The sequence below is a fragment of the Pavona decussata genome, unplaced genomic scaffold (genome assembly GCF_977016875.1).
Source record: "Pavona decussata unplaced genomic scaffold, jaPavDecu1.1 SCAFFOLD_189, whole genome shotgun sequence".
In the NCBI taxonomy this organism is placed as follows: domain Eukaryota; kingdom Metazoa; phylum Cnidaria; class Anthozoa; order Scleractinia; family Agariciidae; genus Pavona; species Pavona decussata.
The window spans coordinates 289,008-577,365 of NW_028145598.1; the positions used below are offsets into that span (position 1 = coordinate 289,008).

The following is a 288,358-nucleotide window of genomic DNA, read 5'->3' on the forward strand; positions in this document are numbered from 1 at the left end:
TTGCAGTGTGCGTATTTATTTTGTTTGTAGTATGCGAATTTATTTTGTTTGGAGTGAGCAAATGATTTTATTTGAAGTGAGCGAATTTTTTTTGTTTGCAGTGTGCCGAGTCATTTTATTTGAAGTGTGCGGATTCATTTTAGTTGCAGTATGCGGTTTATTTAGTTTGCTGTGTGGACTTTATTGTCACTGCAGCGTGCGAATTTACTTTTGTTTGCAGTATGCCGAGTCATTTTATTTGCAATGTGCGGATTTCTCTTCTTTGTAGTGTATAATCAACTTGTAATTGCTTTTATTTTACATTTTTGTTGATTTTTTTTAAATGAAAGTGGTGTCCCTTATGGGCCACCGTAATATATTAAACTGAGTACGTTTTTCGAAAATTTCGCCAAACCTATTTGAAATATGACTACTCGATCAATTTAACACAAAGTACTGCCCAGAGGTATCAATCAATGAAAATCAATCATTGATTGCAATCAATATAATCAATAATAATCAATACAAATTAATTGATTGATATTGATTGGTTCAACCAAGGAAGGAAGGGCAGTGCTACATATAGTTTGGGTATATGGAAAGGCTCTGTCCAAAAATGGGGCCCATTGGCACCCCAAAGTTAAATTTCTTCTCAAATGAATTATGGTATGAGAAAATGAGTTATTTCGGAGGGCTCATTTTAATGTGATCGGTGCGACTGGTCAATGTAAACAAACACCCTAAGGTCAATTTAAGTCAATTTTAGCACAAATTTCTTCAAATCGGTCGATTCATTTTGAAGCGCTCCCTGGAAAATCCAACCCAAAACCCAACTTGTAATGTACGTCAAAACCAGAATTTGGGGAAATTTGGAGGATTCCCACTTATGAAGAGCTCGATTTTAGTTTTGGCTATAAATTTTCGCATTCGTGAGCTCTTGTCAACTGACCATTTAGAATCCTCTTGATAAGTGTTGACTTTACACTTCAGAACCGGAAATCTGTCGTAAATAGGACGTTAGATGTCTTTTTTTTTATAGAAATTGAACGTTAGATTGCCACTAGAATCGCTTTTCTGGTTACGCGAAGCAGTTTTTTCGGGAGGTCGATTTTACCTTGTGAAGCGGCTAATTTCAGCCGTCAGACGGGCGAAATCGAAAATCTCGAAAAAATCCAAAAATCGGCCGTATTTCGAAAAATAAACCCCAGCAGGTTTGTAAACTCATTAATATTTATCTACAGACCGAAAATGAGGGTAGGTTAGGTTTTCGACTGTGGTCGCCCTTTGCTCGATTTTCCTGTGCACTCGCTCTTAAAGTGCTACTACGATCAAATTTTCGAATACCTTTTATTTGCAGTTGATTGGTAGTTTATGTCTTAAAGTACATGATCTTCAAGTTATATCCTCATAAGATGAAGGAAAGTGCGATTTTTTTGCGCTCAAACTCCACGAATTTTCATCCGCCATTGAACCGCCATGTTCCTGCGGCCTGGTTACCAAAGGCAGATGGTGTCTAATGACAACAGAGGCCGGGTCACCCGGGAAAAACAAGTGACGTCAGACTCTCAACTCGAAGCCCAGGCGAGCCCTACGAGGCTAACTTCTCATACGGTTTCGAACACGTTTTCGAAAAATGTTTCGTTCTTTCAATGGTGGGAAGTTGCTGTGTTGTTCAGTGGTATAACAACTGCTCTAATCGAGCGGCAGGAATTGCGCTGCATGCGAGTCCGGCCGACAGAACGAGAGATGTGTGGGTCCAGTTTGTTGTCTTGCACGTTTTGCTATTTTCTCGGTTTAGTTCGAAGGACACTTGGGCATTCCACCCAAGTCAGTGAACACAAATTAAACCTGATCTTTTGAAAAGGGTAAGCGATCAGGAGATCGTGAACCTGAAAAAAATCTCCGAAGGGGAAGGAGCGGCAAAAGGTAAGCTTATGTAAAGTGGGCGAAATGTGTGAATATTGTTTTTTATCTTTGGTGATTCCTCGATACCTTGTTCAGCACCCATACAAATAGCAGTCACAAATTTTTATACACATTTTATATTGCGTTTCTAAAGTACTAAACTTTGATTGAACGAGTAAATAATGTAAGTGCAACTAGCTCCCGGAACTAGCTTTTCCCTCCGAAGCATTTCCAAAACATCTCAGTGCGATAAGAGTAAGCTTGTGTTTACTTTGCTTGTGCAAAAGCTTGTGGCAAAAACTGTGCAAACAAACGCGAAGAAAACCACTTTAATTATCCATTTTCACTCAGCTTTCGATAAGGTGGTCTTTGGCGTTTACAAAAGGGTTCCTTCTTTCTTTTAAGTGGTTTTCTTGAAGAAATAGTTTGAATTTTTGGTTTAAGAAAGGTTTAAGAAAACCTCACATTCAGTTGTTTCTTATCAATTAGATTCAATTGGTAATGTATTTTAAATTTTGATTTATTTTTCAGACGCTGAGTTGCAACAACGTCAAAACCCAGCTCTTACTATTAAATACAGGCCAAAACAAGCCTTGCAGAACACAACACGTGAAAAATGTGGACAGCCAAGAAAAGGCCAGTGCTCCTCTTTAAACTAGCAGTTGAAGAGCACTGACCTTTCTCAAGGGCTTTTCTTGATCTTTTGTCATCAACCACCAGTTGACAAATAGAATCAATAAAAGAACTGTTTTCTCTTCATTCATCATGCCTCCTCTTTGTAACTCTTTCCATTACATAGGCTTCTGTTTTAGGCAATGGTCAGAAATTAGTGGGAAGGGGGGGGGGGGGGGGGAGTGAGGTGGAGATTTTAAATTGAGCAATGAAAATGATGTGACCCTCCATAGCGATGCAAATGAAATTTCATGACCCTCCCCCTGAACAGGTAATACAATTCGGCTCAAATACCAGCAAAAAGAAAACAAGAATGGAGGCAAACTGTTTTGCCCCAACATAATTCAAATCATCTATAGAGCCCATTGGCATCATATAACTCCATTATGCTACACATTTCCTTTACATTAATATTTTAATACTTAATACTTGTCTTGCTTTTGTTAAATAATGACTTAAATTAACAAATTTTATTTTGTCTTTTGTATATAACTCGCTCTCCCTGTCATACTATAAATTATGATTGCAAGAGCATAAATTTATGTGTCCCTCTGTTTTCACTGCTTATTCTTTCATGACACTCCACCTCCCCCCCTCCCCACCCCCTGCTCCCTGCTAATAGGGAGCTGAAGCACAGACATTCCTGAGCCATGTATAGCAACCAGAACTCAAATGTTTTCTCTTTTGGTGATTTTTTAAATAAATACTAATTTGAATATAAACAATATTAATATGGTAGCCACTTTGGAATAAGGTTTATGGTTCATTGTCTGCAGTACATTAATAATTTTATTTTTATGTTCATTTGAAAAAGAGTGCCAAAATCTTGTTTCACCAATAAATTTGTTGTTGTACAAATGAAATTGAATCTTCATTTTCTAAGAATAAACACTGATCAAGAAGAACAACCTTGAGAAAAAAAATCAAAGGTGGCTCACAACAGTCTCAACTTTACTTCATTTTGGTAGCATGCATTTGCCCATCTCTCACTGCACCAAAAGTGAAAGTAACAAGAACTGTTACCACAGAAACAGTGCATCAAACTCATCAACACTTGCTTGGGGGTTTGCCCTTAGACATGTAGGACAAAGGATGTTTGTTGTTAGGTTGATTTGACCCTTCATTAGAATAAGCAAAACAATTTCAATTAATACCTGAATCACAAACTTTAACTCCCAAGAATATTGTTTTCAATGTATATTTGCAAAATTCCTACTTTTCGTCCCCTCATTTGCCTAGGTGGATGCTTGTTACCAGAAAGCATGCCTTGATAAATTTTCATTTATAAAGCTAGTCATTTCTTCAGTGCGTTAAAGCATCCAGTGCAGTGGTGTTTAACCTGATGTGAGCCACCTTAAAAAATATATATATGTACACAGAAAAGACTGTTAATACTATAATTTACATTGTTCATGATGGTGCAAGGGAAGAAAACAAATCATTGCAAATTGTTGTTGCCTTGCAAATTTATTTGTTTATTGATTACTGTACTTATTCAAATCTGGATACAGTGATGTCCATGCAGCACCAGCAGTCTCCAGGCTTGGTAAGTCGCTCAAGGGAGCAATTTGAACATTTGCACCTGAGAAAATATTGAACCAAGAGGAAACTTAGCATTAATTACAAGGGAACGATCAGCTTAAATTCAAGCCATTGTACAGAGCTTTTCACTACAATATATATTCTTTTTCCATGGTAAAAAAGTGCAAAAACAGTAAGCTTACTCGGAACCAAAACTTAACTGTGCACTCTAATTTAACACCAAGGCAAACTTTCGAAAGCAAAGCTAAAAACCTAAACTTGACTTCGATTTCAATTCAACTGAGTCTCCGGTAGCCTCCCTCCGGGGAATGAACTGGCTAGTAGTCAAGAGAAATTGTTGAGGATTCTCAGGCACTACACTTTTAAAGCTTGCCTGTTTTGTTAGTACAGCAAATAACACATCTAAATATCAATCTCTATCTCTAATATCTTACCCGAGAGATGAACGACTAGCAAAGTCTGCTCTTCCTTCTCGTGCAGCAAAAGCGCTAGCTGCTGAACTTATTCGGCTGCCTCTTCTTCAGACGGACCTAGCTCTACAGAGTCAGGACTTCATAATTTCCTTTGTCTATATGATGCGAAGACGATCCAGGAGAGCTTTCTGTGGTCAAAACAGCTCTGAAATTCGTCGCCAGAAGGAGGACTACAGTACTCGCTCGATCAGCGAGTTGAGAGTATTACGTCACGACAAAAACACTTAACAAATAGATTCCATTTTGCCGTGCGTCTGTACTCTGATAACGCACAGATGACGTCAAAACGTGGTGAGAACAAAGAAGTACGCTACGAGCCGCAGGCGAGTAGCGTGACTGATGTTCTCACCACGTTTTGACGTTCTCTGTGCGTTATCAGAGTACAGACCCACGGCAAAATGGAATCTATTTGTTTTATACAATAACCAAGACATTTCAACACATTTCGTGAGCGAGCATCGCGTTGCCTGAGCTGAGTGAAAATCTTTCCAACAAACTCAGTTTTAGACTACAACACACATGCAATTGTGATCTTCTAAAGAGTATAATCCGAAAGAATTTCACTAACAATATTTTCAAAACTAACCTTTATTCCAGAAGGAAATCCTGACCCCAAAATATTACAGCATGTTAGTCGCTTTATTGCGATTTGTAATCGATTACTCGCCATTACCGGATTTCTATCGGCGACATATTTCGACAAATATTTGCTTCCTTTTCACGTCACAACAAAGTTCTAGCTTTTTTATCCTGGTTGAGGTCACTCTCAACGGTCTTTGTCCAATTTTTTATCGGGCAGTTTTCTTTTCCTGCGAAAATTTGCCTGTGTTTGTCCGCTACTCTCCAAAACAGTTTGCAAAACTTTGTTGACCAGTCACTCTGGCTGGACTCTAGACTCTGATCACGTGCGCCGGTCACACCACTCGATGACGTCAATCGTGCGTCTATACTCTAATCACACACTCCTCTAGACCAATCAAAACGCGAGTTTTACACAGTTCATTGTATAAAATAGGTTTGAATAAAAATACCGCAACTCCAATCACTTTCATACCGCGGGCTCACTGGAACATAAATTCATAATGGCGGACTCGAAAACACCAGTTTCCAAGGCTCAATATTTTCAATTTACGGGGCCCAAACTTCATTTCAGTGACCAAGACAGGTACAGCCACATCGGATAAGCTGTAAAGAACGTATTTTTGTTTCATACGTGACATGAAGTTTTGATCGTAGTAGCACTTTAAATGTATGTACAAGTCTTAATTTATAAAAGCTTACTTAACGTAAAGAAATTTCAAGAACTTAGAAATATAAAAAATCCGTTTGCTTTGATGTTATCACACAGGCCTCCTTTTCGAATTGAATGTGATCTAACGTCCTTGAGGCCTGTCTAAGTTTTTGTTTGAAAAGCTGTAGGGAGGAAGCATCCTTGATGGCTTTAGGTAGCAAATTCCAGACAATGGGCCCTCTGTACCTTGCACTATTTCTACCAAGGTTACTGTTACGGCGTACATGCAGAAAGTCATTAATACGCCTTAACTTATAATTACTATCAATGTTGCGTTTTGTGAAAACGGCAGTAAGTTGATCAGGTAAACTATTATAGATATTGTAGATGGAGTAAGGAGGAATAGAGACAAGAGGACGACTTATTCGAATCCCTAAGCTTAAGGTTAACGAGATTTGTGCGTTTGAAACTGAAGCACCCTGGATTGAAAATGAATCACCCTGAACGGCTCGAAACCGAGGAACACTGAACTCGAAACCGAAGCAATCCGAGATCGAAACTCGGAAAACGAAACACCAACCCCATGAATACGTAAAGATTACCAAAATAAGCATTATGAATGGGATATTTTAAGGATTTCAACTGAATAATATGTTTTAAATACTATGGAATGATTACGTCATCTGTAGCAAGTTATAGGGCTTTCTTTGATGGTCTACTGCGGTTTATTAGGTCAATTAGTTTATTCCGAGCATCGTGTGTTGGGGTTCGTCAAGTTGGCGTTCAGAACTGTGGACCAACACTCGTCCATCACTTATTTTATAACTTGCGACTCATGGAACAAGTGCTTCTTTTAAAATATTGATCAACAAAACCCCGTCCTACACAAAGCCATGTGACCATTCCACCAGCAGCCAAGGTATGCAAAATGCTTTCCTCTGACAAAAACGTTAAACGTAGAAGCATTTAATTATGGATTATTTTTAAAATAACACAACATTAACGGACCATGTGCACCCATTGTCGATAATGGCTCGACAAAGCTAGCGAATTTAACATTTCTAAGTTAGTTTCGGTAACATAGATTTTGACTGAGTTTCGTATTTTAACTGTTTTAAGCATAAGGGGGAAAATAGTTCGAAAAATCCCGGCAAGCGAAGTGGGTGATATATATCCTTTTGCCCTCCTGATTCCAAATTTTAGTTTCCTCTCCCATTCAACTGGTTTGAGGGAAGCCTCACAGGCAATCTAATTAACTACCGACTAGTATTCGTCATTGAAGTCGACGCTAAAATCTGAAAACTGTGCACTTTACTGAACTGTTTCTTACTCAGAAAATCGCTACTGTTCTTCTTGAAGCCGTTAGAAGCCGTCAGTACTCGGTGCATTATATTTCTAAGTCGGTTAAATAAATCTCTGTAATTCGGTAATACATACTTTGTTTCCACATACGCACAACAAATAAAGGAACGCATCGTTTTATGCCAAGTAAGTGTATTTTGGAAAAGCCTGTAGAGAGTCATAGCGCCTTATATGCAGCCGGATGATCGACATTTCACACCATAGTATCATTCCCGTGAAAGTAACAAAATTTGCTGCAGTGTTACACTGTGCGTTTGGTTTACAGAAAGTCCACCTCCTTAACATTTTTCGTTCCCATCGCCTTCTTTCTTGTGGAAGGAGATCGGTCGGTTTAAAAAGCCAAGAAGTAGAAAACTCCAAGCGAGTTATTCTTCAATCTTTCCGGGAAAGTTGACAAAAATGTTTCAATTGCGCAGCGCCTTCAACAAGGTACTTGAGTATGAATTGAAAAATAAGCCCTGGAACGTGAAAAGAAGCCCCGACGTTTAATTTCAAGCTATTATTTTTATACCCTGAAGAAGACAGCAAAGAAATATTGTCCCTTCCCTGAGCGCTTTATTTATCAACTCCTACTTATTCTTCATCTTAAACATGACCGCCACTTCACCTTTTTATTTATGGCTTCAAGCCGTTATCATTCCAAAAGGTATTGGAAGCATGAACTCCGTTACGATGACGGAATTTAGATTCAGAGTCATATTAACATGTATTCAAAAAAAAAAAAAAAAAAAAAAAACGCAGGAGCAATCGCGAAAACGGAAGCAGGCAATGAATTCGAAACTTTCTTTTTTTTTATTGTTTTCTGAAATATTAAGTCGGTTGGCCGATAGAAAACGAAATCTTTGTGAGATATGGCAAAAAACCCCTTGTGCTTGCGTAGACAGTAACACAGGCATGTGTTGTCATTCTTTTTTTATGAGTGGGCGCATAAATTAAGCTTGTTCTACAGGCTTGTGTTTATGCCGCAAACCACAGGCCTTTAAAGACAGAAACAGTGTCCTCATGAAATCTTAATTTGAAAGCTCAATTTCACTGTTATATGTTCGAAAAAACATATAACAGTATAATTAACATTATTAAAAACTGAATCATTGTATAATGCAATTCGAGAGATTTGATTGGCTTAGCGGCTATGGTATATGAGCCATTATACCATGGCCGAGAAATGGTGACCATTAAATTTTCTACTGGTTATTCTTGCACAGCAAAGTCAGTAAGATCTAGCAATATTTGTTGATTGTTTTTAATAAAACAATTATTCCACTTGCGCTTGTTGGATATGAGTTGATTATAGCCAACTCGGCGCTACGCGCCTCGTTGGCTATCTATCATCTCATATCCAACGTGCGCTCGTGGAATAATTGTTTAATAGAACAGGAAAAAGCTCGATGAAAGATAGTTTTACTGCCATTGAGGTTTGCGCTTGAAACCGCTGTTAACTATCAAATATCTGTGTGATAACAGAAGACGACGACGTGGCCTTACTTTGCGCACTAAACGGAAGGGGATGAAAATTATTCACGCACCATGATAAACAATGCAGACGACTGACACACTGTGCAACATGATAAGCTGAAACAACGTTGAATCCTGTTTTTAGTCCGCTATGATGACATAAATTATCATAAAACTTATCATTTTACTGTTGTACGTTAATGTAATATTGTTGGCAGAAAGGTTTGCGTACATACACACTGAAAATTAGTTGATTTTACTTCACTGTTACAGTGTGTGTCTAGTCATAGTTTACCATCTAAGTTAGTTACACTTTATAAGCTGAGTATACTGATAAAATATTTTATCTCCCAGCGTCCATGGCAAGCAGTGAAAGCAAAGGCAAAAGTGAAAGTGACGTCACACCAGCTTGTGTGGAGACTTTGGATTTTGATGATGACACTTTAAAAGGTGCGGATTCATGTTATTCTCTTAACAGATGTCGTTGTTAGACTGGAAAGCTGTTCAATGTTAATCTTCACAGTTGAAAGAGAACTGGGCTAAGTGCATGGGTGACGGTACAGCAAACGCCTCCTGTAAATCCGCCAGACTGGTTATGAACTCTTTCCGGTTTTCGGTGTTGTTTGTTTGTTGTTGTTTTCATTTGCATACTTGTTTGTTTGATTGTTTTTATAACTTTTAATCAGTTGTTTCTGTTGTTTTTGTTTCAAGCAATTATTCATTTAACGTTCACGCAAACATTAAGGTTTCAGGCTCTCATTCAATAAATGAGAAATCCGATTCCGGGTTTCGATCAGACCGCGCCATTTTGCTACAAGAGCCCATCAATCCCAAAGGTGTTAAAAGACATCGTGGTGAGGGCAGATTCAGCTTTCAAGACCATATCAGCATTCAAAGCAAAAAAAAAAAAAACAACTGCAAACAAAAATACAACAAAAAAGAAAAAAAAAAACGCGAGAATACGCGAAAAGGAAGCAGGAAATGAATTCGGGAAATATTCCGCAAAAAAAAAAGAGTGAATTAGCCGATGGCAAAAGGAAATCTTTATTAAAATGGCCAAACTCTTGCATATTTTTGTGCTATGCTATTATTAATACACTGAGTCAAACTGGAGTTGGTTTCTGTGTGATAATTCGAGAAAATTTGGAACCTAATTTAATTGTCGAATTCACTCTAGATACTTTGCTTTACGTTCTACTGTACAACTGAAGGATAAATAGACATCAAAATTTCATGGAAAAACAGCAAGCGAGACCATGTATTGTTTCATAAACTATGTATACATAATAATTTCGTTTTCCGTGGATAGATGAAGTTACGTAAGTTGTAACTGGTGCATCATATGACCGAAAAAAATAATCAAAAATTTGGCGAAAAAAAAATATTTGGACTTCATATTTGCTTGGATGGAAAATATTTCGGAGCGTAATAATAATAATAAAAATAATAATAATAATAATAATAATAATAATAATAATAATAATAAAAATAATAATAATAATAACAATAATAATGACCGTTTATCAGTCACCATTGCAATTAAAAACTGAATTACACGGATAAAATACAAGCTTCAAAATTAAAACTACTATAGTAATACGAAAATGTTTATTCGTCCGAAAATGTTTGAGATTTAATTTTTTTTTGTTTGTGTTCGTTCTTACGCTTGCTTTCATTTGCGCTTGACAAAAAACTTTTGTTTTGTGGGCTTGTGCTATGGAAGCCTGTGCTTAGGTCACAAACCAGGCCATAATTGCAGAATCAGTGTCACTAACGCGGGATATCTCCTTCTTCAAAAAATTTTAATTTCAAGCCTCAATTTTCACTGTTATATGTTCCAGAGAACGATTTCATAACGTTATAATAGCAGACACAAGCTCAATGAGATCAAATTCTTAGCGTTTTTGAGCGTGAAACAGCTTTTGTTGAAAGTAACGTCAAGTATGTGTATGATCCAGAAGAGACATTTCTTCACGCACCGTGCAACGTGATAAGCTGAAACAACGTTGTAACCTGTTTATATCCTGCCAAGAAATAAATTGTCATTATACTTCGAAATTGTTGTCCGTTAATGCAAATCCATAACTGCTGGTAGATAGGTTTGCCTGTATACAAACTGAAAATTAAACATTTGACTTCACTGTTACAGTATGTGTCCAGTCAAAATTGAGCATCTAAGTTACAGTAACACTTTATAAGCCAAGTATACTGATTAAATATTTGATTTCCCAGCATCCATGGCAAGCAGTGGCAGTAAAACCAAACCTGAAAGTGACGTCACACCAGCTGGTAAGGGGACTTTGGATTTTGATGATGACACTTTAAAAGGTGACGATTCATGTTATTATCGTGACAGAAGTCGTTTTTAGACTGGAAAACCGTTCTGCTTTACGTTAAGAAGCTTTTAAAGACACACTACTTTAACGTAGCATATAATTGATGGAGTACAATTTTACAATTTCTTTTACTCGGTTTAAGTTTTAACAATTATTGTGATCTGCTATTTTATATATATTTTTGTCATCCTTTCACACATGTAAAGTGCACTCGATCATCTTATATGGAAAGTTGTGCAATATAAATTTTAACATTATTATTATTATTATTATTATTATTATTATTACTTATGCACTTTATTGCTGGCAAAACGTTCTAACCGCAATATTACAGAGTGTCTCCAGGAACAGTAAGCATCTACGTTACTTTACCGGTATAACCTTACTGCATTGATTTAATATCTCATTTTATTTCCCAGCATCCATAGCAAGCAGTGGAAACAAAGCCAAAAGTGAAGATGACATCACACCAGCTGGTGAGGAGAATTTGAAGCTTGATGATGACACTTCGAAAGGTGAAACACCATGTTATTCTTTGACCAGAACTCGTTGTTAGACTGGAAAACTGTTTAATGTCAATCTTCACAGTTGAAAGAGAACGGAGTTAAGTCCATGGATGAAAATACAGCAAACGCCTCTTAATGTCCAGTACATGCAGTGTGTGTCCAGTCACATTTGTACGAGAACTGAGTTGAGTGCATGGTTTGGTTATATATAACTAAAAATTAAAAGTGCACCTCATTGTTACGGCGTGTGTCTAGGCATAGTTTAGCATCTAAAGCTCCATCCACTCCAACAAAACATGTTTAATTAAACTAGGTTTAACAAAATGAAAATTTCCAACAGAAAGCTGAACCATTGACTTTGACATAGGATTCAAGTAAACTTTAACTTATGCTTTCATTTGTGCTAAATCTGTAGTCGACAAAAATCCGAAAGCAGCTCTTATGAAGGAAACAATTTTAAACTGTGTTGAACTAAACAGCTTTTAAACGTGTTTAGGCCTTGGTGTGAGTGGGGCATACGTTGCATTTACACTTTGTAAGCTGAGTATACTGATTAAATATTCGATTTTCCAGCATCCATGGTTATCAGTAAAAGCAAAGCCAAACCTGCAAGTGACGTCACACCTGATGGTGAGGATTCATGTTATTCTCTTACCAGAAGTAGTTGTTATACAGAAAAACTGTTCTGTGTTAATTTTCACAGTTGAAAGATAACTGAGTTAAGTGCATGGATGAAGATACATCAAACGCCTCTTAGCTGTAAACCCTACCCTCCCCTCCCCTAAGTGTAGAGTCGCCAGATGGGTTAGAAACTTTCTCTGGATTTTGTTTTGTTTTGTTTGTTTGTGTGCTGTTGCTGTTTGCTTGTTAGTTTGTTTTTAATGGTTTATTTGTTGGCTTTATTTATTTATTTATTTATTTATTTATGTACTTACTTATTATGGAATGAGAAGTGTTTACTCAATTCGTAATTCTACTTCGATATTGCTGTTGAATATACAATGTTGTTCGTAATGGCAAAGCTTTAAAGGACACGGTGAAATTGATTTAAAAGTGCAGCTCAATACTGTACCGTTTGTCTTTGTTCAGTATCTAACTTATAGGTTGACAATTAATCCATGTATGGTTGATGATTTAACTTAAACATAAAAATAATCGAACACTCGCTTAAACGGAAGCAGGTGATAAATTCGAAACTTTTTGTTTTCTAAAAAATTAGCTGGAGTGGGTTAGCCGGTAGAAAACGAAACCTTTTTTGAAAGATAGCAAAAAATCTCTTGTTTAGTACCGTTAGGCGGTTTAGGCGCTTAGGTAGACATGTACAGTAAACAGGCATATTTAGGCATGTTTTGTGTGTAATACCTAAAAACTAGCTGGTGAGCTGTCTCACCAAAGCTTAGCGTAGCTTACACAATATACTTGATTTGACTGGACTTGACTTAGTCATTCTTTCTTTATGAATGAGCGCATAAAATAAGCTTGTTCTACAGGCAGGTGCTTAGGCCGCAAACCAGGCCTTTCTCCTTTGCGGAGTGAATCGAAAGCTCAATTTGAAATCCAAAATTCGCCTTTATATGTTCCAGAAAACATATAACAGTATAAATTACAATAAAAAAAGGAAAACTCGATGGAAAGATATTTTTACAGCTATGGAGTTTTGTGCGTGAAACGCTTTTAATTGAAAGTAGCGTCAAGTATCTGAGTTTCAAAGACGACAACGTGGTCTCACTTTGGGCGGTAAATGAAAGCGAATAAAAATCAGTGGCAAAAAAGTAGAAATAAGTAAATTGTCAATATTCTCCGAAGTTGCTTTACGTGTACACACTTTATTGCTGGTAATATTGTAGAGTGTATCCAGAAACAGTTTAGCATCTGCGTTACAGTTCACACTTCATCGACATAACCTTAGTATACTGATTAAATATTCGATAACATTTCCCAGCATCCATGGCAAGCAGCGAAAGCAAAACCAAAACTAAAAATGACGTCGGACCAGCTGATGAGGAGACTTTGGATTTTGATGAAAACACTTTGAAAGGTGAGGATTCATGTTTTCCTCTTACTAGAAGTCGTCGTTATACAGAAAAACTGTTCTGTGTTAATCTTCACAGTTGAAAGATAACTGAGTTAAGTGCATTGATGAAGATACAACAAACGCCTTCTTTCTGTAAACCGTACCCTCTCTTCTCCTAAATGTAGAGCCACCAGATTGGTTAGAAACTTTCTCTGGATTTTTGGCTTTGTTTGTTGTTGTTGCTGTTTGCTTGTTAGTTTGTTTTTAATGGTTCATTTGTTGGTTTTATTTATTTATGTACTTACTTATTATGGAATGAAAAGTTTTTACTTAATTTGTAGCTCTACTTCGATATTGCTGTTGGATATACAATGTTGTTCGTAATGGCAAGGTTTGAGTGGATTCGGTGAAATTAATTTAAAAGTGCAGCTCAATACTGTACCGTTTGTCTTTGTTCAGTACCTAACTTACAGTTGACAATTAATCCATGTATTGTTGATGATTTAACTTAAACATAAAAAGAATTGAAGTACTCGCTTAAACGGAAGCAGGTGATAAATTCGAAACTTTATTTTCTAAAACAATTACCAGAGTTGGTTGGCCAGTAAAAAACGAAACCTTTATGAATAATAGCAAAAACATCTTTTGTTTAGTCCCTTTGCGCTTAGGTAGACAGTTAAAAGGCATATTTAGGCATGTTTTGTGTGTAATACCTGAACACTAGCTGGTGAGCTGTCTCACTAGAGCTCAGCGTAGCTTACACAATATACTTGATTTGACTGGACTTGAGTTAGTCATTCTTTCTTTATGAGCGAGCGCGTAAAATAAGCTTGTTCTACAGGCTTAAGTGTTTAGGCCGCAAACCAGGCCTATCTCCTTTGTGAAATCTTAATTTCCAGAAAACATATAACAGCATGAATAACAAAGAAAACAACAAAAAAGCTCGATTGAAAGATATCTTACAGCTACGGAGTTTTGTGCGTGAAACGCTTTTAATTGAAAGTAGCGTCAAGTATCTGAGTTTCGAAGACGGTTACGTGGTCTCACTTTGGGCGGTAAATGAAAGCGAATGAAAATCAGTGTCAAAAAAGTAGAAATAAGTAAATTGTCAATATTCTCCGAAGTTGCTTTACGTGTACACACTTTATTGCTGGTAATATTGTAGAGTGTATCCAGAAACAGTTTAGCATCTGCGTTACAGTTTACACTTCCACCGACATAATCTTAGTATACTTAAATATGAGAAATCATTTCCCAGCATCCATGGCAAACAGTGAAAGCGAAGCCAAAACTGAAAGTGACGTCAGACCAGCTGATGAGGAGACTTTGGATTTTGATGAAAACACTTCGAAAGGTGAGGCATTCTGTTATTCTCTTACCAGAAGGTCTTTGTGACACCGGAAAACTGTTCAATGTTAATCTTCACAGTTGTAAGAGAACTGAGTTTATTTCATGGACGAAGAAAGAAGAAACGCCTCCTTTCAGTCGGCCATTTTACTTTGAAACTGTTGTCCGTTAATGTAATATTGCTGGAAAAAAGGTTTGGTTATATATAACTGAAAATTAAAAGTTCACCTCATTGTCACAGCGTGTGCCTAGGCATAGTATAGCATATAAGTTGCATTTACACTTTATAAGCTGAGTATACTGATTAAATATTTTATTTGATTTCCCAGCATCCGTGACAAGCAGTGAACGCAAAGCCAAAACTGAAAGTGACATCACACCAGCTGGCGAGGAGACTTTGCATTTTGTTGATGACACTTCGAAAGGTGAGGATTCATGTTATTCTCTTGCCAGAAGTTAGGGCCGTAACCAGTATGAGGCAAACCGAGGCACTTGCCTCAGTCATTGTTGACAAATTCACAAACAGTTAATAAGAAAAAAAAATTTAACGTAACATGATATTATGTTGAATGATAACGCGAAGCAGGCAGTGCCCTTAATTACAGGTGAGAAAAATTAAGCAAATATTCATGCCGACCAGGCAGCGGCTTCCCAAAGAAAACTGTCTTGTTTTCATGTTTTTTCCCGCCATTTCTCGAGTCTTCTGTCTTCTCTGTTTTGAGTGGGAAAAATCTATCAAAATGCAGCGTTCTATCAACAGCTTTTTTTAAAGAAAGCAGAAAGTAGTTGCTCTCATAACATGCTTTCAGTTCTTCTCAATAATCGCACCAAAATTTAACCTTGTTTTGGCATTACTAGTATTCAGCGAAGCAACTTTGTCTTTCATTCCATCTAGTAGAGATTGTGGTGTCAGTGAAAAAGCCACCGGAGATGGCATCCATGGCAATCAGTGAAAGCAAAGCCAAACCTGAAAGTGACGTCACACTTTTTTATTTATTTTTATTTTTTTTATTTTATTTACTGGTTTACTGTTATTGTTATTATTAATACATATTCTCGTTGAATTGCAAGCTAATTGAATCTAGGAACATTGCTTCTATTTACAGTCTTTTAATTAATTAATTAATTAATTAATTAATCAACTATTCACTTTTATTAGTTAAATTAATTAATTATTCGACATTACATTGCAAAACATTTATAACAACAGTTATTTACACGGCAAAACATTTCAAAACATTTCCGCCCGCAAATAGCAGGTGCTAGTCGAGGCGGGCGGAGAAAAGGGGGACAGCAGTCAGTAATAAATTACCTAAATAAATAACATATACAAACGTAAATGCATAACATTTACAAAATCAACCACCTTTATTAATTAAATTATAAATTATACTAAATTCATTGTAAGACTAAACTAATTTTTTCTTGAAACTAAACTAAATGAGATTTTCAGTATCGACTTTATAAATTAAACTGTGTATCCTTCCGATAGTTCGGTATTTTTTTAAGCAGTATGGGCGATTCATCATAATCGTCCTCGGCCTCTAATATCGAAAATAACATGTCATTGATATGTTTTTTGAAAGCTCTCTTGGGGAGTTGACGAAGTTTATCGCAAAGGGAATTCCAAAGCTTAGCGCCAAACCTAGCAAAAGAACCTTGGTTTTGATTCAGTCTCGATGGGTTAATATAAAAATTGTCGGAGGAAGAGAACCTGGTCTCATGATAATGCTTTTCTTTAGCTTTAATGAAGAGATTACCAATGTTAGTAGGAACAGTTAAACATCAGACGTAGAACATTATTCGGAGGAAACTGTTTCAACGTATAACATATTTAAAGGGAGGCTTTTTGAGGAGATGAATAAAGGCACGGCATGCGCTCTGAGTTCACAGAAATACATCAACCGAAGGGCACGTTTTTGTAGCACGAGGAGTTTTTGTAGATGGGATTTGGCAGCTTGGCCCCAAGAAGCCAAACCATAGGACAGATAGGGTAGTATCAAAGAGCGGTAAATACTTAATAGAGTGTTAAAAGGGACGAGGTGCCTAAGACGGGCAATAACTCCAATAATTCTACTTATTTTTAGTGCTACATTGTCAATGTGGTATTTCCAGCTCAAGTGACTGTCTAGTAAGACACCTAGATATTTTACATGATTCTTACACTCAAGGGAAGTAAGAAAGTGATTACTATTATCACACATTTGAATATTGACCGAATAGTCTATCTTACGTTGATAAGGACGAAAGATAACAAAGTTTGATTTTGTAGCATTTAATGTTAGCTTATTAGCATTGAGCCAGTCCGAGACTTTAACTAGTTCGTTGTTGACCGTTTCTTCAAGAGATCTAAGATTTTTGCCGGCATACAACAAATTTGTGTCATCTGGAAAAAGGTAAAACGAAAATTTCGCTGAAGAGTTGTGAAAATCATTGATATAAATTAGGAAAAACAAAGGACCAAGAACAGAGCCTTGTGGGACACCACATGAGATCTTACTAATAGTGGATAAATTAGAATCTATTTCAGTCACTTGTGAACGGCCAAGAAGGTACGAAGAAAACCAGTCATTAATGATGCCTCTGATACCATAGTGATTAAGCTTTTTTAGTAAGATTGAATGATTGACGGTATCGAAGGCCTTTTTTAAATCTAGAAAGATACCACAAGTAAATAATTTTAGGTCCATATTGTTTTGTATGATATCAACAATGTCAATAACAGCGTGTTGAGTGGAATGCTTTTCACGAAAGCCATACTGGGATTTAAAAAAGATGTCGTTTTTGTCAAGAAAGTTTTTGAGTCGTTGGTACATCAACTTTTCAAATATTCTATTAAAAATAGACAATAATGAAATAGGCCGATAATTTCCGGGGTCAGTTTCATCACCACTTTTGTAGACAGGAGTAACTTTCGCTTGCTTTAATTTGGATGGAAAGACACCTTCTTGTACAGAGATATTAAAAATGGTGGATAGAGGACCGGAAATAATGTGTTTAGCACCGGATAAGATATTGATCGGACAAGAGTAGAGACCGTAAGTTTTAGTTCTAGGAATAGGCAGTATTTCACGTTCAATATCTATTGGAGAGACTGCATCGAAAAAGAAGGAATTTGGATTATTATTGGGTGACAAATACTTAGTAAAACTGCAAGAAGAAGGTGGTACATTCAACGCTAATTTTTCCCCAACGGAGGAAAAGTAATCAAGTTGTTGAAAATGTTAGAAATCTCAAGGGGATCATTTGTTATGCTGTTGTCATTAAGGCGCTTTAGCGAAGAAATAGCCCGTGATTTTTCTCTTTTTGCCATTGATAAGGCTATTTATGCCATTCCAGGTGTTCTTTATGTTATTTAAATTGTCAGCTAAGAATGCGTAATAATAATTCTTTTTACTCAACCTGGTAAGAACAGATATTTTATTTCTATAGAGTTTATATTGTGCGAAATCCCCTGATTGAAAAAGAGACTTTTTCACTTTGATAGATTTTTTGAGGCCATTGGTTATCCATGGCTTAGAAAACTGCTTTATCTTGCGTTTTGAGAGGGTTTTCAGAGGAGCGTGTTTCTCGACAAGACCAGACCAGACAGTGTGTTATAGAAATTAGAAAAAGCATTATCGACAACAAGCTGGTCATCGAAATTTTGGTTTAAGAGTGCGTCCAAGAGTTCAGAGTTAAATCTATTAACTGAGAAACCAGAAAAATCTCTTCGCCTTTGCTTTCTCGACTTCGGCTTCTTAAAGGCAGTGTGGGAGACACAAGACTGTGAAAAATGGTCGCTGATATCAGAGACAATATTGCCACTGGTGATATTAGCATCAACATTGTTAGTCAAAATGTTGTCGATTAAGGTGGCAGATCTGTTATGTACACGTGTTGGTTTATCAATAGTTGGAATGAAAGAAAAGCTTTGCAGAGAAAGTAAAAATTCCTGAGAATAGCGAGAACTTTCGGCATGGAGGAGGTTTATGTTGAAGTCGCCCATGATATAAACTAATTTGTTTGAAGCTATTAGGCTTTCAAGAGTTTGGTCAAAATATTCTTGGAACTGTTGTGGGGAATTATGTTGTCTATATATGATACCACAAATGATGTTGCTTTTTTGTGAGGATTGTATTTCAATCCATAGCGCCTGGAAAGCCTCATTAGATGTTTTTTCAATAACTGTATACTTCAGAGATTCATTAATGTACAAGCCAACACCTCCAGAGGTGTCGGAGTGTGCTCAAAAATATATCCAGGTATGTTTGGATTAAAATCCAAATTTTTTCCACTGATTATTTTGGTTTCAGAAACTCCTATAAAACTAAAATCAAAGTTCAATTCATCTAATAAATGGGCCTGAAAGTTTTCAAGGTTTCGCCTGAGGCTCCTGACGTTATTATGTAGAACAGAGAAACATTAATCACTAACGCGTTCGGGAAGTTCAGTTTTAAATTTGTTGAAGCTATGTGGAGAGTAGTAGAGGCTCTGGATACGATTGTAGTAAAGATAATCATTACCAGGATTAAGGTTTTCAGCTGCATTGAGCCTAAAAAGATCGAGATCATAAATACTAGTAAGCTTTTCCAAATATTTTTTGGTCGGCAAATGGGAAGATATACAGTTATTAAATTTGCCATGAGCTAAAATAATGTTTTGCCTAAAGTATGGAAGCTCACGAAATAAAGAATGAGTAATTCGAGCGATCTGATGGTTAGCACTCATGAATGAAACTAAGATTTATTAGCAGTAGATGCTTATCTAACTTGTATCCGAAGCAAGATCTCGTAGAGTGTCAGTGTCCGTGATGTTAATTGCACGGGAGCCCTCATCCTTTCTTAGGTAGATGGTGGAGTTTTTGGCCCAGCAAAAGCGGTATTGGTTCTGCTCTTTAAATAATAGCAGATTCTGCTTCCTCGGAGTGAGATGATCGAAGATTCGTACTCGGCCAAGCTCGTTATCAGTAAGACAAACCGATACTTGTAGGGTTAACTTGAGAGGCACCTCGACGAACTTCCATAACCTTCCCTTTCGCCAAACGCCTGACAAATTTACATATCACAGGTTTTGGACCTTCGCTTCCATTCCTTGTTGATACACGATGCGCTATCAAGAATGGATACTTCAGCTCCCATTTCCTGGAAAAGTTTTACAGAGAGAGAGCTTGTTTCCAGGGCCGTAGCCAGTATGAGGCAAACCGTGGCACTTGCCTCAGTCATTGTTGACAAATTCACAAACAGTTAAATAAGTAAAAAAAAAAAAAAAAATGATGATGATTATGTTGAATGATAACGCGAATCAGGCAGTGCCCTGAATTACAGGTGAGAAAAATTAAGCAAAAATTCATGCCAACCAGGCGGCGGCTTCCCAAAGAAAACTGTCTTGTTTTCATGTTTTTTTCCGCCATTTCTCGAGTCTTCTGTCTTCTCTGTTCTGAGTGAGAAAAATCTATCAAAATGCAGCATTCTATCAACAGCTTTTTTCAAAGAAAGTGGAAAGTAGTTGCTCTCATAACATGCTTTCAGTTCTTCTCACCAAAATTTAACCTTGTTTTGGCATTACTAGTATTCAGCGAAGCAACTTTGTCTTTCATTCCATCTAGTAGAGATTGTGGTGTCAGTGAAAAAGCCACCGGAGATGGTCGGAAAGAAGTTGTAGAGGCAAAAACAGGACAGAGGGCAGCGCCACTAAGTACAGGAAGCTGTTCGTGCGAGCGCAGGTTAATTAAGCGCTCTCCACAGGTTGAAGACCTGTTGCCGTTCATCGATGGGCTGTAACAGGCTGAATGGCCTTGCATTAGCGTATATGTCCTGAGCAAAATTCCTGTGGACCCGCTCGAGCCTCTACAGCGGTGGGATGCTAGTTGGCAGAGGCGAATCGCGCTGGCATTAACAGCTAACTTCGTTGCCATTTAGAAAGGAAAATCCTCAAATGAGAACGGCCGAGACCAAGTTTTATGAGCCTGCGAGACTGAGCACCCCTTTCCCCCCCCCCCCCCCCCCCCCCCAATAGACCCTTCTTTTCACGAAACCTCTGGTCAGGCAAACCTGGTTTAGGTCGTTGTTATCTAAGGCCTTCCTATAGAAACAAACCACCAACAAACACATTAAACAGCCGCATACAAGAACACAGAGCCCCTACAGTAGCATTTAAATAGCCCCCTCCCCACCCCCCAAAAAAAAAAATTCACCTCGATCTCTAGATCTAGATGGCTTTAAGGGCTCTTAGCGGAATTTTTGTCAAATAAGGTTTGATCCCAGGTTTTGTTTAAACGTAATCATCATAAAGACCCTAAATAGCTTGGCCGGTAAAGAAAACCATGGATACTGCCTCAGTCCTTATTTTTTTCTGGCTACGGCCCTGGTTTCGGGGGCAGTTTCATTTGGCTTTAACTCCGGTAGACCAACCTTTTTAACGTTGAACTGGTAGCTGTACTCCTCGGCTTCGTTAATGGCGCTACCAACACGTTCCACTTGAGCGCTGAGTACATTTAGGCGGTGAGATTTCTGCTTAAGCTGTACCAAAACGCTAGAGTTAGAAGCTGTCAGGTCATCATACTCGTCGCTCAAGTATTGCAAGCTTCTAGCAGTTTCGACGTTCGATGCACTAGTGTCTGTAGTGTTTTTGCTATCGTTAACAGCACCATTCGTGGCGGCAAACGTTTCTTTCAGGGACTTAACTTCTTTGCACAAAGCGTCGACCTGCTCTTTTAACGATTGATTTTGTTGTTTAAGTGAGGCGACAGTCACTTTCGGCATAATAATTTAGAGTATTAGGAGTAAAATAGTTCAGAAAATAAGTGGCAAAAACGACTGAAAGGGTCGGAAAAGACAGAGCTCAAAAATCCGCGTCCATCTTGTCTCTGACCGCAGTTCCACCTGCTGGTGAGGAGACTTTGGATTTTGATGATGACACTTCCAAAGGTGAGGATTCATGTTTTTCTCTTACTAGAAGTCGTTGTTATACAGAAAAACTGTTCTGTGTTAATCTTCACAGTTGAAAGATAACTGAGTTAAGTGCATTGATGAAGATACAACAAACGCCTCTTAGCTGTAAACCGTACTCTCTCGTCTCCTAAATGTAGAGCCACCAGATTGGCTAGAAACTTTCTCTGGATTTTTGGTTTTGTTTGTTGTTGCTGCCGTTTGCTTGTTAGTTTGTTTTTAATGGTTAATTTGTTGGTTTTATTTATTTATGTACTTACTTATCATGGAATGAGAAGTGTTTACTCAATTCGTAGCTGTAATTCGATAATGCTGTTCAATATACAATGTTGTTCGTAATGGCAAGGTTTTAGTGGACACAGTGAAATTTTAAAAGTGCAGCTCAATACTGTACCGTTTGTCTTTGTTCAGTATCTAACTTACAATTGACAATTAATCCATGTATTGTTGATGATTTAACTTAAACATAAAAATAATCGAACACTCGCTGAAACGGAAGCAGGTGATAAATTCGAAACTAACTTTTTTTTCTAAAACAATTATCAGATTTGGTTGGCCGGCAGAAAACGAAACCTTTATGAAAAATAGCAAAAAATCTCTTGTTTATAGTACCTTTGCGCTTAAGTAGACAGTAAACAGGCATATTTAGGCATGTTTTGTGTGTAATACCTGAACACTAGCTGGTGAGCTGTCTCACTAAAGCTCAGCGTAGCTTACACAATATACTTGATTTGACTGGACTTGAGTTAGTCATTCTTTCTTTATAAGCGAGCGCATAAAATAAGGTTGTTCTACAGGCTTAAGTGTTTTGGCCACAAACCAGGCTTATCTCCTTTGTGAAATCTCAATTTCCAGAAAACATATAACAGCACGAATAACAAAGAAAACAGCAAAAAAGCTCGATTGAGAGATATTTTACAGCTATGGAGTTCTGCGCATGAAACGCTTTTCATTGAAAGTAGCGTCAAGTATCTGAGTTTCGAAGACGGTTACGTGGTCTCACTTTGGGCGGTAAATGAAAGCGAATGAAAATCAGTGGCAAAAAAAAAAAAATAGAAATAAGTAAATTGTCAATATTCTCCGAAGTTGCTTGACGTGTACACACTTTATTGCTGGTAATATTGTAGATTATAAAATATTTGAGATAGTACGCGCGCTCTCATTGGTCGATAGGTGTGTTTAGATGAGAGTATGTAAACACGGTTGTGACGTCACGCTTTCTCTGTCTTCTGGCACAATTTGAAAACATTTCAAAGCTTTCGCAAGACTCGCAAACTAATTTCAAATACAACTGTTAAGGAAATGGTAAAAAATTTCCCAAAGTTTGCCTATCTCCTCCCCCCTGAACCCGAGGGAAAAAAAGCAAAAGAAAGAAGAACCACAGCGCTTTGCCTGCCTCGCTAGACGACCTCGTCGAGGGAGCTCAAGTGAAGACGACAAAATATGCAACAAATACGCAGTAAACATTTTTCCAGGTAATTTTTGCATCTGAGTACCACAATAAAATTCCCTAAGAGACATTCTTTATTCAAAAAATGTACACGAAAACGAACACAAAACTATATGCTACAGACTATAAATGTTTCAAATCAAACTTTGTACGGCTGGTTACCGTGTTTTGGCTGTCAAATTTGTATAAAATGTATTCAGTCTCTAAGACTTTCTCAGCGTAATAATCTACTGTTACGATTACTATTACCAGCAACAACTTCACAGTCTGGATCCGCCGCTTGTGCTATGATTCCTAAACAGCAAAACTTCACAAGGCACGATTAGCGACTCGACACCTCGGCCATCTCAGGCTGCCACATCGGGCAAGTTCACGTAACTTTCAGGAGCAACCATGCAGAATGACATTCATTTTCAGCTTAAATAAACTCCTCATCTTGAAGTTTTTTTCCTTACAGAATCGTGTATTTTGAACATTTCCTCTAGTTTTCACCGAATATTCGGTATTTTTCTGTAAGATTTACGGGAATCCAAAGCAGAAATCGCCGTCATCCACACGGGGCTCGCTACCGCTTGCTACAAATTTCAACTTGATTTTGACTTTTATAACGCAAATTTTGTTTGGTTCATGTGTTGTCAGATGCGCGTTTTCATTGGCTAGTAGCAAAAATGATTGTCCAGAGCGCGTACTGAGAACATTTATTTCAATCACGAAATAAATAAACAAAATTTCCCTTCATTTGTCGAATTATTTTTTTAGAAATATTCTATAAAAGCAATAGAGGACTTTTTTCCCGTGTTTACATAGCCTCATCTAAACACGAGGGGGGTTGGGAGAATTCGAGACAGTTATGCAAACTCGAGATGCAGTCGAGGGTTTGCATAACTTTCGAGAATTCTCCCAACTCCCCGAGTCCTCTATTGCTTAAGTGTATCCAGAAACAGTTTAGCATCTGCGTTACAGTTTACTCTTCATCGCATAATCTTAGTATACTGAGTAAATATTCGATATCATTTCCCAGCATCCATGGCAAGCAGCGAAAGTGAAGCCAAAACTAAAAGTGACGTCAGACCAGCTGATGAGGAGACTTTGGATTTTGATGAAAACACTTCGAAAGGTGAGGCATCATGTTACTCTCTTACCAGAAGCTCTTTGTGACACCAGAAAACTGTTCAATGTTAATCTTCACAGTTGTAAGAGAACTGAGTTTAGTTCATGGACGAAGAAAGAGGAAACGCCTTCTTTCGGTCGGCCATTTTACTTTGAAACTGTTGTCCGTTAATGTAATATTGCTGGAAAAAAGGTTTGGTTATATATAACTGAAAATTAAAAGTTCACCTCATTGTTACAGCTTGTGCCTAGGCATAGTTTAGCATATACGTTGCATTTACACTTTATAAGCTGAGTATACTGATTAAATATTTGATTTGATTTCCCAGCATCCGTGACAAGCAGTGAAAGCAAAGCCAAAACTGAAAGTGACGTTACACCAGCTGGTGAGGAGACTTTGCATTTTGTTGATGACACTTCGAAAGGTGAGGATTCATGTTATTCTCTTGCCAGAAGTCGTTGTTAGTCTAGAAAACTGTTCAATGTTAATCTTCTCATTTGTAAGAGAACTGAGTTAAGTGCATGGAGGAAGATACAGTAAACGCCTGCGTAGATCTGCCAAAACTCTTTCCGGTTTTCGGTGTTGTTTGTTTGTTGCTGTTTTAATTTGCATGTTTGTTTGTTTGGTTGTTCTTATAAAGTTTTATCGATTTCTCTTTTCTTTTTATTTAATCTACAATTGTTCGTTTAATGTTCACACAAACATTGAGGCTTCAAGCTCTCAGTCAACGACTAAAATAAATCTAGTTCCGGGTTTTGATCAGCCGCCGCCGTTTTAATCTTAGATTACTGATTAAGAATTCGATTGCATTTCCCAGCATCCATGGCAAGCAATGAAAACAAAGCCGAACCTGAAAGTGACGTCACACCAGCTAATGAGGAGACTTTGGATTTTGATGATGACACTTTAAAAGGTGACGATTCATGTTATTATCGTGACAGAAGTCGTTTTTAGACTGGAAAACCGTTCTGCTTTACGTTAAGAACTTTTAAAGACACACTACTTTACTACTTTACTACGTCCAGTACAGTGTGTGTCCAGTCACATTTGTAAGAGAACTGAGTTGAGTGCAAGGTTTGGTTATATATGACTAAAAATTAAAAGTGCACCTCATTGTTACGGCGTGTGTCTAGGCATAGTATAGCATCTAAAGCTCCATCCACTCCAACAAAACATGTTTAATTAAACTAGGTTTAACAAAATGAAAATTTCCAACAGAAAGCTGAACCATTGACTTTGACATAGGATTCAAGTAAACTTTAACTTATGCTTTCATTTGTGCTATATTTGTAGTCGACAAAAATCCGAAAGCAGCTTTTATGAAGGAAACAATTTTAAACTGTGTTTAACTAAACAGCTTTTAAACGTGTTTAGGCCTTGGTGTGAGTGGGACATCAGTTGCAATTACACTTCATAAGCTGAGTATACTGATTAAATATTCGATTTCCCAGCATCCATGGCAATCAGTGAAAGCAAAGCCAAACCTGAAAGTGACGTCACACCAGCTGGTGAGGAGACTTTAGATTTTGATGATGACACCTCCAAAGGTGAGGATTCATGTTTTTCTCTTACTAGAAGTCGTTGTTATACAGAAAAACTGTTCTGTGTTAATCTTCACAGTTGAAAGATAACTGAGTTAAGTGCATTGATGAAGATCCAACAAACGCCTCTTAGCTGTAAACCGTACCCTCTCGTCTCCTAAATGTAGAGCCACCAGATTGGCTAGAAACTTTCTCTGGATTTTTGGTTTTGTTTGTTGTTGTTGCTGTTTGCTTGTTAGTTTGTTTTTAATGGTTAATTTGTTGGTTTTATTTATTTATGTACTTACTTATTATGGAATGAGAAGTGTTTACTCAATTCGTAGGTCTACTTCGATATTGCTGTTGGATATACAATGTTGTTCGTAATGGCAAGGTTTTAGTGGACACAGTGAAATTTTAAAAGCGCAGCTCTATACTGTACCGTTTGTCTTTGTTCAGTATCTAACTTACAGTTGACAATTAATCCATGTATGGTTTTATGATTTAACTTAAACATAAAAATAATCGAACACTCGCTTAAACGGAAGCAGGTGATAAATTCGAAACTTTTTTTTCTAAAACAATTACCAGAGTTGGTTGGCCGGTAGAAAACGAAACCTCTATGAAAAATAGCAAAAAAATCTCTTGTTTAGTACCTTTGCGCTTAGGTAGACAGTAAACAGGCATATTTAGGCATGTTTTGTGTGCAATACCTGAACACTAGCTGGTGAGCTGTCTCACTAAAGCTTAGCGTTGCTTACACAATAAACTTGATTTGACTGGGCTTGACTTAGTCATTCTTTCTTTATGAGTGGGCGCATGAAATAAACTTGTTCTACAGGCTAGTGTTTAGGCCGCAAACCAGGTCTATCTCCTTTGTGAAAGCTCAATTTCCAGAACACATATTACAGCATGAATAACAAAGAAAACAGCAAAAAAGCTCGATTGAAAGATATTTTACAGCTATTGAGTTTTGTGCGTGAAATACTTTTAATTGAAAGTAGCGTCAAGTATCTGAGTTTCGAAGACGGCTACGAGGTCTCACTTTGGGCGGTAAATGAAAGCGAATAAAAATCAGTGGCAAAAAAATAGAAATAAGTAAATTGTCAATATTCTCCGAAGTTGCTTGACGTGTACACACTTTATTGCTGGTAATATTGTAGAGTGTATCCAGAAACAGTTTAGCATCTGCGTTACAGTTTACACTTCACCGACATAATCTTAGTATACTGATTAAATATTCGATATCATTTCCCAGCATCCATGGCAAGCAGCGAAAGCGAAGCCAAAACTAAAAATGACGTCAGACCAGCTGATGAGGAGACTTTGGATTTTGATGAAAACACTTCGAAAGGTGAGGATTCATGTTTTCCTTATACTAGAAGTCGTTGTTATACAGAAAAACTGTTCTGTGTTAATCTTCACGATTGTATGAAGGTGTAATTGATTGTATGTCTCTAATACGCAGTTGATTGTCATACTGTGCAATTGATTTTCTATTGGTGTTAATAGTTGTCCAAAGGTGCAATTGTTCATCCGTGGATGCTATTGAATATTAATACATATGCAAGTAGCGTTATTGAAAGTTCATTCGCGTTAATGAAGTTCATGGAAGTGCTAATGAACGTATATTTGCCGTGTAGTTTCAACTGTTGACGTAAATGAATGTATATTTTGCGTAAATGAACAGCAAAAGGTGTAATATGAAACCTCAAATCCGCTTTTATATGTTCCAGAAAACATATAACAGTATAAACAGCAATGAAAACAGGAAAAAGCTTGATGAAAGATTTTTGTGCGTGAAACGAAGTTGCTTTACGTGTACACACTTTATTGCTGGTAATATTGTAGAGTGTATCCAGAAACAGTTTAGCATCTGCGTTACAGTTTACACTTCACCGACATATTCTTAGTATACTGATTAAATATTCGATAACATTTCCCAGCATCCATGGCAAGCAGCGAAAGCGAAGTTAAAACTGAAAGTGAGGAGACTTTGGATTTTGATGAAAACACTTCGAAAGGTGAGGCATCATGTTATTCTCTTAGCAGAAGCTCTTTGTGACACCAGAAAACTGTTCAATGTTAATCTTCACAGTTGTAAGAGAACTGAACTGAGTTTAGAAGACGAATGCCTGATCTCACCTTGGGCGCTTAATGGAAGCTAATGAAAATCAGTTTCGGTTTTCATTGTTGTTTGTTTGTTGCTGTTTTTATTTGCATGTTTGTTCGTTTGGTTGTTCTTATAAAGTTTTATCGTTTTCTTCTTTCCTTTTATTTATTTTTAACAATTGTTCGTTTAACCTTCACTCAGACATTGATGCTTTAAGCTCTCTGTCAATGACTAAAACAAATTCAGTACCCGTTTTTTATCAGCTGACACTGTTTTAACCTATAATGATTAAGTATTCTATTTCATTTTCCAGAATCTATAGCAAGCAGTGAAAACAAAACCAAACCTGAAAGTGACGTCACACCAGCTGGTGAAGAGACTTTAGATGTTGATAATGACACTTCGAAAGGTGAGGCAGAAGTCGTTGTTAGACTGGATAAGTGTTCAATGTTAATCTTCGCAGTTGTAAGAGAACTGAGTCAAGTGCATGGATCGAGATACACCAAACGCCTCTTAACTGTAAACCCTACCCTCTCCTCCCCTTACTGTAGAGTAGCCAGATTTGTTAGAGACGTTCTCTGGATTTTTGGTTTTGTTTGTTTGTAGTTGTTGCTGTTTGCCTGTGTGTTTGTTTTAAATGGTTTGTTTGTTGGTTTTTCTTTATTTCTTTATTTACTTATTTATTATGAGATGAAAAGTGTGTACTTGTAGTTAGTAAGAATTCGTAATTATACTTAAATATTGCTGTACAATATGCAACGCTGTTCGTAATGACAAGGTTTGAGTGGATACAGTAAAATTTAAAAGTTCAGCTAAATACTGGAATGTTTGTTTTTGTCCAGTATCTAACTTACAGTTGCCAATAAGTCCATGTATCGCTGATTATTTAAGCAAAACCTAAAAGTTTTCGTTTTCCCAGCATCCATGGTAAGCAGCGATATCAAAGCCAAACCTGGAAGCGACGTCACACCAGTTGGTGAGGAGACTTTGGATTTTGACGATGACACTTTGAGAGGTAAAGGGTTATGTCACTTACTTGCCCGTTTGTCACTAACATTTTAAAATGTTGCAAAAAAGTTGAGTCCACGGGTGATAGCTAATGGAAAATGGTGTAGTAAAGGCCTCCTTTTCCTTACTTAATAACGCCCTCCATGTCCTCTTTTATCCTACAGTGTGGTTATTTTCAAGACCCTCTCCCTCCCCTCCCCCCCTTCACATCCCCTTATTAGTATCGTCTCTTTACTTTAAATGATACAATATGGGGCTCAAATTGGACCATTGAGGGACTGGTTAGGAAACCTTGCAATGTCAACAATGGTGTTGCAATTTATGTTGAAAGGGCCACGACCGTGCACAAACCTTTCTTTTAATTTTCACACTACAGTTGAATATCTTACTATTGGTGATTTGCTCCAACACATTTAATGGGCGAGACATGTCTTACGAAGAAGGTCTGAAGTTCCTTAAATGGCCAACACTTGAACAAAGAAGATTGTTTTCGTCGCTTATCGAGTGTTATAAGTTAGACAATAAACAGACTTAATGGACTAGATCCCTCAGCATTTTTTACGTTTGCACATGATTTTCGGCCCTCAAGAGCAAATCACCGTTTTAAACTTAAGTTTGCATCTGCAACTTTGAATAGTTTTAAACATTCCTTTTTTATACGCATAATCGATAAGTGGAATAATCTGCCAAAGGAAATTGCTGAGGCGGAAGATTTGACAACCTTTAAGAACCGACTGAGATGTCATCTTGCAAATTTTTCTAGTGAACACTAAGTTCTTCTATAGTGTGATGTGCTATATATTTTATGTTAAGTATTTTAAACAGTTGTAAATAATTAATGTTTCAATTATTTTCTTATCAGGAGATAAACTAGAAAGGGAAAACCTCATTTATCTCCTTTTCACTTGGATTCAGTTTTGAATAAACGGCTATTATTATAAAATCTATTGTGCTGTGCACGGTCAACGCCAAAAATGCTCACCAAAATAAACAACACTAAAGTTAAGAAGTTTGACGGGCTACACACGGGCTTAACCATTGCCTTTTCCTAACTATGTTCTGATTTGCTTCATTTTAGCAATAGCAGAGGTTTATAAGAATGAAGGTAATGATGAATACGGGAAAAAGAATTTCCGAAACGCCGTTTACTTTTACACGGAAGGAATTAAAGTGAACTGCAAGGATGAAGAACTGAAGGCCAAACTGTATGGCAACAGGGCGGAAGCACACTTTCGTTTAGGTGAGAGGTTTTATTTCAATTTATTTATTTATTTGTTCAGCATTTATTTAGTTACTGTAGTTAAGATATTAGGACAACTGATTGTGAAAATGAATTGGAGCGTACCTAAATTCATTTTCAGACGTTCTTTCGCTCGTTCTTGAACACTTTTTTCGCGTCAATTTTAGCCGGGTTTACTACGTCCCGCATCAACTAGCTTCCCTCGCGATTCCGAGAATGCAGAGGTCAGACCAGCTGCATCAGACTGAGGGTAAATGAATTTATTTATCTTTCTATAATTTTTAGGGAATTATCGGGATTCACTTAGTGATGCGAAAGTTGCCAATGAACTACAGCCGTCTGATGTCAAAGCAATCATTAGAGGTAAGATGTCGTAAAATTCTAGACATACAGTATTTTAAAGAAAGACGTAATGAGTAAACTGCAGCAATATAAACCGCCGCAATATCTGCCATAACTACACTTGCGATACAATCTTTAAAGTGAGGGCGATTAACAGAATGTTTTAGAAAATATAAAATATATAGATCATGACTCTTTTACACCAGATAGGCCAAGGAGCTGCGAATTTACACAAAATCCATCCGTTTTTTAGAACTGGTTGTCCGTATCACATGTAATATCATTGTGAAAGTTGGTACCTTGCATGTAAACAATTTTATATGTTTCAGCTGAAAGAACAGTGTATCGCTACACATCGCCAACGTGCGCAAAAATACCGAAATAACAATTGTACAGAAACGTGTGTTTTTCTTTGAACTGACTCTCATCACACGTGCAGATGTCTTACATTGCGCATGGCATAAACCTCATGACTACTATTTACCGATTTATTGTATGAAGTGTTTGCTTCGCCCATGTGTCCATATTAAGCGGGTTTCATCATGTAAAAAACTATATCCTCTCATTGCGAAGACTAAGCGGCTGTTCATAAAGTGGTGTTTAAGACCGTATTCCAGAATAAGAATACGCAGAATAGCTGTTAGATTTCTCTTTTAAGTAAATTTGGGAAAACATTTCTACAAATTTTCGCTGACACATGATAATTTAAGAGTGATTTTGTATTACAGTAACTACAAAAACCTCTTAAGGAATTTCTTGTATTATTGTATGTATTCCTATTCGGGAATGGAGTCAATCGAACGCACCCTAACAGTATTGCAAAATGGCGATCCTTTCTCGTCATCCTCAGCTCTACTGTCATGATCATGATACACATGTGCAAACATAGAAACTAAATTTTGAGGTAAACTAGCTTGACTTAAAAACTAATCGAGTTATCATATATATTTTTAGGAGCAAGTGCTTGTGTGGAGCTGAATCTATTTGAAGAAGCGATCACATGGTGTGATCAAGGATTAGCAGTATCCTTTGGTTCTTTCATTGCCGCATAAACATTCCCGGATGTAATAAGGTTGTTTTCATAATGAAAAGCAGTACTGGATTCCCTTATATGTCCCCACACAAAACGTGCCTTCCCAACCCCCCTCCCCCCCCCTGCAAAAAATAAAAATTAAAAAATTATATGATTAGCATTCCTACGTTTTATACTACCACAGTATAAAACATAGGATGCTCTGCAACTCAATTCCTGCCCAAGCAGTGACTGATTAACACAATTTGACAAGTGAATTGAAAGAAAGTTTTAGTATATATGTATATGCCTTATAAATGTTTTGTCTGATTGCAGTAGTTGAAAGAGAACACAAGAGAACCATAAAATGAACTGCATACACTTTAATGTACGCCATTTTACCCCTACTTTTACCACAAAACCGTTTCAAAGACCATGTCAGGTAACAATCGAGTATCGATGTACTCGATAACTAGGTGCAAAGAAACTCACCGCCAGCTCCATTGTAATGCTACAAATATAGGTGCCTTTCATCCCGTCCGGGCGCTGAGGGCCGATTCGCACTAGAGTTCTAGGAGACCCTATAACGTCTCATCGAATTTACTTGCATTCTTTACAAAGCTTTTACAACGTAACAACCTTAACTTTGAAAAGATTGACAGAGAAAATGTGACGCTGTTGGAACTCAGAAACAAGTCTCAAAAGGTATTGTTATTTACTTGATTTTAAAGGAAGTAAGTGCAGGCAGTATATTAATTTGGGTAGGCCCTGTTTGTTAGGATAAAAAATAGTTTCCAACCGAATAAATGTCATTTAAAAGGCGTCTGGGGCAAACTTTGATTCAGAAACACTGTTGAAACTTTTTTGGGCAAATTACTTATCCCCCAGACCTTCGTATCCCCCCCCCCCCCCGCCCTCCTCCCCCACTCGCGTTACACGTTATAATCAATTTAACGTTATTTTCCTAGCCCCTTACCCCTTACACGAATTCTACTCGTAAAGGATGTACCCTTGGAACATCCTCCTTTTGTGCTTGGTAACAAAGGTCGTACAGATGTCGTCAATATCAACGTTAAGGTCATGATGCAAGTGCATGAGTGCAAGTCCTGACAACCGCTCCTTTGACATCCTGTTTCTGAGATGTGATTTGATTCTTCGCAAGCCGAAGAATGAGCGCTCAGCTTTGGCAGAACTAACAGGGAGTGTACACCCAATTATAAGTAAAACTCGTGTGTTTGGATATTTGTCCTCGTCACCATGTTTTACACACTCGATAAGATTTCCCGGTATAAATTTGGTGTGCACTATTTTCAAAAGTATTGCCATTCCTTCAACTCAGAAAGAAGTGCTGAGGGTTTAGGTAAGTCCTTTAGCCAAACCTGTAGCTGTCATACTTCACCACGGCAGATGGAACCTTGCAAGGTAAAGCTTTCCGCTCCAGCCTTCTGCTGTGTTCACTGAATCTTGAATTTTTTTCTTCCAAAAAATGATCTATAAAAGGTATGGCGTTTCCGGGTTTACGCTGGGTGCATTGTTTCTAAGTGCCTGCCTCCCAGTGATTCTTGGTGCTGAGAGTGTAGCACCTATCTTGTCAGCCAGTCTAGAGGCGTCTTCAAACCGTTCATGGCATTCCTCTGTTCTGTTTGACCTCACTCTGTCAACTGCTTTAATAGTGTCGTCAATTATAGAATAAGCTTGGAGGACATCCTGGTCTTTCTTTTGAAGCTTGGCTGCAATGGGTTTGAGCGTTTTTAGGCTATTAAAGGTGAAAATGAATCCGTAGGTTTTCAGATTTGCCAAAAGGCCTTGTGCCTTGATTGTGGTCTATCTGTCCCATGTGAACGATGTCGAGGAAAATACTGCTTTGAAAGCAGAGGCGAGCAGACCACCAGAGGGTACCCCCTAAAAATTACAGTTTTGATTATACTTGGAATTTAGTTCGGCTTAATGCCAAAATGATTTTAAACCAATTAAATAATGCTATCCTGTCGATGCAAGAATTTAAGAGCGGCTTCCCACAAATATCGACCGAAATCAACTTTTGGTGGCACAAGTCAAAAAACCGATTTCGCTCATATTTTGCTCATAGCTAGACCCTAGTAAGAAACAAAACGGGCTGTAGTTAGTTTTTTCAAATACGGCTTCCTTACGCGTAAACATGCGAAAAACGATTTTCAACTCAGTTGAGCCAAAATCCGCTTCCCGCCGGACGGAATTTTCCTTAACTTTGGCCGGCCGCGTATCAATCCACAGTCTGTCACGGATCTTGAAATAACATCTATTGTTTTTCTAGGTCTTCTTCTTCTGTTCCACAGAAAAACATTCAAAACTTACGTTACTTTTATGCCCGAAACTGATCTAGAACAACATGCTATAAATGCAAATTTTTAACAACCGAATTTTCGAACTTAAATAAGGGCAAATTTTACCCATGGGCGATAACTTAGATTATCATAAAATGACTTTCTATGGCTTCACTGTGTACTTATTAATCATAATATCAAAACAAAGGTTTGGGTAAATTATTTTAAGTGACTCGCAGGGCTTCGAATTTATCACCTACCCTGTCGAAAATCTGGCATTCGCATTGTAAACAATGGCGTGACATAGCCGGGGACCGCGAACTACGAAAGCCAAAAATGCTTCAAAAACGTGCATTACTTTGAGACATTAAGGTAGGGAAACTAAGCCGATACCTTAATTAACAATCCAACATAAGATTTGGGCATCTTCTTCATCTATTCGTGCTCGATACAAGCATAATATTAGTGTGTCGACGACGAGTTCATTTTTAGTATTTCATGATCATTTCATGCACGATTTAACAAGAATTTAGCATCGAATTATTCATTAACCCGCACTGGGGTTATTTCTGTACTCTTACCCTCTGAATCAAGAAAACTTTGACAAAACAATCCAGTTTACGAATTAATAAACATTTCTATATTTTTCTAAGAAACAACTCGCAAGCTACACAGTTGCGTGACAACCATGAACCGGAAGTGTCACCATAAAGATTTCTATTCTTCTGCCATTATGATTTGAAATTGGGGATAAAGACGACTTTAAGCGACTAGTTTTCGTAACTAATGTCCGTTTGCTTCCATACTTTCGCACGCAAAATAAATACTCAGAAACGAGCACATTATATTCTTAGTCCAACAAAGCATTTTAAATGCCGTCAAATTTGGTCGGTATGTTAATTGTCCCCCTTAACTCATCCACACCTGATAAAGAGGAAACGACTTCTTTCTGGAGAGAAACGAAAAATAACTAAAACAGAACATTGTGTCAATGTCACGAAGTAGCAATAAGGACATGCTACGGCTCCTATACATTTGGTAATTCTGGGCGTTTTCCATTTACCAAGATACTCCAGAAATTCCGGTTGGGTTGTAAATGGAACATGCTTTTTTTGGTTCGCTCCACTGAAAAATTTCCGGAAAGAATGGAACTTGTAAAAAGGTAGTTCCGTTTTCCCGTTGGAAACTTTTCTCATGGAACTGCGTGTTCCATTTATGAGTTTCACAAGGTTTGACCAGTTCCAGGCTGTTCACGACCATATCTTCGGTAACGAAATATGGCGGCTTCTTCTACTCCCTCGGTGACTTTCCTATCCTCGAGTAGTACTTTATACGAATGCTCGGTGTGTCATGGCCTAACTCCAGATTTTCAAACGTTAATTAATCACAACTGTGCCATGTATGTCAATGGTAAGTAGTATTTATCGAAGGAAACATTACAACTCACCCTGGGGTTGTTTGAGTGTTCCGATTATTTCCCGCCTTGAAGCCTAAAATTTTGCATCTGTAATTAAACAAGGTCTTTTGTCATTCACCCTTTCACAGCAGCTGTTTCAAGTGCGTGTCGTTGAGGAGCTCTTCCTGTGGCTTGTACTTCTCTGCACAGAGCTTCAATGGTCCCTCAAATCATCCTGGAGTGGCTTTTAAATTCATCAATCGTATAAGCTTATCTATATCGCGGCAAAATATTTTCATAAAAACCTTGATTTTGCATGGTGAAGATCGCGTCTCATATAGGTTGCGATCGTCGCCAGGATAGGAATGTCATCATCATTTTTTGAATTCACGAGACTCTCTTCTTCCAAAGACCGACTCTACAATTTCGTTTAACCACAACAATTGTGCCGCCATTTTGTATTTTTTTGTGGGGAATACATCGGACGGAGAAGGAAATGGATGGAACATATGTTAAATGAAACACGTTCTTCACCGATAAACATTTCCCACCGAAATTCTCGGAATTTTTCGGAATCTTATGGTAAATGGAAAACGCCCGCTCTGTCTGCCTTCTCTTCTATTTATCTCGGAATACCGTAAACTGCCTCTTATAAGCCCTGGGGCCCGTTTCTCGAACGTCCCAGTAACTTACCGGGCCAGATAAGTGTCTTTCGTGATAAATGTTTCTCAAAAGATAAGCCCAAATCGTCATCGTCTTGATGTTTCCTGGCGTTGAAAACGTGGCCGAATGGGCAAGGATAAGCTGAACCTCGTTCCCTACATCTTGAAAACCATAACATGACTTGTGCTGGTCTATATTCTTTGTACAGGACAGCTATCTCTCTGGACCTTGTTCTATCTGCGATCAAACGAACATGGCTCACCAACTATCAACGTAAACGAACAGCAAACTTCCATGCTCGCCGTTTTGTTTACAGTTCCTTATTGTTTCTCTGGTGTAATAATAATTCAATTTGTTCATACGTCCAAAAAAGCAATGAGGACGTTCAAAAATCTAATTAGTTAATTACGTTCATCTTCACAAAAAGAATATTTCAGGATCAAAAAGCGCAACAAAACAACATTACTAATAACACGAGTATTGACCACTATCTTGGTTTCATTAAATTTGTTACGGCCTTTATTGTTATTACTTTTTTCCTTAGAAACGTTCAGAATTCTGTCTTGTTTTTTTTTTCGTTGTTTTTGTTGTCGTTGAGTGTGCGTGTGCTTTCTTTTGAAATTTAATAAATAAACTAAAACACGCAGTTTTTGCATCTATAATTCACTAATCGTGAGCTCTCATTTTCAGATGTATAAAAATTGGAAAACTCTATAGACAATGTTTTTAAAAACGGAGATGGACCCTTTATGCTATTTCTCTTCCCTTTTTTTATTTACAGAGATCTAAAAAACTCGCTCATGATCAACGGACGAGTGAAACAAACATTACTTCGAACGTATATTTCACGCAAACGATGCAGTTTAACATAACAGTCGAAACTTTTAATCAGGTTAATGTAGTTCCAATCTGCTGCGTTTTACCTATTTCTAGTTTAATTTATCCATGGCAGTGATAAAGAAAGAGGAAAATAAATTTGCCAATTATTTGTTTTAACACAATAATATTACACAATAACGAACTGGACTCCGCATCAGAGCGAACGGATACTCTGAAATTTCCAGTTATGAAACGCAGCCGAAATATATATTTGTCCGTAACGCTACCGAACTTTCGATCCAAAGATTTTTCTACTGCGAATGAAAAATGCTTTCTTTTAAATGTCGCTTCATTTTTTTTTTTCTAAAAGGAAAAAATATTTGTACCCGTGACAGTGTGTCACGCCATCTTTTTTACACTTCGATCGCCAAATCTCAAGAAAATGCTGATAAATCCGAAGCCTAGCGGGTCATTTATTTTCATTTACCCAGAGTTTTGTTTTTATATTATGATTAATAGGTATACAGTGAAGCCATAGAAAGTCATTATATGGAAATCTAAGTTATCGCCCGTGGGTAAAATTGGCAATGTTTTAGTGCTAAAATGTGGTTGCTGAAAATTGGCATTTATAACATGCTTTTCTAAACCTATTTCGGACGTAAAAGTAACTTAGGTTTTAAATGTTTTTCCGTGAAACAGAAGAAGAAGACCTAATAGAGCAATAAATGCCATTTGAAGGTTAGTAGCAGTCTGTGGATTGATACGCGACCCGTCGAAAGTTAAGGAAAATTCCATCCCGCCGAAAGCGGACTTTGAGCTCAACTGAGATAAAATCGTTTTTCGCATAATTACGCGAAAGGAAGCGGTATTTTGAAAAACTAACTACAGCTCAGTTTGTTTCTCACTAGGAACTACCTAAGAGCAAAATATGAACAAAATCGATTTTTTTGACTTGTGCCACCACTTGGTCGATATTTGTGGAAAGTCACTCTTAAGTCTCAAACAATTAGTAAAAAAAACAAACAAACAAACAAACAAACAAACAACAAAAAAAACCCAAACAAACAAATACGGGTCTAATTGGAGGGACACCCCGGGCCCTCCCCCTGTATCCGCCACTGAGGCGGGTACTGGCTGCAATCTGCCGGGTGCCAAAATACTAAGCATCTTCATGAAATCCCGTTTCAGTTCTCGTCTACGAGTGTACTTTGATTGTGATTCATTTAGACTTTTCATCCAGCCGGTAGAGTTTGTGTCCTAAACTAACTGCAATATATCTCGTAATGCCCAGTGCCAAAGTATTCATCCTCATTAAATTCCTTTGTTATTTCCTTGCATGACATCGATGAACCATGCCCTATGCACTTTCAACCAATATTTATCGAGCTCATTTAGAAATGTTACATGACTTCTTACGTTGGGAATTACGAAAAATGCAATATATATGATAAATATCACGTTAAGAACATGCGACAAGGAAACAATCTGTTTGAATTGAATATTTAGTAGAAAAGCCATATGTGAACCTAAGTAATTATTGCCACTCTCTTGGTGATTTTCAGATCGCTTTTAAGTACCATCAGCAAGCTCGTATCACCACCAAAGAAGTTGAAAGCAAAAGTTCAGAAGGAAGGGCATATATGAGCCTCGGTAATTCTTACCACTCTCTTGGTGATTTCAAGACAGCTAACAAGTTCCATCAGCAAGCTCTTAGTATCATTAAAGAAGTTGGGAACAAAGATTTAGAAGGGAGGGCATATACCAACCTCGGTGATTCTTACCTCTCTCTTGGTTATTTTAAGACAGCTATCGATTTCTATCAGCAAGCTTTTAGTATCAGTAAAGAAATTGGGAACAAAAATTTAGAAGGAAGCGTTTATGGGAGCCTCGGTTGTGCTTATTGCTCTCTTGCTGATTTTAAGACAGCTATCGAGTTCCAGCAGCAAGCTCTTAGAATCAGTAAAGAACTTGGGAACAAAGATTTAGAAGGAAGCGTTTATGCGAACCTCGGTAATGCTTACGACTCTCTTGGTGATGTTAAGACAGCTATCGAGTTCCACCAGCAAGCTGTTAGTATCATGAAAGAAGTTGGGAACAAAGGTTTAGAAGGAGACGTTTATATGAACCTGGGTAATTCTTACCACTCTCTTGGTGATTTTAAGACAGCTATCGAGTTACATCAGAAAGCTCTTAGAATCAGTAAAGAGGTTGAGAAGAAAGGTTTAGAAGGAAGCGTTTATGGGGGCCTCGGTTGTTCTTATTGCTCTCTTGGTGATTTAAAGACAGCTTTCGAGTTCCATCAGCAAGCTCTTAGAATCAGTAAAGAAGTTGGGGACAAAGATCTAGAAGGAAGCGTTTATGTGAACCTGGGTAATTCTTACCACTCTCTTGGTGATTTTAAGACAGCTATCGAGTTCCATCAGCAAGCTTTTAGCATCATAAAAGATATTGGGAACAAACGTTTAGAAGGAGACGTCTATATGAACCTCGGTCATGCTTACCTCTGTCTTGGTGATCTTAAGACAGCTATCGAGTTCCATCAGAAAGCTCTTAGAATCAGTAAAGAAGTTGGGAACAAAAATTTAGAAGGAACCGTTTATGTCACAAAACATACAAACAGATTGGAGTCTTTCAAAAAGTCATGTGTGAGAATCGCTCCTTGGATGGGCTAGCAGATGAAGAATCTGAAGGGGTTCCTTATCAAAATCGGGATGAAAAATCAAACACATCTGCAGAAGGCGAAGGCGATGCTTTAAAGGCGTTGTCTGATGTGGTCCTGGGACCGATTTTACATCTGCTACAAAGCGATGAAGTTATCGTTGTTCCTGATGGTCCACTATTTTTGGTTCCCTATGCTGCACTTCTGGACCAACATTTCAGGTACTTGTCTGAAACGCTCACAATTCGACTGGTTCCTACACTGACAAGTTTGAAACTAACGACAGAGTGTCCTCACGAGTACCACAGTACGTCTGGTGCACTGCTTGTTGGTGATCCATGGGTGGAAGGTATCCTTTACAGAGGACGTAAAATCCTGCAGCTTCCGGCTGCCAAAGAGGAGGTGGAAATGATCGGCGCTATTCTGAACATCAAACCTTTGACTGGAAAAGAGGCAACAAAACCTGAAGTGGTGAGCAGGCTAAACTCAGTGGCCTTGGTACACATTGCAGCCCATGGCCGTGCGGAAACTGGTGAAATTTTCTTGTGTCCTAATCCAACGATGGCCGAGAAAAAACTCAAACAGGAAGACTACCTTTTGACAATGGCTGATGTGTTAAAAGCCAAACTGCGAGCAAGATTGGTTGTCTTAAGCTGCTGCCATAGCGGCCGAGGGAAGATTAAGGCTGAGGGTGTGGTGGGTCTTGCCCGTGCTTTTTTGGGTGCCGGTGCTCGTTGTGTCCTTGCATCACTGTGGGCCATTAATGACGCAGCCACTCTGCAGTTTATGAGATACTTCTACGAGCATTTGGCGGAAGGACAACGTGCAAGTAAGGCTCTCCACCAGACCATGAAACAAATGCGGGAATCTGGCAACTTCAGTGACATTAAATACTGGGCTCCGTTTGTGCTGATCGGTGATGACGTCACATTGAGTTTTGGCCCCTTGAGGTAAGTTGTTTGGGCTTTATTGTAAACGTTACCTTTTAATATTTATTAAGTTAAAGGATTTCAAAACCTCTTAACCCTATCACCCTAGGTCCCCAAATTCGAAACGTAAAGGGTGTCTCAGGAAATACTGCTGAGCGGCTTTCATTCGCATGAATGGTGACTGCCCTTCATTAATAAATATTTGGTTTTATCAACAGAGTAAATAAGGTAATTTTGTAGCGGTAAAGAGATTCAAGTGCTGACATTTCGAGCGAAGGGCCAACACTGAAACGTCAGCACTCAAATCTCACTTTACGGTGGCCAAATTACGTCTCCAATTCTACCAGGGTAGTGGTAGACCAAGGTCATGAGCGGTACAATGTCATTGCTGCTCAAAGTCGTTGTGGGAGCTGGTGGCTGAGGATTGCAATTGAATCTTCGGCAATGCGTATGGAGAAGTGGATTCGTATAACAGGACCACGTGTGTGTGTCGTGAGAAGGGAAAAGTAGCTCAACTTGGCTGCCACTCTGGTATTATCCAGTGCTGTGAGCATTCGTAAGATTCTGGCAACACCCCGAAGCCGGTGTGGTGTCCTTGTTGCTGTCTACAGTTTGCCTCCATTAGGAAGTGTTTTATATTGTTAACGGATGGTCATATATGTGTCATTTTTTTTCTTCTTTCAGTAATGTTTCAGATCACTAAGAAATAGCTTTCGACGATGGTAAGTTGTAGTAATGTGAACTTTTCGTCCGTTATGTGTCATACAAGGGAATAAAATAGTGTTTATTGCTACAGTCCGAATTATCATCAAAAAATGATTCAGTCAAACCTGTAGTACTGCCTCGTATAAGCGGCCACTTTTACAACTTTGTAAATCCCGCCCACCGACAGTTGGAACGTCACAGAGCGACCGTGAACACTTTGGAGGCTGATAATTTGAAAATTTCTCTAGTTTTTACCCCGTGATAAGCGACCACTTGATACATGGTCTGAACTTAGCATGGAGGAAAATTCAATAATTCGCGATGTACAATTCCAATATGAAACTTTCTTTCACATTAGAACGTTTTGTTTCTGTCAACAAGAGTATGTTTGTTGTCCACTGTGCAACTCAGATTTACGGGAACTCTTAATTAATTTATGCATTGAAGTGTTAGGGGTGGGCTCAGTCTGTATGCAAACGGGGCCCTGAACATAACACTTCCCTAAAATGACCTCCTCGGTATATTTTTTTGGGATTATTCAACTGTATTTAGATTTTCACTAAGGCTATATCCCCCGGGTGGGAGAGGAGGGAGGGGGTGGGGTGTACTTTCTGGATTTTTGCATGGGGGTGTGCCACTGGGACTTTGAAACCTTTACCCTATGTCAAACCATGTTTCCTGGTTTGTTATACTTTGATTACACATGTCAACATATAATCGTGCGATGTCTGTTACTTTTCAGAACTGCCAGGCAAAACAATCCGATAATCCAAAGGATATTACAGGAAACTTAAACATCCGCTATGATGGTAGCGACATTCCTAGCGTTGGATGATATATATAATGATAATGAAAGATTACAAAGATCCGCAGTTGTTGTGTTACCAAAGGCAAATTTTTTTACCCGCCCAACAAGCTAGTTATAGAGCCTGTTGTGAAATATATTTTGACCGTGTCATTGTTCGAGATAATCAATTATAGAAAGCAAGACTGATCGTTACAGTAGTAGAAAAGACGAAAACAAAGAAGTTGACCAGAGATATCAGCTTTATGTACATGGGTGAATACGTTTTTCTTGAATTCTATGTCAATGTCACTAAGATAAGTTAAGGGTGTAAATGATTTATAATATATAAATATGAATATACGAAACATAAATTTCAACTGCGGGTGAAAGATTAAATAGAAGCAAGACCCTCGTAGTTATTTACGCTACTTAAGCCGCTTTCTGTGAGGGTCTTCGTATTCATTTATTCATCCTCCACGGGTATATTACGAACTCACAATATGTGATCAGCTCCCAGTTGGCTTGATAGCTAAGTTGGTAGTTCACTATAGCTACACCTGTATCGCAGAGGTTATGGGTTCGAATCCCTTTCAAGCGTGAATTTGTTTTAGCCTTTCTTTTCGCAACTTTTTAAGTTGCGTAAATAACTTCGAGGGCCTTTCTTCTATTTAATAACTTTATGATATAGTCAAGCACAGGATAAAATACCGGTTATCCAAAGGAAACATGTGGGCAATCCAAATAGGAAATGATGTCGTTACCGTAAAGCAATCAGATTGCGCCCCAGATCGGCAAAATCCTGCTGCTCCAACAGATAATGTACATATGCAGTAGTTGAGCAACAACTGTAAGTTTAACTCGATCGCTGAAACTTATGTAAGTGTACTTGTATTTTCTTTTTTGCAAAGGTATGGTTGCTTTTGTATTGTTATTAAATAGTTACATTAATCGAGGCCTAAGCTGGAAATTTTTCACAAGAGAGCAGTTTTGATTCTTCGTTAATCTGGCCTTATTAACTTGACTTTAGGCCTCTTATGCTGTGGAAAATACAGACCAAAGCAAAGGGTGGTGGAGAAAAAGTTCATAATTTCATACTAGCTCGAAACTTTCTTGGCTTGCAAAAGACGCCGCTCGTCATTTTTCAGTTTGAAAAAACACCGTTCGCCAGCCTTTGCCTTTTATATATTACACTGAAAACTGTAAAGTATTGTATCAGTTAAAAAACGTGTTTGTCAGTGGTTATTTATTCCTCAGTGAAGAATAAAAAGATGAGCAAGTTAAAGCAAAACCTAACAGTACTGAAGAACCGGCCAGTAGCACGACATTTTGCAAGAGTGTCATTTTGTGAATTCGGGTGATGATTGGTAGATTGCGAGACAAAATTTTAGTGAATTTAGACTACAGAGCGGAAGCCTTAGGGATTATACATTAATAGTTAATTATAAACCTATTTATATGTCCTCGTTTATGTATGTACGTTTTGGTATGAAATGGCCTGATGCTGGAGGCTCAGGGCCAATACAAGCCTTACGGGTGTTCCTCACATCGCTGAAACGTAGTCGTTAGTTAGTGGAGTCGTTTATTTTTTTACATATACAACTCCGTTAAAAGACTGTGTGGGATACTAGACCAAAATTTGCTAAATGAAGAAACGTATTCACATAATTATATAAAGAATAATAAACGTAGGGTGGATAAGCAGGGAGTTTCTCCACGCCGAAAAGTCCTGAGTGATTTGATACTTCTACTCTCTACTTGTACGTACTGGCTCCTGCTTATACATCCTTTGTTGCCCATTCCCGCAAATATCATAAGAGAAGTGAATCAGTTAAATTTTAAATTCCTAACAAAGCGGATACGCGCGGGCTCTGGAGACGAGTTTGGCTCGTCCTGGGCACTGGGCTCTGATGTAATCTTCAAGTACTCAGGCCCACCACATCCCTTATCATGAAAACAAATGAAGGAACGTTCGAAACGTTACACGGAGATTGACTTCTTGGGCGAAGGACAGGTAAATGCGATAATATCTGAGGTCATTGGTCGGTCCAACAGTTGTATATTCTAAAAGAGATAATTTTTGGGCAGCTTGCGACGGTGTATAAAGCCGAAGATCAGGAAACTCATTCCTGATTGTAGCAGTGAAAAAGGTAAGCTACATGGAAGTACTTCCATCCCGGTTAAATTCACATTCAAACCTGTAGTATTTTGTAAAGTGGACTACCAGGAGCACACAAAAATTTCCGAGAACGTCTACAGCTCATGTGATGATTTGCAGATTATATCTTGTTTGGGATCGCACATGTTTCGCCTTGACACAATCTCGAACAGGAATTTCTTCGCCATGAACTCACTGATTTCCTCTTTTTAAGCAACCGAGTATTCCTTTAATAGAAGTTGTTCTTTTGAGAACCTGTGTTATCCTTCCAAGAACCACAAACTGCCACCTTGAAAATCCACGCATGAGAGATCCGGCAGCTATTTTGAATTTAACACAAGGTCTTCCGTACGAATAAAGCCAACTGAGACCTCGTAAACCTTCGGCATTCCGAACCTTTACGGAAAATGGACTTACTTTTTACTTTCGTACTTACTTACTTACTTACTTACTTACTTACTTACTTACTTACTTACTTACTTACTTACTTACTTACTTACTTACTTTCTTACTTACTTTCTTACTTACACTACACGATGACAAAGTAGGTTTGAGCTTTTACAAAGCTGAAACCGCAAAAATTGGTTGTGATCTGGACGAGTAGAAAGGTGACATAACACTTGATCTTTTCAAATTTGGGGTTACATCTCACTCCCTAGTTAGAGTTATTTTATTTAAGGCATATAAAACAATACAAAACTTGTTATATCAGTAGATTTTGTTCAAGAACAAGAATTTTATAATTCTCCGGTAAAAATAGCGTACAAACAATAATTTTTTGAAACATGTCATCTTGTCCTTGCGTGACCACTGGAATTTTTTGAAAAAATATGTCAAAAGTTTCTTATGTGTTTTATTCCGTCAAAGGCTGGCTTTGAAATTCCCCAAGCTGAATTTTTTTTATGTTGCAGTACAAGCATAGAGCTTTTCTTTAGTGTAACTTTCATTGTAAATTTTGATGTACCAGGAAAAGATTTTTGTCCGCAAAGTTTCCACAATTTCAAGTGTCAACAAAAATGCTGAAAATAGGAATTTTCGGACTTTAAAAAATGCATGTAAATAAGAATCCTTCGGCAATATTTTCATAACACTGTATTCTTAGAAGGATGCCTAACTTAACTTCAAAAGATCGTTTCAATACGCTAAGCCGTCTACCTTCTCGAGCGATTTGAAAATGCACCAAATCCCGTCAAAATTTAACGCCGGCTGCGACGCGATCACTGCATTTCACATTATGCCGGAATTCTCGAAAACGAATTATCTTTGGAAAGTTTTATTATTATTTTCGTAAATAGTTCTCTAAAGGGATTCTTCTGACAAAATATGAGGATATCCGAAAAATCAGTTTTGACCGCAAGTTCTCGATATTCTCAGTCAGTCGCTCTTAACTAACCTGCGCGAATGACTGCATGTTAACACGCATTACAACAATATGAACTGATCTTTTAGGAATTCTTTTCCTTAGAAACAGACTTTTCACGATAGTTTTTCCCTGTGGTATTCCTTTTCAAAACGAGTGGAACCATAAGAAGCGGTAAACTAATTCATTACAGTGGCTATGTTTCAGAGATGCTATGGCGTTGTTGTTTTCTTCCAAGTAATTTGCCATTCCAGAAACTGTCAAAGACTTGTCAGTAAGCGATCGTGGGATCGTTTGGCAGACGGATTTTCTCGGGGTAACAAAGCTCTTGTTACTTAATGAGTATTTCCTATAGAACTGATGACTGCCGAGAAATGCACTTATTCATCAGTGCAATTTCCATCCGTCTACCCAAACGATCCCATAATCCCTCACTCGTACCAGTCCCCCCATAATTTCTGGAGTGGGGAATACGGGCAATATTTTCTTGCAACTGGTGGCGCAACAAATATTGCGTTGCAAGTTCCGATTATTTCTGCTCGTATTGCCATCTCTGCGCACAACAAATTTTCATGTTGCAAAAAGCAGAAACGAAGCCTACTTTCTGCAACATGAAAATTTGATGAAGGTGGTAATACGGGCAACAAACAAGCACAACTTGCAACGCAACATTTGGTGCGCCACAAGTTCCACTTGAAGAAAGTGATGGAGCCGGCCTCCTCTTCGCCACCTTCCTGCCAGGAAGAGACGTGTTCAAAGGACATGCATAACGGGCCTGCAATGTCCAAGATGTGATCTTGGAGTTTCTTTGATTCTTTTTCAACTCCTTTCGCTCCAGACACGAGGGAGCTTTTAAGTAGTTGCCAAACACTAGAGTAAATACAGATTCCACACTAGGAGGTGGAAAATCTCTTGTAATTTGCCTTCGCTCGTACGCAGACTGTGCGGAATGGTGATGTCATTCAGACTGCAATCATCGTTTTCACCTGACGACTAGCTTTGTTTTCTTTTAAGTCGCTTCACTGACCTCAAAGCAAGCATCATTTGAGCCTTGTGTTGACCCGGCGGCTGACCGGGGAGCCTGATTTTGACAACAATAGAAAACCTACTGAACTCGTGCGATTTTAGGAGAAGACAAGGATATTAGAAGAACAGGCTTATGTATGAACCTCAAGCGGAGGATTGTGAGATTGAGGTTGAACGGCTGGATCTGGATGGGTTTTATTTGATAAGTGAGTTCTGAGTTCAGTCTACAAACAACCCGCTCCCTTCAACGAATCTCGTAACACAGCCGATAGCTAAGAAATGCCCGAAAACTTAAACTGATAGTTGAGACCCCAGTAATCTCACCCAGACGGTCCAAGGAGCTTTAAGTTTCATTACTCAGTGTTTTGTGTTCATACGATAAAGGTAACGCTAAGATATCACGAGTCAAACATACATTAAATTTAGTATCGGTTTATTATTTATAAGTTTACACGCCCTTTGGGATATTACTTTTTAAGTTTACATTTCAGTGTTGCCTTGTTCACAATTTTATTAAAAGGGGCGCCGTTAACAATGACAGCTTTGAGAAAGGAAAAAAAAGAGAGAAAATTGATTTTTCTTTTCACCAGTCCTCCGGTTCCCGATTGCAATTCAGGACACGTGCAGCTGCGCACAAACTGCGACGGTCGTCCAGCGACATCTTCTGAAAGGAAAACCACGATTCGTTGAAAACATGAGGGTCGACTCACTTGAGTAGTCTCGAGCAAAATGCTGAATTTTATGGACACTTCAATTATAAATTAAAACTATCACCTTATCGTCATTTTCTGTTGTTCTGTGTGTTTGATTCCCACCACTTCTTTTTATATCCCAGTTTCCCTTCAATTCTTGGGTGTTTGAAACTTCATCCGTAAGCCCCCGTCACTCATTTCTAGTTCTAACCTGCCACTGAAAACCGCCAAGAAACGCTGGGTGGGAGATCGATGCCAGGTCATTGTAACAAGCACGATAGACTTCCATATTTGAAAGTAAGCCGTGCAACGGATTATTGAAATTAGGTTTCAAGGGCTTTTTCAAAACGAACTCGTATTCAAAAAGTAAATTCGAATTTCGGCAGCCAAATCCATTTCTAGCAGAAAATTAAGTACAGGTACCAATTTCTTTCCCATATTTTGATCAAAATTGAGTTTTGGCCTTACCAACGGAGAACAAGACAGTGTCTTTTGACATTATGTGGTCAACAACAACAACAACAACAACAACAAAATAATGAAAAAATAAATAAATAAAAGAAAGTTTCTGTTATATTCCGGTGCTGTAATTGAACAAATGATAGTATATTAGCAACACGTGAAACGATCGCCCACCCAGCGCTGTTTCTTGGGTTTTTTTAGTTGGTGTAGAACCGGGACTGAGTAGATTATCAAGATGGCGGCGGGTCAGCAGGTGTTGAATAAACGGGAAACGGGGATTTCAAGAAGAAGAAGAAGAAGAAGAAGAAGAAGAAGAAGATATCAAAGACACAGAACAGAAAGTAAGATGACAATTTTATTCAAGTGTCAATTAAATTCAGCTTTATACTTCAGACAATTCCACTCGAGTAATCGACCCCTATGTTTCCCACTGCTCATAGTTTCCTTCGCAGCCGCTCGGGCCGGAGTCACGCAAAGCTCCTTGTCCCCACTCCGGCCCGAGCGGCTGCGAAGGAGACTACATTGCTCATGGAATACAAAAAAAAAAAAAAAAAAAAAAAAAAACAAACATTCAATAGATGAAAATACGTTTTTTAGTTTTTTTTTCCCCTAAACCGGGATAATTAAAATAGGAAAATTTCAGACCGGTTTACGTACTTAAACCGAGCAAAAGCTTTTCCCGATTTTGCCGTCAAATTCTCCCACGCCAGAACGAGAAGTAAACTGCTTCAAATTAAAATAAAAAACGGGCAAGAAAAAGAATGTTAAGCTTAAAATAACATATAACTATTGTCTGAAATCACATCGGCACACTTGTCAGATTAGCCAGTGCTTATGTGTTCTACAACAGTGCGGCGAGAACAGCAGAGTTTCACGTTTCATATAATTACGGTTATCCAAGTTCGTATATTTACCTTTTCAAAAGACTTCTTAAACTTTCCTGGTCGTTCAAACGTAACTCCATAACCTTCACTCTCCTGCGCTGGTGAGACCAGAAGAAAGATGCTCACAAACAGAATTGCCGATGTTGATTTCATTTTCTGGTTGGTAATCTTTGGTCTGTTGTGCTGAATACTGTGCCGTATCTAATACAAACAAAACAGTTTTCGTTTTTATTTATTAGAGCCAAGGGCGCTGTTCAGTTAACAGGGAATTACCATTTAAAGAGTTTTTAGGGAGTGCCATTTGTTATATTTATTATTCTAAAATGGGCGTAAATTACAATGAAAGCGAATTACAAGACAATGCCCGTAGAGTACAAAAAGCACACTGTATCAGCTGTGTTCATCAATTAGAAGTTTCCACTGGATATTAACAAGGTTTGTTAGAAAGTGCGAGGGATGACGATTCGTCCATTTTCATAACTGATTGCGTGGTTATTGTTAATTTCAGCAGACAGACATGGAGCTGGGATGGTGTTATTAGAGCAGAAACTGTAAATTTAACTGTTATTTTTCCAGCACCTGACGATACTCAGTCATGATACTGGCATATTGCGAAACGTTTTTTATGACACTCCCTGGCTTTTGTTTAGGCGCTGTTATTACTTTTTGAAGCCGGTTTTTTTCCCGAAACGGCGAATTTAGATAACAGCTTATGTTTCCAAAGGATAATAATTTTGGAGAGTGTTTTAGGAAGTGATTAAACATGGAAATTTGTCTCACTGTACTAGACATCACCTGCTTGGAACTAGCTTAAATTAAAAACGGACAAAAATGTGTTCAGGTCAACAAAATAGCTAAAATTGTTACCCTACATCAGTGGTGACCGATTCTGCTGATTTGCCACATGGCCGGGAGGCGCAGAGTAACGTGTTTGGCCACTGAAATTAACAATACACAATCATTTTGATTAAAAAGATGTTTTGAAAGCTCAAATTAACTAGAATTGTTACCGTAACCGCGACACGTTAATGAAAATAGACTGAGTTTCATATTTTATAAGTACTTGTTCTAACATGGCCGTGAGTTGCGGCGTAACTGAACTTGATAGGGGCACTCAAAGGTTCATGTCAGTGAATTTCTGAATGTGTTCAGATTGCCACAGATATTTGGATTTAGGCAAAAGTAAAATCTACAGTTTTCCTCGACAAAATATCAAGTCAAAATTTCTTAACATTCTAAAACTTTCGTTTTCGTAGGGGCCGGAAAATGTGTCGTTAAAAATACGGAAAAAGGTCAGTTAGTATTTTCGTAGAATCCACAACAGCTCGATAGAATTCGGGAAATAAAATTATTTTCCTAAAACTCTGTTCAACTTAAACTTGCAGCTAAAGCATCCCAACAGATCAATCCCCATTAGCTTACACAAATATGTCCATAAAAGGGCTCAAAACGATCTGGGAGTGTCCCTGAAAACATGACTAATTGCGGGGCAATACCAATGATAGTAATAACGACAATATTTTAACAAAATATCGCTTCAGGTCAAGATTTGCCGGCACCTAAAAATTAAGCGCCCCAAAATAGTGGCTTTGCCTTTTGTGGTAACTCTGAACTAACTCAACCAGTCATGAACTGGCCCCAGTTGTTTACTCAGAAAGAGTAGACAAATTTATCCACTGGATAGGTCGTTATCCGGCAGATGAAATGTGTGCAAGATTTTCCCGATTGCCCTATAATTTGTGGACGGAGTAGAAGCATATGTCAAATTTAAGTATGGGATTGTGTGGAAAACTTGCGAAAAGCGTTAGTTGGAGTACATTTGCTCCGCTGGATAGTGGCTTATCCATGCAGTGCATAAAGTTATCCGCTCTTTGAACAACTGGAGTCTGATTGTCACTGTTGATACGAACAGCCAATCAAGACCAAAGAAGAGCTTCACTGATCCATATTGAAGTGCATTTTCCTTTAAGGTTACCCGGGACTTTCAGAGGTGTCTCGCGTTTAAGCGATGTAGTGCGTCCAGTTTAAACTGTCGATACCTAAACCCCTATATCAAATTAAAGCTTATAGAGCTGACTATCAAACCATACCAAGAACTTTGAAATAAAATAAATTGTCGAATTTTTCACGACCTCTAATTGCGAGCGTCCGAATCACCTTTTTAAAGCTACAAGTCAAAGTGAATTTTGTTTTTTGCTAATTTAATTTGCTCCTCGGTTTCCAGACCCAAAGCGCTAAAAAAGCGTGTCTGCGTTTTGCCATATTCAATCGCAGTGAAAAGTTATAGAGCATTTTCGAAATAGGATGGAAAAAATGTGGAGTAATCGTACAAAAATCGCTCTCGGAGAAAAAATATTTCGAAAGAAAAAATTTGCAGACACGTTTTTGTTGTTTATATGTCAAACTAGCTACTGTCTAAAATTGAAGGCAAACGAACAAATTCCTTTTGCGTTTTAGCTCTTTGAAGTGGCTCCCTCAAGTGAAAATTCATTTTATTTCAAAATTCTTGGTTTAGTTGGATAGCCAGCTCTATAAGCTTTAATTTGATATAAGGGTTCAGGTAGCTACAGTTTAAACCGGATGCGCTACATCGCTTGGACGCGAGACACCTCTGAAGACACCGCTGAAGGTACCGAGTAACCTTAAAGAAAAAGGTTTAATTCTAAGAAACTTCTGTTGTTGATCCCCAAAACACAAAATATCTTCTCCGTTCCTATAAATTTTGCATTTTCCCTCATAAATCAGTAAAAAATGTAAACTTTGTCACACCTGCTCGCAAAGTTATAAAGGTAAGCACATGCAAAGGTGGGAGACGCCGAGCTTTTGTCGCGGCATATACTGCTTGCAAAGATTTCGTACAGCGTGCTAAGCAAATGTCTGAACTTGAGGGAGGTCTTAGATGGGTCTTATCTGATGTCTTCAGTAGATAAGCCAAAATTGTAACCATGATTGAGATATTCTGCGTTTGAAATGATGGTTGAGAGCAGTACAGTTAACTGCTAGGTGAGAAACGGCCGACTATTTAACTGATAACTGTAATTCAGCATCCCATCCAGAATTCCTTGAAGTGCCTCAGTATTTGTTTATGTTTTACGGAACAAAGAGCATCTACTTTCAGTATTTAGTCGGTTTTCCCTTCATTTCTGATATAAATGATTAAAATAACACTAAAACAATTAAAGTAAGTATCGCTTTATTTATCTATATTTCTACAGCTCCTTTACGATGCTCATGTGTAAGTTTACATTGGAGTGCTTTATTGTTTATAGTTGCGTTTAAAAGCGTTAAATTTTTCAATAACAATTTCGAAAAAAAGAAAGAACAACTTTCTTTTTCAGTCGCTTGCTTTAGTCGTCTTCCAGTTCCCGGTCACAATTCATGTTAGTACAGCTCTGCACAAACTCCGTCGGTAGTCCAGCGCCGGCATCTCCTGGAAGAAGAAAAAAAAGAATAAAGCGTTCAGTAGATCAAAATAGTTTTTTTAGGTTTATCTCGAAACAGATAATTAAAAACCGTTCAGTTGTTTTAATGAGTTGGGAATTTTTCTAAAGAGTTCTAGGAAGTAATCAAACAAGTTTAAGAACTTTTCACGACGTTGCTTCCCCCAATCTCCCCCCTCCAACGTTCCTGTATCGGTTATACGATAAGGAAATTTTTCGCACGGTACGAGGAGTAAAGTGCTTTGAGCTGAATTGAATGGCGGGTATTAAATTAATGAAAATACTCTGTCAAAAAAAACTACTAAAAATTAAACCATAAAATATTTAAATCCTCATAAATATACAATAAGGCGTACAACTATTTACAATAATTGCACAGTTCTTCAATTAATTTTCGTCTCAGTGAGGCCATACATTTAAAAAACAAGCACAGAGTAAGAAAGTTTTCAGTGACGAGCCCAGAGAGTTCCAGATATTCACTATTCTGTACTAAAATGTGTTCTGGGCTCTACTGAACTGTTTTGTAGAGAGGAACTTTTAAGAGTTGCTGATGCTACGGCTACTGATCTCTGCACGCTTGATTTATTTGTTAGTACTGATAATTTCCACTTTGCTGGAGAGACCGGTTAGCGAAAAACAGACTGCGTTTCAAATTAATGCAGAGACTATGCTCGGGACTATTACCTTATTGGTCCTCTTTCCCGCCTTCCGGATTCGACGAATGGCCCATCCAACATTTTCATTTGCTGCTAAGGTCAAAAGTAGGAGTGATGATTAAAAAAAATTAAAAAAAAAAAAAAAGGAATTGGAAGGTTGATTTCATCTTCACTTCAATTATTATGGCTAGGATTGTTCTGACGTTACGCCGTGTACAACGTATGACTCCAAGACAGTTTTCCGTGGAATTTAAAAGAGCTTAGGGACCGAGTACTTGGCAGGAAGTTGCAATCAACAGTGTTGTTCAAGGAATGGTGATTGCTAGTGATTAAACTACGATGGACGTGAATTGCCGTGTAAAACAGAACTACACAAGAAAGTCAGCGTACATGAAAGCAGACTGTCGGTGATCTGTGATCACCGAATACACGATAATAAATCGACAAGGCTTCTTCAGTTGAGAAAGTAGATGTTTTGTCCTTTATCATTGCTATTTGCGTGTGTCGGTTATTATCAAGCAACAGCAAATTTTAACAGGGAACTTATTGGTTATATTTGAATAAAAATGATTCTACCTCAAGCATGTGAAGGCTTGACCTGGCTGATCATATGGCGTTATTCCATGTTATTCTATTCAGTCCTGAATTTTGGCAAGTAGTTTTTTATCGGTATCCTGGACAATGAGCCGAACTTTATTCGAATTGTGGCCGACCCAAATCAATGTATGAAGTACTCCTGTTGATTCAGACGCCGATTGGAACTTTTCATGTGTCAAATGCAATTTTTCCGCAAGAAAAAAATTGTTTTAAGACATATGTTAAAAGGATGAAAAAAAAATTATCCAAAAATATAAAATATTCTTTGTTGTAACCAGAGAGTGCCCACGAGGTTGAGGTTTTCTACTGATGATCGATGCTGCGGACTGACGCTAAGAGTTTTCAGTCAATCGTCAGTGCTGTTATATTCATAAGCGTGATACAAGCTTAGACTAAGTTTAGAACACAAATGTTCCCGTTTTCAGAAACACTCTACTTATAGGTTACTTGAGACGGCAAGGTCGGTTCATGCACTGAAATTTTAAATTGAAATCTTAAACTTTTAAAAGCAGCTTGGTAAAGTTCTCTGAGGATAATAACCAGCCCGCGGAAGCGGAAACTCTAAACAAATGTTCTGATCAAGAATGCATGGCTTGGATCTCGGATAATTCATTCAATTTTCTATCAATCTGAAGGTGAACGAAACTGAACCACTGAAAAATACAATATAATCTTGTATCTGCCGACTCAGTTTTTTGACACTACTACTGATAATGAGAAAGATATTATTCACCAGTTTTGTTTACGCTACCCGAAGTTAACACGAGCTACTCACAAAATCACAGAAAAGTGGAAACAAATCTTCCCAGGCCGTGAATTTTGTGATTCCAGTCACAAATTTGTAGAAACTGTAAATTTAAGTGCTCTGTCCGGATCCTTGTTCAAAGATACTAGCCATATTTCGAAACCTTTGGAGTCGCTTTAATACTGATACCTGGCTTTTGTTACCGGCATACTGCTTGCAACTGAGTTTTCTTACTAAAAACTAACCAGGCAGGAACATACAGTGCAAAATTTCGCGCAACTGAGTTTCATTCTTTGTCGCTCTACAACACACCAGGCTACTCCGTCGTTCCACGTTGGAAACGCTATGGGTAATGTTGAGCAAGACAATTTCTAGTGCCACAGCTACGTTTATGATATCATTATAAATAAAAAGTTCTGATATAGTTACCTTCTTAAAAAAATTCTTCCTCTTCCCTCCCTGAATAGGCAATCCATAACCTTCACTCTCTTGTACTGCTAAGATTAGGAGGAAGATCGCACACAATAGAACTGGAGAAGTCGGTTTCATTTTCACGTTAGCTGTCTTGGGATAATCCGGCTAATGCTGTGAGCGCGGTGTGCAAGCTTATGGCTCCAAAACAGTTTTTAGTGGAATTTATTATCGTTTAGTTGATAAGGAAGTGTCATTCATATCGTGTTAATCAATGACAACTCCTGCCATATATATCCTAGCTACCAGTTACTCATTTCTAAGAGAGCCGTGAAGTGCTGTTTAAAGAAAGAAACTACAAAACAAAGTCGGCGAAGCAGAAAACGGACTGTTTCAGTTGTGATCAGCTCACAGCACTTTGAACTATCCACTGGATATTAACATGGTAGTTCAGCCGGTGCCGTGTGTTTCATGACTTTTCCTTGTTCATTGCTTGTTTATTATGGAATTTTCCATTCAATGTTCTGTCAGCTGTCATTGGTATCAAGCAACAGATATTTAACATTAAACTTCAGTAGAGGTTCTATTTAGATTAAAATAATGAGGCCTGATCCAGACGCCGCTCCACTCATGTGCCAAACCTAATTGATGAATTAAGTCCGGCAAAAGAGCGGCGTCTGAATCAGTTTGGCACGGCAGTTTTAATTTGCTGTGGCAAAGATCGTTGAGTTCGACAGGATCTGCCGCATTATGCGACACTGGAGCGGCAGCTGATTCAGACGCCGCTCTTCTCATGTGCCGAACCCAATGCATAAATTACCCATTGTTTGCCGGCGATTGTGATTGGCTCAAAGCTCTATACTGTGACAAGTCACGCATGAGGTTTTAACCGTAAACTAAGTACAAGCGTGACTGTGGCTTGATTCTCTTGACTCTCGTCTTTGAGCTTTCAATTTGCTAGGCTTTCTGATTTATTTAGAGAGAATTTCTTTGCCATAAATCTGTTTTACCTGCTGTTTTCATCCTGACTCGAAAGGTAGAATTTAAAGCTAAGTCATTTAGAATCACCGATAAAGTTTAGTCTCTCTTATTGTATTGTTATTTAGCGATAACTAAACCAGATCAGCCACATGTTTGTACAGAATTCCTGACTTTCCGTCTCAGTGAAAATTGTTTACTTCTTTTCTGCAAGGTTTGACGAATTTTGGTGCGGCAGAGAGTACGCCGTCTGAATCAGTCGTCGCTCCTAAGTTGCTTCGGAGTCGAACTTAAATGAATTAGGTTTGGCACATGAGTGGAGAGGTGTCTGGAGCAGTCCTGAGTTGTACTGCGATATCAGTTTCTTTGTCTTCCTGTGGGCTAACTGTTTTACCTTGGAATATTGAAATTGTCAAAAACTTATGTCTATCAGAGCTGGTTTAAAATATATTTTTTCCTATTAAATTTCTTCATAATTACTATGACCAGTATACATGGCTCTGTTCTGGGACCCATCATGCATCTATCCAAACAATATCAAGAAATTAAAGCACTAAAAAAAATATCACAACCAAACACACGATAGTTGGTCTCAGTTTATTCGCTCATATTATTCATTCTGTGGCAAAACAAGTAATAATGATAGCGATGATCTCCAGGTCATGATTTTCCTAAAAGCCTTATAGTTATAATGCTACCGTCTGTGAGAGTTTCAGAGGAAATATTGATCTGGCTCACGGGGCTCAAACAGTTAATAACCGTGTTGATGTTAAATGCAAACAGCGCGGAATCGAAGGCAAAATACAACACGAACAGAATCAAAATACGACCCAGTTTCTCCTTTTGAATTAGAGACCACTAGATAACTCCATGTTCTAATCAATCGCAAAAGTCTCCTCACTGAGTCCTTTCCGTTCCGAGAAAAAAAAAAATATGTGTTTATTAAAGTGCCGATGTAACTGCTGTAAGCATCACGTTGTTAAATTTTTGGAGTCGCTCGTTTTACGAGCTGGCACCTGCCATTTGTTACCTGCTTATGACTCGCAAAATCTTCGTACTGCAAGCTAACAGCTTTTTTTCCCATCTGTTGGCAAGATCAGTAGCACTCCAATAAAAACATTTTAATGATGGAAACATGTCCAGCCTGTGTGACATCAATTGTTTTCACTTGGTGTGTTTGCCAAGGAAAATTTTGCTTTATGTGAAGAATATCTTATGGATTATGCCTTACGATGACAGAACTGAAGTCGGCGAACGCTGAATGATTAAAGCTGCAGTCAGATCAAACTGTTTTATATGCTAAGTTAAGCACGCTCACCGGTATTTCTGACAGGCTCGCTTTTAATTTTCTTTTCTTTTTTTTGTGCCTGTGAGAGAGAGCGCCACATATAACAGGAAACTTCTGAACTTTAATTCATCAGCAGAAACTTAACCACTGTTACATGCGGTGTATTAGCATCTTAACGGAAAGAGGCTGTTGGTAATTTTACCCTGATAAAGTAACCCCAAAAACTGACAACAATGAAAAACGTCACGTTTTAAGTATAAAAAAAACCTGTCAACCAATTAAGGTGATCAAACCGTCTTCCTGGAGACCGCACCTGGCATGGCAAGCTTGGCTAATTTCCTTTTGCAAAAATAATGAGTGCTTCTACCATTTTTGTTTTATTTTATATTTTTTAATAAAGCCGGACCTGTGATCACAATTATGTTGTAAATATAATTTTTGAATTAAGATGGCTAGCTTTTTTGTTCAAAAGAGTCCCGCTGACTGCTTATTAGAAAGGAGCAAAAATTGAACGGCAAGATTAAAATAAATGCACACCCGGTAGCCCTCCAAGAAAACAGATGATCATCAAAACCCAATTTTAACTCTACTCGGTGTATGATAAAAAATTTCTGTAGCACTATAGTGCATAAGCACAGTGAATTATTTATTAGTATCGTTATTCTTTCCACTGTGAGAATGAGTGCAACTTTTAAAATGTGTCTACTAGCGTAATGTATACTCAGATTATATAAGCGGACTTCAAAATACGCCTACAAAAAAAATGAGAAATAATCAAAGAGTTTCTTCAGTAGCTCGCTTTTTTGTGACGCATTTTTGGCTATTTGTCTGTTTGTTGCTATGGCAGATCCAAAATTGAACATTTGTTGTTGACAGTGCAGTTAGTAAGGTTCCCGCATACATTTACAATTTACAGGAACAATTAAAACGTTATGCGACTCTGGCTGAGCGATGACTCGGTCAAAACTTGCCAGGACGTGCTGGTGATTTTCCGTATTAAAGGTTTTCGGACTCCTTTGTGTATACTTCAGTCTGTTAAATAATACACTAGTCGCATTGACAAAGCCGGTAATTTACAAAAGCGGCGTCAACTGAGGCCTGGCATAATTTAATCGAGAATATGGAGTCTTTCAACGTCCGATGATTTTGTGCAATCTACTAAGTCAAGAAACGAAATTTCAAAATTCAGGCTGTACACAACGAGGAAATTTGAATATTAATGAAGAGAAAATAATAACCTTCAGTAGAAAACTTTATTTCATAATTCAATGCTGGAGAAGCCACCGGCCGAAAAGAGAAATTATCAAAAATTTTTCGTAAATTTACGATCGAAACAAAATCGTCGCAGTCGAACTTTTGCGAGCTAAGCCGAAGATAGACAAGGGACGCCATCTTGGTTTCTAACCTAGGGCGCCTTCCATTTGTTAGCACTGGCCGGCCAGAAAGGCTAGTCTGTAAATCGAATGCGTCATTTTGAAGCGATGATGCTGCAAAATCTTGAAAAATAATTACTTCAAAAATGGTACGCGCTTTTTTGAAGGGATTCGAAGGACCAGAATAAAACTTATCCTTCAAATTTGTACATTCCGTTTGTGAACTGACTGGTCTGGCGGGCAAGTTATGACAAACGGAAAACGCGCCTAATCTTTGATATTTATTCAAATAACAAGCTAGGATTATCGAAAGGCACTAGGGTAAGGGCGCATTCCTTTGGGACTATTCCAGAATAGGAATATGCACCCGAATGGTATTCATGTTCTTGCGGAACTAATATACCTTTTTCGGAATGCTGCCCTCGATAACACAATGAGATCTGCTCAGAATTGAAGAAATAACCTTCCTTTGGGACCTGCTATTCTCTGAATTCTGTTATTCCTGAATCGGAATAATTGTTTTGAAATTGTTCCGAAATAGTACGCCCTAGGACAGCACGGTTAAACTGGGAGAGTTGGCGAGAGCCTCCGATAGGATGACTTGGCAAACGTTCAAACTGTCGATGTTATCTTACCAATAACTTAGTCCATGTGTCCTCTGCGGCTCAGTTTTTCATTGGTTCTCGAATTTTCACAAGAATCAATGAAAGCTCAAACTCTTTCGCTCATTAACTGTTGCCTCATTTGTTTAAAAGCTCTGAATTTTATTGGTTTTAGTAAGAAAAATGCAAGCAATGTAACGAAAATGGCAATTTGTCGTGATTCTGACAAAACGGGAAGGTTTAACTGAACATTGACACGGAAAGTTAACATTAATCTTTTAAAAAAATTTAATGCTCATTAATTAAATAGAAGGATATCACAAAAGGGACGAATTTGAAAAGCAGAATTGAAGAGATTTGGGCAAAGAGATTGAATGCGAACTGTGAGTGATATACATTCAAATGGTAGAGATGATGGAATTTCGCCGAAGACCGCTATTGAAAGTGAAAAAACTGAAACTGTGGCAAAAATGGCAGGCATGAGAAAATTTTACCAAACCTACCGCGGTTTAGTGCAAATGAGCTGAGTGGAAGAATACCACGGGAGTGATCGAAATGGCGAACTGTTAGTGAAAATTAGGAACTCATTTTTCACGAAATTGCGCTCAAGGTCGCCGCCATTTGCGAATGAGCCAAGCAGAAACTGAAACAAAAAAGCGATGAATTCACTAAATTGGTAAATATGGTGGAAATGTCGTGTAAGTTCTTACCATTTCTGGTTTAACCATAATATGTTCCGAGTTGTTGAAAGCCCGGTTGGCATTAACCCTGGATTAACTTTCAACAAAACCGGTAAGTTGTCATGGCTGTTAACCTGGATTAACCCTAATCTTAGAGTACAAAAGACCCCTTACTTTCTGATACGTAATAGGGCTAAGTGAATTGAGCTTTGAACCGGCGCACCAAACCTCAAACTTTCATTAGCTCTCTGTTAACCTGATCGCTTTCACCTTGCAAATCGTTCGAGTTCCATGTTCTACACGCAGCTGACTTCCACTCAAAAAACCATGGGACACCTTGTGCCTTACTACCACAGCCCAACCCTAAATTCCGAGACATTTCTTGTGCTCCATCCGTACACTTTTATTCCAAATTCAGGAAATTTTTCCCTTTATTAACAGAAGCCGCCTCCTATATCGCACAAACGCCGTGATCATTTCTCGATAGATATTAGACACTTCAACTTGTCGGTTACTAATTGATAGTCACAAATCAGATTAAAATCTTTTCAATTCATGGAAACTTGAGGAAATGTAACTCAAACTCAGCTCAACTTAATATTTTTAACTTACTTTTCAAGGTGTAGTTCAGATCTTTGGCTTAAGTCTGTAATTGAGATTGACATTTGTAGGTAACTGGCCATGAACATATGCTATCGCAAATGAAAAATTTCCTAATACCACGTTTAATCAATTTGGCCAATTGCGGTCATATTCCGCGCAAACCTTCAAATTAGCTACTTCTTGAGAATTTACCCCCTTAAGTGTTAATAACTGCCAAAGACAGTCGTTTACATACTTTAATAATTTGATGATATTCTCTCTCTTTCATTTTTATTCACCCATAATCTAGATCGATTGCCCATATTTTCTTTATTTTGAACGCGACTCAACTTCCCTATTCTTCAAAGTTGACAAATGAAAGTTTTGTTAAATTACGAGAAAGAAAAAGGTAAAAAAAAAAGGAAAAGAAGAAGAACAGACACAGACGAGCACATTCTTTTTTAAAGCAATCCTGTATTTTATTTCATAGGAGCATGATAAGTGTGTTATACAGTTACAAGACACAACATTTCATTATCCAAAGATTCTACCAACTGTACGAACTTACTGATTGACCTTTATCATTACTGTCCTGTTCAGGACTGGACTGATTCTGGCTCAAGATCTAACCCTGAGCCTTGGGGATTTCTTCAACATAGATCCGGGACACTGAAATGTAACCCGTGTAGGCGTCAGCATTTCCATACCCTTGACAGTTGCCGACCCAGAATCCCACGCGCACCTTTCCTTTGTGGATGTTGTTACAGTGCCCTTCAATATGACGCACGCGGTGAGGATCTTGCGCTGTGCTTACATGACCCAAGTACACGATGCCGTCAATGGGAATGGAGCTGAACATTCAGCGCCGTTAAAAGAGAAGTACCAGCGTTTGCAACAACCCTTGCAGTTATAGACTCTAAGAGTGCCAGTCCAGGCAACATGGAGGGATGTGTCGGAGAAGTTCTTGGTGAAAACACAATCCTGTTTTACATATCAATGAATATGACGAGAAATAAATGAAGGAAAACAACAATAAAAACAACAACAACAACAAAACCAATTAAAGGAACAACGGTAGAAAGATTATAAGAAGAATAAGCAAGTATCGCCAGGCTTTTTAAGGGTGAGGAAACGAAAAAACTAAACAATTTTGATCCTTTTTTCCTTTATGGTTAACAATTCCAAGAATAATGTAGCTTTCAGCGAAAACTTTTATCCTTGGACAGCCTAAGGTTTATTGTAAAAGTAACAGGTATCGTATATAGTCTTATGATGATCTCAAAGTCTTGTGGCTTAATGCAATATATATTATCTTATGTCAATTCTCACCTTAATCAGACCATTATCCTTGTGATCGTTCAAGTTTTTCCATGCGCACTCCTTCCAGTTCTTAAAAGGCAACACACCTGGAGTCCCAGGAAGTCCACTCGCTCCACTCTCTCCACGCTGCCCTTTTTGCCCAGGGGGACCCTGGACACCAGGCTCTCCCTTAGCACCATCCTTTCCATTTACACCAGCCAGGCCTTTGACACCAGGAGGTCCCTGGAATCCAGGCTCTCCCTTAACGCCATCCTTTCCATGTACACCAGAAGGCCCCTAGGGTCCAGTCCTCCCTGGTCTTCCCTGAACACCTTTAGCTCCCTCACGGCCATCTCGTCCGTCACGGCCTGGTAACCCAGGAGAGCCAGGCTTGCCATGCATTCCGGGAATGCCCCCATAGCAGAAGGTAGGAGGTTGCTAGTTGGAACAAGAAATTGACATGTTACTGTCAAAATATAAATTTAAATTTTATTACTAACCACCTAGTGTCGCATTATATTTCATTGGATAAGACGCAAAAGCAAATCTTCTCAGAAGTAGAGTCTGTTCAACGAACATATTTATTATTTATTTATTTATTTATTTATTTATTTGCCGTGTAGGTCTGTCATTCAATACTGAGCATTTTAGACCGCTCTAACAAAAAATAATAATAAATAAGTAAATAAATAAATAAATAAATAAAAAAAATAAATAAATAAAATAAAATTTGTAGATGTTAAAACTTGCAAAACGTCTTACCCATGTAGAAACAATCTAATGATCCCTCCACAGCCTTACCCATGTAGGACAATCAAAGTGATCCCCCTCCACAGTCTTACCCATGTATAAACAATCATAGTGATCCCCCCTCCACAGTCTTACCCATGTAGAAACAATCATAGTGATCCTCCCTCCACAGTCTTAACCATGTATAAACAATTATAGTGATCCTCCCTCCACAGTCTTACCCATGTATAAACAATTATAGTGATCCTCCCTCCACAGTCTTACCCATGTATAAACAATTATAGTGATCCTCCCTCCACAGTCTTACCCATGTATAAACAATTATAGTGATCCTCCCTCCACAGTCTTACCCATGTAAAAACAATCATAGTGATCCCCCCTCCACAGTCTTACCCATGTAGAAACAATCCAGTGATCGCCCTCCACAGTCTTACCCATGTAGAAACAATCATAGTGATCCTCCCTCCACAGTCTTACCCATGTAAAAACAATCATAGTGATCCCCCTCCACAGTCTTACCCATGTAGAAACAACCCAGTGATCGCCCTCCACAGTCTTACCCATGTAGAAACAATCATAGTGATCCCCCCTCCACAGTCTTACCCATGTATAAACAATTATAGTGATCCCCTCTTCACAGTCTTACCCATGTAGAAACAATCATAGTGATCCCCCCTCCACAGTCTTACCCATGTATAAACAATTATAGTGATCCTCCCTCCACAGTCTTACCTATGTAGAAACAATCATAGTGATCCCCCCTCCACAGTCTTACCCATGTAAAAACAATCATAGTGATCCCCCCTCCACAGTCTTACCCATGTAGAAACAATCATAGTGATCCCCCCTCCACAGTCTTACCCATGTAGAAACAATCATAGTGATCCCCCCTGCACAGTCTTACCCATGTAGAAACAATCCAGTGATCGCCCTCCACAGTCTTACCCATGTAGAAACAATCATAGTGATCCCCCCTCCACAGTCTTACCCATGTAAAAACAATCATAGTGATCCCCCCTCCTCAGTCTTACCCATGCATGTAGAAACAATCTAGTGATCCCCCTCCACAGTTTTACCCATGTAGAACAATCATAGTGATCCCCCTTCCACAGTCTTACCCATGTGGAAACAATCATAGTTATCCCCCCTCCACAGTCTTACCCATGTGGAAACAATCATAGTGATCCCCCCTCCACAGTCTTACCCATGTAGAAACAATCATAGTGATCCCCCCTCCACAGTCTTACCCATGTAGAAACAATCATAGTGATCCCCCCTCCACAGTCTTACCCATGTAGAAACAATCATAGTGATCCTCCCTCCACAGTCTTACCCATGTAGAAACAATCATAGTGATCCCCCCTCCACAGTCTTACCCATGTAGAAACAATCATAGTGATCCCCCCTCCACAGTCTTACCCATGTAGAAACAATCATAGTGATCCCCCCTCCACAGTCTTACCTATGTAAAAACAATCATAGTGATCCCCCCTCCACAGTCTTACCCATGTAGAAACAATCATAGTGATCCCCCTCCTCAGTCTTACCCATGTAGAACAATCATAGTGATCCCCCCTCCACAGTCTTACCAATGTATAAACAATCATAGAGATCCTCCCTCCACAGTCTTACCCATGTGGAAACAATCATAGTGATCCTCCCTCCACAGTCTTACCCATGTAAAAACAATCATAGTGATCCCCCTCCACAGTCTTTCCAATGTATAAACAATATAGTGATCCCCCTCCACAGTTTTGCCCATGTAAAAACAATGATAGTGATCCTCTCTCTACAGTCTTAGCCATGTAGAACAATCATAGTGATCCCCCTCCACGGTCTTACCCATGTAGAACAATCATATATTTGATCCTCCTCCTTCACAGTCTTACCCATGTAGAACAATCATAGTGATCCCCCCTCTACAGTCGTACCCATGCAGAACAATCATAGTGATCCCCCCTCTACAGTCGTACCCATGCAGAACAATCATAGTGATCCTCCCCGCTCTCCCTCCCCTTCACCTATATAACTCTAACATATCTCTCACATTCTCTTATATTGATTTGTTGTTGGGTAATACCTCGCTTCCTGAACGTGTCCTTAACCGTTTTTTTGTGTTCTCTTTATGTTTTTAATTACACGTCTCATTAAACAATTCAGTTTATGCTATGAATCAGCTATGTGACGTATAAAGAAAGCAGTGTCATTTTAATTTACCTTCCACGGAAATTTCACTCCACTTTTAGCACCGATGTAACAAATAACTTGCTTACCATGTTGTTAGATTGTTGATTAGTTTTGTTGTCCGCTGCTGCAAAATAAACCAGGACTGATATCACAAGTAAAGACAATAAGGCTGGAGACACTTTACACGGAATACTCGCCATTTTGGTCTCGCTGATCTGCTACGGACAAAGGAAACAAAGATCACAACGATGGAGACTGTGAGCAGCAAGCCAGAAAATCACCCTTGCAGCCAATCAGCTTCATTATTACGTTGAATTATTTTGCTTTAATTTTTCCCCGTTAAAAGCTGAATCGTTTCCATGTAAAGAGTAAAAGCCTTCGATTGCCGTTTATTCTAATTTTATCACAACTTCTACCCATCCGATCAAAAAATTTTTTGTTTACAGACTTTAGAGCCATTTCCCTTTTATGTTTCTTTTTACCTCGTTATGATAAACAAGAAGCCAACTGAAACATGAATTATTATTGATCTTATTTTCGTAAAAGATCAGCAGAGTTAAAAAAATATCATTTTCCTATTTACTATAAGAATTTTACATTTCTTTCAGCTTAATCTATGATCAGTTTCCAAACAAAAAGCGGCCGGTTAACAAACCTGAAATCGAGGAAGAAGGTCGCCTCTCTGTTCCAATTACTTCTTGAACAAGTCACTGTGAAGGAACGATAAGCAAATTTCGTCAGTGTTAGAATATTTCATCCTTCCTGTTTACTCTTATTCGTGTTTTGTCGAGTTCGTTGTTTACCATGAGTCAAGGACAAGGTTGGCTGCGTGGAAAAGCTTTTGAATATTCAACAAAAATGAAAATTTTCGATTGCTATTTCTAGTAACAAATGTTTATTCAGCAATTTCAGTTCAATTTTGGGAGTAGTAATCAGTGGCTCATGGTTATTTTTTTTTTTAAATTAGACGTTAGAATTACACACACAGGCACTATGGGGATGCTATGTCTTGAAGTGATTAATTTATTTCACCCTGCTACCGCAAAACATGAAACGATGTTCTAACTAGTGCCATTATATCTTTTTGATTGTTTTCAGAAAGTAAAAATAAATGAAGTAATTTATTTACGCAAAAACGATTATTTTAAATTGAATTTGTCGCAAAATTTACTGTACCTCTGTTGATTTAGCACTTCCCGCCTTCATTAACTTAAACGTTCCCTCTTTCGTCTCGAAACACAACTGAAAAAGTAATTAAAAACCCAAGCACAACAGTGCTAACAAGAGCTCGTTCGATTTCCTCGAGGACTCTTGAATTTTATGTCGCTTTGACCGTGCACATGACTACTGAATAATCATCTAGGATAAAAATTACTTTTAAGAGAACGATGTTTTGCCATATTTTGTTCCACCCGTTTTGATTTCGTAGAAAAATTATTTGCCCTCTGACAACATCAGTATCTACAAAATCTCACAAAGGAAAAAATAAAAACTTGAAACACCCGAACGGTAGGATACAAATTAAGGTCAACTTTATTTTCATTTTCTTTTTATGTTAGTCTAAAGTTGTGCTACCCTGCGAGCAGAGGCCCTTCGATCTTCCTAGATAAGCCGACTTATCTAGGAAGATCGAAGGGCCTCTGCTCGCAGGGTAAAGTTGTTCGCAAGGGGTAACGGCCACGGGATCGGCAGTATAATTTGAATTGAGGGCACTGAGCGAGAATATTTAAGAAGATACTCTAAACGTCGTTTCCTATATTCCAAGATAGTTTTTGGCCCGCCAAAAGGGACATCTATGTACGCTAACAAAGTTTGATTAGGAGATATTTAAAAAGTCGCAGAAAATCTTAGGAAACCAAATGCAGGCTATCCTCCGAATTTACGAATTTACGAGCTGCTGTCGGCTTTCCAAAGTAGCCGATTGATATTATTTCGTTCTCTTCCCGGCATTTGTCATCCCTTCGAAAACAAAAGGAGTTAATTTTACCCTTTTTATACCAAGGATTTAGGTGACTAAACACCAAAGTAAACGCTGGTTTTTCTCGGCCGCAATTGAATCCAAATTTCTAAGGTGATTTGGACCTTACGAACAGATATTTACCAAATGAATCATCGTTGAATGCATTTTGGCCTTTAATAACTTCTTTTAGACTTGGTGCCAAGGACAGTATAACTTCAGATCGTTTGTGAAGCTATAATTTCAATACTGCCTTTACATTTGGTCGTGTTTTAGGCTGTGCATACTTAAGACATTTTGAAGGCATCCTGCGATAAACTGACACACCATTAAAATGCAAATTTCTTTACACACTGTATTTCGGTCTGTTTACGATTCTTTCAACATCGTTTTATGTTCAAAAAATGCGAAAAATATTTAGACAAAGATTTAATATTAGAGATCAAAATGGCTTTTTCTTTACAAGAAAAATTCAGGCACAAACCACACATTAATTTCACTTGAATAAAGACTCAATTGCCCCAAACACAAGTCAGGCGCTGTATTGAAAATGGCTCTATATTATGGATTGTTATTGATCTTAGTTCAAGAATCTCGTATTTTTTCTATTCAAATTGCCGTTCAGCCCGTAGCATGTTTGTTTGTTTTTACAATCGCCCTCATAAATATGTCCTGTATACTAATTTTCTTGTTACCAATACCGGTTACTGAATTTTTACTGAGTAAATATTTATCATTGTTCAGAGTTTCTTTGGCAGAAAGCGGTTTCTTGAATAAATTGAAATGATGATTTTGAAAACGTATACCTACTTCCCCAAATCCATTAATAACACATCGAATCAACCAAAATTTCTTTTTATATATAAAGTAGAGCAAATGTTACTCAGACTAACCCAGTGAATAAGAGAATCAATCGACAGAAAAGGCTCAACTGATACCGAACGGACACCGGACACTGAAGCGAATCGATACAGTCGATATACTTTTTACTTATATTAGCAGGCTTAACGGTATTAACGAAATTCTGTTCCTTTTTAATAGGAAGTTTCTTGGGAGAGATAAATTATAAATACAGGAACAGGAGCTATACTTCCGGGATTGTACGCAATTCAGCGAATTATTAACACTGAGTATAATAATCATTAAAAGCTTTACAGTGGTGGGATAGACTTAGCTCCAGCCGCACATCTGTTTCGTTTTATGTCAGTGACGTCCTGCGCCACATCATTAGTAAATGATTCAGATAAGATACTAACCTGTTCAAACGTTCCTTAAACACAACTCATCCTCCAAACCATCGTCCAAGTGGATTGTTGATACTTAGATGTGTTGAAATCAAACGCTTGCAGACATGATTTAACTCCCTCCTTCCTCAGGTCCCATGTCACAAGCAAGACTTACAAGACTTACAGCTCTGTATGGTTCCTTCTTCCACTCTCCTCATGTCCTTTACAGCTCCCTGTTACTCAAACCAAGACGTGTTGACTTGATAACGCCTAAAAAAGATGAAGGACATTCCTCGCTTTGGAAACCAATAAATAGCTTCCTTAATTTTAGCTAGCAGCAGGCTTCTGTTGACGTACAAAAAAGTCTATATATTTCAAGGCAAGGTCGCCGAAAATGCGTTTTGGGTGTCGAAAATCGTTAAAACATAGCCATTTGTTCTGCTGAGGATTTTTGGTAATCAATTATTCATTTTGACTAGTCGGGTTGCAAATTCGTGTCTCATTTCTTATGTCATGATGACGTATGTTGCCTAACTCCGTTTACACAAATGGTATTGGCAACGATTTTAGCGGCGATTGTTGATGCTCTTGATTTAAGTGACTTTTTAAACTTACCGATGATTTTAAAGCAACTTGTCAGCGACTCGATGGCGACTTTGTTGCGGTTTAGTAAAACAGAGCTGACTGCGATGTGAGTGTAAAAGCAATAAGGCATATTTGTAAGACCCTAAAAGCACCCTTCATGATGACGAGGCATGCGCTCTCTCATCGCTTCAAAATCGTGCCAACATTAGTTCACAATGCGACGATCTAAAATCAGGTTAAATCGCCCATGTAAATTATTAGTGATTCGTTATGGGATTTAAGGTTATTATATATCGATTTGAAAACAGAGCTTCAGCCTTTTTAGCTCGGTCTTGAAGATCAAGTTCGTGGGCCAGAAGTTCACTCTCCCCTCTTCTCTCTCGTACCAATCTTATTCCCAGAGAGTGCGTTACTTTTGGTCACCACCTGGCCTAAAATCCGCCCGAGTTGGGACAAGATTTCTGATTAAGACTTCTCACCTGTGCGTCTCGTACCCAGAGCGTTCAGGCTGTTTGTCCAGCGGTTGATCGCCAAGTGTACCGCTGACCAAATTGTCTAAGGAGATTCTGGCAATCTCGTACCCAGAGTCCTCAGGTTCTTTGGCCAGTGGTTGGTCACCAGGAGAGACCCCGAAGAATTCGAAAAAAATTAATTTTTTTTGATTGCCCCCCCCCCCCCCCCCCCCCGTAACGGCTTGCCGCATTGTTTTATCGCGAAAATCCTTCGGTAATAAGATTCCAGTTCCCCAGAGTGTCTCCTGGCGACCAACTCATGGCAAAAGATAGCCCTAAGGACTCTGGATACAAGATTGGGATTCTGGGTACGAGGCTGCACTAGGAACCTTTTTTGTTCCAATCTCCTTCGTTTAGGGTGCATTCCTTTTAGTCGGTAACTGAGCTTAACCTGACTGATTCGAGCTCGATCAGGGAAGTAGTCATACCTACTATACTCGAACATGACAACAAAATAGATAATGGCCTCTGCCTGCACCCCCTTGCCACAACCTCAAAAGGTGGTGTCTTTATTGCATAGCCACCCCTGTATCCAGCAGTAAAAAAATGACAACTGATGAGGTTCAAATCTCACTTTTCTTGTTTGTCTAGCAATGCTGACTCTTGCAAGCAGAATATTTTTGTGTCAACTCAAATTTTAAAGCAAATAAACTTCTGTTTGATAACGTTCATGAGATAGGTGGCATCTTCAATAACCCCATACCCCAGACAAGGTGGGTCCTCTTCGAGCAAACTTGTTATGACCAGTCCCCTACGAAGGAGATGCTTGAAGTGCATTAATCCGCATTGTTGTAAAATATTTGCGTAAGAGATCGTCTGTCTATACGACGCTTAATAATTCTGAAGTATGCTGATGTTTGCAGAAAGTTGCATCTTACCACGTTATCCAGACGGGACTAATTTTTCGTCTGATGGGGTAAATAGTACGCCCGAAGATATTTCCTTTGAGGTCCACAACGATGAAAAGTGATGACGTCGTGCTAGCTACGTGGAGAATGGTTGCCAAATGGCAGCCATCTTGGATCCGCCATCTTGGATTTCTGGATTTCCCCAAAATTTCAGGAAAGCGCCAAAATTGAACGAAAAGTAATCAAAAACACTCAGGCTACACTAATATGAGCTAAAAAAAAATTAAAAGTTACGCTAGCTGAATGAAAAGGCAGAGTGAGAAGAGCTGTCGACAGTTGCCTTCAAAAGGCTAAACCACTCAAGCTTGACATAACGAAGGAGATTTTAGAGGACCTCAACGGAGCCTAAAAGAGGATCGACGAATCCATCATTATCCTCCTCGTTGACAAAGGCTGCCCCAGTATAGTCCTGGACACTGAAACGTAACAGCCTAAGATGTCAGCACTGATCGAGAACTTGCCATATCACCTCCTAAACAAAGATCCTAGAGACCGTCTGATACGGAAGTTAACAGAGAAGCTGCTCACCTTAAAGCGGAACGGCCACTTGTCAGAGGCCGTCTGCAACAGGATCAGACCTCGCCACAAACAATCACCAAGAATCTATGAATTACCTAAGATCCACAAGGCCAGCGTACCGCTAAAGCATATTGTGTCATGCATCAACACAATTTCTCATGACTTGTTTGCTTTCACGGCTAACATCTCGTCTCCTTTAACAGGTTCTCCGGACTTCACAGTGAGCACCTAAGCTCCTTATACATCCACCATCGATAGTGAGAGGATCCAGGATCACGAGATCATGGTGTCATTCGAGGTGGAGTCGGTGCGCATGCTAAGTAACGTCCCCATCGGAGGTGCTGTGTGAGCCGCGTTACAGAAGCTAGAGAGTGACTCCACCCAGAAGATCTTGAAGCGCTGCGTAGATGACACTTGCACCATCTTAACAGCCAGGGCCCGGTTGTTCGAAAGCCGCGTTTAACGCTAATCCACGATTAAAAGTTAATTGAGGTTTCCAGCTCGCTCGTTAAAAATGTTTTTAAAATATAATTTTAAGCCGATGGTAAAGAAAAGTCGAAGTCAAAACTGAGGGACAGAAATCTTTTTGAAAGATCTTTATTGTTTAGTAATTAAACTCGAATCGAAATTCTCGTTAATCCAGGATTAGCTTAATCGGGCTTTGGGCAACTGGGCCCAGCAGCCCAGAACAGTTTTGAGAGAAGCAGACGGCCGCCTGATCCCCACTGTCTACAGAAAACAGATACACACTAGTGACAACTAGTCATTACTTGGAGTATGATTCACACCACCATCAATCAGTAAAACGCGGTATTGTCAAGTGCTTTTATGACCAGGCGAAACGTCTTGTGACCCTACCATCAGCTATATCATGAAGTATCACCTGTTCTTGTTTCAAACGGTTATCCTTTCCTTTTTGCAGAAGCTGAATTAGACCCGTAGATCAAAACCTAGAGAGTTCAGCTGCGAATATTAGACAGTCAGAACCGTGTGTGCGACATGAGATGGTAGATAAACCAACGCGGCGTGTTAAGCGCCATGTTAACTGTAATTATCCTATATCCAACAAGCGCGAGTGGTCTTTATTAAAAGCAACCATGCAAGAAATTTCATGTTATATCTTGTCGAATTCATGATTGTGCAAGAACGACCAGAAGACGATTTAATGGTCGCTATTCCTTGAACATGGCATAATGGCTGGTATATCATGGCCGCTGAGCCAATCAAAACTCTGGAGTTGCATTTTCCAATGATCACGCTTTTAATAGCAAAATTTAACCTGGCCTCGCAAAATTATACCTCAGTTTAAATGTTTTTACTTTTCCAACTGCCTTCAGAAACAAATAATTTAAAATATTCTGACATTGTTTGTGAATTATGAATTTCTCTGTTTACGCTTTTGTGGTTGATGGACAAGCGGAAGATAACAATGGTCACACCAGACTACTTTTGCGGGATGACCCTAATGAATTTGCTGGGAATTTTCTAGACATGCTGACAGTCCAACATGACGTAAATCGAGCTTGAAAGCTCCGGAATACCCCACGGTATTCCACTATGGTAATTCAAACAATAATAATTAAAAAATACTAAAATTGGAAACTAGAAGGCAAGCGTGTGAGAAATTAAAAAAAAGCTGAAATGACAATGTAAGTAATCGTGTTAATCTGAATAACTGTCTAAAAAATGAAACACGGTTCACTGGCGAGGACTCGAACCTTAGGTCTCTTGCTTGAAAATATGACCGATTCACTTAGTTCTCCAAATATACCTTGCTGTTTGTTTCATGAAATGAAAATGTCTTTGTATTTACGTCATTTCAAGTTGATAACCAGCTTGCAGATCATGAGCTGCGAGGCCTTGAGAATGGACATTCGCCAAGAAACTCAAGAATATCATATTCAACAGCATAACAACTGTACAACCTTGAAAAAGTTGTGTTTCGTTTTGAAGGCATAAAAGCTATACATCGCACAAATTGAAAAGAATCACACATGAGTAAAAAGGGAATCCTTAGAATACTTGGCCTGCATTTGAGTTGGTATTACAGGGTGTAGCCAGGCGTTTCTCTCATGGCAAACTTTTACTTAATTCAAATTTTGTTCGAGCTGTCTCAAGTGAAAAAATTAAGGAAAACCATCTGATCGTGGTTGTTTTTTGTTTTTTGAACGAAACAAGAAAAATAAAATAAAACAAATTACATTGATTCTAAGCACCGATTCAATGAACCGCGTTGTATTAAACACAGCATGGGTCCACTGTAATGACGTGCGTAACCGCTGCTCGATGAATCATATTGTGCTTTTATCGTGATTTATCCGTTCAGAAAAAAAATTATGTTTACAATTGCTTCATTTTGCTGTTTTTCTCTGAAGCATTTTGATGTTTCCGTGTTTCATTTAGTGGACTTCGTTCACTCGACAGCAAACCGTCAATAAACCGAATTAATCGTACTTTCCGTAAATCTGACTGAACCTATTAATATTGTGTACGTTACGTTGCACGCTTGCTATTCTTTTCTGGTTCATTCTTTCTATCATTGTGATTAAAATTTTGATTTGTGTCATTGCCAGACAAAAAGCATAAGTTACATGAAACTGCCTAGAAAGTTCAGTCTGGAGTTTGATGAAAATCAACATGCGGAAAGCAATTATCAAAACATACACAAAACAAACGTACGTTCTATTGTTTCATGATTGACGAGAATCGTTCAATAAAAATTACTTGAATTTTTCTCTACATGCCACCCGTTTGTCCGTAATTCCGCCGTTGTATTTATAGCTTTCGGAATAATATTAAAGTGGACAAGTTTAAACACACTGTATTTATAGCCTTGCCCTTCGAGGCGGTCTGCAACTGCAAGGTGCGCGGAGCTGTTACTTGAAGTTAGAGTGTGTGGAGGTTTTTAAGCTTCAGTCAATTGTAACCAGCAACGGACCGCCAACCAATTTAACCGGAGGTCGTTTATTCAGTTTGCGACAGATACAAAAATGGAACGAGGAAATAGCTGTAGGAATCTGGTTGTTCCTACATCAGCAGAACGTATAGCTATCGCCAGAAACAATCGCGAAACGCTGTTACTTGCAAAAACCAGCAAAGGACTGTCTTGCCAGACCAACTGGACTGTGCGATGTTTTTACAAAGAGAAGGCCAAAGCTAATAGCTTTCTGCAAGAGGTTTACAATCACTCTAAGAATTCTAGCGGTTTGAAAGCTAAATGGGATGGAAATGGAAATTTTACATCTGAAAACAGCATTGGCATTACCGCAAAAAGCGCGGCAAGAAATGTGGTGGGATCCCAACAAGTGAGGCTACCGAGTGTAAACCAAGTGAGAAAAAGGGAAAGAGCTGAAGCACGCGGACTTCAGAAACATCTAAGAGGTGATACTCCGGGCTCCCAAACAAAAGATAAAGAAAATAAACACCTGAAAGAGAGAAAAACTGGAAGTGAACATATAGACACTACTGCTGAAGAAATTTCTAAGACTGAGGCAGACAGTAAAAGAAACGTTCAAAAACCGAGACCTTTTAAAGTTCGTTCTCGCACGTCCGGCGTATGCTTTGCCTGTACCCAGTTGCATGTAAAGAATTTTTCAGGCACGGAACTGCCGAAAATGACAAAAATATGCTCAGACGAACTTCACCTTAGCTCGGACGTTCCTTGGAAATCATGTAAGACCCATATGCATTTCCGAAAGCTCAGCCTTCCCGTGGGAGTTAGCCGACGAATGCCACTTGAACAAAGTAGCATTTGTGACGTAAGCACTCCCTTCCTACCTTCCACGAAAAGGGAGGCAAAATTAGGCTAATTACGAAGAAAAAAGGATGAGCCTACATGTCTCATCTAATTTTTTGCAACTTAATTGGACTAAAGCAAGTATAGTAATACATAGATATTAGTAAAAGAGGAAAGGATTGTAGTCTTCTAAACTGTGTAAAATTGATGACACTGCTAGCAGATTGCTTTCGCACAAAGCGTAATTACTCGAAATAATAAAAAAGTAGATGAACACTGCTTTGCTTCACTTTTCAGCTTGTGTTGTATTCACATTTCATTTAGCATTTCAGTAAATGACAAGTTTGAAAACTAAGTGAAATGCCGACGAAGATTTTCCATAAATAAAATAAAATAGTTGTCTTGACTGGATATTATGTGTTGTTTTTATTTATAACAGAATGAGACATCAATGATTTCTCACTGTTTCCGTGAAATAATTCAAATTTTGCTCACGTCCTCCGCCCTCTACCGACATCCCAGCATCCGTTGGGTCACTGGGATGAAAAAGCCTTTTAACCACGCACGCCCAGTTGGCGTAAAAGAATGCCAGCAAATACATTATCCACGTTGTTTCCGAATTGTGTTCGTTTCTCAGATTTTCAGGTAAAAAATGATTCCTTTCTGTTGTCGTCGTTAGTTGACAAAGGCTCGCCCCACTAGCCAGACCCATAGGATTTTAGTCAGAAAACCGAGAAAGTAAAAAGCTGTATAAGACCTCAATTCACGTGATCGCGTGCCGATCCCGTGTCGCATTTTATTCATAAGAAATAGCTTTTTCGGGCTACAGACATTCCTGCTACCGCAGAACGAATCATTAGCGTGAAAACTAACTATCCTGAAGTCATATGTTCCCACGGTTGATCAGAATAGGACTGCGGGCTATGACGTCAATCTTCGCTAAAATACTCCGCAGGGAGCCAATTAAGATAAAAGTTCAAACGCACACTCGTAGGGTAGTTTTGCATTTTCAAGTGTATGTGTTCACTTCTCTCTGGTAAAGGGGTTGAGAAAAGCCGATTGTTGAGCACAATTTTCGTTTTAATTTGATCCGACATTCTTAAAGCTTCATTCGCATGCCTATAAAAAGTTAAATCAGCTCATTTCGTGAGCCGAACTCTAACTCTTGGACTGAAAGGGTCAAGCTTAATAATTTTTTACCAATTATTTTTAGATTTCACATTTGTTGAATTCTAGTGAATCACAAAGCGTCACAAACTCGTGCTGTTAGCCTTATTATGCCTAGTCCTAATATAAAAGAATGTCATGGGAATGAAATCTTACGAGTATATTTTGCAGCCAGAAATATTAATACATTTGATAAAATGAAATTGAAAAACGTAAGTGGACTGAATAGCCAAAAATGAATCATTCCTCAGACTTGCAAACTGCATTCTTCGATTTTAAGAATTTGAATAATTCAAAGCAAGGTTGCCCTACTGTATAATAATATGCTCTGTAATTTCTCTTCTCCGTAGTATAATTATGCACACGAATAGATTTTTATTTGCTGTAACAATACATATTCTCCAACAGCTGGGGAGGTGTGTTGGATTTACAATATCTACATTGGAAGTCCAGTTCTGGTTTCAAATAATTCCATAGTTTGGGCTGCCGATTTTACACTCATCTGCAATCGTTTTCGATCATATGACGAGCTTTGAAAGTTGTTAAATTCAACTCAGAGAATGTCGTTTGCATGCCACTGCTAAGTATATCCTGACTTTGATCTTTTCACTTTTCATTTTTACTCTGTGAGAATGACGACGTCAAATCACTGCCGCTAGATGCACTATACATTTATTGTATTCCCTTCTCAGCATGTAGGAAATTATCTTTTTACGGTAAATTACACTTCACGCACAATAGAAGTTTGGAATAAGAGCAGGGAAAACGAGAATTGATCCGTGAAGAAAACTGGGGTGGTCAAAGTTGAGCACTCCACAGCTACTTGGAGCAGTTCTGCCTGACTTGCTTCCTACGTTTGTCACTATAACTACTAATAAAGTCTTTGAAAACTAGGCCAACACAGGTTTCCCTTTCAGTTCTATGAAACAGGTTACCTAAATAGCTATCTGTATATTTAAATAATTACGCAAGGCGGTTTTCGACCAATCAGTATCTTGTTTACTTCATAAACTAAAATTGAAAAGAAGAGATTAAACATTACCACATAAAAATACTTATAGAGTATATTGGTTTATAAGCTTCAGATTAAGTCGGCAATTGAACAATCAGTTGCCAGGTGAACCAGCGCTTACTGAATCTTTCAAGGTTTGATCTTACTGAACTAAATTAATTTTACACCGTCGGGGTAGCAAGTGCTTAGTAAACGGATTTCTTCATATGTGCTGAGGTTCCGTCCAATTCAATTCGTTATTTGACGGTGTTTCCGACATGGAAAGAAGACATAGCTATTCCAGGCTCGTTTATGCTCCTACATCAGCAGCAAGGGTAGCTAGCGTCAAAAACAACCGCGAAACGCTGCTACTTGCGAAAGCCAGCAAAGGCCTTTCTCACGAGTCTGACGGGACACTAAGAACCTTTTACAGAGAGAAGGCGAGAACTAGCAACTTTCTTCAAAAAGTTCACGGCAAAAGCACTAGGATGTTAAAAGCTGAGCTAGAAAAGAATGGACAGCTCGCAACTGACGACGGAGTCAATGACCAGAAGATTAGCGCTATCACAAGAAGCGAAGCAAGAGAAACAATCAAAGCTCAAAGGATGAGGCGAATAAGTTTGGACATTAGCCAGACTCAAGAAACACAAAGACGAATTCAAGAGTTTTTAACGCGAGACATTCCAGGAGCTAGCTCATCGAGGAATAAACAGGTGGGGCAAGTGGGCGGTTTTAACGTTGTGGATGAATTTAAAGAAATGAGTCTTAAGGAAAGCTCTGCGGATGGGAACCAAACCCAAGGACCTGCTCAGAAACTTTTCAGAGTTCGCTCTCGTGCATCCGGGATATGCTTTTCGTGTTGTCGCTGTCACTTACAGCGTTTGCCTTCTGACAGCATGCCAAATGTAGCAACGAAATACTCAGTAGAATATCCGTGGAAATCAACCGAAACCAAGGCTCGAAAGCTCAGTGTTCCAGTCATGGTTAGCAAGATGTCACCTGACCAAAATAGAAGGTTTGACGTCAGTACCCTCACTTCAGCCTCGACGGGGAGTGACAAAACATCTGCAATACTTTGCAAAACAAGACCAAACCGGCTCAAATCTGCGCCAATTAAAAAGCACAGTGTTTGAATTTCTCAGTTTGTGGGCCAATTTGGGCTCATAATGCATGTTAGCACAGAAGTTAATTCTTTGTGAAAGGCTGTCTTGTTGACTGGTCAGTTTTTACGGTATCTTGACCATACTCAAGTTTATATTTAGACCATATTTCAAGTTTCGTTTGATATCACGAGTTAACTATCATGGAGACTTTTTAAGTAAAGTTCTAAGTTGCAGCTTTCCGAAGTGTGCATATTTCTCAGTTGGATTTCTCTTTGTTGTAAGCAGCATGTTCAAGCCGCCGTAAACACTAGGTAATTTCCGTTTCAACGCCAACGAAGTCTGTAAAAGAAGGCCTGGGTCTACGCGTGTCGTAGTACAATAGTCTGGAAGAAAAACTCCAGTTTCATTAAAGACTTATCTGGGGCGATAAATACTTCCCAAAAGACATTTTACCGCAACGTTTGAGACTAGCTTTTTTGATGTCCTTATTTTCATACTACTTGAACGTAGTTAGAGTTAACTGAGTGTGCTTCAATTCACTTGCTGCGAAAAATAAAGGATTCATTTAGTTGAGAGTAATGGCGTTTTCATGAGTCATCTCATTTTTGCTTATTATCATATGGATTGAATAATACAATTTGTATTCGCTGATGGGCGCAGAGAATTACTTTAAATTCCACCGCTGGGGTTTGTAGATAATCATATCCTTGTAGGTCTGCAAGTTTAGAGGTCTTTAGACAGTCTGCCATTTGGATCAAATCAGTTATTGTGTAATGGGAACTGATGAAACATTAATAGAATTTATAAACCAGGCATTGTGCGAAGTGCGCTACTGGATTGACAGGTGTAGTCATGCATGCTATGCAGCAAATGATCTGTTGATAATAAAGTAATGACTTTTGAAAGTGCAACTTACTCAAGGAGCTTGCATGTCGTGTGTTGTAACCTGTCAGAGAGAAGCCGAACAGATGAGCGATGTTTCGTCGACCAATCAAGTTTTAAAGCCCAAAATTTCCCCGAGTAATTCCTGATTACTCAATCCTGCTCAATTTGGTACTCGCCAAACCTTGGAAATTCAGATAATCTACGTATTAAGTTGAAGCAATCAGTGGTTGGCTTTAATTTTAATAAAGGTTTGCGGAGGATTTCACTTGAACACAGGACTATCTTGAAACGAAACCAATCCCAGTGAACAGCCAGGGTGAAAATCGGAGGTGCAATGAAGAAGAATTTCTATCGTCAGGAAAATAAGATGATTCTTTAATTTAAAACTAAAACTAAAATAAAATATAATCTCAGAACTGTACGATTTGTATCAGTCAGGCCCGTAACCGGGGGCGCGGGGGGTGCACGGGGTGCGTTCGCACCCCCCCTCCCCACAGGCCCCAAAGGTCCGCATTTGTGATACTCAATATTGTAGTCCGTTAAAATGGAGTTTAAAACTTAACAGTGATATTTAAACAAAGCCAAAGAGTGGAAAAAGAAGTAATGTATTCACTGGTAAACTAATACCAGCTGCACTCTAGTAGCCCGAGCCATTCAGAACATTTCAATAAGCGCACAGATGTCCGAGCTTATCTAAATGAATAATGAAGTTATGGGTAAGTGAGAGCAGGAAAATAGAAAGAGGAACGCTGCAGATACATGGGTCAGTAAAGTACCCCGTCAAGAGCCATCAAACGCTGACAATGACAGTGCAGTCTGCGACGACAGCCCAGCTGAAACCACGACTTCAGATCTATCTCAGTTAACTACAGTTTTACAGCGAGATATAGAAGGTAAATCACACTTATTTTCGCGATGTCCACCAGTCTTGATCCCATTATTATGCTCTGGGATTTAGTCGCTATTCCTTAATTTGAAACAAACTTACATCGCTTAATAAAAAGCCAGTGAGGGAACACAGAGTAACAATTCTGAGAGGGACTGGGGGAGGGTTAATCTAAAGCAGCACCTTCTGAAAATTCACAGGCATCACAAACCATCAAAATAGAAGTTTTTGAGACACAAGAGGGAAAATAAATTTTATGTTTCTCTTGGTCTCTTATCGTCATTTCCTGATGCATGTCAATATTCTATGAAAAGCTGATGTGTACTTTCTTAACAATTCTGCAATTATGTATAAAATTGTAGAGGCTTCGCAAGCTCCAGCGCCTGAAAATACTGATGACAATCTAACGCGGCATCACTTAGAACCAATGATGCAACAAGAAATAAATGACATCGGGAAGTTTTCGGCGACCTCTGAGAAATTTGGTTCTCCCGCAAATAAGCTGCCAGTTGGTCAGAAGTATCACTTAAATAAAAGTCATTTTGTGCCACCGATTAACTACAACTTTCCAAAGCGATTTCTTTATTAGTGCCGAGCAGGGTTTCAGTCACGATGCAACAATGAGTACTCGTGGATGGTCTACAGCCCTTCAGTAGATGGAGTATTCTGTAAACAGTGTGCTTTGATGACACCTATGCATTGCAGGAAAGACAAGGACGCTTTCATAAACTGGCATAAGATTCAAGAAAAGGCAAAACGACATGAGCAAATGAAGTACCATCACGACGCAATAATCGCTACCGAATCCTTCCTTATTTCGGTTGAAAACCCAGAGCAAAACGTGAACAACCGAATAGATGACGAAAATCAAGGCTTACAACAACAAATTACACAAATGGGTAAGTGGGAGTTAACAGTACATATTGTTTCTTATTTCTTTCAAATACTCCTCAAAATCGAAGGAAGACAGGCCAAATACAGCAGCCAAAGCTCTTTAGGTGTGCGATGATGATCTCTTTCCAAATATATATGCGCTCCTTAAGATATGCGCCTGCAACGAGCTGTGAATGCGAAAGAAGTGCGAGTTGTTTAAGGCGACTGCATACATATAACAGCGCATGCATGGGCCCGTAAAGGCTATCGTCCCTCGCACTAATGCACATTCATTATGAGGTCTAAATCTGTTTGCCACCAAACACCCACGGGAAGCTGGAGCTCGGGACAATTCTGAGGGATTAGTTCCAGAGTATGTTGATGTGTCATTTTACATCGTAAAATTAGTCCTTAATAACTTAATTCAAACAATTGTATTCGACAAATGTAATATTCAGTCGGCCTACCGTGTACTTTGCCGTTACAATTTCTCATTTATTGCTACTTTCCTAAATAAACGGATCAGACAATAATCATAAAAAATACATTTTGGTATTTTGGTCCACTTTGGCCTCGTAAGCACCCCCCCCCCCCCCCCCTCCACACACACACACACACAAAATCCTAGTTACGGGTCTGTTTAATTTTCTCTCATGCAAATGGGGTTTTAAAATATTTAGCTTTATACTTTGTTGTTCAAGTGAGGGCGTAGCCCAATGCAAGGGCTTGGGTACGAAAGACGTGGCACTCCAACAGGATCTGGAACCCAATAAAGGTAAACATGGCGGAAGGCCTGGCGGACGACAGTTTACTTTTACTGTTTTGGACAGTTTTAGCTGTTTTATTCGGGATATTTGTGCTCTGGAAATATCTCAAACCCAGAAACGGCATCGTTCAACAACTTTCCACGAGTCAAGAGTCCGAAAATGTGAAGGAAGCGCGACTTAAGTATTTTGCCGGTAGAGAGGAAATTGCTTCGAACAATGCCGAGGTTATCGCTCATGAAGTTAATACAAAACAGGAGAATGTTTTGGAAGAAGAAGTAAGCCAAGAGGAAAGAGAATCCGAATCAGCGGACACTAGTGTTGTTTCTGAAGGTTTTCAACCTCCTGTGCGATACACTAAGTTGATTGGGGGACCAAGCAAAAAGTGTACTGTCACGTACGAAAATGAAAATAGTGTTTTTGATCCCGATACTAGCGCTCCTATAACTCGACCTCTCAGAACACTAGAGGATGTTTTGTCATGGAGGCAAGGGTTTGACTTCTTCAACGTGGCTACCGTTTTCTTAACTGCAAAAGGCAGAAAGTTGGAGAGAAGGCCCAGGACGCTTGTGTGTCACGACATGAAAGGAGGCTATATTGAAGATAGGTCGGTATGATAGATCCCCGGGGTATGATCCTTATGCATCTGAGCCATTTCCATTAGTGCCAACCCCCCTTCCCCTGGCATCAGGAGTTTTTGAAAACAAACTGGCAAATGCCCCATGGTAGGACAAATGAGCTAATCAAATGCCTCACAATACAGTTGAATAATTAGTTATGCGCCGATCAAATCGAAACTTCAACATCCCCCCCCCCCCCCCCCCAGGCAAACCCCGGGCATTTGACTATTTTCTGTGCCTGGGAGTGGGGAATTTGACGGGTAAGGCCTTCCCAGGGGTGGGGAATTTGACCTTGCCTGGGTGGGGTGGGGAAAATTGAACCGGAAGTGTCAGGTTGCAAATCGCTTTTTTGGGGGGGATGCCGAAGTTGCTAACAGCTATAAACACGTGTTTGGACGAGATGGCAGAGTTTAAAGGAAGAGATACAGCATTACAAAAAAAGCTTACAAAAAAAAGGTCTTCAAAAGTGAGAGTGCTTAAATATTAATTATTTTTATGGATTGTATATAAACGATGTAGATTTTTCATACAATGAGTCAAGCTGCGGCTTTGTCCCGCAGTGAATAGTGAAAGAAATAAACACTGTTGAATGAAAAACCGCTTTGGCTTAAATTGCAGAATATCCTGCCACTCAAACAACATTCTACGTAGCCGGCTAACTATTAATTAACTGAATATGTATTTCTAGTTCTTTAAACGATGTAGTTTTTTATGCAATGAGTCAAGATGCGCCTTTCTCCCACATTTGTGTCTGCAGAGGTTTTTAGAATAGCCATAAAACAGCAATGAACAGTTAAAGAAAAAAAAAACATTGTCGGATGAAAAACCGCCGCTTTGGCTTAAACTGCAGAATACCCTGCCACTCGAATAGTCTACGTAGCCGGCTAACTCATTTTAACAACCTTTGCCGTGTTTCGGAGTTAGAACAGCTTACACTTGCTGATTGACATTGTCCGAATCATTAGTTTCAATGTTAAAGTTGTGGTTTTTGTTATAACTCATGACAGGAGTCGACAACGATTGTTCTTTAGGAGGGGCATTTGACAGACAAATCTGACGATAAGGTAGGGCATTTGGACACCATTTTGGCCTGAGGGGCGGGAATTTGAACGATCCAAGCTTCAAAAGTTCAAATGCCCGGGGTTTGCCCGGGGGAGGGGGGGGGGGATGTTGAAGTTTCGAGTTGATCGGCGCATTACATGCCTACCTTCAATCTGACTAATGAAATTAATTAAGGTCTTACTAAATTAGTCTCAGACAAGTCTTGTTCTCAATATTGCACTGAGAACCATTCATTTTATGGACCTACCATCTCATTAATGATCTCCTTAGATGTAATTAAACACAAGGTTAAATCATCTTTGGTGATATTAACTTATCATTGAAACAAAGTGACAAATTTGCTAGGAGGTTAAAAATCATGGAGTTGTCAAATGCCCTAGGGTATACTTAAGCCTGATTCCCGGGATGGACAATGTGGAAAATGCCCCACTAATGCCTACGGGGAGGACACCACTGGAATTGACATTGATGCATTAGTGATTAGAGTAGTGTCTTGTATGTTCTCCTAAAAGGCTTGAACTCATCTCGCAACTCTGGGAGCAATAGTTTAATGCATTGCACAATGTGAGTATCACAGAAAAAAGTTGACCCATGAAATTGCTGCTGGTACCTTTCCAGCTCTTGAAGCATATATGACAGAATTTTTCTATTGCTTGATTAAATCTTCATGTTGTTCTCCTAAGTATGAAAATTGAAAGAAAAAAATAATACCTTGTCAATTTTTCTTGCCCATGTTTGAAGTGTATAAAAGCGTCAAATTTCACTTCCGGTGAGATACAAATTATACTGCGCATTTGTGACTGGGGATGGTGTGTATGTATAGCTATGACGTCAATACAGGATTGTTACTTTCATGGTTTCTCTATTCCTCAGTTGTTACATTTTGAGTATTCAACATCTGATGATAGGTGAAAAACAGCTTACAAATGATGATAATGATGATGATGGTAATAATAATAATAATAATAATAATAATAATAATAATAATATGATGATGATGATGATGATAATTACAATAATAAACTTAATAATAATGATGATGATGATGAACAATGATAATATTAATATATTGATAATGATGATGATATGATGACTATAATATATTTTCAGTACTTGTGGGCAAATGTAATTTAAGCAAGGATAAAATCGAGCCAATCATTTCTTTTTTTGTAGGTTTGTACAAGGCGTTGACTCTGATGACTGTTACATTATATACCACTGGTACCTGATCGACATATTTGTGTACTTTAGTCATCATTTTGTTACCATACCTCCCCCATGTTGGACCAATGCTGCACACACAAATGGTGTTCCAGTGTTGGGCACTGTTATTACAGAGCATGATGATGGCGCTACACGATGCAGCCAGTTCTTGGAAGACACAGCATCGTGGCAGAGTCTGGCTAATCAACTTGTTGACATAGCTGAGTATTACAGATTTGATGGATGGCTTATAAACATAGAAAATCCTATTCAGGTACCGTAGTTAAAAAGTTGGATAGTTACCTATAATTTTAGTAATTGCGGTTGATTTAGTATTGTCTATGCAGATCCCTTCCTGTCTGTCTTATAATAGGGCCCTTCAGATCCGAGCACCAGTACGACTTTCAAATTTCAAAACAGCCTTGCACTTGGAACTCACATGCTTTCCTGTTTATTTACGTTTGTACATGTTATTTATTTACATAATTTATCACTGACTGCTGTACCCCTTATCTCTGCCCGCCTCGACTAGCACCTGCTATTTGCAGGCCGAAATGGACCTTATGTAATTGACAGTTGTTAATAATAATAATAATAATGATAATAATAATATAATAATGATAATAATAATTAATAATAATAATAATAATAATAATAATTATAAAAGTGTGTTGTTTACCAGAAGAAAAGTACTTCCTGGAAACAAGATTGGTACTGGGAGCAAGTGATTATCTTAAGCAAGTAAACTAGATTTGAAAAGTTATACTCATATTCAAATCTAAAGGTCCCTTTTGTCTTCATGGTGACTGGAAATGGGGTGAACGACTGTTTCATGTTGACTTCACAGAACAAAGTACAGTACATGTAAAGCCCAGGAGATAGATTCACCAAATTCTTTGTAGCTAAGATATTTGGTGACTTAAGAGAAAATGTGTGGCCAGCCTACAATGTAAGGGCTTGTTTTTAACATGGACAGACTGGGTTATATATCTGTGCTGGCCACCCTGTATGCTAACCCAGGCATGTACTGTATTTGCTGTTTGTTCATTTTCCTAAGCTGTGACATACTTTGATGTCTCCTACATAGCATACATGTAGGTAGCAGGCTAGTAATTTTACATGTAAAGGGCTGGCTATGTTGTAGACAGGAAGGGTTAGTTTCTAAAGAAACTGTGATGCAGCATCAGTCGAGGAGTGGAAATTTATATTTGGTTTTATTTTTAGCATCATTTCAAATGAATTCACTCTACTGACAAAGAGTTATGCTTGAAATGTCAGCACTTGAATCTCCTTGCAGTGGCCAAATTACAGTACCTTATCAACTTAGTTGATAAATCCAAACATTTGTTGGCTACAGTGTGTTTTAGCTTGGCTGGGACAATAACCCAGTAGGTAGGTCACCCACCTAGGGCCTTAAAAAGTTGCCATTCCTAGTGAAAATCTTTAAAAGATTCTCAAGAATCTCTGAACTGAAAATCTTTAGAGCAATCTAATAGGATCCTAAGAGGTATCCTTTGGATCCTCTCTTCTAATTCTCAAAGATCTTCAAGGATCTTGCAATGATCCTTGAGGTCCTTGCAAACTTCCTGCAGGCTCCTGCACAGATCTTGAAGGATCCTGCTGCATAATTTATACACTGTATATATAATTATGATTCTTCAGGATAATTATATGCAAAAGGATCTGCCAAGATCCCTGGAAACCTTTACAGGGCACTACTGACAAAATCTTATATTAAGGAAAAGATGGTTTGATTTGTTTTTTGTAGCCAGTTCAAGTCAACAACCTAGAGGAATTTATGAAATACTTAACATCAGAGATGCACCAGCGAATCCCCAATTCCCTTGTTATTTGGTACGACAGTATCACCTACAAAGGAGATCTTGCTTGGCAAGATGAACTCAATCCAAAGAACAGGTATTCCACTACTCGTGATTTTATAATTTTGTTGTCAAATATGACCATGCTTTCTTAAGTAAATGCCTCCTATTGTAGGGTTTTCATACATTTTGGTGGTAGGAGGGCTCTTCATGGTAAACAGTTGGGCACCAGACACTAATTTGTCCTATTTTGACTGGCTATGATTCTCTCCAAAGGCAGCTACCATGTACCATATTCAGAGTAAGTGAGTACTTGTACCCTTGTTCTGGCTTCTGATAAAACCCCTATCTAATGCCTCAGTGCCAAATAAATTTACCCATTGAATTTTCTGACAAATGAAAGACAAACCATATTAATATGTGTGCTGTTTTGCTAATGATTTGATTATAGGTCATAACTGTGGCACATTTCAGAAAAACCAGAAGCTGATTTTAAAGTCATTCTTTATAATGGACTTTGATGGGCTCTGTTTTGCAAGGCAGTGCCACCACAAGTAGCGCAAGCCCCACAATTTGTGTTTACCTTTGTAACGCTGATGTTTATGCTACAAAGGTCAACACGAATCGTGGAGCTTGGGCTACATGTGGTGCCACTGTTTTCCTTTATACTACTGTTAATGATTTTTTTTTTTGCAGAATATTTTTTGATGCATGTGATGGTATCTTTTTGAACTACAACTGGTCCCAGGCACACTTGATGCGCTCTGTAGGTGCAGCTGGAAGAGATCGCCAAGTGGATGTCTATGTTGGAGTGGATGTCTTTGGACGTGGCTGCTTCGGAGGGGGAGGGTACAACTCTGAAGCGGTATGTCACCACAAAAGTCTATCTAGTTGTTGGGTGGTGGGATGTGATTCTGAATGGGTCTAAAGAAATAGCTGAATAACATTAGAAAAATACCGTAGGGCATACTGACTTTTGTATGTCACAGCATTACTATACACATTGTTTTGAAACAAAAGAACTGACATGTGGTTGAAATTATTTGACTGTATTTTCTGTGTTTTATCGCCCTGGCTGATAAAATGGGAGGACTACAAATATACATTTCATGCATGAAAATTGAAAATCTCTTTGTTAAGTTCAATAATGATGATGGGAAAGTTTGCAAAAATTTACAAATTCTGTTTAAAAACCCAACATTCTTAACACCATCAATGATGTTATTAATTGTAATATCACAGCATGTAGTCAGAAGCAAAATTGAAGCCAATTTCAAGCAATTTGTTTTTGGAATTAAAGCAGTCAGTCTGGAACATACTTTGAGGCTTGCCAAGTAGTCATTTATTATTTTATTAAATAACTTACATGTACAGTACTGTGCAAAAAGAATGCAAACAAATTTCAGTGCTTTTTGTGACTGTAAGCTACAAGCTGTAAGTGGGTTGAGGTTATGAAGTTCCTCCTCAATACTCAAAGTGCCTAAATTTTCCCTTTTTACTCTACAGTATTTATTTTTATTCAGCTGATGATTACTCACCTGTTTTAAAAATAGGCAAATGAATGCTTTTTATCAGCTATTGCCAATATCATTGAAAGGACTGCATATTCGTCCTAGCAGGCCAATTCTTACCCCAAACCCTTCAGTTACTACATGTATCTATTGCTTGTAGGCCTTGAAAGTGATAAGAGAGGAAAACTTGTCTGCAGCACTGTTTGCTCCTGGATGGGTAATGGAGACGCGAGGGTCCAAAAACTTCTTTGAGAATCAAGACAGGTGTGATTTAACAGTCTCCTGCGTTTGAAGTGTGCCATTTGAAAGTCGCTTTTTGAGAAATGTTTGAAAATAGAAAATACAAAATTAATGTAAAAGGTGATTCTATAGGAAAATTCTGAGAAAATGTGTTACTAGGATCTCTGGTCTAGCCTGCGCTGAAAACACAGGCGACTCCAGTCCTGCCAATAATATTGCTGAAATCGACGTTCTAGAAAACGGGAGGCCTTTTCACAAAGGGGTATTGTAAACATTACTTTTTTGCCAAGAAAGAAACAAAAATTATCCTCCAAACTCATGTATGCTTGCTCAGTTTTGCATGCACTCTGAATTTTGTGGTGTTATATGACAGTCTGTCAATTAATTTCCTTGTCTTAACAACCCTGGTGAAAATCTTTGAAAAGATCCTCAAAAAATCGGCATACTATTGAGGATTTTATCAGATCTTGAGGGGGATTCTTAAAGATCTTCACTTGTAATCCTCAAAGGTCCAAAGGTTGCCAACTTCCGACAGGGTCCTGTAGGTTCCCACAAGGATCTTAAAGGATGTTGCACATGCAGTCGGGATCTTGTATAGGATCTTGCACACATCTTGAAAGATCTTGCTTTTCTGATCCTAAAACTGTAAATGTTCTTGTCTTATCTTGTGTACAATGACTGCCAGGAATGCAGGATCCTGCAACATCTTGAAAGATCTTGCATTTCTGATCCTAAAACTGTAAATGTTCTTGTCTGATCTTGTGTACAATGACTGCCAACAATGCAGAATCCTGCAATATCATCAGTTGTAAGGATTCTCTAGGATTTATTATTGCCATGTAGGATCCTAACAGAGTTGCTGCAGGATTCTGTAGGGTTTTTCAAGATCCTAAAAGATCCTATATTGTGCTAATGAGAAGAAGTTTTCAGAGAATGCTACATGTATCACACAAGACTTTCAACAGTAATGACCACTGCTTTTAATTTAATCTATTGACTCCTTTGTGTGGTAAAAATTTACGACTAGTCAGTAGTGTGGGAAACCTGTATGACCTTATCTGGGTTTTTCTGCATTTTTAAGGTTCTGGGGCCTTTTAGCTCCTTACTGTACAGTGCATGCAACAGTGGAAGCAATGCCATTTGTAACATCATTGTGTCGTGGCTGTGGAAAAACTGCCAACATAGATGGAAAGGTAATAGTTATTGCTCTACTTGACTGACATGTTCATATGACCTGTATGGTCATGTGACAATCCCATTGTGCCATTCCAGGAAATACATGTATCCTACCCCTCATTGAAAGTGGTTGGAAATTCTAAGGGGTAGGGGGGTCTCAAAATCCAAAGTTTAAATGAAAGGAAAGTATGAAGCTAAATATGAATTTCCAGAAGGGAGGGGTGCAATCTAAAGACCCTTCTGTGCGAGTTCCATGGATATAATCTTTGGGAAAAATGCTTTCATGGCCTATGTGCCAAAGAATCAGCAGATGGGAGAAAGCTGCAATTTTCTCTGAACTTCTTACTGATGACGCATTGGCTCATTAACCATCCTGTGGTTGCTAACCAATTTTCCAGTGCAATTCATTTTGTTACTCATGCAGAAAATAGGAAAAATGAAAACATGAAAAAAAGAAGGAACTAAGATATACAACCAGGGATGAGGAGTCCCAAAGAATCCATTAGATGTTCGGAGAGATTGCGCCTTCCTAATTTGAGCATTTCATTGACAGTCATAAATGAGACTGATCACTAGCCTGCCATAGCATTTTCTTTTAGCTCTGTCAAGAAAAGAAACACTGGTAGCAAGAAATTTTTTTCAGGATTTCTTTTTGTAACTGCACGAGTTGCATATCTAAATTGCCCATTCACTTATTCATTCTTTGACCGTCAGTTCAAATGTATGAATTTCATATATTTCACTTTCAAAAGCAAAATTTTTTTTAATACTATTTTCAGTATGGCATTACAAGCAGAAAAATGAATATAAAATACTAATATCCACCCACTTATTTCCTCAAAAAGATGTCTCCTGATTATTTGCCTAATTAGTCAATGATTGGTGTAATTAGGTTGTATTCTCCCAACCTTGGACAAATCTGAGTACGCAGCAGTGTCAACCTACATTCATCAACACTTTCTTCAATCTGGGTACCAAGGCAGGTCTGGTCATCAATTCTGTAGAGTACACTATGGATGAGGCCTACAATGGAGGCAGCTGCCTGTTAATTACTGGACATGTTAACGCCTCCCAGGAAGTATCAAAGAGTGTTGTAAGGTAGGGTACCTTGATGAGATGAGAAACTGAATGGGATGAGATGTCATGAGGTGGGATGCAATAAGATGGAAGGAGATGAGATGGAATGGGATGAAATGGGATGGAATGAGATGGGATGAGATAGGATGGGATGGAATAGGGTGGGTGGGGACAGAGAGGAGGTTCAGAGAGGATGGGGTGAGATAAGATGAGATGGGATGGGATGGGATGGAATGAGATGGGATGGGATAAGGTAGGGTGGAAAAGCATGGAATGGGATGGGTGGAGATAACGTGATGAAAACTGATCTCAGAGAGGATCTGGTGTGATAAGATGAGATGGGATGGGATGAGATGAGATGAGATGACATGAAACCGTTGGAAAGGGGTGAGAAGAGATAGGATGTAGTGAGATGAGATGGAATGGGATGGGTGAGATGAGATGAGATAGAAGGGTTGGGAAGGGGTGGAAAAGGTGGAATGGGATGAGAGATGGGGTGGGATTTGATTGGTTGAGCTGAGATGAGATAGGATGGGATGAGATTGGATGAGATGGGACCAGGAGCCCATAAAAATTATGGGCTCCTGATGGGATGGGGTCATTTGAAATGGAATGGGATAAGATTGGATTGGATTAGCTGGTATGAGATAGGATGGGATGGTATGAGCTGAGATGAGGTGAAAGGGTTGGGAAGGGGTGGAAAAGATGGAATGGGATGAGAGATGGGATGGGATTTGGTTGGTTGAACTGAGATGAGATTGGATGAGGTCGTTTGAAATGGAGTAGCATGAGATTTGATTGGATGAGCTGGTATGAGATAGGATGGGATGGTATGAGCTGAGATAAGTTGGATTTTATGAGATTTGATTGGTTGAGCTGAGATGAGATAGGATGGGATGAGATTGGATGAGATGGCATGGGGTCATTTGAAATGGAATGGGATGAGATTTGATTGGATTAGCCTGTATAGGATAGGATGGGATGAGCTGAGATAAGATGGGATTTCATGAGATTTGATTGGTTGAGCTGAGATGCAATAGCATGGGATGAGGTTGAATGAGATGGGATGGGGTCATTTGAAATTGAATCGGATGTGATTTCATTTGTAACTGTGTTATACATATAAAATCTCTTCTGCCTAAAAGCTGTGTGGCATCCCAAAATTACCAAGCTAAACGTGTAACAAAGCTATTCAGTAAATTAATACTACTTACAAAAAAATGATTGTTTACTAAGGTGGTGTTGATGCAAAATTGAAGGTCTATGTTTTGTGATGGGAAGAGATATGGATGATGGGATGGGAAGAGTTGAGATAGGATAGGACTGGATGGGATTGAACAATGATGTATTTAGCCTCATTTGGTGCTGCTGTCTTCCCTAGACTGTTCAAGACTGAAATACACATAAAAGGACCACTACTGTTATCATTCACATTCAAGCTGGATCCTAAATGTTGCATAAATGTGGCATTACAGTTGCACACTAACAAGATTCCAACATATCTGCTACTTTGTCCAGAGACATCAGCGGATCAAGGTACTTAGAAGGAGCCATGCTGTCACAAAACTGGTATCTTTCTTAGTTGTGAACGAGTGTTGATAGGGACCATTGATTTGCAGTCTACATGTATTATTGGACAATGGTGACAGTAACCTATTTATCAGTGCATTGGTTAAATTTTTGACTAGGAATGATTAAATCGTGTCTTGTCTTGTCGTACAAAAATGATATGGTGTAACAACCTGAACCAGGACTCAAACACTGGCCTTGTAACTTTGCAAAATCCAATCAAAGTCTCGTCAAAACTTCATCGGCTTAAGCTCTGTCTCTGCATGCAGCTCCATGCCTGCTACATTACATATCATTTTACAACATTACATCAATAATTATTGCTGGACTTCCAAGTTCTCCTATAGCCCACTTTGGAAAGGAGTGACAGGGAGGACAGAGGTTCAACTATGGGAAACTTTTTTTTATTATGTTTTTATTAAGGTTTTTTTTTTGGGGGGGGGGGGGGGTGGGGGGGGGAGGTTGAGGGTTAAGCCCATGCACACTTAGTCAATGGTCAAACCTAACAAAGAAATTAACTAAAGTGCTGGGTCATGCATGAAAGCTAATTGTGCAAATCTGCACAAGCCTTTCCTTAACACTTCTAAGGAAATGGTTTCTAACACCTGGATTACAGAGATTATCAAATAGGCTATTTCCGAGTTGCTGTGAACCTCATTATAAAAGCGAGGCTGCGTGCAAAGTTTTTGTTATGAAAATTAGTTTTCATTCATATGCAAACAAAACTAATTTTCATATGAAAAGCTTTTGCACTTCAGCAACTCGGAAATGGCCTATTATAACATACGAAATGCTCTTCCAAAAGTTTCTCCTGAAAGAGATGCTGATCTATTATTTTCCGTTCATGCACACTTGGTGATTCATACAGTTAGCTTGCTAGTATGGCTCGGCATGCACGCCAAGGATGCGCTCCCCAACAATTGCAACTATACTTAAATGTGTGTCCATTCTCGTCCCGGGGTGTCACTCTCTCTAAAGTGGGCTGTGCAGTACGTCATGATTCAGGTATCTATATGATACAAACGCTCAATATACTGAACTGTTTCACCTCGTAGGGTCTAGTACAGAGGATTCTGATTTAAATAGTAAGATGATTCATCGCTATGGCATTCCAAAGTCAAGGACGTTGTCATCATCAGCGTTCATGTCTCCCATTGGTCCAGAACACTATAGACTGCTTGAACCTCTGGCCGGTGATTTCCACAACATAGTACAGCAGGCTCAAGGCTTGGGAGAGAAAGATGAGGATGGTGTGACATGGTGTACACGGTGATTATTATTAATGATATAATTACACTGTGGTCTACTGCGAATATGCAAGGCAAATGATATATAAAGCAAACAACTTAAAATGAAACACGTTTCCCTAGTTAACCTTCCCTTTAAACCAGATGTCGTTATGTTTTACAAGGTGCTTGATTGAGTTGAGTTGCAGTGTGGCCTTAATTTAGGTTACCAGACCGACATACAGACAGGTTGAAGTGATTACATTATAGACTGAAGTGGCAGATGTCATGCCTGTAAAACCCGGTTCCCACTTGTGGGAATTAAGTGCAAGAATAAGTGTAAGAATATTCTCAGTATCCAATAAGTACCAACTCCAATAAGTACCAACCGAAAGCCGCGCCACTGTGACTTGTGATTTCTCTATTGCTTTAGACATTATTTGATTGCTGAAAAAGAATTGGTTGGCCACGTGGTGCAAGAAGTCAGACTGATTTGCGCTGTTTCTCCTGGTAAGGATAACAACACACACTAGGTGACTACATGGCTAATCATGTTGTTATGGATGAAAAGTTTTGTAATGTAACGCATGTCAGTCGTTCCTTTCACTCTTTCTGCAATAAAAGGTAGAATAGGTGCCGCTTGTATGTAGTGTAATTGAAGGGATAGGGACATAATCGATCGAAATGACTTTTCAGATCCCTTTTTGTTGTTTTAGCTCAAATTCACCGGAGTTTTTGTATGTGGCCTTGAATTTCTCCAGGAAACGTTGCTCCAACGTTTTATCCGCTGCTTTGCAGTTTGTTTGCAAAAAAAAACTATGATTAAGGGCAAGATTTCCGTTTTCATCACAAAACGAAGGGTAAAGTAGCAGATATAACATTGGAGCAACGTTTCCTGAAGGAATTAAAGGCCACATGCAAAAACTCCAGTGAATCTGACAACAAAAAGCCATCTGAAATGCGACGTAAGTCGGTTATGTTCTGAGCTGTTCAAATTAGCCCATTTCTGAGTTGCTGTGAACCTCATTATGAAAGTGAGGCAAAGTGCAAAGCTTTTCATATGAAAATTAGTTTTGTTTGCATATAAATGAAAACTAATTTTCATAACAAAAACTTTGCACTTACCCTCGCCTTCAAAATGAGGTTCAAAGCAACTCGAAAATGGTTTATTGAAGGGCTCGGAGCATAACCGACCTATAGGTGGTTTGCAACCAATCCCTGGGGATCCAAAAAGACAAAGGTATGGCGGCCATGTTGGATGACAAACAAAAGGTTCTGTCATCCAACATGGCTACCACACCATTGTCTTCTGGATCTCTAGGGATTGGTCGTAAACCACATACAGTGCATTTGAGCTGTTTTTGTTGTTTTGGCTCAGATTCACAATGCAGGCATGTAGTCGTCAATTCCTTCAGTAAATTTTCACTTGGTGTTTCACCCGATGCTTTGCGCTTCTTTTTGTGTTAAAACCCGCAAATGTACCTGTAATCTTGAGATTTTACTCAAAAAAAGCACAAAAAAGCGTAAATATGTTGGGGGCAAAGTTTCCTAAAGGAATTGGAAAAAATCCGGCAAATTTGAGCCAAGAATACAAGAAAGGAGCCAATAAGAACCATGGGTCGGCCATACTCCGATCTCTCTAATTATTGGCCGGGATACAAAGGCAGGTTGTCCAAACTGATAATTCAGTAGTTGTGCAAAGACAGGATAAACAAACCAATAATTAATGCATACAAAGACATTACATGCAAACCAATAACTACTGGATACATGGAGCGCATTTCAATTGAGTGTTGTAAAAGCAAAACCAAAGAAATAACTCTGACCAATCACGTAAACACTGCATTGAACCAATCAGAACTCGAAGCGAATGTATATCACCGGCGTCAAGCGCGGGCAAACTCGGGAAAACGTTCCTTTAGTCTCGTCACAGTCTTTTCATTTTTGCATTTGTTGTGAGTAGCACATAAAGGACCGCTGTACTTTTCATTCCTAATGCTTTTTTTATTTTTCTTTAGGTGCGGAATCCTCAGGAGCATTCAAACTTCACTTAGGAGAAATTAAGGTGACTTTGAAGCATTGTTTTACGAGATCAGTGTTTGGTAAACTAGTGTCATAAGACAAATGCAAATGTTTTTGTTTTTACTTCCTGTGCCTGATCACGTACAACACATATATGAATGTCTCATCCTCAAAAGCTACACGCTTTTAAAAATATTTTGCTTCTAATGTCTAACGTTGAATCAATTAATGTTGTTCTGACTTTTAATTCTATAGGTATTCTTGATAAAATCCTAAAACGCGACTGTTCAAATGAAAGCTTCTCTGCTGTGCATTGATGTTGCACTGTACAAAGTAATCCACCGAAAAAAAAAAGGGCGACTGGTAAATCTACCCATATCATTTTTAGCATACGAAAACCGTAAAAACGCCCTAAAAAACGCACAGAAAAGTTCTAAAAACTTCAAACATAGCATACACAATGGTGTTAGTATAGGGATGAATTTCGCAAAAAAATGTGTCTTTCTATAAACCGTATTCCAAAATGCCCTCCACTTTAATATTCTTTTGTTTGCACTCAAATAAGCACTTCTTGCCTCGTTCAAGGTAAAATGTTCTTTTGATTTGGGAGCTCAAGAACGAGGTAAGAAGGGCTAATTTGAAAACGAATAAAGAATTTAAAAAAGTAGCCATTTTGGAATAAGGTCTACGTGCTACACTGTGCTTATTACTCAAGGATCCTTTAGCTTCGTTTACTTTGGTGATGAGGCCCCATTAGTCCCGTATCCCTGTAATTTTTTGACCAAATATCTCGTATCCCATAAATTCCGGTAACAAATATCCCGGAAATTCAAGTATCGGCCATTTTTCATGTTACTTGCTACGATGTATTTTATAATATTCGTTCACTGGCATTAAAAGGTAAACTGGAAAAGTATTGTTTTCAAGTAGCTTATTGTGACAGTTGTTTAAACTGCTGTTATTTAAATTATGATGGTAGAATTATCAAGTGGAAAGTTAACAAATGTTGCCACCAAAATCAGTTTCATACAATTAGCTTACCCGATGCCTAATTTCTACATATCGCCTGATACCAAAGTCCTTTCTCATTTTGTTCCTTTATTAGTTAGTTGCCGTCCTGAGCATTTGGTTAATTCATGTGTTCATGGGCAGATACTACTTGATGAAGACAAAAACTAAAAGCCTTTATCATCACCCATGGTATCAGAAACGTTCCATAGAGTCAAAGAACTCATTAACGCGCTATACACTCTGTTATAAGAACCTTTTTTTATAAGAACGTCGAGGCTGAGATTAACGAAAATTTTAAGAACGTCTTAAGAACATCCCTCAGGCTGAGAGTCGATTAAAAACATTTTTTTTTGCTAATCTGCATATAAAATCAAGGTAACAAATGTAAATTAACCAAAATACTTAAGGGCATGTTTTGTATAACATTAACAATGGTGACACACATCTCGGTTTGCCATAATCAGCATCCATTTTGAAATCACTGGTGATCCTTGGAATCTGATTGGTCCAAAATAGTGCGATTTATTCCCAAATTGCACCATTTTTTGCTCTAAATCGCATCCTTTCTATAGCCCATCAAAATGGAAATAAAGTAACACAAATAGAATATTAATATTGACAATGATACTCTGTGATTTCAAAATGGATGTAATTAAGTGGTAATTGAACTGAGTGGAGTGCAATTTTGGTCTGAAATCATACTTGTGATTTCAAATTAAACTCGCGCTGCGCACTCGTTCGATTTTGAAATCACGCGTATGATTTCAGACCAAATTGCACTCCACTCAGTTCAATTACCAATATAAATTGACGCAGGTCGTTGCCTCAATCGCATCAAAATGGCCAGTGTAAAATGAACTTAACGCTTTAACTGCTGCACATTTTTATGGTTAGACTACTATACAAGCACTTAACAATACTGAACTGATTAAAAACCGTGTGAAAATAAAAGCATTAGATGAGTAAACGATTTGAACTTAAGAGTAACACTGAATTATTTGCTTTTGGTGTCAAGAAGCCACTTAACGATTGTCAGAGGTGACAAACGTTTGGACAGCCTTAGCGCTAGTTAAGTGAAACGTGTGGTTTTACAGTTAATGACGCGATTGGTCGTAATGTGATTTAGCTAAAGATGATTGGTTAATTTTCGTCCGTTTTCTTACTAAGATTTATCATAAAACCTGGCTTGAAATAATTTCATAGTGAACTGCAATATCATTTTTTTTTTTACACTAGGTTGTTGATCCACAAGTTCTCAAACAGCCTCTAGCATCTGCACGAAACATCAGATGCCTCGACTTGGAGTGGAAGTCAAGTGACCAAGAATACCTCTTGAGCCTCACTCTCATGTGGGACTGTCCAATCAGTGATGGGCAGGTTGACGATCCTGCGCACTACAATATTTTCAGAATGACACAGGACTCTAACATATTTCTAGGCCGAGCTTTTGTGGAGGCATATCGAGTTTGTCAGATACCCGTCTCGAAAGCCTGTTCCTCCGTGGAATTTATCGTGCAGGTTGTAACTAGGTCTGGATTAAAGAAGCCTCTGCACGAATGCGGTCATTTCAAGTTAAATTGGTAGAGTGGATTCCCCAAAGGTTTAAAAAATCGTATAAACTTTAGCACAGACGTTCTTGGGCCATTGACGGCGCCCAGAAGTTTAATGTTTCCCTTCTGTAGAATATTATAGCTACGACGCTATTGTATCTGTAAGCCACTGGGTCGGATCCCTAAGGATCACAGGCAGACCCCAACTACGCTTCAAAGACGTCTGCAAGAGAGACCTGAGGACCACGAGCATGGACCTGAACACCTGGGAAGCCTTAGCCTCAGAACTGCCGGCCTGGCGACAGATGGTGCAGAAGGGCTTCTCCAAGTTTGAAGAGACGCTTGTCCTACAGTCCGAGGCGAAGAGACTGAGGAGAAGACCCAAAACCAGTACTGACAGACCAGTGTCAGATTTCACCTGCACTCAGTGCGGGAAGGACTGTCACTCCTGGATTGGCCTGTCCAGCCACACCCGACGCTGTATCGGATCGACTGACGGATGTCTATAAGTTACTGGTCATCAAAACATTAACAACAGTTTTCCTGTTCTTCACGAGAAGCAAACACAAGCGAACTGTACCTTTAAACGTCTATGCTTAACTGGTTCACTTATTTTTATTTCTTACGTCTACAATTGTGCTATATAGGGTTTAAAAAAAAAAGCCGATTTTGGACGGTACACCTTTTACCACCCCTGTTTTATCGTCATGGAGTAAACAATAGCAGCAGCAGTAAACAATATTGTTATTACAATAGAATTTCCCAGAATCCTTTGCAACTAAAAAAATTCATTGTCAAATAACATTGTTAAGATGCCAACCACAGATGTATTTACAACTGCCTTAATCCCTACCACAACAAACGTATTGTGATTACGCAATTTGTCACGACACAATGCTTTACTGAAAAATGTGAGAACAGTCCTTTATCAATTCGAAACCAGGCAACGGAGCCACAAGGGCGTTGTTGTAGACTATACTGAAACGTGCGATGGCCACTAGTGCCACAGCTAGACACTCTTAAATAAAGCTGTATCTGTAAAAACACTCAATTCCTCTGTGCAGTGTTTTTTTTTCCAGTTGTTACTAGAAGACTGTTGTATAGAAAATAGCCTCCTCCGTTCGAAAAGATCTCCTCAATCCTCAGTAGAAGAAATCGGCTTCCTCCGTCGAAATAAGTACGCCCCCCTCGTTCCATAAACTGACCTTCTCCCTTGATATTACTTTCGTCTGCGGAGATTGGTATCCTCAGAAAAAACAGTTGTCCTCCTTGGAAATGAGTCTCCCGCATCCGTGGTCAGAGAATACTGGGCACCTTATTCCCAGTCCTTTAGTCGATTAACCGTTCCCGACAGTGTGGCCACAATGGCGAACCTTTGCCATTCTTGAGGTGGAAATGTGAGGCAATTTGCTTTGCCAAACGTACTTGTATTGTCACAAATGTGGATTCTGGTAGTTGCGGTCAAATGATGCCATTATGAAAATGAATATGGAAATACGGTTGGATTGGTGATGACCCCTTCTTGGTCGTTCTGCCAAAGTATGAAAACGAGGGCTAGAAACTTCGTGATGTTGCATAAACTTATTACGGAGCTTAAGCAACGACGACGGCAACTGCAACGAAAACGTTACCCGAAAATATATCTTTATTTCATTTGTGCTACTTCGCGATTATTTCAACTCGCTCAACTTTTACAAAAATGGCGAACTATCCAGGAACCAAATTGGTAGGAGTGGCGTACAAGTTAAGAAAGAAAATGAAAAATTCACCGTCGTGCGTTCACGTTCTCCACAAAAATGTGGTGATTTCACGTTGTTGTTTTGCAGAGGACGGCAACAAAATGTACCAAAATGTAAATTTAAAACGCACGTGCAGAGCGATTGTTTTTGCCCATTAAACCTGTTGTTTTGCGGCGTTGTCGTTGCCGTCGACGTCGTCGTTGCTTAAGCTCCCTACTTATTTCCTGGATGCCTCGTGATTCACAGGCAATGATAAACTTTATCTCCAGTCACCCCTTCAGCACGATTGACTTCAGTGATTTTTCAGTCGCAGAAAGCTGATCACGTGCATGCTGAATGGTGTTACATTTGATACACCAGCAATACCGGATTCGACCAATAACGAAAGAGCTTGCAGGAGTTGCGTACTTCGTGGGGATTGTTTACGAATTAGGAAAAAAGCCAAAACGAATTCGAATCGTTCGATGGTAGATGTGTCGGTGAAGGCTTAAAAAAAACCCTCCTGTACGACACACGAACTTAATTGAGGGACCTTAGCAAAATGGATAGTGTTTCACATGAAGTTGAAGAAAATCATTTGGATCCCAAAACTAGCGCTCCTATAACTCGGCCTCTTGACACATTACAGGATGTCTCTTCTTGGAAGGCAGGATCTGACTTCTTCAACGTGGCTACAGTGCCATTAACTGAACAAGGGAGAAAGTTGGAGGGAAGACCCAGGACACTGGTGTGCCACGACATGAAAGGAGGCTATATCCAGGACAGGTATGTATAAAATGAAAGTTCTCATGGAGGCCTAATTACACAGGACAACTTTTCCTTTACGGCGGTTCAATGCGACTTTAGAGCGCCCCTTGCCTCCGTCATGTCATTGCCGTAGGGTTTTAAAACGTGCTTCGAATTCCAACACGTTTCATGTACACGAGCAAATTCGTATCATAGGCTTGTTGCCTGCATGCTCTTACAACAAAACAACAAAGTCATACAAGGCCGATTTCAGTGATTTGGGACGGTATGATTTTTTCTCACGACTAACGGCTGCGATTAGCTTACAACACAAGACAAACGCGAAGCGTGTCGAAGAGAAATGCATAAGTGTGTCTTAGTTTTAAAGCGCCTACATAATCTTGTTTCGAGCGATCATTTAAAATTTTCCTTAAAATGGCGGAGGAGCCATTCTTTAAAAGTAACTACTTCCGTTTTTAATTTTCAGAGCACTGAGAACAGTATGATATTTTATCGTGCCTAACGACCCTAACCTTTTCCCCAGAAAACAGGAAGTCGATGATGTAATACAGCGGTACTTTCCCTTCGAAGGTCTTCTAAATGGGTCATTAAATTGCTTTTTAATTTGATTTGAGTCGTGTGATCGTCATAAACAAAAACAAATTATCAAGACCCATCTAACTACAAAATTAAAAGGATTTGAAAGAACGTTTGAAAGAAACAGTGCCTAGTTTATACAAAATCGAATGCAATATTGCTCAGTAAAGGTAACAAGATATTATTCTAAGGGTGAGATTAATGAAGCAACCAGAAATTTTTAAAAAAGTAACTTTAATTGATGAATTGCGTACTACCTTTAAGACACACAACACATTTCCAAACACAAATTAAAGTAGCAAAGGAGTGAAAAGAAAAATAAAACGAAGAGTTGTTAATGCTACATTTTTCCATGATCCAAAACGACTGCTTAAGAAATTAATTAAAAATAATGTTTGGCGCAATATATTTAGCAGGTAATGTCACGGTTAGCCGAATCTCTAGTAATGACCTCTAGTAGTGATCTGTAGTAATGACTGTTTGTGAAAAATTATCGACACTCTATTGCTAGCTTCCACTAGCGTACTATTTTGAGCTAACTTTCTCTTTTACGCGTGAAGGGCAAACTTCCTTTCTGACCTTCCTTAAAGTTCCATACAAAACTTCACATTCTTGCTATCAATTCGCAATGGCAAATCTGATTCATGAACTCGGTTTTTCATTTATTTGCGTGTTTAAAATTGTCCGCATACAACACGAATTGTGCCACTGTTTTTATATGGAGATAGCCTTACACCTTTCCCCTGACGTTTTACATTGACATGACAAGGAATTGTATCCGTCGTTACTTCTAAATGAGGAAACGAGAATTGAGGAGGAGAAGGGTTAAGGGGCTAATAATTTTCCTTCGAGATTCTTGTTTGAGACTCTTCCATTCGCTTTTTGAAAGTTGCTTGGTGTAAGTCTTATTACAGACAATATTGTCTGTCCCAGAGTAAGAGATCCTTTTAGTAACCTTTGGTCACCTTAAAATGCATCTTTGTTCAGTTTTGTTATTACATCTTGGGAGAAACATATCCTAGAGGCAATGACTATGTTAAACAAGAGAGTGGTTTGGATGTAATTCTGAATAATACAACTGGTAATGTTACAGTTTATGTCCAAACTTGTCCCTTTCTTTCGCATGAAATTTTATTTTCTGCAAAAATTACGACACCAATACTCCCCTCCCCCTGTTATCCTCTACTGGACGTACTGGATGTGTTAATTTACAGCTCATAAGTAACCTTATAAGGTACTTTTTCTTTTTTGTAGGTTTGTTCAAGGTGTCGACTCTGATGACTGTTACGTTATATACCACTGGTACCTGATCGACGTATTTGTGTACTTTAGTCATCATTTTGTTACCATACCTCCCCCATGTTGGACCAATGCTGCCCACACAAATGGTGTTCCAGTGTTGGGTACTGTGATTACGGAGGGTGATGATGGCGTTAAACGATGCAGCAAGTTCTTAGAGGACAAATCATCGTGGCAGAGTCTGGCGAAAAAACTTGTTGACATAGCTGAGTATTACAGATTCGATGGATGGTTTTTAAACATAGAAAACGATATTAAGGTACTGCTCTTACATGGAAAATTTACCTTTAACAATAATAATTTCATTTAGAGTTGTCCCTCCAACTCCCTTTCCAGGGCTTTCTGTGTCTGGTATTGTGTGCGAGATACCCGGACGTTCCTTAAAATTAAGGAGAACATTCGGGAGTACGCACGTGGTGTACCGCGCCTTTGCCCAGACGGTGTAGCAGATAAGGACATACTCCTCGAGAACCTCCGAGATCCTCAGCCGTGGTAGGACGTCAAGGGGCAAGGGATAACCCCACCAGAAGAGCAGAAAGGACAGTGCTTGGTTAGTGAGGAGAATGTCCCTCCAAGAAGAATTTCTGCTACCCGTGAGACAACAACTGAGAAAACCCGATAGTCATGCATGGTGGAGCCCCAGCAGATCAAGCAAAGATCAGAACCCCAGCAGACCAAGCAAAGCTTGGTGGCAGTGACGTGGTCTATGTTGTGGATTCTGTGTCAATGGGGTTCTTGCCTTATACAATGAAATTTCAGCCAACTGCGGGTAGGTACGACAAGACGAGCAAATGCTAACTCTGTTTGCTGCTAGTGGGTTTGGTGTTGTGTTCATGAGATGCCTTGAACTAGACATAGGGTTAACAGGGCGAGGGTACCCACGTGCGGAGTACTGGTTTTAAAGAACACCCCTACCACTACCAAGAAGAAACTAGAGATACCTGGGGTCCTGGGACCCAATGCACTGTTGCACCAAGTTTGTTGGGGCTGATGCTGAACCAAGGGTTTCAGGAAGCAATACCTCAGGATTTGGCTGGGCACCTAGTTCTGGTGCCCCAAACTAAGTAGTATAAGTGTAGCTGTCGCTGGTCCAGTTTCTGGTCCCAGTGCACTGGTGGAATCTCTCCGTGTACCAGTGGCTGCAAATATGCAGAAAGCGAATACCCTTTTATTGTTGATGGCACCAAGAAATGCTTCCAGATACAAGTGGTGAACCTTTCTCTGAAGGATGTCTGTCTACAGCCGTGGTTACGCCTTGGAACGGTTCTTGGTGCAACAAAAGTTACCCGTGGAGACCAGCTGTGTCCCGCTCTCTGAGACCAGAGATCCAGAGGCCTTCCTCATCGGAACCTGTAAACCCTCCAGTGCTCCAGAGAAAGCAATATATGAGAAGTGAGACACGTTGCGAATGTTCACCTTTTATTCAGATATGTTCGCTCGCATGCAACGGAGATAGCCTCGGAAAATCCACCAACGTCCATAACCGGCTACTGATATGCGATGACATCCCAGTGAACGAACGCCGCAAGCAGATTTCACCAAACGAACTGGCTGACAGAAGTGAATGAGGATTTACAGGGCGTGTTAGACAAAGGTGTCATCAAAGCCAAGCCAGAATACCAACGGCGCCCTGATCGTCCATAAGATAAATGGTGGCCTACATTTGTGTGTGGACTATCGGGAACTGAATGATTGAGTGAAGCATGATGCCTACCCCCTAAAAAGGAAAGGCGAGAAGTTTGGATGCCGCTTAGAACCAGATACACTTTGACCACAAGGAAACCTTAACCAGTCCCTTTGCACCGTTTGAGTACAACCAGACACCGTTCGGTCATAGGGAATCCCCTACCTGGTAGCAGAGACAACAAGCCAAACATGCAGAGTGCGGACGATACCGTGGAGCTCCCAATTCATTTCCCTACCAATGGTCGATGGCTTTCACAGCGTGAGAGATGTACAGAAACTCGTAGGTCAAACAACTTCTTAACCAGCGGGACCATGTCGTGAGCAGAAAGGGAGTCCTCTTTCATACCAGTACTGATAAACACGACAAACGGCCTCTGCAGCTACGTCTGCCTTGCAGTATTCAACGTGAGCTTCTCATCAAGGCTTAGAAAGGAGGGCTGATCAGTTAGTGTACGTATGTATGAACGTAGTTGGTGGCCTGAACTCAACAGGTATGTCAATCCGTACATCTCTAGCTGTGAGCGATGTGTCCTAGCAAAGGGACCATGCCTGTCCACCACAGCACTGGAAGTTCCAGCAAGGGACTTCAAACCGTTGAAACTAGACTCTGACGGCAGAGAAATGCACTAGTGCTCACCAACATGCTCAGGGCTCATTTAAACACTACCTACCAGTGATGAGACACGAATTTCCTACGACCCTAATCAAGAAATGGTTTAAGTTGCATGGCGCCCCAAGCGTATCCGCTGCGATCAGGAAAGATGCTTCGAGGGTGAAATCGTTCAAGAACAGTGCCTTCTGGTGTTACTAAATCCAGAAACAGCCCCTACCACCATCAGTGCGAGTGCTTCAGTCGCAGTCTTTACAACTACTGCCAACGCTGCCAAACGACAAGAAGAGGAGATGATCCTAACTCCTTGAATCTGATGTTTGGAATAGATCAAACTTCCAATTGATTTACTATTACCTTCTAAACAAGAGGAACCTCCAGCGCTGGTTATCTCCGCACAAAAGACGATTTCGTGTCATTGAAAGTGGTATATGTATAAATATAACAAGTGGACAAATGAATACAATGCATTAAAAAAAATGAAGGTGTGAAAGGAGGCTGTTTGATTGGCTTAACCCATTTTTCCTGATTGCGAAATCTCTCTTCTGAAAATAAGCTATAATCTGTGAATCGCGCGCCATTATGGAGATATATCCTCCTTCTTATGTATTTTTTGTTTGATGTATCTTTTTCAGCCAGCAGCTCATGTCAAGAATCTAGAGGAATTTGTGACATATTTAATATTAAAGATGCATCAGCGAATTCCCAATTCTCTCGTTATTTGGTATGACAGCGTCGCTCGTGATGGATACGTGAATTATCAAAACGAACTCAATGCTGAGAACAGGTAATCCAGTAGCCAATATTTTAAAATAATTTTGTTCTCAGATAGGATTATACTTACTTGAATAATTACATCTTTCGTTTAAATACCTTTCTTTGATAAACGCTTCCTTGAATTATCCCTTTAAAGAAATAGATGTCTTGGATGTTCAATAGAGAGGTTGCGATTCGGCATTTATATGGAACATTCACATGAAATGGAAACCTTGAAACAATGGAATTTTTTGTACTTAAAATTGAAGCGAACTCACGAAAGTCAGTTAATTTGCTTTCAGTGAGTTCTCTTCTATTCGCATATTATTATTATTATTATTATTATTATTATTATTATTATTATTATTATTATTATTAATATTATATTTGATTTTCTGACATGTTATTTGACCGATCTTGATATATAAATGAGTTAGCATCTAGTGTTACAGTGGCTAACATGGTCTTATCAATTCTGACATTTCTGTCCACCGTAATGGCAAAGTTGATAAATTAACAAGAATAAACAGAATGAACAAAAACAGGTAATAATGATATTTAAGTATAGTTAAATGTAGCCAGGAGGCATTGTATGATATAAGTTACCAATAATCAAGTACCAAAACGTATTAGTTGTATGGTATAAAATAGAAGAAAGACCCTCACAGTTATTTACGCAACTTAAACAGTTGCGAATATATGTTCCATACATTAATTTTCATAGTTGTGTGGAAGTAGTCTCATCAAAAATCGCCTCAAAATTCAGCCCTTATCAATTTTTATGTCCCCTCTTTGTTAGACAATGACTCTGTTTCATTATTTTGCTATGTTTTTTGTTTAATTTTAGAGTGTTTTTCGACGCATGTGATGGTATATTTCTGAACTATTGTTGGTCTAAAGAAAAGTTGGAGAACTCTGTAAAGGCAGCTGGGCCAAATCGCCAAGCGGATGTCTATGTTGGAGTGGATGTTTTTGGGCGTGGTTGTTTTAGATGGGGAGGGTACAAGTCGAAAGTGGTATGTCATTACAATAGCATGTTTATCATTTGGGTGGTGGTACTTGATTTCTTATGTGAGGCTTTACGTTAGTAAGACATTCTCGTGGCTAATACTTTCAGGTCTAATTTCTGCAACGTAGAAACGCTACTGGGTAAAAACAAAACAATTACGTTTGGCTCAAATCATTCACGTTTCCAGTATTTATCAGCAACGTAATTGTTTGAATGAATGCGCAAAAAAGTATGTATTTCACACAGGTACGTATATTCGTATCAAATTGGAAATGTATTACTTCAGTGGGTTACGTTGCCTGGTTTCCCGCTCTGCCGCCAACTAATAATGTTGAGAATGCAGAAACTTCAGAATTTCAGCGTCATTCGCAACATTATTGAGTCATAGGGACGCTAGTATCGGGATCGTTTCATACTCATGGGTAACAGTACACAGCTTGGTCCCTCGCCGATACACTTTGTGTATCGTCCAGGAGGTTGAAGACCTTCAGTAACAACACCAGTGTCAGCTGATTCGGATTATCTTTAGCTATCTTTCGTCTTGGCTTCTTTCTAACCTAATATGTTGTTTTCTTTATCTGCATTATTACATCGTCTTATATTTTTCTGTTACTCTACCTACTTTTAAGTTTGTTTTCTATCATTTCTGTTAATTGCACTGCACCCAGTCCTGCCGTTTGTCAAAAGCAAACGTGAAATTACTTTCGACACCCAATAGAAAACTACTTTAATGTACTAATGCCAAAGTGGGCCGACCCCTCTTACTGCGAAAGAGTGGCAAGTTCGTCCAAGTGAAACCGTTATTTTTTTACCCAATACTCTTCAAGCTTACTATCTATTGTTTGTAGGCCTTTAAAGTGATAAGAGAAGAAAACTTGTCTGCTGCACTCTTTGCTCCTGGATGGGTTATGGAGAAATTTGGGCCCAAGAACTTCTTTAAGAATCAAGACAAGTAAGATTTTTGAATTAACAATCACTTGATGAGTTTAATTTGATATTAATCACTTTTTTTAGACATGTCAAATCGAAAATGAAAATGTTAAAGTGTTAAATTCTATATAATCACCATAGGAAAATGTATAAATTACTCATTGCTGGTTGATAATCAGAGGTTTTTTCTCATGACTGACTTGATGTCGGTTTTAATTTTACGAGTTTGCTGTCATGGTGGTGGAACAGTGACGGGTGAAAATTGGTATTGAATGGTAATGATGACTATGACTCGCTAGTCTTGCTGTTTGCTAGTCTTTCACTAGTGTGTGTGCTTGTGTGTCCTTATTGTTTTTTTGGTTTGCTTTTTATTGCAAGATTTTGGCGGCTTTTAGCCCCGTACTGTACAGTACATGCAGTTCTAAAGGGGCTGCCATTTGTAACATCTTTTGGCCGCGGTTGTGGAAAAACTGCCAGCATAGATGGAAAGGTAATTCTCTACTTAACCGGTTCCTTCATATGACGTTTGTATGGTCCGTGTTTCTTAATTCCTAACAAAACGTATACGAAATCCCTATAAGGTGGTTCCAGTAGGAACATGTGACCTACCCCCCCTTCCCCACCCCCTTGCCACCGAAAGGCGGTCAAGGCACTGTCTGTACTTTGTTAATCTCTCACATGATAAATAAAATATTTTCTTGAACAGGTCTCCACAAATTGCTAAGGTTGCTACATCATTTGAAAGCTACGAGAATATAGGTCCATCTACAAATTAAACGATCATTTGAGTTCAAGAGAAGTTCAATATGCCGAGAATTATGCCGTATTTAACTTACTCACTCCGGCGACGTAAGGTTCAGTTTAACGAGACTCGAACAACATAAATATACCGTCACTATAGTGCTAACCTTTTCCATCTGTAATTTGTTTCTCCAACATAAACATATCAACAAATTGCTATGCTTAATACTTCATTGCAAAGCTTAAAAATCCTACCGTCACGTTAGCCCCTTGTGTCCAATATAAGGATACAAGGTTGTTTATTTTATGCAATTCGAAAAGAACTGGATCACACTCTAATTTGGATAAAAGTTATTGCATTATAGCTGCCAGCATGGAGTTTTTGAAAATATGTTAAAAAAGATGAGCTCAGTAAACTGCAGGATATTTCACTTATTCCAACCTTTGCAGTAAATTTAGTTTAGTGCTCATGTAATTCGAATTATCTTCGAAGAGATACGATGCAACAAAGAGAAGTGGGAAATGTCCTTTCCTCGGTCTTGAAAATAACATTCGCTCATGTTCCACACGTGCGGGAGGGAAACTTGTTTCAACAAATCAGAATTTCTTCTCAGATCTGGATAGGAATTACGTCATCAGTCCATAATTTATGCAGTTGTGGCTCAGATGTGGTTCCGCATGAAAACCGGTAGTGGCACTACAAAAACGGTATCTGTTTCCCAGGTGAACACACCCTCTCTCTCAAAATTTCATTTGACCTTCCGTGGGCAGGGAAAGCCGGGGCATATGCAAATATAATGGATAAAAAAAGGCCCACGGAAAACATAAAATCTTCTTCGAGATTAGGCCTCGTTGATTTAGTTTTAGCTTCTTAAACCAAAATTTGAGAATTAAATCGATGCTTAGGCTACGAAAGCAAAATTATGTTTCCGCTTTGCCAAGAAAAAACAAAACAAAAGGCAAGAAAAGTTACGGGTAATCACAGTATGACATCAAAGGCAGTGAAAACTGAGTGTTATATATTACCATAAATATTCATTAATGCTCTTCTTTTGATTATTTTCCCTGTCAATTCGTGGATTGATCAGGTTGTTCGTTCACATCCTTGGACAAATCTGAGTGCCCAACAGTGTCAACCCACATTTAGCAACACATTCTCCAATCTGGGTAACAAGGGAACCCTGGCCATCAAGTCTGTGACGTATACTATGGATGAGGCCTACAATGGGGGTGGCTGCCTGCTTATTACTGGTATGTTATTTCGCGCATTTGATTATACCTGTATAGATACTTTTTTATATACATACATTTTTAAATTACTATGTTATTGACACTTTGTAATTGTAAAAGCTTTATGCTTTAAGCTTTATTTAATGAGTGCAAAATATGCGCCAGGCCTAACTTACCTTGCTAATACATGGGGGAAACTCCACGAATGCTTTAGTGAAAATCGCCGCTCCATCCAAAATCATCATTTCTCCTGTCGCAGAACATTTCAATTTACGTGGACACAAAGATGGCAAAACGAATTGGTGCAATTTAAAAAACGAGCGGCTAGAAGATAATATTCTTGACGCCGAAAGAAGAGCTTCTCCTGTTTATTTATTGAACACTTTAAAGTCAGGTTTCCTTTTTATTTTGAAGCTGCTATGAATCGATGCACCTTAACCTATAAAAGGCTGTGTGGCAGTGCCCCTGAATCCATGAATTACATACTTATGAGAAACTGTGACATTCTTAATAGGACAACCAGATTGGTAATCTTGTTTTTGTTAAAAGAGAAGTTCTGGAGGTGGCCAGATTGTACTTTCACGGCAAGAGCTACCAAAGAATGAAACATGTTCAATGCCAACCTCTAAAAGGAGGTCGAGTGCCAAGAATTTTAAACGTTCACTTTTTAAATCAATCTTAATGATCAAATTCTAAAGCAATCATTCATGTAAGTTTTATTTCCCAGGTGTTTTTAACATGTTTTAATATAGGGTTCATGGTCTTTGAGGCCTATGAGGTTAGTTTAATTACGGTTAAATGTCACTCTCGTTCAATAAAAGTTTTACTCACTTATACTCACTCTGCAAATAACATCCAACTCATCCCTTCGCAAAAAATACATAGTAAACGGGAATCTGTACGAAAGGCTCGTGAGGCCCACTTTCTTGAGAAGGCCACGACGCTTGAACAGCTTCCTACAAATAAATGCTACAAGCTGCATTGTTGAAATTTAATCTATCAACTAGCGTTGGCCTATCAGTTTCATTTATGTCATAGTTTTGACTTTTTATTTCTATACCCTTATTTTGAAAACGATCCCGCTCAAGTCATGCTCCTTTGAGAGTGTGGTGCGAATCGTCAAAGTTGCCAATATTAGTATAAATACAAAAGTTTGCATAGTAGTATTTTTCCCTCTCCTTCCCCATCTTTCTCCTTTCTTCTCGTCTTTTACATCATTCTGAACCTCCTCGGCGCCATAAAACCCATGATTCGGTGTGATTTTAAGAAGAGCACTCAAGTTTTCATCGACTACATTTTCAAAAATTCGGGTAGACATATAACGTCTTCATAACGTATTTACACAGTAACGTTTTGTAGCCCATATATTATACATATATTGCATCCATCTTCTTTTTCTTTTGTGCTGAATTGTATTTCTTCACTGCCCTATGGTTAGCCTTGTCATGTGTAATTTATTATCTTAAGTATTTTTTCTGATCCAGGTCATCAAAAGTCATCAAGTTGTTTCTCTGCTCTTGCCAAATCATTCGGAGGGAACCCTTCCCATAAAGAGTCGAAGGCTGCGGTGAGGTAGGGTAACATGTATACGAAAGATAAGCTTTGATAAGAACGGATGCTGATTGGTTGAGATAAGATGGCATGGGATTGAAGAAGTCGAGATGAGATAAGATGAGATGAGTTGAGATGGGATGGGATGGGATGGGATGGAATGGATTTCATTTGATGGGATGGGATGGAATGAGTCAATATGAGATAAGATAAGATAAGATAAGATAAGATAAGATAAGATAAGATAAGATAAGATAAGATAAGGTGACGTGAGATGGGATAAGATCAGATAACATGAAATTGGATGAGATGGGGAAACAATGAGTAGCGATGAGTTAGAATGAGATTAGATGTGAAGGGACTGGATGGATGGCATGAGACGAGACAACTTTGCCGAGTAAAAAACATATATATTCTATCTAAAAAAATTGCAATATTTTTTGAAATGCCCAGCCCGTAATTTGAGAGTTTGTTGAAAGAGATAATTGAATTAGGAAAATAAGACCTTTGCTTCTGGAACATTTGTTGGCATTGATTTTGGCACTCAGCCAGGAGTATAAAACCTGAACCTTCTGGTTCGTAGTGAGATGAGATGGATAAGATGGGATGGGATCAGATGAGATGAGATGAGATGCAAGGGGGCGACACGGAGCGGCGATGAGATCAGATGAGATGGTTTGGGTTCGAGATGGGATTGGATGAGATGAGAGATGTAAAGGGACTGAATAGATGGCTCATAAGAAGAGATTGGATGGGTTGGGACGAGATGTTTAGCGACAAGGGACTTTTTAAAGTGCGAGATTGTTTTTGTCCATCCCCACTATTTGCACCACTAGGTCCTCTAACAGATCCAGACCCTAGCACAAATGCCCAGACACGTCTACCACATTTATTTGACTTTGTATTGTATTGTATTGTAAACTTTGTTTATACACGGTAAAAACACCAGTACAAATAATTGTAATTATAATTACGGTACATATTTGCCGTGTGGCAGTATGAGGTAGACATTAGGCGATTGATTTGCTCTGACTTTTTCAGGAAGATTATTCCATAACAATGCCCCACTGTAGCAGAAACTGCGTTTTGAAAACTGCAGAAAATGCGTTCAGTCATTCAATACTTTTTCAAGGGATCTTAGTCAGCTATCGTCTATGATCTAGAATTTGAATTCAAATTACACATCGATTGTGGCAAAAGGGCAACAACACAATGAATGTTTGTGACATCAGAGAGTATTATTACTCAATAACAAAAGGGAAGCAGCAAACCTTTTCTGTGTTTTTTTTGAGCAACTAATCAGCAAACGTATCAGAAATTACAAGGAACAGCCCAAGAAAGAATGGGGTGAGATTAGATGAGCTGAGATGAGATAGGATGGGATGCGTGTGGATGGGGAGATGGGATGGGATGAGATGGGATACGATGAGATGAAATGGGATGGGATGGGATGGGATGTGATAATAAGAAATGAGATGGGATGAGGTGAGGTGAGAAGGGATGGTATGGGATGGAACGAAGTGAGATGAGATAAATGGATAGGATGAGATGGGATGGGATGGAATGGAATGGGATAAGATGGAATGGGATGGGATGAGATAGGATGGGACTAGGTGAGAAGGGATGACATGGATGGGATGGGATGAGATGAGATAAAATGGGATGAAGTGAGATCAAATGGGATGGGATGGGATGGATCGAGGTGAGATGAGATAAGATGGATGGGATGGGATGAGAAGATATGAGATGAGATGGGATGAGTTGGGATGGAATGGGATGAGATGAGATGGGATGAAATGGGATGGGATGGGATGGAATGGGATGAGATGACAAGAGATGACACGAGATGAGCTATGATGGACTAGGGTTGGAATGACATATTTTTCCTGACTGTGTGCTACTTTCTTTACCAGACTGTTCAAAGCTGATTTTGACGTAACCGGACCCCTTGTGTTGTCATTTACGTTCAAGTTGGATCCTAAACACTGCATCGATGTAGCATTACAGTTGGATACTAACAAGATGCCAGCATATCTTTTGCTTTGTCCAGAGACATCAGATGATCAAGGTACATGTACTTTGAACGAGCTAAGTGTTTTACTCACAACTGGAGTACGTACTACTTGTATTTTCTCAGTTATGAAAAGCTTTTGATAGACACCATGGTTTTTACGTTCTATTTTGGTTTGTACGGCCTCATGCCCGTTATTTAAAAAAATTACAGCACAGAACAGAACAAACAAACAAAACAACAGAAAACACTGGCAACACTAAGTTTATTATTTAATTTCCCTTACTTCGTTGCCTAAAAACTGAAACGAGTTCTATACTTTTAAAACATGTCTTATTTCTTTACTTGACCCTCTTGGGGTAGGGCTGATTGTAACGTCAGGAAATGCAGTAAAAATGGAGCTCATCAAACCAAAATAAATGTAAATGTACTATACTGTCTCATGTAGATTCAGGTACCAATACTCAGAGTACGGTACTGTTTTACTTTATAGGTTCTAGTAACACAGAGGATTCTGACTTTACTGGCAAGTTGATTCGTCGTTATGGAATTCCAAAGTCGCCGACACCGTCGCCCTCGTCCTCCACGTCTCCCATTGTTCTAGAACAGTATAGACTGTTTGAACCTGTGACCGGTGATCTCTACACCAAAGTAAAGCAGGCTCAAGGATTGAGAGAGGAAGATGAGGATGGTATGACTTGGTGTACCAGGTGATGACAATGACGATGATAATGATGACGAGGATGATGATGATGATGTTTATGATGAAGATCATTATTATTACGCTGCAACCTACTGAGTATATGAAAATCGCACTGGCTTTAAAGCTAAAATCACATAAAAACCAAATGATGTTTAGAGTAAACATGCTAAAACTTAAACATACCCCCTAGTTTTGTGAACACATTTGCAGTTGTATGTTGGCATTAGCGAGGTATTAGTGCGGACACATTTTATGCCTGGTTCCCTAACTTATACAGTTTTATCGAACTAGAATAAGTGAAGAATGACTATATACTACAAAGCTGATCAAACAAAGTATATTGTTTTCATTAAATAAGGTTTGGTATGACCAGATCGGCCTTCTTCAGATATGAAACATACGTTACAAAACGTTTGTAATTATACCAAACAAAAGATGGAGCTTGAACATCTTGCTGCAGTCAATCTGCCTCTGGTATTTTATGGTTTAGCATCACTCCCCTTGTTAATTTAGGATAATATTACAAGCCTGCTTACCTAGTGTCAGCATTATAAAGGATAGATTTCATGTTGGTAAATCCTGCTTCCCACCTGTGGTAATTAAGCGCAAGAATAATCAAAAGCACAAGAAAAAGGCAGTTTCACCGTGACTTCTTTTTCCTCATTGATTCAGATGTTATTTGATTGATAAAGAAGAATTGGTTGGTTGCAAGGTGCAAGAAGTGAGCCTGATTTGTGCTGTTTCCCACGGTAAGGATAATAATGTACCTCAAGTGTAAGATGTTCATTAAGTTCGTTGTAGATAACAAGTTAATTTAACACTGTAGCATAGTGCTGGACATCACCCTGCTTTAGCCATTTTCAGTCGTTCCTCAGTCTTGTTACAACCATATCAGAGTCCTTCCAAACTTGTAGTACTGGCAATCATTTGACAGAAGTACCACACTTGTGCTACGGGTATATCGTATCACAGTCACAACACATTTGTGATACAGTTATATCGTATCACAGTCACACCACGCTTGCGCTACAGTTACATCGTATCACAGTCACACCACATTTGTGATACAGTTATGTCGTATCACAGTCACACCACATTTGTGATACAGTTATATCGTATCAGTCACACCACATTTCTGATACAGTTATATCGTATCACAGTCACACCACATTTGTGATACAGTTATGTCGTATCACAGTCACACCACATTTGTGATACAGTCATATCGTATCACAGTCACACCACACTTGTGCTACAGTTATGTCGTCACATAGGCATACTTACAGCCTGATGTAGTCACACTACACTTACGCTATAGTTATGTCGTCACAGTCACACCACTCTTGCGCTACAGTTATGTCGTCACTAGGCACACTCACAACCTGATGTCACAGTCACACCACACTTATGCTGCAGTTATGTCGTCACATGCACACCTACCGTCTGATGTCACATTCGCTTCTCGCATGCTAACCCATGCCTTACTTGTTGTATGTCATGTTACAGTTGCACAACGCTTGTGCTGTCATGCCACAGTCATACCACACATGTACTCTGTTATTTCACGTTTTACCACGCTAAAGCTTTTGTTACAGCTGTGTCACAGATAGACCTCACTTGTATTACAGTCGTACTATCATTCCAAAGTTGCATTGAGAGTCGTACTAGAAATGCTTGTTGTTGTTTTGTTCTTTCTAAACAATCATAACTCAACACTGGTTACTTGTTTCCCTACCTCGATTTATAGTTGTGTCAGGTTTTGTGAGCAGTGCACAAAACGCCAATCTAATGTACATTCCTAATGTTCGTTGCTAGATGCGGAATCCTCAGAAGCATTCAAACTTCACTTAGGAGAAATTAAGGTGACTTTGAAATATTGTTTTACAAGATCAGTGTTTGTAAACTGGTGTCATAAGCGCAAACGAACTTTTCTACCTCCTGCAACTAATAATATTCTAAACATAGGTTAACTCTAAAAGAGGGAACGGCGAATCTCCAAAATCCGGAATCTCTTAAAGGGAGAATCCCTAGAAAGCCTTTCAGCCAAACTCCACTTATGAAGAGCCCATTATCCAGTTTGTTTTTAGTAAATGCATAATGATTCAGAAGACCAGAAGAAAGAGAGATTCCGGCTTTTAGAGATTCTTCCTTTCAGAGATTCCGACTTGTAGCTGGAGACTCCCGCTTTTAGAAATCAGTCTTCTTTTTAGAGATTCCGCGTTCAGCGTTGCTCCATTCTCTGTTCCTGTTTTAGAGATTTCTCAGTCTCATAAACCATAGGCTTTTTAAGCAAAAAGGTCAGCTATCAAAGGATAAGCTCCTATTTTATTTTCATACCTTTGTGTGTGTGAAATGCACAGTTAAACACCGTTCAGTGGTTGCAGGATGGTGACTCAAGTTTTTCACAAAATTTCACAATATCGCCACAGTAATATAAGGCATTGGTTTCCAACTCCGTTAACATAGTTTATTTAAAAAAAAAGCCAATTTTGTCAGTAAGGGTTGTAGAAAAACACATTTCATGTTTGTCAGTTGTTTACGTTCTGGTAGTTGATTGACAGCTGAAGGTATAATGGCCGGGCCAGGCCCCGTTTATACCGACATTTCCTGTTTAAAGTATGGTGACGTTTATACAATTTTTTACACTTTTACTTTCCATTGCAAAATCCTGAATTAGTTATTGGTATTCTGTATTCTGAGTCTGTGACTCTATTTGATAGAATCCTCAGTAAAATGTGACCGTTGAAATGAAATGTTGAATGACAAATGAAATCTGCTTTGCTGTACTTTCCTGTTTCACCGTTGCGTTGTTCCAGCTGTACGAAATTTTCGAACTTTTCATGAGCGGAACCTAATGCATAAATTATTATAACGTATTTCAGATGCTGTCTCTCCTATAGAGCATGTTTTGCTTCAAGTAAATTAAGTTCGGCGTCTGAATCAAAAGGCGGGAGTTTCGCCATTTCGCCGAACTTTTTCCTGTACTTAATTCAAGGTTTTAAGTTCGGCTCATGAAAAGTTCGGCGTTTGAACCGGGCCTAAGTGAACGAATTGCTGAACTTTTTTCACCAAAAGAGGTCAAAATTCTCGCGATACTTCCCTTTTGCATGGATGGTTTATCCTGGGAGATTCGCTGTGTCGATTTGAGTGAGATTTCAAATCACCCGTGTTAAGTCACCAAGACGTTTTGCAGCGATAGCATGGCGATCTTATGCGATGAGGACAGGTCGCAGTGGGTGTCATTATATATATACATATAAAGGGTGCTAATAGACCATTTCCGAGTTGTTTTGAACCTCATTATGAAAGCGAGGCTAAGTGCAAAGTTTTTGTTAGGAAAATATATTTTCATTCATATGCAAACAAAACTTATTTTTCATATGAAAAATTTGCACTTAGCCTCGCTTTCATAGTGAGGTTCACAGCAACTCGGAAATGGCCTATTGAGGGATTCCTTAAGGGAACTTTTGACGTGCTCTGTACTCACACCGCCAGCATTTTATTCTCATCGCGATCAAATTGCCAATAAATTTCTGTGAAATCTTTGCTGGTATTTTTACACAAAAAATTTAAAATGGCGCCCCAAATCGCCGCAAAAATGACCTGGGTTTTACGCTGCAAGCGCTGCCAAGTGATATGATTAGTCTTCTGTCCAAATTTTTAATAAAACTAAAACTGAGCTGAATAAAGCTCTCGTTAATTTAACAAGTATTACGGTATTAACCTATTATCGTAGAAGTAGTAATCACTGAATTATTTTTCGGTGTCAAGAAGTCCCCGGCAACCAATACTTAGAAATCTGAGCGGAAGTCAAGCAAAACATATGGTTCTCTCGTTTAATCACGTGATGATCGTAATGTGATTGACGAAAAAACCGAAAAGATGTTTGGTCAGCTTTCGTCAGTTTTCTTCCGCAGATTTGACATGATAGAGGCAGTTTACGTAAAACTGGTTTGGAAATTTCATACTGCACTGTTTTTTTCTTATATTAGATCTTTGATCCACAAGCTCTCAAACGGCCACTACCATCTGCGCAAAACCTTAGATGCCGCGACTTGGAGAAGAAATCAACTGACCCAGGACACCTCTCAGTGAGCCTCACTCTCATGTGGGACTGTCCAATCAGTGATGGGCACGTTGACGATCCTGCGCACTGCAACATCTTCAGAGTGACACAGGACTCCAACGTCTTTCTGGGCCAAGCATTTGTGGAGGCATACCGAGTTTGTCAGATACCTGTTTCGAAAACCTGTTCCTCCGTGGAATTTATCGTGCAGATTGTAACTAGATGCGGATTAAAGAAGCCTCTGCACGAAAGCAGCCATTACAAATTATCTCTTCAGTGATTTGGACCTTGCAGTGAAACCTCGATTAGAATAATACTGATAAATGATGGGGGTGATAAATTTAACAATGATAGCATTTCATTACACGAGATAAGAACTGTGCTTTGAGGAGTCCCCGTAGAAACTCTTGAACGGTAATTTCAACTTTTAATGGACAAAGAACTTTCATCTACATGTTTTCTCGCTCTGCTGTTGCCCCCTTAACAACCGAGACTATGTTTTTCTCACCGTTTATACCATCCCCTCCGTTCCGACTTCCTTGATGATAAAAATTATGGCTACCTCAGTTTTTGAAATGGTGGAGGCAGAATCTAAGCTCCTGACGTCACGTCTGTTGGACTATTTAAAAGTAAACAAATGGACAAAACAACTTCGAAACAAATTCTCTACCGCCCACTATTTTCCCCCACTCAGTTTGTTTCGCTCTTCGTCGTTGGATACCATTTAAAGCGCGCACGAACCTACTGGACGTTGCAAAACGACGTTGTTTCCATGCCTCCACCATTTGGAGTTGCCTCTTTTTTTAATTTAGGCGCCGTCCAAACGTATCTGTTTCCGTTTGAATACGCAACTTTCTCTTTACGGTGAAAACGGTCACCGAAATACAACTCCAGAGTGGAGATGTACGAACACGCCGCTTTCGTTTTCTCGAAAACGATGACGTCACGAGGTCGAAGTCAACCGGGCCATCGGTTTCCAAGAGTTCCGTTTTCGGTGACCATTCTCATCGGATACGTCAGTGTGGACGGAAGGCAAAACAAACAAAAGAACTTGCGTTTTCAAACGAAAACGGATACGTGTGGCCTGGGCCTTAGGTTTTGGTTGTCTCACTTACAGGTTGTTCCTGTTGAACATCTATTTACACTTTAGACACTTTTATTAGTTTTGCTGTATTTATCCATTTTGTGTAGTACTTTCCTATTCTCTGTTGGTATATTCTTAGATTGAGCGCATCTATGAATTGGTATGAGTTTTAAGTGTTATTGATTGCATTCCGATTGCATTAAACCATAATCAAGCGTGTTTCCCTAAACAACAACAACAACAGTAATAATCATCATCATCATCATAAAGAATAATCAAAGTAAAAACAAACTCAAGACTTGAGTGCAGTGACTATGAGCGCGTTTTCCCTAACTGTCACGTTTGATTAGTTATTCGGGGGTTTGCATTTTAACTCCTTTTGTTATTGATTTTTTTGCTTCGTATTATATTCCAATATCTGATACTTTTCTATTGTTGTGAAGCTAATGTAAGGGTGTGTTTTCGACTTTAATTTTAGAATACAGTTTTTCTTTCCTTTGGATAGTTTTAATGGATATTTTCCAGATTATTTGACATTTTCCTGATGTTCAAAGATTAGAGTTAACAGCTCTGCTGTGAACAGGTTTGCCTACTTCCTTTAACCTTGGCTTGTGCCTCCTCGAAGGTTGAAATCAAGGCAAAGCATGTACACTTAAGGATTTTATCAGCCTGATTGGTTTCCCTTTCTATCTATTTTCTTAGAACAGTTGTGTTGTTCTTTCCTGTTAGTGTATTTTGGCAAAATCAATTTTCTGGAGGGAACCACCTGGCCTTGGTTGAATTACAGTCGTAAACATGTTTACAGCACGCTATAAAATAAGGCGTGATTTGAGTGATACTTGTAGAGTAGATGTAGAATTGAGAAAAATTGTTGTAGAGTTGATGTAGTGAAGAACCAGGCCATAAAGATTAAAGAAGAGCTACAAAGATTCCTGGTGCCTCTCTGCTGAGTCAAGCGAGTGTCGTACGCTCGAAACCTTTCTGAGTCTCGATCTCGCCAAACTAGCCAAGAATCGAGCAAGAGGTTCAGTCTCTTCTGCTCTCAAATTCGTGAAAATAGCCAAAAATTGAGCAATACCTTCATTCTGTTCTGGTCTAAAATTCGTAAAAATAGCCAAAATCGAGCAATAAGTTCACTCCTTTCTGGTCTCAAATGAAAATGGCCAAACGCACTCGAGCAATAACTTGACTCAAAATAGCCAAAAATCAAGCATCGTGGGCTCACATTTGCAACCCCATGGCTTGTACTTTGTGAACTGAGGTATTTTACAAGAACCTCAGTTGATTCCACTGGTATGTGCTCACTAAAAATAACTATGCTGTAGTCATTTCAAAGTTTTCCTTACAACTGATTATTAAATCCTTTTTTGAGTCCTTAGATGGAATCCTACAATGCTGCTGAGAAATATTTTCCTGAGGTATTGTTTACTGTACACAGTGGTTCTAACTTTTGTGTCTGTGAATGAAAACGTAAATTGTGACCATTCAAATGAAATCTACTGAGCAGTACCTTCCCGTGGTCCTGTTCGTTATTGTACTCTGTGGTTGCATCCCTGTGGATCAATATTGAGCCAAAAAATTATAAGAGGAAGTTAATGTCAGTCAAGTGGTTTTAATTTTCGTCTCATTCGTGACTAAAAATTGTTCGGACCACGCCCATGAGACAGAACTCTGGTACTGTGTTTTACAGGTCCGCGCTTTACAAGTCCAGTCGACTACAATCCAGTCCCGTCGTCTAAATACAGTATGCCCTTAAAAGATATTAGTGAGCTTACGCAACTGGACGGCTGAGTGAAGGGGACGGTGAAATATCGTTGTGTGACCAACATGACGTCTTAGTACCTTCACATTTTCAGATGATTTTCGACTAAAACTGGTTTTCTCTCATCTGTGACAACGTGAAAACCACGAGTGGTAGAAATGTTACAATCTAAAGTCATGAATACTTGGCCGTCACGTTGGTCAAACAAGCAAAATTTGCTGTCCCACCACATCAGCCGTCCATTGTCACCTGGTACACATGCACATTAGATACCATTTCTTAGCTGATTTGCATATCACACTTCATCCGCAAGTCTCGCGCTGAGGAGCGCATCCTTTGAAAAATCTAAACAAACCTTGTCGAGTCGAAGTGTTTGCCAGTCAAAATTATTATAGTGATTATAGACCTAATGCATATTAGAACACTCATTTTCTTGATACCATGGAAATTTACTGATAGACTTGTCCAGAGAAAGCCAAACGTCAACGAATACCTCTGAAGTCGAAGAAACATTTAATTGTTTACTTCAGTATCCGGTCGTGTGAAAAATTATCTTAGCTGTTTCTACGTTTCACGGTGTTTGCATAAGAAGCAAATTGAGTTCAAATATTAGCGAATCGCCTAAACTGCAGTGTAGCGAAACGACTTTGTAGCGAAACTACCGGTAAGCTTTATTTCTGCTTTCAATCATATATTTTGGGTTTATTATAATTTCGTTTCTACAACTTCTCCGTTATCTAAATTTAGGAACCAAACCCATGTCATTACAAGAACGCTTGCTCGACCCGTACTCCAGATGACTCCACTAGTTACTCCCAGATGGGCTTAACTAAGGAATACCCCGCTACTCCAAAAGTAATCGTGAAAAGAGTGGCTAAGTGGCTACACAGATACCACGTAGCTGCGTAGCCACGTAGAAGTACATGACTGTATGACTATGCCTCGTTCTTTGTGTGTGAAGCCACGTAGCTGCGTAGCCACGTAGCTGCGTAGCCACGTAGCCGCGTAGCCGCGTAGCCACGTAGCGGCGTAGCCACGTAGCGGCGTAGCCGCGTAGCCACGTAGCTGCGTAGCCACGTATCCACCCGTTCCAGGGTCACTTTTGGAGTGGCAGGGTATTCCCTAGTTACTCCGGAGCGGGGGCGAGGGGCGGGGAAGGAAAGGAAACGCCTGCCGCTGAGCCCAGACATTTTACCGAACGCCGTTCGTCAACGAATGGGAGGAAATGATGTATTACCCCCCGCTCCTACTATTTTTGCTCCTTTTTGCCCAATGCCCTCGCGCGCTTGCCCCGCTTAGCTTGAAGGAAACAGAAACGACTGCTAAGCAGGCTAGTGGCGAGCCGTCAATCAGGTGACAAAGGACTGGGACCAAAATGGCGTCTAAGGGTGTAGAAGCTGTGCTTCAAGAAGCTAAGAATTCTTTCCAAGAACAGTTCAAGGCTAGCCCCACATTCGCGGTTTGTGCACCAGGAAGAGTGAATCTTATCGGCGAACACACAGACTACAACGATGGCTTCGTTTTTCTTATGGTAAGGAAGAAAAATTTTGTGTTAATGCAACAACGGGAAATACGCGTAAGACTCATTTAAGACACGTGCACACTATCATAACCTTATATATACCATGCTTTCATCGCTGAAACGTCTACTTCCAAGGAATTAAATATATTTCAACAAAAGTTTGTCAAAAGTTCTTTCCTTTTCTACGCGTGAGATGGTGATGGAAAATTCCAAATATTCCTTATTCCTGATGCAAGATTCAATTAAGCGTTTTTTAGGGAGATAAATCACAAATCAAAACCATCTCTGCATTATTTGAATAAGATTAGATTTAGTTAAACATCTAATGATAAAAATAAGCGAAAGAAGTTTTATACTACGTTTTGCTCTGAGCTCTTCAATTGCAGGACTCGGGGCATAACCAGGGCATAACCAACCTATAGATGGTTTGCAACCAATCCCTGGGGATCCAAAAAGACAACGCTATGGCGGCCATGTTGGATGACAAAACAAAAGGTTCTGTTATCCAACATGGCTACCACACCATTGTCTTCTGGATCTCTAGGGATTGGTCGTAAACCACCTATAGTGCATCTGAGCTGTTTTTGTTGTTTTGGCTCAGATTCACCATGCATGCATGTGGTCGTCAATTCCTTCAGTAAATGTTCACGTGATGTTTCATCCGCTGCTTTGCGCTTCTTTTTGTGTTAAAACCCGAAAACGTGCCCGTAATCTTGAGATTTTACTCAAACAAGATAACTGCTATACTGGCATTACTCGTGATGCTGTGGTTGATTCATTTATTTCAAATGTATGTTTCGCAGATTTATAAAACAGTTTGAGTCACGAAGATCGCGTTACGTTGTTTCCCTTGTGTTACGCTACTCAGGGTTTCAAGGGAAATTGCGGGAATTCCATTGCGATAACGGAAGCTCTTTTCTGTCTGCAATCGTGGTCTAAGACTGTCAAAGAAAGGACGATTCTTTCGCCAGGAACTCTCCAATTTCCACCGTTTTAGATGTCGAGTGCTTCTTAGAAGTTATTCTTTCGATTTACCGCTTCAAAATGGTGAAATTTTCGTTTCAAAACGGCACACTTGAGTCCACAACATGTTAACAATATGGCGCCACAAATTTAATCCAAGATTAATGAACAGAGCAAATGATGCTTTGACGTCACACAAGTGGGGGTGAGTGGGTCCCCTCTCTCGCGATATACGCGACAAGAATGGATTTTGATTGGCCTGCTTTTGTTGAAGACAATCATAACAATAGATCCCGAGTAGGAGAGGGGTGAGTTTAATGAATAAATTAATGTACCGATTTGTGGCTACGACGAAGAAAAAAAAAAAGAAATCGACCCGTTTTTAGACACGGTTTGCCCCTTCAGGGCATCCCGCGTAAAAAGCCCTAAAAAGCGTGAATATGTTGGGGGCAAAGTTTCCAAAAGGAATTTGAAAAAATCCAGGCAAATTTGAGCCAAAAATACAAGAAACGAACCCATAAGTACCATGGGTCGGCCATACTTCAATCTCTTTCATTATTGGCCGGGATACAAAGCCAGTTGTCCAAACTGATAATTCAATAGTTGTGCAAAGACAGGATATACAAACCAATAATTAATACATACAAAGACATCACATGCAAACTAATAATTACTGAATACATGGAGCGCATTTCAATTGAGTATGGTAAAAGCAAAACCAAAGAAATAACTCTGACCAATCACAACCAACGTAAACACTGCATTGAACCAATCAGAACTCGAAGCGAATGCATATCACCGGCGTCAAGCGCGGTAAATTGCGTGTGAGAAATTAAACAAACCATACCTTTAGTCTCGTCACAGTCTTTTCATTATTTGCGTTTGTTGTGAGTACCACATAAAAGACCGCTCTACTTTTCATTCCTAATGTTTCTTTTTTCGTTAGGTGTGGAATCCTCAGGAGCATTCAAACTTCACTTAGGAGAAATTAAGGTGACTTTGAAGCATTGTTTTACAAGATCAGTGTTTGGTAAACTAGTGTCATCAGACAAACGCAAATGATTTTTTTTACTTCCTATGCCTGATCCCGTACAACACATATATGTATCTCAAAAGCCACACGCTTTTAAAAATATTTTGACTGTAACTCTTTTGCTTCTATTGTCCAACGTTGAATCAGTTAATGTTGTTATGACTTTTAATTCTATAGGTTTACTTGATAAAATCCTAAAATGCGACTGTTCAAATGAAAGCTTCTCTGCTGTACATTGCTGTTGCACTGTACAAAGTAATCCACCGTCCCCCCCCCCCCCCCAAAAAAAAAAAAATGGTGACTGGTAAATCCACCCATAATTTTTAGGATACGAAAACCCTAAAAACGCCCTTAAAAGCGCACAGAGAAGTTCTAAAAACTTCAAACATAGCATACACAAAGAATTTCGCAAAAAAATGTCTTTCTATAAACCTTATTCCAAAATGGCTTCCATTTTAAAATTCTTTTGTTTGCACTCAAATTAGCCCTTCTTGCCTCGTTCAAAGTAAAATGTTCTTTTGATTTGGGAGCTTAAAGGGGAAGTATCTCGAAAATTTGTTGTCATTTCAAAACCTATAAAATGTTTGACTGTCAACAGAAACAACGAAATAGTTGTCAAGTTTGTTAAAAGTTATCACCCCAGTGTAATAAAACTGTCGATTAGTGCCTCTGGCCAGAGACAGGGTTGGCCGGTTTGGATTGAAACTTGAAAAATATTAGGCTAATGTTGTTCAAGTTCTCGCATTTTTGTTTCCAAAATGCGCTAGAACAGATCACAAGTTGTTTCTTTCAAGAATTAAGTTGATTTCTTTCCTCTCGTTATTCTAGAATTATTTGGCAGGTGATTGAAGGTTTTATTTCATCATTTTTAACAAAATATATCAAAAACCCCATGATACTTCCCCTTTGAGAACGAGGTAAGAAGGGCTAATTTGAATACGAATACAGAATTTAAAATAATGCCCATTTTGGAATAAGGTCTATGTGCTACGCTGTGCTTATTACTCAAGGATCCTTTAGCTTCGTTTACTTTGGTGATGTTTTGCTTGGAGTTCACTTGGGATCTAAGCAAGATTTCAAATTATATCTTGCAAACAAGTTTCTTCTGATGCGAAGGTGTACTTAAATCATAAGAAACTTAAGAATGTTTGTAAATAGTAATTATTGTTAACAATGTAAGAAATAAGTATTGTCAGTATTGTAAGTATTGTATTTATTGTTAATAGTGTAAGCAGTGTTCAATATTGTAATTATTGTGTTATGTGAAGCAAATTAAAAAAAAAAAAAAAAAAAGAAAAAAAAAGATTTCAAATTATCCGTATATATTACCGGGAATTGTCGTTTCGTTTTCATGGCGATTTTGTTGCGATGAGAAACACAAGGAAAGGCTTGTCATCATAAAGGCTTCCTTGAGGAAGTCACAAGAAAACTTTCAAATGCTTTATGCTTACATTTGCCTGTACGCTTTAACTAGTTGCAATAAAAGGTCTGTTTAATCCCAATCAAATCGCAGCGAAAATTGCCGCCAGTTTGCACAGGCGGTTTGAAATTTAACTTAAATCGATGCGAAAATCGTTGCCTCAATCGCATCATAATGACCAATGTAAAATAAACTTTACGCTTTAACCGCTGCACATTTTTATGGTTTGTCTACTATACAAGCACTTAACAATACTGAACGGATTAAAACCGTGTGAAAATAAAAGAATTTATAGGTGAGTAAACGATTCGAACTTAAGAGTAACACTGAATGGTTTGTTTTTGGTGTCAAGAAGCCACTTAAGTGTCATTGTCTGAGAAGGTGTTCCAGGGGCCAAAACTTGTGGTCAACCGATTTGGCTGAAACTTAGCACAGAAGTTGGTTGCCATGAGATATTTGAAAAGCCAATTTGGCTCACTTCTCTGACTTTAAGTTTTAGAGTTTCAGGGGGGGTCTCATTTTTTGCCCTTTGAGCACAAAAAATCCAGCCTTTCAGGGGTCATTTTGAAAGTGCCATAAAACCCAACTGGTAAATTGTGCTGCCAAATGAATTTGACCATGAATATTACTATAATAGAGCTTTCATTTCATGCATGTAACTTTGCCCTCAAGGTATTGGACAGAGAGGAGCCTGGGGCTAGAGTTAAGCCAAAATTAATGTCAAAATTACAACTCAAAATTGCCATTTTTCAAAAAATCAGTGTATCTACCTGCCTTCTTGCATAACATCCGTACCTAAACCATTATTTACTTTAGTGACCCAACTATCAAAATCAGTTGAGAAAAATTTGGCTTATCACGGTTTGTTGAATTTTTTTCACAAACACTCCATGCCTCTATAAGGTCATGCAAAATGGAATTTTGAGCATAACTCACGCCATAAACAAACCAAATTGTTGACATGAAGCCCTTATTCTGTATTTGGTCAGTGAAAATGAATTGCTAAAGCAAAATCAGTTTAATTGTTTAGAAATACTCTGATTCTTACCTTACAATTGCTCTTAAAGGCCTTTGATTAGCACAACAAATACCCTGATTTAGCAAAACAAGGTTTAGTTTGTACTTTGAAAACCTAGTACCCATTAAACAGCACAAATGATGAAGGCCTAACCTCGATATAACGATCTTTTTAAACGATGCTTGAATTTTTCATTGATTAATATTCAGTTCCAAGTCATAATTCTTCTCTGTTGCTCCAAGCATGGAAAGTCTCTATATTTTGTCAGGCCTGATTTTTATTATGATTACAAGATAAAGTTAGCTTAACGAAAACGTTCGTTAGCATATAATCTATGTCTGTTAACAGCCTGAACAGTTCTTGTAAATACACACCAGTAAAGGAGCATGGCCATGCATACATAGATATATAAACTTACGTAGAGATATACGAGCTGCAGTTTATAGCAGTGCCGATGTGACCCGTTACTTCAGAGTCCTCTAGAGCGGAGTAAATGAAACCATCCGTCAAGAAGGAATGCACAGTTAGGAGAGCTCGATAGTAAAACAAAAAACCTGTGTTGCTAAATACAATAACAAACGAGGCCACTCCAGGGCATTGAGATGATGCAAAATCAACTGGCCCGCCATTTTGTACATAGGAGAGAGTGGGGACTGGACCGAGGTTACGTTCTTCTTCCGTTTCCCGGCTATGTTTTATCAGGTGTAAGAAATTCAAGGGTAATTTCACGATGGCACTTTGTTCCTTTGAAGGGGTAAGTGATCAGTGCGGTGCCACCGCTTGGCCCCGCACGAAACAGGAATGGTTCCTTTATTATCCTGCGAGAATGATATGACTGAATGGTTGAATGAAAAGTACAAGGGGTCAGGTGCATCTGGGGCAAGAGGAGGACCTGGTCATACTAAAGCAGCAGGTGATTCAAAATATCTGTTAGGCATCATACACGCGCACAAATGGCTTTTATCGCGATCCAGTGGACTCTTTTCTGTTGAAGAGAGACCACGATATTTTACGATATTGTCGTCTCAAATTGTTTGTTTATGACTGATTGAAGATTTCCCGAGGTAATTTACTTGATTCTTGCGATGAGAAACAAACATTCAACAAATTGTTCACAGGAAGGGCAAAGGGGTTGACTAAAACCCTAACTTTGAAAGGTAAGAGCGCAGTTATTTTATCGCAACAATCTCTATGACCGAAAGCAACGATAAGAATAACTTGAAGTTGAAGGCTGTTTTTCGTCTGCTCGCTCTGTTTGTTTACATTCAGCTTTACCTGTTCAGACGCTTATCACGCAATCCTACATTTGCCAGTTTCGTCTAAGATAAGAGAACTTGAAAAATCTTTGCAAACGTGCTGCATCGAAGCAAATCTTTCAAGCAAATCTCATAACAAATCGGCAGATTTTGAGACAATATAAGGACTTCTTAACGATGCGAATTAAGCAGAGAGTCCATATACGGGAAAACATTCTGTACGTATGTCATGGTGTCATTATCAAGTCGTAATACCGTCTCAAAATCGAATGTAGTTTCTTTTTATCGAGATTCATCTATTCTTGTAGAAAAAAATGTTTAATCGATTAGTTGAGCTCAGAATACAACGATAAATCTGAGATAGGTTTTAAACTGGGTGTGAGATTCCTAAAATTATACCGCCTCTATTTACATACTAAAAATGTATCCGAATAATTTTTGTTACCAAGAAAGTTATCCGTGAAACAAGACATTTTCTCGTTCAAAATGTCAATTTCATCGAAAAGCTTCGATGCAGCATGTTTGCAAAGATTTTTCAAGTTCTCTCTTCTTAGACGAAACTGGCAAATATAGGAAACCGGTAGGGTTTCACGCTCGAATTGTGATTGCATGATAAGCGTCTGAACAGGTAGCGCTGAATGTAAACAAACAGAGCGAGCAGACGAAAAACAGCCTTCAACTTCAAGTTATTCTTAACGTTGTTTTTGGTCATAGAGATTGTTGCGATAAATAAACTGCGCTCTTACCTTTCAAAGTTAGGGTTTTCAGTCAACCACTTTGCCCTTCTTGTGAACAATTTGTTGAATGTTTGTTTCTCATCGCAAGAATCAAGTAAATTACCTCGGGAAATCTTCAATCAGTCATAAACAAACAATTTGAGACGACAATATCGTAAAATATAGTGGTCTCTCTTCAACAGAAAAGAGTCCACTGGATCGCGATAAAAGCCATTTGTGCGCGTGTATGATGCCTAACAGATATTTTGAATCACCTGCTGCTTTGGTATGACCAGGTCTTCCTCTTGCCCCAGATGCACCTGACCCCTTGTACTTTTCCTTCAACCATTCAGTCATATCATTCTCGCAGGATAATAAAGGAACCATTCCTGTTTCGTGCGGAGCCCATGCGGTGGCACCGCACTTATCCCTTACCCCTCCAAAGGAACAAAGTGCCATCGTGAAATTACCCTTGAATTTCTTACACCTGATAAAACATAGCCGCGAAACGGAAGAAGAACGTAACCTCGGTCCAGTCCCCACTCTCTCCTATGTCCAAAATGGCGGGCCAGTTGATTTTGCATCATCTCAATGCCCTGGAGTGGCCTCGTTTGTTATTGTATTTAGCAACACAGGTTTTTTGTTTTACTATCGAGCTCTCCTAACTGTGCATTCCTTCTTGACGGATGGTTTCATTTACTCCGCTCTAGAGGACTCTGAAGTAACGGGTCACATCGGCACTGCTATAAACTGCAGCTCGTATATCTCTACGTAAGTTTATATATCTATGTATGCATGGCCATGCTCCTTTACTGGTGTGTATTTACAAGAACTATTCAGGCTGTTAACAGACATAGATTATATGCTAACGAACATTTTTCGTTAAGCTAACTTTATCTTGTAATCATAATAAAAATCAGGCCTGACAAAATATAGAGACTTTCCATGCTTGGAGCAACGGAGAAGAATTATGACTTGGAACTGAATATTAATCAATGAAAAATTCAAGCATCGTTTAAAAAGATCGTTATGTCGAGGTTAGGCCTTCATCATTTGTGCTGTTTGATGGGTACTAGGTTTTCAAAGTACAAACTAAACCTTGTTTTGCTAAATCAGGGTATTTGTCGTGCTAATCAAAGGCCTTTAAGAGCAATTGTAAGGTAAGAATCAGAGTATTTCTAAACAATTAAACTGATTTTGCTTTAGCAATTCATTTTCACTGACCAAATACAGAATAAGGGCTTCATGTCAACAATTTGGTTTGTTTATGGCATGACTTATGCTCAAAATTCCATTTTGCATGACCTTATTGAGGCATGGAGTGTTTGTGAAAAAAATTCAACAAACCGTGATAAGCCAAATTTTTCTCAACTGATTTTGATAGTTGGGTCACTAAAGTAAATAATGGTTTAGGTACGGATGTTATGCAAGAAGGCAGGTAGATACACTGATTTTTTGAAAAATGGCAATTTTGAGTTGTAATTTTGACATTAATTTTGGCTTAACTCTAGCCCCAGGCTCCTCTCTGTCCAATACCTTGAGGGCAAAGTTACATGCATGAAATGAAAGCGCTATTATAGTAATATTCATGGTCAAATTGATTTGACAGAACAATTTACCAGTTGGGTTTTATGGCACTTTCAAAATGACCCCTGAAAGGCTGGATTTTTTGTGCTCAAAGGGCAAAAAATGAGACCCCCCCTGAAACTCTAAAACTTAAAGTCAGAGAAGTGAGCCAAATTGGCTTTTCAAATATCTCATGGCAACCAACTTCTGTGCCAAGTTTCAGCCAAATCGGTTGACCACAAGTTTTGGCCCCTGGAACACTTTCTCAGACAATGACACTTAACCCTTCGCATACTAACAACGCATATATGCGTCGAAAACACCGTTCTGGCTTCTATGAATTGCTTCTTGTTTAACTTAAGCTACAACGTCATGATAATGTGTGAATGACACCAGCTGATGTATATTTCCATCATCAAACCCAGCAAATCGACTACGCCTCCCGATTTTCGCTGTATATCACCGTTCGTTTGGCAACAAAGTCCTAAATGCCAATTGTTCGGCCAAATAATAACATCAAAAATTACACTTATTTATCGTCAATTTTAATCCAAATAATTTGTTCAAAATTGAAAAGTCTATATTTACAGCAAACCTCAAGGTCAGACCTTGGTATCTGACTGGAAGTTTTCCTCTCAACGCTTTCCGAGGGCTATACTTCAGCCATTTTATCAGACCCAGTCTTGCGTATCTCACGTTGCCTCGTTTACGCCCGAAGAGAATTCTGGGTAATTCAGCCATAGCGCGAGCGTAGAACTCCTGCTCTTTCCATTTCATAGTTTTTTTATAAGTGTCGAGCCACCCAGTACCACCAGCAAAATTTCGAATCCATTGAATATTTTACTACTCCAAACTCGCCCAAATAGCCTTGGCAGGTCCTGGAATCCATCCACAAAACGGCCAGAGAGGCAACTTCACTCGTGGGCCTCCATGTCTGCTACACAGCATGTTTGGCGACTCAGTCAGCATGAAATCACCTCTCACCTCTGTTTTCTTTCAGAGGATTGCCTCTACCCACATTCCAGCTTGATGATGCCAGAATGGGGGTTTCTGCAGAGGAAAATGGCTCGAAAAACACTTATAAAGCGATGATTTTACCAGATTCGTGCTCGTGCACTCGCTCGAAACAAACAACAACCGTCACTTGCATCACGTGACAATTTAGCCTGAGCCCACAGTTTCTTAAGACCGCAGATATTTTTATTTCATCTCCATTTATGGAGAAATTAAGTGGCTCAGACTATTTATTGCCAAAAAGTCATTGAAAAAAATACCACACACCTAGGATTTAAAGGGTTAAAGGTTGTTACGAACAAACGTTTGGACAACCTTAGCGCTAGTTAAGTGAAACGCATGGTTTTACTGTTAATGACGCGATTGGTCGTAATGTGATTAGCTAAAGATAATTGGTTAATTTTCCTCCGCTTTCTTACTAAGATTTATCATAAAACCTGGTTTGAAATAATTTCATAGTGAACTGCAATATCATTACTGTTTGTTTTTTTTTTTTTTTGCACTAGATTGTTGATCCACAAAAACTCAAGCAGCCTCTAGCATCTGCACGAAACATCAGATGCCTCGACTTGGAGTGGAAGTCAACTGACCAAGAATACCTCTTGAGCCTCACTCTCATGTGGGACTGTCCAATCAGTGATGGGCAGGTTGATGATCCTGCGTACTACAATATTTTCAGAACGACACAGGATTCTAACATATTTCTAGGCCGAGCTTTTGTGGAGGCGTATCGAGTTTGTCAGATACCCGTCTCGAAAGCCTGTTCCTCCGTGGAATTTATCGTGCAGATTGTAACTAGGTCCGGATTCAAGAAACCCCTGCACGAATGCAGTCATTTCAAGTTAAACTGGTAGAGTGGATTCCCCAAAGGTTTAAAAAATCCTATTAACTTTAGCAAAGACGTTCTTGGGCCACTGACGGCGCCCAGAAGTTGAATGTTTCCCTTCTGCAGAATATTGTATCTGTAAGCCACTGGGTCGGATCCCTAAGGATCATGTTAAGGACACTAACCAGTTCCCATTTATTTGATTGGCCTTTTTTGATCAGAACATAGTTACTTGTCCCTAGTTGCAATGTTTATTCGTAAATTTCTCGATTTGATTGGTCTTGTAATCGGACCTTTTAGCGTCCCCACGCGCATATAATAGCGGCTGTAGCGTCTCTTTTTGCTAGAGAGTCACCTACGATAGTATTGAATTTGGTTTGCGTTTTCTTGAATCCTTGCAATTGGCACAAGTGGGACCGATATGTAAGTAATCTTTTATTTTTGTTAAGTTAGATTTCATTATGGGCGAATGTACGCAAACGGATTATTGTACAATCAACCACAAGAGGGATTAATCGCTTCATAGTCGCCAAACACATTTATCAGGAAGGAACGCCCACTAAGTTTTACGTTAGAGAGCGCTTGGCTCTAAATCAGTTCCTAATATTATTCTAGAGTACGACTGTTGATTGAAACTCGATTAGTTTTAAGATACCTTTATGCTAGTTAATTGTTTATGAAATTGTGAAAGCCGCATTATCGTCGCTAGGACCTACGTAGTTTTGATTGCGCGTCTATTTCGTCCTAATTAGTAGAGTTTCGTTGTATTGTATTAGTTTACGGTCGTTTGGTCGTTTGATCGTTTAGCTGGTCGTTTTAGTTGGTCGATTTGGCATTTTGGCCTTTCTGTACTATTGGTCGTTTTTCGTTGGAATAAATCACCGTTAACCGTCAACTTTGGTTCTCCGTGGTTCTTGACCTTTTGAGTTTTACGATCCGTAAAGAAGTCTCTAAATGCTTCGCCGCAACACGACTTGAAATCTTGAACTTTTGGATCATTGAACTTTCTTGTCAGTCGCCGCAAGCGCCACAGATCATAGGCAGACCCCAACTACGCTTCAAAGACGTCTGCAAGAGAGACATGAGGACCGTGAACATGGACCTGAAAACCTGGAAGCCTTAGCCTCAAAACGACCGGCCTGGCGACAGACGGTACAGAAGGGCCTCTCCAGGTTTGAAGAGATGCTTGTCCAACAGTCCGAGGTGAAGAGACTGAGGAGAAGACACAAAACCAGACAGACAGACAGACCAGCGTCAGATTTCACCTGCAGTCAGTGCGGGAAGGACCGTCACTCCTGGATTGGCCTGTCCAACCACACCCGACGCTCTATTGGATCGACTGACGGATGTCTATAAGCCACTGGGCACCAAAACATCAACAACAGTTTTTATGTTCTTCACGAGAAGCAAAAACAAGCGAACTGAACCTTTAAACGTCTGTGCTTAACTGGTTCCCTTATTGTTATTGCCTACGTCTACAATTGTGCTAGGGTTAAAAAAAAAAGCCGACTTGGACGATACACCTTTTACCACCCCTGTTTTATCGTCATGGAAAAAATTGTATCCAACTTAATTTACACGAAACTAGCCCGGTATTTCCACGTTGTTCTGGAAGAGCGTAAATATCTGCGTTCGGGATAAAGATTCCGACTTTGTCGGGAAGGATCCATATAACGGTGGATATGCACTATTGAAAAAGCCTATTTTGGACCCTCTTAAAACACAATGTTAAAACATGAGGTATTTAAAATTCCGTAGTAGTACACAATGTTAAAACATGAGGTATTTAAAATTCCGTAGTAGTAGTAGTAATAGTAGTAGTAGTAGTAGTAGTAGTAGTAGGAGTAGCAGCAGCAGCAGTAAACTATATTGTTATTACAATGGAATTTCCCAAAATCCTTTGCAACTAAAATAATTCATTGCCAAATAACATTGTTAAGATGCCAACCACAGATGTATTTACAACTGCTTTAATACCTACCACAACAAACGTATTGTGATTACGCAATTTGTCACGACACAATGCTTCACTGAAAAATGTGAGAACAGTCCTTTATCAATTCAAAGCCAACGGAGCCACAAGGGCGTTGGTGAAAACTATACTGAAAACGTACGATGGCCGCTAGTGCCACAGCTAGACACTCTTAAATAATATAAGCTGCATCTGTGCAAACACTGAATTCCTCTGTGCAGTATTTTTTTTTCTATAGTTGTTACTAGCAGACTGTTGTATAGAAAAGAGGCTCCTCCGTTCGAAAAGATCTCCTCAGTCCTCAGTAGAAGAAATCGGCTTCCTCCGTAGAAATAAGTAACCCCCCCCCCCCCCCCCTCTATAAATTGACCTTCTCCCTTGATATTACTTTCGTCTGCAGAAATTGGTCTCCTCAGCAAAAACAGTTGTCCTCCGTGGAAACGAGTCTCCCGCCCTCCGGGGTCATAGAATACTGGGCACCTTATTCCCAGTCCTTTCGCCGATCATTTGTTTCCGAGAGTGCGGCCACAATGGCGAACCTTTGCCATTCGTGTGGTGGAAATGTAAGGCAATTTGCTTTGCCAAACTCATTTATATAATCACAAATGTGGATTCTGGTAGTTGCAGTCAAATGATGCCATTATGAAAATGAATATGGGGATACGGTTGGACTGGTGGTGAGCCCTTCTTGGTCGTTCTACCGAAGTATGAAAACGAGAGCTAGAAACCTCGCAATGTTGCATAAACTTATTAGGGAGCTTAAGCAACGACGACGGCAACGGCAACGAAAACGTCACCCGAAAATATAACTTTATTTCATTTGTGCTACTTCGCGATTATTTCAACTCGCTCAACTTTCACAAAAATGGCGAACTATCCTGGAAACAAATTGGTAGGAATGGCATACAAGTTAAGAAAGAACATGAAAAAAAAAAAAACGTCACCATCGTGCGTTCACGTTCTCCACAGAACCTTAAATGTGGTGATTTCACGTTCACTTGTTGTTTTGCAGAGGACGGCAACGAAATGTACCAAAATGTAAATTTAAAACGCACGTGCAGAGCGATTGTTTTTGCTCATTAAACCTGTGTTTTGCAGCGTCGTCGTTGCCGTCGCCGTCGTCGTTGCTCAAGCTCCCTGTTAATTTCCTGGGTGCCTCGTGATTCACAGGCAATGATAAACTTTCTCTCCAGTCACCCCTTCAGCAATGCTGATCACGTGCATGCTGAATGGCTTGTTACACTTGATACATCAGCAATACCGGATTCGACCAATCTCGGAAGAGCTTGCAAGAGTTACGTACTTCGTGGGAAGTGTTTACGATGCCAAAACGAATTCGAATCGTTCGATGGTAGATGTGTCGGTGAAGGCTTAAAAAAAACCCTCCTGTACAACACACGAACTTAATCGAGGGACCTTAGCAAAATGGATAGTGTTTCAGATAGAGATGAAGAAAATCATTTGGATCCCAAAACTAGCGCTCCTATAACTCAGCCTCTTGACACATTAGAGGATGTCTCTTCTTGGAAGGCAGGATCCGATTTCTTCAACGTGGCTACAGTGCCATTAACTGAACAAGGGAGAAAGTTGGAGGGAAGACCCAGGACACTGGTGTGCCACGACATGAAAGGAGGCTATATCCAGGACAGGTCTGTATAAAATGAAAGTTCTCATGGAGGCCTATTTACACAGGACAACGTTTCCTTTACGGCTGTCCAATGCGACTTCAGAGCGCCCCTTGCTTCCGTCATGTGATTGCCTTAAAGGTTTAAAACGTGCTTCGAATTCCAACACGTTTAATGTACACGATAAATTCGTATCATAGGCTTGTTGTCTGCATGCTCTTACAACAAAACAACAAAGTCATACAAGGCCGATTTCAGTGATTTGAGACGGTATGATTTTTTTCTCACGACTAACGGCTGCGATTAGCTTACAACACAAGACAAACGCAAAGCGTGTCGAAGAGAAATGCATAAGTGTCTCTTAGTTTTAAAGCGGCTACATAATCTTGTTCTGCAATACCTTAGCAGGCGCGTAGGAGGGGGGGTTCGAGGGGTTCGAACGAACCCCCTTTACAGATCAGTAATGGCGGAAGAAAAAGCACAACGAGGAGGTTGAACAACTACATGAGGTATACCATGCAAGAGAGTAGAATGTCCGCCCTGGTTCTAATGTATATCAAATATGATATGCCTGTCAATCTTGACGAGGTAGTCAATTTGTTCAAAGGCCTACACCCGAGAATGATCGATGCAGTTTACCAGCTTGGTGTATGACTATCAGCAGATCGAATAGCTATCAGACCTCGACAGGGCGAGGAATGTACATTGAACTTTCTTGTTTAAGTTGAAACAATTGTGCCGTAGAAATGATGTATATAGCTCAAAAAGCTGCTGTAAAACAAATTTTTGATTTGCCTAAAATGGGTCTCAAAATGCAGGAAATGAGGTTTCTGGGAACCTAGATTTTCAAAAATTTCCGGGGGAGCCCCGGACCCCCCTAGTTAGAGCGCCTCCGGCGCTCAGCAACATTTGGGGCTCAACGAACACCCTTATCTAACCCTTACCTACGCACCTGCTTAGTCAGTATTTTACCACGTGCACTAGAAGGCCAAATGATATCCATAGCGGGCTCGGAAAGAAATATCTTACGAGCGACCATTTAAAACTTTCCCGAAAATGGCGGAGGAGTCATTCTTTAAAAGTAACTACTACCGTTTTTGATTTTCAGAGCACTGAGAACAGTATCATATTTTATCATGCCTAACCGACCCTAACCTTGTCCCCAGAAAACAGGAAGTCGATGATGTAAGACAGCGGTACTTTCCCTTCCAAGGTCTTCTAAATGGGTCATTAAATTGCTTTTTAATTTGATTTGAGCCGTGCGATCGTCATAAACAAAAACAAATTATCAAGACCCATCTAACTACAAAATTAAAAGGATTTGAAAGAACGTTTGAAAGAAACAGCGCATAGTTACGCGGGATGCCCTGAAGGGGCATACCGTGTCTAAAAACGGGTCGATTTCTTTTTTTTCTTCCTCGTAGTCACAAATCGGTACATTAATTTATTCATTAAACTCTCCCCTCTCCTACTCGGGATGTATTGTTCTGATTGTCTTCAACAACAGCAGGCCAATCAAAATCCATTCTTGTCGCTTATATCGCGAGGGAGGGGACCCACTCACCCCTACCTGTGTGACGTCAATGCATCATTTGATATATTTATTAAAGACGGATTAAGTCGCGCCATATTGTTTTAACATGTTCTGGACTCAAGTGTGCCGTTTTCAAAGGGAACTTTCACCAGTTTGAAGCGGTAAATCGAAAGAATAACTTCTAAGAAGCACCCGACACGTAAAACGATGGAAATTGGTGAGTTCTTAGTGAAGGAATCGTGCTTTGTTTGACAGTCTTAGGCCACGACGCGAGACAGAAAAGAGACCATTGAGAAGCTTACGTTATCGTAATGGAATTTGACAAATTTCCACTGATAGTCTGAGTCGCGTAACACACGGAAAACAACGTAACGCGATCGTCGTGACTCAAACTATTCCATTAGCAAGGATAGTTTTATCAATCGGCGAAGCATACAGTTGGAATAAATGAATCAGCCCCAGCATCACGCGTAATGCCAGTATAGCAGGCATCTTGTTTATACAAAATCAAATGCAAGTATTGCTAAGTAAAGATAACAAGATATTATTCTAAGGGTGAGATTAATGAAGCAACAGGATATTTTAAAAAAGTAACTTTAATTGGTGAATTGCGAACAAAACACATTTGGAGTTAACCAGTGCCGATCATATCTCTTGTGTGCTATTCTCCGGTTGACTACAGGTTCTTTTATCATGATTTCCAGCCATAAGCGAACGTTTAATTTGTCACGAAGCTTAACTTTTCATATTTTCTGCGGTTAAGAGGAGGATTAATTTTTGTGGCCTCGCAAACCTCAAATGTCAGTCAAACTCCCTTTTTTTAGCTTACGCGAGCATCGCCGGGTGGCGTGATTGAATTAACTAATCACATCGCCCAATTCACGTTGTTGTTGGGGGCTTTTGCGCCATTTGTCAAGGGGCAAGCCGCGGAGACGGCACGTTGTTTACGAGGATTGTGAGACGGATTGTGAGGGAAAAGAGCACAATCAAAAAATGTCGACAACTGAAGACAGTGTAATGAAAAGGGAAAGAACGGGTTTTCAAAAATTGTGCTACCTCTACCGAAAAATCGTTCGCAGCAGGCATTACGACATGACTGAAACGGCCTTTTGAGGGAAAAAATCGCCTGAAAAGGTGAGTTAAAGATTTAGACAATAAAACAATAAGATTATCAGGTCAATGAATTCATTTTATGATAGTAAACAAGATGCCCTTAATCGGCACTACTTAATGTAGCCCCATTTATTCCCCCTGAGATGGTTCGCAGATATTTAAAAACTATCCTCCCTTCTAATAAGATTAAATTTAGAGATACAGTTTTTTCGCTTATTTTTATAGTCAACTGTATCCTCCCTTCGCAATTGAAAGAATTGAATGCTTTTATTCAGAGAGACTGCGTGATATTCTATCGTTGTGTTACTGGGAATCATGATACCGGGAATAACTCTGCAATAACGTCATGGCCCCGCTGAACTGGTCTGGCTTCCTCCGCGTTAAATTATTTGATCTGTTTGTAAAAGCATTGTTTCTTAACTGTGAACTCTCCCAATTTTCACCGTTTCAATTTTCGAGTACTACCTAGAAGTTATTATTTCGATTTACCGCCTGAAAAACGTTTGTTTTATTTCTAAAAACGGCAGATCAGAGACTAAAAATTCATACATGTGGCCGCCATTGAATGAAAACAACCTTCTAAGGGCCTGTTCACATGGAGGTGGGGGACCCCAGGTAGGTGAGGTACCTCATCTACCCGGGGTCAGAAAAAACAGGCCTTCACATGCAACCCCGGGGCGCTGGGGTGAGGTTTAAAAAGCTACCGCGTGATCGCTAAGTACATATATCAATAAAGATGGCGGATGGAAGACACTTTTCGTTTCGTTGTTCTACGGGCACGACTTCACCTTCATCCGAGACCGGTAGACCAGCTTGGTTATCAGACTCGACAAATGCACCTTCAACTCCTTCAGAACTTTCTTCAATGGCATTGTTGTCGATGTTTTGAAGGTGATATCTGCGAAAAAGCTCGCCACGCTTGTACTGAATTCAGAGACAATTGCCCGGATGAACATCACCCCACCCCACCTCCAGCATTCACATGGAGAAAACTCACCCCAGCTAAGCGGGTTACCCGCCTCAGCTGACCGGGCAACCCGCCTCGGTGAGGTACCCCACTTCACATGTGAACGCAATCAAGAAATAAAGAGAGATTGTATGGAGAGATTGGTAACCCCACCGAAGCGGGGTACCTCACCTACCTGGGGTCCCCCACTTCCATGTGAACAGGCTCTAAATGGTGATTTGCAATGACGTCACACAGGTAGAGATGAGTGGTTCCCCTCCCTGGTGATATACGCGCCGATAATGGATTTTGATTGAGCCGTTTTTGTTGAAGACAATCAGAACAATAGATCCCTTCTGGGAGAGGGCAGAATTTAATCTAGGTTTAATGAACAAATCAAATGATGATTTGACGTCACAAAGGAAGGGATGAGTGGGTCCCCTCCCTCGTGATATGTGCCTAAATAATAGATTTTAACTGGGTCGCTTCTGTTGAAGACAACCAGAACAATACATCCCTACTAGGGGAGGACATATTTTAATGCATAAATTAATGTGTCGATTTGTGGATACGACGAAGAAAAAACAAGATGCCTATACTGGCATATACGCGAGATGCTGTGGCTGATTTATTTATTCCAACTGTATGCCTCGCCGATTGATAAAACTATCATTGCTAATGGAATATTTTGATTCACGAAGATCGCGTTACGTTGTTTCCCTTGTGTTACGCTACTGAGGATCTCACCGCAAATTTTGGAAATTCCATTACGATAACGTAAGCTTCGCAATGACCTCTTTTCTGTCTCCCATCGTGGTTCGGGACTGTCAAACAAAGCACGATTCCTTCGCCAGGAACTCTCCAATTTCCACCGTTTTAGATGTCGAGTGCTTCTTAGAAGTTATTCTTTCGATTTACCGCTTCAAAATGGTGAAATTTCCGTTTGAAAACGGCACACTTGAGTCCACAACATGTTAACAATATGGCGCCACCAATTTAATCCGTTTTTAATAAATATATATCAAATGATGCGTTGACGTCACACAGGTAGGGGTGAGTGGGTCCCCTCCCTCGCGATATAAGAGACAAGAATGGATTTTGATTGGCCTGCTGTTGTTGAAGACAATCAGAACAATACATCCCGAGTAGGAGAGGGGAGAGTTTAATGAATAAATTAATGTACAGATTTGTGGCTACGACGAAGAACAAGATGCCTATACTGGCATTTACGAGAGATGCTAGGCTGATTCATTTATTCCAATTGTATGCTTCACAGATTTATAAAACCATCCTTGCTAATGGAATAGTTTGAGTCACGAAGATCGCGTTATGTTGTTTCCCTTGTGTTACGCCAGTCAGGGTCTCACCGGAAATTTTGGAAATTCCATTACGATAACGTAAGCTTCTCAATGACCTCTTGTGAGTCTCCGAGCGTGGTCTAAGACTGTCAAACAAAGCACGATTCCTTAGCCAAGAACTATCCAATTTCCACCGTTTTAAATGTCGAGTGCTTCTGAGAAGTTATTCTTTCGATTCACCGCTTCAAAATGGTGAAATTTCCGTTTGAAAACGGCACACTTGAGTCCACAAAATGTTAATAATATGGCGCCAAATTTAATCCGATTTTGATAAATAAATCAAATGACGCTTTGACGTCACACAGGTAGGGGTGAGTGGGTCCCCTCCCTCGCGATATAAGCGACAAAAAAGGATTTTGATTGGCCTACTTTTGTTGAAGACAATCAGAACAGTAAATCCCGAGTAGGAGAGGGGAGGGTTTAATGAATAAATTAATGTACACATTTGTGACTACGACGAAGAAAAACAACATGCCCCTCTAATGGCATTACACGAAATGCTTAGTGAAGCCCCAATTATTCCCCATTGTATGTTTCGCAGATATTTAAAAACTATCCTCCCTTAGCAATTGAAATAATTGTCTGAATGGTTTTATTCAGATATATTGCGTGATACTTATCGTTGTGTTACTAGGAATCATACCAGAAATAACTATGCAAAAACGTCATGACCCCGCTGAACTAGTCTGGCCTCCTCTAGCTCTAATCCGTCGTGTTGATTATTCGGTCTGTTTTTTAAAGCGGAGTTTCTTTGCTGTGAACTCTCCCAATTTCCACCGTTTCAACTGTCGAGTACTACCTAGAAGTTATTATTTCGATTTACTGCTTGAAAAAGGTTTGTTTTCTCTCTGAAAACGGCAGATCAGAGTTTTAAATTCATACATGTGGCCGCCATTGAACAAAAACAACTTTTCGAAATGATGACTTGCTTTGACGTCACACAGGTAGAGATAAGTGGGTCCCCTCCCTCGTGATATACGCGCCGATAATAGATTTTGATTAGGCTGTTTTTGTTCAAGACAATCAGAACAATAAATCCCTTCTGGGAGAGGGTAGAATTTAATCAAGGTTTAATGAATAAATCAAATAATGATTTGACGTCACAAAGGAAGGGATGAGTGGGTCCCCTCTCTCGTGATATGTGCCGAATAATAGATTTTGATTGGCCTGCTTTTGTTGAAGACAATAAGAACAATACATCCCCACTAGGGGAGGACATATTTTAATGCATAAATTAATTTGTCGATTTGTGGCTACGACGAAGAAGATTTTTTTTTTTATTCATAGCAACGACACATACAAACAATACTACGTTACATGACTATTTGAGTTACACTACTATTACTACATTACGTTACATTGCTTGACCTACTTACAGAAATTGTACTTACATTGCTTGTATTCTTTTTAACTAATTACGAAATAAATACACGTGCTACGTCATCCTGCATACGATGCTAACACAACACACACACACATACATACACACGCACCCCACCCACACATACAAGAGATAATAAAAAATTCCCCTTACTCAACTTTCATACTTAAAGTGCTTCACGCATCGTAGTTGCTGAGAGTGGTCCACTTAGCTCTATATTTTTCGTAATTAGAATTTCTAATGGCTATTTGTCTTTCACATTTGATCTTGCCGTCTAGTAAGGCAAGAAAGACCTTTAAATTTGGAGTCTCAGACTGGTTTCTTGCAAGAAAAACATGATATTTAGCAATAAGAAGATAATGGTTTAACGCGTAGAAGGTGGTCGTTTCAGGTTTGTAACCGTACAGGACGACGAAGAAGATACCCAACCCAAACCTAGACACGTCCTGCCTTACGGGCATTCCGTGTAACAAGATGCCTGCTATACTTGCATTACGCGTGATGCTGGGGCTGATTCATTTATTCAAACTGTATGCTTCGCCGATTGATAAAACTATCCTTGCTAATGGAATAGTTTGAGTCACGACGATCGCGTTACGTTGTTTCCCTTGTGTTACGCGACTCAGACTATCACCGGAAATTTGTGAAATTCCATTACGATAACGTAAGCTTCTCAATGACCTCTTTTCAGTCTCGCGTCGTGGTCTAAGACTGTCAAACAAAGCACGATTCCTTCGCCAGGAACTCACCAATTTCCACCGTTTTAAATGTCAGGTGCTTCTTAGAAGTTATTTTTTTTATTAACCGCTTTAAAATGATGAAATTTCCGTTTGAAAACGGCACACTTGAGTCCAGAACATGTTAACAATATGGCGGTAAAATTAAATCGGTTTTTAATAAATATATCAAATGATGCGTTGACGTCACACAGGTAGGGGAGAGTGGGTCCCCTCCCTCACGATATAAGCCACAAGAATGGATTTTGATTGGTTTGCTGTTGTTGAAAACAATCAGAACAATACATCCCGAGTAGGAGAGGGGAGAGTTTAATGAATAAATTAATGTACAGATTTGTGGCTACGACAAAGAAAACAAAAAAGACAAGATGCCTATACTGGCATTTACGCGAGATGCATTTATTCCAACTGTATGCTTCGCAGATTTATAAAGCTATCCTTGCTAATGGAATAGTTTGAGTCACGACGATCGCGTTACGTTGTTTCCCTTGTGTTACGCGACTCAGACTTTCACCGGAAATTTTTGAAATTCCATTACGATAACGTAAGCTTCTCAATGACCTCTTTTCAGTCTCGCATCGTGGTCTAAGACTGTCAAACAAAGCACGATTCCTGCGCCAGGAATTCTTTAATTTCCACCGTTTTAAAGGTCGAGTGCTTCTTAGAAGTTATTCTTTCGACTTACCGTTTCAAAATTGTTTATTTTCTGTTTTAAAACGGCACACTTGAGTCCACAACATGTTAACAATATGGCGCCACCAATTTAATCTTAGATTAATGAATAAATCAAATGATGCTTTGACGTCAAACAAGTAGGGGTGAGTGGTCCCCTCTCTCGCGATATACGCGACAAGAATGGATTTTGATTGGCCTGCTTTTGTTGAAGACAATCAGAACAACACATCCCGAGTAGGAGAGGGGAGAGTTTAAGGAATAAATTGATATACCGATTTGTGGCTACGACGAAGAAAAAGAAATCGACCCGCTTTTAGACACGGTATGCCCCTTCAGGGTATCCCGCGTAAAAAGAAATCGACCCGCTTTTAGACATGGTATGCCCCTGAAGGGCATCCCGCGTAAAAAAAAAAGAAATCGACTCGTTTTTAGACACGGTATGCCCCTTCAGGGCATCCCGCGTAAAAATAGGCGCGCAATGCGTGCGTGTAGCTACTGCATTGTTGTTTCCATTGTTATGTGAATACGGTGCTGTTTAGTATGTACAGCTATTTTAGAAAAGGTGGTCCTACGCGTACGCTTGGGTACTCATAGAACGACAACCTTTTTTGAATTAGCTGTTTACAGCTATTTCATCTAAGGTTGTCGCGGCTCAAGTGTACACACCCAGACCGCAAAGGAGCATGTGAGGTAAAAATAAGTGGTTATTCGACAAATGACTGACAAACTGCAAGATAAAAATTGGTCGGGGCTCAGCCCAAACAATAGCTTTGTATGACTCGACAATATCTTGTCGAGATTTTATTTTCAATGGATTTTTCTCAGAACGCTCAGATGCGGCTAGCAATAACATAAACATGAGGCATTGTTTTCTCATCAAGAGCTAAGTCCTTGTGTAAGTGGCGTCTGATTTGCTGGCGATCCCCAGGCATGTTTTTTGAAGGTATCTAGCGTGACTATCATCCCCCAAGGGGCTTTATTGCGTATCACGCGCACTAAGACACTTGAGTTTCGGGAACGTGTTTTAGAAATCCCATGGCACTTATTCCTGGCTCGCCCCTTTGTTCTTTCACCGCGCTTAGGCAATATTAAGCGAATGTACAGTTGTTGCCTTCTTCACCTTTATTTGTTTGCAAATCTCGGGGATCTTACAGGCCTATATTGGCTCACCAGTATAACGCTTTCATCAAGAAGTCGCTCTCAGCAGGGTTTAATCCCGCACAGTATTCCTCGCACAGTTTTCGTCGCGGGGGCGTTACATTTGCATTTTGTAATCGAGCGCCTGCAGCTTTTATTAAATCACAGGGCGACTGGAACAGTGACGCGTATTTAGTTTATCTCACTATTTCCAACGCAAATAAGTTTATAATCCTCCATTCTATCACAACTAGACTCTCTCCCACATCGTTATTTTCGTTTCTTAATTTTTCCCCCTACCTGCATCCTTTTATTACACGGAATGCCCGCAGGACAGGCCGTGTCTAGGTTTCGGTCGGGTATCTTTTTTTGTTCTTCGTCGAAGCCACCAACTTGCACATTAATTTATGCATTAAAATATGTCCTCCCCTAGTAGGGATGTATTGTTCTGATTTTCTTCAACAGAAGCGGCCCAATCAAAATCTATTATTTAGGCACATATCACGAGAGAGGGGACCCACTCATCCCTTCCTGTGTGACGTCAAATCATCATTTGATTGATTCATTGAACCTGCATTAAATTCTGCCCTCTCCCAGATAGGATTTATTGTTCTGGTTGTCTTCAACGAAAACGACCCAATCAAAATCCGTTATCGGCGCGTATATCACGAGGGAGGGGACCCACTCATCTCTACCTGTGTGACGTCAATGCAAATCATTATTTAGAAGGTTGTTTTCGTTCAATGGCGGCCACATGTATAAATTTAAGACTCTGATCTGCCGTTTTCAGAGAGAAAACAAACCTTTTTTAAGCGGTAAATCAAAATAATAACTTCTAGGTAGTACTCGACAGTTGAAACGGTGGAAATTGGGAGAGTTCACAGCGAAGAAATTCCGCTTTCAAAAACAGATCGAATAATTAACGCGAAGGATTAGAGCTAGAGGAGGCCAGACCAGTTCAGCGGGGTCATGACGTTATTGCAGAGTTATTTCTAGTATGATTCCTAGTAACACAACGATAAGTATCACGCAATATATCTGAATAAAACCATTCAGACAATTATTTCAACTGCCAAGGGAGGATAGTTTTTAAATATCTGCGAAGCATTCAATGGAGAAAAATTGGGGCTACATTAAGCATTCCCTGTTAATGCCATTAGCCGGGCATCTTGTTTATGCATTAAAATATGTCCTCCCCTAGTAGGGATGTATTGTTCTGATTGTCTTCAACAGAAGCGACCCAATAAAAATCTATTATTTAGGCACATATCACGAGAGAGAGGACCCACTCATTCCTTCCTTTGTGACGTCAAATCATCATTTGATTTGTTCATTAAACCTAGATTAAATTCTGCCCCCTCCCAGAAGGGATCTATTGTTCTGATTGTCTTCAACAAAAATGGCCCAATTAAAATCCATTATCGGCGTTTTTCTCACCAGGGAGGGGAACCACTCATCTCTACCTGTGTGACGTCAATGCAAATCACCATTTAGAAGGTTGTTTTGATTCTATGGCGGCCACATGTATGAATTTTTAGACTCTGATCTGCAGTTTTTAGAAAGAAAACAAATGTTTTTCAAGCGGTAAATCGAAATGATAACTTCTAGGTAGTACTCGACAGTTGAAACGGTTAAAATTGGGAGAGTTCACAGCGAAGAAACAACGCTTTCACAAACAGATCAAATAATTTAACGCGGAGGAAGCCAGACCAGTTCAGCGGGGTCATGACGTTATATTATTGCAGAGTTATTCCCGGTATGATTCCCAGTAACACAACGATAAAATATCACGCAGTCACTCTGATTAAAATCATTCAATTATTTCAATTCCGAAGGGAGGATACAGTTGACTATAAAAACAAGCGAAAAAACTGTATCTCTAAATTTAATCTTATTAGAAGGGAGGATAGTTTTTAAGTATCTGCGAAACATATCATGGGGAATAAATGGGGCTTCATTAAGCATTCCATGTAATGCCGATTAAGGGCATCTTGTTTTTTTTTTTCGTCTCTTTTCTTATTTCTTTTTTCACTTTGGGTTTGGGGGTTTAGGGTGTTGTCTCTTCAGTAGTATCACATCCGTTTACCCCATCTGCTGAGTCTGTTTATTTTAGTAATTGAGTGTTTTTATTGTAGATATGTTAAAAGTATTAATTACTACATTAGTTTCCGTAATGGATCTCTGTAATTCGTGTATTTAAATAAGACCTTTAGATGTCGTGCGTGTCAAAGATCATTCATTCCTGTGTTATCCTTTGTGAAAGCAAGAGCAACCCACCCACCTCACCCGGGTTTAGGGTGTTGTCTCTTCAGTAGTATCACATTTGAATAAACATCCATTTACCCCATCTGCTGAGTCTGTTTGTGGTAGTAATAACACTAGTATTTGCATTTGAGAAAAAAAGACGTACTACCAGATTCAAAGTAAGAAAAGCTCTAAACAATAAGTTTGTTTTTATAACCTGTAAAGTCTATCGAAATTGGATGCTTATCAAACTTACTACCGGCATTATCGTGCGCCAAGAAAATCGATCGTGATCCCAGGGTCTCCGAAAGCCGCTTCGGAATGCTTGTAAAATCACAGGCGGACCACCCTCTGTTTGTGTCGTGTAATGACTGTTTCCAACTTGAGACTTTATATTCGCGCGGCACGATCGGTTGAAATTTTTACTGAGTAGAGATATTTAAAGACGTCTTTTACCTTAATGTTGAAAAAAAGTGTCAAGGAAATGTTGATTGAGTCACGCGTGGTGTTTTTTTTTTGCCATTCCGAGCCGTAGAAACCCTTCTCTGGCGCGTTTACTGTTCAACATTGTTGCCGAAGGCCGGTACTAGAGTCTCAAGTCTCAAATTGCAAACAGTCATTACACCACACAAACAGAGGGTGGTCGGCCTGTGGTAAAATCGACTCACTAGAGTCTCAAGTCTCAAGTTGCAAACAGTCATTACACCACACAAACAGAGGGTGGTCGGCCTGTGGTAAAATCGAATCTATTCATCAAAACGATAACATTGTAGCTACTCGCGCATGCGCAGTAGCTACAAAAAAAAAAAAAAAAAAAAAAAAAAAAAAAAAGAAATCGACCCGTTTTTAGACACGGTATGCCCCTTCAGGGCATCCCGCGTAATTATTTCAAGCTCATCAATTTCCAGTTATAGGCATAAAAAAATTGAAAGCAAACATTTTTTTCACCGAGGGTTTAAGCTGAAGTTTTAACTCATTCAACCTCATAACTTGATTCTTATCACCGAAGAGTTCACATGTCTTTGTTTCGAATCTGGCGAAGATCCCGGTGTCTTGTCGAGATCGTGGTTGTCTCGGCAAAGATTTTGGTTTCCTCGTCGAGATCGCATTTGTCTTCGCGAGATCTCGCCTGTCTCGGTGCTCTCTAAAAATCTCGCCGCGAATCTCGGCGAGATGGAAGAGGCAACCACAATCTCGGCGAGATCTCGTGTTTACATGTGAAAAGTCGCACCGTGTGATTTCATATCCTGTTTACGTGTAGGACCGTCATGATTATGACGCCATATTGAAGTGGATATTGAAGACTGCGCATGCGCTAACCGTTCCAGACTCTTGGGAGAGTGACTTCATGCTGGAGCGAACGGCCGTACCGCGTTTACATGACCCCGGAATGAGTTTTCGTACCGGATTGAAAATCTCGCTCCAGTACAGTCACCGGGGTGAACTCGCACCGGTATGACTCGCTCCGGTATGAGATTTTGTGCTGGTATCATGTAAACAAATACAGAACCACAAGAGGGAACTGGAGTGAACTCGTACCGGAATGAAAGTCGCGCCGGTAACATGTAAACACCCCCAAAAATGTCGCCGCGAATTACTGAAATCTCGCCGAGATCTCGCCTCCTTCGGCGAGATTAACGCAATTTCGGCGAGATCTCGATGAAATTTTTGCCCTCTAAAAATCACGCCGAGATCTCGGTTACCTCGGCGAGATCTCGCAGAAATTTTTTGCCCGCTAAAATTCTCGCCGAGATCGCTGAAATTTTTACAAGGGAGGTTAAGGGGCTAATAATTTTCCTTCGAGATTCTTGTTTGAGACTCTTTTATTCGCTTTTTGAACGTTGCTTAGTGTAAGTCTTATTACAGACAATATTGTCTGTCCCAGAACAAGAGATCCTTCTGGCAACCTTTGGTCTTGGTCAACTTAAAATGTATCTTAATGTTCAGTTTACTTGTTACATCTCGGGAGAAACATACCCGAGAGGCAATAACTATGTTAAACGAGAGAGTAGTTTGGATGTTACAGTTTATGTCCAAAATTGTCCCTTTCTTTCGTGTGAAACGTGCCGAATGCGCATTTTATTTTCTGTAAAAATTACAGGACCAATTCGCCCCTCCCCCCATTATCCTCTACTGGATGTACTGGACGTTTTAATTTACTGCTCATAAGTAACGTTTTAAGGGAATCTTTTCTTTTTTGTAGGTTTGTTCAAGGTGTCGACTCTGATGACTGTTACGTTATATACCACTGGTACCTGATCGACATATTTGTGTACTTTAGTCATCATTTTGTTATCATACCACCCCCATGTTGGACCAATGCTGCCCACACAAATGGTGTTCCAGTGTTGGGTACTGTGATTCCCAATTTTGCACTATGCAGCAAGTTCTTAGAGGACGAATCATCGTGGCAGAGTCTGGCTAATCAACTTGTTGACATAGCTGAGTATTACAGATTCGATGGATGGTTCTTAAACATAGAAAACGACATTGAGGTACTACTCTTACATGGAAAATTTACCTATAACAATAATAATTTCATTTAGAATTGTCCCTCCAACTCCCTTTCCAGGGCTTTCTGTGTCTGGTATTGTGTGCAAGATACCCGGACGTTCCTTAAGATTAAGGAGAACATTCCGGAGTACGCACGTGGTGTACCGCGCTTTTGCCCAGACGGTGTAGCAGATAAGGACATACTCCATGAGAACCTCCGAGATCCTCAGCTGTGGTAGGACGTCAAGGGGCAAGGGAAGAAGAGAAGAAAGGACAGTGTTGGGTGGGTGAGGCGATTGTCCATCCAAGAAGAATTTCTGCTACCCGTGAGACAACAACTGAGAAAACCCGATACTCATGCATGGTGGAGCCCCAGCAGATCAAGCAAAGATCAGAACCCCAGCAGACCAAGCAAAGCTTGGTGGCAGTAACGTTGGCTATGCTAGGGATTCTGTGTCAATGCGGTTCTTGCCTTATACAATGAAACTTCAGCCAACTGCGGGTAGGTACGACAAGACGAGCAAATGCTAACTCTGTAGTGGGCTTGGTGTTGCGCACATGAGATGCCTTGAACTAGACAAAGGGTTGACAGGGCGAGGGTACCCACGTGCGGACTACTGGTTTTAAAGAACACCCCTGCCACTACCAAGAAGAAACTAGAGATGCCGGGAGTCCTTGGACCCAATGCACTGTTGCACCAAGTTTGTTGAACAACTCCAGCATGGGGCTGATGCTGAACCAAAGGTTTCAGGAAGCAATACCTCAGGATTTGGCTGAATGCCTATTTCTGGTGCCCCAAACTAAGCAGTAAGTGTAGCTGTCACTAGTCCAGTCTCTGGTCCCAGTGCGCTGGTGGAATCTCTCGGCGTACCAGTAGCTGCAAATATTCAGAAATCAAATGCCCTTTTGTTGTTGATGGCACCAAGAAATTCTTCCTGATACAAGTGGTGAACCTATCTCTGAAGGATGTCTCTTTACAGCCGTAGTTGCGCCTTGGAACTGTTCTTGGTGCAACAAAAGTTACCCGTGGAGAGCAGCTGTGTCCCGCTCTCTGAGACCAGAGATCAAGAGGCCTTCCTCATCGGAACCTGTAAACCCTTCAGTGCTCCAGAGAAAGCAATATATGAGAAGTGAGACGCGTTGCGAATATTCCCTTTTTATTCAGATATGTTCGCTCGCATGCAACGGAGATAGCTTCGGAAAATCCACCAACGTCCAGAACCGGCTTTGATGGCATCCCAGTGAACGAACGCCACAAGCAGATTTCACCAAACGAACTGGCTGAAAGAAGTGAATGAGGATTTACAGGGGCTGTTAGACAAAGGTGTCATCAAAGCCAAGCCAGAATACCAACGGCGCCCTGATCGTCTAGAAGATAAATGATGACCTACATTTGTGTGTGGACTATCAAGAACTGAACGATTGAGTGAAGCAGGATGCCTACCCCCTAAAAAGGACAGGCGAGAAGTTTGGATGCCGCATAGAACCAGATACACTTTGACCACAAGGAAACCTTAACCAGTCCCTTTGGACCGTTTGAGTACACCCGGACACCGTTCGGTCATAGGGAATCCCCTACCTGGTAGGAGAGACAACAAGCCAAACATACACAGTGCGGACGATACCGTGGAGCTCCCAATTCATTTCCCTACCAATGGCTTTCACAGCGTGAGGGATGTACAGAAACTCGTAGGTCAGGCATCTTCTTAACCAGCGGGACCATGTCGTGAGGAGAAAGGGAGTCCTCTTTCATACCAGTAGTGATAAGCACGACAAACAGCCTCTGCAGCTACGTCTGCCTTGCAGTATTCAACGTGAGCTTCTCATCAAGGCTTAGAAAAGAGAACCGATCAGTTAGTGTATGAAGGCAGTTTAAGTGGCCTGAATTCAACTGGTATGTCAATCCGTACATCTCTAACTGTAAGTGATGTGTCCTAGCAAAAGGACCATACCTGTCCACCACAGCACTGGAAGCGCCAGCAAGGGACTTCACACCGTTGAAACTAGACTCTGACAGCAGAGAAATGTACTGGTGCTCACCAATATGCTCAGGGCTCATTTAAACACTACCTACCAGCCATGAGACACGAATTTCCTACAACCCTAGTCAAGAAATGGTTCCAGTTGCATGGCCCCCCAAGCGTATCCGCTGCGATCAGGAAAGATGCTTCGAGGGTGAAATCGTTCAAGAACTCTGCCTTCTGGTGTTACTAAATCCAGAAACTGCCCCTTCCACCTTCAGCGAGAGTGCTTCAGTTGCAGTCTTTACAACTACTGCCAACGCTGCCAAGCGACAACAAGAGGAGATGGTCCTAACTCCTTAAATCTGATGTTTGGAATAGATCTTAAACTTCCAATTGATTTACTATTACCTTCTAAACAAGAGGAACCTCCATCGCTGGGTATCTCCGCACAAAAGACGATTTCGTGTCATTGAAAGTGGTATATGTATAAATATAACAAGTGGACAAACGAGTATAACCCATTAAAAAAATGAAGGTGTGAAAGGAGGCTGTTTAATTGGCTTAACCCATTTTCTTGATTGCGAAATCTCTCTTCTAGAAATAAGCGAGTAATCTGTAAAGCGCGCGCCATTATGGAGATATATCGTCCTTCTTATGTATTTCTTGTTTGACGTATCTTTTGCAGCCAGCAGCTCATGTCAAGAATCTAGAGGAATTTGTAACATATTTAACATTAAAGATGCATCAGCGAATCCCCAATTCTCTCGTTATTTGGTATGACGCCGTCACTCGTAAAGGAAACGTTAATTATCAAAACGAACTCAATGCTGAGAACAGGTAATCCAGCAGCCTGAGTTGCTCGAAGCATGGTTAGCGCTAACCCGGGTTAAATACCATGACAACCTATAGGTTTTAATACCTCTTAACCAATGGTTAGCGCTAACCATGCTTCGAGCAACTCAGTCCAGTGTTACAGTGACAAACATAGCCTTATCAATTCTGACATTTCTGCAATGTCCACTGTGATGGCAAAGTGGATAAATTAAAGAATAAATAGAACAGGTTATAATGATGTTAAAAATGTTGGAGGTGTAGCCAGGCATGCTAAAAAAGAATTAAAAAGTTGTTGACACTGGCTAAAAATATATATACTGGACGTTTCGGCCACTACTGTTGCCTTCTTCAGCAAAGATAAAAATGCAAATATCCGAGCAGGACGCTGTTAGATATTTGCATTTTTATCTTTGCTGAAGAAGGCAACAGTAGTGGCCGAAACGTCCAGTATATATATTTTTAGCCAGTGTCAACAACTTTTTAATTCTTTTTTAGGTTATAATGATATTTAAGTATAGCTAAATGTAGTCAGGTGGCAATATTAGAATATATAATTATTATATTATATATAAGGTACCACTAATCAAAACGTATTAGTTGTATAGTATAAATAGAAGAAAGATCCTTGCAGTTATTTACGCAACTTAAACAGTTGCAAATATATGTTCCACACATTAATTTTCATAGTTGTGTGGAACTCGCCTCAAAATTCAGCCCTGATCAATTTTTGTGTCCCTAGACAGTGAATCTGTTTTTATTATTTTGCTATGATTTTTGTTAATTATAGAGTGTTTTTTGACGCATGTGATGGTATATTTCTGAACTATTGGTGGTCCAAAAACACCTTAAAGAACTCTGTAAAGAACGCTGGGCCAGATCGCCAAGCGGATGTCTATGTTGGAGTGGATGTTTTTGGGCGTGGCTGCCTCGGAGGGGGAGGGTACAACTCGAAAGCGGTATGTCGTTACAATAACATGTTTATCGTTTGGATGTTAGTACTTGATTTCTTATGTGACTGTGAGGCTGTACATTAATAAGGCATTCTCGTGGCTTATACTTTCAGTTCTAATTTCTGCAAAGTAGAAACACTACTGAGTGAAACAAAAGAATAACATTTGGTTCAAATCGTTCACGTTTCCAGTATTTATCAGCAACGTAATTGTTTGAATAAATGGGCAAAATAATTATGCATTTCACTCGGGTACGTACATTTGTATCAAATTGGAAATGCATTACTAAATTTGTATTACTTCAGTGGGTGACGCGTTGCCTGGTTTCCCACTCTGCCGCCAACTGATAATGTTGAGAATGATGCAGAAGTTTGAGAATTTGAGCGTCATTCGCAACATAGGGGCGCTAGTATCGGGATTGTTTCATGCTCATGCGTAACACCACACGTTTTGCTTGGTCCCTCAATCAGCTTTGTGTATCGCACAACTGGAGGTTGAAGACCTTCAGTAACAACACCAATGTCAGCTGATTCGGATTATCTTTCCTCCTGGCTTCTTTATAACCTTATATGTTGTTTTCTTTATCTCCATTATTACATTGTTTTATATTTTTCTGTTACTCTATCTACTTTTAAGTTTCTTTTCTATCATTTGTGTTAATTGCAGTGCACCCAGTCCTTGCGTTTGTTAATTCATCCTTTGTGTAATTTTTACTCTATCTTAAATTGTTGTAAACATGAAGAAGTGAATAAAAAAGTGTATAAATTACGAAAAGGCAAACCCAAAGCAAACATGAAATTACTTTCGACACCCAATAGAAAACTACTTTAATGTACTAATGCCAAATTACTGGTTAAGTGGGCCGACGCCTCTTTCTGCGAAAGGGCGGTAAGTTAATCCAAGTGAAGCAGTTACTTTTCTACCCAATACTCTTCAAGCTTACTATCAATTGTTTGTAGGCCTTAAAAGTGATAAGAGAGGTAAAAAAATTGTCTGCAGCACTCTTTGCTCCTGGATGGGTCATGGAGACACAAGTGAAAGGATCCAAAAACGTCTCCTTAGACTTCTTTCAGAAAGAAGACAAGTAAGATTTTTGAATTAACAATCACTTCATATGTGTCATTTGATGTTCACTTTTTGTTTTGGACATGTCAAATCGAAAACGTAAATGTAAAAAGCGATCCTATATTGTTACTGTCGTATCCTCTTAATACATAAATTAGGGGGATGCTATTCATGAAACTAGCCCAGAGAAAGACACACAACTAGTCGACCATGTGCTTTCTTTATTACTTAATCCCATAATACTCTCTGCCTAGGTCAGTACATCATGTAATACAGAGAGATACTATAGGAAAATTTATAAACAACGCATCGCTAGTTGACAATCGACGGTTTTTTTCTCATGACTGACTTGATGTCGGTTTCAATTTTACGAGTTTGCTGCTAAGCAACAGTGTTGTATGAAAATTGTTTTGTTTTTTTTAATGGTAAATGACTTGCTCTTTGTTGTGGTGAGAAATTTACACTAGTGAGGTGATCTTGTGCGTCCTTATTGGTCTTTTTTACTTTTTATTCCAAGGTTTTGGGGTCTTTTAGCCCCGTACTGTACAGTACATTCAGTAATAAGGAAGACGCCATTTGTAACATCTTTTGGCCGCGGTTGTGGAAAAACTGCCAGCATAGATGGAAAGGTAATTTCTCTACTTAACCGGTTCCTTCATATGACGTTTGTATGGTCCGTGTTTCTTAATTCCTAACAAAACTTCTACGAAATCCCTTTTAGGTGGTTCCAGCTTAAAACATGTGACCTCTCCTCTCGGCCCCCCCCCCCCCCCCCCCCAAATGGAGTGCAGTCAAGGCACTGCCTGTACTTTGTTAATCGCTCACATAAATAAAATATTTTCTTGAAGAGGTCTCCACAAATTGCTGTGGTTGGTACATCATCTGAAAGCTACGAGAATATAGGTCCATCTACAAACGATCATTTCTGTTCAAGAGAAGTTCAATATGCCAAAAATTATGCCGTATTTCACTTACTCACTCCGGCAACGTAAGATTCAGTTTAACGAGACCCGAACAACAAAAATATACCAAAACTACAGTGCTAACCTTTTCCATCTGTAATTTGTTTCTTTAACCTGTACATGTCAACAAATTGCTATGCTTAATACTTCACTGAAGAGCTTTTAAGCTCTCCAGTGAAGTATTAAGCATAGCAATTTGCATAGCATTTGCAATTTGCAATAGCATAGCAATTTGCAAAGCATAGCAATTAAGCATAGCAATTTTTAAAAAAATCCTACCGTCACGTCAGCTCCTTGTGTCCAATATAAGGCTACACGGTTGTTTATTTTATGCAATTTGAAAACAACTGGCGCACACACTAATTTAGATAAAAGTTATTGCATTATAGATGCCAGCATGGAGTTTTGAAAAATATGTTAAAGAAAGATGAACTCAGTAAACTGGAGGATATTTCACTTACTGCAACCTTCGCAGTAAATTTAGTTTAGTGCTCATGTAATTCGAATTATCTTTGATGAGATACGATGTAACAGACAGAAGTGGGAAATGTCCTTTCCTCGATCTTGAAAATAATATTCGCTCATGTGCGGGAGGGAAATTTGTTTCAACCAATCAGAATTTCTTCTCAGATCAGGATAAGAATTACGTCATCAGTCACAATTTATGCAGTTGTTGCTCAGACGTGGTTTTGCATGAAGTCCGGAAGTGGTGCTACAAAACGGTATCTGGCTCCCAGGTAAACACACCCTCTCGCTCATAATTTTCGTTGACCTTCCGTGGGCAGGCGAAGCCGGGTTATTTCCAAATAGTATAGTATGGATAAATGCAAAAAAAAAAAAAACAAAAAAAAACCCCACGGAGAACATAAAATCTTCTCCGACATTTTGCCTTTTATTAAGTTTTAGCTTCTTAAACCAAAATTTGAGAGTTAAATCGATGCTTAGGCTACGAAAGCAGAGCCATTGTTTCACTTTGCCAAGAAAAAACAAAACAAAAGGCAAGAAAAGTTACGGGTAATCGCAGTATGACATCAAAGGCAGTGAAAACCGAGTGTTACATATTACCATAAGTATTCATTAATGCTTTTCTAAAGATAACTTTTGATTTTTTCCCTGTCAATTCTTGGATTGATCAGGTTGTTCGTTCACATCCTTGGACAAATCTGAGTGCCCAACAGTGTCAACCCACATTCAGCAACACATTCTCCAATCTGGGTACCAAAGGAACCCTGGGCATCAAATCTGTGACGTATACCATGGATGAGGCCTACAATGGGGGTGGCTGTCTGCTAATTACTGGTATGTTATTTCGCGCATCTGGTTATATCTGTATAGATACTTTTTTTATATACATACATTTTTAAATTACTTTGTTATTGACACTTTTTAATTGTAAAAATTTTATCTATTTGATTGAGTATAAAATATGCACCAGGCCTAACGTACCTTGCTATACATGCATGGGGGAAACTAGCCTTCATCTTCACGAACGTTTTGGTGAAGATCGCGCTCCATCCAAAATCATCATCAACTTCCGTACCTTCTCCTGTCGCAGAACATTTCAATTTACGCGGACACAAAGATGGCAAAACGAATTGGTGCAATTCCAAAAACGAGCGGCAAGAAATATTCTTGACGCCGAAAGAAGAGCTTCTCCTGTTTATTTATTTAACACTTAAAAGTCAGTGTTCCCTTTTATGTTGAAGCCTCTGTGAATCGATGCACCTTAACCTATAAAAGGCTGGATGGCAGTGCCGCTGAATCCATAAATTACATCAGTACTTACGAGAAACTGTGACATTCTTAATAGGATAACCAGATTTGTAACACCTGGATTTAAGTTGTCTTCGTTAAAAGAGAAGTTCTGGAGGTGGCCAAATTGTACTTTCACTGCAAGAGCTACCAAAGAATGTAACCTGTTCAATGCCAACCTCTAAAAGGAGGTCAAGTGCCAAAAAGTTTAAACGTTCACTTCATAACTCAATCTTAATAATAAAATTGTTAAGCAATCATTCCTGTAAGTTTTATTTCCCATTCGTTTTTAACATGTTTTTATATAGTGTTCATAGTCTGTGAGTACCATGAGGTTAGTTTAATTACGTTTAAATGTCACTCTCGTTCAATAAAAGTTTTACTTACTACTACTAGTACTCACTCTGCAAATGACATCCAACTCATCCCTTTGCAACTTAGTACATAGCAAACGGGACTCTGTACGAAAGGCTCTTGAGGCCAACTTTCTTGACAAGGCCAAGACACTGGAACAACGTCCTATAAATAAATGCTACAAGCCACATTGCTGAAATTTAATCTATCAACTAGCGTTGGCCCTTAAGCTTCATTTGTTTCATTGTGTGATTTTTTTTTTATTTCTATACCCTTATTTTTGAAAACAATCCCGCTCAAGTAATGCTTCTTTGAGAGTGTGCTGTGAATCGTCAAAGTTCCCAATATTAATATAAATACAAAAGTTTGCATAATAGTATTTTTCCGTCTGCTTCCCCATCTTTCTCCTTTTTGTCTCGTCCATATCATTCTGAACCTCCTCGGTGCCATAAAACCCGTGATTCGGTGTGATTTCAAGAAGAGCACTCAAGTTTTCATCGACCACCTTTTCAAAAATTCGGGTAGACATATGACGTCCCCGTAACGTAGTTACGCAGTAAGGTTTGTAGCCCCGAACAAGGTTTGTTTTCCAAACCGCGTAGCGGAAAATCTTTAAACATATATTACATCCATCTCCTTTTTTTCGCTGCCCTGGGGTCCGCCTTGCCATTTATAATTTATTATCTTAATTATTTTTCCTAACCAAGGTCTGCCAAAATCAACAAGTTTTCTCGGTGCTTTTGCCAAATTACGCAGAGCTAACCCCTCCGAAGAAGAGACGAAGAGTGTGGTGAGGTAGGGTAACATGCATCCTCAGAGACCCGGGAGCAGTTAGTCGGATAGCAGGGATTTTCGTGGGCGAACGCTTACTGTAAGAACAGTAAACTTTGCCCACGAAAATCCCTGCTCCCCGCTATTTCAGAGGATGGGTAACGTGTATACGAAAGATAAACTTTGATGAGAAGGGAGGCTAATAGGCTGTCATAGGTTGGAACTGGATTTGATGGGATGGGGTGGAATGAGTCGAGATGAGATAAGATGAGTTGAAATTTGAGATGGGATGAGATCAGATGACATGAGGTGAGTTAAGATAGGGTGACAGTAAGCGGCGATGGGTTCAAATGAAATGACATGTGAAGGGACTGGAAGGATGGCATGAGACGATATTACTTTGTCAAGTAAAAGCAATATGTATTCTATCTATACAACTTGCACTATTTTTAAAAATGCCTGGCCTTTGATTTGAGTTTGTCGAAAGAGATAATTTAATTAGGAAAATATGACCTTTGCTCCTCGTACATTTGTCGGCATTGATTTTGGCAGTCAGCTACGTGAGATGAGATGAGATAGGGCGACACGGAGCGGCGATGAGATCAGATGAGATGAGTTGGGCTCAGATGGGATTGGATGGGATGAGAGATGTACTGAGGGACTGGATTGATGGCTCATAAGAAGAGATTGGATGGGTTGGGACGAGATGTTAAGCGACAAGGGACTTTTTAAAGTGCGAGATTGTTTTTTTCCATCTCCACTATTTACACCAGTAGGTCTTCTAACAGATCCGGACCTTAGCACAAATGCCCAGACACGTCTACCACAACATGGATACGCGTGGACCTCCGCATTGACTTGACTTTGTCATGCTAATGAGCTCAAACTAGAGGGAAACAGGTGTGCATGGCTATCGAATGGTGATTTTCTCGGGTCATCAGCTATGCGCTTGTGTGAAGAAACCCTAGTGCTTCCACTGTAGTGTTTTTAGTACTTCACATACCACTACCTGGGATAAAATGAGTTTGGATAAGACGGGAAGGGGTGGGATAGGATGGGATGGGATGGCATGAAATGACAACCTGTGAGTGGCTGTGATGACCGAAGTAAGATGGGAACGGCAATTTCTGCCACTCTGTATGAGTAAATTAAGCAGCTTTTGTTGAAACAGGCCTAGTATTCGATCATTCAATACTTTATTTAAGGAAACTTAGTCAGCTACCGTCTACAATATAGAATTTGCAATCAAATTACACATTGAGCTTGGCAAAAAGGCAACAGCACAGTTAATGTTTGTGACATCAGAGAGTATTATTACTCAATAACAAAAGGGAAGCAACAAACGTCTTCTGGATTTTTCGAGCAACTATTCAGCAAACGTATCAGAAATTACAAGGAACGTGTGGACAGCCCAAGATAGAATGGGGTGAGATTGGGTGAATGGGATGAGCTGAGATGGGATGGGATGAGAGGGATACGATTAGATGGAGTGGGATAGGATGGGACGTGATAAGAAGAAATGAGATGGGATGAGGTGGGATGGAACGAGGTAAGATGAGATAAGATGGATGGGATTGGATTCGGATGGGATAAGATGAAATGAGATAAGATGGGATGAGATGGGATGGAACTAGGTGAGATGAGATAAGATGGATGGGATGGGATGAGAAGAGATGACATGGGATGGGATGGGGTGAGATGAGATAAAATGAGATGAGGTGGGATGGGATGGGATGGAACGAGGTGAGATAAAATAAGATGGATGAGATGGGGTGAGATGAGATAAAATGGGATGAGGTGGGATAGGATGGGATGGATCAAGGTGAGATAAAATAAGATGGATGGGATGGGATGGGATGAGAAGAGATGAGATGGGATGGGATGGGGTGAGATGACAAGAGATGAGACGAGATGAGCTATGATGGGATAGGGTTGGAATGACATGTGTCTCCTGACTCTGTGCTACTTTCTTTACCAGACTGTTCAAAGCTGATTTTGACGTAACCGGACCCCTTCTGTTGTCATTTACGTTCAAGTTGGATCCTAAACACTGCGTCGATGTGGCATTACAGTTGGACACTAACAGGATGCCAGCATATCTCCTTCTTTGTCCAGAGACATCAGATCAAGGTACATGTACTTTGAACGAGCTAAGTGTTCTATTCACAACTAGAGTACGTAGTACTGGTATTTTCTCAGTTATGAATGGCTTTTGATAGACACCATGGTTTTTACATTTTATTTTTGGTTTTTACGGCTGCATGTCAGTTTTTTAAAAAACATACAACACAGAACAGAACAAACAAACAAACAAAAAAACAGAAAGCACTGGCACCACTAAGCTAATTAGTTAATTTCCCTTACTTCTTTGCCTAAACTAAAAACTGAAACGAGTTCTATATTTTTAAAAACAGGTCTTACTTCTTTACTTGACCTTCTAGGGGTAGGGGTGATTGCAATGCCAGGAAATGCATTTAAAATGGGGATCATCAAACCAAAATAAATGTAAATGGCATAAAGATTTTTTAGTAAAAAGTGGAAATATTTACTATGGAACTTAAGAACAGAAGAATCCAAATCAAATTACGAGTTTGATACTCATTAATATTGAGCCATTCGAAAGTAGTGGAATAAAGGCTAGATGATTCAAGGTTACATCAAAGTGTTTCCTAGAACAATTAGAGAGTGGAATGTCTTATCATCTGAAGCGGTTAATGCCCCTTCCCTCATGGCATCAAGTAAACTACCTTTAAATTGGTGGTTCTTACTTATCTTTTTTTTTTGTCTATTTATTTATTTATTGTTTACTGGTTCACTACCGCTGACCGATTTGTAATTTTTGATGACCGATTTGCATTTTTGATAGATAGATAGTTTATATGGCATGAAATCTAGTTTCAAGTTCACGTTTATTAAAAAATGCAACCAAGAAAAACAAGAAAGTAGACTGGCCAGTAGGTAGCGAGTGCTGATTCAGGCGGGCCAGACTACTTTAACAACTATTAAAGAATAAAACTATTGTTATTATTATGTTTATTACAACCAAAGACATTTAGAACGATGGAAACAGAATTTAGGAAAGGTTAAGAAATCATAAGGAGAACAGTTCTAAAAGTTGAAAATTAACCAGTTGTAACTAATTAGCTAGACATACTTACTTTGTTTAGTGACAATATTACAATTGGCATCGAGTAAAACGCATCATGAAATGTTTGAACAAATTTATGGAAAATAAACGAGCTCCGTGGGAGCGCATTGTTTTATTGTCCAAGACAGTACGAGAGCTAAGTTATTGTTTTCGCAGTATTCCGAGATTGTGATTAAGGTTTTCAAAAGTCATATTTGTTTAAGCAATTCCATAGTTGAACCTCAGCGCACTATCGCCCCAGGCTGCCACCCGTTTCCTTAGTAGACTATACTTTCTCATTTAGATTCAGATACCAATACTCAGAGTACGGTACTGGTTTACTTTATAGGTTCTAGCAACACAGAGGATCCTGACTTCACTCGCAAGCTAATTTGTCGTTACGGCATTCCAAATTCGTCCTCATCCTCCATGTCTCCCATTGTTCCAGAGCAATATAGACTGTTTGAACCTGCGACTGGTGATCTCTACACCACAGTAAAGCAGGATCAAGGGTTAAGAGAGGAAGATGAGGATGGTGTGACTTGGTGTACTAGGTGATGACAATGATGATGATAGCAATGACGAGAATGATGATGATGATGACCATGATGATGTTTATGATGAAAATCATTATTATCACGCTGTAACCTACTGAGAATATGAAAATCGCACCGGCTTTAAAGCTAAAATCACATAAGCACCAAATGATGTTTAGAGTAAACATGTTAAAACTTAAAGATACCCCTTGGTTTTGTGAACATATTTGCAGTTGTATGTTCGCATTAGCGAGGTATAAGTGTGGACACATTTTATGCCTGGTTCCCTAACTTATACAGTTTCATCGAACTGGAATAAGTGAAGACTGACCATATACTACAAAGCTGATCAAACAACGTATATTGTTTTCATTAAATAAGGTTTGGTATGACCACATCGCTTAATATTAAGAAACACGCATTACAGAACGTTTGTTATTATACAAAACAAAAGATGGAGCTTGAACATCCTGCTGCAGTCAATTTGCCTCTGTTATTTTATGGTATAGCATCACTCCCCTTATTAATTAAGGATAATATTACAAGCCTACTTACCTAGTGACAGCATTATAAAGGATAGATTTCATGTCGGTAAATCCTGCTTCTCACCTGCGGTAATTAAGCGCAGGAATAATCAAAAGCACAAGAAAAAGGCAGTTTCACTGTGACTTCTTTTTCCTCATTAATTCAGATATTATTTGATTGACAAAGAAGAATTGGTTGGTTGCAAGGTGCAAGAAGTGAGCCTGATTTGCGCTGTTTCCCATGGTAAGGATAATAGTGTACCTCAAGTGTAAGATGTTCATTAAGTTCATTGTAGATAACAAGTTAATTTAACACTGTAGCATATCACTGGACATCACCCTGCTTTAGCCATTTTCAGTCGTTCCTCAGTCTTGTTACAACCATATCAGAGTCCTTCCAAACTTGTAGTACTGACAATCATTTGACAGAAGTACCACACTTGTGCTACAGGTATATCGTATCACAGTCACACCACATTTGTGATACAGTTATATCGTATCACAGTCACACCACATTTGTGATACAGTTATATCGTATCACAGTCACACCACACTTGGGCTACAGTTATGTCGTATCACAGTCACACCACATTTGTGATACAGTTATATCGTATCACAGTCACACCACACTTGTGCTACAGTTATGTCGTCACACGGGCATACTTACAGCCTGATGTAGTCACACTACACTTGCGCTATAGTTATGTCGTCACAGTCACACCACTCTTGCGCTACAGTTATGTCGTCACAAGGCACACTCACAGTCTGATGTCACAGTATCACCACTCTTGCGCTACAGTTATGTCGTCACAGTCACACCACTCTTGCGCTACAGTTATGTCGTCACAGTCACACCACTCTTGCGCTACAGTTATGTCGTCACTAGGCACACTCTTAGTCTGATGTCCCAGTAACACCACACTTAGGCTGCAGTTATGTCGTCACGTAGGCATACTTTCATCCTGTGTATTGCAACATCCTCCATAATATAATATTGTAATTTCATTTATATAATTTAGTAACATCTAAACCTGAAGAAGGCTCGTTTGGCCAGCCGAAATATTGTTTTTAAAATATATTACGTTGTGTCAGCTTTGCAGTGGTCTTTGGACTTCTCATCGTCTATACTTTCAGCCTTTACACCCTTATGTTAAAGTCACACTACACTTGTGCTTTAGTTATGTCTTCACAGTCACACCACTCTTGCGCTACAGTTATGTCGTCACAGTCACACCACTCTTGCGCTACAGTTATGTCGTCACTAGGCACACTCACAGTCTGATGTCACAGTAACACCACACTTACGCTGCAGTTATGTTGTCACATAGGCATACTTTTAGCCTTTACAGCCTGGCCCCAGTTGTTCAAAGGCCGGATAACTTTATCCAGTGGATAAGTCACTATCCGACAGTCAATCTGTGCAAAGATTTCAGTATTTCCTCTTGTACAAGCGAATATGAACACTCTAACCACAGCTTAGTTTGGGAGTGTACGAAAACCTTGGACAACATTTAACGTGAAGTATTTTTTTAACCCTGAAAAGCGCCTTATCCACCGGATAAAGTTATCCGGCCTTTGAACAACTGGGGCCTGATGTTAAAGTCACACTACACTTGTGCTATAGTTATGTCGTCACAGTCACACCACTCTTGCGCTACAGCTTTGTCGTCACAAAGGCACACTCACAACCTGATGTCACAGTCACACCACACTTATGCTGCAGGTTGTCGTCACAGGCACACTTACAGTCTGATGTCACATTCGCTTCTCACATGCTAACCCATGCCTTACTTGTTGTATGTCATGTTACAGTTGCACAATGCTTGTGCTGTCATGCCACAGTCATACCACACATGTACTCTGTCATTTCACGTTTTACCACGCTAAGGCTTTTGTTATAGCTGTGTCACAGTTAGACCTCACTTGTGTTACAGTCGTACTATCATTCCACAGTTGCATTGAGAGTCGTACTAGAAATGCTTGTGGTTGATTTGTTTTTTCTCAACAATCATAAGTCGACACTGGTTACTTGTTTTCCTACTTCGATTTATAATTTGTCAGGTTTTGTGAGTAGTGCACAAAACGCCTATCTAATTTACATTCCTAATGTTTGTTGCTAGATGCGGAATCCTCAGGAGCATTCAAACTTCACTTAGGAGAAATTACGGTGAGTTTGAAGGCTTGTTTTACAAGATCAGTGTTTGGTAATCTGGTGTCATAAGTGCAAACGAACTTTTCTACCTCCTGCAACTAAAATAGGCTAACTCTAAAAGAGGGAACGGGGAATCCCGAAAATCCGGAATCTCTAAAAAGGGATCGGAGAATCCCTGGAAAGACTTTCAGCCAAACTCCACTTATGAATAGCCCATTATCAAGTTTGTTGTTAGTAAATGCATAATGATTTAGAAAACTATTAGTAAGAGAGACCCCGGCCTTAAGAGACTCCTGCTTTTAGCGTGTTCCCGCTTTTAGAAATTCTTCCTTTTAGAGATTCCGCGTTCCTTGTTCCCTCATTCTCTGTTCCAATTTTAGAGATTTCTCAGTCTCATAAACCATAGGCTTTTTAAGCAAAAAGGTCATCTATAAAAGGGTAAGCTCCTATTTTATTTTCATACCTTTCTGTGTGTGAAATGCACAGTTAAACACCGTTCAGTGGTTGCAGGATTTTGACTCAAGCGACCTCCGAAAAACTTTCAGAAAATTTCACAATATCGCCACAGTAATATAAGGCATTGGTTTCCAACTCCGTTAACATAGTTTATTTAAAAAAAAAGCCAATTTTGTCAGTAAGGGTTGTAGAAAAACACATTTCATGTTTGTCAGTTGTTTACGTTCTGGTAGTTGATTGACAGCTGAAGGTATAATGGCCGGGCCAGGCCCCGTTTATACCGACATTTCCTGTTTAAAGTATGGTGACGTTTATACAATTTTTTACACTTTTACTTTCCATTGCAAAATCCTGAATTAGTTATTGGTATTCTGTATTCTGAGTCTGTGACTCTATTTGATAGAATCCTCAGTAAAATGTGACCGTTGAAATGAAATGTTGAATGACAAATGAAATCTGCTTTGCTGTACTTTCCTGTTTCACCGTTGCGTTGTTCCAGCTGTACGAAATGTTTCTGATCTTGATATCTGTAGTGTTCAAGCATGATTATGCACCATTTGTCCAATCAGGATAAAACTGTTATGATTGTAATATATTCATAAGCGAGGTGCGAGTTAACGGTCGAGTTGTTGTCATGTAATGTTCTGTGTGTGCGGGTGAATTAAAATACTGATCTTAGATGCTGGCGGTCCGTTTTCATTTGAGAACTTGTACCAGCGTTCTATATTGGCGACGAGGATTTTTAATTCAAGGATTAATTCGAGAATCGACGGGTCATTAATTTAACGGTTAAGCAGTTAAAGATGCCGATGGTGAATCGGAATCAAGTAGCAGAACGGAGTCGAGTGGTTCGGTGATGGTTTCGTTAGATGTCGGTTCGTTGGCGGCGTTCGATACGAAAGGTGATCCGCACGGTTTGAGTCAACGGCGGAGGAAGTGGAAGCGTTCATTCAAGTTATATCTTACCGGAAAGGGAGTTACGGACGACGCACAAAGACGAGCTCTATTGTTGCATGCGGCGGGTGTTGACGTCCAAGAAATATATTTTACACTGGTCAGCGAGGACGAGATTACTACTTTCGAGGCCACGATGAAAGTACTGGATGATTATTTTATCCCGAAGGCAAACGTTCCTTTTGAGAGACATTTGTTTAGACAGATTGCACAGGAAATGGGCGAAACGGTTGATCAGTTTGTTTGCAGACTTCGCCAACGCGCGGCTAGCTGTGATTTCGGGGATAACGAGGACGACTATATTCGCGATCAAGTCATCGACAAGCGTCATCCGAGTGTTATCCGTCGCAAGTTTTTGGAAAAGGAGAGAGCGGTGAGTTTAGACGATTTGTTAAGGATTGCGAGGTCACACGAGGCGGTCGATCGCCAGATGAAGGTGACGGGAACAAACGCGAGCGCCAATCAAGTGAATGCAGTCGGTGGAAAGTCGAATATGAATAAACATTCTGCTAGAGTCAAGATATGTTTTGGTTGTGGTCAAGATGGTCATTTTCGTGGAGACAAGAAGTGTCCCGCGCGCGATCAAGCTTGTCGAGGGTGTGGTGGTATTGGGCATTTCATGGTTAGATGTCCACAGCTTCAAGGTCGTACTAGGGGTGAGTTTAAAGGTTCTACAAGTGGAGGCCGAGGTGTTACCGGTCGGGGCAGAGGTGTGGCTAGTGGGGGCGGAGGTCAAACCTGTGGAGGTAGAAGTACTGTTGGTGGAGGAAGATTTAGACCTGGTAGAACAAGAGAAACAAACCAAGTGGTTGGCGGAGATGATGGTGAACAATTTACCGGACCAGTTCAGCAGAGTCCTGAGTATATGCATTCTTGGTAGAACAGTGCATCGACCAAGTGAAACAAGATAGTGGTTTGGTAACTCTGATCATCGGAGGAGTGGATTTAGCGGATGTCCTTATCGATTCAGGGGCTACTTGCAATGTGGTGAGTCAGCAAACCTGGGACTTGTTGAAGCAGAGAGGAATCAGGTGCGAGTCTCGCAAGTCAGCTAAGACACTTTTCGCTTATGGTGGCACAGAACCATTACCAACTCTGGGCACTTTCACTGCAGATGTTATGCTCTCGGGCAGCAGTAATGGTTGTCAAGGGCAACGGGCAAACGCTGCTAGGTCGTAACTGACTGTGAATGGAGACAAGTGCCAGTTTACGATGACAAAGCTCACGTTCTTCGGCCATGAACTGACAAGTAACGGAGTTAATCCAAGTGAAGAGAAAGTGGCTGCTATTAGAGACGCAAGATCTCCCAAGGACGCAAGTGAAGTTCGATCTTTCATGGGTTTGGTCCAGTATTCAGCGAAGTTCATGCTAGACCTAGCATCCATAGCCAAGCCCATTCAGGAGTTGACCAGGAAGGGCGTTACGTTCAAGTGGGGTGCGGAACAGCAGAGATCATTTCAAGAGTTGAAGAAGCTGATTACACAAGCCGAGACACTGGCTTATTATCAGGTGGGCTGCAGGACAAGAATTGTTGCTGATGCGTCCCCAGTGGGGTTAGGGGCAGTTCTGACGCAACAGCAGGGAGGCGTGTGGAGAGTCATTTCCTATGCGTCCAGAAACTTGTCTGATGTGGAATGTCGTTACAGTCAGACTGCAAAGGAAGTACTCGCATTAGTCTGGACGTGCGAACGATTCAGCATGTACGTTACTGGTGAAACTTTTGAACTGGAAACAGATCACAAACCTTTAGAGCGCATATATTCGCGCACGTCAAAGCCGTGCGCGCGAACTGAGAGATGAGCGTTGTGCTTACAAGGATTCAACTTTACAGTGGTGTACCGACCAGGGAAGACGAACATTGCTGATGCCTTATCCAGGTTAAACTCTGTGGAGTCATGTGACGGTGGCGAAAAGTATGACTTCGTCAAAACCATCGTAGAGAACAGCGTGCCTGTTGCTTTGTCTTACCGAGAGAAATTGAGGAGGCGTCTTACAATGATGAGGAACTATGTCAAGTGAAGAACTGTGTACGTTCTGGTAACTGGGAACGTTGTACACTCTCCTCGTACGTTCCTATCAAGGACGAATTGTGTATTTATGGTGAAATTTTGCTTCGTGGTACTAGGATTATAGTTCCCAGGGTCCTACGGGAGAAGGTCGTGAGATTGGCGCACGAAGGCCATCAGGGGATGGTTAAGACAAAATATCGACTTCGCAATAAAGTTTGGTGGCCGGGAATGGACAAGGACGCAGAAAAGGTGTGCAAGGTGTGCCATGGCTGTCAGGTTACTTCGGGTTACGACCCACCTGAGCCGATGTCTCGTGTGTTGCCTCTTACCGCCCCGTGGCAAGATTGCAGTGCAGACCTGCTAGGTCCCCTGCCCTCGGGAGAATGTAGTTTGGTGGTGGTTGATAATTTCAGCAGATTTCTGGAAGTGGCTATCTTGAAGTCTACCACGAGCGCAAAGATTATTAAAGCGTTCTCCCGATGTTTGCGAGGTTTGGTGTTGCGTTTTCTCTGAGGACAGATAATGGTCCACAATTTGTGTCCGAGGAGTTCGAGACGTTTCTACGTAGTCATGGTGTTGAACATCAAAGGACTACTCCATTATGGCCGCAGGCCAATGGCGCGGTCGAGCGTCAGAATCGTTCTTTGCTTAAGTGTCTGCGGATCGCACATTTGGAGAAGAAGAACCTGCGGACTGAATTGGTTACATGGTTGACAGCGTACAGGTCTACCCCGCAGGTCACAACCGGGGCCACACCCTTCTCTTTGATGTTTGGAAGAGAGATGCGGTCCAAACTACCGGAACTGAGAGGAGAGACGGTGGACGTTTCACGGGAAAAAACACGCGACAAAGACTGGTCGAACAAGTTGAAAGGGAAGAGATATGAGGACGACAAGAGAGGCGCTGTCCGTAAGTCAATCAGAGTGACCCAGAGTCGGCGATGCAGTGCTTCTAAAAGCAGAAAAATCGAACAAGTTGTCAAGCAATTTTCATCCAAGCCTATTTAAGGTCGTTCAGAAGACCGGAAGTGGGGTAACTGTCAGGAATGACGTGGGAGTGGAGTTCAAGCGCAACACAGCGTTTGTCAAGAAATACAATGTACCGGAGGCCGTAACCAGTGATGGCGGTTGTTTAGCTGATCGTGAAGGAGATGGACAAGAGCCAGGGCCTGCAGAAACAGCGGATCGTGAGGGAGACAGGCAGGATCCAGAGCCAGCAGAAAGAGACAACAGACGAGATGAAGGACAAAATGGACGTAAACTGCCAGAACCGGAAGTCCGCCCGAATGTTGTTCGTAGGTCTACTCGCCAAGTCCAAAGACCTTCGCGGTTCAATGACTTTGTTTTATCGTTAAGGAATTGGTTTGCGGTTCAAGGACAATGTTATGCCATTAAGTGTTTATTCCGCTTACATCGTGACTGCTAAGCTAGATTTTGTTTTGTTTTGTTTGCTTGTAACGAATCTAATTATAAGGCTTTCGTTTTTTTTTTGTTTAGCCCTGATACGTAGCGTTGATTAGGTTTCGTTTAAGAAATGGAGGGATGAAGTGTTCAAGCATGATTATGCACCATTTGTCCACACCATTTGTCCAATCAGGATAAAGCTGTTATGATTGTAATATATTCATAAGCGAGGTGCTAGTTAACGGTCGAGTTGATGTCATGTAATGTTCTGTGTGTGCGGGTGAATTAAAATACTGATCTTAGATGCTGGCGTTCCGGTTTCATTTGAGAACTTGTACCAGCGTTTTACAATATCCTGAGGTGTTACCATTCAAATGAAAGCTACTAAACCATACTTTGAGGATTTTTTTTTATTGCATGTTGCTGTCAGACCGGATCTTAGAATGTTATTATATACTTTTCCCTCGCTAAGTCTATCTTCCGTCTTGCTTGTACGGTAATTTAGAGGGGATGTGTCACGTTGATTAGGTGTTATTTCTGTTGCAATGTTACTGACTAGGGACCCCACGGGATTCTGGTTCCCTGACTGTTTTCTCTCTCTCCCCCCCCCCCCCCCCACCTCAAACTGTTGTTGCCGCCATGTTTGAGTTGAGTTAGAGGACACGCGATGGGCAGTTGTCAACATTCTTACGAAAATTAAGCCGAACCTAATACCTTGAGTTAAGTACATGAAACGTTTGGTGTCTGAATCAGTTGAGAACGGCTGTTTCTTCCCGCCTGGCTCAGCCGGGAATTTCGCCTTTGGCCGGAACGGCTTTGGTTCAGACGTCGAACTTTTCATGACCGGAACCTAATGCATATTTCGGATGCTGTCATGCTGTAGAGAGAATGTTTTGCTTCAAGTAAATTAAGTTCGGCGTCGGAATCAAAAGGCGGGAGTTTCGCTTTCATAGTGAGGTTCACAGCAACTCGGAAATGGCCTATTGAGGGATTCCTTAAGGGAACTTTTGACGTGCTCTGTACTCACACCGCCGGCATTTTATTCTCATCGCGATCAAATTGCCAATAAATTTCTGTGAAATCTTTGCTGGTATTTTTACACAAACAATTTAAAATGGCGCCTCAAATTGACCTGGGTTTTACGCTGCAAGCGCTGCCAATTGATATGATTAGTCTTCTGTCCAAGTTTTCAATAAAACTAAAACTGAGCTGAATAAAGCTCTCGTTAATTTAACAAGTATTACGGTATTAACCTATTATCGTAGAAGTAGTAATCACTGAATTATTTTTCGGTGTCAAGAAGTCCCCGGCAACCAATACTTAGAAATCTGAGCGGAAGTCAAGCAAAACATATGGTTTTCTCGTTTAATCACGTGATGATCGTAATGTGATTGACGGGAAAGCTGAAAAGATGTTTGGTCAGCTTTCGTCAGTTTCCTTCATCAGATTTGACATGATAGAGGCAGTTTACGTAAACTGGTTTGGAAATTTCATAGTGCACTGTTTTTTTTTTTTATATTAGATCTTTGATCCACAAGCTCTCAAACGGCCACTACCATCTGCGCAAAACTTTAGATGCCGCGACTTGGAGAAGAAATCAACTGACCCAGGACACCTCTTAGTGAGCCTCACTCTCATGTGGGACTGTCCAATCAGTGATGGGCACGTTGACGATCCTGCGCATTGCAACATCTTCAGAGTGACGCAGGACTCCAACGTCTTTCTGGGCCAAGCATTTGTGGAGGCATACCGAGTTTGTCAGATAACCGTCTCTAAAGCCTGTTCCTCTGTGGAATTTATCGTGCAGGTTGTAACTAGGTCCGGATTAAAGAAGCCTCTGCACGAATGCAGCCATTACAAATTAACTCTTCAGTGATTTGCACCTTGCAGTGAAACATCGATTAGAATAATGCTGATAAATGATGGGGGTGATAAATTTAACAATGATAGCATTTCATTACACGAGATAAGAACTGTGCTATGAGGAGTCCCTGTAGAGACTCTTGAACGGTAATTTCAACTTTAAATGGACAAAGAACTTTCATCAACATGTTTTCTCGCTCTATTGTCACCCCCTTATCAACCGAGACTATGTTTTTCTCACCGTTTATACCGTCCCCTCCGTTCCGACTTCCTTGATGATGGAAATTATGGCTACCTAGAATTAGTTTTTGAAATGGTGGAGGCAGAATTTAAGCTCCCAACGTCACGTCTGTTGGACTATTTTGACAAATGGACAAAACAATTTCGAAACAAATTCTCCACCGCCCGCTATGTTCCCCCACTCAGTTTGTTTCGCTTTTCGTCGTTGGACACCATTTAAAGCGCGCTCGAACCTGCGGGACGTTGCAAAACGACGTTGTTTCCATGCCTCCACCATTTGGAGTCGCTCCTTCTTTTAATTTAGGCGCCGTCCATATATATCTGTTTCCGTTTGAATACGCAACTTTATCTTTGCGGTGAAAACGGTCACCCGGAAATGCAACTCCAGAGTGGAGATGTACGAACATGCCGCTTTCGTTTTCTCGAAAACGATGACGTCACGAGGTCGAAGTCAACGGCCATCGGTTTCCAAGAGTTCCGTTTTCGATGACCATTTTCATCGGATACGTCAGTGTGGACGGAAGGCAAAATGAACAAACGGACTTGCGTTTTCAAACGAAAACGGACACGTGTGGCCTGTGCCTTAGGTTTTGGTTGTCTCACTTACAGGTTGTTCCTGTTGAACATCTATTTACACTTAGATACTTTTATTAGTTTTGCTATATTTATCCATTTTGTGTAGTACTTTCTTTTTCTCTGTTGGTTTATTCTTAGATTGAGCGCATCTATAAATTGGTACGAGTTTTAGTGATTGAGTAAGTAAGTAAGTAAGTAAGTAAGTAAGTGAGTAAGTAAGTAAGTAGGTAGGTAGGTAGGTAGGTAGGTAGGTAGGTAGGTAGGTAGGTAGGTAGGTAGGTAGGTAGGTAGGTAAGTAAGTAAGTAAGTAAGTAAGTAAGTTCTTTAATTTAAGAGGTTAACACTAAATAGTGTAGAAACACTAATAAACATGTGGCCCTCTATCTAAAACTATAAGAAAATACAAAGTTAAAAACTACAATATTCTAGAAATAATATTAATTGAAACCTACATGTAAAAATCCAAGAAATCTAATCGTTCTTTTAAAAATTACCCCTAACGGCACGTTTAAAAAGATTTTAAACGTTTAAGTGTTATTGATTGCATAAAACATATAATCAAGCGTGTTTCCCTAAACAACAACAACAATAATAGTAAGCATAATCATAATCATAATAATCATAACAGTTTGTTTTTACTTTGATTTTTTTTTATTAGAAAGAAAAATCAAAGTAAAAACAAACTCAAGACTTGAGTGCAGTGACTATGAGTACGTTTTCCCTAACTGTCACGTTTGATTAGTTATTCGGGGGTTTGCATTTTAACTCCTTTTGTTATTGAGTTTTTTGCTTCGTATTATATTCCAATATTTGATACTTTTCTATTGTTGTGAAGCTAATGTAAGGGTGTGTTTTCGACTTCAATTTTAGAATACAGTTGTTATTTCCTTTGGATAGTTTTAATGGATATTTTCCAGATTATTTGACATTTTCCAGCTGTTGTTCAAAGATTAGAGTTAACAGCTCTGCTGTGGATAGGTTTGCCTACTTCAACATTGGCTTGTGCCTCCTCGAAGGTTGAAATCAAGCCAAAACACTTAAAGATTTTATCAGCCTGATTGGTTTCCCTTTCTATCTATTTTCTTAGAACAGTTGTGTTTTTCTTTCCTGTAAGTGTTTTTTGGCAAAACCAATTCTTATCTCTGGTTGGAACCACCTGGCCTTGGTTGAATTACAGTCGTAAACATGTTTACAGCACACTATAAAGTAAGGCGTGATTTGAGTGATACTTGTAGAGTAGAAGTAGTATTGAGAAGAATTGTTGTAGAGTTTATGTAGTGAAAAATCAGTCCATAAAGAATATAGAAGAGCTACAAAGATTCCTGGTGCCTCTCTGTTGAGTAAAGCGAGTGTCCTAGCTACACTCGAGACCTTTCTGATCTCGAACTCGCCAACCCCATGGCTTGTACTTTGTGAAGGTATTTGACAAGAACTTGATTCCATTGGTATGCGCTCACTAAAAATATCTATGATGTAGTCATTTCAAAGTTTTCCTTACAACTGTGTAACAATTCCTTTTTTGAGTCCTTAGAGGAAATCCTACAACGCCCGGGGGGGGGGGGGGGTACTCCCCTATATAAGGTATATATGTATGTGCCGCCCCAAAGGGTATGGTTTTTGAGCCGTTTTGGTCTGAAAACGGGTATAGATTTTGACAATTACGGTCTGAAATCGGGTCGGGTTTTTGGGGCCGGGAATATTTACGAAAGCTTACAAACATATTTTTCTTCTCAGTACGTAACTGGAACGACTAACTGATAGCGAGAAAAAGAAATAAATAAACTATGTCATTCCAGCTTACTGTTACTCCTTGCGTCAACTTCCGTTCGGCACTGATGCATAATTATCAGGTCTGAAAACGGGTATGAATTTTAGAGGTCAGGTCTGAAAACGGGTGTGGAAAATGGCATGTTTAGGTCTGAAATAGGGTCGGGACTTGAAGACCCGGGCGGCACACCCCCACCAAGAATTCCGAGGAGTACCCCCCCCCCCCCCCCTCCCCGGGCTACAACGCTGCTGAGGAGTATTTTCCTGGGGTATTGTTTACTGTTCACGCTGGTTCTCACCGTTTGTGTCTGTGAATGAAAACCTAAATTATGACCATTCAAATGAAATCTACTGGGCAGTACTTTCCCGTGGTTCTGTTCGTTATTGTACTCTGTGGTTGCATCCTGTGGATCCAAAAAATTATGAGAGTAAGTAAATGCCAGTCAACTGGTTTTAATTGTCGTCTCATATGTGACTCATGTCCTTAAGGTGGGGGTTCACCTGAAAGCCGTTTTCACGCCGCTTAAAATCGGTCAAATGGAAATATCTTGTTTGCATTTCAAGCAATACAAAAACCCTCCATCCATAACACAAATCAATGATTTGGGGTGTTTTATGAATTTTTGGGTGATTTTTAGGTATATTTGGAAGGAAATAATTTTTCTTGAAGGATTGGTAAAATTAAAAGAAATAAGAAATGTTGAAGATTTAGTGAAGTTTTAAAATTAGAATTTGTAGTTAATAACTAATAGACGGATACCAAGTTAGTCCACTAGCAACCTGGGGTGCTCTTGCGGGGTTATCGACTGTCTGTTAGTGTTCCAAAAATCATTTTCTTTTTTCTATCCATTCTTAAAACCTCGTCAAATTTCACTCAAATTCAGGTAGAGCCCCACCTTAACAGATGCTAGTGAGCTTACGCAACTGGACGGCTGAGGGAAGGGGACGGCAAGGTGAAAACCACGAGTGCTAGGAATGTTACAATCTAGAGTCATGAATACTTAGCCGTCACGTTGGTAACACAAGCACAATTTGCCGTCCCACCACATCAGCCGTCCTGCACTAAAGCCAAATACCCTTGTCACGCTATTTACATGCCGTCACGCGGGCTCGTCACGGGTTGGCTCACGTGGCAAGCCTTCAATCAGGTGACAAAGGACTGGGACAAAAATGGCGTCTAAGGGTGTAGAAGCTGTGCTTCAAGAAGCTAAGAATTCTTTCCAAGAACAGTTCAAGGCTAGCCCCACATTCGCGGTTTGTGCACCGGGAAGAGTGAATCTTATCGGCGAACACACAGACTACAACGATGGCTTCGTTTTTCCGATGGTAAGGAAGATAAATTTTGTGTTAACAACGAGAAATCGTAAGACTCATTTGATTAAGACACACTGTCATAAGCTTTATACCATGCTATCATCACTGAAACGTCTACTTACAAGGAATTAAATTCGACAAAAGTTTGTGAAAAGTTCTTTCCTTTTTCAATTTAATCAACTGGCCAACCGTTTCTACGCGTGAGATGGTGATGGAAAATTCCAAATATTCCTTATTCCAATCTTTCAATTCCTGATGCAAATTCAATTAAGTACCCATGTAAGAATTATTTGAAAGCTGCATACAGGGGCCACCACTCTTTAATTACCACAGCCAGTAATTTGTGTCAGAGGGGTGGCTGTCGTACATATACACACCTTCCATCATGTGTACAATAAGCTCCCTCGGTTGTCTTTTCAAATTTGAACCCCTCTCCATCTGGGTCATTTGCTGGCAAAAATATCTGTGGATAGTTTCTTCGCACTCCGATAGTCTTTTAATGGAATTTTGTCATTATATCTTGGCTGCTATCAAGCGAATAACGTCTTTCCGATTTTCAATATGTTACTAAAAATAGTGTGATACTGTCCCTTTAATGTATCCCAGAAAGCTGTTGGGTCTTATCATTCGTGGTTTTTACCTCCTGTCACAGAATCCCTTGCAGATTCCACACTCATTGGTTCACAAACTGAAGAGGGCCCTATCTTGTATCTTTCCCTTTTTTTGAATTTTCATTCTTGACAAACATTCCAACAATCAGACAATCTCCAATATCCAATTTACATTTCACTTTCCTCTATTCATGATTGACAGTTCTGTTCTCAATTCGTTCTGACTCGATCTGACCTTACATTACTAAGATTTACCCAGTTCTTTTTGTGCAACAAGTGGGGGTGGGGATGATCGCATTTGGAATTGACCGAGACATAACAACTGATCATACTATTTTGTTTTTTGCTACAGGCATTAGAGTTGGTGACAGTTTTTGTAGGAAGAAAGTCAGATGGTGATGTCTGCCGGTTAGGAACTTGTGCTAAAGGAGCAGATGAACCGCACATGATCACATTCCCTGTTCCAACACCTGATAGTCCATTGACACCTGGCAAACCATCTTGGGCTAACTACGTCAAGGGTGTTATTGCCAATTTCCCAAGACAAATCCCCGCCTTTGATGCCATGATTGTCACTTCAGTTCCGCTTGGTGGTGGCTTGTCAAGTTCTGCGTCACTTGAAGTTGCCACATACACATTCCTAGAGCAGCTGACTGGGAAAGATGAAAAAGACTTGAAAGCCAAAGCTCTGGTGTGCCAGAAGGCTGAACATGACTTTGCTAATATGCCATGTGGAATCATGGACCAGTTCATTTCGGTCATGGGCAAGAAAGGCAATGCATTACTGCTTGACTGCAGGTACACTTAAACCTCTTCTTATGATCAGTGTTAAGTTCATTCTTACAACTTTTTTAACAGCAGCTTGTTAAACATCACAACAGCAATTTATGGACATTTAACATTGATTTTCACAATTTTCATTGCTTAACTTTCTTTAAACTGAACGTTGAAGTACAGTGTGTTGAAGACATGATATTGCAATTTTTTGTCCTTCATTTTTTTAAGGTGACTAACCTCATTTGAACTGAAACTAAAATAATATCTGGTGTGAAAATCTTTTGTTAAAGTAAGGGCAACAGAAACATTGAATCTGAAAATCTGAATTATGAATTAGCTTTCAGTCATTTTGGCTTTCATAGGATGTGACAATTTATGTACTATGCATGTAGTGTATGCTTGGTTTCAGCTTGGGGCTCATTTTATTTAATGAAATTATCAGCTTTTATAATCCAAATATTTTTACTTTTCTTTTAATTGTTTAAAGTGCATCACTTTCAAGACGCAATGTATCCTACCTTACTGTAGATACCATAGCCAGCACATACACTGTACATGTATCCCAAAGCTATGTAACTGTACAAATATTTAACAATTAGCCTGTGAAATCGCGCAGAATAATAATTATTTACCTGATACTTAGCTGTCAATGGCCAAGTTGGCTAAAATCAGAGGATACAATGTATCCTGCAAGATTGAGCAGGATTTACATGTATTGTTTTATTATCCAACATATTGTTAACAAAACCCATTTTTTTTTTGTAGAAAAGCTCCAGACAATCTTTATCTTGCCATTTTTCTTCAACACACAGAATTACATATAGTTATCGCAGGATATGCACGATGACCATATTTGGGCAGTGTTAAAGTGTGTTGAAAAATAAGTACAGATATTTGCCCTTTAAAGTTTCGAACAGGTATATATGTCTTCATGCTATATATAGGTTGTTGTTTAAAATCCTTAGTTACAGTGAGGGTGTTAATTGTTTAAGTGTGAATAACTCTTTGAAAACAAAAGTGTTAAGCGACTTTTTGTGAAAGTACAGTGTACCAGCTTATGGCTTAATTTTTGTAAATTTTTGCTGACATTTTCCATTAGATCAATGGAAGCCAAACTTGTTGCTATGACAAACCCAGAGTTGGTTGTTTTGGTAACCAACTCAAATGTGCGGCATGAGTTGACGGGAAGTGAGTACCCAACAAGGAGGAAGCAATGTGAAACAGCTGCAGCAGCGCTAGGGAAGCCCAGTCTTAGAGAAGTAACCATGTCAGAATTGGAAGGTAGGGTACATGTTTGCAGCCACACTCACATTATGATTAAGTTAGTAACTATTGGTTTTCAAAGTCTTGAAATTTGTTCCCCTCGTGTACTGCAAATGTGTGAATGTGAGTTCTCAAACTCATGAATAACTCATGAGGAAAAAACAAAGGGAATCATGACCATGAAGGAGGTTTGGAAATGTGATCTTAATTATCATAAATTAAGATAAGAATTGTTAATGAAGTTAATAATTATTGAATTCTGAATGGCTTTCTTAAAAAGCAAATTGAATTAGTGTTGATGATTTCGCTGTTAAAATTTGGGTCCTTGGAAAAATACTGAAAATCTCTTAATATTTGTACAACAGTTAGGTATGTGTAGAAGTAAGGCATTGAGAGTTTCTAGTACTGTTGGTGTGAAATTGGTTGTTTTAAAGGAAATTGTTACAAAGTCTTGGTGGTAAGGATGAGGTCTTGTAAGAATGTACATGAACTGACCTAATTGTAGCAGGTGGATGTCATTGAATTATGATAGCTTAAATGATGCTGAATTACAATGCTATTTGCCTATGTTGACTAACAGTGATGCTAAACTTCACAGCTAACAAGGGAAAGCTTGAAGATGTTGTGTTCCGCCGAGCACGACACGTTGTCGGGGAAATCCAAAGGACCACTGAAGCAGCTGTAGCACTTGAGAAAGAAGATTATGACAAATTTGGAAAGCTGATGGTGGAAAGCCACAACTCTCTTCGGTAATGGAAGATATCTTTATTTATAACAACTTTATTTGCATAACAATCAGTAAACAAGAAATGCCAGAAAACAGGGTGCCAACAGGGAGGACCTGAATTATACTGCCCTAAAAGCTTACAAAGCTTTACGCTAATGCTATCTTGGAAATTGTATGCTGTCTATGATATAATGTGTCCACAAATACATGTAGGAAGCTCAAGGCGGAAAATTGATCAAAAGTTAACTTGTAGCCAACAACAGAGAATCTTGCCAAATCCGCTTACCCCATTGCTAGGGGCAGACTTTGTGAAGGCAGTCTGGCCAAGTTGTTGAAAGTATACCAGAGGTGTAATCTGACTATAATATAATATTATTATCGTCTCGGGAAACGTCAGGACTCGAGGGAAAACAAAACTAACTAGTTTCCCGAGGGACCGTACATTAAGTGCTTTGTTATATATTTAGACTTTCCCTTCAACAATCATAGCAAAACAAACTGAGAGGGCAACGACTGTGGAATTGTATCCCGATCAGATCAGGATACTGTACATTTGTATTTGATCAGGGGCACGTGACCAAGAATCAACCAATCACAGTGCTCGTTTTGTTGAGTGCAAATCTACATGTAGGTATATGGCAAAAGGAGGTATCATGGTAAACCCCAGTTTCAAATCCTAATGACAACACTTTGTAAATAGTCAACTGGTTTAAAGCCTCCCTACAAGTTTGGATTTTTACAGACGTTTAAGCTTAATAGTTTGCGTTATGTCTTTCAGTTATTTATAGTGTCCCCAATTAGCAAGGCAGTGCTAAATTAATTTACCCTTAAATAAAGTTATGAAGTTATAAAGTTAATATGATAGAACTTAGCGAATTGCTTCTTGGAAGTATACATGTAAAAAAAAAAATTGGATGGGGAGAGAGGAAAGAAGGCGGTGAATAGTTTTACTATAGCAATGGAGAGCACTAGTTTACACTTTCTTTTTGATCCAATTTTCCTGTTCTCTTATTGCTGTAGAGATGACTATGAAGTAAGCTGCGAAGAGCTTGATTTACTGGTTAAACTTGCTTGTGAGGTGGATGGAGTGTATGGTTCCCGTATGACAGGTGGAGGTTTTGGTGGATGTACTGTGACTCTGGTCAAACAGTCATCAGTGGATGCTCTAATTAAACATATTCAGGTGGGTATCCTGTGGTATTTCAGACCATCAATGAACAGTCTAATTTAAGGACAGTGCCTACCTATTTACCTTTGCTACTGTGCATACGTTCTTCGCATCTCGAGATACTTGGGTTTTCTATAAGTGGTGCTTACTAATACAGGGATATTTTGTATTTTATTTTGGGGGGTAACCTGGAGGCATCTTTTAGAGATAATAAAGCTTCACTTTGGCAAAAAAAAAGCCATACATTGCTTTGTATTTACGGTTTTTTAGAATAATTGTTGCTTAATTATCTCTGAAAGATGTGTGGTTACCCCCAATTTTCTTTTTTGATTCCAATAGCCCTTGCTAAGATCTACTTTGCCCGCATAGTCATAACCTGCGCAAACATACTTTGGTATTAGTAGGCACCATCCTAAATGTATTTAGTTGAGTGGTCTTGTGGTTACTACAGAACTGTTATTTAAAGCAATCTGTTTATCAAGGAATGCAGTATTTCCTGGAAATTTTAGTAGGCAAACATTATATCGAGGTTTTTGTATTATTCCTAAATGCAGTTTCTTATTAAAACTTTCTGCATTGGAAAATTTAATTAAAATATGAATCATTTGAAACTTATCATGAAATAACAAATAGTACCTTTTGGGAAATAAACTGTAATTATTTCTTGCAAAATAAACATACATTGCATGCCAAATGACTGGACATTATGTCCAGGCTCTGGTTTTGAATGGAACCTGTTTAGATCATACAACATCAGTGATAAGAATTTTTGAAGTAATCCATTATATATCAAACGCAAGGAGGAGTGTTTCATCTTGATTTCCAAACACCAAGAAGTGAGTTAAAAAATGAGGTGCAGCCGAGTTTTTTTTCTTATTTACTTCGAGTTGTTTGGAAATCGGGTAAAACACTCTTTCGTGTGTTTGATATAGCTTCTCAAACCATTCATAATTCTTGGAGAAGTTCAAAGCAAACTTGCACCAAATTATATGATAATTAAAATCACATTTCCAAACCTCCAGTTCTTCATGGTAGTGATTTTCTTTGTTTTCTCTTCACAAATTATTAATGTCTGGTAAAGAACAAACTAAGTTAATGAAATCAAAGTGTGTGTACCACTAACACTTGAAGTAATATATAAAACACGAGAAAGCGTGTTTCATCAGATATCCAAACACTGAGAAGTAGGTTGAGGAGAAAAGCAGATCCCTGTATTAGTAGGTACCACCAATAGGAAACCCGAGTATCTCGAGATGCGCAAAACGCGTGCGCAGTAACAAAAGTAGGCACCGTCCTTAAACCCGTTAGTCAGTAACCGCAAACTAATGATAAATTTTTGTTTTGCCTTTTTTTTAGGAGGGGTATGGAAACAAGGCTACATGTATAGTGACCAGCCCAGCTGATGGAGCAAAAGCTCTGAGCCTGTGATGCTAGAATTCAGTTTTCAATGTAATGCCAAGAAGAAAGCGTGCTTAAAAAAAATAGAAGAAGAAGAAGAAAGCGTGCCAAAAGTAAATTATTTAGCGTTACTTAGGTTTTTTAAATTTCTAAACACAGTTTTAAGTTCATTCATTGAAAACGCTAATCTAAATGACGTAGTATTTTTTGTAGGTAGCGCATTTTTCCGTATGGGCTAGGTAATAGTCAAAGGTTGTTAAAACTGAAAGTGGAATAAACTAGAGCCACTGCTCTTATTCGCCATTATTCGTTATCATTTCAATTTAATATTTAGTTTTGCATGAATGCCAGTAACAATACGTTAAGAACCCCAGGTGACTGACTGGCTGAGTGACTGCTTAGAGGAAGGGCTAACTGATGAACAGGCAGAAAGAATGCCTTCAGACTGAATGAATGTCCAGCCTAATGACTGACTGGGTAGCTTGCTGACTGACTGACCGATTTACTGACTGTTGACTGGCTGAATAACTGACTGATTAGCTGATTAACTGAATTACTGACCAGCTGACTGACTGTTTGACTGAATAACTGACTGAAGGGCTGGACCAGAACGTTCTGAACTATTGGCTATTTTCACAAATTTGAGATCGCAAACGAATTCGTCAAAACCATCTTGACGAATTCGAGACCTGAAAAGAGTGAACCTATGGCTTGATTTTTGGCTATTTTGAGGTATTAGAAACCAGGAAAGGGTAAACTTATTTCTCGATTTTTGGCCATTTGACAAATTTGAGAATAGAAAGGAGTGAACTTATTGCTCCATTTTTTGCTATTTTCACCAGAAACTGGAAAGAAGTGAATTTTTCTTTTCTTTTCACGAATTTGAGACCAGAAAAAGGGTGATTTTTTGAAGGGTAGTGAACTTATTGCTCGATTTTTCGCTATTTCCATGAATTTGAGATCAGAAAGGGTAAACATATTCCGTGAATTTGAGACGAGAAAGCAATGAACTTGTTCCTTGATTTTTTTTTTATGATTTTAACGAATTTGAGGCCAGAAAGAAGTGAACTTATTGCTCAATCTGTGGCTATTTTCGGTAATTGGAAACGAGAAAGGAGGGAAATTATTGCTGGTGGTTTTTTTTTTTCCTTTTTTTGTTTTGTTTTTTTCTATTTTCACGAATTTGAGACCAGAAAGGAGTGAACTTATTACTCGATTTTTACCTTGTTTTTTGACAAATTTCAGAGAAGGAAGGAATGAACGTATCGCCCAATTTTTTTTCAATGTTTTCCTGAATTTGAGACCAGAAAATATTGACGTTACTGCTCGTTGAGTGAAGTATTTGAGTGCTCAATTTGTGGCTATTTTGACGAATCAGAAAACAGAAAGGAATGAACTAATTTCTTGAGTTTGGGTTATTTTGTCGAGTATGGGAACTGAAAAGACTGAAATTATTGCTCGATTTTTCGCTCTTTTGACAAATTTGACAATAGAAAGGAGTGAACTTATTGCTCGGTTTATGGCTATTTTCACGAATTTGAGATAAGAAAGGAGTGACCTTATTATTCGATTTTTGGCCATTTTGATTACTTTGAGACCTTAAAAGAGTGAACTTTATCACTCGATTTATGGCTTTTTCTTCCAGTAATTTGAGACCAGAAAGGAGTGAACTTATTGCTTGATATTTGGATTTTTTCACGATTTTGAGACCAGACCAAGTTAGCCAATCAGGATATCTTCCTCCTTGTTCATAAAATACAAAACGACATGTTTTCAATAATTCGTTGTTGCGTCACTTGCCTGTTGGACTTTGCAAGGAGGCGTGACCGTCAATCAAATTCGCGTATCCTGATTGGCTAACTTGTAAAAAAAAGTTTGTTGGGTGGCCACGGTAAGGCGCGTCGCACCGGTAACACTCATCTCTATTAACCCCCTTTGGAATATTTCTTGGACACTGGTCCCTTGCGAGGCACCAGAGGAGGTTTCCGAACACACTGAGATTCAATATTCAGCTTTTGTTTCAATAACTGCCGGGGACCAAAAATTTGAATTTTCTGCAATGGTGCCGCCAAAGGAACCTGACCCGAGTGGTGTTAAAGCACCAACGTTTTGTCAGGGCCATTATCCGTACATAAAAATCACTCCCAATGGGGTTTTTCGACACGCCAAGTTACCTGGGGACATAAACAACTGAAAAATGGCGACTTCCTGATTTTGTCGATTTGGCCATATCCCCAATACCACCCCCCATTGGAGAAAATTCAATTTTTGATCGCCAGAAAAATATTCATAGAAAAGCTGCCAAGCGAATCGGCGTGTCCGAAAACCTCCTCTGGAACGATTTTTGGAACTCCCAAGGGACCAGAGTCAAAGAAATAGCCCAAAGAAAATGAAGTTCTTTCCGCTTTCATATTCGTGAAAATAACCAAAAATTGAGCAATGAGTTCACTCCTTCCTGCTCCCAAACTCGACCAATTAGTTTTCTCCTGTCTGCCCTCAAATTCGTGAAAAAAGCCAAGAATCGAACGATGAGTTCACTCCTGTCTCCTGTCTCCTGAATTGCCAAAAATGAAGACATAAATTCACTCCTTGTTGGTCTCAAATTCGTGAATCGAGCCAAAAATCGGAAAAAAAGCTTTACTCCGGTGTGGTCCCAAATCTGTGAAAATGGCCAAAATTTTAGCAATAAGTTCATTCCTTTCCTGTCTTCAATACGTGAAAATGGCCAAAATCAAGCAATAAGTTCACCCCTTTCTGGTCTCAAATTCGCAAGAATAGTTAAAAGTCGAGCAATAAATTTATTCCCTTCTGGTCTAAAATCCGTGAAAATGACCAAAATTTCTGATTTTTGCCAAAATGAAGCAGTAAATTAGCTCCTCGTTGGCCTCAGAGAAAGCAATAAGTTCTTGCTTTCTGGTCTCAAATTCGTGAATCAGCCAAAAATCGGGCAAAAAGGTCACTCCGGCGTGGAGTCAAATCCCTGAAAATGGCCACAATTTTAGGAATAAGTTCATTTCTTTCCGATCTTCAATACTTGAAAATAGCAAAAAATCGAGCAATAAGTTCATTCCTTTATGGTATTTAGTTCGCGGGAAAAGCTAAAAATCTGATCTCGAATTCGTGAAATGGAAATATTTCCTTTGGAAACAGATTTGTTGCGAGGAAACAAAAATTGTTTCAAAATTGTTAAGAGACATTTGATATCCAAACCATTTTGAATAGCAGTGTCCGGAATTAAAATTGAGTATGACTTCGCATCGCATCGTTCCGTATCGTGCTGTGTTGTGTTGTGTTTTCTTGTCTTGTCCTCTGTTGTATTGTATTGATTTTTTTCTGGTTTGGTGTAGTGTTTTGTTTTACTTACAAGTAGGTATGTATTCGTTTTTTTGTTAAGGCATATGTTGTAGCCGTAGCGGAACAACTACATTTCGCAGTATAGTTCCAGTCCCGGCAATAGCTTTCCTTCTGTGCGCGGTCAGAGCGGTTCAAGGATCGCTAAAATGGTGTTTGCGGACCCGCTTGACTCTGCTGTCGCAGAGTGCCCGACGGGCGTGACTGCGAAGCGGTGCGCAGATCCTGGAGAGTGAAGAATAGATTTTTCACGAATAGCGTCAGAGTTCGACCAGGAGAGCTTATTCTGTTCTATTGCGGTAGCGATCGCTAAATGAAAGCTACGCACACTCGACCAAGTGTAAGTAGATGCACGCTCCATTAGAAGTTGAAGATGTGTCATCAAGGCTGGTTTACTTAGATCAGGTTGTTGCTTTTGGAATTCTAAAAACCCATTAACGAAATCCTGGAGCTCTAAGGCATCATGAAGTATCGTACCTTTTGAGGAGAAGACGTAGTTATTGGGTATGGTAGATCCGGGTTTCATCGTTTTCCGCAGTTGCTCCAGCGTGGGGATCACTCGGAACGGAGCGGTGGAAGTGGCTGGCGTAGATGTCAGTGCGGCCTGCAGGGAAAGTGGCTGTTCGACAACCTTAGGTGTCTGTGGAGACTCTGGAGTCGCACCTTTTAATTTAGCCATCTCCAGTTGGGCCTTCGTTATTTCTAGCTCAAGCTTTAGGTTGTCATTCTTGAGTTTCTCGATTTTTAATAGAGTTTCTGGGGAGGAGGCGGGTGGAGGATCTTTCTTGGAGTTTCGTGCCTCTGATTTACCCGCTGATCTGGTGGAGGTTTTCTTGGATTTTGCTTTCTTAGGACGGGCGCCGGTTCATTCAAGGAGTTCGGTGCCCATGGAGGCCATGAGTTCCGTCAAATTGTCCACATCATAGATGTAGTCATCTTTATCTAAGTGACTGGCCATGACGACGAATTGACAAAAAGGCTGAGAGAATTAGATGTGAGCGGACGAAAGATATTGCTCTTGCTTTCACAAAGGATAACACAGGAATGAATGATCTTTGACACGCACGACATCTAAGTAAATCTGTAGTAATTAACCCTTTTAACATATCTACAATAAAAACACTCACCATTTTGAACAGCAGTGTCCGGAATTCAAATTGACTGATGACTTCGCATTGCATCGTACCGTATCGTGCTGTGTTGTGTTGTCTTGTCTTGTCTTGTCCTCTGTTGTATTGTATTGATTTTTTTCTGGTTTGGTGTTTTCTGGTTTGGTGTTTAGTGTTTTGTTTTACTTACAAGTAGGTATGTATTCTTTGTTTTGTTGTGTTGAGTAGGTATGTTTTGCGGTTTATTGTGCTTGTGTTGTGTCCTATTGTGTTGTCCTTTGCTAGTGTTGTTTTGTGTTTTGTTTGGTTTGGATGGGATGATTGGATGGAAAGATAATTGTATTCCGTTTGAATTGTAGTGTATTATGGAAATCAATGGGTTTTATGAATAAAAAAAGAAGAGGGTTCATTCTTTATACTGTGCGTTATAGGTTTACTGATTCCGCCCAAACCATCCGGGTGGTGTCCCACTTATATAGGCAAATAACAATAGCTTGATGGCAAACCAATCAGAAGCGAGTAGCGTCATCACTTATTAACCAACAGGAAAAGAAGCAATAGAATAATTAATGCAAAGAGCTTGACATAATTAAAATGGATTAACATAACCCACTCAACACAAAGAAAGAGAATGTAGACAGACCATTAATCTTGTAGTAAATATTCGCGTTCTGTAAACTCTGCTGCTAGATAACAATAGAAAGAGATTCACGTAAGATATTTCTGATGTATTGAGCTATTGGAAGACAAGTATTCAATCACGGATTCTCCGGAAAATCGACCTTAAACAACCTTTGCTTCAGTCTTCGTAAGTTAGTTTCGTGGGGAATTCGGTTCGCTGGTGTATGTGTTGACGTAATTTCAAATCAGCTGTGTTCGTTTGCTATAAAGTCATTTTGTTGCGTAAACCTCAACTTTCTTCCAGTTGATCTCTTCAAAATTACAAATTTTCCGTTGGATTCCCTTAGGAAGCTTAAGGATCGTATGGGGATGATTTCTGTAACGGTATACACCTTTACTGGTACTAGCTTGCGCGACAATTTCTGGACTCAAATTCGTGGCAATAGGCCAAAGTCGGACACTAAGTTCACTCCTGTTTTTGACCAAATTCGTTCAAATACTAAAAAATGGAGCTATAAGTTCCATTCGTTCTGTGTCAAATTCGGGAAAATAGACAAAACTAAAGACATAAGTCTATTCTTTCTGATCTCAAAATTATGAAAATAGCCAAAAATTGAAAGTAATAAGTTCATTGCTTTCTGGTCTCAAATTCGTAAAAATAGCCAAAAATCGAGCAATAAGTTCATGCCTTTCTGGTGTGAAATTCCAGAAAATACCAAAAATGCAGAGATAAGTGTATTCATTTCAGATCTCAAACTGGTGAAAAAGGGCAAAAATCGAGCAATTAGTTCACTCTTTGTTGGCCTCCAATTCGTGAAAATAGCCTGGGAGAGGGTAATAAGTTCATCGCTTTCTGGTCTCAAATTCGTGAAAATAGCAAAAAAAAAACCAAAAATCGAGCAATAAGTTCATTGCTTTCTGGACTAAAATTGAAAAAATCGAGAATCAAGTTGATTCCTTTCAGTTCTCAATTGATGAAAATGGCCAAACATCGGACAATAAGTTCACTTCTTTTTGGACCAAATTCGCTAAAATAGCCAAAAAAAGGAGCAATAAGCTAAGTTAAAATACCCCGCGTGTAAGAACCTAGAAAATTAAGAACCTCCTGGCAATTTTGCTACTTTAATACCCCAAAATATAAGAACCTGTTTAGCCAAAAAAATTCCAACAGGTTCTTATATGCGGGGTTAAACTATTTTATTTATAATATTTTACCAAAAAGGTTGTCTCTGGAGATCAAAAAATTGCACAGTGAAACTAAAAATGCACAATGTATGTTAAATGTTGTTGAAACTGGTTTGTTCTTGATTATAAGCATTTATTCTATAAAATACTGTAACAGTTTATAATGAAGAACAAACCATATATTATACTACAGTATTTTCTAATCCGTAAAAATTAAGAACCTAATTAAGAACCTACTTAGCCTAAATTGCCAGTAAGTACCCCAAAATATAAGAACCTGTTTTGCCAAACTCTAAAAAAGTAGGTTCTTACACACGGGCTTTTAATGTATTCGGGCAAAACGTTCACTCTGTTGTGGTCTCAAATCCGTGAAAAAAGCCAAAATTTTAGCAATAAGTTCATTCCTTTCCGGTTTTCAGCTCGTGAAAATAGCCAAACTCGAGCAATAACGTCACTCCTTTCTGGTCTCAAATTTGCGAGAATAGTTAAAACTCGAGCGATAAGTTTATTCCTTTCTGGACTAAAATCCGCGAAAATAGGCAAACATTAGCAAATAAATTAATTTTTGCTAGCCCTCAAATTGGTCAAAATAGCTTAAGATCGGGCAAAAATTTCATATCTTCATATCTTCATAATCCCAAAAAATCTGGCAATGCATTCATGCCTTTCTGGTTCCAAATTATCGGAAATAGCCAATTCGAGCAATTAGTTCAGTCCTTTGTGAACTAAAATCAGTGGAAATGAACAAAAATGGTGAAAACGGCCAAAAATGAAGCCATAAATTCACTCCTTATGAGCCTCAAATTGGTCAAAATAACCTCAAAGAGAGCAATAAGTTCCTTGCTTTCTGGTCTCAAATTCGTGAAAAAAGCCAAAAATCAAGCAAAAACTTCACTCTGGTCCTGACTCAGATCCGTAACAATGGCCAAAATTTTAGCAAATTTTAGTTCATTTCTTTTCGGTCTTAAATTCGTGAAAATAGCAAAAAATCGAGCAATAAGTTCATTTCTTTATGGTCTCAAATTTCCGGAAAGATCTAAAATTCGAGGAATAAGTTCATCGTGCAAACGAAATATTTCTTTTGGAAACAGATTTGTTGCGAGGAAACAAAATTGTTTCCAAATTCGTAAGAAACATTTGATATTCAAAACATTTTGAAAAGCAGTTTCCGGATTAAATTAGGTATCAGCTTCGCATCGCGTCGTACCCTATCGTATCGTGCTGTGTTGTGTTGTGTTGTGTTCTGTTGTCTTGCCTTGATTTCTATTGTATTGTATTGGATTTTATTGTATTTCCCTTGTGTTGTGTATTGTTTTGTTAAGTAGGTATGTTTTCTTTGTTTTGTGTTTGTTGTGTTGTGTTGTGTTGTGTTGAGTAACTATGTTTTGTCAATTTATTGTGCTTCTGTTGTGTTCCATTGTGTTGTCCTTGCCTAGTGTTGTTTTGTGTTTTGTTGAAGGGTGATTGGATGGAAAGATAATTGTATTACGTACTGAATTGTAGTCTATGAATAACAAAAGAAGAGGGTTCATTCTGTATACTGTGCGTTATAGGTTTACTGATTCCGCCCAAACCATCCGGGTGGTGTCCCACTTGTATAGGCAAATAACAATAGCTTGATGGCAAACCAATCAGAAGCGAGTAGCGTCATCACGTATTAACCAACAGGAAAAGAAGCAAAAGAATAATTAATGCAAAGAACTTGACATAATTAAAATGGATTAACATAACCCACTCAACACAAAGAAAGAGAATGTAGACAGACCATTAATCTTGTAGTAAATATTCGCGTTCTGTAAACTCTGCTGCTAGATAACAATAGAAAGAGATTCACGTAAGATATTTCTGATGTATTGAGCCATTGGAAGACAAGTATTCAATCACGGATTCTCCGGTAAATCGACCTTAAACAACCTTTGCTTCAGTCTTCGTAAGTTAGTTTCTTGGGGAATTCGGTTCGCTGGTGTGTTGAGTGACGTAATTTCAAATCAGCCGTGTTCGTTTGCTATAAAGTCATTTTGTTGCGTAAACCTCAACTTTCTTCCAGTTGATCTCTTCAAAATTACAAAATTTTCCGTTGGATTCCCTTACAAAGCTTAAAGGATCGTATGAGGATGATTTCTGTAACGGTATACACCTTTACTGGTACTAGCTTGCGCGACAATTTCTGGACTCAAATTCGTGGTAATAGGCCAAAATTGAGCAATAGGTGCACTCCTTTCAGTTCTCAAATGCAAGAAAATAGCAAAAAAATCGAGCAATAAGTTCATTCCTTTCTAGTCTTAAATTCGTGAAATTAGCACAAAATCGAGCAATAAGTTCCGTCCTCTCTGGTCTCAAATTCATGAAAATAGCCAAAAAGTGCTAAAATTGCAAAAATCGAGAATCAAGTTGATTCCTCTCTGTTCCCAAATTCGTTTAAATGACCAAAAATCGGCACCAAGTTCACTCCTGTTTTTGACCAAATTTGTTAAAATAGCTAAAAAATGAGCTATAAGTTCAATTCTTTCTGTCTCAAATTCGGGAAAATAGACAAAACTAAAGACATAAGTCTATTCTTTCTGATCTCAAAATTATGAAAGTAGCCAAAAATGAACAGATAAGTTCATTCCTCTCCGCTCTCAAATTCCTGAAAATAGCCAATAGCAATACGTCCATACCTAACCGGTCTTTAATTCGTGAAAATAGCTAAGGATTTTGGCGATTTTCACGAATTTGAGAGCAGACAGGAGTGAACTTTTTCCTCTATTTTTTGCTATTTCCACAAATTTTAGACCAGACAGGAGTGAACTCGTTGCCCTTTTTTTGGCTATTTTTACGAATTTGAGAGTAGACTGGAGAGTAGACTGGAGTGAACTCTTTGCTGGATTTTTGGCTATTTTCACGAATTTCAGAACAGATGGGAATGAACTCTTTGCTCGATTTTTGGCTATTTTCAAGAATTTGAGAGCAGAAAGAAGTGCGCTCTTTTCTTGATATTTGGCTATGTTTAACATTTTTGATTATGTTCACCAATTCACGGAGGGTTGTGGGTTCAAATCCCATCTGGGACTCGGATTTTTTTCCGAGTCTTCGTTTCTCCCTAATTCACATTTAATATCCTGTTGTTGGTGTTGTTGTTGTTTCTCCGTTAGTTCACCAATTCAGTTGAGAAAATAAATGAGTGAAAAACTGCTCGATTTTTTGCTATTTTCGCAAATTTGAGATAAAAAACACCTGAACTCATTGCCAAATTTCCTGCTATTTTCAGAAGTTTGAGATCTGAAAGGAGTTGACTCTTATTCGTTTTTTGGCTATTTTCACGAATTTTAGCCTTCTCTCGATTTTTCACTATTTCCCTAATTTGAGAGCAGAAAGGAGTGACTTCTTTCGTCGATTGGTATATACCGCACAAGTGCTTTTCGCGCGCGCTGATTAGCTAGCTCGGAGGTGATTAGCCAAGTACTATTCACTTCCACTTTGGTGAATAATTGTTAATTATTGGCTATTTTCATGAATTAGAGAATAGGCATGACTGTCCTCTTTGCTCGATTTTTCTCTATTATCACGAATTTGAGAGCAGACAGGGGTGAACTCACTGCTCGATATTTGACTAGTTTTACGAATTAGAGTGCAAACACGAGCGAACTTTTTCTCAATTTCTGGTAATTTTGACAAACTTGAGAGCAGACAGCAGTGAAATCATTGCTCGATTTTGGGCTATTTTAACGAATTTCACAGAAAAAAGGACTAGCATTTTTTTCTTCCATTTTTTGGTTACTTTCGCGAATTGAGAGAAAATAGGGGTGAACTCTCTTCTCGATTTTTGACTATTTTCACGAATTGCAGAGTAGAAATTAGTGAACGCTTTGCTCGATTCTTGGCTAGTTTCACGAGTTTTCTCGGTTTATGGCTATTTTTACGAATTACAGAGCAGGCAGGAGTGAGATCTCTTCTCGATTTTTGCTGATTTTGAGACTAAATTCCTTGAAATAGCTGAAAATGGATCAATAAGTTCAAATTTTCTGTCTCAAATGAGGGGGAATAGACCAAAATAAAGACAGTTCTATTCTTTATGGTCTTAAAATCGTAAAAATAGCCAAAAACCGAGAGATAAGTTCATTCCTCTCTGCTTTCAAATTCTTGAAAATAACCAAAAATTGGGCAATTATTTCATTCCTTACTAGTCTCAAATTTGTAAAAATAGCCAAAAAGCGATGATTAAGTTATGTCCTGTCTGCTCACAAATTCATGAAAATAGCCAAAAATTAAGCATTAAGTCGATTGTCTCTGATTTAAAATTTCTAAAAAATAGCTTCAAATCAACCAATAAGTTCACTCCTGTCTCGTTTCAAAATTAGAGAAAATAGCTAAAAATCGGCAATAAGTTCATTCCTTGATTATCTAAATTCCTTGAAAGTTACCAAACATCAAGAAAAAATTTGATTCCTATCAGTTCTCAAATTCTTGAAAATAGCCAAAAATCGAGAGACAAGTTCAATCCTCTCTCTCTCTCAGATTCGTGAGAATAGTTAAAAACGAGCAAGAAGTTCATTGCTTTATGGTCACAAACTCGTGAATACAGCCAATCATCAAGCAATGAGTTCATGCCTTTCTGGTGTGAAATTCCAGAAAATACCAAAAATGCAGAGATAAGTGTATTCATTTCAGATCTCAAACTGGTGAAAAAGGGCAAAAATCGAGCAATTAGTTCACTCTTTGTTGGCCTCCAATTCGTGAAAATAGCCTGAGAGAGAGTAATAAGTTCATCGCTTTCTGGTCTCAAATTCGTGAAGATAGCAAAAAAAAAAAAAAACCAAAAATCGAGCAATAAGTTCATTGCTTTCTGGACTAAAATTGCAAAAATCGAGAATCAAGTTGATTCCTTTCTGTTCTCAATTGATGAAAATGGCCAAACATCGGACAATAAGTTTACTTCTCTTTGGACCAAATTCGCTAAAATAGCTACAAAAAAAGGAACAATAAGCTAAGTTAAAATATTCGGGCAAAACGTTCACTCCGTTGTGGTCTCAAATCCGTGAAAAAAGCCAAAATTTTAGCAATAAGTTCATTCCTTTCCGGTTTTCAGCTCGTGAAAATAGCCAAACTCGAGCAATAACGTCACTCCTTTCTGGTATCAAATTTGCGAGAATAGTTAAAACTCGAGCGATAAGTTTATTCCTTTCTGGACTAAAATCCGCGAAAATAGGCAAACATTAGCAAATAAATTAATTTTTGCTAGTCCTCAAATTGGTCAAAATAGCTTAAGATCGGGCAAAAATTTCATATCTTCATATCTTCTTAATCCCAAAAATCTGGCAATGCATTCATGCCTTTCTGGTTCCAAATTATCGGAAATAGCCAATTCGAGCAATTAGTTCAGTCCCTTGTGAACTAAAATTAGTGGAAATGAACAAAAATGGTGAAAACGGCCAAAAATGAAGCCATAAATTCACTCCTTATGAGCCTCAAATTGGTCAAAATAACCTCAAAGAGAGCAATAAGTTCCTTGCTTTCTGGTCTCAAATTCGTGAAAAAAGCCAAAAATCAAGCAAAAACTTCACTCTCGTCTTGTCTCAAATCCGTAACAATGACCAAACTTTTAGCAAATTTTAGTTTATTTCTTTTCGGTCTTAAATTCGTGAAAATAGCAAAAAATCGAGCAATAATAAGTTCATGTCCTTATGGTCTCAAAATTGTTTCCAAATTCGTAAGAAACATTTGATATTCAAAACATTTTGAAAAGCAGTTTCCGGATTAAATTAGGTTTCAGCTTCGCATCGCGTCGTACCCTATCGTATCGTGCTGTGTTGTGTTGTGTTCTGTTGTCTTGCCTTGATTTCTATTGTATTGCATTGGATTTTATTGTATTTCCCTTGTGTTGTGTATTGTTGGTTAAGTAGGTATGTTTTCTTTGTTTTGTGTTTGTTGTGTCGTGTTGAGTAGCTATGTTTTGTCAATTTATTGTGCTTGTGTTGTGTACCATTGTGTTGTCCTTGCCTAGTGTTGTTTTGTGTTTTGTTGAAGGGTGATTGGATGGAAAGATAATTGTATTACGTACTGAATTGTAGTCTATGAATAACAAAAGAAGAGGGTTCATTCTGTATACTGTGCGTTATAGGTTTACTGATTCCGCCCAAACCATCCGGGTGGTGTCCCACTTATATAGGCAAATAACAATAGCCTGATGGCAAACCAATCAGAAGCGAGTAGCGTCATCACGTATTAACCAACAGGAAAAGAAGCAAAAGAATAATTAATGCAAAGAACTTGACATAATTAAAATGGATTAACATAACCCACTCAACACAAAGAAAAAGAATGTAGACAGACCATTAATCTTGTCGTAAATATTCGCGTTTTGTAAACTCTGCTGCTAGATAAGAATAGAAAGAGATTCACGTAAGATATTTCTGATGTATTCTGAGCTATTGGAAGGCAAGTATTCAATCACGGATTCTCCGGAAAATCGACCTTAAACAACCTTTGCTTCAGTCTTCGTAAGTTAGTTTCTTGGGGAATTCGGTTCGCTGGTGTATGTGTTGACGTAATTTCAAATCAGCTGTGTTCGTTTGCTGTAAAGTCATTTTGTTGCGTAAACCTCAACTTTCTTCCAGTTGATCTCTTGAAAATTAAAAATTTCCCGTTGGATCCCCTTACGAAGCTTAAAGGATCGTATGGTGATGATTTTTTTTTAACAATATACACCTTGACTGGTACTAGCTTGTGCGACAATTTCTGTACTCAAAGTCGTGGTAATAGGCCAAAATTGAGCAATAAGTGCACTCCTTTCTGTTCTCAAATGCAAGAAAATAGCAAAAAAATCGAGCAATAAGTTTATTCCTTTCTAGTCTTAAATTCGTGAAAATAGCACAAAATCGAGCAATAAGTTCCGTCCTCTCTGGTCTCAAATTCATGAAAATAGCCAAAAAGTGCTAAAATTGCAAAAATCGAGAATCAAGTTGATTCCTTTCTGTTCCCAAATTCGTTTAAATGACCAAAAATCGGACACTAAGTTCACTCCTGTTTTTGACCAAATTTGTTAAAATAGCTAAAAAATGAGCTATAAGTTCAATTCTTTCTGTCTCAAATTCGGGAAAATAGACAAAACTAAAGACATAAGTCTATTCTTTCTGATCTCAAAATTATGAAAGTAGCCAAAAATGAACAGATAAGTTCATTCCTCTCCGCTCTCAAATTCCTGAAAATAGCCAATAGCAATACGTTCATACCTAACCGGTCTTTAATTCGTGAAAATAGCTAAGGATTTTGGCGATTTTCACGAATTTGAGAGCAGACAGGAGTGAACTTTTTCCTCTATTTTTTGCTATTTCCACGAATTTGAGAGCAGAAAGGAGTAAACGTATCGCTTCATTGTCGGCTTTTTTCCTGAATTTGAACTCTTTTCTCGATGTTTGGGTATTTTCACGAGTTTTAGACCAGACTGGAGTGAACTCGTTGCTCTTTTTTTGGCTATTTTTACGAATATGAGAGCAGACGAGTAAATTCTTTGCTTGATTTTCGCTATTTGCACGAATTTGAGAGCAAAAAGGAGTGCACTCTTTTCATGTTATTTGGCTATGTTTACCATTTTTGGTTATGTTCACCAATTCAATTGTGAAAACAAATGAGTGAAAAACTGCTCGATTTTGTGCTATTTTCGCGAATTTGAGATAAAAAACACTTGAACTCATTGCCAAATTTTGGACTATTTTTAGAAGTTTGATATCTGAAAGGAGTTGACTTTTATTGTTGTTTTTTGGCTATTTTTACGAATTTTAGACTTCTCTCGATGTTTCACTATTTCCTTAATTTGAGAGCAGAAAGGAGTGACCTCTTTCCTCGATTATTGGCTATTTTCAGGAATTTGAGAATAGGCACGACTGTCCTCTTTTCTCGATTTTCGCTATTATCACGAATTTGAGAGCAGACAGGAGTGAACTCACTGCTCGATTTTTGAGTAGTTTTACGATTTGTGGTAATTTTGACGAACTTGAGAGCAGACAGCAGTGAAATCATTGTTCGATTTTTGGCTATTTTAACGAACTTCAGACAAAAAAAGGAGTAGCATTTTTTTTCTTCGATTTTTGGTTATTTTCGCGAATTGAGAAAAAATAGGGGTGAACTCTCCTCTCGATTTTTGACTATTTTCACGAATTGCAGAGCAGAAATTGAACTTTTTCCTTGATTTCTGGCTATTTTCACGAGTTTGCTCGGTTTATGGCTATTTTTACTAATTAAAAAGCAGACAGGAGTGAACTCTTTTCTCGATTTTTGGCGATTTTCAGACTAAATTCCTTGAAATAGCTGAAAATGGAGCAATACGTTCAATTCTTTCTGTCTCAAAATCGTCAAAATAGCCAAAAACGAAGAGATACGTTCATTCCTCTCTGCTTTCAAATTCTTAAAAATAGCCAAAAATTGGGCAATCATTTCATTCCTTGCTGGTCTCAAATTCGTAAAAAAGGCCAAAAAGCGACGATTAAGTTATGTCCTGTCTGCTCGCAAATTCATGAAAATAGCCAAAAATTTAGCATTAAGTCATTTTTTTCTGATATAAAATTCCTGAAATAGGCGTAAAATCAACCAATAAGTTCACTCCTGTCTCGTTTCAAAATTAGAGAAAATAGCTAAAAATCGGCAATAAGTTCATTCCTTGATGATCTAAATTCCTTGAAAGTTACCAAACATCTCTTAAAACTCGAGCACTAATAAGTTTATTCCTTTCTGGACTAAAATGCGCGAAAATAGGCAAAAATTAGGAAATGAGTTAATTTTTTCTAGTCCTCAAACTGGTCAAAATAGCTTAAAATCGGGCAAAAATTTCATATCTTCATATCTTCATAATCCCAAAAATCGGGCAATGGATTCATCCCTTTCTGGTTCCAAATTAACAGAAATAGCCAAATCGAACAATTTTAGACCTTTGTGAACTAAAATCCGTGCAAATGAACAAAAGTGGTCAAAATGGCCAAAAATAAAGCCATAAATTCACTCCTTTAATGAGCCTCAAATTCGTCAAAATAACCTTAAAGAGAGCAATAAGTTCGTTGCTTTCTGGTCTCAAATTCATGAAAATAGCCAAAAATCGGGAAAAAACTTTACTCCGGTGTGGTCTCAAATCCGTGAAAATGGCCACAGTTTTAACAATAAGATCACTTCTTTCCGGTTTCAATTCGTGAAATAGTAAAAAACTCGAGCAATAAGTTCATTTCTTTATGGTTTCAAATTCGCGGAAAAAAATTAAAATCCAACAATAAGTTCATTGCTTTCCGGTCAGGAAATATTTCCTTTGGAAACATATTTGTTACGAGCAAACAAAAATTGTTTCCAAATTCTTAAGAAACGTTTGATATTCAAAACATTTTGAAAAGCAGTGTCCGAATTTAAAATTAGGTGCTGTGTGTTGTGTTGTGTTGTGTTGTCTTGCCTTGATTTCTGTTGTATTGTATTGGATTTTATTGTATTTCCCTTTGTGTTGTGTAGTGTTTTGTTAAGTCGGTATGTTTTCTTTGTTTTGTGTTTGTTGTGTTGTGTTGAGTAGCTATGTTTTGTCAATTTATTGTGCTTGTGTTGTGTCCCATTGTGTTGTCCTTGTCTAGTGTTGTTTTGTGTTTTGTCGAAGGGTGATTGGATGGAATGATAATTGTATTAGGTACTGAATTGTGGTGTATTATGGAAATCAATGGGTTCTATGAATAACAAAAGAAGAGGGTTCATTCTGTATACTGTGCGTTAGGTTTACTGATTCCGCCCAAACCATCCGGGTGGTGTCGCACTTATATAGGCAAATAACAATAGCTTGATGGCAAACCAATCAGAAGCGAGTGGCGTCATCACGTATTAACCAACAGGAAAAGAAGCAATAAAATAATTAATGCAAAGAACTTGACATAATTAAAATAGATTAACATAAGTGACTCAACACAAAGAAAGAGCAATAATATATATGTCGTAAATATTCGTGTTTGGTAAACTCTGCCACTTAATAAAAACAGAAAGAGATTCACGTAAGATATTTCTGATGTGTTTAGCTATTGGAAGACAAGTATTAGATCACGGGTACGGGTACGACGTTAAACAACCTTTGGTTCAGTCTTCGTAAAAAGGTTTGTTGGTGAATTTGGTTCGCTGGTGTGTTGCGGTAATTGCCGTTGCAAATTGTTTTCAATATTTAATGTTAGGTCATTTTGTTGAGTAAACTCAACTGCTTTTCGGTTGCTCTTTTCAAAAGCACAACCTTTAAGCTTCATTCGCTATAGTGATGATTTTACTGCTGCTACTCTACGTCGGTGACGTACGCCAATCTTGCCATTTTTCTAATTCTTTCACTGAAACCGTCAACCACTAAATTTTGGTAGGTCTGCTACCGTTCCAGTGAAAATTACTGGGAAGCAGTTTGCTGTATTACTCCAAGTTTGTCGAAATTTTGCCAATTGGTTTTAAACTGGTATCCATTGAAAAACAATAACGTGTGTCCTTTTGGTATTGGCAGAATAGCTTTGGGGAAATTTAAAATGAAACAATGTCAAAGACAGACAGGTTTGCGTTTTGTGAGTTATTTTTATACATTATTTCTTTTGACAAGTTTAATTGCACTAAATTTTAAACATAACGCGTAAATTTACTTTTGAAACAATTGTTTAGAGCGTGTTCTAAAAATCAATTAAGCACTGGGTTGTTGTATGAGCATATTTTTTTGTTACACCCCACCGTATGAGGCGTGTCACCCCCCGTTCTGATGGATAAAAAAATTAAACGCTGGGTTGCTGTATAAGTGATTTTATGCAAAACTGAATGCAAGGCTGGCACTACGGCAAAGGGCAGATTTATTAGTGGCCAATATTTCGACTAATAGAATTAGTCTTCCTCAGGGCCAGAGCTATGCTGAAGGAAAATATAGTAACGGCTCCTTAGATTAAAGTTTGAAAAAATACATGGAAAAAAATGATTGGCTAATACATGATATGAAGACAGAGTACTTGTAAATATGACATAAAAAAAATATAAAAGTGTATAATCAAAGGTTCAGCGTTCGTTTTTCCAGTTAATGCCTTCTGGAGATAACGTTTTCCCTCTATAAATTAGAAAAGCCTCGCGTGCCTTACGGCGGGCGAGGCTTTTGTTGGTGGGTTGTAGTTCAAGAGGGATGAGTCGCATTTTGCATTCAGTTTTTGTATTTTCACGTTCAAGTGACGCCTGGCAAGAGGTCTTTCACAAGAGAGATCCGGCAAAATAAAAGCAAGTTTAATTCCTGCGTTGTGTGGACCTCTTATTAAACGCTGGTACGGGTTGTAGCATTAGCGTTTTTTTTTTATGTTACACCAGACCGTATGAGGCGTGTCACCCGCCGTTCACACGAACAAAATTAAGCGCTGGCTGGCTGTATTTGTGTTTTTATTGATTGTATTGTATATTGTACTGGCTTTCATACTACATCAGATTATAGTCCGTTGTACTGTACATATTTTTAACACTGCAAATGGTTCTAAACTGAAGCGTGTACAGTTTGAAAATTTATTAAGGGACATAAAAAAGTCAGCTTTGTTATAGTGGTAGTAAAATGCTCCATTTGTATTGCAGCTTACTTCAAAATACATCAGACCCTTTAATTTTAATAAAATCTTTTTTTTTTTTCCAAAGCTCGAAATGTTTAGCAGAGACTAAGCAGGGACTTGCAATTTGGGTTGAAAACGAACTTCTTTGTTAGTTACACTTTGGTAAAGTAAAAGAGGCATAACCTGTCTCAGGTTCAACGGTCTTATAAATCAAATACTGAGTGTAGACCCTTAGCCTGCGTAGCTGGCGGTATTGTAGGCGCGCGCGAAATAAAGTTTTGGCGGCGGAGCCGCTAGAAGCGAACAGCGAAGCCGCGAGGAGAATGGGGAGGGGGACTTTGAAATATTTCTCGCCGCTAGCTTCTAGCGGCTCCGCCGCCAAAACTTTATTTCGCGTGCGCCTGCAATACCGCCAGCTAGTATACCCTAGGAACCAGAAGCATTTCTTGCGCACGAGAGCATGCGCGATTCCCCTTTGTTTTACTCTTGAGATATTTCAGATTTAACGAAAAATCTACATTTAGATATATAGACGCTTAAGGGACCTACCTCACTTCCTCATCATGGTTAGCATCAAAAAGAACCCTCAGTAGACATTTGTCTGCGAATTCGAACGATAAACGTAGGTGCGGCACTGGAAAAGTACGTAATATTCATACCACATTTCGGGAATATACACACGCCATTGTGTTAAGGGAGAGGATGCTACCTATTCAAGTTGCCGACGAAAAACTCATTCCACATGATAGTAGGAAACCCGTATCCGTGTAGATGATGCAATAGAATCCCTGGCAAGCATCTCCTCGGAAATATTTTATAGGTTGATTGTACCTTACGTCATGGCGGCCATGTTGGTGGTTAGGAACAACTAGATTTTTCTATTCCGGGAGTTAACTTCCATTTTTATGCAAACTATGTGAGCAAATTTTCTTTTGTTTTGGCGTCAACATGGGGGCAATGCATTTAACGTATAGCTTGAATGCGTTTGCAGTTCTCATGAATCCTCCGTTGAGTTCTGGCAGGCCATTTTACAAATGTGCACGTAGTGACCTGGCCTTGGATTGTAAGCGAGGTTGGGGGTGACCTTGGTTAGCATAAGAATAGCATGATCTACATATGAAAAGCAGTAAGGTTTGTATCAAAACAAGGTCATCCCCAGCCTCGCTTCCAATCCAAGACCAGATCACTAAGCACACAATTTTAAAATAGTTATTAGGTTTGAAAACATAATTTAGACCACTGTATCCTCACTGTAAGCACCGAAACCATAAGAATAAAACCTTGTCTTGCAAGTGGAGGGCAGCCAGTTAACTTAACAACGACGACCTTTAGAAAACGAATTGAAAAGCACCTTCTTTTTGCCTCGCGAAGGCGAAAATAAATTAATTCTGGCGCGTAAAAGAAGAGATGGAGAATGATCCTTTGGAACAGCCGGTGATGACAAGACATCGGGCTCTCTTTGTGACACCTCATAACACCAACGAAAACCGCAACTTAATCTCCTTAGGAAATTAGGTAGTTAGGATTTTGGCCTTATGTATCACCATACCTCTGACTGAAGACATTTTAAATTTATGCACCCTCGAGAGATATCAAACCACGATTTTTTTAACCCCTTAAAGGTACAAAGATCACCCCAGTCACTTTTAAATAGGAGTACCCCCGGAGAAAATCCTACTCGGCAACTTCGTTTCCGGGGTATCCCCTCTTCCTCTCCCCTGGAGCGAGAGAGAGAGAGAGAGATCCCCCAGGGATGGGAAGAGTGGAGACCCTAAGGAACGAGATTTCAGGCTGGTCGGTCAATGCCGGAGGCCGGTTAAGGGATGCTCAACTTTTTTGTAAAAAAAAATATAAATATTTATTAGCTATAGGCACTCAAGAAGTCCAAACAGCTGCAAAAATCTTAGGCAAATAAATGAATTACATTTTACATTTTTATCTTCAGCGTAATAAATTACTTTTAGTTTAAATATTGAGTGCTCGCGTTTTTCATAGGTAAGCTGAAACTCGTTCTCACTGCTTTATCCTTGTAAATTGGGATGGGAGAGAAAAGCCCTGAGGTTGGGGGATAAGTTAAGAAGAACGACAATCAGTTAAATATGTCTCCTGGGTTCACGTTAACGTTGATTGTCTTAGTCTATTTACGGAATTGAGCGAGCGAGCTACTAACTTTGCCAGCCGGAACGAAAACTTGGCTTGTTCACTTGTTCCAACAGGTTTCTGTCAGGGTCCCCTCTCTCTCTCTTCGAGGGATGGGGACCTCTGTCCGTGTACCTGGTTTAGGGTTACAACAGCTGCTTGCCAGAATGGGCAGATGGAGAGATCACGTAACTTCTAAAATGGAGTTTGAGATACACCATTGTTTGCCAAAAGGTCTACATAATAGATAGCAGCAGGCGAGTAAAAAGTTTAAGAAAAATGGCAACAGTTTAAAACGTTCTTAATTATAGTCACACTTTAACACGTCTTCTTTAATTATTCTGTAAGTTTTTTTAAGAGCTGTTGAAACATGTTTAAAAAATCAATTGAAAACTATTGCAGTTTTCCTTAACCTTTCAACAGTATTATTTCCTGTCAAAATTTCCCTCGAGCACTCTTTCACTCTTGTATACGAGGTTCTCTCCAAGAGGAGAGGGAGATAATATGTCGGTCCAATCAGGAACATAATGGAAGAATATGGACTATTTACTTGAATTGAATTCCATTTCTTTTTATTGATAACTTATCAGTTTAGCCGGCGACACACCTGGCGATTTTATACTCCGATCGCGGCGAATTTGATCGCCAGCGATTTTCGCCACCGATTGATGCGGACACACCTGGCGATTTTTTTCGCCGATCGCGGCGATGTGGCACTTCAACCTTGTTCCCGGGCTCCATCGAGGGACGTTTTGAAAAGTCATGTTATAAAATCCGCCAACCTGATTGTTTGACTTTACTGGCAATTCGCAGCGATGTGCGTAGAATATCGCGGGAACGGGCACACTTGGCGAATGCCGGCGAATTTAATCGCCGATATCTGATATGCCAGATCCGCGATCGGCGTATAAAATCGCCAGGTGTGTCGCTGGCTTAACTTTATAGCTGGAGGCAATAATTCTCAAGCTGAAACATGTCATTTCGTGTCCCCGTAAAGTAAGGGAGTTAAATAATCTTACAAAGATAAAAAATGAACTCAAAGAGCAACCCTTTCCCTTTATAGGCCTGACTTTCCCGGAGCTGAGGCTGGCAAAATAGAGTAAAAAAAAAAGCAGAGCGGGAGAAAAATTACACACAATGGGACATTGAATTGTAAGTCTAAATTACTCAGGTACTTGGCCTTCCTCTCTCTCTAGCTTTATCCAAACATTACAAAGGCGTCCAAACTTGGGCGAAGCGCGAAGCCCAGTGCTTTGTCAGTGTTCAAAAGTATCCTGGAACATATTTCCTCTTCTTTGTTTTTTCCTTTTTTTTTTTCAAATCGCTACTGATCTTGTCCTTGGCTGTAAAGCAAAAGAGAAAGAAAGAAAAACTGAATCCAGGCAGTGATCTATAATCAGTGCACAGGGAACTCGGCAAGTCTGATAGTTCAAGAGAAAGTAAAGGAGGACGGGCAGTACACACCTTGCAACATGTTACTGTTTCCACGAGCTTTCTCATCCCTTGTCTCCCATTTCCTTTTTGTTTCTGATTCGATACGAGAGGGACAAGGCTTCGGCGGATTGATCGAGAATCCAGGTTCTGATATGGAGAGAAACAAAATTAATACTATTAATAATCGCATGTTCAGAAGAGGTAAAATCTATAGCAAAGAATTGAACATTCGATGGACGACACTACGGTGATCAGAACGGAAACATGACCTTAAACATGAGAAATTGCGAGAGGCAGGTATTTTTCTATTCTTCAAAGATACTGGCGCGCTCGAAGTGAGTAACGTGAATCGCACGTGCGTTCTCGATTCTCGCGTCACACTCCTCAGATACATGCGTACGCCTAGCCTCTCTAATGTTTCCTTAAAATAAACACTTTTCATAGAATACTGTTCAATTTCCAGTGGAATATTAGGAATGTATACGTACGGTGTGGAGCCGATAAAATACTATCTTATACGTTAAAGTGAAAGTTCGACAGTTCACTGTAGTGCTTTAAGTTACAACAGTCAGATCACGGAAAGCCGTTATGCAGAGCATCTCCTTGTGATGTATAAGAGCTTACCGTACTGGGGATTCAATTTAGCGCCCGAGGGCTCTTATTCGGGACAATTCCTTTATTTATGTATTTTTTTATTTTTCAGAAACAATCGAATGTGCAAAACAAATTTAATATATTTATTTAAAGAGGAACAGTAACAGAAACTGTAACAGTACAAAGTACGGTAAATGCTCAGTTAATGTGAGGGAATTTTAAAAATCACTGGTCTCGTATGGCTAATAGCTGCTCGGGGTATCTTAAACAATTATTTCACAAATTTCAGATAGCAGGCGAGGTACGAATAGTTCGACGTCGATAGCTTCAGTGTCACTAGCATCAACAATATTAATTAAAGCTTTCTGGACTAGCAGAAAGAACGGTACAGGGGGCGCTTATTAGAGTAAAGGCGCTTATGTAACAGGAGCACTTATCAGAATAGGGACTTCTTAACAAAAACTCATTCTAAGGTCTGTAAGGGGGTGCTTATTGGAGGGAGGGCGCTAAATCGAATCGTTATGGTAACTAAAAGGCAGTAAAAGGAAAACATGTTGCATGTCAGTCTCAATTGATTTACATGTATCATCTGAGCTCATAAAAAGGGTTTTTTTTATCATATAGTGTATACACCGCTTATAATTCCCTCTGTTTATAAACCCACCGAAAAGTCCGTATGAAGTCAATAGAAAGCTAATAAAAGCGCCGGCAATTAAGGGTGAGCCGAGCGAGAGGAGCAGTTGAGCGACCACTCCACTTGTAAGTAAACCAAGTTAGTATTTACGCACACGTAAACATTTAGCTATGCAAGTTTCCTTACCATAGAGCATACAAACTCTTGCCTACAGGCTGATTCCGTGAAAATATTCGCTGTTTCTGGTGTGTACACTGCAAATGTCGGAATGGCATTAAATTTCTGATCAAAATAATCCTTGACTCCGTGAAGTACAATTTCTACCCTTTTGAGCGCCATACTTTTTGGTCAAAACTAATGTTTGTCTGATCAGTCCCCGTGACATATTTTATGGCGGCGCATCACGCACAGGACAGAGGAAGAACTCGTGACCGGCAAGTTCCCGTGAGCGCCATCATATGAAGGGCACGACAACAGCAAAAATTCGCAAGTCGTGTCATTTTTCAGTTCATTGTCAATTTTGAGTTACGGTGCAGATGAAATGAGGCATCTGATTGTCAACACGGGCAGTCCAGATTTTTTTGTTCAGTCGTTCTTTCGTTCGTATTTTGTCTTCAGTTCAAACTTGATCACCGTTCGCAGTTTCGTCTGAGCCGCTTTCGGACTAGACATGATAAGTCACACGCGGAATACCCACGAGGGTCGATAGTAATGTGTCCTTGCCTTCCTCATGTGACTAGGGGGTTGACTTCAGTCACGGGATAGAAGCTCTCACGTAACAGAAATCCATTGAGATTCTGCCAAATGCTCGATATTTTCCCCTTAACTTTTGTTCCTGATATGTATCCATTCTTTGACACGGCTTGTTCAGTCCCACGTGTAAATATTACCCAGGTTCTCATGTCAACAGGGGTTATCTACCTCTAACGATGAAAATGCAATTATCGGACATCATTAACAATTATTCAACGAGCGTGCGCTGGATATGAGGTCATAGATAGCCAACGAGGCGTGTACTAGCACCGAGCGTCACGCCATTGCAGTACTGAACGAATCCGTCTGGATGAGAGAACCGGAACCCAACACCTGGGATACGAGGTTCCGCGGGAAAGTGGAAAAAAATGGATGCAAGGTTTTAACAGGCTGCTTTTTTAGTTTGTTATTGTTGTAGTCGTTTTGTTTGGGATCTTTGATATATAAACTATAGATCCAGTTATTTATTTGCGTTTATAAACAAAGAGTCATTTAAAAACACCACAAATAAACAAAACAGTTTTCGTATAAACTGTCGACATTCCATTAAGCTTAAGGTGAAACTACCTCAAGAGTAAGTGGTATATAACACGAGTTTTACAGATACAAGGCTACTACTGTCACGAACCCTCACTGCGAAATCATCGATTGCGGCTTTCAGATCCTGCGGCGAAGGCATGCATCCTAGCCTTTGTGCGATTATCCATGTTCCATATAGCCACCCGGTACTAGGCATGGGAAGCGAAAAGTGTAAAAGAACGACAGTACATGGTATAAACGAACGAAATTGTTAAGAAGGAAAAGGGGAGGAGGGCAAGTCATCCACGGAGACCCAGCGGCAGTTTCCCCGTTCTCGGGCAAGCCTGCGACGGAAGAGGGGAGCAACTATAAAGACAGGTTGTTTTCAGTGTTCAGGGGAGAAGCCACAATTTCATTTCTCATTGGTTGAGAGAGTGGCGCTAGTTTTGCTAACCAATCACAGGGAGAAGTATAGCAAAACCAAAGCAAATGAATGTTGTGCCGCTAGCAGTACGAACACAAATGATGGCTTAGAGAATTTACTCTTCAGTGTATGTTATTGTCCTAAGTGAATCCGCCGAGGGCAAAGATTTTTTCCTGTGCCTCGTAGGGTCTCCTATGGGGCTATCGCTCGGAAGAAATTTCATAGTTTCACGGTGGCCGTTCGTTCAATGGATCTACCATCTCACACGTAGTTAAACAAGAATTTTTTGTCTTTGCCGGTGAACGTGTCATCGAAACGAAGGGACAGTATTGAGAGGAGAAAATAACGAGGCCGTCAAAAGCACATGGGTAGACTTAATGCCCGACCCCCGAGACAGACAATGTTGAAATATGCCCGGCTCCCGCCCTGGGGGGATTGACACTGCTGGAATTGATTGCTGCATAAGAACGTGTCGTCTGAAGAAATCTCGAGTGTGAGTACAGCGTGTGCTAGGGTTGTACCCTTACAATGGACACCCATAAAAGCGCATGCCACGCTTGGTAATCAGGCTGAACATCAGTGTGATACGTTGAATGTTCTCGGAGAAAATAGCTTGAAAAAAACTCTGAAATTTACAAAGGAATGCATGGCTGGGCGGCAGCCATACATCATTTTCATATGGTACTAAGTTTGCCGAGCTCTTTCAAGCAAGCTTTCGAGCTCTTTGTAGCTAGGTAGTTTCGCCACTTGTGTTGATGCGAGCTAACGAGGCTAAACAATGAAAACAAAGATTATCCTACATGACGGACTGTTTGACAGTCTGGATACATTTTGTTTACAACATTAATTATGTTTCGTCTACAAATCTCGATCGGAGAAAAAAATCGATAAGCGAGTCTGTCACTTCTTTGTCGAAAGAGCTCTACCACTGTGTAAAGGGGGGACACCTTGTTATAATCCTATCAACTCTGATCTTGTCTTGGGACACTGAAAAAAAAAACATTTCAACAATTAAACCCTTTAAACTCCTCAGTAATATCAAAGAACAAATTCTCCTACCTTGTTCCCATACATTTCTTATAAAAGTACTTGGGAGAAATTATTAAAATATCAACAAAATTCACCTTGGGTGATCATGATCTCAGGATTGAATAACCATTGATATTACAAGGAAAATTTTGATGCTGATCACTGTTAGGGCTTTTAAGTCAGATTAAGCCCCCAAAATGACATTCAAACTATTATTATTATTATTATTATTATTATTATTATTATTATTATTATTATTATTATTATTATTATTATTATTATTATTATTATTATTATTATTATTATCATTATTATTATTATTATTCAAACAGCCTAAACCACTTAGGTCAGTAGTCCAATGAAATAATTTTCCCTTAATAAAAAAAAGAAGGTTAAAAAACGAAGATATAGCACGATAATCACACCCGCAACATGTTAACTGAATTTACAGGGAGCAAAGCAGTCAATTTTAAGAGATACAAGCTATTTGGATATATGCCTTGTACTCCACAAATATAAATGAAGCAATCTAAGTCACCACTTTGTTCCAGGGGCTCTCTTTGTCCCACCTATGGAGTGAGGAAGAGATCCAGTGGGTAGGATGAAGGCATGGTAACAAGGCTGGATGACTGAGTCGGTAAACTAATTCAAGCTTACCTTGTTTGCATAATGCCCCTTGTCACCACACTAAACAGAAAGTAAAAAGAACATTTCAAAATGGCTGTGGACTCATCATTTAAGTATATGTCTTGTACATCAACATTTAACATGGAACCTGCAGCATGAGGCAACAAGTAGTTAGCCTACGCAGCAAGCGTTTCCATTTGTGCTTTTTTCACTCTTTGACCATGCGAAAAATGGGCCCCATTTCATGCGCATCCAAAATATGGAAATTTATCAGCTTTTAAGTGCAGAAAACTTCATGGAAGTGAAGTGATCCTGTTCACCCACCTTGTAACATGTGACTGTTTCCAGAGGTCTCCTTATCATTGGTCGTTCATTTTCCACATGTGCATTTGTTGTGACAGGGACAATGTTTATGTTGGATTGCATATTCATGTTCTGATAGAAAAAAATTAAAAAGCAGTTAACCTTAACATTGACAACATTACCAAGAGAAGAAAAACAGAGGTGACTGTACATTATATTAAAATAAATCATTTCTATTGATCACGGGTTTCATTAAGAGTTTGAACAGTTGGGTGAGATGTTAATGCACCTGGGCAGATAGTTACAGTAACTTGGATATGTTCTTTTATTGAAAACATTGGTTAAGATGTTAAAGCAGCTGGCCAAAGTTGTGTTCACAGACGGTCAATTTGCCTGGTGACTGGCCCCTAGTCAGTGAAACCCTTGATTGATTCAGATTTGCCATGAACGGTTAGCTGCAGTACCTTAAAGTTTTCTTTGTGTGGATTGCTAGGGCAGCTTGATGCTTTGTGTCCTGGTTGACTGCAGTAGTGACAAACAATGTTGATCATTGATTTCTTCTCACCAGCTTCATCTTTTACGGGAAGTTCAAATCTAGGACTGAAGAAAACAAATCAGTCTGCAAATCACCATGAATCACAAGGAAAATAAGTTAGCCAAGATTGCAGATTTTAAATATTGACTAATTTTATTGACAGACCTTTGTTAGGCCAGATATATGAGACAGTGCATTAATTTTTTTTTCTCATGACCACACCACACAACCATGTCGAAAATGAATTCTGTACATATGTTGTGGTTTATTTATTTATTTATTTAATTTTTTTAGGGGGCGGGGTAAAATTTTTGAAACCAATTAAATTTTTAAAAGTTTAAGAAAAACAACAACCGTGTTGATTTTTTAAAACATTTCAACAGCTCTTCTGTCATCTCAGTTTAAATTATTAAGTACAAACTTACGTTGAATTTATAATAGGTACATACAAATGCTAATGAGAAAAGAAAAAACTGTAACAATAATTAAAGAATATGTGAGGATGTGTAACTAGAAAGACAGTTTTAAATTTACATGGTGCAGTTTTTGGTTTGAAAATTTAATCACCAGTTTAATCTTTATTGTCCTTTGTGTAGTGCATGTAATCATTACCATAATCTGAGACAAAGGGAAAATAAAATGGTTTGATCAACACCTTTGGACAAAAGACGTTTATGTTTCTTTTGGATTTTAGAACAATAATAGTGATTTGCAACCTTTATTTCGTTAAGCTTCGCATCTGCACTTCTCCGTCTCATTATTGTCTATTTTTCCGTTTATATTTCGTAACACTTAGTTTGCTTTTTTATACTTTCACATATTCAAGCTTTACTGCCTCATTTAGTATGTAATTAGTTTCTCCTTCACCTTTTAGTTTCTTAAGCTAGGTTTTTGCATAACTTAAGTCTGTTGAGTTGAGTTCTCGTTTTTGACTCATTTGAAATGTTATTTATCGCATCGGTTTCGTATATTTTTTGGCATTTCTTTCAGCCAACCTTCAAAAAACAACTTCAAGAAATGCACAAAACCATCAATGACTTAAGCTTCGATAAAGACGGTTCCTTCATTGTGAACAAGAACGAATCCTTTTATTATTATTGACTTCATTTTTATTCTAAATAATGCGTCTCCTTTTAGTCTTCTTAGTCACACATATGTAATACACATTTGCACACAATAAATTTGTTACAATTTTTTGTTATTATTTTCCTTTTGTAAACTCGTTAGTTTACTTTAGGCAGGTCCACATCAGCCTTTGTCTGCCAGATTGTAAACCTGCATTATCAAATAAAGTGTACGTGTACATGTACAGTGCAGCTCAAAGATAAGGGAACTGTATGTATGTAAAATTTAAACCAAAACATTTTTGAGCCACAACACATACAACGGCAGCCAATGCTTTCTTTTGACTGGCAGAGCAAAAATGAATAAAATGTACCTAGGAATGTACAGGAGCCACAACAAATTGTTTGTGCAAAAAACCTGATCTTGCACTTACTGCATGTGTTTACATTTGGGGCCCTCTGGACAAAACCCACACATATAGTTGAGACAAATCACCCTCCTGACATGTCGGTGCCTGCAACTTGGACCTGATTGAAGAAAAAACAGCAAATGTGCACTATTAATACCATCGGTTGGATCTAAGCATGGACATGAGACAAAAAACCTGTTCTAGTTGGGTGCAAACACGACATGTTTTGGCGCCAAACATTCAATTGGTAAAGTAATTCCCATCTACAAAACAGAGGATCAGAGTCTTTTTGTAAATTATAGACCAATTTCTTTGCTGCCAAATTTCTCAAAATTCTTTGAAAAGGTCATGTACAACCGCTTAGTCGAATTTGCCGAAACAAACGAAATATTCTATCTCCGTCAATTTGGTTTTCGTAAAAATCACTCGACATCACACGCGCTAATTCATTTGCTTAATGAGACATTTATCAAATCAATACATTTCTAATAGCGAAATTTATGTACTTTTATCATAACAACCTTTTGCCTCCTTTGTTTTTCAACTTGTTTTTGACAAACAGTCAAATTCATGGCTATAGCACCAGAACTGCCAACAACTATCGCGTGCATCATTGCCGAACTAATCTGAAAAAATTCACAATTCTTTACCAAGGCCCAAAGATCTGGAATTCTCTTCCTGTTACAATCACTTCTCTGACAAGTTTTCCCAACTTTAAGTATAAAGTGCTAGAGTTTTTAATAAAATAATCACAATGAATTGGCAAAGCCGCACACTTGTTGCACTAACTATATAAGCATATATTTTTTTAGGTACGAGGTGGCCTCAACTATAAGCCTGGTGGTTTCTAGAGGTCACCTCGCCATACATTAACCACCCAATTAATTGTAAATATATTAGAAAGAAAGGCAAATAAACTTCAAACTTCAAACTTCAAACTTCAAAGTTTGGAGTAGGCGGCAGTTGTTGACTTGATTTGATTTTGCTCAACAAAATATTCTTTGCAAGCATTTTTAGATGTTAAGAATATTTTCTGGAGGCAAGTGTGCTGTTTCTGAGTGAGAAATATGCCTGCAAGTTGAGAAAAATAAAATAAGCTTATGAGTGGAACGCGTTGATCTGGCAAGACAGTTTGCTTATTAGCTGTCAAACTTCAAAATGTTTGGTGACAAAACACGTCATGTCTGGCACCCTATTAGAACATATTTTTTTGTCTTGTGTCCACGCTTAGATGCAACAGATGGTATTAAAGGGGCATTGTTGTGTGGCAATTTTGTTTTATCTTGGTCAAAACTGTAAAAAATATTTAACAAAGTACATGTACCTTTGCTTTTATTTACAACAAGTTTATTGAAGAAGAAAAACTTCAAATGGGTTACAGCAAAGAAGAACTAAGACCCCATATTAAGCTGTACCCCTGAAATTACATAAAAAAAAAATCTTAAATTGAATCCATATACAATGAAATACTCAAGCAGTATAAGGGGTAGCCTGCGTTGCAGACAGTCAGTCTATACAATCCCTGGTATAGTGGTCATAGTTCTCTATAGGTCTTGAGTGACAAGTCAGGGTCCCAAGTGACAACTCCGGCTGCAACCAGGCTATAAAAGGAGTTGATAATCCACTAAACATAAAATGCTTAAACATAAAATTGCCCTTTGTGCACTTAGGAAATAGTCAAGTCATTTCTCAAAGGAAGAACAACCCTAAAACTATAAAAAAATCAGCCAATTTTTACCAGTTGCAATCTATTTCCATCTTTTCTATTGGCAGCCAAAAAAAATTAATACAAGTTGTGTGCACCTGTGTTGGAGGTATTGTTAGCAAAACTGGACCATTAATTTTAATTTCCATTGAAAAAAAATCCCTTTTTCGGCAACAGATATTCAATGTTTAACTTAAACTAAAAACAGATGGCATCGCTCCTCTGAGGAAAGAAGCAATGAATACTGAAATTGACCATTATTATTTTACAAAGTGATAAAGTGCTACTAAAAAAGAAATAACTATGAGTTACAGTGTACCATGTTTGCAGAATCCTCTATCATACCATGGGCAGTCCTTTATTTTAGACTCTGGATCAATATGAAGATACTGACATTCTTTGTTGCTGCATTCCCCTAAATATTCAGAAAAAAAAGACAAGATGACATATCCAAGGCATCAGCCACTAGCAAAATCTACATTGTACATTGCAATTTTGAGAACCATTTGACAATTTGCTGCAGTTGTTGAAAGATGAATATTACTAACCAGGATTAAAAGTAAACTAGGGTTTGTTTATACAATGTACTGAAGCATGCATGCCTACTACCTAGAATCCTTCAGGAGTCTCCTGGATTCAGAACAGATCTCCCAGTCTCTCTTACAGATTACCAAATCTTCCGGATAAAAGAAAGTCTTGGTCTTTTGTCTACAATAAGTCAAGATTTTTGAAAACCTCAACTTTTCCCCCACCCAATCTGTTATAACAGATGTTCGCAGAAACTACATAAGGGAAATGTAAAGGAAATGAAATAGGCCAATTTTGTAGGAAAGTGGAAGAGGGGTGGTTTTTTTTTTTTTTTTGGGGGGGGGGGGGGGTGGGGTGGGTTAATTAACTATCAGCTACAGCTGTATGAGTACATGTACAGCTGTATCTTGAAAGCTTAAATATTGTAAAGTTACTTATCCCTATTTTGCCAGTGTGACAGGGACTGGTCACTGAGCACATGTACATAATTTTATAGTAGCACCACCACCCTTGCAAACAGCTTCCTCAAGGTAAGCTACAATAATTATTGAAGGGCTTGGGGCAAGAATGTCCTCCCGGTTTTTCGTCGATTTTCAATGCGCTCAAAGGTAACTGAAATTTGGCATGTGGACTTCATTCCAGTTAAGTAACATTGCTCTGTATTTTTTTCCCTGATTTCCAGGCTCTTCGTTTTCGAGAAATAATGTATGCAAAAACGCAAGTCCCCCCTGTCAGCAACTTGTGTTTATGGAGAAACAAAAGAAATTACCTAATACACCTGACACAATGAAATCAGCGAACCGAAGCTGCTCGTTATTCGTTCTGATACAGTGATTTGCTAATTAGATCACGGCTTTTGTATACAGAATACTACAGAATATTTACGCTATTTATAGTGTTTTTGCTGAAGTTAACCAATTAATCCAAAGGGATTCCAGAGGAAATGAGTTCTTTCAGGGCTTATGACTGATCTGTTGCAATGCAAAGGCATCAAAGTCAACAAACAAATGAGAGAAAATTGCCAAAAGCTGGTAGCACGTATTATCATAATCTAATGATGGATTTAAAACATAGCCTGATGATATAAAATAAAGATGTAAACTTACCAAACTTGGAATAGAAGTAACACTCTGGCATCTTTGTCATGTCATACTCATGAAGAAACTCACATTGATCACCCTTCTTACAGAGGCCTCTCAACCAGTGCTTACATACCACTGTCTTTTCACCCTTTGTGTGCCTAAATGGGCACAATGGGCCTCGGTTACACACATTTCTCATAAAATATTCACACACAGCTGCACCAGACTCTGTGGAACAAAACAGCAAGAGGAGAAAACACAACAAAGAAAAACTGTCATTTAAATCAACAAAATGTTTTAAACATGACAAAGGAATTCTTTTACATTTAGTAATGGTTTCCACTAGCAAATGGTTTTAGTGTTATTGCTGCCAGCTGGTAAATGATAAACAATGCTTTTATGCTAGTCTTCCTACACTGTATTACTGTAACAGCACTGTGCAAATCACTAAAAGTGTAAATGTACATGTACAGGGTAGAATCGCATCATTTGAAATCTGAAATTCTTACCATGCAATCAAAAGTGAAGTTCAATTTGTAGCTACTATACATCCAGTCAATGATATATTGCCTCTTGTGTGGTCAGAAAAATTCTTAGAGATTTACAAAATGCATGTTTGGTCTAAGATGAACATTATCTAAAGACAAGAGGAGCAATATCTGGTATAGTCATGCAGTTGACTGAATGTAGCTGGATCAAAATTTTGCTTATCCCAAGTTTCACTCTACCAGCCACATGATCAACAAAAATTCATGGTGGTCCCAAATCTCTGCTGCTCTTGATTGCAAACAAATGGTATTGTGAAAATATCACCTGAAAACCTTTTAAAAATTTCTAGCATTTGACTCGCTAATTAAATTTCAGAGGTATAATGTGCATCTATGTGGAGCAACTATAGAATACAGGGCCACATTTCAAAAGGGGCCCCCCTACATTAAAACTTAGTGAAACCCCTGAATAGTATACCCGCCAACTCTCATGCCTTAGACGTGAGTCTCATGCCTGCAGGTTGAAAACTTTGATCTCACGCTGGCTCACGCTTGCGGGCCAATTTCTCACGCCTGATTTGAAAAATGTGAGTTGCTGCCGTCTTGCTTGACACAATTTCCAAAAATATGTTAACTCAGACCCATGTAAGGAACGAAAACCATGTATAAAATGAGTAAATGACAATACCTTCTTTGCGACCTCTGATTTTTGAAGGTGAAAAGCACTGGGAGCGAGCTAGAAAATGCAGACTTCGGACGTCTTCGGAAGACTTCGGACTTCTTCGGTAATCTTCGGAAATGAATCATCGTGTCGTGTTCAAAAATCCCAGCACTCCCAAGATAAAAATCTCACGCCTATATCTCAGAAAAAGTTGGCAGGTATAGAATAGTTATGAATCTTATTGAAGGGCTGAGAGCATAACCGACCAAAATGACTTTTCGGATCGCTTTTTATTGTTTTAGCTTAGATTCACCAAAAGTTTTTGCATGTGGCCTTGAATTACACCAGGAAACATTGCTCCAATGTTTTATGGGCAAAATTGCCCTTTTTATTATAAAACGAAATGCAAAGCAGCAGGTGAAATATTGGAGCAACATTTCTTGAAGGAATTCAGCTCTCTCACCTTCATTTTAGTGAATCAACGGCTCAGTGGCTCGCCTGTCACAGTTGGAGAGATTGAGTAAGGTTTATAATATTTTAGTGGCTCAACTGCTTCCCAGTCACAGTCAGATTTCAAAGAATGCATAAGGTTTATAATTTAGTGGCTTGGCAGCTCACCAGTCCAAGCCGTTTGAATAATACTTGTTCTATAATATCATTTGACTAGCGAGCAGCCGAGCCACTTGCATTCACAATAGTGGAAAATTGGCCCTGTATTCTATAGCTCAACCCATTTGTGCCACCTCTACCTCCACACTAAATAAGTGTAGAAAACCCTCCAATCTTTGAGTTATTTCAAAGTTATTTAAAGCTATCAGCTGATTGTGAATGGTACTGTCCATCCCTGGAAAAGGAAGAGGTTGCACTCCAACTTGATTGTAAAGCTGCAGCTCAAGCTCGAACTTCAAATCCGCCACACTTGCCACGATTTCCTCCATTTTGACGCAGAATAACAGCAGCACGTAAACTGAAAATGTTTCACTCAGTATTACCTCGCTTATTCAACTCAAAATATTTCGCACATGGTATTTTAGCGTTCTGTCAAACATGGCGGTCGAATCATGATGGCCAGGCTGCATAGCTTGATTAGTATTTCATACATGACGTACTTACATGAAGAAGACTCGCTCACGCTGGCCAGGTTTGCGGGTTCGCATAACGAGTTTTCATTCAATGCGATTTTTAGGATTAATTTTACAGCAAATTTTCAAAAAAACTCTTTTCTTTTGACGCAAAATGTCGAAACGAGGAGGTAGGTATACACATTTTACCTATTTCCACTTATTTTTGGTGGTACTGAATTCGATTTTCTTGCCTGTGCTAGGACGAGGAAAAGTGCATCACAAAGGAAGAAGGCGCCATTTTACCGATGCAGAGGAATTAAAAGCCGAGATGGAAAGAGATAGACGACAACAGGACTGGAGGGTAAACAAAGCGGACGTTTCGATATTATTTTTGTGATATTTCACCCACAGAGGCATTTTACAATGCTTCATGTTGTACATCGTGTTACTTCGTTTTCGCTTTTACCATAATTATCATTTGCATGATGCAATCCAATACATTTTTAAAACAGGAAAACTCGTTGTTCCCTACATGTTGAACATAAAATGCCTCAATCTTACGCTTTAGGTCGTTTTCTAGTCGTTTTCTCAGTAACGTTTTTATTAACCCAATATTGGAATTATTTCATTTCTACATCTATAACAAGTTAAGCTCAAGCTTCAGCTTAATAATGCAATTATAATGAAGGGATACGCAGTTTGAATTAGCTTTAAATGAGGTTGCTACTTGCTAAAGCCATAAAGTATTTATTACAAATCGTTTTTATAAATATTAATCAGCATTGCAAGATGTTTCTTCCCGTCGCTTTTGGCATATGTAGAGTTGCCTGAGGCACAGTGTGTTTGAAATTAATTATATGTCAAGTCATAATGTCATAAAATTAAAGAACAGATTCCCTATAAACACATGGGCCTTTTAACAGCTGTCTGTTGGCCAACAGTTTATTAACAGTTGGCCAACAGATTTGCGGGGGAGCCATTCTCTATTCTTTTCCATAATACAGTGTACCACATACTGTAAAGTGAGAACAGAGCTCAGAACAACAGTGTATTTGGAGTTTTCTTGGTCCCCCTGACTGCCATGGAAAATGCTGTTAAAATACAGATACCTAGATTTGGACAAAGGAAGATATTGTATAACAAACTGTTTATTCATTAGAAACTTATACATGATTGTATAAATACAGCTGGAAGTGTTTACTCAGGAGATAGTGTCTTTAACCCATTGACTCCAAGACGGTCGAAACTGGCTGCATTGCATGTATCTTCAGCGAGGAAAACTTGAAATCCACTACCATCCCTACTAGGTGTTTTTTGTCCTCTAAAGTTGTTAGGTATTGTTTTGTCCGCTAGAGTTGTCAGTTGTTTAGGGGAAAGGCATCTTTTAACCTACAATGTATTGCATGGGATTATTGATTCATTTATTTTGCCACACCACAAATACAATGTAAACAAACAAAAAGAAAATAGAAAAAAATAGATGTAACAATGGCGAGGAGACCTAAAGTAAACTAGGAAGCTTATATTAATTAGGTCTCCTCAGTTATTATTTTACAAGATGAAATCAAAAAAGAAGATAAGAACACCACGACGGATACAATTACAATTTCATACAATTACAATGTCAAACGGAAGAATATGTTACGAAAAGAAAAGCTACAAGAAAATGAAAACTATTAATAGTTATTATAGAAAAACGCCTTAAGTGCTTTCTTAAAGGAGATAGAGGAGGACGAGTTGACGATTTCGGTACACAAGGAGTTGTAAAATGTAGGTCCCTGGTAAAAAACGGAAAACAGATTGTGCAAACGTAGAAAATGGCACCCCCTATGAATCTGTGCTAAATTTTCAAGACATACCTTTTGCCTTTTAAATATTGATTTGCTTTTTAACCACTGTTGAACTGATCATTTGAACCAAAATTTAATATAATTAGAGCAGATTGAGCTAAATGAAGTTTGTTACTTCTTACTTACCGGTACTTACAGTGTGAGACACAAAAGGCTTTCTTTGTGGACTCACAGAGTTTTCAGTAACTTTGTCATCAATTGCCTATGGCTTGTGGTTCCATTTGAGTTTTGAACATTTTATGATGCCATTTCTATGGTCTATGAGAGGATAGACCGTAGAAAACTGTCTTTGATTTGTTAAAAGCACATGGCCTACAGGCATTCTTTTTCCTGTCTTCCACTGAGTACTTCTTGCAAAGCTGTTCTTACAGCACTGCTCAAAAGTAAGTTGACAGTCTCAACGTGATCGTCAAAACTCGATACTCGCATCTTGAACATTGAGGTGTTCGAGTTTTGAGATGCGAGAATCAAGGATAGAGGATCAAGAATCGAGAAGCCAGGAGTTTTCAAATATGTGAACTCGAAAAGAAGTTTGAGGAAACAATTTAAATGACAGCCCTTAGGGATATAATAGGTTACAGCTTCAACTGGGAACGCACACTGTTTATGTATATGTATTATTTGTGTGTCGATATTCTGTATTCAGGAGAAAAAAGAAGGTGAAGGCTCAGATGATGAAGGTGCAGCTGCTGCCAAAAAATCTGATTCTGACAGCGATGAAGAATCTGACAGTGAAGAAGAGAAGGTACTTGTTTCAGTAGACCTGCACCTTTCAAAAGCTCTAATTGCACTTGACCCTGATAACCTGCAGCGGCATTGTCTTTTAGGGCTGGGAACATTGTTGTGTATTTGGAAGGTCTTAGGTTCGACTCCTGATAGGAGCACTCAGAATTTCTTTTTCTGAGTTTGCCTGGGACGTTACTGACTAATACATCATTCTCACTGTTGTGTTGTTTGCTCTTTTGTTCTCTCAACCAACCATGTAAGACGTTGCAAATGGTGCAGGTCACTTCGCTTGTTTTATAATAAGGCCTCCTCCACAGAGACCACTTTCGTGCTCGAGTGGAGACAAATAACTGTAAGAGAGTGGAAAGAGAGAAATAATGGGGAGTGTAGGGTGGGTCGTCCCCTATGCCATTTTTCCCATTTCTGTTTTTCTTCTCATTGTGCAGTAAAATATCCATACTCCCCGCACAGAAGGTTTTTGTTTTGCACCCTCCCTCCCCCAAGGAAATTCAGTTTAGCTTCATACTTCGCTTCTAAATTTTGGCTTTTAAGATCCCCCTCCCACTAGGAATTTCTGGGGACCCTCCATGGGGTGAATATGGATTTTTTCTGGAACTGCACATTCCTGTTTTTCCCCTTCTTTTTTACAAAGCCCCTGTGGTGGAAAGAGTTTTGAGGGAGTCAAATGTACTGTCAAGAATTTTCTTACCCAATGCACTTCTGTAGCTTAGCAAAACCGTAGCTAGCTCCATTGGATCAGAATGTTTATTGTACATCTTTAAAATTAGCCTCAACTGATTTGTTTTCTGTGAAAATTTCAGCCAATAAGATCCCTTTCAGACAGTGTAATTCACCAGTAGCTGTCTCTTAGCAACATCCCTGTATAAGACACATAATTATCCTTTCTTTTTCACTATAGGGAAAACCCAAAGGTGTGAGTGGTCTTATAGAAATAGAAAATCCCAACAGAGTCGCTCATAAAACAAAAAAAGCAACTGACATAGAAGCTGATGATGCTGCTAAACCACAGCTATCTCGGCGGGAAAGGTTTGTTGTTTCCACATCCATGCGTGTTGTTCCAGTAGTTTGCTAATAATAAGTGCAAGAAGAGCAAAATCACCAGCATGCTCTTAAGTCTAAATAATTTGTTGCTTTGTTGAACAAAACTAGTCGAGAAAAATGTGAATAATTCTCATTTTTCCCAACTAGTTTTGTTCAACAAAGCAACAAATTATTTAGACTTAAGAGCATGTTGGTGATTTTGCTCTTCTTGCACAATACACATAGATTTCAACCTCCCTTAAAGAAAACAACACCAGGAGAGTAATAAACCTTTACTCCCCCTACCCCTCCCCCCTACACCTCATTCAATGTTGCTTTGAGGGTTGGACGAATTTAAAGGGACAGTATCACGCTATTTTTAGTAGCACATTGAAAATCGGAAAGACGCTATTCGGTTGATAGCAGTGAAGATATAATGACAAAATTCCATTAAAAGACTATCAGAATGCAAAGAAACTATCCACGGATATTTTTGCCGGCAGATGACCAAGATAGAGAGGGGTTCAAATTTGAAAACGTCTGGCGGACGTTTTCAAATTTAGCTGTTGTAACGCACTAAAAATCGCCGGTTGTACTATATTTTGGTTTAACCTTTCGTCTTAGAATCACTATTAATATTTCTTTAAATTGGCGATTGAGAAATTAATGAACACAGTGTTCAAAGTTTAAATTTAGTGAATTTTGGCCAAAAATCATTATATCTCTTTTCAATCTCCCATGATACTGCCCCTTTAACCCAACCTTTTTTACAGCAGCAGATCAATACTGATGGGGGGGGGGGGGGATTGTTGATGTATGAATGTACAGTAGCGGTGGAATTTCTTGCTCGGCTAAACGTTTCTCAACAGTTTTGTCAAAGATTGCAGTTTCTATTGTAATTTGAAGTCATTTGTGTTCCATTCAAAATCAGCTCTTGCATCCCTTTTGCAAGTTGAGCACTTCAGTTGACAACTTTTATCCAAAACTATGTTCAAATCAAATCAAATCAAATTCTTTGTTTTACTTTATAGTGGAAAATGCACTTAGCTACCCAAAGCTAGTTTACAGGCATTCCACTCAGAAATAATGGGAAACAAATAATAATCAAATCAAACATAAAATGTTCATGTTGAAAAGGTAATTATCTTTTACCCCTTTGTATTTTCCTTTTCCCCCTTGAGATTAACTGTTATATCCAATTAGCTGAAAGATATTTTGGTATCTGTCATTATGAGCCACCTTTGACTGCTGTTATTACTTTGACATTACTATGACAACAACCATTATACATTGTAAATAAAGTCAGAGTAAAAATTGTTTGTTGATCCTGTCGTATTACATCAACAAAACAGGTTTTGTTTTCAGGATCAAAAATTTATGTTAAAGCACAAGCTTTTGATTCCCTCACGGAATCGTTGTCACGACAGTGATCTTGAATGTTTTTGTCACATGATTAAGTTGATAAAATATCATGTGACAAAACGTCCCATTTGACAAAGATTCTGTGAGGGAATCGAGAGCTTTTGCTTGAACATAAATTTTCAATGCTGAAAAGGAAACCTGTTTTGTTCATTATAAATAAGTGTATGGTTTTTCAGCCGTGTTTCCTCACACTGAATTTTTCAGGGAAGAAATAGCTAGACAAAAGGATATTCTACGACAAAGAAAACTTCAGGAAGAGGGTAAGACAGATCAGGCTCGAAGTGACTTGGCACGACTAGCACTTATACGAAAACAAAGAGAAGAAGCTGCTCGAAAACGAGATGAACAGAAAAAAGGTATGAGATGTTTTTGTACATGTTTTCCACAAACTTGTTATTACAGTGGAACCCCGATTTTAGGGTCGTCGATCTAACAATATTCCCGATTTAATGATCAACATTCTGTGTCCCGGCAAAAGTTATTTATAAATCAGGAGTTCATTTACAATGATATCCCAATTTAACAATATGATTTTGCCGTCCCCTTGCCATATCGTACAATCGAGGTTCCACCATATATTTCTTTTATATTGATGTGGTTTGGTTTGCTTATCTCTGGGCCTGCACTGTAGTGGGGTTTGATCACTTTTGGATATTGTTCCATATATTAATGAAGGGTTAAAGTAGGTCCATTCAAATGGGTGCTTTTCAGCAGTTTTCTCTGTGCAGTCATTGTTGTTTGTCATGCTGTACAAGGTGGTTCTATCTTATGAGTGGGGATGAAGGCATTAGTTTTGCCATTCTTGAAAAAAACAAGTGATTAAATAGATGAATGACCATCACAGTTATAGATGACTGCTCATACATGTACACCTGAAATAAACTGCAGTGCTCCTTCATCTATTTAACCTTTCATCTGCAGTTCATATAATTATGTGATTTTTCATTTTGCGGTACAGGTTTGGCTTCTACTGTAAGATGAAAATTGATGAATGTCTTAAACTTGTACCAAGGTACAGTAGTACTAAAAAGAGTTGTTTTTTTTCTTCCTTTCTTTTGTCCACAGCAAAAGAAGCTGCTGACGCTGCAAAATCCACAAAACGGTGATCAATGCTAAGCACAGATTGTCCCTACTATCTTCAAAGAATTCAGCAATGCAAGAACAAGCATAAGTCGAACACTGTGGCTGCAGATCACCATAATTTTCGTATAATATTATACACATGTAGCAGATAGAAAATTTTCCTTGGAGCCTGGTTTAATACTTGTTTTCAATCAAATGTGTGTTTTGGCTTTTGTCTTTCTAAGCAGTTACATGTATGGGTTGATCTCTTTTCTTCATTAACCAATAAGAAAACCTTTGTCAGGGAGGTTCACCTGTAGTGTGGTCATGGTTTCCTACAAAATATCCTTAGGGGAGTGAGGGGAGATATGCCTTGAGAAAGTAGACACCAGTCATTTGAAGAATTTTTGTTCAAGTGGCCGTTCATTTGTTAGCTCAGTGACACTTGACATAACCAGAACTGATTTTGAGAGAGTGCAACGGTCAGTTACAAGGGGGCAGAACACTCAAGTCAAAGCACACATGTCAGGCTTTTCTCAACTATCTTGCACCCCCTCCCCCCCCCCCCCACCCGCACTGCCCCTCTTCCCCCACCCAGACAAGCTTGTAAACTATTCAACCTTGAATTCTGATTGGATAGTCCATTTCCATGAAGACTGAAAGCAAACCCCTTAAATCCCAATATTATCAACATGCTTATTCCTCCCAGTAGTCTCCATATAGTTCTTTTGATACTTGTTTGGAGACTTTGTTCAAACATCAAGACATTTATCTTTAGTGATCATTCCATAGATGTACATCAGTCATGTACAGTTGATCAAGTAGTGAAATTATAAGGAGAAACTACGTGCTGATCACTATTAGGGCTGAAAAAATGGCTCACTATGATCCCCACTTAACGGCACAGAAATTCAAACCAGCTGAATTTTCCTACAACATGTAGCGGGGTCCAAATTTTGTCCCTGCAACAGAACTTTTTCATAAAACGGGAAATTCACATTATGGAAACTGTCCTTGCTGCGTGCCCCTGTGACATGTCCCCAAGTGTGTCTCCACCTTCATGAAGGTTATTGAACTTGTTTTTGAACTATTTGTTAGCTCGTTTTGGTGTGCGCTTATAAACAAGGGCCCAGCTTCTACACCACAAGCGTATAAGCACAGACTGCTTTTGGTATCTCAAGCAGTTTTGTGTTGACCCTGGCGACGTCCCGAGCTATTGAGATACCACTGTATAAAAAAAATAAAAACCCTTCAGTGATGCAGTCTTCAAAAATGTGTGCAGCTGTTCATCCACCGTGCCAAAAAAAGCGACCGGTACATTTACCCATAATTCCTAGCGCGCGAAAACCCTAAAAACGCACAGGAAAATTCAAACCTAGCATACACAATGTTGTTAGTACTGGAACGAATTTCGCAAAAAGATGGCTTGCTATGTGCTTATTGGCTATATTAGGCTCACATACCCTGCGAGCAGAGGCCCTTCGATCTTCCTAGATAAGTCGACTTATCTAGGAAGATCGAAGGGCCTCTGCTCGCAGGGTAAGGTTCACAAGGTATTGTGGTAAAATACACCGCCGCCATCTTTTTTTCCGTACGATGGATTGTGCGATTGTGAGGTCAATCCAGATTGAAACTTTCGGTTCCTTTAAGGCATTTTGTGAGCTCTCGAGAAAGAGTTCTAGTGGGAGAATATTGAAATAAAAGTTAGAAAAACCCTTAGATGTTGTTTATTTTCCATGAGGTCTACTGAGCTCGATTTTTGAAGTCAAGCTTGTTTGAGAGTGCGGTACGAATCGCTTTCTGTCGTTAAAAAACTAACCAAAGTCGGCGATATAGAAACATAAGATCGCGTAGTCTTCTTTTTCCTCTTCTCTCTTCTCTCCCCCTTGTTCTCTCTTTCGCATCATTCTGAACCTCCTAGCCCCCCTCCCCTCCAAAAAACAACTGTTTCGTTGTCGTTTCAGGAAAAGTGCTCAAGTTTTTATCGGCCACCTTTTCAAAACGAAAAAATCGACCACAAATAGTGTGCGACAACTCTTTCCCGGCGTAAATTTATGGGTACCCTAAGTATCTATGGATACGTAAAAAAAGATTAAAAGAAGTGCCTATCACAATTTTCAGTCAGCGTTAATCGGCTTTCGAACACCCGGGCCCAGGTGTATTAGTCAAAACCGGCGAATTACTGTAAGAGAATCCTAAATAAAAAGTTAACGCTTCGGAATATTGCGATGGACTAGGAACGTCCCATCCGGGAATAACGGGGTTAGTTTCTAAAGAAACTGCGGTGGGGAGTAGGTTGTTCTTGTTTTCCATGTTATCATCTGGTAATAGTAGGGGACCTCAGTCCCGAGGGGGGACTCCCATTTAAAAGTGACGGGGGTGATCTTCGTACCCAGTTTAGGGGTTTTGGTCCCCCTTAGGGTAATAAAATCTAAAATGACCTCCGTCAGAGATATGGTGGTAACTTTGAGGGTATTGAGCCGAAAAATATGAGAGGAAGTAAATGTCAGTCAATTGATTTGGTACCTCTTAGGGGTAAAAAATTGTTCGCACCACATCCACAAAACAGCATACTGGTACCTTTCAGGGGTTCTTTTAAAAGTTTCCTACAATCACCTCCGTCACGTTTATAAGAGAGTTCCCCCCCTTCCCCACCTACACCGGGACCTCAGTATTGGGGTTATTTTCCCATAAAGGAAATGGTGTTCAAGCGGATGATACTCATTGTGGTCTTCAATGTACAACATCGAGTCCAGTGAGTAAGGTCAATACGGATCATCCGTCCAGACGAGTGATCACGGTAGTTCGTCTTGACAGACGACCTACCGTGTATAATTCGTCTGGACGGATGATCCATTTGAAAGCCCGTATCTATACACAGACGAATTATCAGACGAACTACCGTTCTTTGCCCAAGTTCGTCCCAGACGGATGATCTGTCTCTAGTATAAATCGAGCTAATCTGAGCTGTCAAGGTTCCTGTACGTGGCAATTGATCTTTCGGCTGCGTCCTGTGATGCCTCCTTTTCGCCTTTTTTTTTTTTTGGTTCGTAGGTGGCAAAGATCTCAGCATTTGAAATTATGCTAATCGATACTGAACTGAAACACGCACCAATGTAGAGATATTTCCTTACACAATGGTTATTCATGATTCCGTGGTAGATAAAGTGTATCAAATATTTATTTACTCATGCGCACCTAAGCTGAAGTTGGTTTTTTAAATTCTTAACGGCCGTTTCGTTTGCTGCTCTACGAACTGAAAGAACTTAAATTTGGAGCGAAAGTTGGTCTCTCAAAACTTAGTCCGGGTACAAGTTTGCCAAGAGTTTGCCAGACTTTGACACTGCAGGACTTTAAACGGACAGTTTTAAAGATTTATGAAAGCATTTGAGCTGTAACTGATAGTGAATATCTCGTCTAAGTGTGAGTTCAAGAGTTGTATAGTTAACACTTGCCTGAGATCGTGGCGGTGTCGACTATCTTACGAGGAAAAAGGCTCCAATTTGGCGAGGACCTGTTAAGCCGATGACTGTACATGTGGGTAACTGATGTTCAATTAACAGTTAAATTACAATGTTAAACATTCCTAACTGGAGAACTCATTTGCTGTCCAAAGCTCCTTTTGCTTTCATGCTCTTAAGCCATTGAATTTGCTTTACCCTGACAGCTAATATATCAGTTGCGCAGTAACATTCACCGAATAGCTTAAAGGTAAAATAAAAAGAGATAAACACAGGTACAGTGTAGTCGGCCATTTTAAAACGGATTTAGCACTTTTTCATAGATAATAAATAAGTTCTAAAAACCCCGATTACAAAGAGAAAGACTTATAATTAACTACACTCATCTGAATTCACCGCCCATTATCTGTATTACCTTGCCATTTGGCAATTATCTTGATTAAAGATTTTTGGATGTTATATAAAACTAGAGTTGGTAGTCAACACAAAGAAATTATATTCGTTTAAGTGGACCTATAAAAGGATTATTTCTGTATATTTCTTACTGTTGTTTGTGTACTATTTTCTTTAGATAATATGCTGCTGTAGGTCGACTCAAAAAATATGTAGAAAATAGCTGAAGAGAATTGAGCGATGTGAAAATGTAAGTACTTTATAAATTACTTATTTATTCATTTATTTATTCACTGAATAAGTCCTACTCTTGAAAGAGCAGTACAGACTCAATTACAATAAAAAAAGATAATGAAAAAATCGCGAATACAGGTACCTATCTTTAAGGTAGAGTACTTTAATATCTGTTAATTTGGGTTGTTTGATCATTTTTCCCAAAGAAAATGTCTTCTTTGCCTAGCTCAGTTAACTTTTTGATTCCAGTAATTCACTAACATTCCTTAACCCATTCACTCCTGTGAATCCGGCCCCAGGCGTCTTCCCGGCTTTTGTGACATCATTATTTCGAATTATTTTTGACTACATCACCAATTCTAACAAACGTTACCGATTTTCATAATCAGCCGATGTAGTGGAATAAGATCTTGCGAACAATACCTAGATGAGAAGGATTGGATTGGATGGATTAGATCTGAATAACAAAAATGCAAAGAATTTTCCCTACAAAATTGGAAGAACAATTGAACTCCTCTTTTGAATGTTTGCTCCTTGTCAAAATTTACTCTTTCTTTTAGAACATTTACATATTTCCCGCGGATGAGAAAAAAACTGTGCGCATGCTAATTAGATTACCCATAAGTCCATCAGGTCACATCGTTCACACTTTGCAAGGGGACAGCGTTTTTCAATCGAGTGTAAAAGAGGCGAAAAATAACATTTAGGCCGCGACTTAGTCGGAAAGTTACTCGAAAAAGTGACATTTTCACGACTTCAGTTTACTTTATTGAGTTCGTTGCAGCTAATACAAAGAAAATTAAAATGATAACCAAACTGAACATTAATACTGCACGCGCGTAAACGTTTACCGTGATGACCTGGTTACCAAATTGTTCTGGCGGGAAAAAGGAGAACACCCGCTCGCGCTGCGAGCAGAAGACCGAGAACGAGTCAACGTTTCTACGAAGGTTTTATCGAGTCAAGGCAAAACAAAACGAAAACCATGGCGGAGAAAAGCGAATAAGACCAAATGGGTGCAAATGGTCTTTTGTGCAACGAAAAAGATATATTTGAAACGTTAGATGATGCAAAAAATCGATCTACATGGGTAAGTTTTTTACCTACCTGTGACAGTAACCCATTTAAGGTGATTCCATCGAAAGAACGTTTGTAATGAGAATTTTTTGAAAATCTCTACAGATGTTAAGTCCATCTAGTACATCAGAAAAATAAAATAAAAAGAGGGGGTCACCGTCCTTGTTTTCACCCTAGAGGGCTGTAGTATCTCACTATTTTCTAGGCATGTGATATATTATTGTGGCATATTAAAGGAGCTAGTCTTCAGCGAGAAGTGCTTACTACTTCCAGAAAGTTAGTACTGACAATGAAATACTAGCATTTTTCTTTTAACAGTACTGTAACTTTGTAGTAAAACGACATAAAGTGGCTAAATAAATTAATCCCATAGCATAACAGGGGACATTCGAGCGGTTGTACGCTTCCCGCGAAACGTCCAAAATTGATCGTAGTAGTGATTTCACAATAATTTTTCGAAATTGAATAATGAAAGATTATTGAAACTGGGATATAACTTAGAGAGTCGTATTTTCTTTAATTTCGTTGAATAAAAAATGGGGGTCACCGTGTTCGTTTAGAAGGAAAGGACCATTTATTTTCCTGCCGAGCTTAACCTCAAGGAAATCCCGCAATGTTGTGCGTGCGCGCGCTCGTGCGCGCGCTAAATGACGCGAAAAATTATGCGCAGCAAGGATGCGCAATGCAATTCAGTGGAATCACCTTAATTAAATTAATGAGTACTTTCTGTTGTTGCGGTATACCTGGCACATTTTGCTAAACTTTGCAGCCTAGGTTAATTTCTCTTGTATTAATGATCCGAATGCACGTTTTCTAGATGACCCGCTAAGATGCCAGCTAAAATAGAAATGAGTAAAATGAAACGGGGAACGGGACTAGGCAGATTTATCGAAAAATTTCGTTCATTCAAATTCCGAAAAATGAAGCCATTGTGATGTTTCAGCTTTTCTCATTCAGAAACTATCTCACAGGTTTGAATTGTGCAAAGCGCCCGAAACAAAATTTTGGAGAACAGCCCTTAATAATTAGAAAGACACGCTTATTTCTATACGCCAAAGTGCATCTCAGACTATTTGATTTAGGCCGCGAGAAGAAAAATCATGCCATTTGTCGCTTGAAAGTGTGCTTTAATTTTTTCCGGCGACCGAGCCTCTGGCAGTGAATTGGAGTTCCAAGTCTGTTTAAAGAGGGCTCTTAGTAACTATAACGTATTTTGGAGAAAGAAGCGGTGCACGGTGAACTGGAATGTGTACAACAATTGGATCTCAGGCCGGTTTCTTTATTAACTTACTGAGATGTATATTTCCCAAAAAGGCGGATCCTGGCTCAGATTTATCAAATCTTCAGGATCTCTGGGTAGGGAAACTGACTTAGCAACTAATTCTCGCGCACGGAAAAAGTAGTTGACTACGAGTTAGAAATTGTCTCACGAGTGCAGCTCAATTTTCAGGGATAGTTCTGAAAAGGCTGACGAGGGTGCGCATGCTGACGTGCTATTTTGAAACTGGGACTAAGTGATAAACTTTAATTTCTAATGTACTTCGTTTTTCCTTAGCTTTATAGAAATGCAGAACTAAACATCCAGTCAAAAAGAACAGAGGATTCCAGATTCAAATTATGTTGATAGACGTGTAGAAATGGATTCACAAAAGTAAGTTCTTTTGCCTTTCTTTCTTCTTTATTTGCTAGACTGTTTATTGTCAGTACGTCTTCATCCACAGTCTAAACCAGAGGTAAAGCTCCGATACAAATGCTTAAATTTCCATACTACGTCGTTAACTCAGTTGAGAATAGGCCGGGTCACTTGATACAGGCAGCTAACGCGTTAGAATGACCATCTGCATAATTAAGCAGGGGTCAAAATTTTTCGTCTACGATCATTTTTCTGTAGGGAAGGGGAAGCAGGTATCATCATCACAATAATAATAATAATCATCATCATCATCATCACCGTCATCGTCATTATCATCATCATCATCATCATCATCTTCACAATCGTAGCCGTCGTCATCACTATCTCTATCTTTATTCATATATACTTATTCATTTTCATTTTGCTTTTGGAAGGTACTCGAGTATTCCTGTGGGAGAAACGAACTTGTAATCCACAGCATAAGAGGAAACATCGGGAATCCAAATGGTTGATCTAGAAACCGGAATTCAAAACAGGTATCCTTTCTTATCTCAGGGCTGCTTTCAACAATCAAACCCGGGAAATTTAGACAACGCGCAAATTACAAATTACTCCCAAGATCTTAATTAACCAATATTTTGAATCTCTCCAGATAACTGATTTGACTTCCCGAAAGAGGCCTACTTTCTACCTCAGTAGCAAGTAAAAGGTATTAGCGCTAAAAAGCCACATTTTCAAGAGAACAACCCCACTGAAATTACCACATCAAAGACCTAAATATACTATTGATTTCCTTTCGATTTCTTTGTGGAGGAGGAAGCAACAACGGGTTGTGTTCTTAAAAAAAACCCGCCAGAGCTGGATCAAACAGAAAACTAGCGGAGCGAATGATCACACTTACCACGGCAGTGCCCAGTCCCTGCTTTCAAATCCAACAACGTAACTTTAAGGTTGTAACATCTCCTTCGACGGAACCAAACTTTGAACTATGAATAATAAGCATCTAATACGGAAAGGTGGCCAATAGTTGCCATTCACGTGACCCCAAGCTGGGTGGAGGGTTTCGCGCGCTCCACTTGGTGCTTGTCTTACTTTCGCGCTCCCGAGGCCCGTGTAGTCGTGGCAGTCAACCTATCCCGGTCTGCCGGGGAATGCACTCAACAGGCATTGCACACAGGTACAGTAGTCAACTCTGTTGAATACAGGCCGGGTTACATACCGGCAGCTAACTGTAACGTGATCTGTTAGGGTGACAGGCAATATACTGGGTCGCTGTGTGAAGTTCATGGCTGGTTCCAGAGGACCGTCTGTATTCAAGCGGGGGTCACTCGTAGTTTCAATTTTCTCGGATCATAAATTCCCAAATTTATTTTTAAATACAGTTTGAAGTTCCTGAGAAGGGGTTGTTGCTTTACAATAGTATATTAACTGATTAACTAGAAGAAAGACCCTCGCAGTTATTTAAGCTGAAAGAATGCCTGAAAAATATGCAGGCCTGAACGGGATTCGTACCCATGACCTCTGCGATGCCGGTGCAGTGCTCTACCAACTGAGCTATCAAGCCAACTGGGAGCTGGTCATATTGTGAGTTCGTAATATACCCGTGGAGGATGGATAAATGAATATGAAAACATGAAACATATTTTTGGAACTGTGGGTGAACGGAATGTATACTGGCTTGAACGGGATGTATACTGAAATAAGAAGTGATAATTACGGAAGAGGAGAGGGAATATTAAATGAATTCTATTGAACTACAGAAAAATGTCATGCAATTCTAACTTAGCTTGACTCAGAACCACGGAAATAAAACGTTAAACGATATTCACAGATAAAATGTGATGTACTGGTGAGTTTCGTGCATTATGCTGTAGAAGCTGTCCTCGATTGGGCTATCAAGCCCTATCGTTTACTAACAAACTCTGTGTTCAGATTGTAGAGTGATATTTAACGTTAACAAACAGGTAGGTGTCACTCTAGGTGTCTATGTGGACCGGAATAACTCAAATTCATTGTGGTAAGTGTCTACATCAATATTTTTGGGTTTTCTTTCCAAGTTCCGTGAGTGTGTTCGAATTAACATGGTTATATAATTATGAAATGCAAAGCATATTACCTCCAGAGCATGAGATTGGAATTAAGGAGAATTGGTCTTTTACGGGGAAAGAAGAGCGAAAAGTGAACTACAAAACTCTTGGAGTTCAAGGGAGATATGAACAGCATCCAGATTCCCTCCGGGGGCACATCCTGCAAAGCCAGGGCATTCGTCTAAGGATTATTGTGCCATCCTTGCTTCTCTGCAGGATCTCTAAGTAACGCAACGAGGGAGAGTACAGCCTAGAGGATGAAGTTTCTCTTCTGATGTGAACTGTCATGAAGCAGATAGAACGCAGCTGTCAATATCGGCTATTCCTTGGATACTTTGAAGGTTAGTTGGGGGTAGCGTACTTCCTGACGTATTTAACTTTATAACAGAATAAAGTAAAGTGCGCCGCTCCCACTGGTCAATTTAGCGTTTACTATTTGCCTATAGGTGCACGCTAGTGTAAGCGAGCACGCGCTCTGGTCGTTCTGCGTTTTTTTCTTTTTTTTCTTTAATTTATAATATTTTTTTTGCGAGAACATAATTCTGGTTTAGCGGCGGAGTCCTCCAACGTTTCGAACAAAATATTCATCCTGATTAGCAGTACAAAATATCCTACAATCGACCTTGTAGAAGGAATATTAAAATACTTATTGGCCAAAAATTGTTTTTCATCGATACCTATATAGCACAGGATTTGTCTAAAATACACATCAGTAACTGGACTAAAAACAAATTTTGTTTCTCTTTTTATATTATGTTATAAAACGAAGACGGATTAACGTGAGTATTGAGTTATGTTGATGATGGCCTGGGCGAACGTGCAAAAGAGGCATCCGTTTTAATTTTACATCATTTTGCTGGGAAATGGGACCGGACGTCAGCTTATGTAGGCGCCGATGGCTGCCTCTATCAGTCCATTTGGTGGTCCCACCCCTTTTTTATGATTTTGAAACAGGGTAAAGTGAATGAACGAACTATGGATGCCATTGGGATTTTGCCGTGCACTCAATTGCAAGAAGCAAGAGTCACTCTCGGCTACGCCTCCACAACTGTTACCCTTCTTTCGGGCTTAGAAACCTCCTGCCTGCATTCATATCTCAATAATGCACGCCGAGCCGTTCATCATTTGATAAATAAGGTGCGTGTGGCTATAAAAGGGAGTGGCTCTTATGTCGTTGGGTCTTTGAGAAGAGTAATATAGCAATTTTAGATAATAATAGCACTGGAATAAGACAGAGATTTCAGTGTGCCGGGTTTTTTTCTGACTTGGTGGAAGGTCTAAAGTAGTTTCATTTTTTTTCTAAAGTAGTTTCATAGTTTGGGCAAAACAATACTCACTCCTTGTGCCCGAGTAAACCATGTTTGTTTGTCAGATGGTTGACTGGTTTGTTTATGTTAGATATACGACCATGGAGTAGAGAATCAAAAAGTCAACCACTTGAATATTAACTAAAGAAGCTATACTTTACACTCTATACCGGGTTCAATAATCTCTAATGGTGATATAGCTAGAGTTGGGAAGCCGGGAGAACGAATACTCTTTAAGTCTTGATCGTCGTATGCTGACGTAATCCAAGCTTAAGTTAAATATCAGCGCCTGCATCAATGTATTTTGATATTATCAACTAACATTTGTTATCAGGTTTAATAAATTACGTTTTTGTTTCTTTTTTTATTAGGGCGTTTTCTCTGGTTGAAAAGCCTCAGGACGTTTTTAAGTTGGAGTTTAATAGAGTGAAATAAATTGATCAGCAAGATTATCCAGGCCTTCACCCTGAACATTGGTTAAGCATCAGCACCCAGTTTCTTTAAAAAATCTCAGGAATAACATGGAGAAGTCAACTTTGATATTTGAGTATCACATTCTCCTCACTCCCAAATAACAATGCGTGCATGAAGACTGCGGAGGAGCATGTCTCAATTGATACCATATCTAAGTAGGGATTGCGACTGCCATGACTATTTTGGAGGTGTTTGGCCATAGCAAAAGTGAGTAAAAATCGATGAAGGGATTTTTCAGTTCTACTTTGAAAATGAAACAAATCTAGTTACTTAAGTTTATGATACAGTAGATTTATAGATGAAACTTTCGGTTCTAAATAACGCCACGTAAGTGGCCTGAGAATAGTTTCTGCCTAGATCATTCGGTGAACCGAGAATTCACGGACGAATTCGTGTCAAAATTTCATATAGCCTGTGCCAGGCTCCAGGTGTGCCACGGGAGAGGCGAAGAAGCGCCCGCTCCTTCCCGTCTCTCGCGGTACACCGAGAGCCTGGAACAGGCTAAATTTCATACGTGTACTAGGCGTAATTTCTGGGGCCCAATTTTCCTTTATCTTATTGACGTAATGTAGGATTTAAAGTTAACCCAGGTTTTATAATAGTTTAGTGTATCTATATGCGTTCGTTTTCACCACTAAATTCATCAGGTCTTAAGCTGCCAAGAGGTTACGATTGAGATGATTCACAGCAAAATATGAAGGGCAGGAAAACGTTTACAGGAATCCTCGTTATTAAAGCTTTATTGAATTTTAAAGGATTTAAAATTAAATAAACGCCAAACTAACACTAAAAATGAAAAGTAAAATTATAAAAACAATAATTTAAAACCTAAAATTTATCCCATTCCAGACAGTCCTTTTCAGGACTACTCTTATACCGGATGGTCATAATTTAGCTACTCATTAGAATTTATTAACGAGGAATCCCGTAAAATAAGACCTAAAAAGGTTGTCCTGCGTATTGCTGATTTGGCCAACTAGTTAAATACTGTATCAGTTTAAAAGGAAAACAGAAACCTTGGTTAACTTGAAAACTATAGCAAAAGTGCTGAACGATTCTCAAAGAATCAGTCAATTCGTAAAGGAGTCGATTTTTATGATTATGCTTCAAAGTTTATTGACTTTTGTTACTCGAGATAAATTATCTAGAGATATACAGCTAGAAACTGAATTATGCACTTTTTGACTTTCATGAAATTATTCACAGTAACGTAGATGTGTAACATATTCAGTTAAAGAGAATGATTGCAAATTAAATAAAATGTTTTTGTCCACCTCGACTTGAGTAGCAGTCATTTTCGAGAGCAGACATAATAACATAATAAAATACGCGATTCCCCCTAATCACAAAACTGTGGCAATATTTTGGGAAATAACATTAGGATTCTTCTTATGCCAGTTTTGAACAGTTAAATAGCCCATACGCCCTTATTCTCGCTCGCTTTTCGTGCTCTCTGAAATGACTGCTATGCAGGTTACATCAGCCTCGTCTTATGTTGTTCAGTCTATTATTTAAAAAGGAACTGCAAGGTTGTTGAAGGAGGTAGCTTTTGGAAAATTTTGGCGTGTTTCATCGTAAAAAGGCTGCAAAGGGTTGTAATCCGCACAAAAACCGGATCTCAGGGGTGTTTTTGTTAAAATTTTTAACGAGTGCAACATTCGAAGCTAGAAATGTTCAAGAATCCGTGGGTCTTGAACAAATCGTAAAGATTGGGTGCAACGATGAAGAGAAGTTGAATTTGATCTGAGCCCTCGCGTGTTTCAGTCGAGCTAAATTTGCCTCTGAGTCAATCAAGCAGGAACTCCCAGGCGACGCATTTGCCCCTTCGAAAAGGAAAGGAATTAGATTTTTTTTTGTTACGAAATGATAAGCTGAAATTTTGCAGAAGAAAACTATAGATTTGTTTTCTTACGAAAGCCGAGGAGAGACTTCCGACTTCTGACTTCCGACCGTAAGACTTCCGACATCCGACTTCGGACTTCCAACTTCCGAATTCCGACTTCCCACTTTCGACATCTGACTTCCGACTTAAGACATCCGACCTCGGCTTCCAACTTCCGACTTAGACTTCCGACATCCGACTTTGGACTTCCAACTTCTGACTTCCGACTTCCGACTTTTTAAAATATCTGCTGGACGCGAAAGGACCACAAAAGAATGTGGATACATTTCAGCTCCAAGAACACCATATCTAATTAAAGCCACAAAGCAAGGGAGCTGAAAACGACTGCAAGAAGCCATATGTATCGCTATTGATACCGACAGGCAACAATGAACAGCTTTGCAAAGACGCGGATTTTTTAGACATTCATATCCGTGGTAAACATACATCTGCAATCTTACTGCAGATTAATAGTATAAACGTGAAATCACGAGTATAGAAATCTGCAGATCCTATGTCTGATGACATATCTGAAATCTTGCAGCGAATTTTGAGCCTAAGTAAAGGGTACAAAACTGGCCTACACGACGGCATAAAGTAACTAATCCAAACGGCTCCGAATGACAAGAAATCCTCCATGCAGTAAATTTAAGTATTTCCCTTCACGATTAAGATAAAAAGGTCAACACCATTTATATTAAACATTTCAAAACAACGACGCAACGTTTGAGTTTGGAAGACATGTTTCGGATACTTCAGTATCTATTGTCCGTTCAAAGATGTTTTTGACTATTCAAGGATGCTTAGAAATTTTTGATTTATAAATATCCTTGAACTGACGATGGACAATGAAGTATCGAAACATGTCTTCCAAACTCAAAAGTTGTGTCGTTGTTTTGAAATGTTTTAAATATCTATTCTACTGCCGCGAAAATTAGTCTGCACCATTGAACAAAGCAGCCTTATCACATTTTGATCAAAGGTGAAAATCTCAGTCTTAGAAACGTACTCTGGAGAGCTCTATTCGGAGGGCAAACGTGCATTCATAGCGACCAGCGATCTTACCTACTTTTCCAACTAAATACGAATTTCTTAGGCGATCAAGGCCCTTCGAACACAGATATCTACAGTTATCTACCGCCGAAATAAACCGTTGGATGCACCTGATTATAGCTTGGTTGACGTCTTCAACTCCAAATATAGGGGACATATGGGCACAGCTAGGCCGCACCTCATAAGAATCACCGATAATTCTAACATACTCCTATTACACTAGATAATGATTCTCTGCGGACAAACTCGTGGTCTATCTTAAACGGGCTATGTCACAGGGATTTTCAAGTTTTTTTTAATTCGAAACTGCATTTACTCAAACTGAAACCCAATGCGCTAAAAGCAACCGTTCGCGAACGCTTCACAGCCGATGCTATCTTGAATGAAAACAACAATGACGAACAGAATACGTCGTGTAGGACATATTCAAGTGTTTTACGCTCTCCAATATTGTGGCGATCGCATGTAACGCAAACTTTCGCAAATGTTTCCGTCATCACTCTTCAAGTGCGGATATTAACAGGTCTGAACAGAAATATGTTAAAAGTACTCATTAAGACTTCCGGAGGTACTTTTCTTCATGAATTCCAAAGTCGAATTTTTTTATTTGTCTTGCATCCGCCTACTTACATTTGACGCGTCGTTTGGTCATATATGAAGTCTTTGGACAATCGCGACATGAAAAAAAATTACTGATTCATATAAAAAAGAACGCGACCCAGAACTTAACTCGGTGCCTCACGCCCCGTAAAAAAGTCTATAATCCGTACGTAATTTGTCGATCCCAATTTCGGCTATACTGTTGTACTCATTTCAAATTTCATTCAACTTCGCTCATTGTCACTGAAGAATTAAGGGTGCCCAACGGGTGATTAAGCCATATATTTAAAATGTTGTCTCCTGTATTCCCATAAAAATTTTGTATAAGCCAACACAGTTTGATTTGTTCGTGTTTTAAGGTAAATTTTAAGTCGCAGACTATTAAACGGAATCTCAATCCCCAATTTTCCGAGTTGCTGTTGGATTTTGAAAATACCAAATGGCTTTTACGTCGCACTTTGAATGGCATATTCACCCCCTTTTGAGGTGACATTTCACTTAGGAAGTGCTGGTTTTTGGCCTCAATTTAGTCGAATTTCCGAGGCGAATAACGCCTTCCTAAACTGAAATATCCCACCAAAACGAACCGTCGGGTTGGGTGTCGTTGAAAAATCGACATAAACGGCTTCTTTTTTCGTTGTAAGCGACATGGCTCGCCAAACTCGAGTAGGCTGATAAACTGATAATCAGAAGGACATTCTAAATAAGTCTATATATTCCGTATGTATTTTTGGCTGTCACTTCTGAGGTGAAAAAATTAATAAAATAAAAAAAAAGACGAAGGACAGTCACATTTATAAGAAAGTAACGACAAAATAGAACATACATGCCTCAAGAAATTTTCGGAAGATTTAAATTTTCGGCGCGACAAAATTTCGCAATCATGGACTTCTTAATTATGTACGATCCTAGAGAGACCACATCCGTCGTCTCAATCAGAATGAAAAAACAACTATTATAGATAACAAATTCTTATCCTGTTACGTAGACGGTCTTTGGCTCGTCACGATCGAGCCCAAGAACGCTTGTGTAGGAGGCTGACAAATTCGTAACAAGAATTTTAAAAACACGTCGATAGATCGTGATAACATTTTCCTTTCTTACATTTTACAGCTCAGTAATGGCGGATTGTATCATCCCCCACTACACATTTACGGCGGTTCTCTTGCTTCAAAGCTCACTCGAACGAGCTTTTGCACTTTGTAATTAGAAATCTCCCAAGAACTGAATTGATCTTTGTTAGTTTAAAGAAAAGAAATCCCGTATGCTCTTTTTTCACGGCTCAGAATTGAAACATTTAGTTTAGTATGCCTCGTATCAGTTGGTTTAAAACGACTTAAGGCCAAAAACTTTCATCCCGGTTTAGTTGTCTTGAATGTAATTGAAATTCGACCACAAAATGCTACGAAAATCTGCCCCACAACCACACAAACCAAACACAAATACTCTTACTTAATTGTGAGATCTACAAATGGTGTAAAAGTCGAGCAGTTGCCGATTCTTATCTGCAACTAAATTGTACTGGACACAACTGAAATTCTTGCGACGTTTGAAATGTCCAAATGTAATAGTGATATGCCTCTATGAACTACTTAAATAACGCAAAACGATAAAAACTTGACCAAAATCATGTATCAATTGTAAGAAATACTGAATTCGCGTCGTTGTCATGCTTTATGGCTTGGCCGACCTTTCACTCCTATTTTTCTTTTCTGTTCACTGGAACGTTCGTCGCTTTTCTGTTCATCTTTTAGTGTCTACCCATGAAACGATTTGTATATCGTTTCTCCACTAGTCTCCAAACTATCGAAGCTTAGCGAGGCGAATTTGAAATCAGCCAAGCAAATTTATCGTTGGCCGGGTCGGCGGGCTTTTGACGCGCATTATTGAGTCCTTGTCTCCTTTCCTCCTGTTCGTCAATAGTCCTTCGGATAGACCTGCCTTCAGTGCCAGACTCCTCTAAATACCCCTCGCTCTCTTTGAAGCTGTTCTCTGCACTCCGTTTTCTTCTTGTAACAGTACAGCCCATTTTTTCCTCGTCTGATGGCCCAAAAGTAGCTTCTCTTCCACCAACTTTACGGATTGGTTTCACGGGTTGTGGATTGCTCAGTTCTGTCTAGAGTAAAAAAAAAGGCTGTCAAATTCTTGACCAATGAGATTAGTGGCGGCGCTTTATTCGTCAGTGGTCTTTATCTTATATCCAATGAAGTCTCAGTGTGGGCCCGGCCCATGGGCGTTACCAACTTGAGAATGGTATAACTGTCGTGGCGCTTGGCCAATGAAATTGACCGCGGTACTTTTGCCGTCTTTTCAAAAGCACCGATTGACGTAGCCTCGGTATGGTGCATTACGTCACTTGTGAATGTGCGAAAACTTCTCTCATCACAGAAGATTTTCTTCAAGACAAAATCCTCCCTGGCCAAGCCTACAAAAACATCGTTTTCCATAGAACATAGAACCAACTAAAAAATATAAAAGAACAGCAGTAGATTTATCGAGCCGTGTCTCAGCTTACTTAAGCCTTTTTCAACTGTATTCTGTGTTTTCCTAATATCCTTTGTAATCTCTCCAGTTACTCAATTAACAACCTGAAATAATCATAGAGCTTATATATTCGAACAGAGGAGTTTTCTACAGCTAGGGAACAACGTGTAATATTTTGGAGAGGCAATACTCTCGAGCGTATCGGTATCAACAGATGATGAAACGATAATGACAATGATGAAACGAATCTTCGGATTGGGTGCAGTTGAAAAATCAACATAAATGGCTTCTTTTTTCGTTGTAAGCCACATGGCTCGCCAAACTCGGGTAGGCTGATAAACTGATAATCAGAAGGACATTCTAAATAAGTCTATATATTCTGTATGTATTTTTGGCTGTAACTTCTGAGGTGAAAAAATTAATAAAATCCAAAAAAAAAAAAGAAGAAGGACATTCACATTTATAAGAAAGTAACGACAAAAGAGAACATGTATGCCTCAAGAAATTTTCGCTAGATTTAAATTTTCGGCGAGACAAAATTTCGCAGTCATGAACTTCAGCCTTAACTATGTATGATTCTAGAGAGACCATATCCGTCGTCTCAATCAGAATGAAAAAACAGCTATTATAGATAACAAATTCTTAGCCTGCTACGCAGAAGGTATTTTGCTCGTCACGATCGAGCCAAAGAACGCTTGTATAGGAGGCTGACAAATTCGTAACAAGAATTTTAAAAACACGTCGATAGATCGTGACAACAACTTCCTTTCTTACATTTTACAGCTCAGTAATGGCGGATTGTATCATCTCCACTACACATTTGCGGCGGCTCTTTTGCTTCTCAAACGAACTATTGCACTTTGTAATTAGAAATCTCCCAAGACCTGAATTTGATCTTTTTGTCAGTTTAAAGAAAAGAAATCCCGTATTTTCTTTTTCCACGACTCAGAATTGAAATATTCAGTTTAGTACACCGCGTATCAGTTGGTTTAGAAAGACTTAAGGCCAAAAATTTACATCCCGGTTTAGTTACCTTGAATGTAATTCAAGTTCGACCACAAAATGGTACGAAAATCTGCCCCACAACCACACAAACCAAAAACAAATACTCTTGTGAGATCTACAAATGGTGTAAAAGTCGAGCAGTTGCCGATTCTTATCTGTAACTAAATTGTACTGGACACAACTAAAATTCTTGCGACGTTTGAAATATGCCTTTACTGTCCAAATGTAATAGTGATATGCCTCTATGAACTACTTTTATAACGCAAAACGATAAAAACTTGGTCAAAATCATGTATCAATTGTAAGAAACACTGAATTCGCGTCGTTGTCATGCTTTATGGCTTGGCCGACCTTTCACTCCTATTTTTCGTTTCTGTTCACTGGAACGTTCGTAGCTTCTCTGTTCATCTGTCAGTGTCTACCCATGAAACGATTTGTATATCGTTTCTCCACTAGTCTCCAAACTATCGAAGCTTAACGAGGCGAATTTGAAATCAGCCAAGCAAATTTATCGTTGGCCGGGTCGGCGGGCTTTTGACGCGCATTATTGAGTCCTTGTCTCCTTTCCTCCTGTTCGTCAATAGTCCTTCGGATAGACCTGCCTTCAGTGCCAGACTCCTCTAAATACCCCTCGCTCTCTTTGAAGCTGTTCTCTGCACTCCGTTTTCTTCTTGTAACAGTACAGCCCATTTTTTCCTCGTCTGATGGCCCAAAAGTAGCTTCTCTTCCACCAACTTTACGGATTGGTTTCACGGGTTGTGGATTGCTCAGTTCTGTCTAGAGTAAAAAAAAAAGGCTGTCAAATTCTTGACCACTGAGATTAGTGGCGGCGCTCTTTTCGTCAGTGATCTTTATCTTATATCCAATGAAGTCTCAGTGTGGGCCCGGCCCATGGGCGTTACCAACTTGAGAATGGTATAACTGCCGTCGCGCTTGGCCAATGAGATTGACCGCGGTACTTTTGCCGTCTTGTTAAAAGCACCGATTGACGAGGCCTTGGTATGGTGCATTACGTCACTTGTGAATGTGCAAAAACTTCTCTCATCACAGAAGATTTTCTTCAAGACAAAATCCTCTCTCGCCAAGTGTATAGAACATTGTTTTCCATAGAACATAGAACCAACTGAAAAAAATACGAAAACAGCAGTAGAATAATCGAGCTGTCTCAGTTTACTTAAGCCTTTTTCAACTGAATTCTGTTTTTTCCTAATATCCTTTGTAATCTCTCCAGTTGCTCAATTGACAACCTGAAATAATCATAGAGCTTATAAATTCGAACAGAAGGAGTTTTCTACAGCTAGCGAACAATGTGCAATATTTCGGGGAGGCAATACTCTCGAGCGTAATCGGCATCAACAGATGATGAAACGTTAAAGGGGAAGTATCACGCAAATTTGTTGTAATTTCAAAACCCAAATATGTTTGTCTGTCAGCAAAAACAAAGAAATAATTGTCAAGTTTGTTATAAGTTATCACCGAAGTGCAATCAAACTGTCGACTAGTGCCTCTGTTCAGAGACAGGGTAGGTCGGTATGGATTGAAACTTGAAAAATGTTAGACTAATGTTTTTCAAGTTCTCGCATTTTTGTTTCCAAAATGCGTCAGAACAGATCACGAGTTGTTCCTTTCAAGAATTGAGTTGATTTCTTTCCTCTTGTCATTTTAGAATTATTTTGCAACTGATTGAAGGTCTTATTTCATCATTTTAACAAAAGATACCAAAAACCCCATGATACAGTGATGAAACATAACCTTTCCCACACATCTGTTGCGTTTATTATGTTGTTTTCAGCCAAAGATGAATAAACTTCTTACCTTACCCTTGTATCCGTTTCTCTCCAAATATAAAGGAAATTCAATTGAATTAAAATTTATTTTCAGACTGGATCAAACAGCGATGCATCTTTTAACCTCTAGTTTGTTCCCCGTAGTCGATCGATTTAACGAGCTCTCTGATTGGCTAATTTGAGGGTTTTTCACGTTACCATGCTCCCACCAATAGTGTGGCTCCACAGCTTACTATATAAACACAAAGAAGCCACAATTCCCTGATTCGCTCTGACAAAGGGCTAACACTCGAAAAGCCAGCGCTGGAATCTCTTCACGGTGGCCAAGTTTCCCTTTAGTTATCAACTCTGTTGATAAACCAAACATTCGTTTCCACTGACTCTCCACCGACGCAACACCACAATTTCTTTATAAACTAATCCCCTTATAATTTGAAGGTACGATTGTTGATTTTGCAGCAGAGTTGACAAGGCATTTACTGAAGTGACTCGAATTTCTGAAATCTAGGCGGTTGAAAAACAAACCGAAAGCACACTACACGTTAGCTTTTAATGCATAATACTGGATCGAAGAATATGAGAGAAAAAAACAGAAAATTACTATGAAAGTCTTCCTACAGCCAGGACTAATGCTTGACCATTATTACTACTAATGTCAATCGTCCTGTTATTGGTGTCACGTGAGGACGTTCTGTCCTTCTCAACAACAGCGCTATCATCACCGATTTATTTTCAGTGCACGGCTTACCTTTCGTATCTGCGATGGTGATGGGAACTGCCATTAATTCACACCAGAGGATTCCACACAAATCTACTCTTGTACCAGCATTATACGGTTGTAATGATGCATTTAAAGGATGCTTCCATCGCCTTTGAATGCAGCTGATTTCTTACTATCTTTACTCTCTTTTTCATAAGGGGAGAAAATGTGGGCACTTTACTTTTGGATAGAAGATCCCTTAGCTTCTTATGAAACCCATCTTGTTTTGGCGTCTCGAGCTTTCGATCCTTCACTAAGCTAAGTGGTTCCTCCTGTCCGAGTCTGTTTGCTTTATGTAGAGACTCTTTGGTGACCGTGTTCTAAAACCTTATTTAGGTACGCTGTTTGTTGGTTGACATTGTAAACGTATGCCGGACACAGTAATTACTCACTTCACTTTCTTCTCATCGGCATTATCCCGCGGTTTTTTAGTATGCAATCCGATAATAATCGTTAACTTGGTACATCAGGTTATATGACAGAGTCCACCTTCACAACCCGGGACACAACACTGCTGTCGTCCTGGTTATTTCAACTATCCCTCCTCCAATCAGCGAGTTCGGTACCAGATTTTAAAAACTTCAAGGCGAACGTTTTGACGACCATGCCCTTGTCAAACTCATTTTGTACCTCTGGGAGGTACACAGGACCCAATTACACCTAATTTGTGTGATCCTAACGATGGAAAAATAGCAACATCTTGAGAAAAGCATGCAGATGTAGTTCCCATATTCCCTCCGTTTGGGCGGCGCGTCATGTCCATGCATGTACTGCCATCAGTACTCGAAATAAGGATTCTCTTTCTCCTTTACTGCAATGATTGAAGTATGGCATCAGGGCGTGGTACATAGCAGATGATAGCAGGTCAGGCAGCTTCAAGAACTCTTCTTCCGCATTTGACGAAACAGAATTCTCAAGACTTCTTTCAGTTCGTTCACTATCCATTCTGTATAGACCACAGCAATGCCACGGAAGCGGTTGCTACATCGCTTGAAGAGTGATGTTGTGATGTTATAGTTTTTGTCGGCGACCACGATCTCTACGGTTCGTGGACCTAATATACTACTCTGTATCTACACGGTCGATAGTTCAGAGTCGAGGATGAGCTGACCTTGCACCTTTAAGAAATTCATTGTAAGGGCTGATCTCTTCCAAGTCAACCGTTCCTCCATTTTTAAAATGTTACTTGAGTAATGTGCCGATGAATTCAGACCTTCAACATCTCCCCCAAGGCCTCCCCATGGGTGGGGAATTTGAACTTTGCCTACTTAGGGTAGGGAATTTGTCAAGTTAATAAAAGTATTTTTTCTGTCCAGTGGACCAAACCCTTTTCTTTAAGTTTAACCATGGGGATGTTACAAGGAAAACATCTCACTTTCATCAATGAATCGCTCCAAAAAGAGTCTCCGAAAGCATGTGTTAAAGGCATATACAAAACCTACAATCGGCGCCAAAATTGTTGACACATTTACCTTTTTACGACCCTGTTTCGTCACCGTGATCCCTTTTTGCCCCCCTCGCTTGTCCTCTCAGCCCCCCTCCCCCCAAACAATGTTGTGCGGCAATTGCTGTAATCCCGAGCTACAAACAAGCAACATTGGATGGGGGAGCGATATCTTTTTCACAGTTTAATGCGCGAAAAAAAGAGTGGTGTTATTTGGTGCACTGAAATACTATAGAAACACGATGTGTCAACTAATTATGTCACCGATTAAGGACGGTGCCTACTAATACCGAAGTATTTTTGTGTGGTTTATGACTATGCGGGAAAAGCAGATCCTAGCAAGGCCTATTGGAATCCAAAAAGAAAATTGGGGGTAACCACCCATTTTTCAGAGATAATTAAGCAGTAATATCTGTAAAAAACGCCAAAATATAAAGCAATGTATGGGATTTTTTTCCTAAATTGAAGCTTAATTATCTCTGAAAAATGCATGGTTACCCCTAATTTTCTTTTGAGATACCAAAAGCACTTGCTAAGTTCTGCTTTCTCCGTATAGTTTTAAACCGCGCAAAAATATTCCTTTATTAGTAGGCACCACCCATAGGAAAACCGAGTATCTCGCGATGCGCAGAACGTATGCGCAGTAACAATAGTAGGCACCGTCCTTAATAAAAGTAATAATAAGAGTCTCCAAAAGCTTACGTTAAAGGCATATACAAAACCTAGACATGCTAGAGTAATGATTTTAAACCTTGAATGGGCAAATAAGTTAATTGACAGCAACCACAGCAGGAACATTTGAACGCCAAATCCGACGCTTGGGTGGCGGGTATTTGAACAGGCAAATCTTCAAAAGTTCAAATGCCCGTGTGGAGGATTTTGAAGAATTTTGAATTGATAGGCGCGTAATCTGTTGACAAGTGTGCTATGGAGCCCGCATAGTCAGCTACCTGACTGGCACTAAGGTGTGGAAAATGTAATCAGATAGCAAGCAAATAATAAATCGAGACTTTGGGATGAAAAATGTATTTCTAGTAAACAAAAAAACTCAATCTCGATAATATCTTAAAGATTTCCTCCTTCCCGAAGGTTTGGCGCCTTATTTTGTGTCTATTCGAATTCTTTTCTAACACCAACAGTTCCACACGGGTTTAGCCTCCCACGCAGTCGTTTTTAGGGGACTCGTATTACCTCAATACGAGGCCCCTAAAAACGACTGCGTGGGAGGCTAACACGGGGTTAGTCTTATACAAAAATAACTTTTCCTGGCAGGTATAAAAAGTTCGAAGTTCTCCATCTATAAAATCACAGTCCATGAAAAGAGGTCTCGAGACACTCTCGTTTCGGTGTGACGTGACTAATTATTAACTTGTGTTCTTGTTATCTGTGAACGGCCTCCCAATTTGGGAAAAAGGGCGAGCTCGGTCTTTCTCACCTCCAGACCACGCTCGTCTTTCTCCGCTCCGTTCTCTTCGCCCTTTGCCCCAATTCGGGAGCCAGGTGACAGGCTTTGTTCTTGAGACTGGAAAACACTTGCTGATTTCGGAACAGTTTAGCCTCGCTACATGACCGGTGTTGGGGTGAGGTTTTCTTAAAATCCAGCTTGGTAAACAATTTTTTTCCATACTCATAACATCCAGTCCTGAATATAATTTCTATCAAAAAAAGTTTGCTTACTAAGTTCCCTCGAGTTTGCCAACAGAACTTTACTAGACGCTTTTCTTAGAATTTGTCCCGGTCTAAAACAACGAACAACGTTCAAAAGCAAAATTGAATTATTCAAGAAAAATGTAGGGAATAATGAATAAGTGAAGTCTAATTATTTTACTTCTCACTATTTGGCGGCTTAAAACGCTCTGATCAAATTGTTACGCTCATCTCTATGAAGATCTTTGCGAAACAAGGAAATGATTTAGATGTTATGCTTTTTATTGATTGTAAACATCAAAACCGGAGATTTCTGCTTGATCTACCCCTTGATCCTCTCTTGACTTGATCCTAATGTCCGTTTCACTGCTCCTAATAAAGTATTGTATAGTACTGTATGATAATAAACACATCCAGCGTAATGAATCTGATGACCCAATCAGAACGCGAGGAGTCGTGCTATTAATATCACAATGGCGATAGTATTTAGCCCAATTCAGCTGTACATGGCTTTTGATTTCCGGCCAACAGAATTATTATGAAGCATTTGCGCCGTCGTTTTTCTTAGCCGGAAAAACCGCCAAAAACTGATATGGCTTGCTCACCTTTAATTTAGAAAAAAAATGCCTTGTTATTGTTCTCTTGGTATTTTAGAATCATTTCGTGCAAGAGAAAAGGTAATTACACTTCTAATGTCTCCAAAATTTAAAAATCATCGCTATTTATATCCCCTTTAATTCAGCCGGATGATGGTTCCTAACGTTCTTAAGCACTTTACGTCAAAAGACGTTAAATTTGACAGCAGGTGAATTCAAACTTTGATATTCGTATCTTTGGTTTTCCTTCCGCTCTTCTTTTAGTTGCCATCAGACATGAAAATAAAGCTGGGACGCAATTAATTTCAATTCAGTGGTGAAGAAGAGGATCTAAAATATCAACTTTACCGCCTGTAGATACCAAGAAACAAAATGTCTCGATCGATGTTCCGAAGCGATGAGTGATCCGGGACTTATTGAATAAGGTGAAGACACAAACTATTATTCAATCCACAGCTCTTTCGTCCTGAATTTGCAATTTTATCTTTGTCCACACTGTCTGGAAATCTCCTGATTCTCATCGCTCTTCACAAAGATTCATCTCTTCAGCCACTATCCAAACTTCTGTTACGCAGTCTGTTGTTCACAGATCTCTGTGTCGGGCTTATATCTCAGCCGTTACATGTTGTTTATCTAATGACACTTGCAAACAAGAACTGGAGAATATGGGGAATAGCCGAAGGTTTAGCGCACGCTTCTAGTACTGTACTGTGTGGAGAATCTATCAACACGTTGACTGCAATAAGTGTGGACAGACTTCTCGCTCTGTTGCTGGGGTTAAGATACCGGCAGGTTGTTACGTTGTCACGCGTTCGATTATTTGTGATTATTTCGTGGATTGTGATTCCCACTTTTTCCTTGACATATTTGTGGGACACCCACTTCTTCTTTTTGTTGGGCTGTGGAAGGATTTTCATGTGTTTAATTATTTCGAACTATTGTTACTCAAAAATCTACCTGACCCTTCGTCATCGTCAAGCGCAAATTCAAGATCAAGTTCATGGAAACAATCCTGGTACATCGGGGCTAAATATAGTGCGCTACAAAAAGACAGTTTGCAATGCAGTGTGGATACATTCAGCTTTGCTGGTTTGTTATCTGCCATATACTATTGCTACTGATGTCACCGCATCACGTGGCTCGTCTCTCTCGAGAATTGGTGCTAATGTTTGGCATGCTACTGGCATACTTGCCTTCTTCGACTCAACGCTCAACCCATTTCTTTACCGTTGGAAAATAAGGGAGGTTAGACAAGTGATTAAGCGGACAATTAGAAATATTTCTTGCTGTTCGCGATAAATGAAATTCAAGACCACATCTGCCATTGCTCTCGTTTTGCAACGCTTCTTACAATGAACCGTAAACGAGAACTAAGCCATTGCTTCATCTAACAGAAGTTGTTAAGTAAAGGTTGTCAGAAACCTTTCCGCCGCTTATATGGCGGGGTTGAATGTCTGCTTGATCGGAATAAACACAACTAGCATAGTGAATCTGATGAACCAATCAGAAATGGAAGAAGTTTAAGTACGACAGGATTAAAACAGCGACAGAATTGGCTTGCTTGAACGAGATCCTGAATCACCAGTTGCGTATTGGAGCTGGTAGGGACACATCACGGTCACTTGCTCCAGCAATAACTCAGGAATGACTGTAAAATCGGTAGCATTAATTGGCCGATGTTCAGTCTGATCAAATTGCCATGGCAGCCTTCAAATCCTTGAATGACGTAAAGCTGTGACTAGGGCAATCGCCATCACGACACAAAAGCTGACTTTTTATAGATCTGTGCATTCACCCAGTACGTTCCCAGTGCGTATTTTTCCTCGGGGAATCAAATTGTTTCTCGATGTTTCATATTCAGAAGAGACTAGGAAAAAAAATCGTGTTCCGTTCTATGCATTAACATTCACCAGTGCTGGGGCTTGGACACGAGCCATTGCATCATCGTTCTCACGCGAACATGAAGCTCAAAGGACGAGAATACATCACAATATGAGAATATAAGAACCTGCATCCAGGCGTTTCATATGTACTTTCAAAAAGATAGGGACACTCAACGGTTCAATTCGGTGGAATATCTGTTCGGAAAAACATTATCTGCGTCAGGAAATTCGGGTTAAATTATGAATAAAAACTAGCATTCTCTTTAGCGAAATGTCCATGATTTCAAAACTTGCGGAACGCTGAAAACTAATCTCTTTTGGTTTTGGAGGGGCTATAAAGTCGTTCAAAGTGTGAACAAAGGTCCGATAGCATTTATGGAAAGCCAATAGTAGCTCGTAAAATCAGGAAAAAAAGACTTCTTTACCTAATATAAAAATTAAGGGAACTTAAATTTTCAGCTAAAGAATCCAAACAGTTCCAACTGTGTTAGTGTTACAGCGAGTAACATAGTTCTTTCTGACGCGCCTAATTTACACTTAGTTTCGTTTCATTTGTTTACGCTACGCCTTTCATACCTTTCGCCCCAACACCTTATGGATCATTACGTATGTAAATAGCCTTTCTGTCACTCCTTTTACCTTTTTTAAAGCCAGTTTCTTTGCATAAGGTTTTTAGTGTGGGCATCGTTTTCAGTGTTTATAGTTGTGTTTCGCCGTTTATCCGTCCACGTTAATTTACTGTAACATCACCGATAAGGTACGTTCTTATGTCAGTCGTTCATTTTCGATAGTTTCTCAGTTACTTATTCCATGTCGTCACTTGAAGTATTTTTAAAAATTTTAAATTTATTCTTTGTCTTTTCAAGAACCGTTCTGGTACGGAATTTGTTACCGTCGGGATCTGTTTCGTAATGGTGAAGTCATATAATAAAGTAGAGTGCTGAGTGAAATTAGCAGCGGCTACAGTTAGCTCAAACAACTTTGCCTTCTAAAAGGCCATAAACTGATGTGGGAATGTGGGCAACAACAGTTTCACTGATACGAAATTATTTTTGTTGTGATATTTCGAAAATCATTAAACGCCGGAAATTAATGTTTGTACTTTGTGGTTAAAGTAATTTCTTCTCAGCAAGTCAACGACTTTCTTCACGATATCAAACTCAGAAACCTAAACTGCAAACACTGAAGACTTTGTCGAGCTCACCAAGCAGGCCTGTAGCAGGGGGAGGAGCATGGGGGCTTGAGGCCCCCCAGAATTTTTGTGCCAAAAGGTATATATAATTAAATTAAATTAATGTGCATCAATCAGTCTTGAACTCTGACGCTGCGAATGCCTTTTCACAACCTTCAATAATTTGTTTCCATCGATAACAGTTTGTTTTTGTATACAACAGCAACAAAGGCACTCCTACATTGTGAATCGGAAATAAGAACCAAAATGAGCCAAATTTGTCGTCGTTTGTTTATGTCCTCCTTCAAAAGTAAAATTATGAAATTTTACGTTGTAGTCCGCGTAAAAGAAACGGCAAAGAAATGTATCAAAAAGTGTGATGCAGGTGCAAAGTTGTTTTTCTTACTAAATCGACTGCATTTTTTATGTTCTCGTTGCATCTTAAACTCGCTAATCTGTCTGTTTTTGAATGACGGGCCGTGGGAGGGGTAGTTTTGTTTAACCATTTTGCTCGCCCCCCCCCCCCCCAGTTGTTTTAGCCTTGCTACGGGCCTGCTAAGTGCAGTCGAACTAGAGCCAATCATAACTACAAACTTTATGTGAAATCAGCCATTCGAACTGTTGTAAGTACTCCTTCTTTGTACGCATTGTTAATAAGTGAAACGAGTTACCTAAGGATGTTGTCACACCGGTTGAATAACTTTATTTCGAAACAGACTTGAGATGTACATGTACGCGAAGGAATGATTGTAAATAGATTTCATTTTAAATGTTTGTGATTGTTTTAGATTTTAGAATGTTTATTGGGGGAAATTGTTTTATATAGGTTTAACGTCACGATTTCGCCTTTCAGGAAGTGTTTTATTGATTAGTTGATTTCCTGAGTAAAATACCATGTTATGTTATGTTATGTTATGTTATGTTATGTCATGTCATGTCATGTCATGTTATGTTATGTTATGTTATGTCATGTCATGTTATGTTATGTTATGTTATGTTATGTTATGTCATGAAATGTCATGTCATGTCATGTCATGTCATGTCATGATGTTATGTTATGTTATGATATCTCATGTCATGTCATGTCATGTCATGTCATGTCATGCTATGTTAAATCATGTCATGTCATGTCATGTTATGTCATGTTATGTCTTTTCTTCTTAGACCAAATCGGTTTTAAGAACAGACTTCAAGAACTTTACGTATGTCTCTTTCTAATGATGTACAATCATACTGTCTGTAGGATCCTGGTATTACTGTTTTATGATTCCGTTTTCAAATTATGTTCTCTTTTGTCATACCATTTTACTGTGGCTTATGGTACTTTGCGAACCTTTGCCAAATGGCATTTTACGAAATAGTACTTTGTGCTGATTTCGGGTATCAAGTTGGTATCGGTATCGGCCTACCCGGTTTTGATTATTGTGTATACGACTGTTGTAAATTTGACGTTTCAACTATTTTATTGAAGATAATATTCATAGAAATAGTCAACACATTGTCTTGAAAATCTGACAATGAAATGTATGACAATCTCAACGGTGTTTGTGTAATATTTGGGCAAAACATGAAAAAAACTTGCAACAATGTATCGCTAGAAAATATCATGAATTACAATCTATTGATATCCATGTAAACCAGATAATGTAAATCTATTTTAATCATATAATATTGTATTTCAACTTTCCAACACCACATTGCGCGCTTGCTAAAAAATTACCCGAGACCACCGTGCGCGCCTAGTTCCATCAAATCCGGAAACCTTCCCATACTACAAACACAATTCTTACTTTTTTTTATTAAAAAATTTCTTGTATATATACACGCAGGGAATTCTAGAGTGCCGCCTCGGATTTTGGCCTCTGGGCCAAAACCCTGCAGGGGCAAAAAAAACAACAACGTATTGAAGCCAAATGTTACATTTCTGGTTGATCTTCAGGTCGACTACTGATTACGAGGTAAACCTTTCAAAGGCGTGAATGAACCTTACATCAGAGAGATTTAGCATCGCGTTTACGTGAGTCGGCAAACGTCACCTTTGCCGTTTCACTTTTCACGTAAAATAACGTGAACCTTTTGACTTTAGCTTTAATTTAACGAGTTTCGATGAAGCTGTTTTCCGACTCACTGAGGTGAGTTCATGAAGAAGGGTGCGGTAAGGAGTGAAATCATCTCACTGTCATGCCTAGTTTTTCAAAGTAAAAATAACTACTTACGTTTATACAAAACAGGGCCTCATGATCTTACAGAACTATGAAGCTAAAATTCAGATAAAGAATAGATCAGCTAGAACCCGATAGTGACAGTTGGTACTATCTTCTAAGTCAGAAAAAAAAAAGAAAGTCAGTTCCTTAGTATGTTTATCGCCCATGATTGATTATGGGAACGTTTTTACACGTAAAACACGCTGCTTGCATGTGCAAAACATGCGACGCAGATAATGTGCTGATGTCCACGAGCAGGTACACGCCAATTTTGTTCATGATCAGGCTTTTCGGAGCAATGGAGAAACATTCCCATGAACATGAATCAACTCCAAGGAACAAAAGTCAATGCCGGAGAGCAGGCGAACCTGTTCCCATGGGTGGTACAAGTCATCTCGCATCCCTTGACGATTTCAGTCCAAGTGTTTTTATGTCTCCGTGGATTGATCCTTCCGTTTACCAAGTTCCTGCTTCAAAGAAAAATGATGATAGTTGCCACACCCGTCTGGGGTCTTCGTAGAGTAGCTACAACAAATAATAAGAATCTGTTCAGGCGTGCGTTTCTCAAAACTCCCGAAATTATATCCACCAAGACAAAAATGAAGCGCGCAAGGATAATTAAAATGGGATCTCACCACTGGCTCACCATCATCCATCCTTTCCCAATGTAGGGTGGAATGCGAAACGTCAGTAAAAGAACAAACACAAATGTACTTCATTCTCAAGAGCTCCTTACTTATATATGTTCTCGTTCTCTCTCCCGGCCAAGAAAAATATGTGTCAAACTCATATGTTCATTTTCTCATAAAAAATAACCAATCCAAGGCCTTAAATAAGTATATGTAATCAAATGGTGAAGAGTGAAATTAGGAAATAATTTCACGCGCGTGTTGTCAAAATTCCAATAATTTCCCGAGCCTTTTACCTTTTAATATCATGGGTGACAAATTACGATCACAATCGTGGTCCGTTCCATCTTGTTTACACACGCAGGCAAAAAAAACCGCTCGAGTACTTTATCCAACTGCTGAGTACGAACCGTCTCAGGGTTTTTTGTCAACGAAATTTTCATCACACCAGTTCTCAAAAATCCTCACTCAGTTAGTTGTGCGTATTTAGCTTTTCTGCAGCGTCTTTTAATGCCGTAACTTCTTTCATCCGTAACATCTTTAAACCTGGACGCCATCTTGGCACTGAGATATAGGAAACGTTGCTATAGCAATTTTGTAATTTCACAGGTAAAATTATGAATAAACGCTGAAATTTCGCACCAAATTTAAGAGGTAATTTGTAACGTATGATATTAAACATAGAATAACCCAGGCATTTAAACTGACCTTTAATTTCGAAAATCAAATGTCACGGTGTCTCCAATCAGCATAAAAGGCGCCCACTGTCTCTCTTCTGAAAAGCCATTTCCTCTCATCCACTTCATCGTCTGGTCAAGAGAACCACTGGCACTTTCTCCACGAACAAGATGCTCATAGAAACAACTCATGAACTGCTTTGTTGCCTCGTCTTCTAGGGCCCACAGGGCAACCAACACGGAACGAGCACCAGATCCTAAGAAGGCTCGAGCGATTCCAACGACTCCTTCGGATCTAATCTGTCCACGTGCACTTTGACAGCAGCTAAGGACTACCAGTTTGGCTCTCAGACGAACTTGTGAAACTTCAGCCATTGTCAATAGGTAGTCTTGTTCTTGCGGAATCCCTTCAAAAGAGCGTGGAGGGGCAGGAGCGATTTCTCCTCTTTCGGCGTCACCATGGGCAGCGACATGAATCAAACTCACTGAATGTATGCTCTGAAGAACTGCCTGCTTAGTTGCGTGCTCTCCTAATAAAGGCTGAACTCCCAGCAGTCGTCCAATCATCTCTGCTTCCTTTTTTGCAGCAGGCAATGGGCATAACTTTTCAAGACGTCCCTTGTGATACACGTCACCAATCCTGGGTTCACCCACTATCGGTGCACCGGTTTGACTGTGATAATCGGCTGGACTGTCCTGAATCAGCTTGAGAATCGTCAAGGAAGGGACAATGCGGATTCTGAAAGTCTCTGACAAATACTTCTCATTTTCATCCTTCAAAGCTGCAAATGGAACTTTGTACAAAGGGCGATCTGGAACAATGATGATTTCAGGTTTGTCAAGTAGGTCAGCCACAGGAGCAATGATCATTTTGTAACACTGAGGAAAAGTCAGCGGCTCATCCTGATTTTCGTCTTCGTCTTCTTCTACAGGGCGGGAAGCTGCGGGGCCATTTCCTTGAGGTGACTCAGGCGCCTGTGACGGAAACAATGATCGATCTTCGCAGTGCTCTTGAGAGGGTAAAACATGAAACTTTCTGAACTTTTCTCCACCAAAGACTTCATCCACAGATCTCTCTATTTGTTTGTTAACAAAAAGTCATTGATGTCTATCTGTGGGAAAAGAATCGCTTTGTTTGGCTTAATAATCTACAAAAATAAGTGGTGACAGTAATAGAAAAAGTACAGACAGTCGCAGCTACTTTCTTTCGTCATGATTGTTTCAATACCAGCCCACGACTTTGAGTACACTGATATTTGTTGTTCCACACAATATTGAGACGACATTATGTCTCCCAAGGCTCTGGCTCGCCCAAGCTCTACAACGTGAAGCCCTTCGATATGCATACCAGAATCAAAACAAACTTGTGAGCAACTCGTAAGGAGACAAGTGCTCGTCTAGAAAGGAGATCTCGAATTCATCGTTGTCTCTTAAAAAGCCTCGCATTTCCTCGCTCTTTGTAATACTTAAATGGAGACTCTTCACTGCATCATTTATGTCTCCTTTCAACACCAAATTGTCCCATGTAAGGCTAAGGTGGTTTTTAAACTGCAGTTCAATGCTTCCAATCTCGTAACTCAATGCAAGTGCTGTTTCGTCATACTTTTTAGCCTTGGAATACTCACCGACATAGAAAAACACAGTTCCTAGATTCCCGTAATATGTTGCTTCGTCTTTCTTGTGGCCAATTTCTTTCCCGATCTGAAGGGCTTTCTGAAGATATTCTTCAGCCTTGAGATATTTACCAAGAGAACTACTCAGCGTCCCTAGGTTCCCGTAACATAATGCCTCCCCCATCTTGTGACCAATTTCCTTGTTGATTTCCAATGTTCTCTGATAACATTCCTCTGCCTTGGCACACGCGCCAAGAGATTGAAACGCTGTTCCCAGATTTCCGTAAGAAGATGCTTGTCCGCCTCTGTCCCCAATTTCTGTTCTGATCTGAAGTGCTCTCTGATGATGTTTTTCAGCCTTGACAAATTCACCGACGTCATGAAAGACATTTCCTAGGTGTTCGTAACTTGATGCTTCTTCGCTTCTGTTCCCAATTTCATTTTTGATGTGAAGTGCTTTCAAATGATATTCTTCAGCCTTTACATATTTGCCAAGACATTGAAACACAGCTCCTAGGTTTCCGTAACAGGTTGCTTCCCCCTTCTTGTTACCAATTGCTCTGTTAATCACAAGTGCGTTCTGAAGATATTCTTCAGCCATACCGTACTTACCAAGAGATCGAAATAGAGTTCCTAGATTTCCACAGCACGATGCTTCTTCTTTCTTGTCCCCAATTTTTTTTGCGATGAGAAGTGCTTCCTGAAGATATTCTTCAGACTTAACATATTCGCCAATAGAGCAAAACAGAGCTCCTAGCTTACCAGAAAATGTTGCTTCCCCGTTCTTCTGACCAATTTCTTTTGTGATTGAAAGTGCTTTCTGAATGTACTTTTCAGCCTTGACATATTCACCCAGTGACTGAAAGACATCTCCAAGGTTTCCATAAGCTGTTGCTTCTTCAACCCTGTCCCCAATTTCTTTACTGATCTGAAGTGCTCTCTGACGATATTCTTTAGCCTTGACATATTCACTGAGAGACTGAAATACAGTTCCAAGGTTTCCGTAAGCTCTTGCTTCTCCTTGTCTGTACCCAATTTCTTTACTGATCTGAACTGCCCTCTGAAGATATTCCTCAGCCTTGACATATTCACCGAAATACCAGAAAAGGGTTCCTAGATGTCCACAGTTTGCTGCTTGTCCGCGTTTATCGCCAATTTCTTCGCTGATCTTAAGTGCATTCTGAATATATTCTTTAGCCTTGAAATATTCACTGAGATATAGAAACACCGTTCCTAGGTTTCCGTAGCATTCTCCTTCTTCTGCCCTTTTCCCAATTTCTTTCGTGATACACAGTGCTTTCATGCAAAGGTCCTTTGCTTTTTCGTGTTGGCATTGAAATATATACAATTTCGCTAGCCTAATGCTTAGGATTGCTTCTTCTTCTTTTTCGCCACAGTTGTTGAGTAAGACCAGAAGCTTTCTGTCGCATGCTATCAGACTTTCGTGATCACAAATAAGAACATAGGCCTCAAACATTTGAGTATACACACAAATAGAAAACAATCTGACAAATCCTTGGTCTTTTTCCAGGGCCTTGCTATTGAGGAGAATCAAACACTCCTTGCACAACTCGATGGCTTGTGGAACACGATTGCTGTTGAGAAGCAAGTCGGAAACAATTGTACCTGTATGTATGGCTCGGCGAAGAAAGCCTTCTCTGCTTGCCATGACAGTCCGTTTCTTGAACCAACAGACAAAAATAACATCAGTTAAGTGAAACCAAGATGTGTGTTTTTGAAACTAAAGCTGCAAAAGGGCAATGATAACACGTGTCTTGCTTTTCACCTTCAGTAAACAAAACGTACCGTTTATTTGAAGTCGAGGGTTAAATACTGCTACATGAAAAGTACTCAGAGCGCTTCTTGGGAAGAGGAGCTTGAAATGGGTCAGGACTGCAGCCAAACGGTGAGGATTGAAAGTGGGGTCATAGTAAATGACTAACGGAACCGAATAAGTGAACGACTATTGCTAGATTTTTTAGTTCTAACACTGCTAACGAAGTTTCACAGCTTTGAGAAATCAGTTCTATCTTTGCAAACGCGCACCGCCATAAAGTGATTAGTCTGGAATATGCAGTTGTTCAACGGCAAACATGGTATGCACTACCTTTATTTTGTTTTCACACGCCTCATCTGGTGATACAAATAATGGATAAGTGAATTAACTCTATAGGGTATGTCAAAGTGCTTAGTGAACCCATGGCATTTCTTTATGAGCGTTAAACCGAGTAAAGAAATAGGAGATCGCAATACCCAAGACAATTGCAAACAAAAGTAGTGAGGGGCGCACCACGGTTTCCGGATTTTCGCGGTGGTTTCTCATTAATACGCGGTGGCATACATTAACGACGATGACGTCACCACCTATTGTCTTGATCACTCATTATAGGATGACGTCATATTTAAGTTTAGTCTTACCAACAGGGTATGAACTGGTTTGACAGGTTTATCAATGATGTCATGCGCTATTTTTAACTTATGGCAGTCATGGGCGGTATCACCGGTTTGACAGGTTTTCGAAGTTATTTTTGGATACATGACATCATATAGTACATACATACATACATACTTTATTGTATAGCTCCTCTTTGGAGGCCCTTCCGCCATACGTGAAAATAAAAATAATAATAATGAAAACTATTTACATTTGGATGATAATATAGAGAGAAAGAAAAAAAATACGATAAGCTCCAAGATCTACAATTTCTAAGCTAAAAAATCTGCATTCGGAAGTCTGTTTAGAAAAAGCAAATACAAATACGCGCGACACCCACGCGTGTGTCTAAGAAAAATAAAGGCACACAACTACAAATGGCCCGTTTGTCTCCTTTTGTCCCTTTTGGTGTGGTTTTGGCCTTTCAGGCCTTTGTTTGGCCTTTTCTGACACTCTATATAACCTGACTTTTACCGAAAACTCGGAGATAATGAAAAATATTTGTCGTTTGTGTTTCTCGCCTAAATTAACTAAGCACCTTTCCCGCCTAATGACTAAAAAAGATTCGTTTCAGGTTGAGCTTTGTTGAGGATTAAAGAGTTAATACAGTCTTTTGTTGTCTATGTTTATTACAGCGCTCGGATTAAGAATGTTCCGGTTCATAAATTCCTTGCTCCTAAATTGTGCGTGTTAAAACACACACACAGATTTTGCAATATGTATATCACATTAAAGTCGGTTATGTTTGATGTTGATGGCTGTCCACCTTTACTTACGTTAACAAGGATCAATGCGCTTTCGGTCTTCAGATCAGAGACTTAAGTTCTTGTGCAACCTCTCTTCACGGTCCGTTAGCCACTAATTATGCAGAAGCAGTGACTTAAACCAAAACCTAGATTTGCATAAAAACTCTACGGAAAAAGCCAATTAACTTATCAGAAACAATAGACAGCTTAAGTTCATAGAAATAATCAATTAAAACACAATCAAAACACGCGACTCTACTAAATGCTTGCTATTAAACAACGCACATTTCTTGAGAGACCTGAAAAGAACTTTATTGCCTTTAAATAGAGAATAAAAAAAATATAAAATTGTTTAACTACCAGAGATTTTGAAGGAATTAAGGTAACTCTCAACTCTATATCCGAATCGCCGAGTTTGCTTTCGTAAGTTTATAAAAGTCATCTGTTCCTATACCTCAGAACGGGTTATGTCTGATTTAATTGTTGTTTTTTTTTAAGGGAATATATTGGTTCCATTACGGCAACTTAATGTGGACAGCGGTATCGTTATCTGTAAACGTTTTTACCACGATGTCTAATTGGCGGCAAGAAAATTAAGGATAATTCAAACAGCGAATTTCAATTTTCTTTTCAAATAGTTAAATGTTATGATGACACTTGAGCTTGTCTTTTTGCACGAAAAAAATGTTACCCTCATTGAAATGGTTGTGTAAACATGCAATAGATTGTTAGTACTTATCCGTTAATGAGTTCATTTTTTAGAAAAATGATTTTCCAATGATGCAATTGGTAGCCTATTGGCGTTGATGCAATTTCTCGAAATGAATGCCAAAAGGAGCCCTGTTAATGCTTTTGAATGTCAATACATATGCAAATGTCGTCCTCTTCTTACTCCTCCTCCTCCTCCTCGGGGAAAACCACCACCACCACCACCAGTGGTGGTGGTGGTGGTGGTGGAGGTGGACGTGGCGGTGCTGGAAGTTTTCCCCGAGGAAAAGGAGGAAGAGTAAGAAGAAGAGCAGGAGAAAGAGGAGGAGGGAAACAATACAAATGAGGAGAAGGAGGAGGAGGAGGAAAAGGAGGCAAGGTCAGCAAAAACAGAAAAACACCTTTTGCGTTCATTTATAGAAAATATTTGCTCGTGTCAATGGGTGTTTTGTTAAGGTGAACATATAACCAAAAATAAACTTCAGTTACACCAAAGAAACCTCCAAGAACGATATTTGCATATAGCCTCCCAAGGGAGCAGGGATAAAGAAATAGCCCACAAAGCATGAAGTCACTTTTGGATCAAAACTAAAAAAAAAACTAAAAAATTTTGCCAGGGCTTTGTTTGTACTTAAAAATGATTCCCAAGTGATGTTTTCAACACCACAAGGTCCCTAGGGACTTAAACAAGTGAAAAAAAATGACTTAAAAATTTTTCAAAATTTGGTCATTTTTTGGACTTTTTGCCCCCATCCCCCCTTAGAAAAAATTCAATTTTGGGACCCAGAAAAAATATTGGTGTAAAAGGTTCCAATCGATTCAGCTTGTCCTAAAATGTCTCCCGGGATACTTCTTAGGCCTCCCAAGGGAACAGGTATAAAGAAATAGCCCACAAAGCATGAAGTCACTTTTGGATCAAAACTGAAAAAAACTAAAAAATTTTGCCAGGGCTTTGTTTGTACTTAAAAATGATTCCCAAGTGATGTTTTCAACACCACAAGGTCCCTAGGGACTTAAACAAGTGAAAAACAATGACTTGAAAATTTTTCAAAATTTGGTCATTTTTTGGACTTTTTGCCCCCATCCCCCCTTAGAAAAAATTCAATTTTGGGACCCAGAAAAAATATTGGTGTAAAAGGTTCCAATCGATTCAGCTTGTCCTAAAATGTCTCCCGGGATACTTCTTAGGCCTCCCAAGGGAACAGGTATAAAGAAATAGCCCACAAAGCATGAAGTCACTTTTGGATCAAAACTGAAAAAAACTAAAAAATTTTCCCAGGGCTTTGTTTGTACTTAAAAATCATTCCCGAGTGATGTTTTCAACACCACAAGGTCCCTAGGGACTTAAACAAGTGAAAAAAAATGACTTGAAAATTTTTCAAAATTTGGTCATTTTTTGGACTTTTTGCCCCCATCCCCCCTTAGAAAAAATTCAATTTTGGGACCCAGAAACAATATTGGTGTAAAAGGTTCCAATCGATTCAGCTTGTCCTAAAATGTCTCCCGGGATACTTCTTAGGCCTCCCAAGGGAACAGGTATAAAGAAATAGCCCACAAAGCATGAAGTCACTTTTGGATCAAAACTGAAAAAAACTAAAAAATTTTGCCAGGGCTTTGTTTGTACTTAAAAATGATTCCCAAGTGATGTTTTCAACACCACAAGGTCCCTAGGGACTTAAACAAGTGAAAAAAAATGACTTGAAAATTTTTCAAAATTTGGTCATTTTTTGGACTTTTTGCCCCCATCCCCCCTTAGAAAAAATTCAATTTTGGGACCCAGAAAAAATATTGGTGTAAAAGGTTCCAATCGATTCAGCTTGTCCTAAAATGTCTCCCGGGATACTTCTTAGGCCTCCCAAGGGAACAGGTATAAAGAAATAGCCCACAAAGCATGAAGTCACTTTTGGATCAAAACTGAAAAAAACTAAAAAATTTTGCCAGGGCTTTGTTTGTACTTAAAAATGATTCCCAAGTGATGTTTTCAACACCACAAGGTCCCTAGGGACTTAAACAAGTGAAAAAAAATGACTTGAAAATTTTTCAAAATTTGGTCATTTTTTGGACTTTTTGCCCCCATCCCCCCTTAGAAAAAATTCAATTTTGGGACCCAGAAAAAATATTGGTGTAAAAGGTTCCAATCGATTCAGCTTGTCCTAAAATGTCTCCCGGGATACTTCTTAGGCCTCCCAAGGGAACAGGTATAAAGAAATAGCCCACAAAGCATGAAGTCACTTTTGGATCAAAACTGAAAAAAACTAAAAAATTTTGCCAGGGCTTTGTTTGTACTTAAAAATGATTCCCAAGTGATGTTTTCAACACCACAAGGTCCCTAGGGACTTAAACAAGTGAAAAAAAATGACTTGAAAATTTTTCAAAATTTGGTCATTTTTTGGACTTTTTGCCCCCATCCCCCCTTAGAAAAAATTCAATTTTGGGACCCAGAAAAAATATTGGTGTAAAAGGTTCCAATCGATTCAGCTTGTCCTAAAATGTCTCCCGGGATACTTCTTAGGCCTCCCAAGGGAACAGGTATAAAGAAATAGCCCACAAAGCATGAAGTCACTTTTGGATCAAAACTGAAAAAAACTAAAAAATTTTGCCAGGGCTTTGTTTGTACTTAAAAATGATTCCCAAGTGATGTTTTCAACACCACAAGGTCCCTAGGGACTTAAACAAGTGAAAAAAAATGACTTGAAAATTTTTCAAAATTTGGTCATTTTTTGGACTTTTTGCCCCCATCCCCCCTTAGAAAAAATTCAATTTTGGGACCCAGAAAAAATATTGGTGTAAAAGGTTCCAATCGATTCAGCTTGTCCTAAAATGTCTCCCGGGATACTTCTTAGGCCTCCCAAGGGAACAGGTATAAAGAAATAGCCCACAAAGCATGAAGTCACTTTTGGATCAAAACTGAAAAAAACTAAAAAATTTTGCCAGGGCTTTGTTTGTACTTAAAAATCATTCCCAAGTGATGTTTTCAACACCACAAGGTCCCTAGGGACTTAAACAAGTGAAAAAAAATGACTTGAAAATTTTTCAAAATTTGGTCATTTTTTGGACTTTTTGCCCCCATCCCCCCTTAGAAAAAATTCAATTTTGGGACCCAGAAAAAATATTGGTGTAAAAGGTTCCAATCGATTCAGCTTGTCCTAAAATGTCTCCCGGGATACTTCTTAGGCCTCCCAAGGGAACAGGTATAAAGAAATAGCCCACAAAGCATGAAGTCACTTTTGGATCAAAACTGAAAAAAACTAAAAAATTTTGCCAGGGCTTTGTTTGTACTTAAAAATGATTCCCAAGTGATGTTTTCAACACCACAAGGTCCCTAGGGACTTAAACAAGTGAAAAAAAATGACTTGAAAATTTTTCAAAATTTGGTCATTTTTTGGACTTTTTGCCCCCATCCCCCCTTAGAAAAAATTCAATTTTGGGACCCAGAAAAAATATTGGTGTAAAAGGTTCCAATCGATTCAGCTTGTCCTAAAATGTCTCCCGGGATACTTCTTAGGCCTCCCAAGGGAACAGGTATAAAGAAATAGCCCACAAAGCATGAAGTCACTTTTGGATCAAAACTGAAAAAAACTAAAAAATTTTGCCAGGGCTTTGTTTGTACTTAAAAATGATTCCCAAGTGATGTTTTCAACACCACAAGGTCCCTAGGGACTTAAACAAGTGAAAAAAAATGACTTGAAAATTTTTCAAAATTTGGTCATTTTTTGGACTTTTTGCCCCCATCCCCCCTTAGAAAAAATTCAATTTTGGGACCCAGAAAAAATATTGGTGTAAAAGGTTCCAATCGATTCAGCTTGTCCTAAAATGTCTCCCGGGATACTTCTTAGGCCTCCCAAGGGAACAGGTATAAAGAAATAGCCCACAAAGCATGAAGTCACTTTTGGATCAAAACTGAAAAAAACTAAAAAATTTTGCCAGGGCTTTGTTTGTACTTAAAAATGATTCCCAAGTGATGTTTTCAACACCACAAGGTCCCTAGGGACTTAAACAAGTGAAAAAAAATGACTTGAAAATTTTTCAAAATTTGGTCATTTTTTGGACTTTTTGCCCCCATCCCCCCTTAGAAAAAATTCAATTTTGGGACCCAGAAAAAATATTGGTGTAAAAGGTTCCAATCGATTCAGCTTGTCCTAAAATGTCTCCCGGGATACTTCTTAGGCCTCCCAAGGGAACAGGTATAAAGAAATAGCCCACAAAGCATGAAGTCACTTTTGGATCAAAACTGAAAAAAACTAAAAAATTTTGCCAGGGCTTTGTTTGTACTTAAAAATGATTCCCAAGTGATGTTTTCAACACCACAAGGTCCCTAGGGACTTAAACAAGTGAAAAAAAATGACTTGAAAATTTTTCAAAATTTGGTCATTTTTTGGACTTTTTGCCCCCATCCCCCCTTAGAAAAAATTCAATTTTGGGACCCAGAAAAAATATTGGTGTAAAAGGTTCCAATCGATTCAGCTTGTCCTAAAATGTCTCCCGGGATACTTCTTAGGCCTCCCAAGGGAACAGGTATAAAGAAATAGCCCACAAAGCATGAAGTCACTTTTGGATCAAAACTGAAAAAAACTAAAAAATTTTGCCAGGGCTTTGTTTGTACTTAAAAATGATTCCCAAGTGATGTTTTCAACACCACAAGGTCCCTAGGGACTTAAACAAGTGAAAAAAAATGACTTGAAAATTTTTCAAAATTTGGTCATTTTTTGGACTTTTTGCCCCCATCCCCCCTTAGAAAAAATTCAATTTTGGGACCCAGAAAAAATATTGGTGTAAAAGGTTCCAATCGATTCAGCTTGTCCTAAAATGTCTCCCGGGATACTTCTTAGGCCTCCCAAGGGAACAGGTATAAAGAAATAGCCCACAAAGCATGAAGTCACTTTTGGATCAAAACTGAAAAAAACTAAAAAATTTTGCCAGGGCTTTGTTTGTACTTAAAAATGATTCCCAAGTGATGTTTTCAACACCACAAGGTCCCTAGGGACTTAAACAAGTGAAAAAAAATGACTTGAAAATTTTTCAAAATTTGGTCATTTTTTGGACTTTTTGCCCCCATCCCCCCTTAGAAAAAATTCAATTTTGGGACCCAGAAAAAATATTGGTGTAAAAGGTTCCAATCGATTCAGCTTGTCCTAAAATGTCTCCCGGGATACTTCTTAGGCCTCCCAAGGGAACAGGTATAAAGAAATAGCCCACAAAGCATGAAGTCACTTTTGGATCAAAACTGAAAAAAACTAAAAAATTTTGCCAGGGCTTTGTTTGTACTTAAAAATGATTCCCAAGTGATGTTTTCAACACCACAAGGTCCCTAGGGACTTAAACAAGTGAAAAAAAATGACTTGAAAATTTTTCAAAATTTGGTCATTTTTTGGACTTTTTGCCCCCATCCCCCCTTAGAAAAAATTCAATTTTGGGACCCAGAAAAAATATTGGTGTAAAAGGTTCCAATCGATTCAGCTTGTCCTAAAATGTCTCCCGGGATACTTCTTAGGCCTCCCAAGGGAACAGGTATAAAGAAATAGCCCACAAAGCATGAAGTCACTTTTGGATCAAAACTGAAAAAAACTAAAAAATTTTGCCAGGGCTTTGTTTGTACTTAAAAATGATTCCCAAGTGATGTTTTCAACACCACAAGGTCCCTAGGGACTTAAACAAGTGAAAAAAAATGACTTGAAAATTTTTCAAAATTTGGTCATTTTTTGGACTTTTTGCCCCCATCCCCCCTTAGAAAAAATTCAATTTTGGGACCCAGAAAAAATATTGGTGTAAAAGGTTCCAATCGATTCAGCTTGTCCTAAAATGTCTCCCGGGATACTTCTTAGGCCTCCCAAGGGAACAGGTATAAAGAAATAGCCCACAAAGCATGAAGTCACTTTTGGATCAAAACTGAAAAAAACTAAAAAATTTTGCCAGGGCTTTGTTTGTACTTAAAAATGATTCCCAAGTGATGTTTTCAACACCACAAGGTCCCTAGGGACTTAAACAAGTGAAAAAAAATGACTTGAAAATTTTTCAAAATTTGGTCATTTTTTGGACTTTTTGCCCCCATCCCCCCTTAGAAAAAATTCAATTTTGGGACCCAGAAAAAATATTGGTGTAAAAGGTTCCAATCGATTCAGCTTGTCCTAAAATGTCTCCCGGGATACTTCTTAGGCCTCCCAAGGGAACAGGTATAAAGAAATAGCCCACAAAGCATGAAGTCACTTTTGGATCAAAACTGAAAAAAACTAAAAAATTTTGCCAGGGCTTTGTTTGTACTTAAAAATGATTCCCAAGTGATGTTTTCAACACCACAAGGTCCCTAGGGACTTAAACAAGTGAAAAAAAATGACTTGAAAATTTTTCAAAATTTGGTCATTTTTTGGACTTTTTGCCCCCATCCCCCCTTAGAAAAAATTCAATTTTGGGACCCAGAAAAAATATTGGTGTAAAAGGTTCCAATCGATTCAGCTTGTCCTAAAATGTCTCCCGGGATACTTCTTAGGCCTCCCAAGGGAACAGGTATAAAGAAATAGCCCACAAAGCATGAAGTCACTTTTGGATCAAAACTGAAAAAAACTAAAAAATTTTGCCAGGGCTTTGTTTGTACTTAAAAATGATTCCCAAGTGATGTTTTCAACACCACAAGGTCCCTAGGGACTTAAACAAGTGAAAAAAAATGACTTGAAAATTTTTCAAAATTTGGTCATTTTTTGGACTTTTTGCCCCCATCCCCCCTTAGAAAAAATTCAATTTTGGGACCCAGAAAAAATATTGGTGTAAAAGGTTCCAATCGATTCAGCTTGTCCTAAAATGTCTCCCGGGATACTTCTTAGGCCTCCCAAGGGAACAGGTATAAAGAAATAGCCCACAAAGCATGAAGTCACTTTTGGATCAAAACTGAAAAAAACTAAAAAATTTTGCCAGGGCTTTGTTTGTACTTAAAAATGATTCCCAAGTGATGTTTTCAACACCACAAGGTCCCTAGGGACTTAAACAAGTGAAAAAAAATGACTTGAAAATTTTTCAAAATTTGGTCATTTTTTGGACTTTTTGCCCCCATCCCCCCTTAGAAAAAATTCAATTTTGGGACCCAGAAAAAATATTGGTGTAAAAGGTTCCAATCGATTCAGCTTGTCCTAAAATGTCTCCCGGGATACTTCTTAGGCCTCCCAAGGGAACAGGTATAAAGAAATAGCCCACAAAGCATGAAGTCACTTTTGGATCAAAACTGAAAAAAACTAAAAAATTTTGCCAGGGCTTTGTTTGTACTTAAAAATGATTCCCAAGTGATGTTTTCAACACCACAAGTTCCCTAGGGACTTAAACAAGTGAAAAAAAATGACTTGAAAATTTTTCAAAATTTGGTCATTTTTTGGACTTTTTGCCCCCATCCCCCCTTAGAAAAAATTCAATTTTGGGACCCAGAAAAAATATTGGTGTAAAAGGTTCCAATCGATTCAGCTTGTCCTAAAATGTCTCCCGGGATACTTCTTAGGCCTCCCAAGGGAACAGGTATAAAGAAATAGCCCACAAAGCATGAAGTCACTTTTGGATCAAAACTGAAAAAAACTAAAAAATTTTGCCAGGGCTTTGTTTGTACTTAAAAATGATTCCCAAGTGATGTTTTCAACACCACAAGGTCCCTAGGGACTTAAACAAGTGAAAAAAAATGACTTGAAAATTTTTCAAAATTTGGTCGTTTTTTGGACTTTTTGCCCCCATCCCCCCTTAGAAAAAATTCAATTTTGGGACCCAGAAAAAATATTGGTGTAAAAGGTTCCAATCGATTCAGCTTGTCCTAAAATGTCTCCCGGGATACTTCTTAGGCCTCCCAAGGGAACAGGTATAAAGAAATAGCCCACAAAGCATGAAGTCACTTTTGGATCAAAACTGAAAAAAACTAAAAAATTTTGCCAGGGCTTTGTTTGTACTTAAAAATGATTCCCAAGTGATGTTTTCAACACCACAAGGTCCCTAGGGACTTAAACAAGTGAAAAAAAATGACTTGAAAATTTTTCAAAATTTGGTCATTTTTTGGACTTTTTGCCCCCATCCCCCCTTAGAAAAAATTCAATTTTGGGACCCAGAAAAAATATTGGTGTAAAAGGTTCCAATCGATTCAGCTTGTCCTAAAATGTCTCCCGGGATACTTCTTAGGCCTCCCAAGGGAACAGGTATAAAGAAATAGCCCACAAAGCATGAAGTCACTTTTGGATCAAAACTGAAAAAAACTAAAAAATTTTGCCAGGGCTTTGTTTGTACTTAAAAATGATTCCCAAGTGATGTTTTCAACACCACAAGGTCCCTAGGGACTTAAACAAGTGAAAAAAAATGACTTGAAAATTTTTCAAAATTTGGTCGTTTTTTGGACTTTTTGCCCCCATCCCCCCTTAGAAAAAATTCAATTTTGGGACCCAGAAAAAATATTGGTGTAAAAGGTTCCAATCGATTCAGCTTGTCCTAAAATGTCTCCCGGGATACTTCTTAGGCCTCCCAAGGGAACAGGTATAAAGAAATAGCCCACAAAGCATGAAGTCACTTTTGGATCAAAACTGAAAAAAACTAAAAAATTTTGCCAGGGCTTTGTTTGTACTTAAAAATGATTCCCAAGTGATGTTTTCAACACCACAAGGTCCCTAGGGACTTAAACAAGTGAAAAAAAATGACTTGAAAATTTTTCAAAATTTGGTCATTTTTTGGACTTTTTGCCCCCATCCCCCCTTAGAAAAAATTCAATTTTGGGACCCAGAAAAAATATTGGTGTAAAAGGTTCCAATCGATTCAGCTTGTCCTAAAATGTCTCCCGGGATACTTCTTAGGCCTCCCAAGGGAACAGGTATAAAGAAATAGCCCACAAAGCATGAAGTCACTTTTGGATCAAAACTGAAAAAAACTAAAAAATTTTGCCAGGGCTTTGTTTGTACTTAAAAATGATTCCCAAGTGATGTTTTCAACACCACAAGGTCCCTAGGGACTTAAACAAGTGAAAAAAAATGACTTGAAAATTTTTCAAAATTTGGTCATTTTTTGGACTTTTTGCCCCCATCCCCCCTTAGAAAAAATTCAATTTTGGGACCCAGAAAAAATATTGGTGTAAAAGGTTCCAATCGATTCAGCTTGTCCTAAAATGTCTCCCGGGATACTTCTTAGGCCTCCCAAGGGAACAGGTATAAAGAAATAGCCCACAAAGCATGAAGTCACTTTTGGATCAAAACTGAAAAAAACTAAAAAATTTTGCCAGGGCTTTGTTTATACTTAAAAATGATTCCCAAGTGATGTTTTCAACACCACAAGGTCCCTAGGGACTTAAACAAGTGAAAAAAAATGACTTGAAAATTTTTCAAAATTTGGTCGTTTTTTGGACTTTTTGCCCCCATCCCCCCTTAGAAAAAATTCAATTTTGGGACCCAGAAAAAATATTGGTGTAAAAGGTTCCAATCGATTCAGCTTGTCCTAAAATGTCTCCCGGGATACTTCTTAGGCCTCCCAAGGGAACAGGTATAAAGAAATAGCCCACAAAGCATGAAGTCACTTTTGGATCAAAACTGAAAAAAACTAAAAAATTTTGCCAGGGCTTTGTTTGTACTTAAAAATGATTCCCAAGTGATGTTTTCAACACCACAAGGTCCCTAGGGACTTAAACAAGTGAAAAAAAATGACTTGAAAATTTTTCAAAATTTGGTCATTTTTTGGACTTTTTGCCCCCATCCCCCCTTAGAAAAAATTCAATTTTGGGACCCAGAAAAAATATTGGTGTAAAAGGTTCCAATCGATTCAGCTTGTCCTAAAATGTCTCCCGGGATACTTCTTAGGCCTCCCAAGGGAACAGGTATAAAGAAATAGCCCACAAAGCATGAAGTCACTTTTGGATCAAAACTGAAAAAAACTAAAAAATTTTGCCAGGGCTTTGTTTGTACTTAAAAATGATTCCCAAGTGATGTTTTCAACACCACAAGGTCCCTAGGGACTTAAACAAGTGAAAAAAAATGACTTGAAAATTTTTCAAAATTTGGTCATTTTTTGGACTTTTTGCCCCCATCCCCCCTTAGAAAAAATTCAATTTTGGGACCCAGAAAAAATATTGGTGTAAAAGGTTCCAATCGATTCAGCTTGTCCTAAAATGTCTCCCGGGATACTTCTTAGGCCTCCCAAGGGAACAGGTATAAAGAAATAGCCCACAAAGCATGAAGTCACTTTTGGATCAAAACTGAAAAAAACTAAAAAATTTTGCCAGGGCTTTGTTTATACTTAAAAATGATTCCCAAGTGATGTTTTCAACACCACAAGGTCCCTAGGGACTTAAACAAGTGAAAAAAAATGACTTGAAAATTTTTCAAAATTTGGTCATTTTTTGGACTTTTTGCCCCCATCCCCCCTTAGAAAAAATTCAATTTTGGGACCCAGAAAAAATATTGGTGTAAAAGGTTCCAATCGATTCAGCTTGTCCTAAAATGTCTCCCGGGATACTTCTTAGGCCTCCCAAGGGAACAGGTATAAAGAAATAGCCCACAAAGCATGAAGTCACTTTTGGATCAAAACTGAAAAAAACTAAAAAATTTTGCCAGGGCTTTGTTTGTACTTAAAAATGATTCCCAAGTGATGTTTTCAACACCACAAGGTCCCTAGGGACTTAAACAAGTGAAAAAAAATGACTTGAAAATTTTTCAAAATTTGGTCATTTTTTGGACTTTTTGCCCCCATCCCCCCTTAGAAAAAATTCAATTTTGGGACCCAGAAAAAATATTGGTGTAAAAGGTTCCAATCGATTCAGCTTGTCCTAAAATGTCTCCCGGGATACTTCTTAGGCCTCCCAAGGGAACAGGTATAAAGAAATAGCCCACAAAGCATGAAGTCACTTTTGGATCAAAACTGAAAAAAACTAAAAAATTTTGCCAGGGCTTTGTTTGTACTTAAAAATGATTCCCAAGTGATGTTTTCAACACCACAAGGTCCCTAGGGACTTAAACAAGTGAAAAAAAATGACTTGAAAATTTTTCAAAATTTGGTCATTTTTTGGACTTTTTGCCCCCATCCCCCCTTAGAAAAAATTCAATTTTGGGACCCAGAAAAAATATTGGTGTAAAAGGTTCCAATCGATTCAGCTTGTCCTAAAATGTCTCCCGGGATACTTCTTAGGCCTCCCAAGGGAACAGGTATAAAGAAATAGCCCACAAAGCATGAAGTCACTTTTGGATCAAAACTGAAAAAAACTAAAAAATTTTGCCAGGGCTTTGTTTGTACTTAAAAATGATTCCCAAGTGATGTTTTCAACACCACAAGGTCCCTAGGGACTTAAACAAGTGAAAAAAAATGACTTGAAAATTTTTCAAAATTTGGTCATTTTTTGGACTTTTTGCCCCCATCCCCCCTTAGAAAAAATTCAATTTTGGGACCCAGAAAAAATATTGGTGTAAAAGGTTCCAATCGATTCAGCTTGTCCTAAAATGTCTCCCGGGATACTTCTTAGGCCTCCCAAGGGAACAGGTATAAAGAAATAGCCCACAAAGCATGAAGTCACTTTTGGATCAAAACTGAAAAAAACTAAAAAATTTTGCCAGGGCTTTGTTTGTACTTAAAAATGATTCCCAAGTGATGTTTTCAACACCACAAGGTCCCTAGGGACTTAAACAAGTGAAAAAAAATGACTTGAAAATTTTTCAAAATTTGGTCATTTTTTGGACTTTTTGCCCCCATCCCCCCTTAGAAAAAATTCAATTTTGGGACCCAGAAAAAATATTGGTGTAAAAGGTTCCAATCGATTCAGCTTGTCCTAAAATGTCTCCCGGGATACTTCTTAGGCCTCCCAAGGGAACAGGTATAAAGAAATAGCCCACAAAGCATGAAGTCACTTTTGGATCAAAACTGAAAAAAACTAAAAAATTTTGCCAGGGCTTTGTTTGTACTTAAAAATGATTCCCAAGTGATGTTTTCAACACCACAAGGTCCCTAGGGACTTAAACAAGTGAAAAAAAATGACTTGAAAATTTTTCAAAATTTGGTCATTTTTTGGACTTTTTGCCCCCATCCCCCCTTAGAAAAAATTCAATTTTGGGACCCAGAAAAAATATTGGTGTAAAAGGTTCCAATCGATTCAGCTTGTCCTAAAATGTCTCCCGGGATACTTCTTAGGCCTCCCAAGGGAACAGGTATAAAGAAATAGCCCACAAAGCATGAAGTCACTTTTGGATCAAAACTGAAAAAAACTAAAAAATTTTGCCAGGGCTTTGTTTGTACTTAAAAATGATTCCCAAGTGATGTTTTCAACACCACAAGGTCCCTAGGGACTTAAACAAGTGAAAAAAAATGACTTGAAAATTTTTCAAAATTTGGTCATTTTTTGGACTTTTTGCCCCCATCCCCCCTTAGAAAAAATTCAATTTTGGGACCCAGAAAAAATATTGGTGTAAAAGGTTCCAATCGATTCAGCTTGTCCTAAAATGTCTCCCGGGATACTTCTTAGGCCTCCCAAGGGAACAGGTATAAAGAAATAGCCCACAAAGCATGAAGTCACTTTTGGATCAAAACTGAAAAAAACTAAAAAATTTTGCCAGGGCTTTGTTTGTACTTAAAAATGATTCCCAAGTGATGTTTTCAACACCACAAGGTCCCTAGGGACTTAAACAAGTGAAAAAAAATGACTTGAAAATTTTTCAAAATTTGGTCATTTTTTGGACTTTTTGCCCCCATCCCCCCTTAGAAAAAATTCAATTTTGGGACCCAGAAAAAATATTGGTGTAAAAGGTTCCAATCGATTCAGCTTGTCCTAAAATGTCTCCCGGGATACTTCTTAGGCCTCCCAAGGGAACAGGTATAAAGAAATAGCCCACAAAGCATGAAGTCACTTTTGGATCAAAACTGAAAAAAACTAAAAAATTTTGCCAGGGCTTTGTTTGTACTTAAAAATGATTCCCAAGTGATGTTTTCAACACCACAAGGTCCCTAGGGACTTAAACAAGTGAAAAAAAATGACTTGAAAATTTTTCAAAATTTGGTCATTTTTTGGACTTTTTGCCCCCATCCCCCCTTAGAAAAAATTCAATTTTGGGACCCAGAAAAAATATTGGTGTAAAAGGTTCCAATCGATTCAGCTTGTCCTAAAATGTCTCCCGGGATACTTCTTAGGCCTCCCAAGGGAACAGGTATAAAGAAATAGCCCACAAAGCATGAAGTCACTTTTGGATCAAAACTGAAAAAAACTAAAAAATTTTGCCAGGGCTTTGTTTGTACTTAAAAATGATTCCCAAGTGATGTTTTCAACACCACAAGGTCCCTAGGGACTTAAACAAGTGAAAAAAAATGACTTGAAAATTTTTCAAAATTTGGTCATTTTTTGGACTTTTTGCCCCCATCCCCCCTTAGAAAAAATTCAATTTTGGGACCCAGAAAAAATATTGGTGTAAAAGGTTCCAATCGATTCAGCTTGTCCTAAAATGTCTCCCGGGATACTTCTTAGGCCTCCCAAGGGAACAGGTATAAAGAAATAGCCCACAAAGCATGAAGTCACTTTTGGATCAAAACTGAAAAAAACTAAAAAATTTTGCCAGGGCTTTGTTTGTACTTAAAAATGATTCCCAAGTGATGTTTTCAACACCACAAGGTCCCTAGGGACTTAAACAAGTGAAAAAAAATGACTTGAAAATTTTTCAAAATTTGGTCATTTTTTGGACTTTTTGCCCCCATCCCCCCTTAGAAAAAATTCAATTTTGGGACCCAGAAAAAATATTGGTGTAAAAGGTTCCAATCGATTCAGCTTGTCCTAAAATGTCTCCCGGGATACTTCTTAGGCCTCCCAAGGGAACAGGTATAAAGAAATAGCCCACAAAGCATGAAGTCACTTTTGGATCAAAACTGAAAAAAACTAAAAAATTTTGCCAGGGCTTTGTTTGTACTTAAAAATGATTCCCAAGTGATGTTTTCAACACCACAAGGTCCCTAGGGACTTAAACAAGTGAAAAAAAATGACTTGAAAATTTTTCAAAATTTGGTCATTTTTTGGACTTTTTGCCCCCATCCCCCCTTAGAAAAAATTCAATTTTGGGACCCAGAAAAAATATTGGTGTAAAAGGTTCCAATCGATTCAGCTTGTCCTAAAATGTCTCCCGGGATACTTCTTAGGCCTCCCAAGGGAACAGGTATAAAGAAATAGCCCACAAAGCATGAAGTCACTTTTGGATCAAAACTGAAAAAAACTAAAAAATTTTGCCAGGGCTTTGTTTGTACTTAAAAATGATTCCCAAGTGATGTTTTCAACACCACAAGGTCCCTAGGGACTTAAACAAGTGAAAAAAAATGACTTGAAAATTTTTCAAAATTTGGTCATTTTTTGGACTTTTTGCCCCCATCCCCCCTTAGAAAAAATTCAATTTTGGGACCCAGAAAAAATATTGGTGTAAAAGGTTCCAATCGATTCAGCTTGTCCTAAAATGTCTCCCGGGATACTTCTTAGGCCTCCCAAGGGAACAGGTATAAAGAAATAGCCCACAAAGCATGAAGTCACTTTTGGATCAAAACTGAAAAAAACTAAAAAATTTTGCCAGGGCTTTGTTTGTACTTAAAAATGATTCCCAAGTGATGTTTTCAACACCACAAGGTCCCTAGGGACTTAAACAAGTGAAAAAAAATGACTTGAAAATTTTTCAAAATTTGGTCATTTTTTGGACTTTTTGCCCCCATCCCCCCTTAGAAAAAATTCAATTTTGGGACCCAGAAAAAATATTGGTGTAAAAGGTTCCAATCGATTCAGCTTGTCCTAAAATGTCTCCCGGGATACTTCTTAGGCCTCCCAAGGGAACAGGTATAAAGAAATAGCCCACAAAGCATGAAGTCACTTTTGGATCAAAACTGAAAAAAACTAAAAAATTTTGCCAGGGCTTTGTTTGTACTTAAAAATGATTCCCAAGTGATGTTTTCAACACCACAAGGTCCCTAGGGACTTAAACAAGTGAAAAAAAATGACTTGAAAATTTTTCAAAATTTGGTCATTTTTTGGACTTTTTGCCCCCATCCCCCCTTAGAAAAAATTCAATTTTGGGACCCAGAAAAAATATTGGTGTAAAAGGTTCCAATCGATTCAGCTTGTCCTAAAATGTCTCCCGGGATACTTCTTAGGCCTCCCAAGGGAACAGGTATAAAGAAATAGCCCACAAAGCATGAAGTCACTTTTGGATCAAAACTGAAAAAAACTAAAAAATTTTGCCAGGGCTTTGTTTGTACTTAAAAATGATTCCCAAGTGATGTTTTCAACACCACAAGGTCCCTAGGGACTTAAACAAGTGAAAAAAAATGACTTGAAAATTTTTCAAAATTTGGTCATTTTTTGGACTTTTTGCCCCCATCCCCCCTTAGAAAAAATTCAATTTTGGGACCCAGAAAAAATATTGGTGTAAAAGGTTCCAATCGATTCAGCTTGTCCTAAAATGTCTCCCGGGATACTTCTTAGGCCTCCCAAGGGAACAGGTATAAAGAAATAGCCCACAAAGCATGAAGTCACTTTTGGATCAAAACTGAAAAAAACTAAAAAATTTTGCCAGGGCTTTGTTTGTACTTAAAAATGATTCCCAAGTGATGTTTTCAACACCACAAGGTCCCTAGGGACTTAAACAAGTGAAAAAAAATGACTTGAAAATTTTTCAAAATTTGGTCATTTTTTGGACTTTTTGCCCCCATCCCCCCTTAGAAAAAATTCAATTTTGGGACCCAGAAAAAATATTGGTGTAAAAGGTTCCAATCGATTCAGCTTGTCCTAAAATGTCTCCCGGGATACTTCTTAGGCCTCCCAAGGGAACAGGTATAAAGAAATAGCCCACAAAGCATGAAGTCACTTTTGGATCAAAACTGAAAAAAACTAAAAAAATTTTGCCAGGGCTTTGTTTGTACTTAAAAATGATTCCCAAGTGATGTTTTCAACACCACAAGGTCCCTAGGGACTTAAACAAGTGAAAAAAAATGACTTGAAAATTTTTCAAAATTTGGTCATTTTTTGGACTTTTTGCCCCCATCCCCCCTTAGAAAAAATTCAATTTTGGGACCCAGAAAAAATATTGGTGTAAAAGGTTCCAATCGATTCAGCTTGTCCTAAAATGTCTCCCGGGATACTTCTTAGGCCTCCCAAGGGAACAGGTATAAAGAAATAGCCCACAAAGCATGAAGTCACTTTTGGATCAAAACTGAAAAAAACTAAAAAATTTTGCCAGGGCTTTGTTTGTACTTAAAAATGATTCCCAAGTGATGTTTTCAACACCACAAGGTCCCTAGGGACTTAAACAAGTGAAAAAAAATGACTTGAAAATTTTTCAAAATTTGGTCATTTTTTGGACTTTTTGCCCCCATCCCCCCTTAGAAAAAATTCAATTTTGGGACCCAGAAAAAATATTGGTGTAAAAGGTTCCAATCGATTCAGCTTGTCCTAAAATGTCTCCCGGGATACTTCTTAGGCCTCCCAAGGGAACAGGTATAAAGAAATAGCCCACAAAGCATGAAGTCACTTTTGGATCAAAACTGAAAAAAACTAAAAAATTTTGCCAGGGCTTTGTTTGTACTTAAAAATGATTCCCAAGTGATGTTTTCAACACCACAAGGTCCCTAGGGACTTAAACAAGTGAAAAAAAATGACTTGAAAATTTTTCAAAATTTGGTCATTTTTTGGACTTTTTGCCCCCATCCCCCCTTAGAAAAAATTCAATTTTGGGACCCAGAAAAAATATTGGTGTAAAAGGTTCCAATCGATTCAGCTTGTCCTAAAATGTCTCCCGGGATACTTCTTAGGCCTCCCAAGGGAACAGGTATAAAGAAATAGCCCACAAAGCATGAAGTCACTTTTGGATCAAAACTGAAAAAAACTAAAAAATTTTGCCAGGGCTTTGTTTGTACTTAAAAATGATTCCCAAGTGATGTTTTCAACACCACAAGGTCCCTAGGGACTTAAACAAGTGAAAAAAAATGACTTGAAAATTTTTCAAAATTTGGTCATTTTTTGGACTTTTTGCCCCCATCCCCCCTTAGAAAAAATTCAATTTTGGGACCCAGAAAAAATATTGGTGTAAAAGGTTCCAATCGATTCAGCTTGTCCTAAAATGTCTCCCGGGATACTTCTTAGGCCTCCCAAGGGAACAGGTATAAAGAAATAGCCCACAAAGCATGAAGTCACTTTTGGATCAAAACTGAAAAAAACTAAAAAATTTTGCCAGGGCTTTGTTTGTACTTAAAAATGATTCCCAAGTGATGTTTTCAACACCACAAGGTCCCTAGGGACTTAAACAAGTGAAAAAAAATGACTTGAAAATTTTTCAAAATTTGGTCATTTTTTGGACTTTTTGCCCCCATCCCCCCTTAGAAAAAATTCAATTTTGGGACCCAGAAAAAATATTGGTGTAAAAGGTTCCAATCGATTCAGCTTGTCCTAAAATGTCTCCCGGGATACTTCTTAGGCCTCCCAAGGGAACAGGTATAAAGAAATAGCCCACAAAGCATGAAGTCACTTTTGGATCAAAACTGAAAAAAACTAAAAAATTTTGCCAGGGCTTTGTTTGTACTTAAAAATGATTCCCAAGTGATGTTTTCAACACCACAAGGTCCCTAGGGACTTAAACAAGTGAAAAAAAATGACTTGAAAATTTTTCAAAATTTGGTCATTTTTTGGACTTTTTGCCCCCATCCCCCCTTAGAAAAAATTCAATTTTGGGACCCAGAAAAAATATTGGTGTAAAAGGTTCCAATCGATTCAGCTTGTCCTAAAATGTCTCCCGGGATACTTCTTAGGCCTCCCAAGGGAACAGGTATAAAGAAATAGCCCACAAAGCATGAAGTCACTTTTGGATCAAAACTGAAAAAAACTAAAAAATTTTGCCAGGGCTTTGTTTGTACTTAAAAATGATTCCCAAGTGATGTTTTCAACACCACAAGGTCCCTAGGGACTTAAACAAGTGAAAAAAAATGACTTGAAAATTTTTCAAAATTTGGTCATTTTTTGGACTTTTTGCCCCCATCCCCCCTTAGAAAAAATTCAATTTTGGGACCCAGAAAAAATATTGGTGTAAAAGGTTCCAATCGATTCAGCTTGTCCTAAAATGTCTCCCGGGATACTTCTTAGGCCTCCCAAGGGAACAGGTATAAAGAAATAGCCCACAAAGCATGAAGTCACTTTTGGATCAAAACTGAAAAAAACTAAAAAATTTTGCCAGGGCTTTGTTTGTACTTAAAAATGATTCCCAAGTGATGTTTTCAACACCACAAGGTCCCTAGGGACTTAAACAAGTGAAAAAAAATGACTTGAAAATTTTTCAAAATTTGGTCATTTTTTGGACTTTTTGCCCCCATCCCCCCTTAGAAAAAATTCAATTTTGGGACCCAGAAAAAATATTGGTGTAAAAGGTTCCAATCGATTCAGCTTGTCCTAAAATGTCTCCCGGGATACTTCTTAGGCCTCCCAAGGGAACAGGTATAAAGAAATAGCCCACAAAGCATGAAGTCACTTTTGGATCAAAACTGAAAAAAACTAAAAAAATTTTGCCAGGGCTTTGTTTGTACTTAAAAATGATTCCCAAGTGATGTTTTCAACACCACAAGGTCCCTAGGGACTTAAACAAGTGAAAAAAAATGACTTGAAAATTTTTCAAAATTTGGTCATTTTTTGGACTTTTTGCCCCCATCCCCCCTTAGAAAAAATTCAATTTTGGGACCCAGAAAAAATATTGGTGTAAAAGGTTCCAATCGATTCAGCTTGTCCTAAAATGTCTCCCGGGATACTTCTTAGGCCTCCCAAGGGAACAGGTATAAAGAAATAGCCCACAAAGCATGAAGTCACTTTTGGATCAAAACTGAAAAAAACTAAAAAATTTTGCCAGGGCTTTGTTTGTACTTAAAAATGATTCCCAAGTGATGTTTTCAACACCACAAGGTCCCTAGGGACTTAAACAAGTGAAAAAAAATGACTTGAAAATTTTTCAAAATTTGGTCATTTTTTGGACTTTTTGCCCCCATCCCCCCTTAGAAAAAATTCAATTTTGGGACCCAGAAAAAATATTGGTGTAAAAGGTTCCAATCGATTCAGCTTGTCCTAAAATGTCTCCCGGGATACTTCTTAGGCCTCCCAAGGGAACAGGTATAAAGAAATAGCCCACAAAGCATGAAGTCACTTTTGGATCAAAACTGAAAAAAACTAAAAAATTTTGCCAGGGCTTTGTTTGTACTTAAAAATGATTCCCAAGTGATGTTTTCAACACCACAAGGTCCCTAGGGACTTAAACAAGTGAAAAAAAATGACTTGAAAATTTTTCAAAATTTGGTCATTTTTTGGACTTTTTGCCCCCATCCCCCCTTAGAAAAAATTCAATTTTGGGACCCAGAAAAAATATTGGTGTAAAAGGTTCCAATCGATTCAGCTTGTCCTAAAATGTCTCCCGGGATACTTCTTAGACCTCCCAAGGGAACAGGTATAAAGAAATAGCCCACAAAGCATGAAGTCACTTTTGGATCAAAACTGAAAAAAACTAAAAAATTTTGCCAGGGCTTTGTTTGTACTTAAAAATGATTCCCAAGTGATGTTTTCAACACCACAAGGTCCCTAGGGACTTAAACAAGTGAAAAAAAATGACTTGAAAATTTTTCAAAATTTGGTCATTTTTTGGACTTTTTGCCCCCATCCCCCCTTAGAAAAAATTCAATTTTGGGACCCAGAAAAAATATTGGTGTAAAAGGTTCCAATCGATTCAGCTTGTCCTAAAATGTCTCCCGGGATACTTCTTAGGCCTCCCAAGGGAACAGGTATAAAGAAATAGCCCACAAAGCATGAAGTCACTTTTGGATCAAAACTGAAAAAAACTAAAAAATTTTGCCAGGGCTTTGTTTGTACTTAAAAATGATTCCCAAGTGATGTTTTCAACACCACAAGGTCCCTAGGGACTTAAACAAGTGAAAAAAAATGACTTGAAAATTTTTCAAAATTTGGTCATTTTTTGGACTTTTTGCCCCCATCCCCCCTTAGAAAAAATTCAATTTTGGGACCCAGAAAAAATATTGGTGTAAAAGGTTCCAATCGATTCAGCTTGTCCTAAAATGTCTCCCGGGATACTTCTTAGGCCTCCCAAGGGAACAGGTATAAAGAAATAGCCCACAAAGCATGAAGTCACTTTTGGATCAAAACTGAAAAAAACTAAAAAATTTTGCCAGGGCTTTGTTTGTACTTAAAAATGATTCCCAAGTGATGTTTTCAACACCACAAGGTCCCTAGGGACTTAAACAAGTGAAAAAAAATGACTTGAAAATTTTTCAAAATTTGGTCATTTTTTGGACTTTTTGCCCCCATCCCCCCTTAGAAAAAATTCAATTTTGGGACCCAGAAAAAATATTGGTGTAAAAGGTTCCAATCGATTCAGCTTGTCCTAAAATGTCTCCCGGGATACTTCTTAGGCCTCCCAAGGGAACAGGTATAAAGAAATAGCCCACAAAGCATGAAGTCACTTTTGGATCAAAACTGAAAAAAACTAAAAAATTTTGCCAGGGCTTTGTTTGTACTTAAAAATGATTCCCAAGTGATGTTTTCAACACCACAAGGTCCCTAGGGACTTAAACAAGTGAAAAAAAATGACTTGAAAATTTTTCAAAATTTGGTCATTTTTTGGACTTTTTGCCCCCATCCCCCCTTAGAAAAAATTCAATTTTGGGACCCAGAAAAAATATTGGTGTAAAAGGTTCCAATCGATTCAGCTTGTCCTAAAATGTCTCCCGGGATACTTCTTAGGCCTCCCAAGGGAACAGGTATAAAGAAATAGCCCACAAAGCATGAAGTCACTTTTGGATCAAAACTGAAAAAAACTAAAAAATTTTGCCAGGGCTTTGTTTGTACTTAAAAATGATTCCCAAGTGATGTTTTCAACACCACAAGGTCCCTAGGGACTTAAACAAGTGAAAAAAAATGACTTGAAAATTTTTCAAAATTTGGTCATTTTTTGGACTTTTTGCCCCCATCCCCCCTTAGAAAAAATTCAATTTTGGGACCCAGAAAAAATATTGGTGTAAAAGGTTCCAATCGATTCAGCTTGTCCTAAAATGTCTCCCGGGATACTTCTTAGGCCTCCCAAGGGAACAGGTATAAAGAAATAGCCCACAAAGCATGAAGTCACTTTTGGATCAAAACTGAAAAAAACTAAAAAATTTTGCCAGGGCTTTGTTTGTACTTAAAAATGATTCCCAAGTGATGTTTTCAACACCACAAGGTCCCTAGGGACTTAAACAAGTGAAAAGAAATGACTTGAAAATTTTTCAAAATTTGGTCATTTTTTGGACTTTTTGCCCCCATCCCCCCTTAGAAAAAATTCAATTTTGGGACCCAGAAAAAATATTGGTGTAAAAGGTTCCAATCGATTCAGCTTGTCCTAAAATGTCTCCCGGGATACTTCTTAGGCCTCCCAAGGGAACAGGTATAAAGAAATAGCCCACAAAGCATGAAGTCACTTTTGGATCAAAACTGAAAAAAACTAAAAAAATTTTGCCAGGGCTTTGTTTGTACTTAAAAATGATTCCCAAGTGATGTTTTCAACACCACAAGGTCCCTAGGGACTTAAACAAGTGAAAAAAAATGACTTGAAAATTTTTCAAAATTTGGTCATTTTTTGGACTTTTTGCCCCCATCCCCCCTTAGAAAAAATTCAATTTTGGGACCCAGAAAAAATATTGGTGTAAAAGGTTCCAATCGATTCAGCTTGTCCTAAAATGTCTCCCGGGATACTTCTTAGGCCTCCCAAGGGAACAGGTATAAAGAAATAGCCCACAAAGCATGAAGTCACTTTTGGATCAAAACTGAAAAAAACTAAAAAATTTTGCCAGGGCTTTGTTTGTACTTAAAAATGATTCCCAAGTGATGTTTTCAACACCACAAGGTCCCTAGGGACTTAAACAAGTGAAAAAAAATGACTTGAAAATTTTTCAAAATTTGGTCATTTTTTGGACTTTTTGCCCCCATCCCCCCTTAGAAAAAATTCAATTTTGGGACCCAGAAAAAATATTGGTGTAAAAGGTTCCAATCGATTCAGCTTGTCCTAAAATGTCTCCCGGGATACTTCTTAGGCCTCCCAAGGGAACAGGTATAAAGAAATAGCCCACAAAGCATGAAGTCACTTTTGGATCAAAACTGAAAAAAACTAAAAAATTTTGCCAGGGCTTTGTTTGTACTTAAAAATGATTCCCAAGTGATGTTTTCAACACCACAAGGTCCCTAGGGACTTAAACAAGTGAAAAAAAATGACTTGAAAATTTTTCAAAATTTGGTCATTTTTTGGACTTTTTGCCCCCATCCCCCCTTAGAAAAAATTCAATTTTGGGACCCAGAAAAAATATTGGTGTAAAAGGTTCCAATCGATTCAGCTTGTCCTAAAATGTCTCCCGGGATACTTCTTAGACCTCCCAAGGGAACAGGTATAAAGAAATAGCCCACAAAGCATGAAGTCACTTTTGGATCAAAACTGAAAAAAACTAAAAAATTTTGCCAGGGCTTTGTTTGTACTTAAAAATGATTCCCAAGTGATGTTTTCAACACCACAAGGTCCCTAGGGACTTAAACAAGTGAAAAAAAATGACTTGAAAATTTTTCAAAATTTGGTCATTTTTTGGACTTTTTGCCCCCATCCCCCCTTAGAAAAAATTCAATTTTGGGACCCAGAAAAAATATTGGTGTAAAAGGTTCCAATCGATTCAGCTTGTCCTAAAATGTCTCCCGGGATACTTCTTAGGCCTCCCAAGGGAACAGGTATAAAGAAATAGCCCACAAAGCATGAAGTCACTTTTGGATCAAAACTGAAAAAAACTAAAAAATTTTGCCAGGGCTTTGTTTGTACTTAAAAATGATTCCCAAGTGATGTTTTCAACACCACAAGGTCCCTAGGGACTTAAACAAGTGAAAAAAAATGACTTGAAAATTTTTCAAAATTTGGTCATTTTTTGGACTTTTTGCCCCCATCCCCCCTTAGAAAAAATTCAATTTTGGGACCCAGAAAAAATATTGGTGTAAAAGGTTCCAATCGATTCAGCTTGTCCTAAAATGTCTCCCGGGATACTTCTTAGGCCTCCCAAGGGAACAGGTATAAAGAAATAGCCCACAAAGCATGAAGTCACTTTTGGATCAAAACTGAAAAAAACTAAAAAATTTTGCCAGGGCTTTGTTTGTACTTAAAAATGATTCCCAAGTGATGTTTTCAACACCACAAGGTCCCTAGGGACTTAAACAAGTGAAAAAAAATGACTTGAAAATTTTTCAAAATTTGGTCATTTTTTGGACTTTTTGCCCCCATCCCCCCTTAGAAAAAATTCAATTTTGGGACCCAGAAAAAATATTGGTGTAAAAGGTTCCAATCGATTCAGCTTGTCCTAAAATGTCTCCCGGGATACTTCTTAGGCCTCCCAAGGGAACAGGTATAAAGAAATAGCCCACAAAGCATGAAGTCACTTTTGGATCAAAACTGAAAAAAACTAAAAAATTTTGCCAGGGCTTTGTTTGTACTTAAAAATGATTCCCAAGTGATGTTTTCAACACCACAAGGTCCCTAGGGACTTAAACAAGTGAAAAAAAATGACTTGAAAATTTTTCAAAATTTGGTCATTTTTTGGACTTTTTGCCCCCATCCCCCCTTAGAAAAAATTCAATTTTGGGACCCAGAAAAAATATTGGTGTAAAAGGTTCCAATCGATTCAGCTTGTCCTAAAATGTCTCCCGGGATACTTCTTAGGCCTCCCAAGGGAACAGGTATAAAGAAATAGCCCACAAAGCATGAAGTCACTTTTGGATCAAAACTGAAAAAAACTAAAAAATTTTGCCAGGGCTTTGTTTGTACTTAAAAATGATTCCCAAGTGATGTTTTCAACACCACAAGGTCCCTAGGGACTTAAACAAGTGAAAAAAAATGACTTGAAAATTTTTCAAAATTTGGTCATTTTTTGGACTTTTTGCCCCCATCCCCCCTTAGAAAAAATTCAATTTTGGGACCCAGAAAAAATATTGGTGTAAAAGGTTCCAATCGATTCAGCTTGTCCTAAAATGTCTCCCGGGATACTTCTTAGGCCTCCCAAGGGAACAGGTATAAAGAAATAGCCCACAAAGCATGAAGTCACTTTTGGATCAAAACTGAAAAAAACTAAAAAAATTTTGCCAGGGCTTTGTTTGTACTTAAAAATGATTCCCAAGTGATGTTTTCAACACCACAAGGTCCCTAGGGACTTAAACAAGTGAAAAAAAATGACTTGAAAATTTTTCAAAATTTGGTCATTTTTTGGACTTTTTGCCCCCATCCCCCCTTAGAAAAAATTCAATTTTGGGACCCAGAAAAAATATTGGTGTAAAAGGTTCCAATCGATTCAGCTTGTCCTAAAATGTCTCCCGGGATACTTCTTAGGCCTCCCAAGGGAACAGGTATAAAGAAATAGCCCACAAAGCATGAAGTCACTTTTGGATCAAAACTGAAAAAAACTAAAAAATTTTGCCAGGGCTTTGTTTGTACTTAAAAATGATTCCCAAGTGATGTTTTCAACACCACAAGGTCCCTAGGGACTTAAACAAGTGAAAAAAAATGACTTGAAAATTTTTCAAAATTTGGTCATTTTTTGGACTTTTTGCCCCCATCCCCCCTTAGAAAAAATTCAATTTTGGGACCCAGAAAAAATATTGGTGTAAAAGGTTCCAATCGATTCAGCTTGTCCTAAAATGTCTCCCGGGATACTTCTTAGGCCTCCCAAGGGAACAGGTATAAAGAAATAGCCCACAAAGCATGAAGTCACTTTTGGATCAAAACTGAAAAAAACTAAAAAAATTTTGCCAGGGCTTTGTTTGTACTTAAAAATGATTCCCAAGTGATGTTTTCAACACCACAAGGTCCCTAGGGACTTAAACAAGTGAAAAAAAATGACTTGAAAATTTTTCAAAATTTGGTCATTTTTTGGACTTTTTGCCCCCATCCCCCCTTAGAAAAAATTCAATTTTGGGACCCAGAAAAAATATTGGTGTAAAAGGTTCCAATCGATTCAGCTTGTCCTAAAATGTCTCCCGGGATACTTCTTAGGCCTCCCAAGGGAACAGGTATAAAGAAATAGCCCACAAAGCATGAAGTCACTTTTGGATCAAAACTGAAAAAAACTAAAAAATTTTGCCAGGGCTTTGTTTGTACTTAAAAATGATTCCCAAGTGATGTTTTCAACACCACAAGGTCCCTAGGGACTTAAACAAGTGAAAAAAAATGACTTGAAAATTTTTCAAAATTTGGTCATTTTTTGGACTTTTTGCCCCCATCCCCCCTTAGAAAAAATTCAATTTTGGGACCCAGAAAAAATATTGGTGTAAAAGGTTCCAATCGATTCAGCTTGTCCTAAAATGTCTCCCGGGATACTTCTTAGGCCTCCCAAGGGAACAGGTATAAAGAAATAGCCCACAAAGCATGAAGTCACTTTTGGATCAAAACTGAAAAAAACTAAAAAATTTTGCCAGGGCTTTGTTTGTACTTAAAAATGATTCCCAAGTGATGTTTTCAACACCACAAGGTCCCTAGGGACTTAAACAAGTGAAAAAAAATGACTTGAAAATTTTTCAAAATTTGGTCATTTTTTGGACTTTTTGCCCCCATCCCCCCTTAGAAAAAATTCAATTTTGGGACCCAGAAAAAATATTGGTGTAAAAGGTTCCAATCGATTCAGCTTGTCCTAAAATGTCTCCCGGGATACTTCTTAGACCTCCCAAGGGAACAGGTATAAAGAAATAGCCCACAAAGCATGAAGTCACTTTTGGATCAAAACTGAAAAAAACTAAAAAATTTTGCCAGGGCTTTGTTTGTACTTAAAAATGATTCCCAAGTGATGTTTTCAACACCACAAGGTCCCTAGGGACTTAAACAAGTGAAAAAAAATGACTTGAAAATTTTTCAAAATTTGGTCATTTTTTGGACTTTTTGCCCCCATCCCCCCTTAGAAAAAATTCAATTTTGGGACCCAGAAAAAATATTGGTGTAAAAGGTTCCAATCGATTCAGCTTGTCCTAAAATGTCTCCCGGGATACTTCTTAGGCCTCCCAAGGGAACAGGTATAAAGAAATAGCCCACAAAGCATGAAGTCACTTTTGGATCAAAACTGAAAAAAACTAAAAAATTTTGCCAGGGCTTTGTTTGTACTTAAAAATGATTCCCAAGTGATGTTTTCAACACCACAAGGTCCCTAGGGACTTAAACAAGTGAAAAAAAATGACTTGAAAATTTTTCAAAATTTGGTCATTTTTTGGACTTTTTGCCCCCATCCCCCCTTAGAAAAAATTCAATTTTGGGACCCAGAAAAAATATTGGTGTAAAAGGTTCCAATCGATTCAGCTTGTCCTAAAATGTCTCCCGGGATACTTCTTAGGCCTCCCAAGGGAACAGGTATAAAGAAATAGCCCACAAAGCATGAAGTCACTTTTGGATCAAAACTGAAAAAAACTAAAAAATTTTGCCAGGGCTTTGTTTGTACTTAAAAATGATTCCCAAGTGATGTTTTCAACACCACAAGGTCCCTAGGGACTTAAACAAGTGAAAAAAAATGACTTGAAAATTTTTCAAAATTTGGTCATTTTTTGGACTTTTTGCCCCCATCCCCCCTTAGAAAAAATTCAATTTTGGGACCCAGAAAAAATATTGGTGTAAAAGGTTCCAATCGATTCAGCTTGTCCTAAAATGTCTCCCGGGATACTTCTTAGGCCTCCCAAGGGAACAGGTATAAAGAAATAGCCCACAAAGCATGAAGTCACTTTTGGATCAAAACTGAAAAAAACTAAAAAATTTTGCCAGGGCTTTGTTTGTACTTAAAAATGATTCCCAAGTGATGTTTTCAACACCACAAGGTCCCTAGGGACTTAAACAAGTGAAAAAAAATGACTTGAAAATTTTTCAAAATTTGGTCATTTTTTGGACTTTTTGCCCCCATCCCCCCTTAGAAAAAATTCAATTTTGGGACCCAGAAAAAATATTGGTGTAAAAGGTTCCAATCGATTCAGCTTGTCCTAAAATGTCTCCCGGGATACTTCTTAGGCCTCCCAAGGGAACAGGTATAAAGAAATAGCCCACAAAGCATGAAGTCACTTTTGGATCAAAACTGAAAAAAACTAAAAAATTTTGCCAGGGCTTTGTTTGTACTTAAAAATGATTCCCAAGTGATGTTTTCAACACCACAAGGTCCCTAGGGACTTAAACAAGTGAAAAAAAATGACTTGAAAATTTTTCAAAATTTGGTCATTTTTTGGACTTTTTGCCCCCATCCCCCCTTAGAAAAAATTCAATTTTGGGACCCAGAAAAAATATTGGTGTAAAAGGTTCCAATCGATTCAGCTTGTCCTAAAATGTCTCCCGGGATACTTCTTAGGCCTCCCAAGGGAACAGGTATAAAGAAATAGCCCACAAAGCATGAAGTCACTTTTGGATCAAAACTGAAAAAAACTAAAAAATTTTGCCAGGGCTTTGTTTGTACTTAAAAATGATTCCCAAGTGATGTTTTCAACACCACAAGGTCCCTAGGGACTTAAACAAGTGAAAAAAAATGACTTGAAAATTTTTCAAAATTTGGTCATTTTTTGGACTTTTTGCCCCCATCCCCCCTTAGAAAAAATTCAATTTTGGGACCCAGAAAAAATATTGGTGTAAAAGGTTCCAATCGATTCAGCTTGTCCTAAAATGTCTCCCGGGATACTTCTTAGGCCTCCCAAGGGAACAGGTATAAAGAAATAGCCCACAAAGCATGAAGTCACTTTTGGATCAAAACTGAAAAAAACTAAAAAAATTTTGCCAGGGCTTTGTTTGTACTTAAAAATGATTCCCAAGTGATGTTTTCAACACCACAAGGTCCCTAGGGACTTAAACAAGTGAAAAAAAATGACTTGAAAATTTTTCAAAATTTGGTCATTTTTTGGACTTTTTGCCCCCATCCCCCCTTAGAAAAAATTCAATTTTGGGACCCAGAAAAAATATTGGTGTAAAAGGTTCCAATCGATTCAGCTTGTCCTAAAATGTCTCCCGGGATACTTCTTAGGCCTCCCAAGGGAACAGGTATAAAGAAATAGCCCACAAAGCATGAAGTCACTTTTGGATCAAAACTGAAAAAAACTAAAAAATTTTGCCAGGGCTTTGTTTGTACTTAAAAATGATTCCCAAGTGATGTTTTCAACACCACAAGGTCCCTAGGGACTTAAACAAGTGAAAAAAAATGACTTGAAAATTTTTCAAAATTTGGTCATTTTTTGGACTTTTTGCCCCCATCCCCCCTTAGAAAAAATTCAATTTTGGGACCCAGAAAAAATATTGGTGTAAAAGGTTCCAATCGATTCAGCTTGTCCTAAAATGTCTCCCGGGATACTTCTTAGGCCTCCCAAGGGAACAGGTATAAAGAAATAGCCCACAAAGCATGAAGTCACTTTTGGATCAAAACTGAAAAAAACTAAAAAATTTTGCCAGGGCTTTGTTTGTACTTAAAAATGATTCCCAAGTGATGTTTTCAACACCACAAGGTCCCTAGGGACTTAAACAAGTGAAAAAAAATGACTTGAAAATTTTTCAAAATTTGGTCATTTTTTGGACTTTTTGCCCCCATCCCCCCTTAGAAAAAATTCAATTTTGGGACCCAGAAAAAATATTGGTGTAAAAGGTTCCAATCGATTCAGCTTGTCCTAAAATGTCTCCCGGGATACTTCTTAGACCTCCCAAGGGAACAGGTATAAAGAAATAGCCCACAAAGCATGAAGTCACTTTTGGATCAAAACTGAAAAAAACTAAAAAATTTTGCCAGGGCTTTGTTTGTACTTAAAAATGATTCCCAAGTGATGTTTTCAACACCACAAGGTCCCTAGGGACTTAAACAAGTGAAAAAAAATGACTTGAAAATTTTTCAAAATTTGGTCATTTTTTGGACTTTTTGCCCCCATCCCCCCTTAGAAAAAATTCAATTTTGGGACCCAGAAAAAATATTGGTGTAAAAGGTTCCAATCGATTCAGCTTGTCCTAAAATGTCTCCCGGGATACTTCTTAGGCCTCCCAAGGGAACAGGTATAAAGAAATAGCCCACAAAGCATGAAGTCACTTTTGGATCAAAACTGAAAAAAACTAAAAAATTTTGCCAGGGCTTTGTTTGTACTTAAAAATGATTCCCAAGTGATGTTTTCAACACCACAAGGTCCCTAGGGACTTAAACAAGTGAAAAAAAATGACTTGAAAATTTTTCAAAATTTGGTCATTTTTTGGACTTTTTGCCCCCATCCCCCCTTAGAAAAAATTCAATTTTGGGACCCAGAAAAAATATTGGTGTAAAAGGTTCCAATCGATTCAGCTTGTCCTAAAATGTCTCCCGGGATACTTCTTAGGCCTCCCAAGGGAACAGGTATAAAGAAATAGCCCACAAAGCATGAAGTCACTTTTGGATCAAAACTGAAAAAAACTAAAAAATTTTGCCAGGGCTTTGTTTGTACTTAAAAATGATTCCCAAGTGATGTTTTCAACACCACAAGGTCCCTAGGGACTTAAACAAGTGAAAAAAAATGACTTGAAAATTTTTCAAAATTTGGTCATTTTTTGGACTTTTTGCCCCCATCCCCCCTTAGAAAAAATTCAATTTTGGGACCCAGAAAAAATATTGGTGTAAAAGGTTCCAATCGATTCAGCTTGTCCTAAAATGTCTCCCGGGATACTTCTTAGGCCTCCCAAGGGAACAGGTATAAAGAAATAGCCCACAAAGCATGAAGTCACTTTTGGATCAAAACTGAAAAAAACTAAAAAATTTTGCCAGGGCTTTGTTTGTACTTAAAAATGATTCCCAAGTGATGTTTTCAACACCACAAGGTCCCTAGGGACTTAAACAAGTGAAAAAAAATGACTTGAAAATTTTTCAAAATTTGGTCATTTTTTGGACTTTTTGCCCCCATCCCCCCTTAGAAAAAATTCAATTTTGGGACCCAGAAAAAATATTGGTGTAAAAGGTTCCAATCGATTCAGCTTGTCCTAAAATGTCTCCCGGGATACTTCTTAGGCCTCCCAAGGGAACAGGTATAAAGAAATAGCCCACAAAGCATGAAGTCACTTTTGGATCAAAACTGAAAAAAACTAAAAAATTTTGCCAGGGCTTTGTTTGTACTTAAAAATGATTCCCAAGTGATGTTTTCAACACCACAAGGTCCCTAGGGACTTAAACAAGTGAAAAAAAATGACTTGAAAATTTTTCAAAATTTGGTCATTTTTTGGACTTTTTGCCCCCATCCCCCCTTAGAAAAAATTCAATTTTGGGACCCAGAAAAAATATTGGTGTAAAAGGTTCCAATCGATTCAGCTTGTCCTAAAATGTCTCCCGGGATACTTCTTAGGCCTCCCAAGGGAACAGGTATAAAGAAATAGCCCACAAAGCATGAAGTCACTTTTGGATCAAAACTGAAAAAAACTAAAAAATTTTGCCAGGGCTTTGTTTGTACTTAAAAATGATTCCCAAGTGATGTTTTCAACACCACAAGGTCCCTAGGGACTTAAACAAGTGAAAAAAAATGACTTGAAAATTTTTCAAAATTTGGTCATTTTTTGGACTTTTTGCCCCCATCCCCCCTTAGAAAAAATTCAATTTTGGGACCCAGAAAAAATATTGGTGTAAAAGGTTCCAATCGATTCAGCTTGTCCTAAAATGTCTCCCGGGATACTTCTTAGGCCTCCCAAGGGAACAGGTATAAAGAAATAGCCCACAAAGCATGAAGTCACTTTTGGATCAAAACTGAAAAAAACTAAAAAATTTTGCCAGGGCTTTGTTTGTACTTAAAAATGATTCCCAAGTGATGTTTTCAACACCACAAGGTCCCTAGGGACTTAAACAAGTGAAAAAAAATGACTTGAAAATTTTTCAAAATTTGGTCATTTTTTGGACTTTTTGCCCCCATCCCCCCTTAGAAAAAATTCAATTTTGGGACCCAGAAAAAATATTGGTGTAAAAGGTTCCAATCGATTCAGCTTGTCCTAAAATGTCTCCCGGGATACTTCTTAGGCCTCCCAAGGGAACAGGTATAAAGAAATAGCCCACAAAGCATGAAGTCACTTTTGGATCAAAACTGAAAAAAACTAAAAAATTTTGCCAGGGCTTTGTTTGTACTTAAAAATGATTCCCAAGTGATGTTTTCAACACCACAAGGTCCCTAGGGACTTAAACAAGTGAAAAAAAATGACTTGAAAATTTTTCAAAATTTGGTCATTTTTTGGACTTTTTGCCCCCATCCCCCCTTAGAAAAAATTCAATTTTGGGACCCAGAAAAAATATTGGTGTAAAAGGTTCCAATCGATTCAGCTTGTCCTAAAATGTCTCCCGGGATACTTCTTAGGCCTCCCAAGGGAACAGGTATAAAGAAATAGCCCACAAAGCATGAAGTCACTTTTGGATCAAAACTGAAAAAAACTAAAAAATTTTGCCAGGGCTTTGTTTGTACTTAAAAATGATTCCCAAGTGATGTTTTCAACACCACAAGGTCCCTAGGGACTTAAACAAGTGAAAAAAAATGACTTGAAAATTTTTCAAAATTTGGTCATTTTTTGGACTTTTTGCCCCCATCCCCCCTTAGAAAAAATTCAATTTTGGGACCCAGAAAAAATATTGGTGTAAAAGGTTCCAATCGATTCAGCTTGTCCTAAAATGTCTCCCGGGATACTTCTTAGGCCTCCCAAGGGAACAGGTATAAAGAAATAGCCCACAAAGCATGAAGTCACTTTTGGATCAAAACTGAAAAAAACTAAAAAATTTTGCCAGGGCTTTGTTTGTACTTAAAAATGATTCCCAAGTGATGTTTTCAACACCACAAGGTCCCTAGGGACTTAAACAAGTGAAAAAAAATGACTTGAAAATTTTTCAAAATTTGGTCATTTTTTGGACTTTTTGCCCCCATCCCCCCTTAGAAAAAATTCAATTTTGGGACCCAGAAAAAATATTGGTGTAAAAGGTTCCAATCGATTCAGCTTGTCCTAAAATGTCTCCCGGGATACTTCTTAGGCCTCCCAAGGGAACAGGTATAAAGAAATAGCCCACAAAGCATGAAGTCACTTTTGGATCAAAACTGAAAAAAACTAAAAAATTTTGCCAGGGCTTTGTTTGTACTTAAAAATGATTCCCAAGTGATGTTTTCAACACCACAAGGTCCCTAGGGACTTAAACAAGTGAAAAAAAATGACTTGAAAATTTTTCAAAATTTGGTCATTTTTTGGACTTTTTGCCCCCATCCCCCCTTAGAAAAAATTCAATTTTGGGACCCAGAAAAAATATTGGTGTAAAAGGTTCCAATCGATTCAGCTTGTCCTAAAATGTCTCCCGGGATACTTCTTAGGCCTCCCAAGGGAACAGGTATAAAGAAATAGCCCACAAAGCATGAAGTCACTTTTGGATCAAAACTGAAAAAAACTAAAAAATTTTGCCAGGGCTTTGTTTGTACTTAAAAATGATTCCCAAGTGATGTTTTCAACACCACAAGGTCCCTAGGGACTTAAACAAGTGAAAAAAAATGACTTGAAAATTTTTCAAAATTTGGTCATTTTTTGGACTTTTTGCCCCCATCCCCCCTTAGAAAAAATTCAATTTTGGGACCCAGAAAAAATATTGGTGTAAAAGGTTCCAATCGATTCAGCTTGTCCTAAAATGTCTCCCGGGATACTTCTTAGGCCTCCCAAGGGAACAGGTATAAAGAAATAGCCCACAAAGCATGAAGTCACTTTTGGATCAAAACTGAAAAAAACTAAAAAATTTTGCCAGGGCTTTGTTTGTACTTAAAAATGATTCCCAAGTGATGTTTTCAACACCACAAGGTCCCTAGGGACTTAAACAAGTGAAAAAAAATGACTTGAAAATTTTTCAAAATTTGGTCATTTTTTGGACTTTTTGCCCCCATCCCCCCTTAGAAAAAATTCAATTTTGGGACCCAGAAAAAATATTGGTGTAAAAGGTTCCAATCGATTCAGCTTGTCCTAAAATGTCTCCCGGGATACTTCTTAGGCCTCCCAAGGGAACAGGTATAAAGAAATAGCCCACAAAGCATGAAGTCACTTTTGGATCAAAACTGAAAAAAACTAAAAAATTTTGCCAGGGCTTTGTTTGTACTTAAAAATGATTCCCAAGTGATGTTTTCAACACCACAAGGTCCCTAGGGACTTAAACAAGTGAAAAAAAATGACTTGAAAATTTTTCAAAATTTGGTCATTTTTTGGACTTTTTGCCCCCATCCCCCCTTAGAAAAAATTCAATTTTGGGACCCAGAAAAAATATTGGTGTAAAAGGTTCCAATCGATTCAGCTTGTCCTAAAATGTCTCCCGGGATACTTCTTAGGCCTCCCAAGGGAACAGGTATAAAGAAATAGCCCACAAAGCATGAAGTCACTTTTGGATCAAAACTGAAAAAAACTAAAAAATTTTGCCAGGGCTTTGTTTGTACTTAAAAATGATTCCCAAGTGATGTTTTCAACACCACAAGGTCCCTAGGGACTTAAACAAGTGAAAAAAAATGACTTGAAAATTTTTCAAAATTTGGTCATTTTTTGGACTTTTTGCCCCCATCCCCCCTTAGAAAAAATTCAATTTTGGGACCCAGAAAAAATATTGGTGTAAAAGGTTCCAATCGATTCAGCTTGTCCTAAAATGTCTCCCGGGATACTTCTTAGGCCTCCCAAGGGAACAGGTATAAAGAAATAGCCCACAAAGCATGAAGTCACTTTTGGATCAAAACTGAAAAAAACTAAAAAATTTTGCCAGGGCTTTGTT

The 288,358-nt window shown here is 38.9% G+C and overlaps 8 protein-coding genes, 4 long non-coding RNA genes and 5 pseudogenes across 19 annotated transcripts; 8 read left to right on the top strand and 9 right to left on the bottom strand.

The window, feature by feature from the left end:
* Positions 1-19,086: 19,086 nt before the first annotated feature.
* LOC146462391 (uncharacterized) lies at positions 19,087-21,662 on the bottom strand (annotated as a pseudogene).
* A 7,206-nt stretch (positions 21,663-28,868) lies between these two features.
* On the top strand, positions 28,869-31,587 carry LOC146462392 (hsp70/Hsp90 co-chaperone CNS1 homolog). The gene is made up of 4 exons (XM_085085705.1): positions 28,869-28,960; positions 30,032-30,193; positions 30,479-30,556; positions 31,490-31,587. The coding sequence occupies exons 1-4, from the start codon at positions 28,870-28,872 to the stop codon at positions 31,585-31,587; spliced, it is 429 nt and encodes a 142-aa protein (XP_084941831.1). The 5' UTR covers position 28,869.
* A 6,424-nt stretch (positions 31,588-38,011) lies between these two features.
* Positions 38,012-42,054, top strand: LOC146462393 (tetratricopeptide repeat protein 28-like). Its single transcript, XM_085085706.1, has 5 exons — positions 38,012-38,026; positions 38,531-39,088; positions 39,349-40,337; positions 41,001-41,038; positions 41,764-42,054. Exons 1-4 carry the CDS (start codon positions 38,012-38,014, stop codon positions 41,017-41,019), a joined length of 1,581 nt encoding a protein of 526 aa, XP_084941832.1. The 3' UTR covers positions 41,020-41,038; positions 41,764-42,054.
* A 4,707-nt stretch (positions 42,055-46,761) lies between these two features.
* On the bottom strand, positions 46,762-48,638 carry LOC146462394 (uncharacterized). Its single transcript, XR_014857146.1, has 2 exons — positions 48,418-48,638; positions 46,762-47,013 (listed from the first exon to the last, which is right to left on the bottom strand). It is a non-coding gene; the product is annotated as an uncharacterized LOC146462394 (long non-coding RNA).
* A 2,925-nt stretch (positions 48,639-51,563) lies between these two features.
* LOC146462395 (uncharacterized) lies at positions 51,564-54,681 on the bottom strand. 4 transcript variants are annotated; one of them, XR_014857145.1, is made up of 3 exons: positions 54,255-54,681; positions 52,512-52,573; positions 51,564-51,814 (listed from the first exon to the last, which is right to left on the bottom strand). It is a non-coding gene; the product is annotated as an uncharacterized LOC146462395 (long non-coding RNA). The 4 variants fall into 4 exon arrangements; XR_014857144.1 differs by having other exon boundaries at positions 51,564-51,817; positions 54,255-54,676; XR_014857143.1 differs by having other exon boundaries at positions 52,512-52,576; positions 54,255-54,672.
* A 5,526-nt stretch (positions 54,682-60,207) lies between these two features.
* LOC146462396 (uncharacterized) lies at positions 60,208-67,984 on the bottom strand (annotated as a pseudogene). The gene is made up of 5 exons (XR_014857141.1): positions 67,189-67,984; positions 64,631-64,685; positions 64,062-64,193; positions 61,069-61,476; positions 60,208-60,720 (listed from the first exon to the last, which is right to left on the bottom strand). The product of XR_014857141.1 is annotated as an uncharacterized LOC146462396 (transcript).
* Positions 67,985-80,098: 12,114 nt separating this feature from the next.
* LOC146462397 (cytosolic endo-beta-N-acetylglucosaminidase-like) lies at positions 80,099-97,225 on the top strand. The gene is made up of 12 exons (XM_085085699.1): positions 80,099-80,694; positions 82,943-83,246; positions 84,741-84,889; positions 85,489-85,657; positions 86,464-86,567; positions 87,625-87,736; positions 88,612-88,817; positions 90,178-90,332; positions 91,421-91,634; positions 92,025-92,101; positions 93,610-93,656; positions 95,861-97,225. The coding sequence occupies exons 1-12, from the start codon at positions 80,105-80,107 to the stop codon at positions 96,206-96,208; spliced, it is 2,475 nt and encodes an 824-aa protein (XP_084941825.1). The 5' UTR covers positions 80,099-80,104; the 3' UTR covers positions 96,209-97,225.
* Positions 97,226-98,309: 1,084 nt separating this feature from the next.
* LOC146462398 (cytosolic endo-beta-N-acetylglucosaminidase-like) lies at positions 98,310-130,140 on the top strand. 2 transcript variants are annotated; one of them, XM_085085702.1, is made up of 13 exons: positions 98,310-98,678; positions 100,491-100,794; positions 103,467-103,618; positions 104,435-104,603; positions 105,445-105,548; positions 105,905-106,016; positions 107,356-107,518; positions 108,982-109,069; positions 110,962-111,116; positions 111,553-111,769; positions 112,435-112,511; positions 122,106-122,152; positions 129,689-130,140. In XM_085085702.1, exons 1-13 carry the CDS (start codon positions 98,455-98,457, stop codon positions 130,034-130,036), a joined length of 2,160 nt encoding a protein of 719 aa, XP_084941828.1. In that variant the 5' UTR covers positions 98,310-98,454; the 3' UTR covers positions 130,037-130,140. The 2 variants fall into 2 exon arrangements, with proteins under 2 accessions (XP_084941828.1, XP_084941826.1); XM_085085700.1 differs by lacking the exons at positions 122,106-122,152; positions 129,689-130,140 and adding exons at positions 113,578-113,624; positions 115,755-117,843 and having other exon boundaries at positions 98,315-98,678.
* A 2,494-nt stretch (positions 130,141-132,634) lies between these two features.
* On the top strand, positions 132,635-169,880 carry LOC146462399 (cytosolic endo-beta-N-acetylglucosaminidase-like; annotated as a pseudogene). Its single transcript, XR_014857155.1, has 14 exons — positions 132,635-132,657; positions 133,350-133,629; positions 146,934-147,225; positions 149,873-150,024; positions 150,809-150,977; positions 151,931-152,055; positions 152,554-152,665; positions 154,135-154,301; positions 155,861-155,899; positions 157,854-158,005; positions 159,352-159,556; positions 160,230-160,306; positions 162,183-162,229; positions 168,559-169,880. The product of XR_014857155.1 is annotated as a cytosolic endo-beta-N-acetylglucosaminidase-like (transcript).
* Positions 169,881-172,626: 2,746 nt separating this feature from the next.
* LOC146462400 (galactokinase-like) lies at positions 172,627-179,046 on the top strand. Its single transcript, XM_085085692.1, has 6 exons — positions 172,627-172,808; positions 173,760-174,205; positions 175,284-175,465; positions 176,046-176,196; positions 177,195-177,357; positions 178,699-179,046. Exons 1-6 carry the CDS (start codon positions 172,653-172,655, stop codon positions 178,768-178,770), a joined length of 1,170 nt encoding a protein of 389 aa, XP_084941818.1. The 5' UTR covers positions 172,627-172,652; the 3' UTR covers positions 178,771-179,046.
* Positions 179,047-182,100: 3,054 nt separating this feature from the next.
* On the bottom strand, positions 182,101-183,049 carry LOC146462401 (uncharacterized; annotated as a pseudogene).
* A 15,836-nt stretch (positions 183,050-198,885) lies between these two features.
* Positions 198,886-202,252, bottom strand: LOC146462402 (uncharacterized). The gene is made up of 3 exons (XR_014857147.1): positions 201,531-202,252; positions 200,147-200,263; positions 198,886-200,025 (listed from the first exon to the last, which is right to left on the bottom strand). It is a non-coding gene; the product is annotated as an uncharacterized LOC146462402 (long non-coding RNA).
* A 294-nt stretch (positions 202,253-202,546) lies between these two features.
* Positions 202,547-212,542, bottom strand: LOC146462403 (cleavage and polyadenylation specificity factor subunit 4-like). Its single transcript, XM_085085674.1, has 8 exons — positions 212,308-212,542; positions 210,348-210,551; positions 209,033-209,128; positions 207,033-207,126; positions 205,464-205,599; positions 205,021-205,131; positions 204,727-204,756; positions 202,547-204,027 (listed from the first exon to the last, which is right to left on the bottom strand). The coding sequence occupies exons 1-8, from the start codon at positions 212,408-212,410 to the stop codon at positions 203,992-203,994; spliced, it is 810 nt and encodes a 269-aa protein (XP_084941800.1). The 5' UTR covers positions 212,411-212,542; the 3' UTR covers positions 202,547-203,991.
* A 43-nt stretch (positions 212,543-212,585) lies between these two features.
* On the top strand, positions 212,586-219,895 carry LOC146462404 (uncharacterized). The gene is made up of 6 exons (XM_085085675.1): positions 212,586-212,724; positions 212,797-212,897; positions 215,033-215,131; positions 216,032-216,159; positions 217,780-217,931; positions 218,641-219,895. The coding sequence occupies exons 1-6, from the start codon at positions 212,709-212,711 to the stop codon at positions 218,679-218,681; spliced, it is 537 nt and encodes a 178-aa protein (XP_084941801.1). The 5' UTR covers positions 212,586-212,708; the 3' UTR covers positions 218,682-219,895.
* Positions 219,896-223,672: 3,777 nt separating this feature from the next.
* LOC146462405 (uncharacterized) lies at positions 223,673-230,134 on the top strand. 2 transcript variants are annotated; one of them, XR_014857149.1, is made up of 5 exons: positions 223,673-223,815; positions 225,358-225,453; positions 225,870-225,971; positions 226,088-227,863; positions 229,201-230,134. It is a non-coding gene; the product is annotated as an uncharacterized LOC146462405 (long non-coding RNA). The 2 variants fall into 2 exon arrangements; XR_014857150.1 differs by having other exon boundaries at positions 227,232-227,863.
* A 17,821-nt stretch (positions 230,135-247,955) lies between these two features.
* Positions 247,956-250,136, bottom strand: LOC146462406 (tetratricopeptide repeat protein 28-like). Its single transcript, XM_085085686.1, has 2 exons — positions 249,157-250,136; positions 247,956-248,344 (listed from the first exon to the last, which is right to left on the bottom strand). Exon 1 carries the CDS (start codon positions 249,993-249,995, stop codon positions 249,159-249,161), a length of 837 nt encoding a protein of 278 aa, XP_084941812.1. The 5' UTR covers positions 249,996-250,136; the 3' UTR covers positions 247,956-248,344; positions 249,157-249,158.
* Positions 250,137-250,153: 17 nt separating this feature from the next.
* Positions 250,154-252,407, bottom strand: LOC146462407 (uncharacterized; annotated as a pseudogene).
* Positions 252,408-288,358: the final 35,951 nt, after the last annotated feature.

Bases quoted from the DNA above. Each gene is read 5' to 3' on its own strand.
- LOC146462397 (XM_085085699.1), top strand. From the start codon at position 80,105: ATGGCGGAAGGCCTGGCGGACGACAGTTTACTTTTACTGTTTTGGACA. The intron at 87,737-88,611 runs GTAATAGTTATT...TGGTGTAATTAG, and splicing joins CTGCCAACATAGATGGAAAG to GTTGTATTCTCCCAACCTTG. The intron at 92,102-93,609 runs GTAAGGATAACA...ATTTTTCTTTAG, and splicing joins GATTTGCGCTGTTTCTCCTG to GTGCGGAATCCTCAGGAGCA.
- LOC146462404 (XM_085085675.1), top strand. The intron at 216,160-217,779 runs GTTTGTTGTTTC...TGAATTTTTCAG, and splicing joins CAGCTATCTCGGCGGGAAAG to GGAAGAAATAGCTAGACAAA. The intron at 217,932-218,640 runs GTATGAGATGTT...TTTTGTCCACAG, and splicing joins ACGAGATGAACAGAAAAAAG to CAAAAGAAGCTGCTGACGCT.
- LOC146462392 (XM_085085705.1), top strand. From the start codon at position 28,870: ATGGTAAGCAGCGATATCAAAGCCAAACCTGGAAGCGACGTCACACCA. The intron at 30,194-30,478 runs GTGAGAGGTTTT...TATAATTTTTAG, and splicing joins GGAAGCACACTTTCGTTTAG to GGAATTATCGGGATTCACTT. The intron at 30,557-31,489 runs GTAAGATGTCGT...ATATATTTTTAG, and splicing joins TGTCAAAGCAATCATTAGAG to GAGCAAGTGCTTGTGTGGAG.
- LOC146462406 (XM_085085686.1), bottom strand. From the start codon at position 249,995: ATGATCATTGCTCCTGTGGCTGACCTACTTGACAAACCTGAAATCATC.
- LOC146462393 (XM_085085706.1), top strand. The intron at 39,089-39,348 runs GTGAACCTGGGT...ACATACAAACAG, and splicing joins ATCTAGAAGGAAGCGTTTAT to ATTGGAGTCTTTCAAAAAGT.
- LOC146462403 (XM_085085674.1), bottom strand. From the start codon at position 212,410: ATGGAGGAAATCGTGGCAAGTGTGGCGGATTTGAAGTTCGAGCTTGAG. The intron at 205,132-205,463 runs GTACTGCAGCTA...TTTTTCTATCAG, and splicing joins CACACAAAGAAAACTTTAAG to AACATGAATATGCAATCCAA. The intron at 204,028-204,726 runs GTAAGCTTGAAT...TTTTTTTTTCAG, and splicing joins AGGGGCATTATGCAAACAAG to TGTCCCAAGACAAGATCAGA.
- LOC146462400 (XM_085085692.1), top strand. From the start codon at position 172,653: ATGGCGTCTAAGGGTGTAGAAGCTGTGCTTCAAGAAGCTAAGAATTCT. The intron at 172,809-173,759 runs GTAAGGAAGATA...TTTTTGCTACAG, and splicing joins ATGGCTTCGTTTTTCCGATG to GCATTAGAGTTGGTGACAGT. The intron at 174,206-175,283 runs GTACACTTAAAC...ATTTTCCATTAG, and splicing joins GCATTACTGCTTGACTGCAG to ATCAATGGAAGCCAAACTTG.
- LOC146462398 (XM_085085700.1), top strand. From the start codon at position 98,455: ATGGATAGTGTTTCACATGAAGTTGAAGAAAATCATTTGGATCCCAAA. The intron at 98,679-100,490 runs GTATGTATAAAA...TCTTTTTTGTAG, and splicing joins GGAGGCTATATCCAGGACAG to GTTTGTTCAAGGTGTCGACT. The intron at 106,017-107,355 runs GTAATTCTCTAC...TGGATTGATCAG, and splicing joins CTGCCAGCATAGATGGAAAG to GTTGTTCGTTCACATCCTTG.